Source organism: Rhipicephalus sanguineus, chromosome 1 (assembly GCF_013339695.2).
Source record: "Rhipicephalus sanguineus isolate Rsan-2018 chromosome 1, BIME_Rsan_1.4, whole genome shotgun sequence".
Lineage (NCBI taxonomy): Eukaryota > Metazoa > Arthropoda > Arachnida > Ixodida > Ixodidae > Rhipicephalus > Rhipicephalus sanguineus.
Window position 1 is genome coordinate 332,054,168 of NC_051176.1, and position 203,140 is coordinate 332,257,307.

General features: G+C 47.0%; 1 protein-coding gene across 1 annotated transcript; it reads left to right on the forward strand.

Annotated features, from left to right (window-relative positions):
• Positions 1-18,523: 18,523 nt before the first annotated feature.
• Positions 18,524-138,086, forward strand: LOC125756948 (barH-like 2 homeobox protein). The gene is made up of 4 exons (XM_049412016.1): positions 18,524-19,316; positions 117,286-117,371; positions 134,795-134,910; positions 137,196-138,086. Exons 1-4 carry the CDS (start codon positions 18,740-18,742, stop codon positions 137,620-137,622), a joined length of 1,206 nt encoding a protein of 401 aa, XP_049267973.1. The 5' UTR covers positions 18,524-18,739; the 3' UTR covers positions 137,623-138,086.
• The last annotated feature ends 65,054 nt before the right edge of the window (positions 138,087-203,140 follow it).

Sequence of the window (203,140 nt, forward strand, 5' to 3'; positions counted from 1 at the left end):
AAAAATTGGCACCTGGAGTCTCATTACAGGAGGAAGTTAAAAGTTGTGAAACCCCGAATAAAGTGTCTCGACCCGGTCAGTCTTATTCTTGTAGCGGTCACGTTTAAAAATTTTGTCAGATCTTTTACCTTTTTTCTCCTCATGGATGCTTCGACCTGTGACATTTAATGTAGCCTACGATAACAAATATGCTGTAAAGTGCGCGCGTACGTGCAAATTATCGTAGTGATGTTAATGCGAACCAACCTTTAAGGCCCCCCTCCCTAATCCCCCTTCCCCAAATCTAAATTTGAGAGTTCATTTATTGAAACTAAAATTGTTTATTTTGTCACCCTGTATAGTTACAAAATAGAGGTGGGGGGTTTTTGAATAAATGCTGTCCTCGAAGAGCTTGACGAGTCTATAACCCTCTCATTTGGCAGGTAGGTGACATGACATATATGCGTACATATATATACGTATACACACTAATGCATTTTATACATTTTTATATTTATAATTTACGCAATGCTCATTCCGGCAGTATACATTTCTACAATAAAATGCCGCCGCTATGAGGGGCTGCTATGGTATGCGGCCGCCCTTGAACGCACCCTTGCATCCCCCCCCCCCTCACCGGTAACTGATGAATTAGTGTGTGCCCATTTAATGCTTTGTGATAAATTCGCGCCAGTCATTTCGTGCTAGCGACGCGGCAGGAAATTTGGAATGCTCACAATTTTATGCTATAACGAGCTTTATGTGAGTGCATTCGCATACCCACGATTGATTTAGTTAAGCAAAAAAAATTATCCGTTTCTTGCCATGATATAGCATAGAGTGGTGAAGTACAAAGGCGCGAAAAAAAAAATTCCGGCGTTCTTAAAATATACTATAGCATGAGCAATATGAGCGGGAACAATATGAGCGAGCGCCTCAAAACCGACGCGGGCGGATTCGCGGCGGCCGCTGTCGAAAACAAAATGGGAAAGGCGCCGCGGTCCCGCAATAGCTGTTGGCACTCCCGCCTCAGTAATGCTGATGCAAAATGGTAGCTGATTGCGTTTCACCGGCGGCTCGCGGTGATAAGCCGGGTATTCCACGCAGAGCGCGGCAGTGTGCTGTCTACGGCTCCGCGCAAAAAAAAGTGCTTTTTTATTCGTTTGTGCGTGTGTCACACACAAAATCAAAACAGCTGAAAGTTGGAATAAAAGCTCTAGCCAGCTCTTAGCCATGAAAGCCTTCGTGCAGCGAAGCTGTTGCCCCTTTCATTCGTTCCCTTCAAGTCTCTTCTTCGTTTTGCCCAGTTACTTCTGATTCATTTCTTTGTTGTCTCTTTATTTAAGCGAAGTCAGAATCTATAGTTCCAGTCGAAGGCCCTGGTATAGGCGTGGGTTTCCGCTAAGTATTTTCCTGTCACCCCCCAGTCTACCTTCTGTCATTTTCAGGGGCAACCGCTTCCCTGTCAGACGGCTTTCACGGCGGGGCGCTGGCTAGACTTTATTTGGTAGTGCATATCAAGATTCGCATTAAAGAGCTGTGTTCATGTTGAGCTGCTTGGTCGTGCCTTTTTCTCAACCGGACTCCCTCGGACTCACTCACACATGCCAAAATTTTCCTCCGCCGGACTCACTCAGACTCAGTGTCGTGTCACGATCTCAGTGTGAGTGAGTCTGAGTGAGTCGACTCATGATTCCCTTAGCGTACAATTAGTTTTTTCGACCATGTTGCCAGTGCTCTTGAAAACCAATATCTCACATAATCGGTGCTCTACGTGGCACCTTTTGATCTCGTATCTTGAAATAAGAGTCATCCGTGGTTGCAATTCAGTAAGGACATTTTCGTTACAAGACACTGCTCACACGAGATATTTTTATCGAGAACTTCTTGTGACAGAAGATGTGGGTGGGAGGAGAGGTCAAGGCACCCCCTCCCGCTCCGTAACTCTCTGATCAATAAATATTGAGCTGGCGTATGAACGCTGGTGCGTTGAAGTGTGTGTGAGTAGACGGGAGTATAAACGGGAGGCCGACATAAGGCTGACAGTAATGGTGAGTAGATAGGACTATAGGTCGGCGAAAAATCTGGAGCTCACTGAGACGCGTTCAGAAAATATGCTTTGCGGTTAGTGCTAATAATGTAATAATAATTGTTGGGGTTTAACGCCCTAAAACCACGATATGATAATGAGAGACGCCGTAGTGGAGGGCTCCGGAAATTTCGACCACCTGAGGTTCTTTACGTGCACCTAAACCTAAGCACATCACTTAGGGCTCACTCGGACACAGACTCACCAAAATTTTCCTCAACCGGACTCACTCAGACTCACTAAACTTTTCTCAACTCAACTCACTCGGACCCAAACTCACCAAAATATAACTCAGCCGGACTCAATCAGACTCTGACTCACGGTTCGATCTGAGTCTGGGTGAGTCTGGTGAGTTGACTCGTGGGTGGGTTCGCCGACCAATGGCTGATAGTGGCGGCCACGGAGTGGTAGGACAACGTGAACGAAACCCGCGCACTCCCACCATCAATCTTTTTTCTGCACACTCGTTCATTGAGAGCAGCGTGCCACATCGCATTTCGGCCGTCGCCGCAACATTATAGCGCTTTTCATATAGGCCGGCAAACTAAATAGAAAATATTTTTTTTTACTTAGGGCTCACTCGGACCTACATTCCCAAAAACTCAAGCTCAGCAAAGTTTTATTCAGCAGGCTCACTCGGACTCAAATTTATCGAAATTATTATTCCGCCGGATCCACTTGGACTCGGGTCCTCCTCGGTGGTACAGTGGTTACGTTGCTCGGCTGCTAACCCGAAGGCCGCGAGTTCGATCCCGGCCGTGGCGGTCGCATTTCGATGGAGGAGAAATGTTAGAGGCCCGTGTTCTTATATTTAGGTGCACGTTAAAGACTCCCAAGTAGTCGAAATTTCCGGAACCCTGCACTACGATGTGCCTCATAATTATATCGTGATTTTGGTGCATAAAACCCTCCAAATTATCCGTATTACTTTGACTCAGATTCACCGAAATTACACTGAGCTGTGCTCTCTCAGACTCAGACTCATGGGTAGGTCTTAGCCTGAGTTAGTCAACTAATGAGTGAGCTTGCCGACCTTTGGGTATGACAGACCGGAACTTGCCATGACGAAGGAAGAAGGCGCGTCGCTGCAGATATATTGCCGTTGAAAGTGGCTAGCCATCTCACATGCTCCAGTGTGTCGTTGATTCTTTGCGTGTGATGTTTGGCGCTTACCGGTTTCTTTCGCTCCGGGCACAAGAAAAACCGCAATTTTCACCGTTTCTTTCATGGTACAGCGTTAAACTAGGGACCAGCCACTGCGGTGCTTCTATTTGCAGACAATGCGACAGACGGAGGAGTGCTTTTCGCATATAGGATAAGAAAGAATTTTAATAAAGAAACAGATAAGAAACCGCAAATCACACGCGAACAATAGGCTGTCCACTTGTGCATTTTAGGCGACTTGCTGCCACTGCTGACCAGATTCAACCGCGACGCGTCTTTGTTCAAATTCGTCACTTCGTCGCGGGAGGTTCTGGTATGAAGTAACAGAGCGGCTGCCGTTTCTGCACGCCCGGTCTTAATCTCGTCTGTAACGGAACCTCAAAATTCGATTATGGATACCTCAAGTTATGGGCGATGCTCTTGATTTCTAAAAAAGTGATAATGTGCCATAAATTGTGACGCCGCACAACTTTTCAAAGACAAGCTGCCCTCAAGTTTATAATAAAAAGCGAATTGACAATTTCTGTATTAATTAGTCTGTCAAGGAAACGTCAGCATGGACAAGGTATTTCTGCCTCAACGTATAGAGGTCGCGTGCAAAGACGATAGGCGACTTACTGTCGAAGCATTTTTATCAATAATTTATATTGTCTGAAAGGACACGTGTATATGCGGATCGAGTATACTTTCGTGAATACAACCCCCATCCTAGAGGCGGCATATGTAACGTTCCATCCGAACGAGAAAAGTTCGTGATAGATGTAGCAGCTTTTATCGTGGTTATGTGGGCGATTACTTGGAATACACGAAAACGACCGATAGGTGTGTCTAATAGTCCGACCCAGAAAATAGCTGTCCGGCAGTGGAAATTATTGATAGCCGAATCGAATATGCACTCAGGTCCTTTCATGGGCGGACCGGGCCGCCTCATCGACTACGAGTACTACCATGATATCCTGATAGCCACTGAAATATTATGTCGGACCCTTTTGTGCGACCTTCACGGTGATCATTTCATACCTCATGAACAGAGATAGCTCGAGAGTCCTGTTGGCTACAGGGCAAACTGCAAACCTTTGAAGGGAATGCCTCTGAGTCACGAAATGTGGCCCCTTTTGAGCGGCCGCTGATATAGGGCTTGTTTATCGCAGCGAGCTACATCGCCGTAGATGTTGTCCTCAGTCACAATTAAAACTTCAAAGTGATTAGCATCGCCAGAACAATGACGTCTGATGAGCGAGACCGACTCATCCGTATATATTGGCTTCGGTCCCCGTACGTCTTCATTTAATAAAAGTTCGCTCGTTTTAGAACTATTCTCGTGTCATCGACTTTCTAAGCTATTCTCGGCATTGGTGTAGCCAGGAAGGTGGGCTAGCGCAATGGTACCACCCGCGCGCTAGCCCCGTTGAGTGTATATGGAGGTTTTTCAATAAGTGTGTGTGAAAATCCTCAAAAGCAAGGGAAATGGAATATTTGCTCGCTGCCTTCCTAACTACTTTTTCTGTAGCGGCAGGCAGCTTAACGTGGGTTAAGACATCATCAAGGACAGTAATTAAATAAATTAAATTAACTTATTATTTAGTGGAGATTGGCGGTCGGGTCAAATGGGAGAATTAAGTCCTTTCTAAGAACAGCCCATTGCCGCTTTGAGATTCCGAATTAGAGGCCTCCGGTAGTTATTGCGGAGTAATAACTACCGGACCTCGACCAATTTCACCGGCAAAACGAAACCGAAGCGCAGATTAGCGCATGCTTGCAGACGACCAGAATGACGTCACTGTTCCTGACAACGATTGCAATGGTGTTAGTTCCGCATTCGTTAACCTACGTGTGCCACGTGTGCTACATAATCGCAAGCGCAGCCCTTACAATCACGAGGCGATGCAGATTATTGGTTGATATAACGACGCTCGCTCATTCTGAAAGTCCCTGAACAGTATGGCTGCTGCGCTCTCTTGTGTTTCGGTTTCGGTTACGCCGGCGAAATCGGTCAGCTTTCACGACTGCCAAAATTACCAGTGTCACTTTTTTGGAACTCTCAAAGCAGCAATGGACTCTTCGCAGGAAGGACTCAAATTCTCTTATTTGAGCCTACCGCCCGTTTCCACTAATTAAAACGTTAATTAACTTAGTTTATTTAAGTACTGGTGTAACTGATATCTCTAGCCATCTCAAGATGCCTGCTGCTACAGAAAAAGGTAAGTATGAAGGCAGCAAGCAAATATTCCCTTTCCCGTACTTTTGAGGGTTTTCAGACCGATTCCTTGAAACACCTTGTATATCTCTTTAAAACGTGAAATATATTTTAGAGAAATATATACATGAACCATATCTCCCACAGACAAGGAGAAAGAGGGGGCAAGAAAATAAATTCTTGTTAGATGACGTACGTTCATTGTCGTACTGAGGTGCGACATATCATAACTAACCGTTTTTCGTTGTTGTCAACAGACGACTACAGTATACATTCACTACTGTGCGCCAAAGTTAATGAGATTCCGAGCATATGCTTTACAATCATCGCGTGAACGAGCCGAGGCTTCAAATTAGCTCTAACAGATTGAATGCGCCAGCAAAGCATGCGATACACTCACGCGGTGCAAGAGTATCCGACAATAGACGAAAACTATATATATACAGGCGTTATCCGGACGTGCGCCGTGCACTGCGAAACGGGGGACATAATGACAACATACAGGCCGGGCGCTCGACACCACGCTGAAAAGCAGGACAAAATTGAAGGAGCCGACCGAATAGAGCGCACGTACTGCGACACACACGGCCACCACCCTATTTCAGCGACAGGGGCGTCCGTCCTCCGCTGCCGGGACTTTTTCGATAATCACTCGCTCTGCCTTCGCATTCGTATGCGCCGTGTAAAATGAAAATGCAGCAACCGATCCGGGGGTATCGGCTTCGCCCCATTGCCGATGAACGTGTTGCGCGCGTATAGGCCGCGCATACAAGTTTGGCCGCCGATGTGCCGATCACTGTGTTTCGTGAAGGACCGTCGACTTTCCATGTACTTATATGTTCCCTCCTATGACGCCCGCGACCCTCTAATAAGCCGGCACAGTTCGTAGTCGGGCGTTGTGTATACGTGTAATCCGGCGCGCATCATCTGTCCGCTTCGTCCGCAGTGCCGCGTGGGCTGCGCCAGAATAAATTTGCCTCGCGGGTTCCGGCATGGACTCGCTGCTCTCTGCCATGCATCAGGAGGAGAAAATGCGTCGGCCGCGTAACACAAGAAGCCGCGGCGTCCGCTCCGCCCTCCGTTCGTCTCGTCGTTTTCGCTTTGTTCAACGCGTGCGTCGTGAGAACCCTTCACGCCAGCGCATGGCTCGCGGAACTCAATATATCTGTATCTGCGAGTCTCTAGGAGGACTGAGAGAGAAGGATATCGGAGGGCAATCTTCGAGACGGCTGTTATTTGTCGGTGTAAGAGCAAATAAGCACTCATTCTTACCTTCACTCTTTCCTCTTTGTTTTCTTATTTTTTCACTTCTTTTCATGAGGCGGAGACCCTTATCCTGTAGCATGGTGACTATTCTATATGTTCATTAATAATACTCTGCTAACTTTCTCGCATGGCCCTTGTTTCTCGTTGTTGTGCCTGCCTTCCGTTCACCTTCAATTTCCTTGATTTCTTTACGTATACAGATTGTGCGGTTATATGTGCAAGGTCAGAAGGTTTGACTTGAAGAACTGGAAATGACGCAAATGGATAAAGAGACGTTTCTTGTGGCGAGGAGTTACGCATTGCCTCGATTTCTGTGCAACTGCGTCGTGTATCACTTTCCTTCTCGAGGTGTTCATGAGTGGCCATCAGGCTTTCCAGTCATGGGGGCGTGTGCGTGCGTGTGCGTGTGTGTGCGTGTATGTGTATGTGTGTGTGTATGTGTTTGTGTATGTCCTCTTTTGCTTTAGGGGAGAGGGGGGGGGTACGGGGTATTTAGTTCAGGTGTGAAGTGAATGTCGCCGCAAAGAGAAGCGCGGCGATCGTTGCCTTGCTACTCCACTTGCGTCGTCGAAGATAAAGTTGTCATCAGCGACCCGTTTCCTCCTAAAGTAGAATACTGCCTCACCACTCCTGTTTGGACGGCGTTGACAGAGTTTATGTGTTACATTAATCAACGAAAAAAAAAAGAATGTGCAAATCGCCCGTTATGTGGGAATACATGTGTTGTGGGAATACATGTCGCTGGTAGTTGCAGCTACACAGCACCGTTTGCAGTTCTTCAAAAGCGCTAAGCTGTATTCAAACGACGGACGTGATTGCAGACAGATCACTCACCCACTCTGTTGTGTGTGCCGTACATCGGATTGTTTCGCAGTTAGCCTTCACATAACATTGCAAACAAGCAGACAAGATCGAGCGCGGCACTCGATTCTCCTTTTGATGCATGGGCCACAGCGCAAACATGTCGGAACGCTGGGCGCCTGAGTGAACTGCGTGTATGCTGCACTCAATTCAACTCAACCAGCGTCTTGGAATGAATTAAATCCTGCCCAGACGTCTCGCCATCAGTACATCTCTCGCCGAAAATATACAAACGGCGATAGAGTTTCCCGTAGTATTCCGTTCTTTTTACATCATCGTCTTGTGTGCGCTGTCATGCCCTTAGTGACATTGTACATTACTTATTAGAGTGTTCTGAATTCGATACAGAACGTAAAGTATTTGAGGGGTGGGCGAGAACGAAAGATTGCATCACACTAAAGTGCAAGCGACATTTTGTTCCCACGAGGATACTACACAGGGTGTTTTTTGTTTTTCAGACAATAAAGTTTTCTAATAAAAAATTCTGTGACAGTTGGGCTCCTGTCGTTTTCGCACATGAACTCTATGTCGAGGCGGAAATACTTTGCTGCAGCTAAAGTGACATTGACGCGGCCAATTAACGAAAAACTTGTTAGTTAACTTTTAGGTGCGAAGCACCTTATGCGCTCGGGCTGTCGGTGTCTCCTGTCGTCGTCGCCCCTCACGGTAAGGCAAGTGGCGAATAAGACGGCGCGTTCGCTCAGGAAAAGCTCGCGAGAACGCACGCTCGCCCGCGAGAGACAACGCCACGTGCGCTTCTCCGAGTGGCAAACAAGACGGCGCGTTGGCTCACGAAAAGCTCTGTTTCTGCGATGGGCGCTGTCTGCGACGCTGTCCGTAGCAATGAGAGGACAGCATCCTCTCATTACTATTGACGTGTCCGTATGGGAAACACCGGTGCTTCGCACCTCCCCAGGTTTCACGTTAGTGGAGCTATCTTGTATTGGCCTCGAGATCTTGGAGTGGCGCCCTCTCGCGTGTGACGTCAGAGCGGGGGCTCCGCCGCACCGCTCTTAACCGCGCTGCAGCAGCCTCTGCTCCTGTATGCGGATGTTCTGCTTCAGGCGGGAACTTTGTCGAACGAACTGCCTCGGGACGGTCAACCAACGCCTGCAACAAATGTTTTCGAGTGTAATCTTGAACTTGTTTTAGTTGCGGCCCAATCGACAGGGCCAAGAAATCCCCCGGATGGTCGACAAGTGCGCCGATACCACCGGCCGCATTGCTGGTTAGAAAGTGAAACTATGTGTGAGTGTTCTCGCTCGTTATCTTGTTTCCGCCGTACGATACTGATTAGTTTGGGTGGTGCTTTTGATATTTCAGTAAGCGTGCCCTTCTCCGGCATCTACAAGTATGTAGATAAAGCTTGCGAAAGGTAGCGGTGCCTAATCGAGGGTGAGGCAGTGTACGACGCAGGCCACGTTGTTGAATGCGCGGTCGAGGCCGTCAACGGAGATCGCATCACCGCCGCTGCTTTCGACCTGCAAACAAGTGCGCAAGTGCCGTCTTGTTGCACACCCCCCTGCCGATGCCCATGATTGCAGTTTGTCCCGTAATGTTGGTTCAGTGAGAACGATATTACGTCGTAGTTCCTATTAATACCGCACAGGGCCGTCGCATGGGTATTAGAATATAGGAAATAGTTAATCGCTGATTATACCACGCACAGGGCCACAGAGATTAACGTGGCAAAGGCACGATGGGTCCAGTTTCACGCCACGCAGCCTAACGAAAAGCTTAAAGAACTCCGCTTTTAAAAAAGCGTCTGCACTGCCTCAGGTGAAAAATTTTAGAGAATGTGCACTAAACAGTGGCAACAGGTTTCGCTTATGACATTATGAAGCAGTCCGCTAGGCGCGCGCTTGCCTTCATAAGTGAAATACGTATGTACGCCACCCAAATGCAGCCGTAGTCTCAGATATCCTGCGCCGCTCAGCTGAGCTCACGAGGCGCGCTTTCCTGCGAGGCGATTCGGAAGCCGCGTTGTCGGCTCTTTGTCCTTCGCGGCAGGTTGTGGGACGGCACCACACCTGGTGTAAGTCGCCTATGCTTATAGCCTGCGTGCAATAAACGCCTTAAGTATTGGCGGGGCGCTTAAACACGGTCACAAGCTTACCTAAGAGTTGCGCGTACGGTGGGTAGCAGAAGTCACTGTCCGCGAAGTGCTTGCTGCACACAGTCGATGAAGGCGTGGGGCGCTGAAGCTTCCCATTCTGAGCTTGCGATGCACTTCTTCAGCTTTGGGTCCTTAGGGTAGTTGTGAAAGCTAACGCCTTTTTCACGAGTGGACGAAGTACACTGAGGCACAGAGCAGTACTTCACCATTGCGCAGCACTCGCCGCGGTGACAAGCGGCCGCAGTTCTAAAGAACAAAGAGTTGTAGTTCTAAATGAACGTTAAAAGCAGTCCCATGGTTGTTCGAACAGCGTCATTAGCCACCATATACGCAAGATAACCAATTGAACTGCTTTTTTGTTGAGATTTACCACAACGGTGGTTTCAACACGGCGCCGGGCCTACGTAGCAGACGAAAGCGCGCGAATCCCCGCTCTGACGTCATACAGGTGCCGTTCGCAGCGCCGCCATATAGTATAGTATAGTATAGCAAAGGGTGGGAATGTGAAGTGGGGGTGAGGGGGAGGGAAAAGAGGAGGGCAACGCCACCAGCTCCGCCGCTTCCTTAGTCATCGCACTACTAGTGCGTAGCTACCCCAATGTTTTTAATTATTGAATTGACGACAGGCGTTTATATTAGAAAGTTGCATGCCAGTTTATGACCTACCCATTTTTTAGAAATCATGAAAGTTCCACTTACATAGAGATATTCATCATCGAATTTTAAGGGTGATGCCGAAACTGATCGCACCCGGCGCGCATGAAACGCGGCCTCTCTGTTACGTCAGACCGCGGAACTACCCGTGACGAGGAAATGACAAAATTTAAATCAAGGCGCGCCGAGCAAGAATCTGGCCAGGAAAATCGGCAATCATTCTAAAATAAACAAATAGACAACTTATGGTTTGCGTGCGTTGTGTGGTGCTTATCTGTTTCTTTCTTAAACTACAATGCCTAGGCGCGAAAAACTATTTCGCCTGTCTGTATAAGAAGAAGTGCCGCAGTGGCTGTCCCCGAGTTTTATGCTTCACAGAGATAAAAAAAAAAGGTTAATAACGTCGTTTTCGTGTGCACAGCTCGAAAGAAACAGATTGGCACCAAACACCACACCCAAAGGTAAGGCGATCCGCTGGCGAAAATGAGATGACTTGCCGCTTTTCACGAATATATGGCCACAACGCGCCTTCATTAAAATTTCGTCACATCCTTGTCGCGGGTATAGTTCAAGTGTTACGTAGCAGAGTGGTCGCGTTTCGTGCGCGCCGAGCGCGATCACTTCCGATATTTCCCTTAAAGTTCTATGATGAATACCTCGAATTATATGCCACTTTCGTGATTTCAAAAAAAAAAAAGATGGGTATGTCATAGATTGTCATGCGCTGCAACGTCCTAATATAAACGACTGCCCTCAAGTCAATAACTAATAATTTAATTAACGAGTTTGTTAATTAGTCACGCTCGCCTATGTGCACTCTTGCTTTATTAAAGTTCATTGTTGCTATGCGGCGTGACGCCCCGATCGTCTCAAAGCGCATTGGGGCCAGACAAGTAGGCTATACAGCAAGCTCTTGTGGCCTGATGACTATCGGGCTTTTGCGCAGGAGGTCTGGTTCAACCACATCTCTGAACACGTTTGTTTTTGTTTTTATTTAATTGAAAAGGCTCCACTGAAACGAGGCGTGACAAGGACATATTTCACATTATTTGCTTCGTACAAGGCAAATAATGTGAACTTGACAATGGACACTTTCTTGTAACAATAATTGCTGGGGTTTGACCACCAGAACCATCATATGGTTGTGAGGCAGTGGCGGATTCCGGATTAATTTAGGCCTTCAGAATGGCTGTCAGTTGGGCTTGTTGGTTCATGATCGTCTGTGTGTTGTCTCTTCTTTTAGTCCCTGTCTCGTTTGCGCGATTCAACCCTTAAGAATTTAGGCCACTTCTGGTTCTTGAACGTGCACCTAAATCTAAGCCCACGGGCCTTGCTTCGCACTTTGCCCACATCGAAGTGCGGCCGCCGCCGGGAATTGAACCCGCGCCCTCGAGCTTAGCAGCGCGATATACCTTACGTGCTAAGCTATATATACCTTACGTGTGGGCGTGCGTTCACTCGAAGTGTGAATTTCTCTCCCCTTCTTCATCTTCCGTTCTCTTTTCTTTCCCTTCGGGGTAGCCAGCCTGGTTAACGTCCCCGCCATTTTTTCGTGTGATCTTATTTTCTCTCCTTCTCTTGCATTAAAACAAAAATAAAACAAAAATAATTGCGCATCACTTCTAGAGTATAACATTACATGTTCCAAGCTATACTAAATCGCCCCAAACAATGCAACGTGCTGTAAATCACGCGGCGAAAGGGAAAAACCCCAGGAACAAAGAAATTGAATGGTAATTGAGAGGAGCGCACTTTATGGAAAGTCCGGCTTTCCATTCTTAACTCGACTTCGTAATGTGTTTACGCCTTCGCAGCTTGTCATTCACCATCCCCACCCGCTGTAACCTGTCTTGCTGTAATTTCTATAAGCTCTTATACTCCTTACAGCTCACGTGCCTGAGACATGACAATTAAAACGGAGGACGTAGCTTAATTTGTCTAGATATGCGTCTAATGTTACTTACAGGTGGCCTTCGCACAGGCTCTGGTGCTCTTAAGTACGTTCGTTTTCCTTTAATTATTAATAAATGTAAATAATGAGACGTAACCAGTCTGAGGCACCAGCGTGCCATATACTCATCTCCGGCATAATGCACAAAGCTCTTAGTTCGTAAATGCTGTTTTCTGATATGGTCAGCCACCTTCTATAATAATATGCCGACATCGTGATTGGCTGGCGTCTGTTCTCGCAAAACATTTTAGCGTGAATACGAACCCTGCTCCTGATGGGCAAAAAATAAAAAGTAGATATCACTCTCCATTAGCAAATTAAATTAATGGTGACAGCCTAGCATATCTTTTCTTTCTTTTCTTTCTTCCTTTTTTTTTTCGGGCGCGTCTTGGTACTATCCTGTCAAAAACACAGATGGCCACTAGTATTACACCGCTCTGAAAAGACGTTTTCCCAGAATGCAACTGGCGTTTGGAGCAACGAAAGCCTAAATGGATGGCCCCAGAGAAGCATCCTGTTTCTATATTTATTGATGTCACACAAAGTGGTATGACCAGCAACGGAACGATATACAGGCTCAGTGTGCTTCTTTTATGTAATGCCCACACTCGGCCACACAAAGTGTTCTGGTAAAGCTGCACCACACTGAATGCCGCTGGTATAGCCTGTACCTCCATTACAACACGAGACGAGTTTAGTCTTGATGGCGTTGCCTCTGGGTTGCGGGTTCAATCCAATCGTGGTGTGGTCCAATTTAGATGGAGACGAAAAGCAAAAGCACTCGTCTGTGTAGATGTGTACGTTCATAATAAAGGACCTCAGGACGGTCAAAAATTGACGCGGAGTCTTCTAGTATATACGGGTGTGCCCCATAAAAAATGTTTCTCTAGGTGTAAAGGTACTTTCAAACATGTAATCTTCGGTTGCGCTTACACAGATTGTTACTAACCGTTGTGTCATCCGCCAAACAGTTAACGAACAAAAAGATGTACCTTTTTGCCACTCATACTTCGCAGCTGGGCATAGGTTATTTCTGATAATTACAGGCAATAAAAGGTTCGTGAACATAGCGCAAAAAAAAAGCAAAGTTGATGCGTCATAATGTCAGCAGTATAGGGAACCCAAGCTCAAGTTTGGGCGCGACGCACGCACGGCTGAGCTATGCGTTACTGGGGGTAGACGCTGTCCGCAAAGGCGGTTTGTCGCCGGATTTGCCAGCGGCGGCGGCGAGGACGCGTGCGCGCATGCGCTCCTCACTCGGCCGAGAGCGCTGCTAGTCAGCAATAGTTACATTGTGACGCACCACAGATGCAATCCGAGAGCTCTGCGCGTGCGCAGAAGCGGGGGCGGCAGTGTTGCGATAAGAGCAGCGGCGCCGCTCGACGTTGGTTTGGAAGCCTATAGTGGCAGTCATCAGCACCATGTCAGTGTCATCGTCCCCCCAAACTTTCAATGCCTCCGACACATTCACCCCGCACAGAAACGGGAAATATAGTAAATATTTCTAGTAGCACCTTATCAAGTGAAGAGTACAGTAACTTGTCGCGTGGTTTGGACTTTTGTCCCAACGATGGCGCATACAATCAATTTCAACTAATCAATTACTTGCACGATTTCGAAAGAAACGTGCGGTTTCACGAATGCTCCCAAGATCGGCGTACCTCTGACAAGACAGCTTTATTCTGTTCTAAGCGCTCGATACTCCCTCGTCTCAGAGATAATCGATATATCAGAGCAGTACAGTGATATCTGTACTCGAAGCAAACATGATCGCCATTCCGTGGAAACGTCAATGCCGAAGAGAGAGAAGAAATCACAACACTGGCTAACTGTGATGACATAGCCATTAACCGCCGATGACATAGCATTAAACCGGCCGATGAAAGTGGTACAATCATCATAATGGACATTTGTGAGGCCCATAGACGAATGAATGATCAATCATTCCACAGTCACTTCACCTGCGACAGCATCTATAGGTTTAAGAGCAAAATAAATTTGAGAAGATCTCGTAAGAGAAATGATCCGCTGAGCCCGGTAGCAGGCAGATTCTGTTTGCTCCTTAAAATTCACGGAGAAAATAGCCCGGACCGGCTAATAGTATCAGCAATAGGTACCGCCAAGGAAAACCTGTCCCACTACGTGGGCAGCCTTATCGGTACAAATTCCTCCAAAGTTTTCTTCCCAAACGAATGATCATAGGTGGGCGCCCGGTGGGGGGGGGGGGGGGTAAGGGAGCAGGGGGGGCGCTGCCCCCCTTTCCCTTAATCATGTGAAGGGGAACGTCAATTCTGCCCCATACCTTCACTCAGTAGGACCTTTCACGCCATTTTTAGTGCGCAGGGTTATGGCCTAAGCATGTTTTTTGACGACAATGGCGACCGAAGACACCTGATGCGCATGCCTATGCGAATGATACAAACTACTTCCTGCCCACTATCGCTCATTTACATGTCCTATAGTCATGCTCTTCTCGTCATACAAGATATGGCCATCGCTGTACACGAACATTCCCCCATGCAAATGAGATTCGATCTATACTTCATGCATATAACTGTTCTTGGCAGATGACCCATCCATCGACGATTCCACCCTTGGCATTCTTTTGCCACTACTTCTACAACTGAATAACTGAATTCGATGGCACATATTACGTTCAAGCTAGAGGAATGCCGCGACGGAAACAAAAATGGGCCCCAGTTATGCTAACATATTATGGTTACGTTAGAAGAGGACTTCCTCGCTACTTCTGACCTAAAACTGTTTTATTACAAACGCCTCATCAATGACATTTTCTCTATTTTGGCACCGCGGTGAAGCTGCGCTGTATCCTTTCACTGCTGATTTTAATAACGCAGAACCCACAATTTCACTTCCCCATACTTGTTCATCACTCAGCACAAACTTTATGGACGTCAGTGTGTCTCTGCGCAGCGCTAACTCAAAGACTATTCTTTAGAGAACGCCCATTCACAGAATGTCATGTCCGCATCTTAAAACACCTGTTAAGAACTGCAAAACAATTAAGCAAGGAACAGGAGAGAGAGGAAAGGGAGGGATGTTAACCGCTCTAGGATAACTGGTATGCTACCCTACTCTGGGGAAAGGGATAGGTAGCTCGATAGAGGTACAGAGAGAGAGAAGGAGGGAGAGGGGGAGCACACACACAAGTCACAGTCCTCACATTCACAATAGTATTGGTCTAGAAACCGCTTATGCAAGTCTACTGTCTTCAGAATTTAACAGTGCCTTCGTCGCCTTCATCCGTGATGACTTCTCGGGATGACATGATGACATTCTAAAATGGTTGCTGCCGACATCGGCCTTTGGTAAAGGCGAGCTAAAGTGATTGCAAGTGATTGTCTCTGCACATCGTAGCGTAGCGTGCACATCGTAGCGTAGCGTGCACATCGTAGCGTAGCACATTCGACTGGCACGTCAAACGTTTGACAACATTACAGTGACGCTATATGGCAATAAGGTTCCAAAGCACACCGCGATCGGGAAGTACGGAAATCTTCCTAATTCACAAATTTAACACTGCGCTGTGTGGTATCGACAAGAACGCAGGAAAGGTGTCGTGCCTTTCTTTGTTGCCATGATGACTGCGTCTCTGGTGCGCTTTTAATGCAACGTGCCCATTACATTTGGGCTCCTTTATCGATCACTTTGTTAATTCATTAGGAAGCACTGTGACATATGCATTCAATGCATGGGGTAGTTTTGTCAGTATTCTGATAATTATTGTTACTGTGAATATAATATATATATATATATATATAATATATATATATATATATATATATATATATATATATTATATATTATATATATATATATATATATATATATATAATATATATATATTATATATATATATATATATAATGGTTCGATGGTTGCCACATGAAATAAGTATCAGAGGTAGCACTTCGACAACACTACGTACTTCATCGTCCTCATTTGTAAAGTATAGCCGTCGTCTTCTATTCTAGGTTTTTTTTTCTTCTTTATTCGTGGTTGAGCTGGGTAGCATTTCGGAAAAACAAAACCATTGGGAACGCTGATCCCTACCTGCAACGTCGTGCAGGTCCGGTCCATGTTCGTCGTGACATACCTCACAAACTGGATAGTTGACGCGTTCACTGGCTAGGCGAAAATAGTGACGATACGGTTCCTTGACAATCAATACTGCGTCAAATGGGAGCTGATCAAGGCTCAGCAAATACCTCATGTGCAGAGGAGGCCGAGGAAGTGCATACATGCGCAAGCACTACACAATATATTCAAACGTTTCTGCATGTTTAGGCTTGGGATGGTTCCTTCAAAGCTCCGTGATGGACGATGAAGGAGGTAGGCGAGTATAAAATGTCTTGCCTAGTGAATATATAAAATGTGACACGTACTAACAATTATATTCCTACTTGCGCACTCATGCAAGTGATAAAGCTTTGTGCAAATGTGCTGACTTTTCATCCAGTGCAGTCCATCAGAATCGACAACGAAGCTAAAACTTCTGTCGAACATATTGAACACTTACATAATATCTCAAAAAAAAAAAAAATAGCTGCATCGAATAAGCATAAGAAAAAGTAGAGCATATGTTTTGCAACATATGGAAGTTCACGCCAGGAAGCTGTCAACCAAGTAGTTTATTGATCGTGCAGCTCCTCTCCGGCGAATACAGTTATTGCGACGATGTTAATGGTTCCTGCGTCACTACGTAAAAAATCGGCAGGTCAGATTTTGGACCCAGTTGAGAACTCTTGCAAGGCAGTGCCAAGCTTTGTCGGAACCTGTACGGCCCCGTTCCCAGCAAGACATGCCACGTTTCTGAATGTCCTCGCTCATGTTTTCTTTTCTTCCTTTTTCGCTTTAAAGCATTCAGATACGTGTGTCAATTTCAAAAGATGAAAACGGGCGCTTTTCAACGAGTCAGTTTCACGAGACCTTCAAGTATTTGCTCGGGAACGCTTTACTCTTCACGCATTGACATTATCAAGCACGTACACGGCGCACCTTCCCAACGCATCGGCGAGGCGAAATGGCATGCAGCCGGTTTCGAAGAAATGTGGGCTGTGGTATCGCAGAATCGAGGTATGGCAAGAAGGGGAGAGGGGGTCGGAGAGAACCCTTGGAGGCACGCTTGTTACTGCAGCGTACACGCCGTGCGGCGCGACTGTCTGGATGGCCGCTGTCCGCAAATTCGTGACCGGAGGAGAGACGCATCCTTCAGCGAGAGCGGCCGGCGAAATCGCGCGCCGCGTACACGCACAAACACGCGGCGACGAGGGGACGCGCACGCGAAATCGGCGCTCCCATTGACGACGACGGCGGCGGCGCGTTGACGTGGGCGGTGCTTGCAAGCGGCCGCCGTGGCTGCCTCCGCCTCGAGAGGGAGGAAAGAGGCCGGAACCGTGCAGAACCTGCCTGCGGCCGCCACTGCTGCTCCGACTGCTTGCTGCCGCCGACGAACGGCCGCACACGACAGCGACCAAGCAGCCAGCTCTCCCAACGCGGCGGCCACGCACGCTCTCGCAGAGTTGCAGACCGCGCGATCCTGTACGACGAAACCGCACCGGTGAGCTCCTTCATCGCATCGCTCGTATCGTATCGGCGTCGTGGTTGCTGCACTTCTGCCCTTGGGTCACGGCTACGGTCACAGTCGCCAGAAGCCTGCGTTCAAACCATACCGACACGTGTCCGGTACCTGTTCCTCTCGCCTAAGGTTCCTGCTCTAGTTGAGCCATTGAACCGTCCGTGGTATCTTTCCAGAATCCTGCGATGTGACGCCAGCAAGTTTTGAAAACTGTACGTGCAGCGAGCCTCCAAGCCATCGATAACATTTGCACTTACCACCGTTTGAAGCCCTTCACTTCAAGTCATGAATCTTTTTTTAGGGAGGGAGGATCAGTCATTTAAATTCGATTTGAGTACGTTGACTTGGCCGCAAGACGAGGCATCGAACTGATTTGTAACTGCTTGGTTGTTGTGGTCGTGGTTCTATTAGAACCCCAACTGGTGCTTCAACACCCTCCTCTCTGCTTACGTCGAAGATATACCTCAGAAAATACCTTTCTGTTCCTCTCTTGCCTGCAACCTCATGCCGAAGACGGTTGTGCCGTTCATTTTTTCTTAAGGTCCGTCAGGGAGACTTTTCACGCATTGTTCCAAATTAGAGCTCGGGCATTTCCCTGCGTATGCGCTAAGCGCTCCGTGCCCAAGACGCCAAGTGCTCGGTGTCGTTCGCAGCAACCTGGTTTCCGCGTTTCTTCGCTTGCCGCACGAAACAGAGTTCTCACCGAGTGCATCCGTCCGCGCGCAAGTAAGTAGACGGCGCCCAGCAAAAGCCGCTTGGAAACAGAAACTGCCGTCCACGACCGCTGCTCACCGTAGCGTGAACAACGAGGCGCGAGGCCTTGGCCGCTACCGCGCGGAAGCGTGCACGCGGCGCCCGCCTATATGGTATGTAGCGCGGTGCCTCCCGCGCGCCAGTGTCATGACTCTCGCCTCGTTCCAATGGCCGCCAGTGACAACGAGGACGAGTCGGCGAAGCCTGCCGATCTGCGAGTCTTCAAGAACCGTCGGAGACAACACGGTCCGCCGCCCGGCGATAACGTCATCTCCACAGCCGGCTGCCGCAGGGACGGCAGCCGTAGTCCCCACCGAGACGCCTGTCCTGCAAAGTTGTCCGCCTCCAAGAACAAGCAGTCCGCCAAATGCAGCGTGCCTTCTTCTTTCTGCATCAGCGATCTCATCGGCGCCGCTGTGCCCGCGGCACCCCACGCCTCTGACGCGGACAAGCATAAGCTGCTGCTCCACCAGCTCCAGTTCCAGCACCAGATGCGCCAGCTTCAGCAGCACGCCCCCGGCTTGGACGAGTGGCGCCTCTACGAGAACAGGGCCACTCCTGCTGCCGGGCTCGCCGACGACGCGGAAGACCTGTGCGGCAGCAATGGGGGCGGACGCTCGGGTTTGGCCAACTCCATGGGGGCGGAAGGATCGTCAAGGCGCCTTCCGTCACCACCTATGGGTGCAGGTGAGTGGCAGTTTTATTCGAGTGCGATAAGCTTGCAGTGTAGTTCCTCTCGGACATGCCATGTTTGCTGAACCACGTGATAGCTCGAAGGAAGCGAGTGAATGCGTGAGCGACGATGACGCATTCTCAGAGACAATTTATAGGGCACTTCGACAAACCAGTGTTACGCATGTTGAGTTGTGTCAGGAAGGAGTCCATGCTTTCCAACACGCTTTCTAACGCTCAAGTACATCGAGTATACGCATGTACTCTATGGATAAGGCGTCATACCATAGTTGGTTTGAACAAGCAAGGAGTATTACCATAAACGAAAATACCTGCCCAGAGGTTCAACGCCGACGATACATAAACTTTTATTAGAGCTGTACTGTTGGTTGACTGTTGCTATTCACCATGTTTAGTCACATATTATTAATTTTTATGTGCATTGTAGACCTCAGCCCGTTTTGTCAATCACATGCATGCCATTCGCACGCTAAAGTCAGCGTTAAGGAGAAAACTGACCTACTATGCCTAGTGAAACAAGGTCGTTTTGGTGTGTAAATCTGCAGCTCACACTTTTCTGTTGAATGATTTAGTCTCTTTTATATTAAAGTGGGTGCGCATGACAAATATGCGAATGTACACACAGATAATATATGATGAAACTGTGGCAAATTTTCGTCTTTTCCCTACATGCTTGGCATTTACCGTTTTTATTGACGTTAGTCAGCATAGGTGACACGTATAATTAACCATGCTCTTCGAGTATCACACCTATAGATTGCGACAACAGAGACATATACAAACTTCCACGCATATTGAGTAGTTCGACTCAAAGCAAAATGTATGCATGCATGAATTTCTCAGTTTACCTTTTTCGGCACGTGGTTTCTCTATTGCGGCCTTCCACACTACAAGCCAGACACGATGATGATGATGATGATCATAATAATAATAATAATAATAATAATATAATAATAATAATAATAATAATAATAATAATAATAATAATAATAATAATAAAATATCGTGCAGCTATCCTCACCAGTGTCAGACATCTTAGTTTTTATTTCTGATTAGAATTTGCGAACTACATATGCTCAAGTCGACGTTTGCACAGTACCGCTACCAACCGCCTTGGCCAAGTCACAAGATCGAGGCGCCACGTGAATGGGAACTAGCGTGGTCCTTCAGTGCTCACAGACGCAAAGTTTCTGGCATAGCGTTTGTGTGACATTGCTCCGGCATAGAATGGAGATAACATTCACATTCATCTGTCACCGAATGTGAGATCACCTCATTTTCTAGCACGACGAATGTACTCAGCGACTTAGCTGTATACTCCGAACATTTCAGGTGATGACAGCATGATGGGTGGACCGATGTGGCTTCGCATCTTCTATTATGGCACTTGTGATGTCCTTGCCCGTGTGAACATAAACCGAACATAGCGATGGAGGTTTTAATTCAAGTCAAACGTTAAAGAAAATATCTTTGTGAAGTGTGCACGCGTCACCTCGTTGGTCACTTGTGCACTCTTCATTTTTGAGAACGCAACATTTCTGAATACCTGCTTTGATCGCTGTCTACCTCTTTTGCCGTTTCTATTCCTGCCCTTTTTTCCTTTGAAGTGTATGCAAATGAGCTTCAGTCTGGTTGGCCTCAGCAATTTTCTTCTTTTATTGCGATATCACTTGTATGGACATTCCAGGCGCATGTCTGCCGTCGCCGTGAGGTCCCGTATAAAGTCCAAGGGCGACAACATCACCCCGCGCTTTGTGTGTTCTATGTGCGAGTGAAAGCGCGCGAGGGCAGCCCACAATCGCTGCTCAGGCGAAGAGGAAGCACGCCGGCCGTCTTCCGTCGCGTGAAAAACCCATGAGGCGGCTGCGTAGCTCCGGCAGCAAATGCGCACATTGAGAGGCGCGGTCGCGCGCGCCCTATCTTCACAGGGATCAGCAGATGGCTGATAACATTGCACGTACTGTGTCCTCACCGCTCAGTTTGCGTTGAAGCGATACACAGCACGAAGGTCGCTTCGCTCGCTGCAGTTGCCGCCTTTCCTATAGCGCAAGATTTATGTTGAGTTACGCCGGGTCGGATGCTAAAGGAGTTAGTTAAAGGAATTACTTCGTATGACATTCCAATTTGTTGCTGTCGCATTAGTTGCTTCGCCCTTGCGTCGAAACTGTGACCTTATCTTCTTTCTTTCACTCGCTTTGTTTCACTGACTGAAATGTAAGCAAATTTTATCTCAAAATTGAATAGTAAGAATGACTGTCCTCTTTGCCTTTTCTTTCCTTTTTCATTACTTTCTCTCACCCCCTCCTTTTTTCCCCTATTCATTTCATTAACTGAATCATTAGCACATTTTATTTTCTTAACCTTCTTTTCAAGAAGCAACACGGCGGTGCGCTCTACTTTTGTCATATGTTCGCACCACAGCTCTTGCAATAAAAGCTGCAGATGCACTAAGCCTAGGGTTCCTTATGCACTCACCTAAGACGACTCGAAGGTGCAAGCCATGTTCTCTTTCTTCTCAGTTGATGTATTGATCCTGCCCCGCCACCCTCCGAAAGCTTTGTGCGCCTAACGTGGTCTTGCATTGCCTCCAGGATTGGAGGCACCTCACCTGGTTTTGCACTGCCTCCTTTATCTATGTGCCCACTTTTGACTAAGCTACGATGTCATGTGATGACGGCATCATAGGAAGTCACGTCACGCCAGAATTTGTGACGTCATGATGACGTCACAAATTTTGACCATCGGTGACGTCATGATGACGTCATCTCGTGATGATGATCTTTTGCGTCACTTGTCCCCGACGCAGCAGAACGCGAGACGCCGCCGTCGCGGGACGCCGACGCTCAAATTTCGCGTTCGATGAGGCATCTGAGGCTTTCGCCTTAATAATTTTCTTCTGTTGTGGAAGTTCAATGAAATAATGTTTACTTTGGTAGGCAGGCTGTTGGTGTGCTTTCTGCCAGCGGCGCCAGCTGTGTTTATTATTTTCCTCGTTGATTACTTTTCTCGTTTTCCTTTCTTCCTGCAAGTTTATCGCTCAATCTCTTTTTTCACCACAATCTTGAGTCAGTCTGACGAAGTCATATGCTCGACTTTCTCGCGTCTTCTGCTCAAACGAATGGCGTCTATCCCAATCACTACAGCGAAAGTGCATCAATATCGGATCAAGATTCCACATCTGATCAAGAAATGACGTTGTGGCTGAACAAGTTGTTCCATAGTGTCCAATCTACTGTGCACCTGTCTTATCCCCTTTCGTTTGTCTCCTGCATTCGCGCACTTTAGGCTGATACATGTATATATGAAACAATAAAATAATACACTAATCAGTTTACAGCACTGTTATTGAGCCACGAAGAAAGGTTTCTTTAATTTACACATGTACATCATGAACGCGGGTGAGAGACTGGTGACCACAGCTGCCGCGAAAAAAATTAAACTCACAGGGTTCCTTACGCATTCACTTAAGACGACTCCTAGGCGAAATCCATCTTTTTCTTCTCGGTCGATGTATTGATCCTGCCCCGCCACCCTTCGATATCTTTCTGCACCTAACGTGGTTTTGCACTGCCTCCGAGATCGGAGGCACCTCACTTGGTTCTGCATTGCCTCCGTGATCGGACCACCTTTGACCAAGCTAGATGTCACGCGATGACGTCATCATGTGACGTTACGTCACGTGACGTCGCAAATTTTGGCGATCTGTGAAGTCTCGTGCCGTCATATGGTGACGTCATCACGTGATGATGATTTTTTTGCATCACTCGTCCCCGTCGCCGCGATACGCCGACGCCGATGGTCAAATTTCGCGTTCGATGAGGCATTTCAGGCATTCGCCTTAAAAAATTATCCGCAGCTCAGGCCGGTCAAACTGCAGTCAAGTGCGCCATACGTGCTCACATTCGACGAATGTAACTTACTACTACAATTTCAGGTGCACGACAATTTGCGAGAAAAAAATCTAGGCCTTTTGCTGATGCCGCTGTCTCTATGAACTTTTGCTGGTGGCCTATATTAATGCTGTGTTCTTCAAACTCGTTGAAGTGTTTAAATGTTCGCGTATGGGTGACCTAACGCGCTGTGCTTTATGCGGAACTTCCAAAACATAAGAGCAGGCAGGCGTTGTGCCCCTTCTGGTGGCAGTTGCCAGCTTGCTCTCTCCCTCTTTTCTCTGTGTCCTTGTGCTTATGTGTATACAAATCAAATAATAATAATAATATCCCTGCATGTCGAAAAATCCTTCCTCTTCCTCTGCCGCTGTAGATACGAAAAGAATTAGGACGGAAACTTGGTACTACAGCGCTGCTAGTTTCGTGCGCAAAGGGTATAGGTGTTGCCCAAACATTCACCTTCTGCGCAATGCCATGCCTTGCTACCAGGGAACACAGTGCCAGTGCATGTGAGTGAAGCGGGCCACTGGTACACATCCGGCTGCACCATAATGTACCGTGTCACCCAGTGCTGCCATGTCGCACTAGTTTTGGCTGTATGTGCAGTGAAGATGTTTTGAAACGTGTCGTTATTCAGTGGTTACCTCTGTAGCGTGGCACCTGCTGAAGGTGTGAAATTATTGTGAACTGCCCGAGCAATTGGTTTTAGATAAGCGAGTTTGAGGCCTCTTTCTAAGGTTGTAACGCCTCATGAGCCGCTATGTTCGCGTGATCCGATAGAACAAAAAGTGGCAGGGTCCCCTGTGCATTCGCCTTAGAAGACGACTCGAAGGGGAAAGCAGTCTTCCTTATTTTTCGTTTGAGTCGATTGTATTTATCCGTTGTTCCCAATAAACGTTGTTTCCAAATTGGTATTCTAGGCAAGGTGTCATCTTCCAGGCAATAGTTCGATTAATTTTTCACCTAGCTATTAACCTCAAGGATATAAAAAGCTGGTGCCTGGTGCCCCACCAAAACCGGAGCATTTTTTAAACCGAAAGTAGGTCTTGTGTGCGCCTAAAATCAACTGCGTGTGATTAGTATATAACCTCCAAGAGAGGCTTCCACTATTTGACTTTTTGTCAGGTATAGTTCTAAATAATTTTAGTCAAGCTTTCATTACTAACCTTAAGAGCAACAGAATTAGCACAGGGTTCGTAGAGCACATCTGAAAGCATCGCTTTCAATTGTTTTCGCAGCTGTCATTGTTTGAATGACTCTTTTCTCCGCTTTTAATTTGAAGTAAGTTATAAACTTTGAAAAGCCGGTGTGATCGCCACTCGTGCACTATACAATAACTCTTTAAAAGCAGAAAAAGAAAACTAGAATTGGAAACCACGCAAAAAAAATCGCGAATCGGAAGCAACCGAAAAGCGATGATTTTCAAATTTAGTGCTATACAAAGTTTGTATTAGTGCTGCGGTCATTTAATTTAGTAATGAAACCTGGGTTAAATACGGATTGTATTCACCAAGAAGGTGTACTAACCTAAGAAATGTTCGTAGGAGCACATCCTCATGACGCGCACATCAGGGAAGGCGGACATTCAAGTGCAGCCAACGCACGAACAAAAAACATTTGAGAATACGGGCCAATGTACTATGTACTACCATACTCGGTTAAGAAAAAAACAACAACACGGCCGGCTTCTTTAGGAGGTTTATATAGCAATATAGATGATTTCATGCACACATAAGGCTTACTGTTTTCTTTCTTTCTTTTCTAATAAATGAAAAAAAGACCTCCTCAACTGTTTGTGCCGAATTGACAGGTGGCGCTACCATACCTGCGCATGCGCAGAGGAGCTTTGTGTCTACTTTTTTTTTTCCGCCGCAGTGCACCCTTTCACCTCATAGTCAACGTTTGTGTTGTTTTGTTCTCCCCTCTTATGTCCTTGTTTGCACACTTCACTTTCTTTTACAATGAATCGTTACCAACTAGCTTAGCCTTCTGTCGTTAAGCTTCATTTCTAGTACTCTCTGAGGCGCTTTCCGTGTTCTGGTATATTAACAGCTCGCACGTACGCCAGCTGTCATATATAAATCGTTACAAATACGAGTGAAGCAGGACACTGTTATACTTCGTATGGCGACGCACATTCATAACCGGTCAATTATATGGTAGCTACGTGAGCGGCGCCTTTTCAGATCGTTTAGAAGAGATACATGCGCACACTAGCGCACGCTCGCATGGTATGAACAAGCCGCGGTGCGGACCGTCGATCGTGTGTGCTTACTACCGGCCTGTGCCAAGACACACGTGTCGGTGAACAAACGTGAGAATTGGCCGCTCCCTGTCGCACCGGCGGGCCGGATCCGTGGCGCGGGCACAGCCGGCTCTCAATGCAACAAAACGCTCCAGCAGCAACGAAGGGGGAGGGTCATTTGCACGCTCTATGCGCAGTCTGCCCCGCTGGACAAATGTGTTTGCACAGCGGGAACAACGATCGCGGTGGCAAAGTCGCGCTATGCTATGAGGTGATGGGCGGGCTTAGTTATTATTACCTTACCGCGTGTACGGTGTGTAGCTTTGCCTGATCAACGTAGAGGTCGATAACGGATACAGAGTAAGCTGTACATAAGTGAACGCAGCGTGATCTGCCGGGGGCAAAGGCCAAGTCATCAGTGCTGTCATGTTCACTTCCTGCTATACCTAACTAACGTTAAGCGTCAGCTTCGACGCGCGTTGTAAGAGAAGGAGAACGCGCGCAGTATAGTGGATACGAATGAATAGCGAGGGCGGTTTTGCAAGTCCCGTGATACTACAACATCTACGAACGCTTGTTTATTTTCTATTTCGATGATATGGTGTGGAAGAATGAAGTTTTCTAGGCGGCACTGAGAAAGAAGAGAGGAGGAACATGCCACCGTGTATGAGAACGGTTCAGCTAAGTCTGCGGTTGAGGGTTTAAGCTGAATGAAAGCGGCTGTCTTTCACCTTGAATAATCTTCTCCTTATCGTAGCAAAGAGATAAGTGCCCACGTGTTTCTATTTTCTCGGTCACATCAGTGGTTCGCAGCTGATGAAATGCCAGAAATTCATTTGTCACAGAGGCCACACGTTGAAGTGCGTCATATTGCCAGCAACGTGGGTCGTAGTATGGCAGCCTCCTTTAATAGACTCAATGGTGGCACGGCGCTGAGAAAGGCGAGAGAAGATTTATTCTGATACGAACAACTCTAGCGTAAGAGATTTTCGTGAATGCGAGCACGTACGTCTTCAAATTAACGTTATTGCCTTTTACATCATCAGTGTGTTCGTTCGTATGCATTTACCGTTCCTGCAAGAGTTCAAGCAACGAAGGAAGGAAAACAGGAGAGAGAGGAGAGGCAGGAATGTTAACTGGTTTAGAATAACCGGTGTGCTGCCCTGCACTGGGGAAAGGGATGGGGGAGTTTGAAAGACAGAACCAAAGTGAGCTGTAATGCTTACGAATGGGGAGGCGTAGGCTGCGGATGGGGACAGGACATTACGACTTCACCATACCTACAAAGACCTCTTCGCAGACTCGCTTAACAATTTGTGGCGCGAATGACAGGTTTTGGCGAAGTCCACATGTTCTTGAGCCTAGTGATATCTCATCACGCACTTTAACGTGCATATCTTTGTACTCCTACTGCAGTGGGGATTAGATATTCCTCCAACGCTTGCTTTGTGCAAACGTAATGCCACCTATATTTTTTTTCATAAGTACTCGAAAGTGAAAATCGCGTTGTGGTTTACTTATGAAACTGACATATCCCAGAGGTCTTATCATAAGGAAAAAGAGAAAACAAAAAGCAATATTTCTTTCAGATTACTTTTTAAACGTTCACTGAATATCTCCATTTCTTTAATGCAGTCGACTACAGTTAATGTGGTAGAACTATTCAATAAGGTACTAGAAGTTTGATCGCATTGTCAGTTTTCATACATCCTCGACATTTCCATCCCGGTAGTCAGTATATGTGCAATTACTGCAACTACCTGATTCCCTACCCAGCCCCTGTTATGATCATCACCGCACGCGCACTCTGTCGTTCATGAACCGCCCAAACGCTCACTGCGTTGCCTAAGCGCCGAGCTTCACCACTTAGGCGAGACCACACTTAACCAGCGAGAACAAGGCAGCATGAGGCTGTTACCGTCTTTCCTACTACGCTAACATCATTTCCGATCCTTACACATTATTCTGTATGCCGAACTATAATGGGGTGAACGGCTGCATCCGTGGCGTCTGTGTGCGTAGTCGTAAAAGCCGGTCAACAAGCCATTCCCAACTTTTCAGGTTGCCCTGGCGTCACCTGCGCCTCTTTCGGGTGCCGCGTTATCCCGTGCCGAGTTTGCATGCGCAGGCAAGGCCAGGGTACGCGAAGAGCCATACACGCGCAGTTAAGCAAGTGTGCACATCGTCGTCGACGCCACTGCCGCCCACGATTAGGCGGTGACACAATGGCTGTCGCGCGCCTATTTAGACTGCTCAATCGCCCTCTCTAAACAAAAATTAGGATAAAAAAGGATATCTGCTCACGATCGCTTGCTCGGTGAGCCAGTCGTTGCAGCTGCCGGCTCGGTACACAGAGCGCGGTGAACGCTGAATAACGTGTGGGCGTTTCCTCACCCCCTCTTACGTTCGCTCCCGCATCCCACAACGCTCCCCGCTACCACCCCGAGTCTCTTTTGTTATCCCCTCGTGCCTAGAGTTTAAATGTTGCCTCTGAGTCTTCATTCGTTACGTGAGTGGAATTTTTGATGTTAGGGTTGACGTTACGCTACATATATACACATATAAGCACTCGCAAAAAGAGGCTGTCGAAGAGAAACAGTCGTCTGTGAAGAAGGCAGATCCCGCGCCTTGTGGGAATCGGTTTCATGCGAAGCAATCAGTGAGTAGTTTAGAATAACAGAGAGCTGAGCTAGTTGGTGAGTATTCACAACGGCGTTTGTGGTGCCCCGACTTCTTTCTTGTGTCCGCGTTTGCACGCCCTGTCTTTTTACAGTGAGTAGTTGTTTATGCTGCATTTTTTTTTTTTGAGCCAAACGTTACGAGGTGGATCGACGCGTTTTTCTAAGCGTAGTAGTTGTGTGTCCATCGTGGCTTTACCAGGCACGTCGGCTACACTGGCGTTTAAAGTTCCCACAACGCAAGGGATCTGCCGAACTTTTATCGAAACGAAGTGCACATGACGGTGCGATGATGTGAATATCATATGTAACTTTCGTTAGCGTATTCCTCTGGGGTCGAGCAACGCTTGAATATAGCTTTCTGAATCATAACAATACAAATGTTATGTTTATTAAACTTCTAGAAAAGCGGAGCCAACACTGGAACCACATTTGACGTTAACCCGGCATGACGCCTGTATCATATATATAGGATAAATATGTAATGTTTATTGCTTTGTTATAAAATTAGATAGCAGCAAAGCAACCACAATTGACGTTGCACCAACATTAGACGTGCATATATGGTCTTTTTCGAAAGCAGTTTCAAGACACGGCGTGGCTCTGTGGTAGAATACCTGACTGTCACGCAGAATGCTTGGGCTCGATTCCTGCTGGAATCCTGATTTTTATTCTTTGTATTCGTCGGGTCAACACTTCCAACGCAGGTTTTTCATAACTCTCTCGTTTTTAAATTTCCGATGTCTGTTCTCGCGGTGGTGGTTGTCTGGTTGCGCTGGCTTAGAGCGCGCGGTGGAGGCTGCGGTATCCCAAGGGATCCCAGCCGACCTCCTCTGCTCTCGCGGTTCCTGGGAAGATATAAACATGTGGCGCATACCCTCTTACCGTGGCTAGTGGTATGCGGGTATGTGCCACACGTGTCTGGAGGAGATGGTTTGACGACGTACGTGGCTGGAGTTTCGCGTTATTAATGTCATGACCAGACAGTCATATTCGTCAAACCCTCTTACCCTCCCATGTCAATTTTGGTCAACACCAAGCTAAGCATGCGATCACGAGAGCACCCAGACGTAGGCGGCTAGATGGATGGATGGATGGACGGACGGACGGACGGACGGACGGACGGACGGACGGACGGACGGACGGACGGACGGACGGACGGACGGACTGTCAAAGTGCCTGGGGTTAGTTAAGAAATGCTGCGCATTTAAAAAAGAAACAACTGCCACCCGGTGCACTGATGCCGCGGGAAACTTTGCGCTTGTTTCCTGCTGAGCCTCTTAGGTGCCGGTGGGCAGCGTCTTCTCTGGTTCCTGCAGCGCGCCAGAATGTCCGAGCACTTCCTTGGCATGCGCTCAAATTATCCGTGGCAGCCTATGGTCCGTGTTGCCTGCGCGTCGGACAACATGAAATACAAAATAAAAAGCATCAAAAATATAGTTTTACCTGGTGTCATGCATGAGTTGATAATGTCGGCGGACGCCCTTCGAAAGTCTGCGCTCTGTACTATTGCAGACACCACTCCCGGGGACCTGCTTCCGTTCTTGTGAAGTCCGGGATTGAATAAGGGACTGGTTAATATTTCCCAGTTTGTCGTAAAAGCGAACAACCCTGTTTTTTCCCTTCTGAGGCTTAAAGGGGCCCTGCAACACTTTTTCAAATAATCGTCGAATGACTTCATTAAAGGAGCTTATCGCCTCAAGAATCGACTGCCGCAAACATTCTTATGATCTGTCAAGTACGAGCGGAGTTACGGAGATTTGCCGCACGCTTTAAGCGCTTTCTCTCTCCTTTCGTACCACCGAGAGCGCTGAAAGCTACGCAGGGGAGGGGGATCACAAGGGGACAAGAAGGTGCGTCCCTTTGTCAGCACGCGTCATGAACTTGAGCACTTTCTTTTCATTTTTTTCTTCGAACGCGCGGCTTACTTTCAGTGTGATCACGCGCGGGCACGTGGCGGCATCCCGCGGCGGCCACTGGTAACTATGCAGCGCACGATGCTCAAATTAGCCGACGGTCGTGAGCTTTGGGTACATGGCGCAGTAATTTGGGTATATGGCATTTGTAAAGAGAAGAGAGATCGATTTATAGCTGACTTTAAAAATGCATTAATTGCAGGCCGCGTGCTGCGCTATAATGTTTGGCTCGCGTGTTCTCAGGAGCCTCGACTACCGATCGGCAGCGTTTTCTGACTATGCTGAAAAAGTGTTGCAGGGCTCCTTTAATTCGACAAAGGGATTCAAGAAAGGCACAAAGATTAGTTGTAGATGCTGAGGACCATCCCGTAAGTGAAAACTTTGAATTCATCCATGATGTGCCGTCAGCGAAAATTTAATTAATGGTAACTCCTGTAGAGCGGCGCGTACGCTGATCCTGGGGCTGAAACATCGGTGCACATGTACAGCCCAAATCGTGTCTGACCACCGCGCCCTTCCACGCAAGCTGCGTGACGCCGGTGTTTCGCCCCGAAACGTTCCGTAATATCACCACAGTGGTATGCTCAAGGGATTGCTTTGTCTCTCTTTCACACACACACACGCACGCACGCACGCACGCGCGCGCGCATATTCACACACACACACACACACACACACACACACACACACACACACACACACACACACACACACACATATACGCGCGCGCGCATATGCACGCACACACACAATGTCATTGTTTAACATTTGTCAACATATTAACATCCCTGTAATTTCATGTCAGTTTTGTCCCACTTTTCTCAGTTTGTCGAGGTAGTAATGATAATGTAACAAAGCCAAGATAAACCAAGGTCAAGTGTCTCAAAACAGTGGGCTCGACAGTTTTGTTATCAGCGGCGGGCTTTTATTGTGTACTTACGATGGTGACACCACTGCACTTAATAGATAGAACTCATCGCGACTGAAGGGGTCACATGAAAGTGGAGGTCCAGACACATTACAAATAACCGTGCAGCAAAACCTAACGCGCTGTTGTTGACCCTGTGATGGAAGAGAATGTTCAGATAACCGAGGTCACACGTTACAACACGTTCAACCGAGGTCACACGTTACAGCGGTGCATTGCAGAAACATGCTCGCGTACCGCAGGAAAGCGAGACGGGTCGCGTTGAGGATGGAGTGACGCGACGGCGTCAGTACCAACTGCCGGCTTACGCCTGCATATAAGAATCACGACTGCTAGTGTTAGGATGACTGGCACATCATGAGACATCAGCCTACGACGAGCCATCAGCGCGCTGACAGTTCCGCAGACACTGCAGCCGAGCGCGTTGGTGACGTCGACGCGCTGTCATGACTTCATATCGCGGGCGCCTCAGCGCGATCAGGTCAGGCTGCGTGCACGCAGCCTGCGAATCCGCCGCTCGCTGTATGCAGATGCCCTGTGCAAGCGCGCAATTATAAAGCGGGCCGCACCAATTACGCACGTCTTGACACGAGCGCGCGCTCGCGCTGCATGCGCACGCGTCCGGAACGGAGCGACGGCCCGATTATAGTGCCCAGCTCAACGGGCTTTCTCGCAGTCGAAGGAAAACAGTACTTCGTTACTTCCCCCCACCCCTCCTTCCACCCTCACACCCGCGAACACGCACACCATACGTAAATACTCACATAAAAAGACACACACATACACACGCAAACTAACAAAGAAAATTCGTTGCAGGGTATTAGATGTTCCGCTCTGCGAGATTATATTGTGCAGGTTCCCATTTACCTGCTTTGTTCTCTTTCTTGAGTCATGCGAAAATAGTTTAAACCTGGGCTATAGGGGAAACGTAACAAGTGGGTCGAGAGTTAATATGCAAATTGCTGCTTTCTTGCACAAGCTGCGGGAGTTATAACGGAGCAGGCAAAGTGTTGTGATATCCTCGTCATGAGCTCGGTCACCGAGAGCTGTGATGGGTGTGCAACGAGCCGTGTTGGGTGGCTGCCTGGCAGTGTCCAGAATGGAGAGGACAAAAAAAGTTCTTCAGTCGCAACAAATGAGCGCCTTCAAAACGCCGTTATAAAGTATTCATGCGGAAAAAAGGTGTACACATGGAGTCCGAGACGACTTCGAGTCCAATACTCCATGACGAAGGGTCCTATCGTTTTTGTTTTGCTTTCTACATAATTAGAGGCTTCAAACAAAGTTAGAAAAAAGTTTAATAACGTAAACAAAATTTTGCACTGAGGCATCTTGAGGTATAGCCACATACTCATAGGTAGTTTGGCGCGCTCTAGAAATGTGGCACACAGGTCCCATTGGCGTTTCTTTTTTATTTATTATTACTAAGGCGAAAGCCTTAGATACCTCATCAAACGTGAAAATTGACCGTCGGCGTCGGCGGCATCACCGGCGATAGCGTCCCGCGCGGCGGCGTCAACACCAGCGATGCAAAAAATCATCACGTGATGACGTTCATATGACGTCATCATGATGTCACAGATAAAAATGTGACTATCATGATGTCACAAATTGTAACGTCATCACATGACATCGTCGCTTGGTCAAAGGTGGGGCGATCACGGAGGCAGTGCTAAACCAGGGGAGGGGCCGAAACCTTGCAATGCCTCCGACGCTGGAGGCAGTGCAAAACCACGTTAGGGGCAGAGAGCTTTCGAAGGGGGCAGGGGAAGATCAATACATCGATTGAGAAGAAAAAGAAAACGGCTTTCGCCTTCGAGTCGCCTTAGGCGAAGGCATAAGGGACCTTGTGATTTTTTTTTTATGACGACGTTGATTTAATGGTCCCTAGTTGTTCGAGCTTCAGCTGGCAATTTGTGCGCTTCATAATCTACTACTCTGACGAGAAGCGCCGCGCGTGTGATGTCGGTCTGCTTGCGGAAAGAAGGAAAGGGAAGAAAATGCGGGCAGGGTTCTTTCAGCGAAATCGTGGAGCAGGCCAAATCTTCGCATTAACCTACAGCCATTCAGTAAGAACCTCCCCCTCCGGCAGCCTCTGAATTTGTTGTTTCGGATAAGGAAAATCATTTTTCTTATTTGTTCAAATTCCATGTTGCCACTATTTAACCTAAATGACAGTACTGCAGTGTTCCATTTGTCTCAACGAATACAGCAACCAATGTGCACGGAGTGGCATGCTGTTTCCCCGTTTTATTATAATGTCACTATCAGGTGGCGGCAGATAAGGAACGAAGTTACCACTTACAAGCTCCTTGGTGAACTAGATGTCCTACAGTGAGAGGCATTAGATACGTGTATCAAATTATATAAGTACGCATTTCTTACCGGTCAGAGCCAACATGAGCTTTACGCTTGTCTTTCGCTTCTATCTATCTATCTATCTATCTATCTATCTATCTATCTATCTATCTATCTATCTATCTATCTATCTATCTATCTATCTATCTATCTATCTATCTATCTATCTATCTATCTATCTATCTATCTATCTATCTATCTATCTATCTATCATTGTTTGTTTACCAACGAGAAACTATTCGATATTCCACTTGAGATGCGAAGGCCACTTTTCTCAAATATCCGTATTGTATCCGATTCGGAAACCGTGCTATTTCTGGTCTAGGAGGTGAGGAGAGAGCGCGTTCCGTCATGTACGCCAACGCAAGAGTAATTTCATTTCCAGCGGAATTTTGCACTGTGTGTTTTCATAGGCCTTCGTGGCAGGCCAAGGCAGAGCAGTCATAATTGCGCATGACGGCAGCCATTAGAGAGTCACTTTACGATGTACTCGAGAAAACCGTAAAAACTGTTCTGAGAAAATTTTTGAAAGTATGGCAATATCAACGCCTATTTTTTGTTTGTTGGTTTCGTTTTCTCCTCAGTTTCATTATGACAATTTCTTAAGGGGTTTTTACCGTCGTTTTACAAAGAAAACTACGGCTAGCGTGTTCACTTTCCTTTAGAACGATTCAAAATGTTTCACATTTACAAGCCTTTCACGTATTCTCGACCGTACATTGTATAGGCCTCGATGTCCAAACTTATTTTGTCTTAAGGCTAAAGCCTTAAGTGGTTATGTTGGCACTCCCCTTCGCGAGACTTGCGCCCGAGACTTTACGAAACTTTGCGAGGTTTCGCGAGACCCGTCCAAAAAACCCACGTGACCTCCTCCGAGTGAGCGACCTGCGGATAAAGAAAGGGTGTTATCGTGGCGTCACAGATCACCGAAATTTGTGACGGCATGATGACGCAATCGTCTCTTGATCAAAGGTGGGCCTATCCTGGAGGTATCTAAACTTGTACGCTTTAGCTATTTTAAACGCATCCAATTGGCCTACATTGTCTTCATCATGCCTCGTTTGTCGCACCTCTGCTGTAAGGGGCGCTGTAATTATGGTACGCGTTTAACGCGCGATCCGTGTGCTGTGTACCCCATTCAGCGTCTCGAAAACTTGAATTCACTTAATAGTCACTGGTTCTTCTCTCCTGAGCATATCACTACCCTTAAAGGGACACTAAAGAGCAAAACAATTTTTCTCGCATTAGTAAAGTAGTCTTCCACGATACCAAAAACACCACGCTTGCTGCGAGAAGACGCTTAATAAGCGAGAAAACGTGCAAAAAGAAAATACAGGTGGCGACGCCACCTTGGAATTCCCGCACCATTTGCCGTGACGTCACGTATTTTTGACGGCGCCTGCTTGGGCCTACGTAGTTCCTAACCGGTTAAATCGAAGTACATTGTCCTCTGAAGGGGCCAGAGACTTGACATAACGAGTTTGTGGAAATTTCGTCGGGCCAGTGGAGCCAAAATACGTTAAATGCTCTTTGAAATGTTTTACGTCATGAATTACAAAGTTCGGCGAGAAATTTAAAAATGAAACTTTGAACTTGGTTTTCTCCTCTAATAATAAACCTATGGTGGTGAAATAAACTACACAAGAGTTCTCCGAGCACACTTTATCAATCTAAACTAATTCATTGTTTCTCTTTAGTGTCCCTTTAAACTCGAAAGCGTCATCGTTCGAGGCCGTTTGATGTTCATTCATTCATTCATTCATTCATTCATTCATTCATTCATTCATTCATTCATTCATTCATTCATTCATTCATTCATTTTAACGTTGTGCTTTAAACGCACATGTAAACGTAAATATTTCTACTATTCTAATAATATATCTCCTGTGGAACGACGAAAAGGAAGCCGAGTGAGTTTCTCTGCAGCAAGCCTCTTACTGTGGTAAAGCCAGCTTCGACGTCTTTCTTGGATGCGCAGGGACTCCTTCGCCTGTGGGCCGATGTCCCTGTGCGCTGACTGTCTCCTGTAATATTACGTAAATACTGGAGGTTGCTAGTCGCATTCTATGCGCGGATATACTGGCTGTTCTGTAGCTAATCTTCCAATTTCTCGGTAATAACGAAAACATCTATCCAGTCGCTCGATACTTAAACGCACCGATTCTTAGCCTCGAAGCGTTTCGTCCTATACTCGATTACAACCTAAAAAAACAAATGTGAGCTCCGCCTTCAGAACTGCGGCACGCCTGCCCCTTCACCTGTGAAAGACAGTCGTGCTAGCTGGTTTCCGTGCGAACCGTAAGTACTTTTTCTTGGCTAATGTAAAAACTGCGAATATCATAAGTTAAAGGCTCGTCGTTGCTGCATAAAACATTGTGTTTGGCTGAGCAGCGATGTAAGAATCCCTGACGAAATGTACCAGGACGTTCAAGCTTCTGACCTAACACCAGCGACACAAACGTGCGCCTGATGGAAAAGTCAAATATAGGAAACACTCCAGAAGTGCTTGACGTCATGAAACTGAGTACGCGCTATTAGGTGGAGCGTGTATGCAAATTCTATCTGGGAGGGACAGCGATGGCTGTGGGCGGAGCTGGCATTTCTTGTTACGTTGTAAGCGAGTATAGTGCGTGTGATGTGATGTGACCACTGTATGCACGGGGCATTCTAACCTACAAGAGGCAAGAAAGGTCCTTATCCTTTCGTTCTTAGACTGAGCTGCGAAGTTGCCTGATGTAATGACGGTTAGTTATTGTGGGCAGGAATTCCCCACTTTCTTTTTCTGTGCGAGTTGATATCTCGTGGACAATATGGACGCGTTTCGTATGAAACGGCGCTTAACGTCTCACCACCCCCCCCCCTTTTTCTGCTTCCTCATTTGACAGAGCTGTCGGGTTACACTACACAACTTTAACCACGATTCATGACCACACGCAAGAGCACGTGACCGTACAATGAACTTCGGCCCTTGAAGAACGGATGCAGGTTCAAAGCTGCGAATAACCGTGTTGTCTGTATACGTTAGACACGGGAATGTGACAGGGCGAAGACTACCTATTATATAAGCTTCCCGGCGTTAACAAGCGCGCTTGTCTTATCTTGAAAATGATGATCCGCAGTCATTTTTATCTTGCTTTATTTTATTTAATGAAGTAGGAATATACATACAACGTAAAACTGTGGGTAGGTTCGAATATGAACTTTGTTATCGATAGTAATAACATAATATCGATAGTAATAATTTGCGGCGCATATGGTCGCGCATGCGGCTGCGAAATATACCGGCCAATATGCAGGGTTGGTATAACGTCGATCAAGCTGTGTGGTCTAGAATATTGCTTCATTTTTCTCTGACGCCCGCGTAACAGTGGTGGCAGCATGAGTGAGCGTCTAACTTATTCGCCTAACGGAATGTGAAGGGAGAGACGCTGCGGAGAGCGGGAACTCTCCCGCTCGCAAAACGCGCGCGAGCAACGCCTCTCTTACGAAATGTATATGCCGTATATACCCCGTACTTTGTTACGCGCGAGGCCCAAATGCCGCGCACATGCACACACGCACCCGCCCGTCTCTGCGCAGGCGAGGATACATTATATCGTCCAAAGACCGTAACACACCCAAACAGGAGTGAGCAAGAAAAAAAGATTCAACAAACAAGCAAAGCAATCTAAGTAACAGCGTCCTCGTGATACCCTTAGCTCTGAACGACAAAAATATAAGGGCCCCGTTCTTGAGAAGATGCGTCAAGATTGCATACCGCAAGCTTGTTGGAAGGTATAGCGCCCTTAAATACGGGTTAATGCGTAATTCCCGGGCTCCTTTCTCGGCCGCTGTGCATTTCTCGCCTCCGAGGGAGGCGTAAAAGGAGCGACGGCGAGAGCCTCAGAAAAGACGCATAATATGAAAAGAACACACGTAGATACGCAACAACAACAGCAAAAGAAGAAAAAATGGTCGTGGGAACGGAATAACCCAGGCTGCACGCGGGACGGCAATTTCGAGAAGCCTGGGATAGGCGCGAAGAAAGAACAGCGGAAGCGCGTATGCCGAGAGGAGACCTGAAACCAATCCTCTCGAAAAAGCGGGCACGGAAACTTGGCGCATTTCGCACCAAAACACGCGCGCTTGCTCGTGCCTATACAACGCATGGGACGAAACGAGAAAGAAACAAAGGAATGGTTCGGGAAGCAGAAGGCCAAAATAAAAAGCACGTCATTCCCTTGTCCCGCTTCTTTATTTCGACCGTATATATAGCGTCGCCGCCCGTTTCTCTTCTTTTCTCGTGCTTCCCACACCGACCACGCTCCAGCGAGTCAATCATTGTCTCTTGACTCATGGCACAGCCGCCGCATTGTATGCGTCGATTGCTGCCGAGGCCTGGTCGCCGCGCCGGTATATACCAAAACTCCTTCTTTTTTCTCGTGAGCTGTCGTAGATCCTGCACACACTGTTTCTCAATGTTTCGCGTGCCGCGGCCTCGATGGTAGAAGAAAAGACGGTCCCCCTTTTATTCGTACCGGTGATTGCTTACGGCAGTGGAACGCTCTCCCACTTCCAGAACCGCCCGCAGTAAGATCTACTATATACGACTCATTTCCACGTGCTGTCACACGACACTCGCTTTCCTGATGCGAGCTATGCTGTAGTCCACTCTTTCACCCTTACCCCGCTGATGAAAAAAAAAAGTATTGCACACAGGCGACGTTATCGTACCGTTATCTTTGATGACATCGTGGGCACACGTCGATGCAACGCATGTGTAGGAATATCCTGTACCGAGTGATACATATGACTGCAAGTGAAGTGTCCCTTTCTCTCTCTGTCCAAATTCAAGAATTAAAAGACTGTCCCGAAGCGTATGAAATGCATAAGCCGGGCAAGGACAGTGCTAGATAACTGAAGCGCACTGTGGCATCGCGATAACACATTGCGCATGACGTACAGCTACGCAAATAAGTTCAGAAAGGAAAACGCTTTCACAATAATCTTGATCTTTTTATAATCGTCCATGCTCCTGCGCATACTATACGGATAAAAGGTCGAAAAGAAACTGCGAAAACTACGAGTAAAACGTGTTATACCGATTCCTATGACTGAAGGATCAATCATGTTTGTTTGTTTGTTTGTTTTTTCTGTCCTTACGAGGGTTGAGGGAGGCGGGGGCTGGGAGACTATAGCCCCACCGGAGCCCCTCCATTCTTAGGCAGCGGCTAGACCTTGAGTCTTGGCGGCGTCTTCGGCCAGCCGGAATGCCCAGAGTTGGTCCTCCGGGCACGCGCTATTATAAATGTAGAGTGGGCGCTGTGCCGAATGGTGCGTGTCGCTGCGGGACATGCCGGATAATCTGGTCGAGGTTGGCGCAAGCCGCCCCGCAGGCTTTGCAATTGGGTGTATAAACGTCTGGGTAGTTGCGACTGTACAGCAAGAGAACACACAGGCAATAAGTGCATACAAAAAGGCGCAACGACATGCAAGTTGGATTCAAGCGACAAACTACGGCGCGTGGGGAGATGGGTTGCCGTCGCTGGTCGCGTCGCCAAGTTTTTTTGGCAATTCAAAAAAAAAATTCGCTTTCCGCGCGGAATTGTCGGGCGCCGGCTTCCTTACAAATATGGCTCTCTGACAAATCGAGAAGAATTCACGGTGAAAGCGGACGTCGACTTGCCTATGCGCATGTTTGCTCCATTGTGTATATATCTGCAGGGGCAGTGCTAGGCAGGCACCTTGTGCGAAAGCATAAGCGAGCAAGGCGCTATGTCCCGTGTGTGAAAACGCACTGAGGTTGATTCAGTATTCCGAGGTCTCCGTTGTGCGTATGCGCACGCCTGGCATTCACGAGACTCGCGAAGGAGTCTCGAAAGAACGTTCACGTCTCTCTTTTCAAATGTTCAAGGAGCTTCCGATGTCACGTTGTGGTGAAAAATATCCAGGGAGGGAGTCGGGATAGTGAATTTCGCAGTCGTGTTGTTGCGTGAAAGTACATGTTTTATTCAGCTTTCGCCCTCTTTTTTTTTTTTTTTGTTACAAGCTCCGTAAACGAAGCCGTCGCTCTCTTTCTTTCTCTATCTCTCTCTCTTTCATTCTGTTCTTTTTTTCTTAAATGTGGTACCCCGTCTGTCCCCGCGGAATACAGAAGCTGAAGTATTTTTACCCCTATCATTTTTTGAAGCCCTCGACCACCTTTGGTGAAGCTGTGAACGTTCAGAGAACGACATAAAGAGTTTACTGTAAGTAGAAAACTTCCGTAACCATCGTAAACACACACACAAAAAAAAAACGGCTCCTTCCCAATTTTGTCATCATCCGCATTCTTTCTTCTTATCATGCTGCCCGCCAAGCGCTACCGAGGCCATAAAGCGGAATTGTCGTTAATGGATCGGAATTCCTAGCCCGAGTCTAGGGACTCATCTTGCTTAATTGACTCAATCTCACAACAAACAATAAAGCCCTTACCTTAGGATTATCAAATATTGTTTCCTTCCCGATTGAGTCTGTAACCTTCCAATATAATCAATCAGTTACTTTTCATATAGCCGCTTGACATCACACTTGCTTCCGTGCGTGAACAGCGGGCTCAGATATTCCTTTTAACAGTGTTCCGACACCAGCTCGGGAAGTCTCGGAGGTGCAGCGATCGTTCAGCGTTGCAGGAAAGCTCAAAGAAGTAGACGCTTGTGACACTAATATATCATCCTTAGCTTGTCCTTGTTTTCGGCGTACTATGTTTACTGCTATTATGAATAATTAACAATTCAGCTCAAACAGGTGCGTTACTCTCCACGGTAAAGTTACATTACTAACTACACGCTCATTCTCTCTCAAGCATACTGACAGAAAAAACAAAATCTGCGAGCAGTGCAGTAACCTAATTCCCAACGCAATGACAGGTCGGAGACGGCACGGCGATGAAACGAACTAGCCAGGTAACGATATTATCTCCTCGCGGCACATGCTATACCGCGGCCTGCCCTCCACCAGCCCTTAGTTACGCAACAAGCCGATCAGATATACCGGACCAAGTGCTACACGCCGCCGTACGCTGATTGAGGCAACGAGACGCGCTTTTGCATCACGGGCGTCCGCCTCACGAAGGCGCGTTGTTCCGCGTACAAAGGAAACCGCGAACGCCGTGGTGCCAATAGTCCGAGCGTAAGTGCCTGTGTACTATAGAGGCCGCTTGCATGCGCACGCGTGCAGTGTACACATGTATAGTCGCAGTCTCTTCGAGGACGAACTGTACGCGAATTGGGCGTCTCGAAACCGCCAGCAAATAAGCATAATAGTGGCTGCCGCAGCCTGTGTGCCAGCGCACAATTAAAGGTCACGTTTTGAACGGCGCAGAGCGACGGTATAGCGACTCGGGCTGCCTCGACGAGCTACGCGCTGCGTCGACGCATACCGCAATCGCCTGAGAATAGAAGGCAGGCATCCGCACTCTCCGGTGATCAGTATGAAAAAAAAAAAATAAAGAGATTTCTTTCGTTCGGTTTCTCAAGGACAGATGCACATGCCGTAAGAAAACTAAACCTGTTTCTCTTAAAAACGCACTCAAAAAGAGAGGGACAGAGAGACAAAAAAGATTTGCGTGTTCGCTGGCCTATCTGAGAAATGTTCTTGTTTCATTAGATGTGAAGGCGTCGCGAAAGTGAAGGGCACCTCCCCCATCTACTCTACCCCCTTTTATTTTTCTCTTTAATTTTCATACATCGAATAACCAACGAATAAGAATTCACGGTCATGTATAATTAGTATGCAGCACCAAAAGTTCTATCCAATCCGTACAACCTCGCGGAGAAAGTGCTCAGGCGTAGGCAGGAAAACGCGGTACGTGGACGTTTCGCACGCACAGTAGAGCGGTGGTGGCCAGTGGCGGCATGACTGCAGTCAAGCCAGGATGCGGTAGCAGACCCGTCGTCCGCCGGGTCGAGCAGTGTCTGAGAGAAGGCGACTATATGTAAGCGGACCAAGAATGACCCCCGAGCGGGAAGGAAGGCCCGTGAAAGGCGGCACCTCTTCGGCGCTCGTCTCGACGAGCCGCCTCTTCTCACCCGGAGCGCGCGCGCGAGGAAAACGATAATAGTGTCCGAAGTGGCGGCGGCCGTTGCCGCCGATCGCGCCATTCATTCCTCGACGACCCGCTCTCACAATGCCACTGTATACACAAATACGTGTTTGTGCTCGAAAAATCGTGACTCGTCATGAGTGAGAGAGAAAAAAAAAAAGAAAAAGGAAAACGGGACCAGAATCGGTGACTATGTTTGAGAAGCCTGGTAGACGAGATGGTGGGAGGACTGGAACGGGAGAAGGCGGGCAAGGCTGTGCGTATAAGCGTGAGTAGATGTCCGCGCAAAATGCGTGCAGGTTGGAGTTAGCCAGTGTAGTTACGATGCTGTAACGAAATTTAACTCCGAGGGCATCCGCCCGCTTTGAGACACCGCACGTGCGATTACGCGGGGAACTGTGAACAACAGGCTGTGAGCGGCAGAGGGCGTTCGCGAGCAAGCATCACTAAGCATCACGAGCAAGCCGAGTGCGAGAAATACTACTTACAGTATACTAAACAACGGGAATCGATCAAGGGCTCGCCGTCTTTGTTAGAAGCCCTGGTCGACCGAGCCCGGACGGCGGCAAGAGCCAGTGGTCTTCCGGACCAGGAGGTCCAACCACAGAGACTCAACTTGTTAGAAATAAATGTTTTATTCTCTCTCTAGACGCCATCTAATGAAACCAACAGACAATGGAGCCAAGAAAAGTATTGCGAGGGTCTCGTTCTGGCAGACTTGATGCCTTCAGGTAGCATGCGAAGGTTTATTGGTCAGCTGCCAGCTTGTAAAAAGATCACGTGCCACGTGGCACCAGCTGACAAAAAAAAAATGTGTTCCACACTCGCCATCATGGCTACGAGCGGCGCTGGCTAACACTCACAGGTTTGCATGCACATAAATACCCAATAAAGTTGACGGGAGGACGACTGCCGCTGTAGCTCAATTGATAGAGCATCGGACGCGTTAACCGAAGATTCTAGGTTCCATAAAACTTGTTTCTGGGCGAACTGCTTCATTCTTGAAAGGTAAAAGTGGTATGCGCAAGTTATACGCAACGACACAGTGAGTAACACAGGGACAAGCGTAACATTGGGCGTGTCCGTGTTTTCAGGGACGTTGTCCGTCTTTCACGGACAAAACCCGGACATTGTGCTTGTCAGTGTTTTTTCTTACTGTGTCGTGTACCGCATTTGCGCATACCGTTTTTACCTTTCGAGCATTGTATTCCGTTTGCTTCTTTAAAAGGCTACTGACACAAATTTTTTCAGTTGTTTCTTTTGCCTCAGTTGAAACGCCAAGCCCTCAAGAGCCGAAATGTACTGGTATTACATTTTAATGAAGGAATGGAATGTAGCATTAAAAAATATCGGCATTTCCTGAGCTTCACAATTGGTTATTAAAGCCGTCTGTGTATACGCACGATTTGTATGGCAGAGTAAGCTTAGGTTCGAAAATTGGTGACGGGGCACCTTTAACTCCTAGACTCTAACACCGAGGCCCGTGTTCTTGGATTTAGGTGCACGTTAAGGAACCCCAGGTGGTCGAAATTTCCGGAGCCCTCCACTACGGCGTCCCACATAATCATATCGTGGTTTCGGGACGTTAAACCCCAGATATTATTATATCATCATTATTAGTCTCCAAAGCCATGCGGCACACTTGTTTAGAACTTCGCACCCACTGTGCAAGATGACGCTCTTTTAACGCAGGCTATACTCGAACAGCTCGCAACGAAGAACTGGGCAATTTTTTTTTCAGTATGCATACGCAGTTTGCCCGCCGAGGCCAGAAGTCAAAACTTACTTGTTTTAAAGAATAGTAACAAAAACTTGGAGAGCGCTTGAGCTTCGCCTTCAAGAGTACAACGCGACAGCGTAATCGGGCCCCGTGCGCATCGCCTTCTAAATTGCTAGCCTCGCTTCGGTTCTCGGTGCATGCCTCAATAATAATAATAATAATAATAATAATAATAATAATAATAATAATAATAATAATAATAATAATAATAATAATAATAATAATAATAATACCTGGGGTTTTACGTCCCAAAACCAAGATATGATTATGAGAGACGCCGTAGTGGAGGGCTCCGGAAATTTCGACCATCTGGTGTTCTTTAACGTGCCCATAAATCCAAGTGCACGGGCCTCTACCATTTCGCCTCCATCGAAATGCGACCGCCACGGCCTCGGTGCATGCCTCAACCGTGCCGCAAGGAAACGAACGAGTGTGCGCGTAACATTGGCTGTTTCAAACTATCCTAGAATGCCTACTGCAAGTATAGTAGTTAAGCGCCCACTACGCCATAATTCTTCCACAACCATAATTCTTCCACAAGGAATAGGGCTGCCGCCCTGTTCCTTCACCCTCACAATCCTTCTGGGAGACTGCTCACAGCCGCAGGAGCAGCGTCGGCTGATCCAGCGGGCACGTGGTGTGGCGCGAGCCAATGGGGCCCTGAACTAAGGGCTCCACCCAACGAGGACGATCCTTGAGGCCTGCACAAATAAAAGTTTTCTCTCTCTCTCTCTCTCTTCCTTTTGCGAATCAGCGAAGGGCCCACTACGCGTCCGTATAAGGCAACACGCGAACCTACGCTACTGCTCACTTTGTTGATGCTTTTGCAGCTGATGATGATTAAATATGTCTGAGCGCTTTGTAATGGGTGGGCCTTCAACCCACTCGTTGCGCAATTCAGACGTTTTGACGCCTGGCGCGATTCTACGCTCCTGCCACACAATATTACATGCATTAAGGGGACTCCTTCCACTACATGACATTCATATAGTGTTTTTTTTTTCCGAAGCAGTTTCAACAATAGCGTGGCGCTGTGGCAGGGCACTTGATTGCGACGTAGTCGGCCTGGGTTCCGATTCTCACTCGAACCCCAGGTGTTTATTATTTATTTTATTTGCATGTTTCTCGATTTTTCGGTCACGGACAAGTCACAAGATGATGATTTTTCGCTCACAACCAACGACGCCGACACCGACGCCAACACCGGAATTTCTGCAAAACGAGCTCTTTAACGCTATCCCATTAAAACTTCACGCCCGTAAGGTCGACAATCAAGTGAGTGTATTGTGGCTGGCTGCATGAACCAGCCGATCAATAATTGTCGCAAAAAACAAAAAATGGGCCAGCTACGCGCGAGTGGTGCGAAGACTGGGGAAAGAGCGGAGCTGGTAGCGTTTCCCTCCTCCTTTGCCTCCTACCCTGTGGACGGATTCGGGCAGCCGCCTCATACGCACGCATGCGCTTCCTAAACCATCGACATGTCAGGCCTCGACCATAAGACGCGTTCCTTCATTCTTGTGCCTGTATGACGCGGCGCGTTCATCGAATTTTGGCATGCATTTCCACTCTTAACAACGTAGAGAAAGTTTAGATGGCGAGTCTCCCGTTAACGACCTCTTATGCTTTATTAGTCTCTGATTAGCAGGGCAGACGGGTCGCTGTTCCAGTCAGAAAATCCCGTCCTTTTGAATACTATTTCTAGATTTTTTGCAGTAGAAATTATATGCGAGCACTCGGCGGGTTTTTGCCGTTGGCGTCGCCGTCATTTTCAGTATACAGTCGAAATTTATAACATCACCCCCCGCATTATGTGTTCTACACGTGAATAAACCTCGCGAGCGCTGGCGACGAACGCGAATGAAACGGAGATGAAACGAGAAGGCCGTCTCCGTCGCACGGAGGGCGCATGCGATTATATCACCCCGCGTGCGAGGCTTGCCGTCGATTGCTCATCAAGCAAAGGGGAAAATTCGGCAGATCCCACGTACCGTGGGAATCGATGTTATACAAAGCATGCGCAGGAAGGTGACTGTGTTGCAATTTTTCACATTGAACGAAACGTTACGGAATGACGCTAGAGAAATGTGCTGATACGCGCACACACATATTTTGAAGAGTCGCACATGTATTATATAACCAACTGCTCACAGTTACTTAACGATGCCAACAGCAACATAGGTGTTACTAACACCAAACGCAGTACGCTGACATGTAGTGCTTATATACTTCAATACTGGATAGCGCGAATTCGAATAGGGCAATGAAGGAACACAGATGCACAGGACAGGCGCTACTCGCAACTAAGCTTTATTGAGAAAAGTTTCCATATATATATATATATATATATATATATATATATATATATATATATATATATATATACAGCCGAGTGGCACGCGCAGGCGCACTGCGCGTACGTTACAGTCACAGTTGCAGTTGTTAGAGTTGCGTTACAGTTGTTACGCTTATACTTATCCGCAATGACGGAAAACGCACGCACGTTTCACGAACCCGTCTGTATATGTGGAAGAGGCTCTTGGCAGTTCTTGAATAAGGTCATCATCACCGTGATCAGTGAGCACCAGTAGCTGGACAGGAGTTGTTATGGGATCCGTTCGTGATCGCGCCTACGAACGGTCTAAGTGTAGTGAAGTGCGAGGTATAGTAGAGCTGGTGGAAACCGGGGATGGCTTTTACGAAGAAGATATCTATGATGTCTTCTGTCCTGGACGAGGCACCGAGCTCTTGAGATGCCCTGTCCACATCCAAGCCGTCTTTCCTGTCGTCTAAGAACCAGGCGTTGTGGGGTTTTGATAGATCAATGCTGAAGTCACCAGCAATCATGAGGGACACGGTCCTGTCGGCACAGTTATGTAAGTAGGATTGATCCCGGTTTTCGCGTAATCCACGAGGTCGACGTTGTGGACCTCGTGGACGAGTGAATGGTAGACCAGCGTCTTCCAGGGGTGCTCTGTCTTCAGCTCCCTAACTTCGCTTGCGTCGGCCGCTGTGGTGTAGTGGTTACGGTGCTCGGCTGCTGACCCGAAGGTCGCGGGTTCGATCCCGGCCGCGGCAGTTGCATTTAGATGGAGCCGAAATGCTAAAGGCCCGTCTACTGTGCGATGTCAGTGCAAGTTAAGGAATACCGGATGGTTAAAATTTCCGGAGCCCTTCACTATGGCGTCTCTCATAATCATATCGTGGTTTCGGGGCGTAAAACCCCAGCAATTACTATTATTATCACTTTCCTTCCTTGTCAATGTGTATGTTCGCGGTTACTGCGTTGATTGAGACTCTGTTATCACCTGTGGCACATACCCGCATAACATGAACACTGGTATGCGGGTATGTGCCACACGTGACTGAGGGAAAGGGTTTCATGACGTACGCGACAGGTATTTTGCGTTATTCATGTCATCACCAGTGAATCGTGGTCGTCATAGACTCATTCTATGCTATGCAAATTTAGGTATATTACATCCTACGGAGACTACCGGGAGAGCGCCCAGACGTAGGCGGCTAGATAGATAGATAGATAGATAGATAGAAACGCCCAAAGTGCCTGAGGTTCGCTAAGAAATGCTTCGCATTTAAAAAACGCCCCGTCCGTCTTTCGTAAGGAGCATGAAGAGACGCCGGGGGTTGGGAGGGTGGAGGGCTGCGTCGCTTGAACGGCGCGTACGCTGGCGCGCGCGCTATCTCGACAGGCATCAGCAGACTGCTCGTAAACTTGCTGTGCTCCCAACGCTTACTTCGCGTTTAGAGAACTGACAGCGTGAAAACAGCTTCGGTCCCTGGAGCTGACGTATTCCCTTAAAACATGTTAAGTTACGCGAGACCGGATGCAAAAGCTGCTAGCCTTACTTCGTATAACAGTACAATTTGTTGCTATCGCATTCATTGCTTCGTCTTTAAGCGAAACATTTTTTTAACACACGAAAACTACATGCACCTTAACTTACATAAAATATAAAATCAGACCGAATCGATGGCTCAAATATGGCGTATGCGAGCCGTGCCTTTGTCTACTTCGAAACGAGTGCTAGCTTCCTTATCGAAATCGCTTGAAAAATGCATGCCTAGCCTATGGGAGCGATTCTTTTTTTTTTCTTTTTCTTACGCGAGGCTCCTTAGATAACGCTTCATCGGGATTTATTCGGCTAACAAAAATATATTTTGCAAGTGTTATTAAAAAAAAACTCGTAGACTGTCGTGAACATATTGCTCTAATCTTTACCCACCGCGAATTAAAAAAAGACAGTAGACTTCAAACGCAAGAAAGAGACCGCGCAGGGTGGTGCAATGCTCCACGAGTGTTTACTAAGCCACATGTGCCATACCAAGGCGTCTGGACAAACACGCGGGAGTGAAGCTAAATAAAACAAACGCCACACCTCATCTTGAGCCTAGATCTGGGGGTAAGGTAACCTGCAGCGGAAGGCTGCAGCAAACTCCGAGAGCTGCTTAAGGGGTTCGTTGCAGCGGTGTCTCGCATCCCCGTACAAAGGATCCACATAGTTGCCGCTGGAGCAGAGCGCGTAGCACGATGCAACAAAGAAGAGCCTGTCCTGAGCAAGGCTCGACAACCTTGCGTACGCACTGCTCATGTCCTGCACGACGGCCAGCCTGTATGCGGACAGGGCAGCCAGAAGAGCCTTGATGTCCACGTGGTACGGTGGCCAGTCCGACGGCTCGGTGTTGTTCGAAAGTCGAACATATCCCGCGCGGCTTCCGTTGCGTCGACTGTGGCTTTGGTTGTACATCAGCTCGTGGAACAGGCCCCTGAGCACTTCGTCCGCAATCAGGCGGCCAGCGCCACCGTAGTTGACGGCCGGTGGCAGGTCTGAGTGGTACAAAGGAAATACAAAGTAGTCCTGGGCAACCGTTAGTGCGCCACGGAAGCTCCATCGGTGGCTGAGTAAGGAGCCCGGCTTGAGAACGTTGGTGATGTCTTGCTCCTGTAGCCGCCAGCGCCCGGCCATTAGATTTAACCAATCAATGAAAAAGCGAGCTCTCCGTGACGGTTCTGGCAGCACGCCGACCAGGAAGCTGTCGCTGTTCCACGGTATACCGGCACTGTGGGCACGGAGCTGAAGGAATGCCTTACTTCGTCGCGCCACGGCGTCAATGAGCACATCTCTCACGTCTCGAATGAAAGAATCGGATTCCTGGTGTATGGGAAACAGACTGAGCCATCCGACACCTACTGCATTTTCTATCTCGACGAGGCAGCGGCGCGTATGAGCCGATGGAGGCAGACCTGCGATCTCGAGCGTGACGTCCGCGATTTCTCTGTGGGCCATCCAGCCAAGCTCATGGACGACACGTAGGCCCAGGCTCAGTGTGAGCGCCTCTTGTGTTTCGACGTCGAGTCCCAAAATGTAGATGATAGAACGCAAAAGACCCACGTTTTCCACTTGCACGACGTCGTTGGGCGAGAAGCGACGTGCCCACATTAGGTACTCGTTGAAGAGCAGGACCAGGCGACCGGTTGGAATGCGCAGAGTCCCCGTCTCGGTAAGGTTACGGATTGACATCCGCACTATTCTCGGCTCAGGCGCCGTCATGGCTGGCGCTAGCCTTTCTAGTGTGAGCTTGTTCATTGCCTCGATGGTGGAAATGATTTCGCCAGAGCGTGACCCTGGAACGTCGAAGAGGCGCAGCATTCTTCGCACGTACCTCCGGTAACGAAGCGATCGTGCCGATCCTGTTGGATGGCCGATGAATAGCCGCATGGTAGCGATCCACGAGCGAAAAGCGGCGCTGGGAACAATTTTCAGCACCGGCTCGGTGCTCCCCACGCGAAACGGAGACAGTCTGACGTTGACTTGGAACCACAGGTGAATGTTCCAGTTTCCAGAGAGGTCGAGCAGAATCGCCAGTGGGTCCCAGCGGGATTTTTCTGGCCATGGCAGGTGGTGTTCGGACATGAACCTCTTAAGATCTTGCAGGCTGCTCTCTGACAGTTCCATGCAGGACCTTGCCAGGGCGGCTACCTTCTTTTCGACGCTCGCCACGGACGAAGAGGCTCGAGCCTGGTTGCGGCCATTGTGGGAAGCCCGTTTGACAGTGTTAAGCGCACGCTTGTACATCGAGTCTTCAGCCGCGTCCACGACAGAGAGCAGACGATGTTGGTGCTTCCAACCGTCGCAGACAAACCCGTAGAAATTCTTACAGGGGTCTTGGGACTTGTTGATGGAGGTTCTAAGGGCAGTCATGTATTGCTGGCATGCCATTTCGTCGCAGCCAGAGAACAGTGGCAGGTCTGCATGGTCCGCATAGACCTTCCGTGTGCTGGCGCGGAAAATGTCACGGTACTTTATGCGGATCCAGAGAGTCGCGCCAAGGTAAACCAGAAGAGCGATACTGCAGAGGATTGCCGTGGCGGAGAGGACAGCCTGGAATCTCTGGTTCATGTGCCAGTTCCCTCGACGAACTACTACTTCGCCGCCGTTGTGTTCCTGCGAATGTGAAGGCAAACGCAGAGACGTCACTTCATACAGCGGCTTAAACGAGTAGAGGTATTTAGTATGTCATTAATGTTAGCGAATGTTTTTCGTAGTTGTTATAGTGCTATAGTATCAGCTATAGTAGTCATCCAGCAGATACTGTCGTCGGGGGTGTATGTGCAAACAAAGCAAATAACGTAGCACGCTTATTTTAAAGGCGAAAAAGAATGATTACGTGATGACGTCACCCTATAAGGTCATCGTGATGGCACGATGACCTACAATAGAATTGACTGAAAAGAAAAAGAAGATGGCTTTCGCCTTCGAGTCGTCCTAGGCAAATGCATAAGGGACGGCGTGAGCTTTTTAACTGCCCCCGTCTGTGTCACACTGGTGTAGTTGGGGCCATACGATGAGCTGCGGTGTGCATTAGTTTTGGAGTTGAGCATTGGTCAAGGGCCGTGCTCACAAAGTTGGAATTATGTGAGGGCCATTATGATGAGCTTGCCATTACGTGGCCAAGGTGATCGTAACGTGGTCCGCCGATGGTTATGAGTCGCTAACAGCCGCCGAACATTGGCGAAAAAGAAAACGCCGGTGCATAATAGATTTAATTAATTATATGTGCTAAAGTAGCAGTCATCTTTTAAGAGGCTGAGCAGTGGAAGGGTCCAGACCATCTTTCTTTAGCGCATCTTTAAGTATACTAGAAAATTTGCGCTCTGCTCCATCAAAATGCGGCCGCTGCGGCCTGTAATCCAGCTTACTACGTTTTCAGCAGCCGGGGCATTATAACCACACAGCCAATTAATGTAGAGGGTGCTTCACTAAATTGGGAAGCATTGATCTATTCAGTCAATGAGCCACAGCGAGAGCACAATGATCTTTTGTATGTAGTAACTGCGCCCGGTTTCGTATCTGCCTTGACTGAGTTTTGGGGAGCCAAACAAGCGAAATATCCGAGGCTTGCACTGTTTACCAAAGGAATACTGGCAACTCCATCTACTATTCACAGTATGAATATAAGTTTGAGATGTGCTTAATTGACAGGAGCCACAAATGCATTAAGCTATGAGCGATGGGCGTTTTATTGTTTTGGTGCAAAGGCCTCACCCATGCTTCACCAATCAACCCGGTCCTTTGCTTGCTGCGGTCACGTTATCCCTGCAAACTTCTTAATCTCATCTACCCACCTAACTTCCTGCCTCCCCTTCGCGCGCTTGCCTTCTCTTGGAATCCAGTCCGTTACTCTTAATGACCAGCAGTTATCTTGCCTACGCGCTACATGCCCTGCACATGCCCATTTCTTAGTCTTGATTTCGACTAAGATGTCCCAAACACCCGTTTGTTCCCTGACTCACTCTGCTCTCTTCCTGTCCCTTAAGGTTACACCTATCGTTTTCTTTTCCATGGCCTGCTGTATCGTCCTCAATTTAAGTTGAATCCTCTTCGTAAGCCTCCAGGTTTCTGTTCCGTAGTTAAGTACCGGTAAGATGCAGCTGTTATATACCTTTTTCTCGAAGGATAGCGGTAAACTGCCATTCATGATTTGAGCATGCCTGCCAAATACGCTCCACCCTATTCTTATGCTTCTAGTTACTTCAGCCTCATGGTTCGTTTCCGTGGTCACTACCTGCCCTAAGTAGACGTATTCCTTTACCACTTCCAGTGTTTCGCTACCTATCGCTAAACGCTGTTCTCTTCCGAGACTGTAGAGCAGTACCTTAGTTTTCTGTATATTAATTTTCAGACCTACCGTTCTGCTTTCCTTGTCGAATTCAGTAACCATGGTTTGCAATAATATAATAATTGTCGGGGTTTTACGTCCCAAAACAAAATCATGATTTGAAATTCGTTCCCCGAGTTACCCATCAAGGCATTGTCATCAGCGAATCGCAGGTTACTAAGGTATTCTCCATTACCTCATATCCCTAACTCTTCAAAATCTAGGGCTCCTGTAAGCACGCGGTGAACAGCATTGGGCAGATCGCGTCCTGCCTCACACCCTTCTTTATTGGAATTTTGTCGCTTTCTTTATGGAGGACTATGGTGGTTGTGGTCGAATATAAGCATCTAAAGAAGACTGTCGCTTCAAAAGGCCCCTTAACAACCTCTGAAAATACAAAGAATGAGCGCGTTATTCTCTCCTGGCGCTTCCCGTCTTTTCGGCACAATTTGCGACGCCAGCAGTGTGTTCACGTGACGTCGCGAGAAAATGAGCTCTCCGATGAGTCCATGTAAGAGGGATATCACTTGTGGATTGTAACCATGCTTTGTCATGCATTCGCACGGCCGTTCTGCCTTGTCTCGCATGACTATCAAGCGCGATCAACTGATTTCACTTCGTTTTGTGCGTTTTCGACTGCGCCAGCGAAGATAACAGCGTGTCGCCGAAAAGCGCAACATCCTGATAGGCTCAACGCTTAGCGTTGACATTGTCCGCGGGTTTTATGAAGAAATAAGTGGCGAGGAGGAGATAGGGCCTGTAGGAAGAGTATAGCGAAGGCGCGAACGACACCACTCCCTCGTCTTTGAACTCGGAGAGGCTTTGGGGCCCTTAAATATAAACACGCGATATAGTTATACGCTCCAACATGCGCACACTGGACACACTGACCAAATTGTGCCGAGATCGGTATGCTTATCTGAAATCCACCTGGTTCATCGGCGCTGGCCCTGGGAGTGCAGGCGGCTCGAGTGCGTTGCCTGTGTTGTCACCGCGAGCGGCAGCATCAGCAGCACGGCGCGCGGCAGCCTGCATCTGGCGCACTTCGTGAAGTTCGTGCAACTCCAGGCGCTGGAAGCCCGGCCGTCTCGCAGGGCGTGTGATGCGCCTGCGGCCGCCGAACGCGTTCACATCAGAATCCGAGGAGCTGGAGCTGCTGCTACTGCTGCTGGAATTGCTCGCCCAGGCGTCTCCAATCGCGGCGTTCAACTCGACCTGGTCTCCGGTGCGGCTGAACATCGTTCTGCGTGCGTTAGAAAAAAAAACAAATCGTTCCGGAAGCTGTCAACCGCTTTAGAAAGGTCGGGCCGCTGTTGCTGAAGCTGCTGCGTGGCACGTTCGAAAAGCAGCGCGTGACTATTCCTCTTGCTCTTCTTTCTCATGTGGCCCGATAGGCGGAATCATCGCCTCGTTTAATTATTTCGTAATTTATTTTTATTTCTTCCCTTTTCTCCTGCTGCATCTTTTCCTCAATCATGCATTTGCGCAATACATTGTGACATCATTGCCACATTGTGGAGGATTATCTGGAGGCCAATGAACCTAAGCCAGAAGCTGCCCAATGGATGCCTGCGCACGTGGGCATTGCTGGAAATGAAGAGGCTGATCGCTTGGCTTCATCTTGTAACCATTGTTACAAAGCAAATGCGAGGGTCCTGGGCCAGCTGTCTCCAAACGAGTTTTCCTGCTTCTTGGACTCCCCCCCCCCTCACTTCGGGGAACGGATTAGACACCTACACCTGCTGCCTTTTCCCTGAACTGAGCGCTTCGGCGGGAAGCTGGCTGCTACACGCGGGATCCCTCCGTGGAACGCGTATTTGCATCGAGTGTGCTTTTGGCTAAGGCTGGTGCCTTTGTTCGTAAAAGGATTACCAGTTCCCCGAGGTGGCATTGTCTCCCCCCCCCCTTCCGAACTGGTCGGACGTGAAGAGTGAGAGGGCAGTGGTCTCTGGAGTGCCATCCTGGGGGCGGTGACCTATGTGCCGAAGAGACGGACCCTCCAAAGGCATGCACGTTTGTGATTGGACATTTGCCGCATAAGGAGTTTCCCTGTCTTTGTATTGAAGCGTATTTAAGGAGCAGCAGAGCGTCTGCTCGGCACGGATCGATCGGACTAGATGTCGTTCTGACGATCCTGTCCTCTATGATGTTGTAAATAAACCTCTGTTAAGTTTCCTCAACGTCGGTCTCTCTGCCTCGGCTTCCTGCTGTTCCGGACGTCCCTGGGCCTGCGGTACGACTGTTGCCGCTCAGCTCCACGCTACCCCACGAGTCCGCGTCGGCCAACGTCGCCGCTCGTAACAACTGGTCGACAGCGGTGGGATGGATCCGAATACCAGCTCGTAACAACTGGATGGCAGCGATGGGATTCTGCTCACGACAAGTCGCAACAAGCTCGTGCCAGCATCGGGATCGTCTCCGCCGAGATCATGGCTGCAGGGTGTGGTGAGTGCTTGACTTTTCTTCACTGAGATTTTACCAGGCTTTGTCTCGAGTTTTGTAGGAAAGGTGGTAATTTTGGGTAACTACTCTACGTTGACCTGTGCATAGGAACGTAGCGTCTTAGTAGTAGTGAAGTTAGCAGCACTTGCAGCAACCATGAATCTGAAGGCACTGAAAAAACCGCTTTTGCTAGAGTTAGCTAAAAGTTTGGGTTTGGATGTTCGAGAACAAATGAGAAAGCCAGAGATTATCGAGGCTATTGAGAACCTTGAGGCAGACGACGACGAGCTCTCAGAGTGTCTGGAGCTGATTGAGGAAGAAAAAAAAGAAAAGCTAAGGCGCGAAGCGGAAGAAAGAAATGAGAGGCTGAAGCGCGAAAAGCGAGAGGCAGAGGAACGCGAAAGGCGCGAAGAGAGGCAGGCTCGGGAGCGAGAACATGCTCTCAAAATGAAAACACTTGATCGTGAAATTCAGGCAATTAAGTGGCAACTGGCACAACGGCAACTCAGGATTTTCGAGATAGACGAGGACATTGTGTCTTTTCTCGTTAGGTTTGAAAAGGTCTGCGAAGATGTTGGTGTTAACCGAGACCTTTGGTTGGAGAGGCTTGTCACGTTGCTGCCACGCCAAATTGCATGCGTTTTGGAGCGCTTATCCACGGAGGAAGCGCAAGACTTTGATAAGGCCAAAGATGCCTTGTTGCGCCACTTAGGTGTTTCAGGTCCTGCTGACTGCGAAAATCGGGGCAACAAAGTCAGCGCTGAAGCGCTTGAGGAGGACGCGCGCTGTAGAGCGCTTGAAGCTGAGAACTGTCGCCAGGCGTTAGAGGCCGAAGCCCGTAGTAAGGCGCTTGAGGACGCCAGGGCACTAGAGAAGGAAGCGCGTCACAGAGCGCGGAAACAAGAAGCACTTCGCGTGGCGCAAGAGGCCGAGGCGCTCCGCAAGGCGCGTGAGGATGAATCGCGTCGAAAGCGCTAGATGAGGAAGCGCGAGAACAAGAAGCACTTCGTGTGGCGCGAGAGACAGAGGCGCTACGCAAAGCGCGTGAGATTGAAGAGTGTCAAAGGCGCGAAGAGCAGGAGGCCGACTTCGAAGGCCAGAGAAAAGGGGCTATCCACGAAAGCGATAGAACGCCCGAAGCTGAAGAGACATCACAGGGCGAGCTGGCTGACTTAGAGAGTGTCGGGACTACCGTTAGGTCAGACTCAGAGATACCTAGTAACGGCCCAGAGGACAAGTCAGTTCAGCCGCCTAAAGTGTTGGCAGCGAATGTCGCAGGCAGCGCACTTGAGAGTACTAGTGCCGAGACTATGAGCGCTGCGAGCCGTTCGGTAAGAAAAAGGCGCCGGCGCAAACGAAAGGCGAAGAAAAAAGAGACCAGTGGCGGTAAGCGTGCTAGGGCGCTAGCTCGACGCGACGAAATCCCAAAAAGGCGTGCTAGGACAAGTTCCAAGTTGAGAGTCCCGCGGAAATCTAGATCGGACGTGAGGCGCGTCGCGAAGAAAAGAATTTCAGTGAAATTCAGATGCCGAAATCTTCGCCTGGTCTCATCCTTTTCGCGGCCTAGTCGAGGCAGGAGCGCAGCGAGATGTCGCGTACGCCGGAATCGTGACAAAGGCTGTCCCCCACCGTGGCAAAAGGCTGACGGCTTAACCCGGAGGGGCACAATGGGCAAGCGATGCCCTTTGTCAGAATCGAGAGGCCGCGGGTCAAAAGTCGCCGCTACTGAGCGCGTCGGACAGGTTTATTCTTTGTTCATTTGTCGAGACCGGACCCCTCGAAATCTGTGGCATGCGCGTCTCCCCAGAGTTCGTCTAAAAAGGTGCTTTTGGAGACACCCTGGGATAACCGCAGCATAAAGATGAAATTTTGTAATTTGTCACTTTCCTCCTCATCGTAGCGGACATTGAGACGTTTGTTTGGTTATTTGTTTTTTTTTATATTTAGAGCCATGACCGTTAACGCTATAGTGTAAAGAGCTGTAAATTGTTTTACGGAGATGTAGGCTGAGTGTTGAAAGCCTCCGTATTAAATAGCTTTGTTTCGACAGCTGGAAACATAGCTTTTAGCGCTCGAGTAGAGGAGAGCTGTTCGTAGTGGTTTACAGAGATGAAGGCGGAATGTTAAAAGCCTCTGTTTAACGTACTACTGATTTGTTTTTCGTTACGTGTTAGTATGCGCGTCAGTGTAATTTTAGTTTCTCCTTGTTTTGTGTTAAGCGCGTGAGTTTGATTTTCAGTTTTATTTCGTATTTAGTTTGCAGCGTTTTGTTTTCTTAATGTAGTACCCATTTGCCAAGTGCAATGAGTAAAAAGGCTTTAGCCGAAGGCTAGGGTTGTGTGCGATTCAGGGAACTTGATGGCATCGGGTACTCTGGCTTGTGTATTTAGGTTCAATTTTTTTATGTGACAGGTTTACAATTGCTTTTTTTGTTGTTGTTGTGGTCGTGCTTAATCACGACATGTGTTTGTGGGTTTGAGCAGCCTATTTCAGGTTTGGTTGTTGGAATTGCTGCTGCTATTGTAATTGAGAGCAGGACATTTTGGTTGAAGTAAAAGCCTGGTGGGTCTCAGGGAGAGAGTACGGGCGCTTGCCTGCTTGGCGGTTGTGGTTCTCGCGTGGTTGACACAGGTGCTGTCTTTCGAGAAGGAATGTTGGCCAGCAGAGCGAGAAGCTTTTCCTCCGAACTTGGACGACGCTACCAGATGTTCGAGATCACCGGAGGTGGCGGAGGAATGTAGCAGAGCAGCATCGCGGTGTGTACGGCTTCAGCACATCAGCCTTGTCTTCATCGACCTCTCCCCACAAAGGTGATTGACCTTTGTACGTCGAGGTCTCAGCCTGCCGCCGGGGAAGCTGTTACAAAGCAAATGCGAGGGTCCTGGGCCAGCTGTCTCCAAACGAGTTTTCCTGCTTCTTGGACTCCCCCCCCCCTCACTTCGGGGAGCGGATTAGACACCTACACCTGCTGCCTTTTCCCTGAACTGAGCGCTTCGGCGGGAAGCTGGCTGCTACACGCGGGACCCCTCCGTGGAAACGCGTATTTGCATCGAGTGTGCTTTTGGCTAAGGCTGGTGCCTTTGTTCGTAAAAGGATTACCAGTTCCCCGAGGTGGCATTGTCTCCCCCCCCCCTTCCGAACTGGTCGGACGTGAAGAGTGAGAGGGCAGTGGTCCTCTGGAGTGCCATCCTGGGGGCGGTGACCTATGTGCCGAAGAGACGGACCCTCCAAAGGCATGCACGTTTGTGATTGGACATTTGCCGCATAAGGAGCTATAGTTGTGCAGCTCCAAAGGCATGCACGTTTGTGATTGGACATTTGCCGCATAAGGAGCTATAGTTGTGCAGCTCCAAAGGCATGCACGTTTGTGATTGGACATTTGCCGCATAAGGAGCTATAGTTGTGCAGCTCCAAAGGCATGCACGTTTGTGATTGGACATTTGCCGCATAAGGAGTTTCCCTGTCTTTGTATTGAAGCGTATTTAAGGAGCAGCAGAGCGTCTGCTCGGCGCGGATCGATCGGACTAGATGTCGTTCTGACGATCCTGTCCTCTATGATGTTGTAAATAAACCTCTGTTAAGTTTCCTCAACGTCGGTCTCTCTGCCTCGGCTTCCTGCTGTTCCGGACGTCCCTGGGCCTGCGGTACGACTGTTGCCGCTCAGCTCCACGCTACCCCACGAGTCCGCGTCGGCCAACGTCGCCGCTCGTAACAACTGGTCGACAGCGGTGGGATGGATCCGAATACCAGCTCGTAACACCATCATGATTGTGTCTGCCCGGAAATTTCGTCTATGGTGGACAAAGCTCGTCTGCTTATACGCCGACATCTCCTAAAGCAGCACCCAGACCAGCGTGTCGCGAACGGATCGCTCCCTCCCCGTGTTCGTGGTCGTGGCTTGCCTCGTCGTTCCATAGCAATGTTATATAAACTAAGAGTCGGCTCGGTATTGGTGCGCCAACGCTTATACCGTCAAGCGCGTGTGGGCAGTCTGTTGTGTGCCACTTGTTGTTCCTGTGGAACACTTGAGTATCTTATATTACACTGTCCCGCATTTGTTACGCAGCGGGCTTTGCGGATTAAGGAACATAAATTCCGTGGATTTAAGTGCGCGACCATTGACGATAACCTCTTTCCTACGGGGTGTTCTTCTCGACGCGACCAGGCCCGTCGAGCTCTGCTGACTTTTATGGACCAAACGGATCTGGCCACCCCTTTACAGACGTGTTTTTTTTTGTGTTTTTTACCTGTTTTTGTCCAAGTCATCGTCATTTTTTTATTACATTCCTATCTTCTTTCCCATTTCTCTCATCCTATCTTCCTTTCCCTCCTCCCGAAAAAGTAGGCAGGCGTTGTGCCCCTCCTGGTGGCAGTTGCCAGCTTGCTCTCTCCCTCTTTTCTCTGTGTCATTGTCTGTGTATGCAAATCAAATAATAATAATAATAATAATAATAATAATAATAATAATAATAATAATAATAATAATAATAATCTTAGGAAAGTAGCAAAAGGTGATGATTCTGGTGATGACAACGATAATGGTGGTGGTGCAATTGTATGAGATTCTATATACGTAGACAAGTCACAAATTGGGTAAAAAGAGGTGGCGGAAACTGGCTAGCTTGTTGGTTCTGTGCATGCCGGTCGTTTGCAGTCGATGTTTTCGCCAAACGAGAAAAGCATTCCAGAGCATGATATTAAGGCCCTGCCTAGTCACAACCGTATAGATGATATGCAGAAGGTTTGAAATCTTTTTCGAAAGTCTGCCCTTATGCATAATAATTATTGATTCAGAAATACACAAATTTGCTTCGTGTATGAAGTCCAGTAACGGGCGGTGGTGAGGTTCACAAATCCAGCGGTCAAGGTCGGGTGGTCGGCCAGGCCTGAGGCCTGTTGCACGTAGGTGATGACGACGGCTTAACTTGCGCGTTTTGAGACTGATTCCGAAGGACCTGGAGCAAAACAAGGAGTGAATATTTAAAGGAGTTAGTGTTTTTGCTTGAAAACATCGTAACAACGAAAGCGCGAAACATTCTTATAGGTAAGAAATGAAACCACTCACGCGACACAGTTTTTACTTTTTTAAGGGCGGTATAATTTACCTAGCGAGTAGCAGTTCGTGTTCACAAGGACACGTGATGCGTTAACTATCAAACCATGTCAGAATGCAAGTCCTCGAGTTGTTCACATAGAGGTACGAAAACACGCCAGAATGAGGGGTAACTTCGGTACCTGAACACCGCTATTTTATTATTGCTTCTTGTCAGCGGAGCTGTTAATGGTGCGCTGCAACACTTTTTCATATGGTCAGAAAAAGCTGCCGATCGGTAGTCGAGGCCCCCGAGAGCACGCGAGCCAAACATTATAGCGCAGCACGCGGCCTGGAATTTACAGTTCTCAAAGTCAGCTAGAAACCGTTCCCTCTTCTCTCTACAAATGATGCCATATACCCAAATGACCGCGCCGTATGCCCAAATTCACGTCCATTGGCTCATTTGAGCATCGTGAGCTGCGTAATTACCGCGACCGCCGCGGGAGGCCGCCACATGCATACGCGCGCTCACGATCACACTGAATGTAAGCCGCGCGTTCGAAGAAAAAAAAAGTGCTCAAGGTCATGACGAGCGAGTGACGTAACTTCTTTCCCCCGTGCCATCCTTCCCTGCTTAGCTTCCATCTCGCTTGTCGGGATGAGAAGAAAGAGGAAGCAATTACTGCGTGCGACAAATCTCTGCAACTCCGCTCGTACTTGACGGATTCTAAAAATTTTTGCGACGGTCGATTCGTGAGCCAATTAACTCCTTTAATAAAGCCATTCGATGGTTACTTGAAAAAGTGTTGCAGGGCCCCTTTAAAGGCGGGCGTAAGGTGTGATCAGTGGACTGGAAAAACCAGTTGGCGGGAATGCGCCACAGGCATTGGGCAATTCCTGTGGTACAAGCATTTATGGGAATCATATGAACGCGTTGCTGGTGGAAAAGGAAAGTGAGGGTGAGGAGGAGGGAAAATGAGGAAAATAGGGTGAAGCATAGCATATCTTGTATAGTATAGTACGGTAAGGGGGCGGGATAGGGAAGTGACAGTTAGGATGAGTGATGTGAGGAAGAGAGAAAGGATGACGGGAGGTGGTGAAGCATAGCATAGCCTTGTATAGTATAGTATAGTATAGTATAGTATAGTATAGTATAGTATAGTATAGTATAGTATAGTATAGTATAGTATAGCAAGGGGGTGAGAAATTGGCTGAGGGTGAGGAGGAGGGAGAAAATTTGGGGGTCGCATAAGCTTCGCCTTTAAGAGTTGAAAGCGATAGCAATATCCGGCCATATCCTCATCGCGCTTCATTTCACTTGTCATTATGTTCAGTCGCCCAGACAGCCACACACACACATGCACACACACGACATACCTGTAGTAAAAGGTAAAGGTATCCGCCCTCTTCAACAGCACTTTAATGACAACAGTGTACCCACTACGTTTGTGTAAGAGAATGCGCGCACTAATGTGCGGGCCCTTTGTAATGGGTGGCATTCTTTAAACGAGCAGCAATTATGCGCGTGATACTTTTTCGAAATTGCGATGCACCCACTACGTGTTCGTAAGGGAACACGCGCAGTAATCTGTGTGCATTTTGCAATGGGTAGCCGTCTTTAAACCACCAACTCGTGGTGCAATTCACGTGGTGTGACGCCCGATGGCAATGTACGCTTGTACCATGTTTTACTGCGATAGTACATCTCTTACTGTGATGCCTGTACACAGGCGACGCGTTGAAGGAAGGGGAACGCCACCAGCTACGCTGTTTCCTCAGTCTTCGCACCACTAGTGCGTAGCTGCCGCAATTTTTTTTATAGTACTTTGATACTGGCGGACTCTGGTGCACCGTCTTCCCAGCTAAACGTGTTTTGTGTGATTTCAACATAACATCAGCATTCAGACATTAACTGCCAAAGAGTGTCTTTGAAGGGCCAGTTGGTACATGATACTGCGCGGAAACAACACAAAAACGAGACTACGTAGAGGGAACAGACATTAACGCCTGGCTAGGCTTTTAATAAGAGACACGTTCCGTCCACGACGAGCAAGCCACGGGCGAGTAGCTCTCGTGCCAAGCTTATTTCAGAGTTCTTGTGCACTGGAACGCTGCCGCAAACTCGGGAAGCGCCTTGACGGGCTTGTTGCAGCGACGGATCGCGTCCCCGTACAGGACATCTACGTGGTTTCCGCTGGAGCACAGAGCGTAGCAGGACGCTACGAAAAAAAGTCTGTCTTGCGCAAGGCTAGATTCTTTGGTGGACGCGCTGCTTGAATGCCGCGTAATTTCAAGCCTGTAGGCAGCCAGGCTTGCCAGGAGAGCCTTTGAGTCCACGTGATTTGGCGACAACTCCTGTGGAGTGCTGGTGCTGTCACTTGCTTGCTGGATGTTATCCGTGCGGTTTTTCTGATTGTCGAGGGGGTTCATGTGGAATAAGTGCTCATGATACAAGCCCCTGAGTATTTCGTCAGCGAGGAGGCGTCCGGCGCCGCCATAGTTAACGGCCGCTGGAAAGTCTGGGTGGAACAGAGGGAACACGAAGTAGTCTTCCGCGACAGTTAGCGCGCCGTGGAAGCTCCATCGGTGTTTAAGAAAGGAACCGGGCTTGAGAACGTTGGTAATGTCCTGCTCCAGGAGCCGCCAGCGCCCATTCATGAGGTTCAACCAGTCGACGAAGAAGCTAGCTCCATCTGTTGGCTGTGGTAGCACGCTTGCTAGGAAGCTCTCGTTGTTCCACAGTACAATCGCCCCCGGGGCCCAAAGCTGAAGCAGGGCCTTCTTTTGGCGTGACACGACGTCGAGCAGAACATCCCGCAAGTTCCGAACAACAGCCTCGGCTCCTCGATGCTTCGGAAACAAGCTAAGCCACCCAATACCCACGGTGTTTTCAACTTGAATGAGACAACGACGCCGGTGTGCAGACGGAGGCAGGCCGACAAGCTCAAGCGTCAGATCCGCCATCTCTCGGCTTGCCATCCAGCCCAACTCGTGAGCAACGCGAAGGCCGAGGCTGAGCGTGAGTGCCTCTCGCGTATCGGCTTTGAGTCCCAGGAGGTAGACGACGGACCGAAGCAGGCCAGCATTCTCCACTTGCACTACGTCCCGAGCTGAGAAGCGACGTGCCCAGATGAAGTACTCATTCAAAAGTAGGAGCAGCCGGCCAGCAGCAATTCCGGGAGTCGCCGTGTCTGTGAAGTTGCGGATCGACATCCGCAGAATTTTCGTGTCAGCTTTGGCCATGGCGGGGCCCAGCACCTGTAGCGTAAGCCGGTCCATCGCCTCAATTTTGGCGATGACCTCATCGTCGATCACGTCGGAAGCGTCGAATAGACGTAACATGGCCCGCACGTATCGCCGGTAGCGGAGCGAAGCCGCTTTCCCCTCCGGCTGTCCGACGAACACCCTCATGGTGGCTATCCAGGCGGAAAAGGCGGTGCTGTGGCCAATATTTAGTACGGGCTCCCCGGTCCCACCGCGAAGAGGAGCCAGTTCAAAGCTAACGTGGAACCACAGATGTACGTTCCAGTTGCCCGACAGATCAAGCAGAATTTCCAAGAGATCCCAGCGAGATGACTTTGGCCATGGCAGATGGCGCTCGGCCATGAACTTCTTCAGGTCGGGCAAGCTGCTCCGTGCAAGCTCCATGCACGACTTGGCGAAACCGGCTACTTTATTCTCGACGCTCAATATCGATGGTGCTGAGAAATGCTGGCTACTGCCGCCTTTGGAGGTCCACTCCATTGCGTTGAGCGCGCGACCATACATTGCGTCTTCCGCAACGTCCACGACGGAGAGCAGACGGTGTCGGTGCTTCCACCCGTCGCAGACAAAGCGATAGAAATTTTGGCACGGGTCTTGAGACCGATTGAGCGAAGCCTCGATAGCATTCATGTACTCTTGGCATGCCCATTCGTCACAGCCAGAAAAAAGCGGTAGATCCGCATGTTTCGCGTACGACGTCCGCGAGCTAGAGCGGAAAACGCCGCTATCCTTGGCGCGAATCCACAACGTGGCTCCCAGGTAGAGGAGAAAGGCGACGGCGCCGAAGAGGAATGTCGCCTGCAGGATGGACTTATACTTGGGGTTCATGCGCCAGTGGTCCCGCATGATGAATATGTTGAGTCCGGCGTATGTCTGGGATGCAAAGTGGAAAGAAAAATATTTAACGGAACCTCCCTGGACGGGAATCTGCCAGGACACGCGTAGCGTTATGTCTGTCGGGATTGCTTCTACTCTTGTTGCGGCTGTTAAGAGTGACATCATGAGGCAACCGCAGTGAAGTCTATACCTTACTGAGGTAAGCAAGATTTTATTACATTGACTCCAGTGCTCACCTGGGCCGCCTGAGCTGGCTCCGGCAGTGGGAAGGCAGACGTTGAAGAACCGAGCGCGGTGTCTGCGCAGTCGCCACGGGCGGCTGGATCATCCGCCTTTCGCGCCGCCGCCTGCATCTGGCGCACCTGAAGGAGCTCGTGCAACTCGAGACGCTGGAAGCCCGGCCGCCTCGCCGGGCCCTTGAGGCGCCCGAGACCGCCGAACGCGTTCCGTTCCGAATCCGAGGAGCTCGAGCTGCTGGTGCTGCTGCTGTAGGAAGTGCTTGTTCCGGCGTTCTTTAACTCGACCATATCTCCTGCACGCCTGAACATGGTCTTGCGAGGAAAAGCTGTCTCTACAAACAATAGGGGTGAGTTAGGCAAGCAAGCTTCCAACTGCTCTCGCTGTGTGGGTCGGCTCGTCGCCGCCGCTACCAATGGCGAACCGTTGGCGAAGAGCACATATCATCGGTGAGCGTGATGATGATGCCGCTGGGATGATTGGCACCTACCCACTCAGGAGGATCGGCCACGAGTCGGGCAGATCGTCTGATTTCAATATAATTTCGAATCCTGCAAGAGATTATGTCGTCAATTAGGAAGAATAGTTATTCTTAATGAATCTTAATATTAGGCGACCAAATCAACCGTTTCGCTTAAACGTTAAAAAACACTACCAATGAAAAGGAAAAAAAATTAATAAATACAGAAGGCGAACAGCTAAACATTATAAGCAAATGATGGAGCGATTGAGCCAATTTCATTCACCTATGAATTTCTCCACAGCATTGCATATATTCCTGTACGAGTGTCCCGACATGGAAGCTCCAGATGACAACAGTAGAGTTGAAGTAATTGGTTAACGGATTATAATTTCGATCGATGGTTTCTTTGATGAAGGAAAAACGTCGGCAGTCCAGCAAGAAGTGTTCGATTGTCTCTACTTCATTGCAAAAGGAACATAAAGCAGAAAGGGAGATCGCCAGACAAGCTCGCTGCATGCACGGAATTAGAGTTGGGATTCTACGTCACAATCTTGTCATTGCTAATTCTGTATTTCTTGTTTTGGACCATTTTCTGCTCCAAGAGAAGTGAAGGTGCTGTAAGTCCGGCGAGGATGCAAGGGTGTATACGATGGAGTTTGACTACTTGATAAGGTCTAAACGACGACAAAGCAAATTAAATTAAAGATTCTGGTAATCGATTTTCACTCACGTTAAGTTAAGAAATGATTACTGGATCACTTTCTGTTCATATCCTGACAGAGAGGGAATAAAACATTTATTTCAAACAAGTTGAGTCTCTAGCGGTTGGACCTCCTAGTCCGGAAGACCATTGGTTCTTGCCGCCGTCCGGGCTCGGTCGACCAGGGCTTGTTGCTGCCCTGGGTCAGAGCTGGACAGGGTCGCCTCCGAATGGAAGTAATCCCAGACGATGTTTGCCAACCCAATCAATATGTGCGGCCCCTGGATGTCTCCATGAACTCGTGTAGCACAGCACAAACTGCCCTGTGTCTGCAGCCGCAATGATAAACATTAATATTGCCGCGTTTATGCTGCGATGAGGACGAGGTCGATGAGAACATGCATAAACTTTCAAAGTAGGCACAAGTACGAATCACTGCTCTTTCTCTTGGTCAGTGCTTTAAGCCCTCTGTTTTGACTGTGCAACAATATAAGCACTAAAGGTAAACGTTAAGCGTTAACGGTAAACTCTAATCGATCTGAATAGAACGCCAATATGCGTAACATAGAGGTGTCACAGCGTTAAGAATTGTCTATTATCGCTGTCAGTTATCACTACCGTCTTCAATTCGAGGGAACAAGGTTATATACTTTTGCTTTTAAGTATAGCACCCACTACAAATAGCTGTTCACAAAGATCCCATACTTTTCGATTCCTGTTGCCCTCTCACTTAATTAATTTGATCTGGGTGCCTGGCCACAAAGGCGTTGAAATTATTTATATGGCAGACAGCTTGGCGATAGCAACTCGTAGTGGTTCGAAGACAGTACAGGGGTAGTCCAGAACCTTTAAATGATAACAGATGTCTCAAACAAGCACTCGCAACAAGTGGTGAGGCCAAATAAACACAGGAGACAACTCCATTCGAGGATATTCGGCCAGAGAATTGACGCAGTTGCCCCGACGCGCGGTAATTCCCGGCACTAGATACGCAGTGACAACGAACACTATATCATAAGCTGGCTACGCGTGTCTCGGCAACAAACAACTAACTGTTCAGTAACCCGTGGAGCCTCGAAATGTTGACGCAAAGAAAATAGGCTGCTTATGACGACGAATTGAAGCGTCCCTATGTAGCACAGACATAGCAAAAGTAACCCCCCTGATTTCGCTCTCTCTCTCTTGTTGGTTCGGGCCACGTTGTCTTGGAGACGCAACGTCTCAACACGGTAGTGCAACAACGCTTCAAGGACTTTATTCAATAAACTCTACGTAGAGACGCGCGATAAGCTCTACGCGATGCGCGATAAGCATTCAAATAGCGAGCACATATATGTAAAACATTATTTAATCGCGATCACTCGTGCAGGTACAATCTAAGAAAAAAGAAAGGAGCATATGTTACTCTTTTCGGTTAGTCGTGACTTGCCACGTATATGATTCTCTTTTAAAGAGACACGTTGACTCTTCGCACTTCAACAGAACACATGCAATTTAAACATCTGGGGGGGTCCTCAACCCCCCTGCCCCTTGGCTGCGCCAGTGGCATCGAAGGCAGCCCCATATACGCGCGGCGCGAATGCAAAGACAAGAGTCGCGAAGTTTCGCGCATGTGGGCAAACGCGTGGCAAGCGCGCTGCTGACGCTGCGTGCCAGTTTCTAATAATAACGCACAGCGATTGTTCTCGTGCGAACTTGACAAAAACAAAGATCCGCTATAAAATAATGCTGGACTGTAATATTCAACCAGACTTCACTACTTGAACACGGAGTGGTGTAATGGTAACCGTATACTAATAAATTTCGGCATACGGTTGAAAAAAAAAACTGCTTGAATGTGTAGCGTTTCTACTGATTGTTTTGCCAGGATGTTCCACAATTACTCTGGTAATAACATTTTCCGTGGATAAGCCGTGTGTGAAAAGGGTGGAAAACCTCACCAGCTACATTGAAGATCAGTTACCTTTGTCGGCGCATTAATCCCTCCACGACCGAAGCTGAAAAGAACGTCATGAAAGGCAAAGACCATAACGCCTTCCAAATTCTCTTAGCAAAGGAACTCTCGGACGGTCAACAACATAACTACTATTTTCCAGAACTGCGCAGAGCTGCGCGAAAAGCCGCTTTCAATGCGCCGAGGTTCCTTACCGGACGCCGTGATTTCGGCCTTCACGAACTGTTCCTGTGGCGCTCCCTCTAATTCGTTGTTCCGCGACCAAATCAAGCAACTTGTTCGAGAAGAAGTCGCGTGCCAACTTTCTATATTGCGAGCCTTACCAAGCAGCCGAAAATAAATAAATAAATAAATAAATAAATAAATAAATAAATATAAATAAATAAATAAAATTGTATGCTTCAAAGCTCAAGTCAGCACAGTTTCCACATGAAAGGAAAATACTACAGTCGAACCCGCATATATCGAACTCGCTAAAAACGGGAATTAGTTCGATATGTAGTGTAATTTGATATAAAACGTTTAAAGAATTTACAGTATTTTCGGTGCGAATTTTGGTGCGCAAGTTGGCTTCACGACACTGCTTTATGATAGTGCAAGGATGCAGCTTGCGGCAATACGCGGGGATTTTTTTTTTTTTTCGGCGGTTTGTAGTTGGGCATGCAGGTTATATGCAGGCGCAGGTTGTAGCCAGAAAATGTGGTGTCGATGTTACATATGGTGTCGATGATACATCTTAATACGCAAGCGTGCATGTTCGTCGGGCGCCAAAAGCCTCTAGTCTACCTTGGCCCTGATGTTGGCATCATTTCGACAGCGGAGCTGTTCAAGCCGTGTATTGGTCCATGACGCGTGAACAGAAATGATCATCATCATGAACCGGCGGCGCTCTCTTCATCCTCTTCGTCATCTTCTGCTTCGCTCCCAGAACACGTACGCCGATTTCTCCGGCTTGACCTACAGTAACTCTGATGGGCGTCCGTGTGTTAGTCTGCGCTAGAAAAGTTATTACGGTGAGAGGACGAGTACAAAGAAAGAAAGAAAGAAAGAAAGAAAGAAAGAAAGAAAGAAAGAAAGAAAGAAAGAAAGAAAGAAAGAAAGAAAGAAAGAAAGAAAGAAAGAAAGAAAGAAAGAAAGAAAGAAAGAAAGAAATTCTTGGCGAAAAAAATTCCTGACGAGGCGGGGGACTCGAACCCACGCACCCGCGATCCGAAGGCGCCATCGTAACCACTCGGATATCCAGGCGCGCTAGCAGATCATAACATAGCCTTGTATAAGGGGGTGGGAAAGGGAAGTGGGGGTGAGGAGGAGGGAAAGAGGGAGGGGAGAGAGAGTAAGGCATAGAATAGAAATAAAAAAGAGAGAAAGAACGGGAAGAAAAACAAAGAGAGGGAAATACGTAGACAGAAAGAGAAAGAGACAGAAAGAAAGAAGAAGCGAAAAATAGAGAGAGAGAGAGAGAGAGAGAGACAGAGACCTAAAGAAAGGCAAGAAAGAGAAATAAAGATAGAACGAGTGAGAAGTAGACAGAAATATACATACACTCTAAGAAAAAAAAGAGTATGCGTGACTCTTTTCGGAGAGTTCTGACTTGCCACGTATAGGACTCTCTTTAAATAGTCACGGTGACTCTCTTGGTGGGTCAGGGTCGGCTCGCTCTAGGAGAGTCCCCTGACCCTCTAGGAAGAGTGGAAAGACTCTCATCCGAAGGATCACGTTACCACTTATAGGGAGTCAGACGACTCTTGCCGGTAACGCTCCTAGGGGGGTCAAGGGACCCACACCGAAGCATCAAGCGACTCCACAAGTATTTTAAGCTACTCATTTGATCCTTGCTCTACTTTTGCGCCACTACTGTTGAAAATAGTGGAGTATTCATTTTAAGCAAGTACAATAATACTTGCCGTTCTGCCCAGCGACTGTAAAAAAAGAATAGTTCAGTTTTAGCATTATTTTAATAAAACTCGTCAAAACAACACATATTTTCCAGCAAAGTTATATAGAAAGCGCGAAAAGATGGTCTGCGATTTCCAATTAAGAAGTTTGGGTATTCCTCATTTACATGCTTCTATGAGTATAGCCAACTAAAATGTGCGACTGTGATGTGCACAGTGCCATGGTGCTAAATGAACAGCAGAAATCGCCATCATGTTTCCATATTTATTCCTTGTGATTAAGAATAAATCAAAAAAACATGGTTGATCCCTCCGTCATAGGAATCGGTATAACACGAAAGTGAAACGTGTCTTCACAGAAGTAGTGCTTATTGTGTAATGATATATCAGAGCTTGTACAATGTCTATTCGTGTTTGGCAGCTATAGCACCGTTTGACGTGGATGCACCCATGTTGACAGCATGTCTCTATCGCGACGACTAACGCCCATGATCATGATTAAACTGTTGTGGTAGCTTGACGGTGGTGAACATATATTTTGGACACAGGAATCGTGAATCCCGCGTAAGGATGATATCAACAAGCTCATAATCAACACTGGTACCAGGTATGCACTTCTTCAAAGCGTCGTCAATTAAGGAGAGAAACAGCACGGTGTGCGCTTCTAGTAATGGGTAGCCGACGCCTGTGCTCATGCATACGTAACACGCACTGCGCTTCAGCAACACGGGAGGTAGAGGTTCGTAGCCTGAGGCCGCAAACGCGTGCGTCCCGCTGGCCTCTGTCTCGCAGGCGCTGCTCTCGCTCCACCAAGGCACGACATTCGCCCGTCGAAATCGCGTCCTTTTCTGCAACGCATACTGCAGCAGTTTTGTTAGTCGGTGCTCTCGCAATTTGAAGCAGTCGGCGGCGGAGAAATCCCGTTGGTGCACGTGGAAGATCTGAGCCGACGCCACGCTAACACGAAGCCAAAGGCAAGAACGTAACTGCGTTCAAGGGTGCCTCGGCCGCCTCGGCGACGCCAGCGCGGCTCGCTCTACCTCTCTGTATCGAGACGCTTTAACCATGACCTCAGATGTCGCGTGCAATCTCGGAGTAAGCCGCTAGTGTCGATCGTGAAGTATTACTTCTTTTCACCTCTCACAGACGGCGGCACCGCCCCGCTCCGCCCGCCGCGAAAGAGAGTGTGTGAAAGATATAAGGCGCGTTCGCGCCGTGCCTAGCATCTCCCGATGATGGCCTTAGTGGGTAGCGCGTCGGGCGCTTGCCGTCGCGGCCGCAACGTCGTGGGTTCGATTCCCAGCGGGGTATCTTTTTTCTTGGTTTTTTTCTTTCTCACCGTTGGTGTTCCATTCTATCAACGTCATATCCGTGGACGGATGTACTTGCGTGGACCCCGGCATAAAACACTTTCGTGTTAAAAGTGGTGACGGCTTGAGGCATCAGACTTGTGGCTTGCTAGGTTGTCGCTCCTGTCCAGCGTGAGCACCATGAAAAACGGTATCTGAAAGGCAGAACGTGATATTATGATGAGAAAATGAAATTGCAGTAAGGTTTGCAAAACCTACACAATAAGTGGTTCACACCAGACATAATAAAGGCTAACAACAAAACAACAACAGCACATCCTCCGGCAGCCAGGGGTATGCCGTGAGCGGTTATTGACCGCATGTTTTACAAACGTAACCCATCCTTAAATACTCAGATAAACAGATGCGAGTACTAGGGCCCGAACGACACCCAGCGCGTGCGTACGCCGTCTACGTCGAGATCAGACATGTCATATGCTAGAATTAGCGCACATAATTCCCACAATCACGTACACTCACTCGATTCTGTTATAGCGCCCAACGTCATCGCTGTATGCAAACCACGAAAACAGCAAACAGAAACGAGGGAAAAGAGTGCACGCCGGCGGCCGCAACAACGCGCGCCGTCGAAAGTCTAGAGCTTTTTCACTTTACCGGCGAGGCGTGTCCAACTTGAATGACTACCGCGTACGTTCTGGAAGCCACCGTACTATATCTGCACCTCAAACTACCGTCTTTAAGCCAACAAAAACCATTACATATTGGCCTCGAGGCCCACCACTGGAAACGCCGGCGCCACCGTCGGCGTGACGTACTTGGCAGGATCACGTGGTCTCCGCCGCCGCGTCGGCTGCTTTGTGGCGCACTGCCGCGTGCTTTGGAAAACGAGTTTCAAGTCCTACATGCGCTGCGGTCTGTTCAAATTCGGAAGTTTTCTCTCATTTTCTACTCAATTGAAACCATTTTAATAGAGTGGCTGCCTCCGAAGGCGACGAACATGCGGCTCTACCGCTCGGTGCCGCAGCGCCGCGCTTACGCAAAGGAGCCCAGTGTCAGCCTGCACTGGTAACCGCGGGACAAGAAACAGCGTGAAGCATGGGTTGTAAAGCTTAAGAACCCGGCAAGTAGCCATCCGCTACGAGTCTTGTGTGCAACAAACACTTCCGCGACGAAGAGTTTTGTTGCTGCGTCGGGCCTGCGATGTTCGGTGAGTATGGGTGAGTAGCAGACAGCGCGCACTGAGACGATGGCTCGCGCGCGCTTCCCGCCGGCAAATGATGCTTATCTGCCACAGGATGTAAAAGCGCTACATTTTACCACGTGCGATGCCATCTCAGAACCCTCCAATGCGACCTCTTGATCGTCAGCCCCGTGCTCAGCGTCCACAAATCGGCTGCAGATGCACAAGTCATTGTTTAGATACGTTGAATTAAAAAACGCACAGGGTCCCTTATGCATTCGTTAAAGATGACTAGAAGGCGAAAGCCATCTTCTTCATGTCAGTCGATGTGCTGATTCTCCCGCCGTACTGTATTTTCTTTCTTTTCCTAGGCGTCGCATGCTACTACATGCTCGGTCTCGTAGACTGGTTCTCCTTCCACCAGCAATCTCGAAGTGGTGAAGCTTTGGTCTATGAATTTGTTGATCACAGAGAGCGGCAAGTTCACTGGAATGCAAACGGAACGATAATAAGGAGCATTAAAAAAAGGCGTCGCGTTTGCTCACGTTTTGTGTGAGCACCAAACGAAACGAATGCGCTGAATAAAGAAACAGAAGCAGCGGCATTTGCCCGCTGAGAAGACCGATCAATACGCAGTGCGAGACAACTTGTCAATGACATTGAAACGTACCCGAATTTAGACCGAAAAAGAAAAAAAAGAAACACTGAATCGTCGGGACGGCAGATCACAAAGTTGTCATGCGCACCGAAGCCGCAGTTGTAAGGAAATGTTTTTGAACTGCTCTGATAGCGTCCGCGCAACAGTAGTTGTTTGTTTACTCACAAATTCTCATGTTTTGCGGCCTAAAGTTCGCAGCGCGGTGCCAAAACGCGCTCGTAGCAAAAGCGAAACCAGCAGTACGAACATACATGCAGACGCTCATACATGTAGAGGCACCGTCAGTCGTCGCGAACCCGTGCGATCGCTGGCTTGAGGCTTCTTTCTGTTATGCTCCGTTTGGTTATACAAGCAGTCTACTCTAACGAGATATTTCACATAGTTTGCACTCAGCGAGTGACTACCTTTCACGTAAGAAGCCGGTTCAGCGGTCTCTAACGCGGTGACAGAAGCGGGTGCTCGGTTTTCTGCAAAGAGACAGCGACTGTAGACTATCTTCTGCTTTCAGTTCGTAGAAAATGATTATCTGACAGTAAAGAACACAGTTCATTTCGAAAGTACTTACAGAAATGCCCTGGAGGGCTCCCGCGAGGTGTTTTTGTAGAGCGCCGACAGCAAAACCTATGGGGAGCGCGCCGGCGGCATCCTGCCTAGCACGCAATCGAGGCGCGTCCGATAGAGGGCGACTCCGTAACTCCTCGAGTAGAGTGCCTCGATGCGCGCGCCCCCGCTTAGAGTGGTGTCAGCTTTTGAAAGGGCAGGTGCCGCCTCCTCGGCCTTGGCGGCAGCGTGGCCGCCATTTGAATCCCCCGCCCGGTCACTTGTGCGTGGTGCGCGTGCTGTTTTAGGTCAGTGCTCGCTTTCCCTCCAGTTTTATGCGCTCGCTAACGTCACCACGGCCGGGTGTTGCGTGCCGCAGTGCACCAACCATTCCAGAAACGCTGGGAGCTGTATCGTTTTAGAAGATACGAGGTTTCTTTAGACAGTAAAAATGAAACGGGACAAGCGGCATCCGAAGAACACATTATGCACTTGCAGCGTAAGCTTCCGGCCGGTATTCGAATGCACATGCAAGGATAACTTCTGCCGTGTTAACTGTGCGTAATAAATGCACACACTGATATCAGCTACATGCTTGAAATGCTTTGATTCACGTGTGCATGAATCCTGCATTTTTCTTCGTAAACATTCTTTACTGCACTTGGTTGGTCCTGTATCTGCCTTTCATTTTTGCTTTCGCTATTTTTGTGATTTGAAATGTATCATGGAATATAATATGCGTGTTTGTCTGCAGATCAGCTCCTTTTTTTTCTAATAATAATTATTTGTGAGAATTTACGTCCCAAGAACCCCGATATGATTATGAGAGGCGCCGTATATAGTGGAAGGCTCCCGAAATTTTGACCATCTGTTGTTCTTTAACGTACACCTAAATCTAAGTACGCGGACCTCTGTCATTTCACCTCCATTGAAATGGGGCCGCTGCGGCCGGGATTCCATCCCACAACCTCATTTCTGTGTTTCAAGGTTACATTTTCGTCCTGTCTTAAATATTTACGCCGTTCCTTTTTTTTTAATCATTTACGATCACTGTGAATTGACTAGTGGCAGTTGTGTTTTATTGTGTAATTTGCTTTTTATTGTGTAATTGCTTCTGTCAGCGCAGCATTAATGCGCACAAATAAATGGCCTGTACACTGGATATTAACGCACGCACGCACGCACGCACGCACGCACGCACACACACACACACACACACACACACACACACACCATTCAGTATTTTATTTCTTTGAGCAAGCATAATTTATATATTAATCATGTAAGCCCTGAAGGCTCATATAGGAATGCGCATACAAACAGTTCTCGCGAAGCGTCTATACAAAGAAGACGCATGAAAACAACAAGAAGACGGGGAAGCATTGCGACAGTAGACACGCTGTCAGTAAAAAAAATACAAGAAACAAAGTCAAGTTGTACAATGAGTACGTCATGGAAAACCAGTTAATGAAATAAAAACTCACAGGCTGCCTTATGCGTTCGATTAAGACGGCTCGAAAGCGAAAATCTTCTCAGTTTTTTTGCGCACAAAGCGCGGTTTTGCATTGCCTCCAAGATCGGAGGCACCTCACATGGTTTTGCACTGCCCTCCGTGATCTGCCCACTTTGACCAAGCTACGATGTCATGTGATAACGGCATCATATGACGTCACGCCAAAATTTGTGAAGCCATGATGACGTCCATATGGTGACGTCATCACGTGACGATGATTTCTTGCATCCCTCGTCCCCGACGTCGTGGTACGCTGACGCCGTAGACGCGGGACGCCGACGGTCAAATTTCGCGTTTGATGAGGCATGTAAGGCTTTCGCCTTAAAAAAATACGTCCGCCACGGTGGTATAGTGGTGATTGAGCTCGGCTGCTGACCCGAAAGTTACGGGTTCGATCCCGGCGGCGGTCGCATTTAGGTGGAGGCGAAATGCTAGAGGCCCGTGTACTGTGCGATGTCAGTGCAGATTAAAGAACACCAGATAGTCAAAATCATGGAGCCCTGCACTACGGCGCGCCTCATAATCATATCAGGGTTCTGGCAAGTAAAACCCCAGATATTAATAAAAGACACAATAAACGGCGCCGTCCACCTGCCGCACAAAGTGTAAACAGTATTGGAAACACTCAATAATATGTGCGTGCAATTGGGCATGCGAGAAAACAAACAGAAAAAGAAACTGCAGACACAAGAAGACGGAAAAAACGCACTGATACTGCGCGCATGCAAAGTTTTACGGCATTCTACTCAACAATGTATTCATCGTTTTGACAAGGACTCAAGGTGCAACTCGAGTGCCAATACAGTAGCGGCTACATATTGGGAGCAAGAAATGTCAGCAATAATAATGATAAAGAAGCTTTCGTTTCATTTTAGCAGGATATTTGCACCATACTGCCCCTCGGCCCTTTATTCTGTGTACAGTATGTATGATGCCATTTATAATAAACGAGGAAATTGTTTGCACACTTAGCAAAATGAGCCACCTTAATCGCGCTTAGGTAGCTTTGCAACACTAAATTGTGTGTGTTCAGATACATATACTGCTGCTGCTGACATGTATACAAATACTTTAAAGGATTATTTGCGTATTTGGAATGCAGAGCTTACGTGGAAAAATTAAATAAGGCCATCGTCCAGACTTTGTCGCTTCCGGCGTAAGGAAGAGGATTCGTTTCAACATACAGAGTCTACGTCTACCTCTATCGCATAACACATGCACAGGCCGTTAGCTTACATGAATACATGCTTCCTTAATAAAAATTTAGGCGACAACAGCAATAAAAGCTGCCCAAGCTTCAAAAAGAACATAAAAAGAGAAAGCTCACTAGCGTGCACTTATTTCCGGACGTAGCCGTGCAGCGCAAGCGCTTTGTGTAGCGCGTTTCGCATGCTGCCGAGCTGCGGCGGGATTCGCAATGGCGGCCGTTGTAGCAGACGACGCGCCTGTCCTCACCCTCAGCGGAGCGCGCGGGCATCAAGGCACCCTATCCTCGAGGCCAATAGTGCGTCTGAGCGTTCTGTACACAGGCTTTTTTTTTCACGTTCCCACGCGTGGAAGCACGCTGCACACTCAAGGTCGATGGAAATGTTATTATGAAGTAGACTAAAGTGCATCTCAAAACGACATCTTGCACCTTCAGTAGTGCAAACACGACGTGCGATCAGCAAGAAATGACTCTCGATAATTGTTTGCATCGCTCGCTTTATGGGAGCTAGTACAGCAACGCGCATAACGGTGGCAACTTGTTAACTGACAGCTTTAGTTGGGCATCCGCAACAGCCCCGCGGACACAGGCTACTGTTGGAAATGGCTGGCAGATTCCGCAGAGCTGCTGCAGACGCCCAGCTAAAGCTGTATAATTAGTACCTACGAAAGCAGTACACTCACCGTTAACTGGCGCCCGTTGTCGGTGTCCGCAGCTCTATGAATATTCCGCCCTCCAAGCGTCACTTCTGCACGGAGCCGGCGTCAACACCACCGAAGACGCGCAACCAACGCAACCACGCAATGCATTCCAATAGACTGAGACGACTAGAGAGGAGAGCGGCGCGCCACCGCGGCGCCAACCCCGTCTGCGTGGCCGAGCAACGCGCCACAACGGCGCCAAAGGGCAAGCGCGCGATATGTATGGCGTATACGGCGGCTCTTCCGTATACCGAAGCCAATCGAAACGCGCTTCAGGAGGGTCCAGTGACTCCTTCCCAAATGCGAACTCTTTTTCTCTGCCTGTACCTTCCAAAAGGGGTCAGATGGACACCCGAAGAGAGTCACGGTTCCATGACCCTCTTTTGACTCTCTTTTTTCTTAGAGTGTAGAGAGAAAGAAAGAAATACAAAATAAACAAATACAAAAAAGACATAGCAAAAATAGAGGGAAAAGAGAAAAAGAAAGAAAGAGAATAATAAAGGGAAACCAAGAAGGCCGTCCAGCTCCGCACTTCCTTCAGGCTTTGCACCACTGTAGTGCGAAGGTGCCTTAATTTTTTTCAGTATCATACTCAGCGTGCTCCTTAGGATGCTCTACTCCGCGGCGACGTCAGACTTCTTTTCTCTACGTTCTACTGCACTGATTATCGCCACCATTGCAGAGAGCAGCCAGGTTCATCTGTTTTTCGGCAGCCATTGCGTTAACAAAGGGAGCTGAGAAGCGAACGGCGACCCCGTACTACTGCCGGGACAGAAATCATGGGAGAAAGCGCAAGATGGCAAGCAATAGTTTGCTATGCGGTCTGCGCAGCGCTCTCCTAATCACACCGCTCACTCTCCCAAATGCGTGCCGGAAAGTACCCTCCCGTAAGAAAAACCCAACATCTTGTGAGAGAAAGACAACTTCGATCGTATCGCACTGCCCGATCTAAATATCGAGTATCCCGGCTATTTTTGTTGTATGTAGCCGTACATTTTCCTTTGCATTGACGTTAAAGCATTGTCGTGTTCGAAAATAGTTCGATATAAAGGATAATTCGATTTAGCCTAGTTCTATACAGGCGGGTTTGACTGTATACAACGCACTATATTATATATCCAATATCCAATATGCCAACAGGTCCTGATATCCAATTAAACGAGACTCGGAAGTAATGAAATTATTGTAATTAAACTTTTTTGTTTCTGTAGTGAGTAAAGTAATGAATTACTTCAAGCCAGTAATTCGAAGAAAATTACTTATTGCTTTCCAAATTACTTCGCACTCGAATATAGCACGGCCCGTCCGATTCTCTTGTGGCATAAATATTTGACCTAAAAGGGCAGAAACATAATAAAGACAAGTTAATCAATACAATTAATAATTGTTGGGGTTTTACTTCCCGAAACCACGATATGATTATGAGGGAGGCAATGAATAGCATTTACTGAGAAAAAAAAAAACAGAATAAGAAGCCTTACGCCTTCGAGTCGTCTTAGGCGAATTCATAAGGGACCCTGGGACTTTTTTTTCCTATACATTCTGGCACCTGGTCAGTGGTCATAGCGACGGCTCGCCCATGTTATTAACGAGATCAGCCGGCCGCGAATGGTGGACAATAAGACTAGCACAGCATATAGCATAACGCATAGCTTTGCCCAGGTCGGTCCCCTGATTCCTTTAATGTGAACCACATACATCATGCGATATAAACTTCCGTAGAGTTGAAAGAAGGTGTGCTAGTTGGTATAGTTGCACAATGATTCGTCTTCGTATGTCATTGTTTTTCCGATGTGCTTAAAAAAAATGATGATGCGACATACGATATGGATGGCATGCCATTGACGGCAAGGTGAATGAATTTCTGCTTCTCAACCGTTACAGAAGCATGCCGCTATCCATGACTGCAGCGTAAGATATGAGCAACAAGAACTATAATAAACTCTTCTTTAACTGAATTGCATTACCAAAGTGTTCATCCCTCGAGACTAATGAATTGCATTTCAGGCTACAGGCGTCATCAAGCACTGAAGCGACGCGTCTTCGTATAAACAATGCAACAAAAAAATGCGTAAATACTATTTCTCTCGTTGTCTGCGCACAAAGAAAGAAAGGAAAACATAGCTTAGAAACGAATGGACGCGTAAAGCGTGTCCAAATGTCACCGCCTCTTCTGCAAGCCACGCAGAGCGAGCCCCATTTAGATGGCCCGTGGCCCCGCTACATCGACCAGACAAGTAGATAACAGAACGTGAAGAAATATGAAAAAGGCCGCAAGGACTAAAATAAAAAAAAAGGCGAAAGTCGCGGCAGCTTCTGGTCAGAGGAACCGAAAACAAAGATAGTAAGAGAAAACAAAGATAGCTATGTGGAGAGAGCGCGAGCGAGACAATAATGCCAGTGGGCGCAGTATAGGCACTTGACATTCATTGAGGCAAGCCACGACACGCACAACCCCCTCCCGCAGCTTCCCCCCACCTCTTCATCATCTCTCTACACAGCTATCCCCTCCATACGCTCATATACATTTGTTGGCGTGTGTGCGTGTGTACACAGAGAGGGAACGCGCCGCGGAACGGAGCATCGTTCGCGCGCTCCCGTCTGCCAGAATCAACTTATCGCGGCGCCCGTCACGTCCCGCAAGGCGCGCGATGCAACGCGACGCGGGGACACAGACGAGGCCACGGCGGCGTTGCTCCGGGAGTGCGTTCCGGGGTCCACGCGGCTGGCGGACACGTAACATTTCGCCCCTTACACACACACGCGCAGCTACGCGGGGAGAGGAGCACTGTACGAAATCGTTATTAATGACCCATCAGCGGGACATCCCCCCGCTAACCCACGCTAATGGACTCAATCCCGACATCAAAGGACCCCCCCCCCCCCTTTCTCCCCCGTTCTTTCCTCGCTTTCTCTGTTCGCGTCGCAGCGGCCACATTTGCGCGCTACCCTGGTGATACGAGAGAGCTGTGCGTGCGTCGCGCAGGCGGCTGCGGCACCGAACGCGTGTGTACGAACGCTAACGCCCGCGCCGCGGCCGGGTTCACGCTTAGCGGCACGCCTGTCCACCCGGGCTGCGGCGTGGTTGTGCATCGCATCGCGTAAGTGGAGCGGCTGCCACGGCCACCGCGTGCAATCTGCAGAGCTTAAGGATAAAAGGAGGAGAGGAAATGGATGGCACAAGTGCTCAGTTTCGTCTTTTCTTCTTTCATTCATTCACTGTTCAGTGAAGTAATCCCACTGCGATCTGTTCATCACACATTCACAATGTCTTGAGAGATAGGTGCGTCCCCTAATGCGTATAGTTACTTGACGCAAATTACCAGTTATCTACAGATTGTATCGTGCTATAGTGTCACCGTGCTTGAATTTGCGTCTTGTAGTATCAATGTCAATTATGATGTGGTAAACTAAGCCAACGACGCCCAGAAAGACGGTTTCGCCTACGTGAACTCGATGGGACGGTAAGGCAAGGAACCCAGGATCTGCTAAAACGTTCTGGATAGCATCCTACTGGCTTTGGTTGGGTAGGACTTCGCTTGTTTGTATACAGTGATCAACTTTGTTATGAATGGAGAACCATGAGGCAATCACTTGGCAAGTGATTAGGCACACGGCGCCTATTGCTTGCCGTCAAATGGTTAGCCCCTTCCCACGTTCATCTTACAGTTCTGTTTCAATTATATATATATATATATATATATATAATATATATATATATATATATATATATATATATATATCAAAACGTTTATTTAGAAACGAAAACAATAAACTTCCGGCGTTGTTTTATGCACTTTTAGATATTTATACAATAACACCATTTTCACGTGCCTCATGTAATGGTTTGCCATGTTGTGATATCATTGTCCGTATAGCTGCACGCACCGCAACTATGTCCTCCATCGTGACCTGCATGATCATTAATTTTTTTTTTTGTATACAAAAAAGATTTAATGACCATGCCTGTTCTGTGGCAGGCTAGAGCCTGCCACAGAAGCAGGCATTCGTTCAAGTGACATTGTTCCACAAATTCGTAAATAGCTTCCTCACCTTAGTGCAACTGCGTGTTTGGCAGGTCTGACTGAGATCGAGCTGCCCGGCCGTGTTTTATAAGATGTATTCCTCCTTGATTAGTGTCAAACTGGTTATTTCATTTGTAATCATGCGTTTGACCAAAATGACCTATTGAAGTGACAGCGGGCGCGCGCTCATCGTCCTGTGTGCCGATAAGGAAAGAGTTAATGAAACGTATAATGAGAATAAACATATTGAAATGCTGGTTATATGCGGGAACGTACGCGTACAGTGAGTTTTGCGTCATATTTTCAACTACTGTCACTTCGCTCGTCGTTTGATCAACCATTTCCCATAACTGCTGTAAATATTGCAAGTACTGCCGTAATGTATGCAGTATAAGTTGAAATGACCTCAATATAATAATAATATTTGGGGTTAAACGTCCCAAATCCACGATATGATTATGAGAAACGCCGTAGTGGAGGGCTCCGAAAATTTCGACCATCTGTAGTTCTTTAACGTGCACGTAAATCTAAGTACACGGGCCTCAAACATTTTCGCCTCCATCGAAAATGCAGCCGCCGCGACCGGAATTCGATCCCGCGACCTTCGGGTCAGCAGTCGAGCGCCATAACCACTAGGCCACCGTGGCGGGGCAAGTTGAAATGACCTCAGTACATACCCTCGCGTGCTAGCGACCCTCCTCAGTCTAACAGTACAAAGAAAGAGTAATTATAACAAACGAAGAAAACACAGGATTGAAACGTTGCGCCGCTGAATCACATCGCAGCAGGCAGCGCAAACCTTGAAATGCTTGCAATGTGTCACAGCGGTTTGTAAAGCGACTACAGCGTAGTCTGTCAGCAAAAGTAACGGAGTGTATTATAAACGGCCGGCCCGCTCTCGTTCTCTGCGCTATTGTATTGGCTCGAAGTGTTTTCTTTTAGTCTTCCAGCGTGGTTTCACCGAGGTGCACCATGCATGCCTGCGTTGCTGAACAGTGAAAAGTGGCAAGCTCGTGATGAAATCACCAGCTGTCCCCTCCGCGGACACCTTCCTTGATACGTCCATCGTCTGGGGGAATCATGTCCTTCCTTTTGCGCATGTAGATGGATGGGTGCGCTCGTCGGGACATCCAAGTCAAAGGCGTGTATAGCTACGAGCTGCGTCGTATACACTGCGGCGGCCGCCGCCGCAGGCAACGTGTGGTCCACTGGAGCTGAGAGGGGCCCCTTTTACGCACGCACGAACACGAAGTGGAGACGGAACGCATCCCATCCTTACGCAGCCCCGGCTACGGCAGCAATCCTGCCCCCGACTTCCCTAACCGGAAGTTGACCACCGGAAGCGCGCTCAACGTGACTCACACACGCACGTACGCACGTGAGCAGTTGCGCCTGCAAAGCACCGCCGACCGCGCTGCCTCCGACGATCCTACACTGTAAGCAAAAGTTAGCCGAGATTGGGGTTTTTGCGGCTCATTACCTCTGAAAACTCCCTCGCTTCTAAAATTACTACCTCACGTTGGAGTAAAAGTGGCACATGACATAGTTTTACCACCACCTCTGAGGAACGTAGTAAAAGGATGTCATAATCCAATTTTACTACGTGGGGTGTATTCTGTCACGTGATTTTTAACCCCCGTTTTAGAGTTTATTACCATGTGACCTCAAGGTCCTCCCGCTCGCCCCGCTTCGGCGGCTTTTGTCTGACGATGAGTGCCCCTTCGAGTTTTTTTTTTTTTTTTCAAAGCTGGGCATTGTCGCGCCTCAGGCACTTCAGCTGCAGAAGCACAACGAGCGAGAAAAGCAGCCTGTGAACGAAAGGACTTGCTCGAAGAAAAAAGCCTGCTGGAAAGCCGTACTGCAGATATCGGCCCTGGAGACAGGCGAGTTGTTGTTGTTGAGTGGTTCTTCGGAAAGACGCTTTCTGCCTCCCAGATGGGGGCACGGCTCAGCGCCTGTGGGACGAGTGTAAGAAGCTTGCGCTGTATATGTCTGGTGGCGGTGATGGCAAGCGGCTGCGCACAGCGGGCTGGATCTGGGGTGCTGCTTCTATCATCGAGTGGCCGTGCGCTTACGAGCGCAAGGCTCCGAGCCTGGACGTCGTGGATACCTCGCTTCCGTGCCGAATCGCGAAGAGCTACGAAGAACACTCCCAGCGCCAACAAAATCAGGCTGGTGTGATCATCCGTGGTTGCTTCCTGGAGAGTACCGGCTACAACTATAAGAAAAAGGCTTCACTACGTCGTCGGCACCGAGCCGGCCAGCGGCCGGTGTGAGTGCCTCGACGGCGCAGGTGAAACCAAGCGTCGCCTAGATTGTGTACAGTCCTGTGTACAACTTGGTATAGTCCAAACTGTGTATTTCACTCCATGCGGCCGCCGCTGTGAACATCTAGCGCGAAGGCGAGCCCCGATCGAGGACAGGACGGAACCAACGTGCGGGCCGACGATGCACCTGCAAGTACGAGCACGGTGAAAACCGGGCCTGCGAGCGGTTCTCGTTCGTTGTAAGTGCATCGTCCGTAAGACTCCTCGAATAGCGGACACCTATTTTGATTTCTCTCTAAAATAACGACGACGAAAAATTGCGAGGAGATCGCCAGCTGTCGTTTTATCGCATAGCCGGGCTCCTCGAAAAGGCCTAGCGAGGCCGTCGTTAGGACAGGGTACAGGCACGGCGCCGCTCTACTTCGCCGGCGTTCCTGAATATGTGCTGCTACTGTGTTTGTGTAGCGCTGCGCAATGAAAAAATTGTTGAGTGGCCGTGGTTTGTGTGTGCTTAGGTATATTTTGCGGGTTTGTGCATCAGCACTGCTAACGGGAGTGCGGCCAACACGGAGTGCCAGCGAATAATTGGATAATCAAAAGGTGAGATAAGGCGGGTTTATACTAAAAAGGTCGGTGTGTCTCATGGCGACTTGCCACCAAACTTAAAAGTTTACGCGTGCGCTGTGAATCTTTATTGTTCAAGCAAGCAAAACATAAAGGTATACACGCCCCATTTCAAGGTTGCATTTCTGCGAAAGAGTTCACCAATTTTGTACACTGTGTTTAAGAAGAAATATTTCGTAAAAATATCAAGATATTCCGCATTTAAACGCAGAAAAGATGTGTGCAATGAATGTGTTTCCTTCTCCTATAGCCCTATGAAAGTGAATATTGCCGGCAAAAATGTAACCCTATTACATGTTTAAAAGCGACCGATTTGTGCATAAATGAAAATATGTGTGGTCGTTTTTCGAGTCTTATTAAAAACGTTTTTGTGAAAGTTCTACACGGATCTCATTTTTTATAGGCGCCACCTTTTCCGAAAGATTTGGCCCTCCCCCTTCCCATATTGAAGATATTTTAATTTTAAACCATCTGTATTACTTGTTGTGATCAGTAGGCATATAAAATATGCATAATAGCACTATATCGAAATGCTGCCTTAGAAGAGCTTAAATGTGTGTTGTTGTATGAAATCACCGGGAAAACATTGTAAAGGCAGTAAAAAATTACTCTTACTATACTCGCTGAAAACCTCAGCGGGGGTAAAAAATTACTACCATTGCTACGTTCAAAAACTCGGTTATCGTGAGAGTAAATTTTTACCGCGACTGGTACGTGTAAAAAAAAACCCAGAAAAGGTTGTGCGCTAGAGGACAAGCAGTTTACTCCCGTTTCTGGTTATTTTTGTTTAGTGTGTACGAGACCTTAAAGCTGTCTAACTCTCTCTCTCTCGGCTGTTTCTCTACTCCTAATCTGTCCACACTGTATAACTTCGGTACAGTGGCAAGGAAGGCCCAGCTATACCGAGCGCTTCATATTCCCGATTGAGTGGCTTTTATGTGACTTGGTTCTCCCTTTCACGCTCGCCAAGAACGCTCTCTCGAAGTGAGCTTTTGAGTAGGAATTGTGATACAAACTGTAGTTATACAGATGCATGCATAAATGAACGAAGACAATTTTGAGGGCTCCTTTCGTTGTTTGATATAACCTCAATGAAAAGCGTCAAGTCTCAAGATGACCAATGAAGTCAAGTGGGAATGTATAGGGGCGGGGCGAGGGGGGAGGGGCCCCCCTTAACTGTACTGTTTTAAGCGTATCGTAGTAATCATGATATAGATGTGAAAAAGTTAAAGTGGACGAACAGACAACTTGCCGCCGGCAGGGACCGAACCTGCAACCTTCGGATAACGCGTCCGATGCTCTACCAATTGAGCTACAGCGGCGGTCGTCCTTTCGTCCACTTTATCGGGTATTTACGTGCAACCTGGGAGCGTTAGTTATGCATGCATAGGGACCAGAAAAAGGACACGGAAGTTGCTGCCACCGGTATTGTGCTATTAGCGCGGCTTGATCGATGGCAGCCTGCAAACATTGCTGGAAGTTATATACAAGCGGCACTTTACCAAAATCCTACTTATACATTCGTCAAACGAGATAAATTAGTAAAAATCTTTAAAAAAGTAATAATGAAAAACATTTTCCCTGCTAATAATTCTGACGGAAGCTCTACATATACAGTATACATGTATATGCAGTTTTGTAGCATTTCGGCCGCATACTTCTGTCGCCTGTATTAAGCTATAGTGTGGTTTTCTGTGGCATGACGTACAGGGCATCGGAAATCATGCGAATAGGCTCGGAGGTAAAGACTGCGCTCACTGAGGTTTATGATGATAATCATGACGATGACGAAGACGTTTTTTTTTTTTCTCTCTCTCTTTGTAGCTGGCAAACGTAGACGTTACAGCCCAAACGTTCCGCCGCGGTGGGGCCTTCTGAAGACAACGTCAGTGATTGCGCTGCACTCAACTACGTATGCACTATAAGCGGTCATGCACGCTCCTTCTGTCACGTGTATATACAGGAGGAGTCCCCACGTTCTCCCCTCATGAAAGCTCTGCGGATGTGCGAACGTCCCTTCATTGCGTATGCACCCACTCCCTTGGAGAGTACAGGACGGTCGTGTACGCATATAGTGCGCCCGATGGGGCGCGGGGGAACGGCCATTTAGCGCATGCGCCGCGAATGTACATGATTCGTTCTGCGTCGCTTCTAATGTGGATGTCTGCGCCACTACACCGCATTTGTGCAAGCGCGATGTCTAGAAGGAAGGAAAAATTGGGCTTGAAGCACGGTTCCTCTGTCTCTCTCTCTTCCTCTTTAGATATTCATTCATTCATTCATTCATTCATTACAGGCGTCCAAAGCACGGAAACACGGCGTGGGTGGCGCTTGTTACCGTATTATACTGTATACACGAAGTGCATGCGTGATCGAACGCTTCAAGCATATTCGATTCTTTTGCTAGTTTGTATTTCAATGTAGGAGACGCTCGCTTTCATGCGCGGGCTATACACACCATGTGTAACACCATGTACACACACACCATGTAAAGTTGCGTGGGACAAAACCCAACTCGATGGAAGTGGTGGGTCAGGCTAGTGCAATCTTAAAGCCGACGTGATAAGCTAAATGCAAACGAGAGCAATATGTCGCAACAATGTCACTGTCTCTGTCTGTCTCTCTCTCTAAAGACGCCATGCATATTTAAGCTTTGCCCTTTGCTTCCAAGAAAGCCGCCTTTCGAGCAGCTTTTATTTTTTGTTTTATTCCGGGCCCTGCACCCTTTCATATAAGAACCCGCTAAATGTGCTGCTAGATAGAAGATCCTTTTTTATCGATCCTTTTCACGCACACACACACACACACACACACACACACACACACACACACACACACACACACACACACACACACCACACACAACACACACACACACACACACACACACACACGCACACACGCACACACACGCACGCACACACGCACACAGAGGGGCAGCCCAAAATGAAATCCTGCTGCACCACTGTTACCCTCGACAAAAATGGCGCTCGTCCCGTCAATGCTCTAAGAAAACATGTCAGGTAGTTGCCTCCCATCTTTAGCAATAATCTCTCTTTGTGTTTAGATGTTTCGGTGATTTGAATTTTGTTGGCCGAATACCATGGTGTTTTCGGAACTGCGTTGTGTGCATTCTGATCTGCGCTGTACAATCTGCCACTCAAAACAACCTTTGGCAATATCGTTGACATTTGCTTTGCACTATGAGGTGCTTACTTCGCACTACGAGACTTGCCAAAACATCTCGCTTTACTGCCACGAGCAAACAATCACACGCCAGATGCTGAACAAACAAAAAAGCGGAATGAGTCTCTGCTCGAGCAGCATGTTCGGCTTCCAAAATCCAACGTGCGTGAACAGTTTGCGGCAATGTTGAAGCGAGTAATGCGCAGAACTTAGAGGTATACGGTCAAGGCAATTGTGGTTAATAATGGCTAGCATCTCATCTTGCCAATGGGCCATTGTGCTGGATGATGGTAATTTCTATCCAGTATTACTTGAGATGCAGCTGCTTTCATTATTTCGATTAACACATACGTGCCACTTCATTGCGCACATGCGTGTATACGTTAAGCTGCAGCCACTACTTTAGTTATCTTTGCAAACACAATCGTACACACTGGCACCCCCGAAAATCTGGCTACATGTATGTTTCAGGCAACTAAAGCTATATCACGTAGTAGCCTGTTCAGGGTGTTCTGTTATATGTTCTCTCTAGTGTGTGTGTGTTTGTGTGTGTATATATATATCCATGCCCTTGGTGCTCTCGTGGTCACTCCACCATTAGCTCGGAATATATCAGACTTTGCATGGCGTGACATGAGTGTACGAAAACCATGAGTCGGTTTTGGCCATTTGAAAAGATGTGACGAGCTGCACTAGGCACGTCAGCGTGATAGGCACGTGAGTACGCCGTAGTGCTCATTTCACTACGATGTATATGACGCCTGCACTCAAACGCGAGTGCTGACGTTACATCGGGCTATAAACAACCCTTTAGCGTGACGCTCCTGTCGATGTGCCTTGTAAGCTCGCGTCACGTGCAACTTTACTCGTATTACACAAAGACGTCGAACCGCCTCGTAACGCCTTGCTCGAAGTTATGGTGAATTCCATTGGCAGATTCAGAGCACTTCCGGTAGCAGTTTTTCTGCTCCATTCGGAGCAAGTCTGTTCCATTGGCGGATTGAGAATGCTCCCTGTATGTTTCATTGGCAGATCTGGAGTAGCTCCGGCGCCAGATTCACTCCACGGAGCAGCTCACTCTACTCCGCGAAAAGCGGCGGATTCGACCGGAAGTCGCAAGCTCCCCGCGCGTGCGCAGAGCTTGGCGTACCGCGTGTGCGATGAAATACGCTGTCCGATCGCGCCCATTCTCTCCGCTCGCGCCCGTGAAGGCGAAAACTGCGCGAACCGCGAGGAATGCTGGGCGCTTGCGAAGCAGATGTACGCTAGCGCCCCCTACCGTTTGCTCTGGCGAGGACGCTTGTGTTCCATTGGCAGATTTCCTTCGGATGCTCTCCACGGAGTGGAGTGCTCCGGCGTAGAGTTCGTCGGCCACTCCGAATCCGCCAATAGAATTCACCAATAAACAATGCACCACAGCCAGCTCCTCACCGATTGATTCGCACAACATCGATTCTTACAGAGCGTGTCAGCGATAGCTATTGAAACACACATGGGGACACTCAGAGTGAGCCAGGTGAGTAGTCACCTTCTGACATCCTCCCCCAACCCCCACGCCCACCTCTACCTTTCGAGAGCTCCCACGATATGTGCGTGCACTTTGTGCAAACCAGGGTCGTCTACTTACATCTATAACGACGTGATGTCCGTACTTGATACGGGACCTCATAATTGGCTTCTAACGTGATATTGCGCACATGCGTTGAGTGTGCATATATATTGTCCGAATGAGCATTACCGACTAGTTCGACATGTAAATAACAGAACGCACACACTAGAGAGAGCCATTCCCGGCCTGAAGTGGGGCGGCGTACCCGTCCGATCGTAATAAAAATAAAAATACAAATAAAATAAGAACAAAAAGAAAAGAAAGGAAAAACCCGCGGCTCGTTCTGCCGTTCTCGCGACCTCTCATCGGGGCCACGCGTCTGTACCCCTCATTTGTCGTCGACGTCTCAACAAGAGACGACGGCGCCGGAGGCCCTGGCGGTTGTCGCCGCCGTAACTCACTGCGGCTCCTTCCTTCCGGCCGGTCGGGAGGGGAGAGGCCGCGCGTGGCTAAAGAGCCTCCATTAGGCCTAACTAGCACGCGCGCCAAACGGGTCCGACGCACAGCGCCGCAGTATTTATGTGCAGCCCCGAGTGAAGCGACACGAGCTGCAGTGACGCACGCTCACGTCGTTCACGTTTACCCAGAACAGTTCTTGGCCTGAACGAAACATCATCTCTCGCTCGCGGGAAAAAGGGAGAGATTCTTTTGGCCGGTGTCTTTATCGAATATTGCGCTAAACGTGCATGCATTGTTGACAAGTGAGCCGAAGTTCGGTCATTGTTCACTGCACAAAACAATTCGAATAGTAAGCTCGCAGAAAAATACGTGATGGGCCTTTCGAAGCGCCGCAGAAGCCTCGCGGCTACGCTCGGGTTTGAAGTCGCTTCGTTTGAACATATAATAACTCTAGAATAAGTTCGATACGGCTCTCCTCGAGATGCTGCCTAATAAACCAAGCAGCATTTCGAGATATAGTAAAAGTAAAAGCCAGGCGAGTTCGCTGACATGGACCAACCAAATGCTTTTTTCTTTTTATCATTGAAACTATTTTCAAGCTAGACGGTCTTAATAGATTAACGTGCATGCTCCTTGTACTTACATCCCAACCTTTAATTGATGTGACCGTCACTATTTATGTTAATCAGGTACGCGGTAGTCAGAGCGAGCGGTTTACACAAATCTCTCTGCGTCATCCACGCATTTTGTACACGCGATGCCGAAAATTTGCGGGGCCTAACTCCACAGGTTAGCTATACTCTATATTCAGACTATTGACTATCGTCCTTTTCAATAATCCCGGTAAACTGTGCGCCCGCGTGAAGACGACGACAGCCGTTGCGACCGGAATTGAAAGTAGTCTTGTATAGGTTCAAGTTCGGAGACAGTTTCACCTTCGACGCAGAAAATGCCGTTTATTTGCTATAAGATAGTCGTAACCTGCCAAAATACATCGGTAAAACCAAAACTTTCTTTCGGGGCCCTTTAAATATTCGCGAAATGAATGCGTACGCCCTTCCTTATTTGCCTATACTTCCAGGCCTGTCTCCTACGCAGATTGCTAACATTTGGGAATAAATGCTCAGGAAACTGCTAAAATCGGGTTCACAAACAGGGACTGAGAAGTAAGGCTCGTTTCTGTATCTACAAATTCAACTATGTAACACCGAGCATCCATAAAACCCTGGGAGCACTGACCTACATGTTTCCTTGTAGTATACGTGTAATTCACTCTTTTCTCTCTCCCATTTCTTCAACTTTGCTTTCCCTTTAATATCGGTGAGCCACCAAGGAGCGCAATCTGTTCGTGAATACCGATTGATGTACTCATTCAGCATTGTACAACTTATTTTTTTTTTGTCCTCTTTTCTTTTCAATTTCACGGGCAACTAGTTATTGTGTGTTCACGGTTTTTAAGATTACCCCAGTCTCTGGCCCTCTTATTGTTATAACCAGCGCGACTGTCTTTCTTTCTTTTTTTGCATTTTGGCGTTTTTCGAGAAATACGAAAATTTCACGGTCTCAACGATTTTACGGTTTCCCGTTGTGAATGTTCTGTTTTCGTTGTCATTTGCCAACTAACCGAATAGTCAATGCGCCTGTTAAAGAGTGTATATCTTTCACCGTCATTTTGTGTTTCTCGATTTGTGTCGACACATGGGCACGTCTCTATACCGTCTCTACTCCATTAAAAAAAAAAAAAACGGTTGACACGGTATGCTGGCAGACAAGTATAACGCGATAATGAAAAGTTACACCCTGCGCAATGTGCGTGCACATATGCGCACTTACTTTACTAACGTTAGATCAGAAATCTTTTAAGGGTTCTACTGACCTATCCTGTTTTCAACGCGTGCCGCTCTGAAGGCGTTGTTGCGGTTTCTTCGAGAAACTAGACTGAATGACAAATTGTGACTATTCATAATGCTGGTGAGTAGTACTTGGACGGTGCTGTAGTCATGACTTTGTAGTGTTGTCGCAGACTCTTCTCTTCTTGTCTTTCGTTCTTTTACATCCCCTTTCCCCTTCCTAAGTACAGGGTAGCAAACCGGCTACTTCGTCTGGCTAAACTCCCCGTCTTTCCTTTATTTTTCTTTCTCTGTCTCTACTCAATAAAAAAGGGAGAAAAATTAAGAATTTAACGAAACGATCTTTTCTATTGCATGAATTGGTGACAATTTCCATTAGAGGAATACCACCGAAGCCTGCAGGCAGGTCTCAGCCGGGCTGCGATTGTTCTCACAGCGACACGACAGGTATACATTTGATCCCTGTGGGCCAAACTGCTTATACCGTGTAGGACGTCCCCGTTTCCAGCGTCAACACGGTCCTCCACAGAAGCTGCACGGAAGATCTAACCTCGTGACACTGCACGCAAGAAGTGACAGCCGAGCTCTGTTTGCCCTGACAAGTGCCCTTCTCGAAACCCTTGGCTATGCATGAGCCCTCGGCCGGAAGCGCTGCGAGCGCACGCGCTACGCCGGAACTCGGGTTTCATGGCCTGCGGTCGTGAGTCGCGCGGGGTCCGTATACCGAGGGTTCTCGTGCGACGACGAGTCATGCATAGCGTCATTGAGCCTTGAGTTGCACGCGCCGGCGGCCGGAGGTTTAAAGAAAAGCTGGCAGGGAATTTCGGAAGCAGGGAAAGGGCTCCCGAATCATCCTACAAGAAAGCGCATGCGAGTTCCACGGTTACCCCTTTTATGTGGAGTGTGTACACGGTCGATTGCGCATGAGCAGCACGCTACTGCACAAGAAAGAAGAGACAGTGAATAGCCGTGAGAAAGCGTTGGTCGGATTATGCAGAAACATGGGATATGGACATATCGAGCTGGCATAACGAAGGAAAAAGAACAGAATAAAGACGCGGAATTCTTGGCCATTACTAGCGCATTTCATCTTTGTTTTGTTTTAATGGCAGAGTGTATATCTATGTGCGAGTTGACTATTTTTGTTTTGGTTATGTTATGCTACGGTTGCTCTTAATTTTTTTTTTACCATCACCGTGTGTAGACATATATGTGATTGTTAAATATGTTGTTTTGACTGTTATGTTATGTCTTGACTGTTACGCTAAGTTGTATATTGTATGTACTACGGGTTAACTGTGATTAGAAATTTGGACCCTATGTACTTTATGTTTATGGACCCTATGTACTTTACGTTATGGACCCTATGTACTCCAAGGGCTAAGGAGTAGCCGGCGCCTTATTTGTGCGCCAACATCTCCTTACATCATGTCAATAAAAAAAAAAAAAGACGTGGTTGGGTCATTTGCGCTGATTGCTAATCGGCACGAATGCACGGTCAGCTTTCAAAAACGAAAAAATAGTTCTGATACGCTGCATGAACCGTGGAAGATGCATCAGCGCACTTTCATATTTTGTTTCAGCGGGTGCCTGCAGCCACGATAGATTGAAGGGCGACGGGGAGGCCCATATAATCGCCAAAGAGTTTCTGAATGAAGGAAATGAGTGTGTAATACCTCTCTCTGACTCGGATATCCAGAATATGACGACACAAGTGTCTACCCACTATTATGCGGAGACATGAATCGACAACGATAAAGCAAAAAAACAATTATTGTGCATTACTCACAAAGAGAATTCGGCATAGCAGCTAATCTCCCTCGACACATAGATGCATTAATTCACATGTGTCGACTGGAAATGGCATATAGAAATAGACTTCTGCACAGGATGTGTCGCTCCACTTTATCTGAGTGCTGTAGTGTTCAAACAATTATATTGAACAACTTGTATCTGATTTGCAGCGCATAATAAATGGCGTCGTGGCTAGGCTAAGTTGGTCACATTTGACGCATTATAACTTGTTAGCAACTCAAATAATTCAACGCTTTTTTTTATTTTTACGCAGAATGGTAAACAACGTCCTTGACTTCAGAGAGATTTCCGAAAAAAAATAAAAATTGTCTTTTTCAGAAAACTATTTTCAAACTTCGGCGTTTTTTGGTAAACCACATAAGATTCGGCACAATTCTGAAGCATAAAGGTGAGCGCGAAAACCACAAAAATTATTTTAAATGAAAGCGCAAATATGACATCGGTATTCACCAAGTATTTTTATCCTCAGTTTAACCTGTATTGAGCAAGAAATTCCTGAAATACAGGTATCTTGTGCTGTTTACCATGTTTAATTGTGATTTTCCTCGAAGGTCCTTCGACAGCAAAGGGAATTAAAATACTCCTAAGATTGCGTTTCACTTCTTCTTTGATGGGAATAAATACTGTGATTAAGAAATTCATCATTTTTTCGCTAGCTGCTCTCAAAATTCAGAAAGTGCGAAATTGTCGGAGAAGTGTGTGTGTGTGTGTGTGTGTGTGTGTGTGTGTGTGTGTGTGTGTGTGTGTGTGTGTGTGTGTGTGTGTGTGTGTGTGTGTGTGTGTGTGTGTGTGTGTGTGTGTGTGTGTGTGTGTGTTGCGGCCAAAATTCGTATGCATTTTTAGGCGAACAAAACCTTTTTTTTTTTAAAAACTAACCTTGAAGTCATTGTTCTGGTTCTAAAACTTGCGCCCAGAGTAAATTTCTTCAAAATCAGGAGTAGTGACCGGGACCTCATGTTCGTTCTTATCTGGACACACCGTGCTGCCAAGTCTGGTATTTTTCGTTAGTGCCGTATGTGCCACACAAATTGGGCAAGCCTCACCACTCACCACCGGTCCACTAAACATGATGAAGGCAACACACGGGTGCCAAATACCAATTAAGATCGTGCACGAAACGCCAAGCGCATGGGCAGACAAGACGTACGAGTGTCGCGAAACGGAGAATAGGACCAAAAGGCGTAAGTACTTTAAAGGAGCATACGCTAAATTCAAAAATGGCTTTCTGGACAGACATTTCGGATTTAGTTACAGGTTGTGCGTGCAGCTATGGTTCGAAATTCTGTGTCACCTCTGTGTCGTGTGCTAAACAGCTTCGCTGGTCATCCACCTCAGTTCAGAGTGGAATGGCTTAGAGCACTGCACGGGCCGATTTTTCCGGCCCGGGCCCGGCCCGGCTGTCACAAATTAGCGGGTTAAAAGCGCGCGCGAGGCCGCTTTCAAAGTGCTACGAGACAGAACGGCGCGAACCGCTCGCCAAGAAGCGCGAAAAGACGAAAAAACAAGCATCAAAAGACGCCGGCGCGCCGCATCCTCCTCACCCAATCGAGCCAAGCGCAGACGACGCGATCAAACGCCCGGCAAATCCTGGATATTTCTAGAAGGAAGGGGGGACGCATCCGCGAGCGATGCCGCCGCGATTCGAACCTACGAGAAAGCTCTCGCCCTTTCCCCAGGCTTAGCTGTACTGCACGCAGAAGAAACATCCCGACGCTTCTAGAACCCGGGGGAGAAGGGATAAAAGCGTGCAATCGACGGTAGTGAAGGAGTGAGCGAGTCAGTCGGCCCGGTGATGGTGAAGTTATGCGAAGTGTGGCTCCGTTAGCCAAAGAAGACGTGTTTATGATGGTGTGCGGTCGGCCGATCGTCAATTTGGAAGAATCCGATGACGACGCCGTGTGAGCCGTGACAAGTCACGACGACGGTTGAGCTACGACGATCAACGCTGGAGCTGGCGTGAGTGTTTCCTTGAAGAGAAGCATTCGATTACCGTCCAAGTATTGTGGACTGGATACGCCATTATCTATTCAAGACTTTAACTGTCGTTGAATAGTGGTAATGCATGCGATTGCATTCGTAGCGTGTGATCTGTTTGTTTAGCTCCCGTTGTGTAAACACCATCTGAGTATTATTGTGAAGCTGTAACTGGTACCAGCCGAGTGTGCACGTGTTTGTGTTATTTGTATTGCCTTAACTGAGAATATATTTCGTTTTCGTTTGTGTTGTCGACTCTCGGCTCTGACTCGGTCTTTGGACCACAACCGGCGTTCGCTGGCGCACCAAAGGACCAACTCTAAATTGTCCGCGCTTTCGTGGTGCGTTTTCGGAGGGCCTTGACGCCAGCCCTTAGAATCCGCCCGGCGATTGCCGTCCCCATTAACGGGATTAGTGACACCGGCCCGAAAACACCATGCTCCGGCCCGCCCGAGCCCGGCCCGGTGTTTCTAAATGTGGCCCGTACCCGGCCCGGCCCCGAAAGGTTTGGGCCCGGCCCCGCCCGGCCCGGCCCGTTTCAGCTAGTTATGCCTTGAGCATAAAGGAGGCACTGTCCAACCTTCGGTTATTGTGAAGATACCTGCCGCACACAAGATATTTTCTAGAGATTGTTTTAGGAACTTCTTTCATTGTCACAACTTTCACCGGTACTGTGCGGTGAATTACACGCGTAACACTCTTGCGAAATGATTGCAGGGCAATATAAAATATAATTGGAGTCATAGCTGGCTCTTTCATGTACGCACGCAGTGCTAACCACACAATCTCATTTTTGCATTTCAAAGAACAAGTACAAAATATAATACCTGCATAAAGTGGAGAAAAAAGCATGGCAGACATTTTTAAATTGAGTCTACATCAACTGCAAACGAGCTAGGGCTGTTGAGTAAAAGTAGCAAGTCTCCTGCATACCTCATCTATTGCACAATGCAATGGGGAAAAAACGTGCTCTATGCTTCTGGGAGGAATACGCCAGGCTCGGCAGCGCTACATAAATTAAAGCTGTCGTGTTGACTCCTCGGCAGGCAACTGCATCCAACCTACACTACGTTTTCGTGTTCAAAACAACAAGGTTCTTTGTCCCACCGTTCTTCCCCGAGTCACCGCCACTGTCACCGCCACTCGAGGAAACGAGTGTCTCTATGGTCTGGCGCATCGCCACTAGTAATGGGAAAATCAACAACGGCGTTTGCCCTGCAGGGGATAAGAGTCGCTCCGCATCTTGCACTTAAAATGCACGAAAAACAGCTCCTGAGATATTAATGACTCGGGCTCGGGCCTGGCTCAGGCACGAGCCCGACCCGAGCCCGAAGACCAAGGGCCCGAGCCCGGCCCGGGCCCGGGCCCGATCCAAGAACCCTTACCCGGCCCGGCCCGCGGGCCGGGCCCGGGCTTTCGGGCCGGCCCGGGCCCGTGCAGTGCTCTAGAATGGCTCACAATTTTTGTTTGATTGTTTGAGCGTTGGCGAAAGGGGCTCATAAGATAGGATGAAAGAACGATAGTGTTGCAAGTTCGATCTGTGTGATATATGCAGACAGGCAAAAGCAGGAACTTTTTTTTCATGCATGTGGTGTCATTCAGCGAGCAGAACCTACGTGACGCAGCTGCATACCGCAATGTGAGATCTCTGTAAAGCAGTATATCTGTTTAACAGTGCACTCGCAAGATGACGCTGGTGATAGCTCAAGAAGTGAGAAATCTGGCGTCGTCGAGCGCAGTGTCATCAATGCAGATTTTCACTAGGCGACAGAACTTGCGATATGTGTAAGAAGCGTTGAAAGCTGGGCGAGTTGGTGAGGTTTCATCTAGCAAACTGCGCAGCAGACGGGGCACAAAGAACGAACGAAACGGACAGACGAGTGCATACTCACAACGGATTTTATTGTAAACGTAGTCCACCTACGAGAACCTGCGATGTTTGGACTGTTGATAGAGCGTAAGATGTTGATAAATGCGGGTGTCGCCGTTTTCCATACAACGCATGCTTTCCAGCAAGCGCTCAATGATGCTCATGTTCAAGGGCATCCGCAGAATTTTTTGCAGGGGGGTGCATCCATGAAAGACGGGGGATGGGGGGGGGGGGGGGGGGGGAGCAGCTCATAATCAGCCTTTCCTTCATTGCCGTGACATGACCGGCAAGATTAGCCATTACTACTCAAGCTGTGTAGCTTATTGCCATTGCGTAAAGAAATTTTATCCGAAATTCCAAAGTGAGGTATGGAGCCTCCCCGCCCCCCTCCCTGCACTTCCCTCCGGACGCCCATGCTCACGATACCCCGTATGGATCATCACTGTGGCGCCTAGGGAGCTGTGGACGAAACGGTCCGCAAAGTTCGTCGTAAAATGTCACCGAACGTGCTGCAAAGGAGCGTCCTCGCTAGTGCTGAGCGGTAAACATCATTTTCCGCCTTACACGATGCAGTCGAGGACAGGTGAGAGCGCATACATTAACCGACAGTGCATTTGGGCCCCGGTCATTTGACAACGCGGATAGGGACTGCAGTGTGTCCACGTCCGCAGGCGTTGTTGCAGACCTCTCCGCCACGGCAGCGGGAGCGGTGTCCGAGTCGGCGCGTTTACTATATATGTATAGTGCACGGTGACAGCACGCGAACGGCGCGGCCCTTCCGATCCGGAGGAACTCAAGCGCGCCGTTGGGCGGGTTCAGGAAAGCGCGCATGCCGCGCGGGAAGGCTCGATCGAGAGTCGGAAGACGACGGCCAAAAGACGCCGGCGACGCGTGCCGCCGTCGTCTCCGCGGGATCCTCGTCTCGCATCTGGCGCACGGTGACAGATGCTCGCGCGCACGCACGCTCAGCGCTTGCTGCCGACACCGCCTTAATGGACGCCTTAAAGAGGATCGAGAAGAAGGAAAAAAGAAGTCTGATGTGCCTGCCTGCCAAGCGGGCTGTCTCCGAACACGCCCGCTGTGGATCTCTCTTTCTCCGCTCGACTGGCTCCACAAGGTAGCATGTGCATGTGTTCCCCGTGCGCGAAAGGCCGCCTGTGGGGCCTACCGACACGCGAACGCTTATCGATGACGACTTCTCAGTCGGCCCGCTTGCTCCGAAGCGGTATTTAAGCGCGGACTCCTAAAAAAAACTACCTTTCGCGTGTGATTTCCTCCAACGTGATTGGCGCTCGAGGGATGGGATCTCATCATTGAGGCTATTCGAGGAATCGCAACTAAACTGGTACTGGTACCTAAAAACTTGCTGTAAGTCGTAATGAGGAGAATGCAAGGGAAACAATATAAGTGCGTGGCCTATTTCCTATAAGAGCGCTGCAAGAACGAAGACTCTTTACTGAAGACTTCGACGTGTGGGTGTCATCGGATCTTTACTGAAGACTTTGACGTGTGGATGTCATCACGAAAGTGGACTACAAAGACAGCGAAAGCAGTCATTCAATACAAGCACATGGGTTCAGGCTTAATAAATGCGGCCTTAAAAACAAGTGAGAGAAGGTAATCACAAGACTCTTCCTTCGGGAGACTTGTTAACCTTTACTGTTGGCACTGCCATGGTTCACCGGCGGGAGCTGCAGGCGCCTGTCCTATAACACGAACCAAGCTTGCATATGCGAATGAATTCTCGAATAAGCGCTACAATTCGGGCGGCCTGAAAGATACCGCACGTAGTCCTGGTCTCGAAGGACGCACGCATAAGCAAGTTTATTATGGCGCTCGCTGATAATGACATAAGGATATATACTATAGCGGAGAGGTTGACCTCTCGTGGCCCAAAAAAGGTTTGAAACGAACGTCGGCTAGAAGCCTTATACCTTATAAAATGCTAGCAGTGGTTCTAGTTAATGGTTGTATAGGACAGAAAGGATAATGAGGATCAAGTTGAGGGACGAAAACGCTTAGTTAGCCCGGTGAAGAGTTCTTTAAAACTTAATTGAAATGGCCACTTACACCCTAACAGGGCAGAAAAGTACCCGATGTGGGCCATAAGTGAACATACGTGCTTAGTAGAGAGAGTGAACAGATTTGGCACGTCTACTGCACGTCCAGTGTGCATCTGGCAGTGCTTGGCGTGAGTGCCGACGTTCAGGTGGTTGAAGACTGCTTCTAATAGTCATCCAGCACGCACGAGTAATCAGCTCATACGAGCACATCTGTTCGCGACGAAGACAAGCGCGGGCGTTCGCCACCGCGGCGAAGCCATGGAAACTATCCATGCGTCTAATCCTGCTGTGCGTGCCGCGCAAGTCGAGTCACAGGCCAAAAAAAATTAAAAAAAAAAGAGGAGGCTGACGTGTAAAACTTTCGCGCGCATCATCCTCAAAAGTATAAGGTGCCATAAAAAGACAGACAAAACGAACGGTCAGTACACTCGCGCAACGAAGCCTAACGACGCGTGAAGATATACTCCGGGCAATTAGCGCCAGGTGTTTAACGCGGCTTAGAAACAGCCAGCAGCACACGTCAAGACGTCGGGGCGGGGTCGAAGCAGATTGGTGGGGTCCCGTGTGTACTCTGCCCGTCACGAACAGCATCGCTAAACGATCCCGGCAAGATATACACGTACACACGCAATGACGAGAGAGCGCGGCGCTTGCAGACGCGTACTGCGTGCGCTATCGAGGTTCGCTGTATACGCAGAAAATAGCATGCATGCGTATACGAACTGTTTAAGCCCGCTGTACGCTAGCTGTAGGCGCGATTGACGATTTTATCCGTACCACCCGGCATGTATGGTGGATCTATTGAGCTCTCTTAATAAGGCATCAAGACGCCTTATTCCTTACATCGTGTATACAATTTAAATTGTTCCGCGTTGCTTCTCGCTTGGGTGCACATGAACAAAGCTGCGGCGTAAAGGCGTTCGAATAGGAGGAGGAGAGAAAAAGAAGAAGTGAATTTGAGTGTATACGGTATGAGGTTTCTACGCGATATAGTGATCCTCACTGTTGTTTTAACGCCGTGTTATTTAGGCGTATAACAGTGTACACCCGTAGTTAGGATGCATGCATTGGGGAAAGCTTTTCGTCTTCTTTCACGAAATTCGACTGCTGACAAGGAGGCGAAATGCTAGAGGCCTGTGTAGTGTGCGACGTCAGTGCACGTTAAAGAACCCCGGGTGGTCAAAATTTCCGGAGCCCTACACTACGGCGTGCCTCAATATCATATCGTGGTTTGTCACGTAAAAACCCCAGATATTATTATTATTATTATTATTATTATTATTATTATTATTATTATTATTATTATTATTATTATTATTATTATTATTATTATTATTATTATTATTATTATTACTCGGTCTTGGAAGCTGTGCAGTTAATGACGCGCGACACCCTCCGTCATTCGTTTCGTCCCTAAGTGGGCAGTTTCCAAGAACGCTGAGAGCAAAAATTTATCAGGCATCGAACCCCATTTCCCTGCTGCAGCGGCAATGTACACGTGACAGCGGTTTTGATGCCTGCCAAAGTTTGCTCGCAGTGCTCTTTCCATAACGACATAGGTGTCCCCGTGGGAAGCCCATACTAGTGGGAAAATACAACGCGGTGCGCACATGCTTCCCTGACGAAAGCAGGTGCGGGAGGGAATTCCTCCTTGTATTTGCTCTCTGTACCTCCGTATCTGTTCAGGGTGTTATCCTTGCTACGATAACACAGAGACAGGTTCGCAAAAGGATTGGAAAGCTCGATACGTCCGATTATGTTTCCCCAGCATCACGCAGGAGTCCTCGCGGTTGGATCTATACTCAGTCCATGCTCAATACTTACTTAAAAGAACCGCAGGTATGTAATTGGCCTCGTATTAGCGATACTTGTACAAAATTTGAAATTGTGAAAACGTATGTATCCTATCTTAGCCTACACTGTTCCCTAACTGTTACCCTCATAGGGTGAGTCGTCTTCACTGTACCTCTTCAACGCATTATATGTGATTGCCCTCGCTCTAACGCCCAGAGACGTTTGCTCGCAATTGCACTCGCTCGCTTTGATCAAAGATTCCTATAAAAGAAAACCGCTTCGAAATGTCGACACCATAAGTCATCGCATCTGAGGGCGACGAAGGCACTGTCGCAGTATGAAGGACAACATACGTGCACAAGGGGCAGTATGAAATGAGTTGCTGTTTGTTGTGACAGACAAGTGGATTTCTTTCCCCTACTGGTTGTACCACCTCCCTGCCTTCCCCCTCTCCCGTCTTTTCTCTCTCTCTCTCTTTACTGTATCATAATCGCCGAAACATAGCAGTGCTAGTAGCAATAAACACACGGAAACTGATTAGTCACGTTGTAACGCAACGTAATACTTAATCACTATCGCAAATTTCGCAATTCCTTTAGTCATAAGAGCTGGGTTCTGCATTGTTTTTGTAATCAAAAACGCTTTACGTAGGCGCAACTGGTTTTTTCTTTAGTCTTATTATGTGGCGTACTTAGTTGTTTCAGAGCGTTCGTTACAAACAATGAAGAGGCTTTGTCTTCTATATATATACGTTCTAAGTTAGACAATAATTTTTGTAACAGATACTCTTCAATTCTATCTGGCCCTCCCCATCGGTTTAACAAGGTTCCCCTTGGTGCCTGTAAATGAACGGCGGACTTCTTTACATTTGCTTCTCTATTCGCATTTATGTTGCGTGACCAGTCGACGCGCCAAGAAAGCAATTGCTCCAAACTGCGACCGTGGATATTCCCTTCTGGGTCTCGTGCCCTTTTTCGTAAAGGGAACGCAAATGAAAGAGGCGCGCAGCTGTGTATATATACGCTTGGCACAGAATTCTGCTCCGTGGGTTCTTTATGCCTCGTTGTCTTCGCCCATCCAAACGTGATCGGCAGTCCCATCCTCATATATACATGGTCGCTACACGCTCGTTTGTCAAAAGTGACTGCTCGCATGTGCTACCGAAAAGTCGGTGAGATGATTACCCGTACGCCGTCACTTCCGTCCATTCTGCGGTGACCCATAACGACGATGGCCAGACAAGTGGGTGACGAGCACGAAGAGGGACTCCGGAGCATTTCGCGCTTTGAGCGCCACGCAGAAGATTTTGTTTTTTTCCTTTTGTATATAGTCCCTCGTTCCTCTAGCATATGTTTTTTTCTTGTTTTTTTTTTTTACCGTTTCGTGCCCGCGAGTCGAAACAAGGCTGAGCGGGCACGCCCCATTTATTACACGCCCGCCGATGCATCTAACGTGCATTGGCGAGCTGCCTGTACAGCGCGCGATGGAAAAAGAACAACAACGTCCGCGAAAATGATAACGCGCGTCACTCACATTACGACAACGAAACGAATGCCGAGAACGCGGTTGTGTGTAGCGCTGGGTCCCCAAACACTCGGCGGCGGACGAACCGAAATGACCGGATGTCAAAGTGCCGGTCGGGCGCAGGTATTCGCCACGGACCAACGGGCGTATAGACACCGTCGTGTCACTTCCGCTTCTTCCCGACATAAACGAGAGCCCGACAACGCGAATTGAGCCGCGCCATTTCTCTACGGCCGCGCCGCCGCCAAACGACGCAAACGCGCGTGTGGGATACACGGTCAGCGCGATCACGCGAGAGTCTGATAGGGCGCGTCATTATGTGTGCACACTCGCGCCGTGCGTTCTCGAGGAAATGATGGCGATTGCCGCGCTCCCCCCACGTTGTATGCGCGCGGCTCCCGTTACACAACCCGACAATGTGTACCTCGGTCGAGCAACGGCCGTGTGGGTCAGCCACAACCGCGAGCACACAAGGCACGTGATGGTGTTCTGGTCCAGTTCGCTCTCTCGTCACCCCCGTGCTCATCTGCATCGCCGCCTGTGAAAATTGCTGCTGCATGCGCACGTGCGCGCGTTGTATCAGAGAAAGGGGTGAACTATATACGTGGACTGATGACGCACGCTTAGACGTGATGGCTTTTTCGCCGGAGTGTTTGTTCATGTCGGTGCTTATACTGCGACTGCACGTCGTGGTCGCACGGGGCAGGCAAATATTCTACCTTAGAGTATGGTGCATGTAGTCTCTGCCCGCGATTCATACGCGCAACAACGCCTCTGTCAACCGCTCAATTCGTGCGGCCTGCTTTGAAATCGATGCAGCGCCCACTCAAATGTGGAAATTCCGATTGCTCCGTCATGTAGTATATACGATATGACAGTCCGCCACGGTAGAGTATATAGTGGTTACGGTACTCGGCTGCTGCCCCGGAAGTCGCGGGTTCGATCCCAGCCGAAGCGGTTACATTTTGAGGAAAAATGCTAGAGGTCCGTGTACTGTGCGATGTAAGTGCACGTTCAAGGGCACCAGACGGCTGAAATTTCCGGAGCCCTCCACTACGGCGTGCCTCATAATCATGTCGTGGTCTTCGCACGTAAAACCCCAGATGTTTTTATTATGTATGATACGGCGCGCTAAAGAAGAAAGCCCATAACGCGAGAACGCTGCTGTAGCTTTGGGATGTCAGGTTGGATAAACGAATTCGTGGGAAAACCAGCAGGTGTTCTGGTTTTACGAAACCAGCACGCCTGCTAGTTCTATACAGGGATCCGTCATAAAAAATACTTTTAAACGCAAGAAACAAAAGCGGAAACTCACGCTTTATGCCATATGGCAGCAACCAAACGTCGACCGAAATATCGCGCGCGAGTGATAACCTCTACCATGTATACACACATCTGCGAGCATTCGCTGTGTCACAAATGGTTTATATATTAAATTAATATTAATAATAATTTCTGGGGTTTCACGTCTTAAAACCATGATATCATTATGAGGGACGCCGTATAGTGGATGGCGCCGGAAATTTCGACCACCTGGGGTTCTTTAACCTGCAGCCCCTAAATCTAAGTACACGGGCCTCCAGCATTTCGCCTCGATGTAAATGCGGCCACCGAGGCCGGCATTCGATCCCGCGACATTCGGGTCAGCACTCGAGCACCATAACCACTAGACCACCGTGGCGGGTATACATGAAATACCCCAATCTGTAAAGTGAGAGGAGGTCGTCATATAGGCACTGGTCATCATGAAAGGAAGGCTTCCATTACTGCTCGGGTGGTTTCATTCCCTTAATTTTATTTTTCAAAATAAAGTACTGATTTTGCTCTAGCCATTTTTATTAAAATTCCGATAGTATTCTTCGCATTGTCAGACCAGTTTCATTCCGGCTATCTAACCGAAAAGTATGGACCGAAACTGAAGCTAGCGCAGTCTAAAAATGGCCTTGATGCCGGAAGTAGTTCAGTCTGAAAAAAATATTGACCGTTCCCGCGGGTATGATTCGCGCTTCAGTGAAAAGCCACACGGTGTGTACCAGACATAGAGGCGCGCCGAAAGATTTCGCAGCGTGTCTGGAGGGAGTAGACCACAGGTCGGCAAACTCACTCATGAGTCGACTCCCTCATTCTCACTCAGACTCAGATCGAGCCATTAGTCAGTCTGAGTGAGTCGGGCTGAGTAATATTTTCGTGAATGAGTCCGAGTGAGTCCGGTTGAGAAAAATTTCAGTGAGTCTGAGTCCGAGTGAGTCCGAATGAGGAAGATTTAAGTGAGCCTGAGTCCGAGTGAGCCCTAAGGGCAAAATATATTTCATGAGCGAGTCTGAGTGAGCTCCACATTTTTTGCCGACGTATGGTCGTATCTACTCAGCTTCAGCATTACCATCAGCCATATGATCACTCATGTATTATACTCACGTCTACTCACACATAATTCAAAGCACTATCTATAGCGTTCATACGCAATCTCAATAATTATTGATCAGAGGCGTGGGTTTCGGAGGGGGGCGAGGGGAGGAGGGTTTGGCCTCCCTCTGGCAAAATCTTTCATGGGAAGTTCTTGTTAAAATATCCCGTGTGAGTCATCTCTTTCGATAGAAATGTCCTTACTGCATTGTAACTATTGAAAACTCGTATTTGAAAGTATGAGATGAAAACGCGTCATGTAGAACGCCAGTTATATGAGATATTTATGTTAAAGAGCATTGACACTATGGTCGATAAAGCAAATTATATGCTCATGGACTCGTGAGTCGACTCACTCAGACTCAGATTGAGCCGTGAGTCTGAGCAAGCAATATTTTGGTGAGTTTGAGTCCGAGTGAGTCCGGTTTATACAAATTTCAGTGAGTCTGAGTCCGAGTGAGTTCGGATGAGAAACATTTTGATGAGTCTGAGTCCGAGTGAGTCCTAAAGGCGAAATACATTTCATGAGTGAGCTTTACATTTTTTGCCAACCTATGGAGTAGACTCATTGAATATGTGAGAAAATACAGTAACACTAGGTGGAAAGTGCTTGACCACCTCATACGCGCGTCATACATGACCTGTTTCCGCTCTTCGCATATGCTTGCATAGTAATCATTATAGGCGAGTCCTTCCCCTTTCTCTCCTGTGTTCCACGCATGCACTTACAGAAAACAGGAAGACGGTTCAGTGTCGCAATATGCGTTATTCTTGACAGAACGTATTCTCTAACCCAAACGTTGAACATGCCGTCGTCCCGCCTCACTAGTGTAATTTTCCCGTGGAAATAGAGCAATGTATACACGCATTCCACGATTTTGCGCCAGCATTCAATGGGAATCGTCAACAGCAACTAGTAGTTCTCATCTGCCTGCTAGTTTTACGGCGACTGCAGCTAAAAGCTCGCAATTTCATTGATTTTCTCTGTTCATGCGTCCGTTCCCTCGCGCGTCTTCGTTGACAGGCCACCTCATCACTCTCAGCTTCACACCCTCACTACTAGTCTTAAAGAATAACAAAACTTCGTCGACGACCTCATGTCTCTGTGGCATGGTGTACGTATACTCGGAAGCCTGCACGGTCTAAACACCAAGCCATCGCGAAACATCGGCGCCGCTGTAACAATTTGCTCGAGGCGTGCCGCAGGCTCTGATGGTGTATGTGCATGTGGGGAATACTGTAGCTGACAAAGGCGAAGTTAGCGGCATGGTATTAAATCTCATTATTCCTGGCGTCAACGGTCGCTTGGCATATGTAGCTGCGCACGCAGCTTTGGCAACTGGTAACTCGCATGGGATTGTACGCGCCGCACTATAATGTTGAGCGCTGGTGGCGTCTGTATGTAATATTTCGGAGACCACAATAAGCAATACCGTAGCGTGTAATAGCGCATCGTATAAAGAAGTGTTTTTAACAGCGAAGATGTTTGAGCTAGCCGTAATGTGTCCGACCCTATCTGGAAAAATAAACGGGTATGTGCCACAGAAATTGGGTAAATCCCACTACTCACCACTTGTCCGATAAAAGTGAAGAAGACAACAGTTAGCCGAACAAACCGGTATGTGCCACAGAAATTTGTGCGGCCTATCGGAAAACTGTAATCATAAACGGGTATGTGCCATAGAAAGTGGGTAAATCCCACTACTCACCACTAGTCCACTAAAAAGGAAGAAGGCAACATTTAGCCCAACACTAGGGAACGGGAAAGGCAACGGCGGCTCCGAGAAGACCCCGACACGATGGAAGGCTTACGCCAACGACGACCTGCCCGTAGATCTATGAGAGGTGCGAACGCTTGGTTTCAGCGCGAGTTTCTGTCTCTGGAGTTTGGACATTCGTGTCGTGTCTGTGACTGTGTGTGGTTAAACTCGAACCTCTCTGCGCTGAGAATCAACGTATAGAAACAACCTAGCATCACCTAGCTAAAGCATAGAAACTACCTAGAAGCAACCAGATTAGTCTTCATAATCGTCCAGTTTCGCTGTTTCAAGGCTTACGCGGCTTAGTGCTTAGTGCAAGCTTCGCCAATTTTTTTAGAAGACAGCGGTGTCAGCCTGCTGCTGTCGCTGTAAGACAGCTCAGAATTGAAGCAATCATTGAAGTAGGCTCCCTACTCTTTTGCCATTCTCATTTTTTTGTTTTTCTTGCTTCCGTAAAGAGGAGTGCAGTTGGGCAGTCGCTAAAAGGGTATTGCAACAAAAAAAAAAAAAACGCGTATGTACATGCAATGATTAAGGAGTGCCGAAGCTGGTCAAGAAACGGCAGGGCTGCAGGAATCTCGTCACGCAACACAAGCGGTGTCCTCAAGAGCTACCGCCGTGCTGCTGGTATACGCCATGGAGATAGTAATTGCCCACGCCTCGCCACAACACACGCGACAAGCGCTTGCGTGTCTGCAAAGAGACAGCCCGCGATTACGTTAGCTCTCGAGCCGCTCATCGCCCATCGTCGCAGCTTATAACACTGCGGCAGCGCTACTGTGCCGCAGCAGCAGCCGTCAACGGGCACGTCGGCAACGCTCGGCCTCTTAATTGGACGCTCATGTTCGTTCGATTCTCGCATTGAACAGCCGCGCATAGAGATGGGCGTGTACAAACTTTCGGAAGCAAACGTTGGCGTGCCTGTCGCTACCACCCCTTGGGGCGCCTTTGCTTTCTTTATATTTGCTTTATCGAAACGGGCAAGCAGCCCGTGTGTGTGTGGCTCGCCTGTCTCGCATTGACGTTCTCGGAGAGAGACTGATCTGGAGCGCGAAGTATGCAGTGTCTTCGTTGCGCATTTCCATTTGTGTTTTAGCCTGTTGACATATAGAGAGGTATAGGGTCTGCTCTCTTGATATGGGGCATGTGACCACTGGGGAGATCTGTCGCTTTGCTTGTCAGATTTCGCAGGTTCTGGATATACGCCAGTGGCTATGAGCAACATCATATAGCGAAAAACGAAAACAAAAAGCGCAGGCGTCTGCTGTTATTTAACCCAGTTCGAAAGTGGAAACCAACGAAAATAAAACAAAGACAGTGATGAAGTACAACCAGACAGGAGAAGCGCTGGTTTCCACTTTCGAATAGCATATACCAACTCGCACAGCATGCTACGTTACTGTTCACCCAGATCTAGACATCGCACCTTCAAGCTCACACGTCTATACATTCAGATTTTTTACGCACTTTCGATGATTAGAATTTATTACCCGTTAGAACTCTGTCACTGTAACAATAATTTCTGGAGTTTTACGTGCCAAAACCATGATATGACTATGAGGCACGTCGTGGTATAGGGGACTACGAATGAGTTCTGACCATCTGTATTAGAACTTTAAGAATCGATCATTATAACTGTCAGAATTCCTGAATGCTATTACATGGTGTAGGGTTCTATACGTAAGCAACTTACTCATACCATATAGGGACCCACCAAAATTTGTTTTCTTGCCCTGCATTTACTGTTTTTACGTCAATCCAGTGCACTATTATGTTTCAGTTGATTTTTCATCATTAGAGCTCAATGTGTGCAACGTTTCTTCTACTTCTATCTCAGTCCTACAGACGAACGGAGCTGCAGTATGACTAACTAACTAACTAACTAACTAACTAACTAACTAACTAACTAACTAACTAACTAACTAACTAACTAACTAACTAACTAACTAACTAACTAACTAACTAACTAACTAACTATAACTACTTTCTGGTCCGAGTTTCTTAAAGCGAAAAAGTTATGTATTACGCTTATCCGCAATGACGAAAGTCAAAAGGAAAAAAAAAGCAATTCCCACAGCAATTCCCAAGCCGCAAAAGACAGACGATGCCCAAAGAGCTAGGCGGGGACCTGCAGTGGCACCATACATTCACATGTTAACCCGCAACCTGAAGAAGATTGCCAGCAGACACGGCGTCTCAGTCGGGCTTTCCGCCCCTAGATGGCAGACCTGTGCGCACGTGTATGCCAAGCAAAAAGAGAAGCATGGATGCCAAAGTAAGTATGCTAGGTCAATGCGTGAAGTGCGCTATTGGTGTCGTGTATGCCATCCCGCTATCGTGTGGGAAGACCTACATAAGCCAGACTGTGATATGCATTAACGACCGTGCTCGGGAACATGAATTATCTTTGAAAGCTAAAGGTAATGCGCATTTACCTGCCCATTGCGCGGCTTGCAGATGTAAACCACGGCTTCGCGAGACTACGATTCTAGGAAAAAGTGCTGATACCATGGGAAGAGAACTGCTAGACGCTTATCATATTGAGACAATAATAATTGTTATTATATATGGGGTGCTACGTGCCGAAACCACGGTAAGATTATGAGGCACGCCGTAGTAGAGGGCTCATCTGGTGTACCTTAAACAGGCACTGGCATCGCACAGTACACGGGCCTCTAGCAGTTCGCCTCCATCGAAATGCGACCGCCGCGACCGGGATCGAACCAACGACCTTCGGGTGAGCAGCCGAGCACCGTAACCACCGTACCACCGAGGCGGACTTATAATGTTAAGAAGAGGTGCACGGAGTGCATTAGCGACACATCTTTTTATCTTTATAATAGTTAGCCAATTTTTTTTTAATCTGACGCTGTGTTAATGGCGTAGCCGCTACATGCATGCGCTCCTGCATGCTGTATACCATCAGCGGTATTTTTCTGAAATAAATCAGTTGATGTTTAGCGCTCGCCCTGTGCACTGTCTTCTCTTTTCTCAAGTTTTCTCTATGTTCCTTCTTAGCGCTAAAAATGTTGCACGTGTTCCCACGGCAGTCTTTCGCAGTTGACGGAAGGTTGTTTCCTCATCGAAACTCGCCTTCCCTGTGTTGTAAAAGGCTCGTCAGACTTCGCAATTCACAAGAGCAATAGCATGAAATATGGTCACATTTCTGAAAACTTTTGTGCCTCCCCTCACCCTCCCCTCACACTAAAAAAGGGTGCACGTATTATAGACAACAGACTGCCAAGTGTAAAGGGGGCATCGTACTAAAATTGGCTTGATGCGACGCAGGGACACGTGCGGAATTTCAGGGAAAGCCACATTCGTCTGAGACATAGAGGCAGCACATTTTGCAAACACTGTCGTTGATATCACATTTCTGAAAACGGTTATGTTGTTCGTTTCTTTCGGTCTCCGATGTTCCCTGCAAAACAGTACGATTCCGGCAGGAATGATCAGATCGGAAAGGGTTAATTGGTACCAAACTCCTTCCGAATAACCATCATCAGGTGCATGATTTTGATTATCTTTATCTACCTGGCAAATTGCTGCACTGGCAATCAATCTATCGAGTATTTCAGTAATTTACATATTCTGCTATTGTGACTTCGTTTGCATAGCTACTCATCACTGAGACCCAAACTGTTTCGCGCCTCACTTCGGCTGTTAAAGGCACGCGTTATTTTCCCCCTTACCACAGGCTACATATGCTATACCATGCGGAGGATCAGTAGAAAAAAAGAAAGAAAATAACGTCGCTCCCACTCAGCGATTTCAAGTGCAGCCTAATTATCATGCCAGCGCCATAGTTTTCTTTCATAGCTGCTAGATGGCGCCACCCTCCAGGGAAACCCTTTTTTTTTTTTTTCTCCCGTTTGCTCTCGAACTATACGACCGACGGCGGGACCAAGCACAGAGCGCCCTCCACAAGCTACTCGCTTCTCCCCATCTTCCTCGTGCTCCTCGACCCCTCTTTCCCTCAGCCCTACTCTCTCCAACGGTCGTCTAAGGGTGCTTCAATTAATGCGGCTTGTCACACACCGCCCCAACACTCGGCGCCGCTGGCCGCGCTAGCGCGGTGCTCGCTCATTATTCTCGGTTTCCCGAGCGGCAACGAGGGCGTTTACACAAAAGATCCCTAATCTGAATGGGGAGCGGGATCACTGGCCCCTCTCCTCTCCAGCCCGCTCTCCCCTTCTGCGCAACGGGAAAAGCAGGAGGCAGTGCCCGGGAGCCAAGGTTAGCTCGCTTCTTTTGAGCGTGATCGCGGACTTTCACGGGTGATGTGTAAACGGCGCATGGCACGCTGTGGATGATCACTGCAGTGAAGGTGACACATGAAATGGATAGATAGGTATCGCAAATGTAGCGGCCGAAAAGGTAAAAAAGAGACAGGCACATCTGAGCTCATAGGAGTTGGCGAGTTTTTCGCGAAAAGTTGTAACTGTGGTGTAAAGGGGGGCAAGATTCGTCATCATCAGCACTATCCTGTTTTGTGTCCCCTGCTGGACGAAGGCCACTCTCAATGATATCCAACCCATCGTGCCCTGCACGAGCTGACTCCATTTTATTCCTCCATCTATTTATTTTTAAAATTCGTTGCTACACCTAATCTTTTGCCGCCCTCAGGCGCGCCTCTTATCTTCCCACAAGCTGAAAACGCCTTAATTATTCCAAAGTTATCTGGCATACCGGCAGAGATTGGGCAGGATCCCTGTCGTCCGCTTAGTAGAGTGCTTAAGGGAAAGGAAAATAAACAGTTATTTGCAGTCACTGTTCGCTTCGTTGTGTTGCACAAAAATTGGTGGACGCTTGAGCTTCGCCTCAAGAGTAGAGCGCGACAGCGTAATCGGGCCCCATTCGCATCCCCTTCTCAATCGGTAGCCTTCGCTTCGCTTCTCGTTGGACACTCGCACAGACGCTCCGTTTAAAACTATCCCGGAATGCCTAACGCAAGTACAGTTCCGTAGTGCCCACTACGTCATAATTATTCCTTTTGCGAATCAGCGAAGTACCCACTACGCGTCCGTAAGGCAACACGCGAACCTACGCACCTGTTCACTTTGTTGATGCTTTTGCCGCTGATGATGATTAAATATGTCTGAGCGCGTTGTATTGGGTGGATCTTTAAAACACCCAGTCGTTGCGCAATTCACAAGTCTTGACGCCTGGCACGATCCTACGTTTCTGCCACGCTACATTACACGCGTTGAGGAGATTCCTCGCATTACATGACATTGGTATAGGGTTTTTCTTTTTTTTTCGGAAGCAGTTCCAAGTAGTGGCGTGGCTCTGTGGTAGAGCACATGCTTGCCGCGCAAGGGCCAGGGTTCGATTCCCACTCGAACCGAAGTTATTATTATTATTTATTTATTTATTTATTTATTTATTTATTTATTTATTTATTTATTTATTTATTTATTTATTTGCTTCTATCTGGAACTTTCGCTTACGGACAACGCTGATTTTTCGTTCACAACCAACGACGCCGACACCGGAATTTCTGCGAAACGAGCACTCTAACGCTATCGCGTTAATATGGCGTCGTTTGTTCTGAACTGTTCTCCCCCTGTTTGCTCAGAGTTTTCGATGTTCGCCACTAGTTACCGCTGAGTATTAACGCAATTCCTGTTCATGAAGTTGGCACACACGTAGTCCTTCATTCGAAAAAACTTACCCGTGTCCTTACCCTCTGCTATGTACGGTGCCTTAGAAAAACAGTTACTTACATAACTATACACGCTGTCGAGGATAATAAGATAAATTCTTATGTCATATTCTTCCTCTCTTCCACGCAGGTTAGTACACGTAATTTAGGAATGCTTTGCGTGCCTCCTACAGCCAGTTACATCTACATGAAGGTAATAGACAATAAGGCCAATGAACGCATGAATTGAACTAGCTTTTTGTTAAAGCGAAGCTTGACTTGGCTAGGCGAAAGGAAAATCCGGCGGTCCTATGTACGCAAAAAACTTTCATTATCATGAACGGGTGCGTCCCACAGAAAGTGGGCAAACCCCACTATTCACCACTGGTCCACTAAAGATAAACAGAAAAAGGTAAATAAATGAACAAACAAATTAATTGACAAATAAAGGAGCAAATAAATAAAGATAAAATAGTGAATAAGAAACCAATTGATGAGTCTGATGAGGGCTGACCAGCGCGATTACGACTGCAGGAAAGTCTCCTAATTCGATTCGAATATATCATTAACTAGTAACTGAGGCATAAAGGATATAGTAACTAGACAGTAACTAGACTGAATAACCATGCAACAGAGACAGAACATAAAAGACAGAACGCCTTGTTATCATGCAGCCTACAAGTATAATCCGTTTAGTGATCATGTATCTAGGAGCAGTATTAAAAGACTATATTTCCGAAGTGCCGTCCGAAATTGACCATCGCCACGCCGATTGCTTTCCTATCGCACCTAACTATTATGATTGGTGAGTGTCCGAAATCCAAGCTATTGGTAAACACTGAGACAAAGTTGAAGATGGTAAACACTGCTACGTAATACAATGTTTTTGTTTTGTTTCTTTAACGCGGGAAACATTCGTTCAGCATAGCCGTGCAATTGCCTAATAAAAGTTCGTTACTATGCATTTAGTTGTTCAGTGAACGCTATTACATTTCCCTTTGAAGGACGTTTCCGCATCCATGCTGCCGTTACAAAGCACTCATCGCTGCTCAATTAATTACGGTACATCCTGGTAGCATAACTGAAGCTTAGAATTAGTACGCAGTTGTGCGTATATAGTGCTATAATCACTCGAAAATGTAACTAATGAAATTGTGATATACTATAATAAAGCTAAATATGACTCTAAATAAAACAGGAAGACTCTAAATAAAATATGACTCTAAATAAAACAGGAAGAATGGGTGTGGCAGTCACTCGATAGAATGGTCACTGGCGGCGACTGGCGGGTCGTCTGCGAACTAGCAGCTCTGCGACAATAGTACCTAACCCCCCCCCCCTCCTTTTTCTTTTCTTTTTTTCGTGAGCCCTCTTACAACCCTCCTGCGTTGTGACAAGGCCGCGCTAAACACGGCGTGAACAGTTCACGACTGGCCGCGCGCTTTCTCTCGGCGTAGCGCCTCTCTCCGCAGCTTCCGACAGGCAGCCAGCCACAGCCAGCCAGCAGCGGTAGTCCATCCGAGCGTACACTGGGCGCGTGCTTCTGGGATTGTCCCGCGACCAGTGAGCCGTGTCAATTCGAGGGGGTTTTAATGAACTGCTGCTGCGCTTCGAAGCGCGTATTTAGGGCCTCGAAACGCGCGACGCGCACGTTCGTGCGCCATTCCGGCTCTCGGTGCGCGCGCAGAGTCCGATGCTCACGGGAGGAGGGAGCCGGCGGTCCGTGAAACGGCGGCCCGCGTCGGCCGTGACTTTGTACGCATGCTCGTGCGCCGCAATAAGACGAAGCGAAACCTCCCCCCTCGCCGCCATTTTGTTGTGCGCGAGCCGCTAATGAGATTGATTAGAGCTGCAACGCTGTCCTCGCCCGCCAACGAGGAAGGTGGCGGGCATCGTTGCGGGCGTCACGCGCGACGTGATGTCAGTGAGGTGACGGATGAGGTGGCACGCAGAGAGAGGAAGGAGAGGGGATGCTGCAAACGGATGCTGCTCACTATGCGCGCAGCGAGCGTGAGTCACGCCTCGCGAGACTCGTCCCTAATTGCTCCTTGTTCTTCGCTGCCGACATGCGCGAGTAGATCGAGTAGATAGATAGATGCGTGTGACGACTATCGCCGCGTAATTACGCATTCACGACGCGCTGTTATTTCACGCGGTGTGGGGCTCTGCGATGCGCTTACTGAATACATGTCTTCATAGCAAGTTAGAGCTTAATGGTCAATGTTGTTCCAGTCTAGAACTAGTGCGCCGCTATGTTAGTAGTTCATAGAGAGTAACAGCTCTAAATATCACCCAGTAATGAATCGAATTCACGATTTTCCTTTCTGTCACAGATTTACGGGTAGCCCATCAATGATTTACAGCGCATTCGAGTACCATTATCGTCACCTCATGCAAAGAGTCAAACATCATTCATTATGCGCCGCGTATTTTACTATCCTCTTTACTCTGTCACTCGAGTCAAATTACCTAATACTGCTCCCACATATATGCTGGCCCGTGGACATCGCGATACAAAACTCCTTGTCTTGAGGTGCAAGTGAAGCAAGACGACACGAACGCCGAACCAGCGCTCGTGTCGTCAGTTTCTACGTCCCTTACGTTATAGAGCTGTATTTTACTCACTACCACCAACTCGCATCCAACTAGCCCAATTTGCCGTCCTAATTGTATTATCTGTATATTTTTACCGACCTCAATGCAAAGAAACATTACCTCGAGTTTAAACCTATGTGCGCACTATGTGAGCACAAAGTCGTTGGTTCGATTCCCTGCCTTGACGCCCTGCTTTCGGTGTGGCCTGATCGTAACAACAATCGTGTATACAGTTTTTTTGATCCAGAGGCCAAGGTTGCCAAAATTAATCCAAAGACAACTGCCCCTTCCCCTCTACGCCCACTGGCACAGCGGATGTTCTCACACCCCTTGTGGCTCCTTGAGTCTTTGAACCCAAACAATCAAACAGTGCCCCTTCGTGAATCTGGTTTGCTATGATAGCTTATGCACCAAACAAGTGCAATATCGCAATGTTTGTTATGAGCGCAACGAAGATGTTTGTTGTGTTCTCCGGCGAGGGAGAGACGTTCCGCAAATATTGGTTCCCTATATTTGCAACATAGGCGTATCTACCGGGGGGGGGCAAGGGGGGCGCTAGCCCCTCCACTGAAAAATGTTAGGGGGGCGGAGCGCCCCCACTTTCGACAGTGGTCATTGTCGGTTGCAGACTGGGAAACTAACAAGTCAGGCCAAATTTTACTTGAACTCAGCAATAACGTGAATATATTATAAAATTTGTCCTCCGATTCTGCTGTGTCGACTGTCCTCCGTGTATCATGACCACGCACTGTAGGCTCTCTGCGGTGCGGGCTGCCTATTCCACGCTTTCGCGTCTTGCGTTCGAGCATCGCAGAGGAGTCTACCGCTCAGCTGAGGCTCTATAATATTACAGCAATCTGTCATGATTTTATTTTGTTCTGCCTGGCCTGAAATTTACGTAATTGGCGACGCAAATACGGGTGGGAACCAGTGAACGTTTTATAGCCCGATTAAACGCTCTCTTTTTTTCAGGAAATTTAGTTTCTTTCCTTGAAAACGATTAGCATCGCCACTGCTCCATATCCAAGCTGCTGTGAGTTGATGAGTGTGCGGAAGTGTCGAGTATTTTAGTTGTGCCTAGCCTGGAGAGCTAAAACAAGATTCTCACTTCAGTCCCCGATTAACCTGCTTCACCTTGCTTATCATATGGTAGCCTGCAGCGGTCGCGGCGGCTTTTAAGAAGGCTGTGGAGTCGAGCACATTGAGAAGCCCAGCTTTCAAGTTTGCCCCGTAACTTGATCTACCTCACCAGGGAGATGATCAGCGTCCACGGTTTTCTGGACTAAGAAGGCACCTGTATAGGATTGTCTCTGTTCCTAATAATGTTTATTTCTCTCTCTACCTCTCTGTCAGCAACGATGACTTCACAGAAAGTTGTATACGCGCAAGAACAGCTCAACATCGTTATACTACCACTGAATGTATCTATTATGCACATATGAATCCGTCTTGCCCGCTGCTATAAGTAGCCGCTGCCAATGTGATTGGCGGGTAGCCTTCTTGAATTACGTTGAGAAAGAGACACTGTGTGACTATTCCGGAAAAAAATATTGTTCAGCACAGTAATGCGCTGCCCACTGTGCAGACTTCATTTTAACGCCGCGAGTTTTCGCATACTCGTGACGCCGCCTAACACGGAGGCGATCTTGGCACACCGAAAATTTTTGACGAATAGCAAAGAACCAATGACCAATAATACACCGTATCGAAAAAAGTTTATTATTATTTTTTTCTTTACGCAGTCATGCGTAACTAATAATTACGCGGTGAATCACTTGCGCGTCATTTGTTGCGTCGTGTTACGAGCAGGTGCTGTGAACGTGACCCAGAAAATTTCGACCAATCATTAACCGTATAGGTAGCGACCTATACGGAAGGAGACAATGCGGTTTAACGTTATAATCACGCACATTTTTTCAAAGAAAATTTGAGCTTACACAGTTTGCGTAGGCTATCTACTTGGAGGGGCCGGAGGGCAGGAGTAAAGGGGCCACTTCACCGCTTTCCCGTCCACCCCTCACCCAAGCTGGGAAAAATAGGAGGGCAAGGAACGACATCTAGTATATAAATTCGTAGTCATTTATAATCTCATAACTATACACAACCAGCTCAATGTGTTTTCCATAAATATTATTCAACTGAACTTGGTCTTCTTCTTTAGAAAGACTTTATATTAGAGGGCTCTAAGAGTAAAGCAATTGGCACTCGGCTTATCCTGAAGACTTCTGCGAAGTACCTTGCTTTGTCAGCCACATGTTTTGTTTAATAAGTGAGAATTTAAGGTTCTTCATACTCATCGTATTTACAACGCCAAACTGAGACTGTGAAGTTTGCAGATGGAATGCTCAGATGAAGAACAGGTTAAATGTGGCTGTACTTTTTAAACTTCACGGCAATATTTCCAAAATGTTATTAAACAGTGCTGTGTTGTCGCAGTTTAGGACGGCCGAGCCTGCACAATCTGTTTGTGAAGATTCTTCCTTTATTGAAAACAAACAGTTTTGAAAAGCAAATCATCTAATCATCTCTGTGAATATAAAAAAACACGTCAAATTCAGAGAAAATGTAGTTCCCCATATATGTGTGTGTGTGTGTGTGTGTGTGTGTGTGTGTGTGTGTGTGTGTGTGTGTGTGTGTGTGTGTGTGTGTGTGTGTGTGTGTGTGTGTGTGTGTGTGTGTGTGTGTGTGTGTGTGTGTGTGTGTGTGTGTGTGTGTGTATGGCGGCCAGAGAGCGATGCCAGCCCCCCCACTCGCGAACGAGTTGGTACGCCACTGATGTGCAAGTAAACTGTGCCCAACGAACCAAGTATTGTTCGTTAATAAACCGAAACAAACTTGCAATAGTAGTTGGTTGTGGCACTGTGCCTTGAAGGCACGAAATAGGGGTTGCGTCTCTCAAAAACCATTGCGCGCGAGTTTCAAAATCGGGTTCAAACATTACGTTACATAAAGCCTGTCACGCACAAAATATTCAAACCGTTTAAAGGTGAGTCACAGGTGAGAATACAGGGACAGAAGCTGTTGATGAAGGCAGAATAATGGCGCACCTTAACTTTATGCATGGACTGCTGTCCATCAAGTGGTCATGTAGTGCCTATTATTCTTGATCGCATCATTAACTCAAAGCAAAAACGCATATCTCTAGCTGCGCAATGAGAACATAGCACATATAGTGTCGTCACAGGAACCTGGAAGACATAGACTATGAGTTGATCAACAGTCAAATATCTGCGCTCGAATGATTGTTAGGTGAACTTGCTGCTAGAATGACACATGGCACGCAAGCACATAGTAAAATATTAATGGATCTGAGACTACACGCAACGCCAGTGCCATTTGTTCTTTTCGAAAGTTGTCCTCAGTCCTTGCGTTGTGTGTCTTATTATCTCAACCAGGGAAAATAAAGGTTTCGTGGGCCCCGACGAAGCGCAGTATCCGCTTCGCCCCTGTTGATAGAATGATTGAACAGGACTAGAAGCTCACGCTGTGACATTTGCTGAAAACGTCCGGTCACCGATAATGTAGTAAAGTGGGAGCGGAAAAATATGGAAGCTCGCCTTTGATCTCTCAGTATAGGAAAATCGTGTAACAGCAGGAAAAACCACGAGTTGGACCTAGACGGCGTTTTGTTCCTACACGAACATCGTGAGGAAGGGTCATAGTAAGCTATTACGACTTACCGGAATCCGTTCCACGCACATGAACCGCGGCACAACCGCCTACTTCACTGTATAGTATATAAATGCTGAAAAAGATGCCTTATCGGATCGCGTTCTTGCTAACGAAGAAGGATTCTTCAGTACTTTCGAAATCATATTTATCACAAGTTGGAAGCCATCCTTTGAGGTATATGACTATAAACACGTAAAACGCTCACGTATTGAAACGCGACGTCAAAACATTTAGTACAACGACCGGTATACATATATGCGCTATTGCTCGAGAGAACCGCGTCATGTGGCTGCGGATCTGGCCGCTAAAGGATCTGATGTTGGCTCTCACGTAAGTGTTCGACTCGAAATTACGCCGACATGACACGGACTGAAGACAGTGGAAACTGAAGTTGCTTTACTTTGTCCTATAGAATGTCGCGTTTCAATCTGTGGGAACTGTTCATCTGATCAAGTTTGCTCGCCCCGCTGCAGCCATATAAACGGCGCGTGCAACGCTATACCTTCAAAATCCTAAATTCACGCTGTGCCATAAACTGGGACAAAAGGTGCTGCGCGTCATCAGTGGCTGAATAGAGCGGAGACACAGTGGAAAGCAACACGCACGTGCCATATTTGAACCAGAAAAGACAAGGCCTTTCTAATCAGGAATACTGGCTCGTATTCTCCAAGGCATTCGTACTTTAAAGTGATTCGTCAGCGCAGCCTCAGCCAAATCTTTGGAAGCGGGCTTACCACTAGCAAAAGTGGCCGGCATAAGCAGTCTTTGAAACGAAAAAGATGCTGTATTCAGCATTAGGTATCCGGTACATGAAGCCACTCAAACTTCTCGAACTTCACTTTTAAAAACTCACTTTCACGATATTCTTCTGATTAGCAGTTCATGTTCACTTGACCTCACATCGTCATTTTCTCTCCGCAGACGAGGACTCCCTGCCGTCCATCTCCCTGAGGTGCCCCAAGAAACCGCGGAAAGCGCGGACAGCATTCACTGAGCAGCAGCTAAAGGTACATATATGCTTATTTTATTATATTTTGTACAAGGGCAAATATTACGCACTCTTATAGGGAAGTGCAGGCTACCCAGAACACTAAAACACATAGAACAAAACAAAAGCTTCGATTACTCTTTTGGAGTTACCTGTTGTCACCCAAGAGCGGGTCGTTGCGTTATATATGCAAGAAAAAAAACTACATTAAGTTAGGGTTAAACGCGAAAAAAATATTGCGCCTCTGAGACGTAGTAAGCCATGTGACTTGCATGCGCAGAGGGCGTTTTTTTTTTTCGTCTTCCATCGATTGTGTCACAATTAACTAAGTAAGGAAACAGTACGCGTATTGTTTTGAGATGCAGCCCAACAAGCGACTGAACCGGTTGTTCTTTTGTTTGTTTGTTTTTTATTTTATTTTTCGGGGTTTTCAGACTATACATATCTAGATAAACGCCTTGACACTGACCCCACAGCTGCAGGGTACACACCAAAAAAAAAAAAAGCGCCCAGTCTCATCGATCACGTGCGTGGATGCGTGTCAACTGTAGCGCATCGGTGTACGTTCATCAACATGCATAATGAACTTGAGCTGCACAAACGGAGGAACAAACCTAATATATGGTCTATCGCATTGAGACTTTCAAAGAGTTCCGAGCGAACACGCAAACAGCATGGGGAATCAAACGATGTGGGTGCCTTCAGGTTCATTATACAGCGGAGCTCCGTTTTCGCTACGCTCGCTCCCGAAATCACAAAGCCGCGCGCAAGTATATAGCCCGCTCATTTTTGTTCGGGCTACTATATACAAAACCGTTCGCGTTGGACACGCACGCGGTCCCGTATGAGTGGAGCAACGCGTCGCACGAGACCCCCCTTATATACACTGTCCCGGATAGCCATGCCTCACCGCGGGTGGCCGAAGTGGGTACGGTTTTCACAACCATTCGCCGAGCCACGGCCCTGTATGAAAGCAGCGAGAGCGAATGCTAATTCGGTCGGCTGTCGTTTCCCAAAACGGACTTGCCTATTGCGAGTCTGGAGCGAAGAATGCGTCGAAAGTGTTTCGTGCCCTTGTTACGCTGAGTTTAGTTCGGAATCGCACGCGTTTCGCACGTTCTCTTTTTTTTTTTTTTTTCTCACGTGGAGCTCCTCTTCCTTGATCACGGACAGAAAACTTCGTTTTCAATCAAACGAGGTTCGGGCTTTTTTTTTTTTTTTTTTCATCTCTTCGAAATACAGTGTGACCGCTCCTAAAGTGGGTGACGGTCCGGCAGCGTGAGGATTCCGTGTTCGCTAAGTCGCAATAATACGCGTCACGGTTATGGAAATGAAGTGCAGCGTGGAGTGGCGCCTGCACGGCCGTGTCCTTTTGTCATTCACCGCGGCTCCCGGTGGCGACAGCCGCCGACTCACGCAGCGCGTGCCGCGATGGGGCGTCGTGCAGCATTCGGACCAGTCTGCCGCCGCCATTGTCGCTCCTCCTTGACTCCTGCGCGGGACTCCCACCTCGGAGGTCAGGGGTGCGTGTGAGACTCATTAATAGGGCGTTAGAGCCCTGCACGCCTTGTTACTGCCGCGTCGGCGCTTTCTTGAAAAGAGGCGGCCGTGTATACATACAGAACATTGTGTGAACGGCGGCATTGAACGGCGCCGAGCTCTAGATATTTGTTATCCACGCTCCGTCTACAAGGTTGCTTGGCGGTGCAAGCGTGGTTGGTTCCGAAGAAAACGGCGCATGAGCGTTTGACAGACCGGAGGATCTTTTTTTTTTTTTTTTTTCCCCAAGCAATGCGAGAAGCTTTCATGAACGCGGGCCCGTGCGCCTAACAATGCGGAAGCAACTTTCGTTTGCCGGAAGCTCTGGAGAAAAAAAAAACGAAGCAGAATTTTCTTTTAAAAATGGAACAAAAAAAAAAAAAACTAACGCGCGAGGCATGCGCGTTGACATTGAACTTGAAGAGGTAGGTATATTTGTAGGGCGTGAAAACTTTCCATAATGGCTTGGGAACATTGTGGTTCCAAACGCAAGCAACTCGAAACCTTGTTGATATACTTTTGGTGCCGCTACGCATGCACGACAAGAAAAATGTGCGTCTTTGGAACTTTTTTTTTCTTTTTTTGGTCGAACGGGGGCGGCGTAAGTGGGCATGGGCAATCTGCTTGTATTGGCTCTGTAGCACCGGTGGAGTGGGATGTGCTTGGAGGATAGACAGGCTGGCTATACACGAATGAAGCCTAACATTGACTTTTAGTTAGAATACATGAATTATTGAAGCCTAATGTGGACTTTTAGTTAGATTGCTTACGTCATCCCAAACGCTCCAATGTAGTACACACTGCATCCAAAAGCTTTCTTGTCTTCCTTATGACTGGATACCAGCCCACTGCGGAATTCAAGGCAACGTCCAGGTTGATCATGCTGCCATAGCTGGACAAGGCGCGTCGACAGAAATGGTCGAGATATCTTTCTCGAGGAAGGACTCGTATCGGCACACGCTTGCCGTTTCCAGCGATCCTTCTGTACAGATGCAAGACCCCAGCACGGACCTCTGTACAAAATTGATCCATTTTGTGAGCTGTACATGTTGCGAGATCTAAACAGACAAGATCAAACATGCCAACACCACATCAGACTACACGTCACCTATACGAACTACTTCAAGAGCAAGATTAAACTGTCTGACTCGCGAAGATGCATTCAATATAACGCCCCAGAAGACCTGCAACATGTTTTGTGAAACCGCAGGCGATACGCTACGTCTTTGAAGGCGGCATTACTCCTTCAACAGGAGTCGAGTTTAGAACTGCGGCATATTCTCGGCCCGTGGCAAAGTACCACCTGTGTGTTACGCGCCACGAAAGTGCTGTTGACGCACTTGCGGACCACGAGCCTCGACAAAGCTTTGTAAATAGTGTAATCTAGGTGTGGGAGTGTCTGCATGTGCTGTTAAATGTTTATCAGTGTATATATCATAATCATCACCCAGAACCTGGGTTAGCATGTAAGGTGAATCTCTCCAGCATCTCGTTAAAGGATTTCTCTTTCTCTGTGAGTGAATTCGAGATGGAGGACGTTTATGTATGAATGATATACACAATGTAGATGTTGAAATGCGCAGTCAAATATACCAATAGCCTTATCAGGTAAAGAGAAAAAAAAATTCCTATCATGTCGGTCTATATCCGGTGTTTATTCTGTCAGGGGGCACATTAAAGACGAAGAACGACAGCGTTATCAGTGGAGTGATTGCACTTTTGAAAACCTACCCGCCACGGTGGTCTAGTGGTTATAGTAATCAACTGATGACCCGCAGGTCGCGGGATCGAATCCCGGCCGCGGCGGCCGCATTTTCGATTGAGGCGAAAATGCTTGAGGCCCGTGTACTTATATTTAGGTGCACGTGAAAGAACCCCAGGTGGTCAAAATTTCCGGAGCCCTTCACTATACGGCGTCTCTCATAATCATATCGTGGTTTTGGGACGTTAAACCCCAACAAATATTATTATATTTTCAAACTCTATCCACATTAATGCCCGAGCGCCTCCCGTCGATCCCGATTATAGACAAGGACAGGCTTCCGTTTCAGTCTTCACAACGAGCTTAGTCGCCCTTTGCGATTCGCCGGCACTTAAAGGCGCTAAATCTGCAAAGTTTAATTAGCTCGAAACAAGTTCGCGCTTGAAATTTATATTCAAATTTATCCCGTATCGATACAGCCTGGCGCGTGCGGTATACTTAGTCGCGTATGGTCGGTATACTCGTGTAAGTTATACAGTGAAAAATGAAGGCAATTATTGCTCCAGGAACAAGGAAGAACCGGTAGAGTATTGAAGCCGACTGACAGGCAAAAATTAGCGATGCTGCCCGCGAGCACTGCGAAGTTTCGTGAAGCTACGCCCAACGAATGTCCTGACAATCGCTTCGTGTTCGTGTATACTTGTCATTCCTTGCTTGTTTTTTGCCGCGCCCTTAAATCTCCCAACGTTACGCCGAAACCCTTAAATCGTCGCCGCGACGCGTGCGCAAGGCTTTTACTAAATCCGTTGACATATCCCCATCAGGAAATTCGGTATATAATGAAGCGACGTATAGCGTTTTATGAAGGAACCTATAAGCATAGTCGCGCACTTTGAATACCTGCAACGACTTCAGCTTTGAACGGTCGACCTTCATTGCTGGGACGCGCGCATCTCTCTACACTTACCAGCGTGGCAGATGCCTGCGCCAATTACGCTGCGCAAGGACCGTTTTCACGCGCAGGCTGAGACAACTTTGCTTCTGCGAGTCCCCAGGGGTGCCCTACTCCATAGGGAGTCTGTCGGCATTCTTTTTTCTCTTTTTATATGCACGTCCTCACAGAGACCCTTTCATGCTGTATAGGCCTCACCTTTTGACCGGCAGACCAGGTGAAAAGTACAGGCGCTGCTTCACTCAGCCGTTATGTATCGAACTCCTTGTGGGTGTAGCATTCAGAATCACCTCCTATGTGGTCCCACGCTTGCGCATAAACGAAGAAAGAAACCTTCCCGCCACGACTGTGAAGCGCTCATTAGGCGTGCATTGGCGCAAAATTTCCAGCTGCGTACCACGTATCTGAAGGGCCCTTGTGTTCGCAGAAGTCAGTGCTTTTTAGACTATCTACGCGTCATTAACGCCGCGAAGGCACTCCTCTCTTCGTAATGTTCGCTGCGAAGTATGCAAAAAAAAAAAAAAAAAAGAGAAGATGAAACACAGAGGGGAAAATAAGGGCCTATCAGCGTATATATTTCTCGAAACTGAATGCTGCTTGGGGAAGATTGCCCATGGACCGTACAATAGAACCTGCATGTTCCATTGAAATTTCCCTGATTGTTCGACACAGAGCGTGCGCTCTAGAGATATTGCCACGCGCGCTCCTTTCTGTATGTCCATGTGACCGGACAAGTAACCTCCGCTCGGCGCGGGCCGCGTCGGAAGGTCTGGGAACCTTTCCTATTGTTTTAGATTCTTCTGATAAGTTCGCACGCGCGACGAGAGCAGTCGAGTTGACTCTTGAACTAAGGCAACCACAGTCGATAACGCTGTAATCCGATCCTGCATGTGTAAAAGCCGACGCGTTTCACCAACGATTACCGACGACCGACGTCCGTGCTCGCCGCTATCGTTGTACAACGAGTATTGCTTGCACTGGGCACAAGCTCGCCCAATAAAGAGTTTCATCTTTAAGAGCATGTGTTCCGCGTACTTCACCGTCACAACAACGTGACAATACACAGCAATTATACTGAAACCGCGTGTTGCCTGTGGATGCATAAACCCCTAAAAAGACTGTCATGTCAGTGAAGGCTTGCAACTTTTCCAGCACACACTGGGGAAGACTACTCCATAAAAGCAATCGTCGGCGGTCGAAGACTACCGGGGTCGATCCTTATTGGCGTTTGAAAGATTATCCACCGAACCTTTTGTTCCTAGAAGTCTTGACTGCATATAGGCCATATGAAGAAGTCAAGGAGCACGCACCACGACAGCAGCGTTGCACATAAGATGCTCTTTCCACACGTTTAGGATCCGGCACAGGGTTAGTGCTTTTCTGTTCACGCAGTGTACGTATCGTCTTTAGCGCAGGTTTTAGAAGTATTCAGTCGGGTAGCTTCAGTTTCAGTATAAACTGGAAAAATGACGCTGTAACGAACATTTAGCATGCGTACTGTACATCTGATCATACGATATGTGCTTTCGGTTTGATTGCACACACAAGGCATGCTCATAATTGCTAAAAATAACCACTCATATCCGCCCTTTCTCAGGAGCACTTGTACTATTACACTATTCGAAAACCAATAGAGAGAAAGAAAGAGAGAAAGTAGGCTGCGCCTAGGCGTGCTTTTAAGTAAACCTGCGTGTCGAATTTGCCTGAATTCTCGTTTTTTCAGCGTTTGGTCTTTCGGGCAATCTCAGACCGTATCTGCGGATAGCGTTACTATATTTCCATGGGTATTGAATTTCTGAATGCAGTGTATCCACTTCTCTCGCAGATTTATGCGCTCTTACCTAATTTATCCTCTCTTGTGTGTTTCGCGACTCGCATAACAGAAACAGTTTAAGGTATTATGCCTTTTCTACCAACTACAGAAACAACCTATATCACCTCGCCATCGAAGAGGTATATGTCGTAGTGGTCTAAAGGCCGAGACAGACGGTACGATTTTCCATGCGATGCGGCGTCCGACACGGCGGTGGGAAAACCGGAATGGTGACCTTTCATAGCATCGGACAGCCACCATTCCCTCTCCCCCACCGCCGTGTCGGACGCCGCATCGCACGGAAAATCGTACCGTCTGTCTCGGCCTTAACGGTTATGGTGCTCGACTTCTGACGCGAAGGTCGCGGGATCGAGTCCTGGCCACGGCGGCCGCATTTCGTTGGGGGCGAAATGCTAGAGACCCGCGTACTTATATTTAGCTGCACATTAAAGAACACCGGATGGTCAAAATTTTCGGAGCTCTTCACTACGGCGTCCCTCATAATCATATCGTGGTTTTGAGACGTGAAACCCCAGCAATTATTATTACCGAAGAGGTGCCTGGACTTTAGCGGTGCGTCTACCTTGGAAGTGACGTTGCACTCGTGTCTGTTCCCCGTACTGAGAACTTTCCCGCAGGAACTCATGGGCTGATGAATTTCGAATCTCGTCGTACGGCAAGCGCAGCCCCGCTCTGCAGTTCAGTTTTGTTTTCCCCTTCTTCCTCTGCTATTGCCTTCTTTTAGCGCGTCCCTGTACGTCATGACGGAGGAACATCAAAGCGCTTATACATACAAACATAAACTGCTCTTGCGTGCACCTCGCAACGTATTGCGCGGCACTGACAGCACTGCCTGCATCACTCACGAACCCGGAGCCCGCGCATTTCCACGGAGAAACGCTCGAACCATGTATACGAAAAAGGCGGTGGCGCTAAACTAGAGCCGCCATCGCGTTGCAACAAACCGGTCCCTTATCTTCGCGCCTCTTTACGAAAATCACCGACATCCGCGTCTTTCTGTGCGCCCGCCCTTTTTAAGTCTCGCACGCACGGACGCGGCGCCATCTTATTTCGCTGCCTTTGTCTCCCTCTCTCGGGCTCACTCACTATGGGCTCCATCTCACTGCAGTTGCGCGCAGCGCTTACGTAGCGCATAGCACTGGCGCGTAAAACTGGGAGCCACTCCTGTTTACGTGCGCCAATGAAATGCAGAACCCCATTAGCGCTGTCTCCCCCGTATCGTTCTACCGGGATAACAATCGCGGAATGAGGCACGTAAGAACAATCACAGCAGTAAATTGACTCGCGTCAACTATCATTGACAGTGTGAATAGCGTAACGGTGACTCCACGACATTCAGTCAGCGTTGTGAAAACGCACTAAGAGTCTCAATGTACTGGCTTGCAGGAATGAAATTCTTGACAAAACCGCCAGCGCTATGGGAAACGCGTCAAGCGTCTGAGCGCGCTTCCTTGCATATCTGTCTTCATTGTTGATACATGCCGCAGCGGTATGTTCCGCCTGATGAGGCATGCGCCTCAGGCGTAGTTATTATAGCGTCTGGCTTCGGTACTATGGAGGCGCTGAGTTCATAACCCGCTGTTGGAAACATTGTTATCATTTTTATGTATCTATATCCGCCGCGGTACATTACACGTATGCGCTGTTCTGACGTCAGCTGTGTGTTTGGAGGGAGGGAGGGGGAGGTGACGTCACACCGGAAGCTGAATCATTCACTTATCCGTAACCCGTAGTCCTACAACTAAAGAAATGCTAGTCGCATTAAAAGGGTAACGGAGGCAAACTGACTTGAAAGGTACTTAATCGATTTCTCAGATTAGCAGATAGTCTCAAACCGTGCAAAAGCTGCCCGACTTTGCAGACGCAGAAAGTACACACGGCTGAATTCACAAAAACGTTTAAGTCATAAGCGCTTTTCGCCATTAGTAGAATGTCCTTGCTGAAGCGTCAGCATTGGCTAAAACATTTTTTTTTCTTACGAGCATTTAAGCGTATAAGAGGTGTTGCGAACGTGGGCCCTGTACAAATCAGGACAAATACAAGCCACTTCAAGCATGTAAACCCGTGACTTTTCTTTTTTATCTTGCTATTATTATTTTCATTATCTACGAAAGTGCTGGCGCCTGCACGACGGCACCACCTACACTCCTCTGGAGTGTTAATTGGGCATAAATGCGTGACAAAGGCCTACGGGACACGAGACTCATCACGTCGATTGCCATTATGGCAAGTGACTCCAGCGTCCTTGTCAGAACGATTATTGTGCAAACTTTAGTGGAACGCCTGGAAAGTGCAAGACGCGCGTATTGTATAGGCATGCTAAAAAGACGCGAGAAATATAGCTTTCGGTACTGCTGCACGCAAGTGTGCAACCAAGAGACAGCGCGTGCTACAGTCAGGACCAGGCAGTACCCGGGAGTGCTGTTGCGGCGGTGGCGTTTGCACTGCCTCGTGCTTTCGCAGCGAGAAGCGATTTCCCAGAACCGGGCCGAAAAACGCGCCCGCGCGCATAAAGGACCGACAATTTTAGGAGAGCTGCCGCTGGCCTCACGTCGCCGACGTTGAACGCGCTCTTGCACGAGGCCGAGTGTGCGCTAGCGTCGATAGCGTGGAAGGTATTGAGACGAAAGAAAAAAAAAAGAAATTTCATACAGAGGAAATGTGCGCTACCGTATATTGAGAGGATGTGTATGCCTGTAAACAAACAGAAATATCATAGAAGCAAAATGGGCATATATATGACTTACGCGGTGAAACTTCTTCGCTGTTCTCCACTCGAACAACGATAGAGCTCTAATTATAACTTGGAGACAGGCGCGCGCAGGGTTCCCCTTCAGGACGGGTGGGGGGGGGGGGGGGGTGTGAAGGTTCATCGCAGCGCCTCCCCCCACCCTATTAAGTCAATGTATGTGGCGGACTATGCGCCCCCCCCCCTCCTATGTGGCTGCCCCCCCCTCTCACCCCTCCCCCGTGCGCACGCATATGCTTGGAGAGAACAGGGCCACATATACGAGTCACGCATCACCCCCCCCCCCCCCCCCCCCCCCGAAAAAAAAAAAAGTTCACGCCGTTCAAACTGTCTTGCAATGTTTATTTTACCCGCGTAAAACGCGGTGGTAACGCTGCAACATCTTCGCGACGTATAAGGCCGTGCTGTCTGTGTATACACAAGTGACAACTATTAGTAGGATTGTGCGCTTTTTGCTGCCACGCATGCTATGCCAACACCCTTCAACGCGAGCCACCGAATACGCCTTCTGCCGCTGCGTTTCTAGCAGAGCATAATTTGACGAAAGCGTCGGCTGCAGTTGGTTTATTCAGTGGTGGTGGTGGTGGTGGTGGTGGTTTGTTGCAGCAGGTGGGGCCTGGCCTGCATGGCCGGCTATTGTTCCGGCTGAGCATATCCTGATTTTTAGGTGTTTGTCACCACGTGTTGGGCAGCCCAGTGTCTCGCAGGAAGACCAGCAAAATTTGTTGCACGCTCCTCCTCGTTGCCGCGGGCCCTTCAGGAAAAATTGTCTTCAAATATCCGGTGCCTATGACAACCTTTTTGCAAGCTGCGGACCATCGCTGCTCTTTCCACATCAAACTGCGGGCAAAGCCAAATAAATGTTCAATGTCCCCGATGTCACCGCAGAAGGCACAAAGCGGGGTAGCACGGGTGCCTTTGTTTCAAAAAAGAAACTAATTTCACTTACGCGTCACGTAATATAAGCGCTGCATGGTGGTGAACCCCGGCCGAGTACTGCAATCGCTGCGCGTCCTGGCGCTAGTCGTAAAGTCCTTTGGAGAGCGGCAGGTCCAGGGCAAAACTTGTGCGGAATATGAAGAGGAAAGTTGAGCCATTCCGCTCTGTGAAGATGGACGACCAGCGAATCTGTAGCATATCACACAGGGTCAGGCAAGGGTACATGTATTTGTTTTCATCATTTGGTAATGCTATTGACGGTAAGTTTGTGATTACTGTGATTTTTTTTCTTTGTGTGTGACAACGTGGGAAGGTAGGCTGCGTCAGAGATGGTTATTCGAGCATCATGAAATTTATATCGAATTTACGAAGAAATAAGAAAAAAAAAGACATTGCCGACCACTATGTGCACATACGATCGCCCCCGTACAAATAATGCTTTTGTGGGCAGAGTCCAAAACATATATGACGATGCAAAACTTTATTGAAAACTCCGGAAGTGCGAGACTCAGCGCGCAGCGGGCCGCTCCCACGTTGGGACAGTGTCTATACAAATATTTTATGGAACTGCCGGCAAAATTATCATGAGATGTATCTGCGCTATACACTGATTGGTTTGAATACAACCTTAGACGGATTCTTGGCCAAACTTAAAGGGGCCATGACACGGTCACCCAACAATTTGCGAAAAATAGAAGTAGAGGGTCTATTGTACCTATACATATATGAAAAATGCACTGTAAAAGAATATTTCAGTGCAAAACAAGCCATAGAAGTCGCCGCCGGCTAAAAAATCCGCCCACCGCTGCGACCGCCATTTTGCCAAGGCGTGTGTGACGTCATGTGCTGCACGGAACGAAGTCGTCGCCTTCTACCAAAGTTTCAGCCGCTGCAAATCGTTCAGTTTCAATGCCAAGCTGAAGAAAGCCGAAATAGCGTGATTAGACGCGCAGCTGATCAGGGAACACAAAAATTGTTCACCGCAATGCAAACACTCGCACAGCAAGCAGCATTTTACGTCATGGCTCGCGAGTGCTCCAGTGTTGCCCGACTCTCCCGCCACTCGCGTCTTTATAAAAATATTCAATTATAAATTAAGTGCTCCACCAAATGTACTAAAATTTCGCCAGCTTGTTTGTGAAGGCACTAGGATTAACCTACATAACACGTATTATGATCGAAAATTGGTTACCATGGCCCCTTTAAATCTACACGACCGTTGTTGAGTACTTGAGTAAGTTGGATAGGTTTGGCTCTTCAAACCAAACTCTTCTATAGCACAAACTGAGTGAACCATTCTTTGTCTGCTTTTAAAATGTTCACATTGAAGTACCCAACGACGACTGAAGTATCCAACGACGGTAGTGTCAGCGCGGCTAACCTATACGAAGTGCATGGTCATGAACTTCTCGATATCACACTTGCGTGTGCCCGGAGATATTAACGCAATAGCGTTAAAGAGCTCGTTCCGCAGAAATTCCTGTGTCGCCGTCGGCGTCATTGGTTGTGAGCGAAAAATCTGCGTTTTCCGTGAGCGAAAACTTGAGATAGATGCAAATAAACAAATAATTAAAAAATCTTCGGTCCGAGTGAGAATCCAGCTCAGGCCTTCTGCGCGGCAGGCGGGTGTTCTAACACGGAGCGACGCCAGTGCTTGAGTCTCCTTAACGCACGTAATATTGCGCGGCAGAATCGTAGAATCGCACCAGACGTCAAAGCATTTGAATTGTGCAACGAGTAGGTGGTTTAAAGCTGCCCACCCATTACAAAGTGTCCAGCTGCCTGTGGCACCTTACGGACGCGTAGTATAGCACTTCATCAATTTGCAAAAGGCAGAATTAGTGCGTATAATGGGCACTTCACAACTGTGCTTGCAGTATGCATTCTATGATAGTTTGGAACGGCCAATGCTACGCGCACAAACGTTCATTTCCTTGAGGCACGGTTGAAGGCGATGCGTATGGGGCCCGATTAGGATATCGCGTTCTACTGTTGAAGGCGAAGCTCAAGAGCCCTCCAAGTTTTTCTAGCACTGGTCAATAACGCTGACAAGTACTGGTAGTATGCAAGTAAATGAAGTGTACTGCACTACCTTCGGCATCGATCCGTATCTTTTGTCGACGCAGACAGAGTCCCGGGATCCGAAGAGAATAGAATTCGTGAGGCACGTCCCAAAGCCACAATATGATCATGAGAGACGCCGTAGTGGAGGGCTCCGGAAATTTCGACCACCTAGGTTCTTTAACGTGTATCTAAAGATAAGCACACGGGCATCTAGTATTTCGCAGCCATCCGCCGCGGTGGTATAGCGGTTACGGTGCTCGGCTGCTGACCCGAAGGTCGCGGGTTCGATCCCGGCCGCGGCGGTCGCATTTCGATGGAGGCGAAATGGTAGAGGCCCGTGTACTTAGATTTAGGTGCACGTTAAAGAACACCAGATGGTCGAAATTTCCGGAGCCCTCCACTACGGCATCTCTCATAATCATGTCGTGGTTTTGGGACGTTAAACCCCAGATATTATTATTATTAGTATTTCGCAGCCGGCGAAAATGCAGCCGCCTAGGTCGGGATTCGATCCCGCGACCGTCGGGTCAGCAGTCAAGCACTATAACCACGAGACTATTGAGGCGGGTCCCCGGGATCCAATTCCGAGTCATATACCTAAGCGGTAGTTTCGCGACTTAATGAAACGCACTATCAGACTGCACTGCCTTCGGGATCGGCCCACAATTTCTGTAGATGCATGGACGCGAAAAATACACAGAACCTTACTGCCCGCTGTTATATATAACTGGATAGGGGGTTTTGCAGTGTCTACAGGCACTTCAAAAGAAGTGTCTATTTGGCGAACGGGTGACAAGAACTAAGGAAACTGACCGTGTCACCATAGGTCGGCAAAAAATGTGGAGCTCACTCAGACTCACTCACGAAATGTGCCTTGCCCTTAGGGCTCACTCGGACTCAGGCTCACCGAACTTTTCCTCAACTGGACTCACTCGGACTCAGACTCACCAAAATATAATTCACTCGGACTCACTCGGACTCACGGCTCGATCTGGGTCTGAGTGAGTCGACTCATGAGTGAGTTTGCCGACTTATGCATGTCACTGCCTATTACCAGAAAGTTCACGGGTTGGTTTAGTGAGCTGACTAAACTGTCCAGCAGGGCCAACGATAAAACAGCGACAGATAAAAAACGGTGTTAAACACAAAGTTATAAATTAGCGCGGCGTGATGGAGAGGAAGCGATGGAACAATACACATGCGAACAGCAAGAACGAAAGAATGAAATCGGATGGGAAACTCGACACAATCAAACGAACATGCAGATCAGGGTTTTGGGAACACAGAGTTACAGAAAATTTGGCGATGACAACTATTTATGCATTCATACAAAACTGCACGAAAATTATTATTGAGCACGTTCTGTTAGCAAGTTTCAGTGTACACATATAAGGACATCGTTAGAGGTCTTGTTATAACATGAACCCAAAGTCGCGGGTTCGATACCGGCCCCGGCGGTCGCGTTTCGATGGAGTCGAGATGCTAGAGACCTTCCTATGTTTTCACATCTAAATAAATAAAAAAAAATGCTATTCCCTGTAAAAGAGTGAGCTTGCTGGCACGAGCCGCCATCCCGTTTCAAAGTAGATGTCTCATAAATTCCACTCAACCGTACCATCCAGATCCTATATGTTCAACCGTCGAATGGGTCTTCTAAATTTCTGTCGGTGGAAGCGGAGACGACCTCATCACAGAGCACTCCACTGTGCGTTTGCTAGCGAATAAAAAACTGGCGTAACGATAAATGGCATGATACCAATCTAAACGCCCTGGCAAGTAAAACAGGCGTCGGACCAAACATCGTGTCACAGGTCGCGAGCGCCGTACGCATGCGCGGGATTCTCTATACCGCCACGGTGCCTGGAGCGAGCAGTTTTGCGGGCCATGCACGCCGATCAATCGTAAAACACGAGTACACAGCTACAGGAGTTAAGGTATACACCGCAGAACACAGCGTCCGTGTATATACACCAGCGATTTTGAGATTGATGCGATCGAGGAATGCGTGTTTTTATGGAACGAGTTTCCCTATGCGAGGTGACTTTGCGACTGCCTTTTATGAAGCCCACCGCTTTGAAATTGCTAAGCATCGAGCTGTTTCTTCAGTGTGTTATCTGATGTTGGTCGCAGGTGGTTCAGCGTGCGCCGTGAGCAAGCGGTTCGCGCGCTCACGTCCGGTACGGGTGCACCCTTGTGCGCCTCTAAGCACCGTACTCTGTGCGAGTCCCAAGGTTTAGTGACCATCATTATTATTATTTGATTTGCATACACAGATACACAAGGACACAGAGAAAGAGGGAGAGAGCAAGCTGGCAACTGCCACCTATAGAGGGGCACAACGCCAGCGACCAAACGTTTGCGATCACAATCACGGTGCTCAAACGACTCGTGTTGTCGTCATACCGTGTTCGTGCTTTTGTTCTGACAAGATCGCACCGAACCAGATACATGAAGGGCTCGAGGACAAATCCGTGTGTGCATACTAGACGTGGGACCGCAAAAGTATACCTCGCAGCGAACCGTAAGAAGAAACAGATGACGCTTATAGATAAAGCATAGGCGAAGTTAACTTATCGCGTTTAATTAAAATGCAGAAGTAACGAGGAAATAACGATGTATATAAGGAAATGAAAAAAAAAGTGACCGCAGGTATGAGCTGTGCGTCGAATTTATACTCCAATCTGCAGCTTAGTAAAATAGCTTAATTAAGAATGGGTTATTTACTCCATCGCAGAATCATACAATTAGTGTCCACGGAGCACAATGGTGTGTGTTTCTATAACAAATAATGAGTTAGGACATTGACAGTGTGGGGTGTATTCAGTGGCTGAGCAGAAAGATTTTAAGCATGAAATGCTTTTGGCTCCTGTTTTCGCTGAGCTTCAAGTAACCTTGAGCCAAAAGCCAGAGACGTTATCCGGGCAACCAGTCAAAAGTTATGAAAATGCGGTCTCTGGCCCCAAACCCTTTGTACAGGACCGCATTAGATACGCTAGTTAATGCCCAGACAAGTTGCAAAAAATATTGCTTTCGCGTTCTCCTTAATGATTGTTCACAATATCACTGAAACTTACTTATAGTACGCTGAAGTGTTGTCATTTCCAATATAGCGACGTTCCACAGGCAGATACAGGACGCCATAAACTTACAGGGCACCATAAAAAGAGACAGGGTTGCTTGTGTTCTTTTCAACTCCATCGGTCTGTGAGTTTCGCGGCGCGGGTTTTGCGCCTCCTCCTTCGAGAGATGGCCCCACGCTGCGTGACCACGTGGGCAGCGTCCGGCGCGGTGCGGATGGTGTTTGGCCGAGAACTAGACTTGCAGTGAGGTTCAGTTCAAAAGTGGTTCATACCGGCTCATTATGCATTCAGGCCTGCGTCGCGTCGTGGCCGCTTATTAAGATTGTGGTTAGTATCATCTCCAACCAATCTGTTTTGCCGGTAGCCATTTCATGCTTACATCTATCTCGATTAAGGAACAGCCAGCCATTTTTTCTCTCGCAGATTGAGCCACGACGCTTTATTTAAGGCGTAACGATTCTACTTAGTTGATATACTATATGGAATGCGAAGCATTTCCTGGTGAACCAAAGGCACTTTGATCTATCTATCTATCTATCTATCTATCTATCTATCTATCTATCTATCTATCTATCTATCTATCTATCTATCTATCTATCTATCTATCTATCTATCTATCTATCTATCTATCTATCTATCTATCTGTCTGTCTGTCTGTCTGTCTGTCTGTCTGTCTGTCTGTCTGTCTGTCTATCTATCTATCTATCTATCTATCTATCTATCTATCTATCTATCTATCTATCTATCTATCTATCTATCTATCTATCTATCTATCTATCTATCTATCTATCTATCTATCTATCTATCTATCTATCTATCTATCTATCTATCTATCTATCTATCTATCTATCTATCTATCTATCTATCTATCTATCTATCTATCTATCTATCTATCTATCTACGCCTTGGTGCTCTGATGGTCGTCTCGTTAACGCGGTATGTATCAGTATTTGCATGGTATGACATTAGTGGTGTGACGAACATGAATGACGAGTCATTACATGAATAGCATGATATGCGCGTCATGTATATCATAATATAAATGTTAAAATGTTATTGTGACACAATGGTAGTCCTTTCATTACCTTGGTAAGTTGGTATAACGACCAATGCATGGTATAACGTGTGTGCATGAAAAACATGAGCGACAGGTCCTCAGACGGATGGTATGACATTCCCGTCATCTATATCATGACGTGAACAGTATGAATGGCATGATCGATGCATACGTTGCGAAGCCGTCGTGGTCATTTCATTTGAATGTGCATCCATGCATGCATGTCATCTCCTGACATGAATGGCATGATAAGCATGTCACGACGTCAATGGCATAAATGACTGTCATCGCAGTCGTTTCTTTACCTGGATATTAGAATATGCATTACATTACATACATGACATGGCATGATACACACTCCGTGACATGATATGTGCCGCATTTACTCGCAGAATACGAAAGCTGGTTGGCCTACTGTCGGCTACAGTTGGCTAATGGCGCGTAAAGTTGGCTAACTGCCGACTAGCACTGCCAAGTTGACAACTGTTGGATAATGTTGGCATGTACTTGCCAATGTTGGCCAGAGGTGGCTAACTCTTGACTACTGTTGGCTTACTGTCGGCTAGTGCGTGTTAATTCTGGCTAGTTGCGGTTAACTGGTGGTGAACGTTGGCTAACTGTCGGCTATGACTCTGCCACTTACAGTTGACTTTTGATACGATAGGCACGTCAGCGCTCCGGAGCGTTCATCTCTCCCCGATGTAACTGACGTTTAGCTCGGACGCCTGTGCCGACTACGTCAGACTGTAAAACTACCCGTTAGGCGTCACAGCGTAGTCGACGTGCCTGGTAAGCCCGCATCACGCGCACTATGCTCGAACCGCCTCGTGTAACGCTTAGCTCAAAGTCAGGCAGTGCGGCATGCCCAGCTCTTGAGTGCTTCGCATGACATCGATTCCCACTGTGGGTGGGATTTGCCAACACTTTTTCATCTTTAATTTGTCATACCTGCGAGGCAACATACGTAAAACAACTACTTGACATAAATTGAAGACCCTCTCTTGATCAAAATACAAAGCTGGACAGGTTTGCACAACCTCATCACGGAAGCGCAAGAAGACATGAGCACTGCTAAAAAACAAGGTTAATTATATCAAATAACATTTACATGCGCAAAGATAGATCTAAATGAAAGGCGGGAATGTTAACCAGACGCTATAGTATCCGGTTTGATACCCACACTCATGCACAAACGTAAACAATGCGCACACATACGCAGGAAGAGATGAATATGAGAAATCAATTCGATCGAATGGTGTGTTATAACATTTTCACTTCCGAATTTTCGAATTTTCGCTGTTATTCGGCGCCCCGAAAAACCGGCGAAGGGCTGTTATGCATATCAACGTTTTGTGCGCCGAATCCCTGCTTCCTTATAATCTTCTCTCTCGATCCCTCTCTTCCATACCACTCCCTCTGCATCAAATGGATGGTCAGATTAAGCCTGACTTTGGGTAATGTTGCCATGCCCTTTACCTTTACCATGTTCGATCAATTTTCTCAGCGTATTCTTTATCTATACGCAGACTCTGGAGAAAAGCTTCGAGCGTCAAAAGTACCTCAGCGTGCAGGATCGCATGGAGCTGGCTGCGAAACTCAACCTCACCGACACCCAGGTCAAGACCTGGTACCAGAACAGAAGGTACTACAACACGAAATAGCGAGTCGGAAGGCAAAGCATGCACCTGTGTTCCAAAGAAGATCTTATGCAATTCTCGCTAAAAGAACATTGAGATAAACAAGCATAGATAGTTTTAGCATAACGCGCGCAAGACATTTGCAGCCACTTTGAAGTGGATGTTTCGAAGTGTGCGTGCACAAAACACGACAGGGGTTACGCGCGCACACTGTGGTTTGGATATATTGTTGAGCGCTTTTGAATGTGTGTGTTGCGTGCATAGTGTGACAGCACGGAAGCGTTAAGCTAGGGTACAAGTTTATCTTCTGATTCGCCCTTGCTATAGTGTACTTTATTCACAGCCATGGAAAAAGGACACACACACGTGGAAAAATTAGATTTTATTTGACCTCGTCTCGCGTTAAGGACACAAAGTTATACCTATGGGTCATTCCACGCCAAACGTCCCAGCCATTTCGGCGACCATCTCAAATGTACTCGAAAGAAATTGCGCTCATTTCGTGCATTGAAAACAGTGAATTGCTAGAATATTTCGGAGGGGAAAAAATCTTGGTCATGTGGGAGCCTTCCGAATTTCGCACAATGTCGTCTGAGTGTGGTTTGTCAGAAAAATTATTCTAAGAGTATTGTTTCTTGCTCTAATACCAAATTTGGTTTAGACATTAAGCAAAGGCGTTTGTGTAAGGTGTTCAAAGCTCAATAATATGGCTGTAGTTTTTCTGCCGTATATGCCTTCAGAAATTTCCCCAAAATTTTCTATGTTTGCATTTTTCCCTTGTAATGCTTCGCTATGCATGAATATCTGAGTAATGAATACTTACTCGACAGAAGGTATATTTTGCGCTAAAAATATTTACGGACCACTGATATTTCTAAATTTTACAAGAAAAAATCACGAATTCGAGAAAATGATCATTTTGGTCCACACTGAGACGCAACTTACACCACGTCGTGCTCCAATTAAAAATTAGCTTTATACCTAAATCGAAAGCAATAGTTCTGATTATATGGCAAGTTTTATCGTTACAATTTTTGTTTTAAGGAAGAAAATAATTTTTGAAGTTCCCGATTGATGGCTATCTTCCGATTTGGCCATACGGCAGCTTCCTCGTTGAAGTTTCCCGTTGCCATCAATGGGGAACTTCAAAAATTATTTTCTTCCTTAAAACAAAAATTGTAACGATAAAACTTGCCATATAATCAGAACTATTGCTTTCGATTTAGGTATAAAGCTAATTTTTAATTGGAGCACGACGTGGTGTAAGTTGCGTCTCAGTGTGGACCAAAATGATCATTTTCTCGAATTCGTGATTTTTTCTTGTAAAATTTAGAAATATCAGTGGTCCGTAAATATTTTTAGCGCAAAATATACCTTCTGTCGAGTAAGTATTCATTACTCAGATATTCATGCATAGCACAATATTGTATGGAACAAAATGCAAACATAGAACGTTTTGACGAAATTTCTGAAGGCGTATATGGCAGAAAAATTACAGTAATATTATTGAGCTTTGAACAACTTACACAAACGCCTTTGCTTAATATCTAAACCAAATTTGGCATTAAAATAAGAAACGATACTCTTTGAATAATTGTTCTAACAAACCACACTCAGACGACATGGTGCGAAATTCGGAAGGCTCTCATGTGACCAAAAAATTTTTTTCTCTCTAAAATATTCTAGCAATTCACTGTTTTCAATGCACTAAATGAGCACAATTTTTTTCTAGTACGTTTGAGGTGGTCGCCGAAATGGCTGGCACGTTTGGCGGGGAAGGTCCCTTATGCTTTGTCGCTACTGTTTTTAGGTACCGTGTCTGTTTTGATGCTCGTAAGCCCGACAAAATGCGCCTCGTGATGCACAGTGCGCAGTGATTTTTGGCTACCGGGGTGGCACAGCAGAATTTGGGATTCGTTAACCCCAGCAGAATCACCCCTAGCTGCGGCACACTGATGGTAATATTTGTGAGTCTATAGTACAAAAAATTTGGTATGCCTTGTAGGTGCTGAAAATGCACGCAGCGAGGTCTTCTTCCTGCAGCGTCGTATTCGAAGGTTGCGGGTTCGGACCCCACCGACGGAAAGGGTGCTTTTTCCTCCAGATTAATTCATTTCAATGTACGTCATAATTATTACACAACAATAAAAATTAACAAATAAAGTCCCCTATATATGTTTTCCTCGTCTCAATTGCCTGTTGGATTCCTTTGGTTGCGTCTAACGAAGAAACGATCCCCTCGAAAAAATTCCCCTCCTTTTGTGTCTCTACATGTGCAACTCGAACGCAGGACAAAATGGAAGAGGCAAGCTATGGTCAACATCGAGCTGCTCCCTGGAATGCACGGCGCCGTCTCCGCTGCTGGCCTATGGCCCGCCAGTGCGGCTGGCCTCAGTTCTGGATTTCCAGCAGCTTTCTGGCCTTACCCGTACGGTGGTTACTTCAACGCAGCCGCTGCAGCTGCAGCGGCTGCCGCGGCCATGGGCAGAGGCGGCGGCGGTTTCCCGGTGTCTTCGGTCGGCGGCGCTGCAGTCAGCGGCAACATGGAGAGCCTCCAGCGAGCTCTGGACTTCTACCAGCAGAGAGGCGCACAGGCGCTCCTCGGGGCCGACTCCCAGCTTCGACCGGCCGTGGCTACCAATATCAACAACAGTGCATCCATAGCGCTAGGCTCATCCAAAGCCGACGCCGAGCTTCGCAACGAGAAGAAACAGTGACTTGCATTTTAACATTACCTTGTGAAGCTTTCTGGCATATCGGACCTTGGTTAGTGGCGTAGTTGTATTTGGACGCACCAGGCACAGCTACGTAGCAGTACCCTGACGCACCATGAAGCTCCATTTCGCTTGTGTGTTGGGGCATGTGATCCTATTTCATCGAGTGGACTGACATTCCAAAGACATGTTTGGGGGCTTCTTATTGCCATCAATGTCACATTTGTAATGCCTCTGACGTATATAGTTGCGTCTTCTGAGATTCGCGCTGCGTACCCTTTAAATGACACACCAAAAATACGAAATTTGGTCCCCGTGCCTGCTAGGCTTGTCCCTCACTCTGTATGTGATGTCTTCTCAATCGGCAATGTTTTTGTCGATAAACGGCAGGTAGGTAGTTTCCATTTTTATACGGCCCAAAGCAAACTAAAATGGTGAGACCAGATCCAGTAAAATACATTGCGTTTACCGGTTCGGACATACTTATGCAGCTTGGCTTTACGCGATTTTGATAAAGCTTACGATTTCAAGGTAGCCGACATGTGTTGCTTGAACACTGAAGGAAATGACGCTGGGCCGCTCAAGCAGAAAAATAAGTCAAACCAATAAGTGCTCTTTAACACTTAGAAGAATTCGCCATGGTTTGCAAAAATAACTTTTTTGTTTTTTCGTGACATACAGTCGTCCGTCCACAGCTCGATTCAGAGCACACGAATAACAGCCGTTCGTGAATGCTTCCATGCGTAACCAAAGAGTCCAGCTTTAGTTCCCAGTCGCATGTGCTCCAGGGTACGTCTCAGAATGTGCTCATCGTCGTTTCACGCAGCAGCCACGTAATGTCCTGCCCTGTGCAGACTTTCCTAAACAGAAAGAGTATTTTCCTTCCCAGTTTGATGGTATCCATCGCATGCAGTATCAAGCTGCAAATTCGGCGAGAGGCAAGATAGGGAGACACAGAACGCAGACGCACGTAAGAACACTTAATTACTCACCCAGCACGAATCGTGGTATTGTGAAGTGCGTACCGTGGCTGATGCCATGGAAAGTGAGTGCTGAATCCACGGTGCCACGCTGGAGAAAGCAGCTTTGTATCCTGTATAACAGGCTTCACCTGCACGTTTTGTCAGCAGAAGCAATAATTTTCTGACAGGGTTGTTTTTTTCGCGTGTGTGTGTGTGTCTAGAGTGTGTGCGCGTAACTTGCAACCTGATTGGACACGTATGGACTGGAGAAGCCTGAAGGAACTCCAACCCTCCTCGCAGAGCACCGAGGAAATAGCAGAATTCCTCGTTCTCCCAGCACACGCACCTTCACTGCATTCGCACTTGTATATTCCTGAAAGAGCTATCCCATGCTTTCCTGATCGCGCGAGTTGCTGCAGTGTCCGTGTTCTGCTCGCGGTGCGGCTGGCCGCTCTACTCTGTGATGTGCACACTCCCGACAGCGGTGACACAAGGTGTGATAAGTACACTCGACAAGAGCCGTGCGCTGCAGTACTACACTCTTAATCATGTCCCGGGCAAAGTGCTAGCCATTGCCAGGAAATCGCGCGAAAAAAAAAAAGCTGAGGTTTCAATCTTGTAAACTATATAGTTATGACGTGCGAAAGGTCCGCGGCTTCCCTGCTCTTTCTCCTCGCACGGAGAGGAGGAGCACTCGGTAAGATGGAGCGAGGAGCCAACGAACGTAGCGTAGTGAAGGAAAGAGCGAAACGAGCAAGTTTCGCATTATCGAAGAAACAAGCAAGAAACGAGCAAGTTTCGATTATCAGACGCGTGTAACTCCGCTAGCGTTCGCTGTAGAGCCGTGCACTACTGCAGCGCCACAACTAAATTTCGACCTCTGGGTGGTTTAGGGACCATTTAGACCTTCGCGTGGTCACGTGGTGCAGCAGCGGCGAGGCTCCGAGCGAGCGCAGCTGCTACGCCTCTCCGCAGCGGATCACGTGGCGTGACGTTAAGCCTGTCACGTTTACGCTCCGGCGGCTCAAGGTCGTTGTGACGCGGTGAATGACCTTGAGAGACATGGAGTAGCAGCGCTTTCGCTCTAAAAAGTTTAGTTTCCTGGTTATATAGCACTTCACACTGGCACCTCATTTGAGATTGTACGTATGCATTTTGTCATCGCACCGCGCTAGGCTGTGCATCTGTTCAATTCATCACTTACGGACAACTGCTTCCTTCGTTTCGATCTTGCGCATTGACATGCGAACAAAACAGCCAAGACAAGAACAACCAGTGGGCATATATCTTTACGGAATATCCAGCCAGCTGCGCAATAAGCATTCCATTAACATTTGCTGGCAGGCTAGTTGGTGATGCATAGCTCATAGGTATAACAGTACAAACGTAACAAGACACCAAGAAGACACAGGAGAGAGAGCTGTGTCTTCTTGGTGACTTGTTACGTTTGTGCTGCTATACCTATGAACTAAGCATTTCATGCTTTTCAGTCTATGTCGGATGTTACGTGCGTCGTTTAAAATAATCCTCGCACTTATCTTTTATCGTGACAGGTTTTACACAGTTTTTGTCTTTATTCTTTTATCAGCGTGTACATGCGCGCCTAATTTGTCTCTGCTGTTGTGGTTCACGGCTTTTTGTGAATCTGGAATGCGGCGAGTGAAGCGGGTGATGATCTGTGTGGGTTGCGTACGAGCTCTTCCTGGTCTTGAAAAGTTCAATGGATAAAAGTAAAAACACCACTGTCATCTGCGAGCTTCTCAGTGTTGTCACTCGTATCATTGTATTTATTTATACAGCGTCATAACAAGAGTTGGTTCGTGAGGATCAGTGAATAATGGTGTGACTGAAGGCAAGCAAACGTAAACACTTAAAGATCTCAACGTCCCGCCTTGTGTCTCAAAACCCGCCGCTCTGTATGTGACACCTGTGAGTTCAGCAAATGAACATCAATATTCAGTGACAATTTCAGCATGCTTGTTTTTGTTTTAGATTATTTACTCTCATGCAGAATAAAAAGAAACTGCTGTGACTGACTGCTGCTGACAATAAAGTGAAAGGTTCCCACTGTTGGTGAAACTTGCGAAAAAAAGAAACTTACTCATTAATAAATTTAGGAACTAGCTTAATGAGTTAACTGAAGACATTAGCGAAATACATTCGTTTTTAAATTAACATATCGCTCATTAATGGAGGCCATACTCAAGTCCTGCAGAAAAAAAAGCTGTGTCTTCTTGGTGACTTGTTACGTTTGTGCTGCTAAAAGCTACATATCAGATGTCGAAGACTGGAACAATACATTGGCTGAAAAGCTCCGTTGTACCCTTGTTCTCGATATATAGGCATTGTTTTTGCTCGCTATAGTATATAGGCCGGAGTCATTTCGCCTCATCGGCAGGGCGCTTGAGGTTTCGTCTTTTGCCAACAGGTGTCTCTCCGGCGTGAGGGCGCTGCGGGAAACCCGGATGGTGCTCTTTGTTTCTGCTTCGAAGCTCGCGGGTAAATTGACAACTATCCGCTTGTATATAGCTCAAAGCTACAAGGAAATCCATACGGTGCCTATGTGCTTCGAGTTGTCGAATTATTCGCCGTCGCGCTGCCAACTGCTAGCATCCTGGTAGGCTCAAATAAAGAAAATAAAATCCTGGTTAGCTCAATTAGTAAAGCAACCTCCCCAGAAAGGCGTTCGTTCCGGGTTAAAATCCCCGGACCAGGATGAATTTTTCGTCAGCTAAGAAGCTTTCTTACTGAGAAATCCGTATTGTCTTGTAGCTTCGTGCTACAAACGGGTGGTTTGAAGCAAAAACCACTCGGTGGTTGTCGATTTTTCCTTTCTAACCCTTCAGTCACCTTGCGGGATTCCGCAGAACTGGTCTGTAATATTCAGCTCGTCGGTATGCTGATATTTATGTCTGAAACGCACACAAAGTACTAAACAATAAATGCAATCATTCTTCCGGGCGGCAATGGGCCGTATGGTTGACTGTTTACAGCCAATGGAATCGAAAACTGCTTACGGACGCAACGTGCGACATTTCACTGTAGTTGCGCATGCACGGCGTGTACTCGTTTCACAAGTTTCCAGTCCCAACTGAATGCCGCACAGAGTGAGTTGTAATTCCATATAAAAAGGACTTCGAGCTCAGCTACCAAGCAGGCTTGGGTAAGTTACGCTGTGATGACTCCGGCTTCACTTCCCCGTGTTTTCCTTCAGATGCATCGCCTTGCTTGTGACGTTGTTTTCGTTGCTAGCAGAGGCGCAGTGTTCCCGTTTGCCCAAGGTGGGCGGTTTGGGGGGGGGGGGGGTGTTGTTAAGCCGGGCTAACTGTGCATAGAGAATTTCATTGTTTCCAAGGCGGCTTTTTATCGACTAAGTACAGACAAGAGGGATATGCTAAAGAGAGTTGTCTTGTTTCCTGCATTATTTAACCTGCTACTGAGTGCAATTCCGTATGTCAGGATGACCATGTGCATGCTTACGCAGTCGACATAGCGTTCTTTGCGACAGCAAGTGACATCAATTCATTTTGCCGCTCTTTGCAATATTGCCTTTTATACCATTGAGATGTGGCTTGAAAAACCTTCATCCTTCCCAAAATGTAATAATAATAATAACTTCTGCAGTTTTACGTGCCAAAACCACGCTATTATTATGAGGCACGCCGTAGTGGGGGGACTCTGGATTGACTTTCATTCCCTAGGCTTCCTTCACCTGTACCTAAACCCAATTACACTATACTTGTTCAATTTACCCCCATCGAAATGCCGCTGTCGTGGTCGGTAAGTGAACCCGCGTCCTCGAATTTAGCAGCGCGACACCTTACCTGCTACGCTACCACGGCGGGTTTCTTTCGCGAAGCGTGAACAACGGTCCCGCCCTTGTCTTCCCTGTTGTCTTCTTGTTTAGATATCTCTAAAACATGGTCGGAGACTGATTCCGCAGAATTAGTCGGGTATCATATATAAGGGAAAACTTAACTGCCGTTCTCACATATACAGACTGCAACGAACGGGACGCGATACATAGAGATACAACGCAGAATCACCCATCGGCGTTCTGGCATGCGAACCCATTGCGATTCACCGTGTTTATGTACAATCTTTCCTAGAAATCGGTTGTCTCTTGTTTGCTGGAAGTGCAGCATGTAATTATAAAAGTCACAGCTTCACCGCAAGGTGAAGCAATGACTGCGATAGGCAAAAACCAATGCTATACGAAGCAAGGCTAGCACCTCCCTCCTTCAGCATCCCTTCGGCCGCAACTCAACAAAGCGCTATATATAGAGTAAGGAAACGCTGCCGCTGCAGCGAGCGAAGCGACCTTCGTGCTATCTATCGCTTCGACGCAAACTGAGCGATGAGAACACAGCACGCACAAGGTTATGAGACGTATGCTGATCCCTTTCAAGATAGGGCGCACGCGACCGCGCCCTGCCGATCAAAGTACGCAGTTGTTGCCGGAGCTATACGTAGTCGCCCCTCCTGGAGCCCCCATTGTCCTTTCTTGCGACGGAGACGCTTGAGCGTCTTTGCTCTCCTCTTGAGCCGCGATCGCACGCTTTCACTCGCACATGGCTCATTCCACGCCAAACGTAACAGCGATTTTGACAACCAGCTCAAATCTATTCGAAAAAATATTGTGCTGATTTATTGCATTGAAAACAGTAAATTGATAGCATATTTCGGAGTTAAAAAATTTTTGGTCACGTGGGAGCCTTCCCAATTTCGCAGAATGTCATCCGAGTCTTGTTTGTCAGAAAATTTATTCTGAGAATTTCGTTTCTCGTTCCAATGTCAAACTTGGTTTACATATTAAGCAAAGGCGTTTGTGTAAGGTGCTCGAAGCTCGGTAATATTACTGTTGTTTTTCTGCCATATACGCCTCCAGAAATTTTTCCAAAATGTTCTATGTTTGCATTTTTCCCTTGCAATTTTACGCTATGTATTATTATCTGAGTAATGAATACTTGCTCTACAGAAGGTATATTTTGCGGCAAAAATATTTACAGCTAGACCACGAAAGTTTCTAAATTTTACGATAAAAAATGTTGAGTGTGAGAAAATCATCCTTTTGGTCCACACTGAGACGCAATTTACACCACGTGGTGCTCCAACTAAAAATCAGATTTATACCTCAATCGAAAGCAAATAAATAGTTCTCCTTATATGGCAAGTTTCATTATTACATTTTTTTGTTTTAAGGAAGAAAATAATTTTTGAAGTTCCCCCTTTACAGCTATCTTCCCATTTGGTCATACGGCAGCTTCCTCATTGTCTTGAAATTCCCCATTGCGTCAATGGGAAATTTCAAAAATTATTTTCTTCCTTAAAGCAAAAAATCGAATGATAAAACTTGCTATATAAGAAGAGCTATTCATTTGCTTTCTATTGAGGTATAACGCTGATTTTTAGTTGGAGCACCACGGGGGGTAAACTGCGTCTCAATGTGGACCAAAACGATGATTTTCGCAAATTCGTCCTTTTTTCTCGTAAAATTTAGAGACTTCAGTGGTCTGAAAATATTTTAAACGCAAAATAGACATTTCGTAGAGTAAGTATTCATTGTAGTAGGGTACGCATTTGGGCTGGCTGGTTCATGATTACGAGTGAAAAACAGCGCTAAAAAGACGGGACAAGAAAGGACAAGAGACCACGGCGCTAACAACCAAATGTGTTTTATTCCTTCAGTCAGCATAAATATACTTCACCACTATCGCAATGAAACTACAGAAAATTGAAGACTCGGCCTGCGCAGAGGCAGTAAGGCGATCAATGGGACATGAATTCTATCTCCTTCGCAAGGAGGGAAATCGAGGGGATGCTTACACATGCCTCGCCGCTATTGTGGATGTGATAAGCTTCTGAAATGAGACGCGCGCGCTCGTCATGGTATTTTGATAAGAAAGTGGTATCTTTAAAAGATGGATGGCAACCGCAACTGTTACAATGAAGAGATAACTGACTATATGTAGCTTGTTTCTGAACCTTGTTCGAATGCTTGCATTTCCTTGTAGCTTTATGCTACAGAAGGGCGGATGAAAATTTTAGAGCAATATCTCTACTACTCCATGTACAAACTCAGAAAACACCTGATTTAATGAATCTGACCTTCAAGCTCAGCCAAGGTCATGCCCGCTTCTCTGAGCTGCGTCAGCGCCGCAGAAAATTGTTTACAAAGTTGCCCACGAGATGGCGAATGTTCACGCCGACGGATATTCAGACACCAATGGGAAGTTATTGCTATATATGTCTGCGAGCAACATAGTCTTGAGATAGTTAACACGGGGCCTAAGTGTTCAGATCACGTGGGAAGTCAGAAACAGGCAATCGAACGTTGATTATTGTCTCATGACAGAAGGAAGTTATGACAAACTGAGAGAAATTAGAATAGACGAGGAAAGGATTAACAGCTTGGGTAGTGATCATAAACGCATAACATTACAAATGGGATATAAAGCTGGAAATGAGAGCACAGAATCAAAGCTTCGCAGCTCGTATTTAAATGACAAACAAATAACAAATATAGCCGCAAGAGTCGAGGAAGAGGTAGGCATAACACCAAGCAAGAACTGTGGGTATAGTGAGCTGTTACATGTAATGACGAAAGGAATAAGGAAAGAGAAGAAGAAAACTATTTGCTGGATAGGAAAGAGAAAGCCAAAAAGTTGGTGGAATAAGGAAATCCGGGAAGCGATTGAGAAGCGACGTGAAGCATCACGGGATCATAGACAGGCAAAAAGGGAGAAGCGGCCGCAGGACGAAGTCAACAAAATATGGGAAATATATTTAGAGAAAAAATCCAATATACAGATGTTGGTCGAAGCAAAAATTAAAGGTGAAAGGGAATCCTGGGTAACAGAAATTTACGAAAAAAAGAAGGCGGCCCCTAGGGTATTTTGGAGCCATGATAAGAGCGCTAGGTAGGAAGTCTGCCACAATGCAACAGCATATTGTAGATGAAGGAGGAAATCAATTGTAAGGGTACAAAGCGCTATAGGTTACATCCGAAAAGTAACAGCCGATTTGTTTAAAAAGATCGTACAGGAGGTTTCCCCGGTGAGTGAAGGTATGACGGAGAGAGCAACGGAGGAAGTGGTAGTACTTGAGAATTTCAACTGGAAAAAGGCCGAAGGAAAAATTCCAGAGCGCACTGCCCCGGGTTTAGATGGGGTTCCCGTTAGCCTCATTAACGAACTAGGAATTAACACTAAAGAAGCACTGTTGAAAGCCGTAAAAAAATGCTTACAGGACAGGTAAATACCGGACAGTTGGAGAAAAAGTAGAAAGAACTTAATCTCTAAAGGCAAGGGAGAAAAGGATAACATTCGCTCGTATAGACCGCTAACCATTACATCTGTACTATACAGGTTGGCGATGCAGGCAGTAAAATTAAAAATAGAAACGTGGGCAAAACATAACGATATTCTGGGAGAACTTCAGAATGGATTTCGAATCGACAGGCGGTTAGACGATAACATATTTGTTCTTACTCAGTGTATAGAAATGTCTAAAATAGAAAACAGGCCCTTGTATGTGACTTTTCTAGACATCACTGGGGCGTATGACAACGTTAATCAGGAAATTTTGTGCGATGTATTGAAAGAAGTGGGCATAGGCGGCGACTGTACACACCTTTTGAGGGAGATATACCGAGAAAATAGAGTTTGTGTAGAATGGAAAGGAATAAGTAGCAAAGAGAACACTGATATTAGCAAGTGGCTGAGGAAGGGATGCCCTTTGTCCCCGCTGTTATTCATTCTGTACATGGTGAGGATGGAAAAATTGCGACACGCGGCGCTGTTGTTCCCGAGCACGCCGACAGCGAGAGTGCCAAGCTGGTGGCTTTGCTCTCCTCTTTTCCCTCCTCCTCACCCTCACTTCCCTTTCCCACCCCTTGCTATACTATACATACAAGACAGCTTCCCTAACGTGAAACCTGGAGAAGTGCGAAGCACCGGTGTTCCCATAGGGACACGTTATTAGCAGTGAGAGGACAGCGTCCTCTCATTGCTACAGCGCCTAGTCCAGCGCCTATCGCAGACAGCGTCTATCGCAGAAACAGAGCTTTTCCTGAGTCTTGTTTGCCACTCGGAGAAGCGCACGTGGCGTTGTCTCTCGCGGGCGAGCGAGCGTTCTCGCGAGCTTTTCCTGAGCGAACGCGCAGTCTTTTTTGCCACTTACTTTACCGCGACGGGCCACGACGACAGGAAACTTCGAGAGCCCGAGCGCATAAGGTGCTTCGCACCCAAAAGCGCTAGAAAGTGGAACATTGGTTTCAATCTGCCGCGCAAGCAGGCTGGCGTGATGATTAAGTAGCAGCTTCCAGGTTTATTTTATGCTGGCGATATTGTGTTATTTGCAGACATCCGAGATGATACAGCGGCTGTCGGATATATGCGGAAGGGAAGGTGAAGCTCTAGCACTAGGATTTAGTGTAACAAAATGCGAATTGATTGTATTTAATGATGTCAGTGATAAGGCGGTGTCAATAAAGGACCGAGAAATAGCGAGGGTAAGCGAAAACAAGTACCTCGGAGTATGGATAGATGAGGGTGATAGATACATGGAGGTACAGGAAAAAGTCATCAAAGGGAAAGAGCAATGCTGAAGCACAGAGCGTTATGGGGATACAATTGGTACGAGGTGCTTCGAGGTCTGTAGAAAGGCGTAATGGCTCCGGGGCTTACATTTGCGAACTCAGTGGTGTGTATGAAGTGAGAGGTGCAATCGGGAATGGATATGAATCAAAGGACTGAGGGACGCCCCGCGTTGGGCACTCACGGGAAGACGACAAATGAGGCTGTAAAGGGCGATATGGGATGAACAAGTATTGAGGTGAGGGAAGCTCAGAGCAAAAGGAGGTTCGAAGAGAGGCAAGGAATATGAAAGAGAGTACATGGGCAGAGAAGGTGTTCCAGTATTTTTATAGGAAGAGCATTGACTCACAGTGGAGAAAAAGAACTAGGACACTCACAAGCAAGTATACGGCTGGCAGTGTACGCAATATGGCAACAAAGAGCGTTAGGCAAAAAGTCAGAGAGGCGGACAGGATTTCTTGGATAGCAGCAATGAAAAAAAAATTTGCAGTGGCTTAGCTCGGCTATGCCAGGATATACGTAGCGTTAGCAAAGGTTCAGCTGATTATTCTTAGCTTTCCAGATTGTCTAGGATTATTAGCCTTCTTCTGTTCATTCTTCGTAGGCTGAACCGCTAATTGCCAGGCAACTACTTCGGGATCCAATGAGATAAGCTTCTCGGCTCTTCTGCGCCGTCGAGCAGCATTTGCGCTCTTCTTCTCCATGGCGTTACCCACCTGCAAACGCCAGTCAGAGGCGCTATCAAGCGGCCCCAGCGCAGTGTCAAACGGCGACTGCATAGCGAAGGCGAATAGGTGCGCGCGCGCCGGCGCCACTGTGCGTCACTCCTCTCGAATGCGGCGCAGACCAGCAGCGGCGAGCCGCGCGCGCCGGCGCCAGCGTGTCTGCCGCGCCTACGACGCCACTCCTCCCGAACGCGTGGACCAGCAGCGGCGAGCCGTGCGCGGCGGTGTCGGAGAGCGCGTCAGATGCCAGCTCCGGTGACCCAGCTGTGTGACATCACTGATCCTCGCGCATGCGCAGCACGGCTCATGACGCTCCACGCGAAATCGGCTCCGGCTAGGCAAGTGTAGCTAACGCTACAAAAGAAAAAAAGAAACCGACTCTGAGTAACTACCGAAAAAGGCAGAAACAAAATAAAGAGGGAAATGTTTTATGATAATTCAAGGGGAAGCGCTTTACTGTTTGAGGCGAAGTCGGGTTGCCTTAGAACGCGTAGTTATAAAGCGAGATTCAGTAAAGAAGAAGAACAATGTACATGCTGTGGGGTAGCTAAGGAAACGACGCAGCATGTTCTGATTGAATGTGTAGATATCTACCCAGGTTGTCACTGATCCCGTTAATGGGGATGGCAATCGCCGGGCTGATTGCAAGAGCCGACGTATCGGCTCCCCGAAACGCACCACGAAAGCGCGGACAATTTTGAGGTGGTCCTTTTAGTGCGCCAGCGAACGCCGGTTGTGGTCCAAAGACCGAGTCAGAGCCGAAGAGTCGATAACACAAACGAAATATATTCTCAGTTAAGTCAGTACAAACATCACAAACGCATGCACACTCGGCTAGTACCAGTTACAACTTCACAATATAACTCAGATGGTGTTAACACAGCGGGAAATAAACAAACAGATCACGCGCTACAAACGCAATCTCATTACAACTATTCAATAACAGTTAAATATTCAACAGCGTATCCAGTCTACAATTCTTGGACGGTACTTGAATGCTTCTCTTCCAGGAAACACACGCTAACTCCAGCGCTGATGGTCGTTATGTTCCTCCCGTCGATTCCGAATGTTTCTCTTCCAGGAAACACTCACGTAACTTGTCGCTGCTCACACGGCGTCGTCATCCGATTCTTCCCAATCGACGATCGCTGACCGCACAACATCATAAACATGTCTTCTTTGGCTTACGGAGCCACACTCAACATAACTTCACCATCTCCGGACCTACTCACCCACTCCGTCGTCGGCGCACGCTTTTTTAACGCGGTAGCGTTAGAGAGCTCGTGTCGCAGAAATTCCGCTGTCGGCGTCGGCACCGTTGGTTGTGAGCGAAAAATCATCCGTGAGCGAAAAATCGAGAAAGTAACAAATAAAATAAACGATAAAATCTTCGGTCCCAATGAGGATCGAACCCGGGCCGTTCGCGTGGCAAGCAGGTGTCTTACCACAAAGCCACGATGTTGCTTGCAGCTGCATCGGACAAAAACACTACATAAATGTCATGTAGTGAAAGGAGTCTCGACGCATTTTGTTCGGCAGGTGTCACGACGAAAACGAGCCCATACGGTAGGCGCATTCGCGAGGCCATCAAACTACGTCGAAAAACGCCGGGATAGTGCAGCCATCGCCGCTAAATACACAATACACACACGAACTTTCAAACAGCTCTAAAAATGGACAACTATGTCCATCTAGAGGAAAACATATAAAGCCAACGCAGCAAACGCTAGATAATGTGCTGCCATCTGTGAGGCATTGTGAGAAATATGTCTCGACTTTTCATGGCATCCGAGAGGGCCGGCACGCGGCGTATATCTTGGAGGCCATGCGACTCTTGCTTTAGATCGAAAGCCTGTAAAATTCGCGCGCGTGCGTGCGTGTGTGTGTGTAACAATACACATTAATAAGTATGCACTTAGTGGTTGAAGTGCGCACTAGGGGCCGGATTTCGCTATCGCGTTCAACTCTTAAAGGCGAAGCTTAAGGGTCCCCCAATTTTTTCCTCTCCCCCGGGTTCCAGAAGCGTCGGTAGTGTTCTCCGACGTGCAGCACAGCCAAAGCTAGGGAAAGAGCGAGATTTTTCTCGCCGGTTCTACTCGCGGCGGCGTCACTCGGCGTCACGTCATGCTTTTCTTCTAGAAATTTCCAGGCTTTGCCAAGCGTTTGCTCCGAGACTGTCGGTTGGGGCGAGGAGGCGCGCTCGTGGCGTCTTTTGATACTTTTTGTTTCGTTGTTTGCGCTGCCTGGGCGAGCGGCTGGCGCCGTGCTACCCCGCTGCAGTTTGAAAGCGGCCGCGCGCGCGCTTTATTGACGCGCTCGTTTGTGACACAGGTGTATGTTTGGACACGAGCCTACATGAAGCCTTGAGTTTTAGGGACAACAATGGAAAGCTGAATACGTCCGCGATAGAAATAAGTAAGAGACGGTTAGAGTATTGGTGGCAGAAAAGTAGAGAGAAAGGACAAAAATAAATAGTGAGAAGAATAAGGTCATTCTGCCGTAAGGGGCAGAGAGCTAGCTGGGCTGGGATTGTATGCTTTTTCTATGGTAAGGTCAGTAGACAAGACATTAGGCCAACTTAACAAAAAAAAGTTTTCTTTTCTTCTTTTTTACAATCCTGGCGGCGCAAATGTCACCCCCCCCCCCCCGTTATAGAGGGGACGCTCATAGCATCCATCCATCCATCCATGAAGCCGCTGAGTTCGCGCCCACGTTTCTCCAGCGCATCAGCGCTTCACGGGCTTCGTTCCACGCGCATCGCATGTAGTCGCAACACCGGCGAAAGAGCTTCAGCGAAATGCTAGTCGTGCTGAAGAAAAAGCTCACTCGCATGCGTGTCCGCAAGCAGGAACAACGTCCAGCTCCGCTTGAGACATGCTGCAGCTCAATATCGGTGGCTTGTCGAAAGGATCCCGCACTTGGGGAGCACAAAGCGAAAGCACATCTTCCCTAAAGCTGCTAGTCTTACTTCGTATATTATCCCAGTGTATTGTCATCGCATCAACTGCTTCGCCATTCAGGCGAAACTTGAGATTTTTGCATTTCATATCCCTCCAGTCTAGGTTCCTTTTTGAGTTATTTATACTACTACGCGTTTATGGATAACTGATTAATTGTTAATACACACTATTGTATTTGATTTAGTATTAGCTTTTTTCCATCTTTATTTACAAATTTATCTCGAATTCCTTACTTGTTATTATCACTCTTATTTCTTCCATAACATCACCACCTGTTCGCGGTCTATCGTCCATAGTGGGTTCTTGCCACCGAAAAAGAGGAATCATCGTCATCAACTAACCCTCGTTCTGTCGCTCAGGATATCAAGGAAAGAAGCATCCCATAGGTGACGTGCACGTTGCCACAACAGAGAACAACGGAGTGGGTTCAAGCTGCAAGCGCGCCTTCACCGTACAGTAGGCGGAAGCTGCAGTTCTTGTAGACCCTAAAGTGCCACGACCGACACCTTCCGGCACGCTGATCCACATTCGACGACTCTGCTGCTGATCGTTCAAGCGCTCGCCCCGTTCTGGGTGATCGGAATGCCCAGCCAACCTAATATCTCCTCTGATAAGGAGCCCGTCGTCGGTGGACTGCACCATCGAGTGGCCTGCCACCCCGAGGTTAGACCGGCTCATTCCATAAACGGTCGTGAGTCGTGCATGGTGCAATGCCAGGAGCGAGAAAAGACACCACAGGTCCACGTTCCAGTGACCGAATTCCAGCGAGACGTTCCATCCAGTGACGCACATCGCCCGCCAGGCCAGGTCAGTTCAGCACACCGATGCCCCTTGGGGCAGTATTGCGGAGCACTAGCTGCTACGGGCGTTGTTGCTGGTGATCCACCGGTACTGCTCGGTGCGCGACAAGCACTGTTCGGCCTGGATCACCACCACCGCGAACCCTGCGAAGTCGATTACCGCACCGGCGTGCTGCGTCGCCTCGATGTCTCCAACGTGGGTCTCCGTCGAGACCTCGAGCTCTTATCGGCCCTCGAGGTCTCCGTCGTGGTGTCTGTCGAAGAGATGGACGAGGCGTATATGCAAGGCCTGGAAGCTTGGCAGCGGCGACGGCTTCCGTTCGAGACCACTAGCTCGCCATCGGTTGCAACGCCTTCAACCGGCACGTCCACGTAGCACCGACACGGTCTGTTCCACTGCGACCCATTCGGAACACGGACGTTCTCACGTGGATGGGTGTCCATAGGTGGACGACTACTGCATGACTTGTCGAGTGCCGCTCCGCAGAAGCATACTCAGTATTATGTTGGCGGTTCTGTGCGACACCATCGCAAGGCGCGCCAAGGTGTTACCTCTCGCAACGTTGCGTCCTAGGAGCTATCTTCTACTGGTATTAAGTAAATGAGTACTAATTATTCGCCATAAATAAGGGCATAGAGTCTCGTGACTATGCTGTCATTACACCTTAATTAATAAAATAAAATATCTTAGTCATTGGCTAATATGGCGATTGATTTGTTATGTTTATCTCCCGGAAAAAGCACAACGGCTGCGAGAGACGATGTGATACAGTGTAATGTTTCTTGTTGTTGTTGTTTTCGTTTTTAATCATGCGACTAAAGCTTGAGCGCCCCCCTTCGATTGCAGTTTTGACCACCGAGAATCAAGCCTGCGACTTCGAACTCGGCAGGAGAACGACACTGGGTCGTCAAAGCTGATATGTGTACCTGTGTAATTGACCGGTACTTCTATGAACTGGTTAACATCCCTGCATTTCCTCTCTCTCGCTCCTGCTCCTTCTTTCAGTGACATGCTGCGGCGGATGCTGGCGGTAAGCAGTACACAAGCATAGAAAGGCGTATGCGAGTGCTCGTTTACTACGTGCGCTCCTCCTTTAGCGATAACTAATCTCTATAGCATAGAATAGTTATAATTTTCCTAATAATTATCTGTTGGTTGTACTACAAAATATATTGCGCTACATTTTTAAAATACTTTGATTTGGTGTCCGCCGCGATTAAAGTTACAGTTCGTGCAAACGCTGTGACGCAGTTGCAACAGATGATGCAAACCCAGATAACCAGGGACGCTATATGTTGAGAAACGACTTGATAACCCAGTATATATGCAGTTGAAACTCGATTTAACGGAGTTATAAGCACGCCCGAACTATTTAGTTAGATCGGGAAGTTAATAAAACCGAGAAAAGGATTTTTCGGTCCTTCGATGTCTAAAATTGAAACGTAGCGATCACCAAAAGCTACCACGGCATCGTTTCTGTCGCCAACCCACGCCTGCGCGTGTGAAAAACCCGAGAGGGCATACCGGGGGTGTCCCGGACACGAAGCCTCCCATGTCGCCCGGACATGGCGTGTTCCATGTCCGGCTGATGCAGGTAAGGTAGACGGTCACGTGAAGCTATGTCAGGCTACCGATATGCAAAGACGCGCCGAACGAATATAGTGCTTGTGCGAGCAGGCGGGTCGAGAAAGTTGTGAGGAGACGATCAGTCCTATTTGTCTCGTAAACCACAAAATAATGAAAGCAACCACCGCCACCCCTATAGCGTCATTTGGAGAGTAAGGGCGCTACCGACTTGTTCCGTGCATTCATTTTGACGAGGCATGCAGCATCGTCAAAATAAAGAGCTAGGGCCGTCATTAGGGCGCCATATATATATATAATTTTCACTGCCGGGTCAAATGACAGAATCGAAGCCCTTCCTGCGAAGAGCTTATACCTCTTTGAGATTCAGAAAATGCGGCCTATGGTAATTATTACGAAGTGACGAAATTCCACCAATTCACCGGCAAAAACTATACCGAAACGCCAATGAGCGCAACTAGCAGACGACCAGAATGACGCCACTGTTTGCAATAACTATTGCAGTGGTGCTAGTTATTCTGAATCCGTTAACCTACATGCATCATCATGCGTACTCAAGTCTCAAGCGCAGCGCGCACGCTCGCCAAGCGAAGTAATAGTAATTGTTGGAGTTTAACGTCCCAAAACTACGATATGATTATGAGAGACGCCGTAGTGGAGGGCACCGGAAATTTTGACCACCTGGGTTTCTTTAACGTGCACCTAAATCTAAGTACACGGGCCTCTAGCATTTTCGCCTCCATCGAAAATGCGGCCAACGCGGCCGGTATTCGATCCCGCAACCTGCGAGTTAGCAATCTAGTACCTTAACCACAAGACCACCATGACGGATCACCAAGCGAAGTAGATCTATGGTTCATGTAACGACTCTCGCTCATTCTGTACGTCTCGGAAGAGTATGGAAGTTGCGCTCTTCCGCGTTACGGTTTCGCCGGGGAAATTGGTCAGCTTTCATCACTTTGCAAAAATTACCAGTGGTCGCTTTTTGGCAATGGGGTATTCGCAGGAAGGGCTCCATTCTTCAATTTGACCCGACCACCTGCCTCCTCAAATTAAAAAAGTTAATTAATATAAGTTCTTTAATTACTGCCGCAATTGATGTCTGGCCATACAGAAAAAGTAACTTAGTTATTAAGGCAGCGAGTAAACAACGTACTTCCCTTATCGTGGGCGCGTGTGTGTGTGTGTGGGAGGGGGGGGGGAGAATTCTTTGTTGTGATGACGCTGCGAACTTCACGCAAAGAAACGAAACTGTATTGTGGATGACAATTGATGCAGAATTATTGCCTCGAGCCGTTATTGCGATATATATTTTTTTATTTAGTGTAAGGAGGCTGGTCTTTCATGGTTTATTCATCTTTGTTATTAAATTACATTAATTTTGGGCCGTGAGGAAATGTCGTAAATTGTGGCATTTTCAACGTTTATTAGAAGAAAAGCTAATTCTCTCACGAGTAATATATTTACATTGTCAGGTTTACAGGTACAATCGGTGTCAAATGAAACCCGAACAGCGGCAAGCCTTCGCATGGTATAGTGCGCGCCGTCCTGACATCACCATTGACAGGCGCGCGCATCCGGTTTGACCGCACTGCGCCTATGCGCGCCTGTCCATGGCGATAACTGGACGGCGCGCACTATACCGTTGCGAAGGCTTGCCGGTGTTCGGGTTTAATTTGACGCCGATAGTACATATACTAAGTGATAAAAATACTACGGGAACCAATAAAGCACTGACGTTGGTACAATGTTGCGACAAACATAGGCGTTCGCAGGGTTCCCCTTCAGGGGGCGGGGGGGGCAAGGTTCATCGCAGCGCCCGCACCCATATTAAGTCAAAATATGCGGCAGACTTTGCGCCCCCCTCCCCCCTCTTAGATGACAAGGGGGGCGGCCGCCCCCCGCCCGATGCGCGCGCCTATGGCGACAAAATACGCAAATATGCTGTTTAGACCCATATTGAGGCTTCATGTTCGCAATGTAGTGGTCCAAGTAAAAATATGGCCTAGACATGATTGTGTAGTATGATTTCTTGGTAACCTATACAGAAAGTTTAAAAAGAGTATTTTTTGTTTCAGGATAGGAAAAAGGTTTTGAGCAGAAAAACCAGAATGTTGCGCGAAGTTTCTCTTCACTGCACGGCACGTTGGTGTTGGGTGCCAGCGGGCGCCTCTTCTCTGCGATTAATGAAATCATACAACTGCTCGTCACACATTTAAGTATTATCGCTGCATGCAGCGTCTCGATGCCAGCGACGATGGCGGTGGCTGTGCGATGACGCACTTTTTTGCGGCAGCATAAGCGATAATCGCTGCTCATCACTGTCATGAACCGCCGCAAGGGAAGCATATCGTTTTTGCGCAGAACGTTAGGGCATACTGAAAACACGGCGTGCAAGCGAGCGTGTCACGTGGCTGTTTTTTTTTTTTTGTATTCTGTGGGCGTCTGTAGTATAAGCAGAGAAACACTAATACTTATTAGATAGAAAGTTAGGAACTGGCTAATCGGATGTTTTGCAAACTGATCTACAATTATTTCAATTGAATTCTTTTGCGGAGCTTCGTTGCTTCAAAAGTTAATTAATCTTTTAAATAAGCAATTAAGCTGAACACAAAAAATTGTGTGACTTACTCCATGCAATAGTTAGCAACATGAATTTGGTCACGCCAGCATAGTTTTAAACTCTGGCTGGAGATAGCTGAGGCACCCTGTATACCATGCCAGTGAAACCACCGCGACAGCTTCTCGACGTTTGCATCATGTTATTTGTTTTATTCATGTTATGATAGAGATGACAGGCATTACATAAACATTCCATGTCATCACCTGTCGCTCATATTCGTCATACACGGACGTCATTCGATGTAGATTTTAGTATACAGCGTAGTAATGAAAAGACCACTATGACATCACGATGGTACCTTGTCATGTTTGTCATGTCATACGAGACATGCATGCTATGCTATTGATGTCATAACCTACAATTCATGTTGATCGTGCACTAATGTCAAGTCATGCCAATTCGGTATACACCAAGTTGATGAAAAGACCACGAGAGCAGCAACACCTTGCCATGATGTCATTACGTTTACGACTTAAATTACACGATATTCGTGTCATGACCTGCCATTCATGTTCGTCATATACTCATGTCATACCAATTTTGGTGTGCATCGAACGAAACGGCCGTGAGAGCACCAAGACATTGTCATGTAAGTCATGACGCACATTGTATGCGTGACAAGATTTTCTTGTTATGACCTGTCAATTACGTTCGTCATACACTAATTGTATGACATGCCAATTTTCGTACATATCAAGTTAATGAAACGGACCCGCATGAGCTGGAAATCGCAGTGAAGGACAAAGAAGTTACTGCAGCAACTTGCAGCTCCAAAGCCGGGTAAAAACTAGGCGTATAAATGTTAGTGCGGAACATTCTTTGGCAAGTACTTCAGCAGTTATGGTATAAAAATCGTGTCTACAGTGCAAAAGGCGCGACACCTTTCCGATAGGTATATACACGGCGGCTCCATAGAAAACACTTGGGGTTTTTGGTGGCCTACTTGAATTTGAGAGTGGGTCAACCTAATTTTTATGGTAATATGCGGGTTGGCAACATATGGGCCAGCTTGAGGGACATAAGCGTCATTAGTCGGCCAGGGCGCAAGGGTCTCGGCGCGCGCTTTCTGCTACTCACCGAACATGGCAGCCCCAAGCTGAAGCAGAAATCTTCCTCGCGGAAGTGTAGCTGCTTGCTGGTTCTAAGTTTCGCTGTCCAAGCTTCACGCAGCTTCTTATGCGTCCGAAAGTTGACATTGGGCTCCGCTGCGTGCGTCCAGCACTGCGGCGCGGAGCAGTGGCCTACTGTGCAAGACGCCTTCAGAAGCAGTCACTACACATTGTAGTGCTTTCAAGTGTTGCAAAGCACACACCTGAAGCGGGAAAACCTTTCGACCTAATCAGAACCGCTGCACAAGTGCGACTTCACACTTTCAGCTCTCAGCTCGCTTCGGCGCTTCCGAAGCAGCCGACATGGGTGCTGTGTCCATGGGATCCCCAGCTTTACCGGAGCCGGGCCTCTCCCCCGACCTTCTCATGGAAAGCGGCACGTCATCTCACGTGCATTATAAGATCGATTTACCTTTGCGTGTGACGTTTGATGCTTATCTGTGTCTTTCGCATTCTGCTCGAGAAAACCGCAATTGCCACAATTTTATTTCACTGTACAGCGTAAAACTCAAGGGCAACCACTGCGGCGCTTCGTTGCAGACAGTGAGACAGGCGAAAAAGGGCTTTGCGCCTAATTGTAGTTTAGAAAAGAAACGGATAAGCACCACAAATCACGCGCAAATGAAAAGCGGCCCGCTTGTGTATTCCAGCTGGTTCGCCGGTTTTCCCCATTACATGCTGCTGCGACACTCCTTCATTCAAATTTCGTCACTTCTTAGTCACAGGAAGTTACGGTCTGACGTAACATAGTAGCCGCCTTTCCTGAGCGTCCACCGGCGCGCTCGGTTTCGTTATCTGATCCTTTAATCGATGACGAATATCTCAAATTACGTGCGATTTCCTTGGATTTCTAAAAAATGAGAATTCCATAAATTCTGACGCCCTACAACTTTTCCATTAAAAAAAAAGACTGCCCTCAGGGTGAAAGTTAAAAAGATAATAAAGAAGTATTTGCTAATTAGCCATTCCAATGCAGCTGTCGCAGCGGCAAAGTATGTCTGACTCGACGCTGAGTTCTTGATGATGATATCTGGTGTTTAACGTCCCAAAACCACGATATGATTATGACAGACGCCGTGGTGAAAGATTCGATCCCGCGACCTTCGGGTCAGCAGTCGAGCGCCATAACCACTAGACCACCGTGGCGGGGCTCGACGCAAAGTTCTTGCGCGAGGACGACAGGTGCCTGACTGCCGTAGCATTTATATAAAAAATCTGTATTGCCTTACAAAAAAAAAAATTCTACTCTATAAGCTCGGTAAATATAGAGGTTTTGATTCTGACCTGGAAACATCGTCCAAAGAAATCCCGGTTTACCTCCCATAATATGCTTCGCATTAAAAGAAAACTTAAGGACTTTTTTTTCACGGCGCTCAGAGACGAGGGAAACATAATCTCTGCTGGCCATCCTCCTCTGGATCTTTGCCGCACCTGTGAATCCGGTAGAACCAAGCTGAAACGTACGTTGAAGGAAGCGAATCGCCGAGGCCGACAAAGCCGACCGGCATGAATAAGACGTCGGTACAAAAGGTGGCGGTGGCGGGCACTCACTTCCTTCACCCTTGCTCCTCCCCCCCCCCCCTCCCCCGCCCCTCCCCCGTGGGCGAAATCAGTCGTGGCGCACGCAACTCGACTTTGAGGCTTCGGCGATGAGGAGAAGATGGCGCGACTGATAGTCACGAGCGGCACAAGAACGGAGGGAAGGAAGTGTACAAACAAGTATACTGGCATCAGCAAGGGGCGTGCGAGATGATGTAGTACATATACAAGCTGCCTCTATAGCTCGTTTGACCGCGAACCAAACAAAGGTGAAGTGAAGCGAACCCGAAAGAAGAGCGCTGTGAACACATGTGTGTAGGGACGTTTACCACGGCGGGCCGTGAGAATCTTAAGCTTTTGCAATGAGTGATGCAGACGCGAGGACATTGTAAGACAACAGGGAAGACATCATAATATAATAATAATATCTGGGGTTTAACGTCCCAAAACCACGATATGATTATGAGAGAGGCCGTAGTGGAGGGCTCCGGAAATTTCGACCACCTGGGGTTCTTATCTAAGTACACGAGCATCAAACATTTTCGCCTCCATCGAAAATGCAGCCGCCGCGGCCGGGATTCGATCCCGCGACTTTCGGGCCAGCAGTCGAGCGCCATAACCACTAGACCACCGTGGCGGGGCACGGGGAAGACATCGGTTCACTTTCCCACAATCATTTTCCGGGTTTTTATTTATAAATTTTACAAGCCAATACACAGGTTTCCTTTGCTCTGGAAACAAAAGAAATTGTTTTTTTTTTCTTAGCTGAACGAAAGGAATTCATGCGGTGCACCTACATGCCCTTTGCTCACTGTCCGCTTGTGTACAACGCCACCATGTTATAAATGGAAATATATATGCATAATGTCACATGTGAAAGGGCACACTATTTACCCTGTTTAATGTAGACATCTAACTCACACCCTTATACACTCCTCGGCATGGGTGTGTCGCGTGCAGAAACACATTTATCAGTGGTGAAAATGGCGATATTGCACCCTTAGAAAAGTCTTATTTAATGGGTGCGAAACAGTATTGCAGCCAAATCGATTCTAATGTAGTACAATTTTTTTAACTCGCTAGTAACCACTTTATAAGCAGATTTGCGTTTTGGCACCCATGTAAACTCATACGAACCTATTTTTGATACGGTAAAAACGCTAACAAAGCCCAAGCTATGCGACATATACAGATAACAATTTTCAATGATTACCGCGGGGATGTTAGCCTGGTTCATCGCCTGGCTTCCTGTAGTCCGGGTGTTGGGTGATGACTATGGTATATACCAGTGGTTCTCAAATGGGGGTCCGCGGACCCCAGGGCGTCCGCGAGGTCATTTTTGGTGGTCCGCGAAACCCATGCCTGAAAAAAAAAAAAAGGTTTTTTTGGAGGCACACTATGTCCAGTGACAGCGGCCCCTTCTGAGTCTTGGTATGCTTCACCGTATAACATGCTTGCACTGCGGCGGAGCTGACTTATGCTGTTCCTATTATGAGACGGCTGTAAAGTTTTTGTTGTAGTTTTCTACGATATATGCATGCGAGCATGCTTTTTCCAGGCTTGCATATTTGAAAAGCAAACATAGCTAGGAACAGGTGGCTTCAGACGGCACAACTTAATAAGCTGTTGAGATCGAATTGACACGGCACTTATGTTTGACCATTCTTTGACAGGTAGAAATAAAAGACACCTAATTCACGCTGCATGTTGTGTTAGTTTCTGCCAAACCCACCCCCGCTTTCCCTCACTGCAAGGGGTCCCCCATCAGTTCCACCTATATAAAAAGGGTCCCTGAAACATCCATGGCTGAGAACCCCTGGTATATATAATGATCATATATTCGCGCAAATAATACGTAGTCACGCACACACATATACACAAACGAGTTATTCATAAAGTTTCATTCAGGTGTGTAGTCCTCAAAATCACGAACAGCGCTGCGCATCGCACAGGCGCTACTTTGTCACGGGCCGAGGAGGTGCCGCCGCTCCAATCTCAAGCCACGTTGCAAATGTATACTGCTGCCTTTAAAACCTGGCGCTCAACGTCATAACGGGAACAATCACACAGGACGTGTTTTAAGTCTTCCCGAGTGGTACAGATCGCATTGTAACTAATGAGAGCTGTCCATGGGTACTTAGAGCCACACATTGGAGCAAAACAAGTGGAACGGTGAGCGCTTGGACAAATACACGGCCATCTGCGAAGATTTGCGAAATACAATGTGCATGTATGCGTATTCTTGAATACGCTGACCGGCAGAACTAATTCTGTAACACTTTCGTCAGTGTAAGAGCATTGTCAAAATAAAGCACTCTTACACCATTATTCAGTTATAGGGAGGACCCTGTGGTATACGCCCTTCGTACGCCCTAAAACTCCTTGCATAGGTCGGCAAAAAATTTGGAGCTCACTCAGACTCACTCAAGAAATATATTTTGCTGTGAGGGCAAAATATATTTCTTGAGTGAGTCTGAGTCACGTCACGTTGTTGGCGTGACGCCAACAGGCAGAAAAAAAGAGTGTTCCACACTCGCCGTCATGGCTACTGGCGGCACTGACTGACGCTCCCACGTTTAAATGTACATTTAATATACACAAATGTACACATGTACCCTATAAAGTGGACGGGGGGATGGCCGCCGCGGTAGCTCAGTTGGTAGAGCATCGGACGCGTTATTCGAAGGTCGCAGGTTCGGTCCCTGCCCGCGGCAAGTTATCTTTTCGTACACTTTTCTTTCTTCACATTTACCTTACATTTACTACTAATAACATCCCCTATACTTTCCTTGACATTATTGTCTGTTAGTGTTCATTAAAATAAGATATCATCATGTATCACATACCACCGTTATCGCATATCAATCCAGTAAGAACATCTTTATGAAATACGCGTCTCACACGTGATATTTTTATAAAGAACTTCCCATGAAAGAATTTGGGGGGAGGTCATGGCACCCCTTTCCCTCACTCACGCCTCTGATCAATAAATATTGAGGTGGCGCATGAATGCTAGTGCGCTGATATAAGTGTAAATAGATTTGAGTATAAACATAAGCCGATAAAAGGCTGATAGTAGTGCTGAAGATGAGTAGATAGGACCAGAAGTCGGCAACGAAAGGTGTAGCTCACTACGACTCACTCAAGAAATATATTTTGCGCTTAGAGCTCACTCGGGACTCAGACTCACCAATATTTTCCTCAACTTGACTCACTGGGACTCAGACTCACTAAAATTTTCTTCAACCGGACTCACTCAGACTCAAACTCACCAAAATATTACTCACCCGGACCCACTCAGACTCAGACTCACGGCCCGATCTGAGTCTGAGTGAGTCGACTCATGGGTGAGTTTGCCGACCTATGACTCCTTAAGCGCGAAATATAGGCGTTTTGCTAAAAATTCATTGCTAAAAAATAACGGTTTGTCAAAGGCGTTCTTATACCACATGGCCTTATAGAATGAAATGTTTTACGGTGCGTTAAAGGTGTTTGATAATTTAAGCTAGCTTGTTGTATGGCTTCATTGAGGAAATAGCGCGAAAAATAACAGGATAAGAAAGACAATATAAGACAGGCGCTGACTGTCCTGACACCGCTTTTCTTTTTCGCCCCGTTATTTTCATGCTGTTTTCCGTAGTTAAGCTTTCCCGTGCGTATCCTGGTGCACTGTAAAGGTACAAACACCTATTTGTGTTTTGACATTGCTTTTAGTCGCTACAGCTCGTTTTATAGTGAAGCTGATACGTAAGGCCATTCGTAAAGGGCGAGACAGACGGTACGATTTTCCATGCGATGCGACGTCCGACACGGCGGTGGGGAAACCGGAATGGTGACCTTTCATAGCATCGGACAGCCACCATTCCCTCTCCCCCACCGCCGCGTCGGCCGGCACATCGCATGGAAAATCGTACCGTCTGTCTCGCGCTTAACTCCGCGAACAGTTGCAGCGGCCACCCAGATTGAGTTAAAACGGCAGCTGCCGAACTGGGCGAACTGATTGACGTGGCGACCCTGAGAGTAATAAGAAATATGAACACATCGTAAATCCACTAACGTTCGTCCAATAAAAATGAAGTTGTACCGCGTGTGTTCGACCGCATTAACTGAGCCAGTCGTAACTCCGCTAGCCGTATACCTCTGTGAACAGAAAGTCCTTGTAGCGCGGGTATGTGCCACAGAAAATGGTCAAACCCCACTGCACCCACCACTGGTCCAACTAAAATAAAGTTGGTCTAGCTCAAGGATATGTCACGTAAATTGCGCAAACCCTACTACCACTGGTCCACTTAAAACGAAGAAAATGTCGACAAATGTAGAATGCGGCAAAAAGACGCATGCTGCTCAAATGGCTCCTCAAGATCGCGCACGAAACGCCAAGACATGGGCAAGCCGGACAAGACGACGCATGTCGTAGCAAGAAACGCATGCTGCTTAAATTAAAAACATTAAAGGAGCTTACGAAAAACTCGAAGGGGACTTTCTGTGCGTATAATCAAAATTCAGTGACGCCTTTGTACCGTGTGCTATGTAGCTTCGCTGGTCATCGCCCTTCACAGAGTGGAATGGCTCATGAGTTTTCTCTCTCTCTCTCTCTGATCAAGGCCTCGGCACGCTGTAAGTGTCGACGTTTTATTGCTGAAGAACGCCTTTTTTTTTAAGTATTATCGTTCACGGCAAGTTATGTCTTTAGACTCATGTTATAGTATATATAAAAGCTATTTCCTACACTTGCCTCAAACACTCTTCGCATAATGAGCTATGGTATTCGGCACGTGCTAAACTGACGGCGCGAATGGTCGTTTAATTGCCAACTTATCGATGTTCCGCGAAAGGAAATCTTCGAGCAAAAGGCTGAGCTCGTCCAACTGTTTTATTTGGATTTCACCAATGACTAATCAGCCGAATAAAACCGGGGCGCCTTCGAATATATATATTTGTTCTGGCACCAAAAAAACTACAAGAACTGCGTCTTTGGCAGAGACAGCTGAGCGTCCTGCATTGGTTCAATACATTGTTCACCGTTCCTACCGCGTACCGTTTATGGCTAATCTTAAGCTAAATATTGTTATGAAAAACTATGTTTCCTTGGTTTTGTGCCCCAGAGCTCACAACACGGCAAGCACAATAGCCCATTGGCTTTCCACTCCATTTTCAAATGTAATCCGATACAGCACTTGGAAAGCCCATTTTCTATTGCTGCATAGCTGTCACCGGTGCGTTGTCGCAGCACATTTCCGGCTTCCCAAGAAGTGGAGCAACAGCGGAATCACTTTAACGCCGAACCTTACATGCCATCGTACACCTTCACACGAGCCTGGCCGACGCCGCAGCCAAGACTCCCACAGCAAAGATACTCCACACACAATCCCCAATCAAGCTTGTCCAAAGAAGAAGCTACATGTATACAGCTCCATCTTCTTGAAACATCCGCTCGAGGGCTCAGCCTGCACAATCTCCTCGATTGGTTCATGACCGGCGGACGTAGATCCCCGTGCTCCATATCGGCAGTTGTGATTCGAGCCGCGCCGTACGCGCTCTCGCACGAGTACCGCAACCCCAGCCGTCGTAACCATTCTTCGTTCAGAAGCAAGGTCCGTGCACAACACACGCGCGGTCCCCTTCCATCGTGCGGCCCTCGCCAGTCGAATTTCACCCCCGACTGGCGCCGGCAATTTTCACGCGGTGTCGTTCGTTGTTTGCGCGTCCGCTCGAGCGGCATAATCGAACACGAGAGTGGCAAGCACGGCCGCCGCCACCGCCGCCGCCAGGGTTATTTAAAATAATCGCCCGCGTTTTTTTTTTTTTGTTCTTTTTTCGGCCGACTGAGGTTGCATGACTCGGCGCCACTGCTCCGCCGCCGTTCAAGCCTCCTTGCTTCCGATCCGCAGACAGACAGATCTGGAGCTTCCTCTGCGGCAGCTACCTGCGCTGGCGCTGATGCTTGGTTTCTCGCCGACCACTCCAACCACCCCCCCCCCCCCCCCCCAATCCCTCCCATTCCCGTTCGCTTTTGCTATCTTCCTTCCACCGACTCTAGGCGCGCGTGTGAATGCGTGTCTTCTGAAGACGTGCGCAACGGCTGCCAAAGAGGCGCTTGGTTTCGAGTAAGCGCGGCGCCCCGACTGTTTTGTCATTGGCTTTTTCTATCCACCATGCAACACACCGCCGAACTACCGCCCTCCAGCACGGCGATGCGCTCAGCTGCCGCCGGTTCGTTGGCGTTTTCAATCTCTTAGCTTCCAGTTTATCCTTCCTTTCTTCTCTCTTTTGCGTCTTGGTGACCTGGCGCCAGAGGCAATCGGCGCGGAAAGCACGAGTGGTTTTTGTTCCCGTCCGAACGTATCTCCGCAAAGAAGCGCAGCGCAGTTACGTCGCTGGTGCCTCGCATTTTTTCAAATGAGCCGGATCTCTTTTTCTGTCTCCATCACTTCTTTCTCACCATCGCGCGTGAAAGGGCCAAGTTGAGCTAGACACCCACTTGAAACCACTTGAGTCGGGGCCTTTCTGTGCACCGCCACGAAAACAAGGACGTTTGCGTTCGTCTCCGTTGTTGACCATCGATACAGACATGACGAAGCCGCGGTTGTGGGACTCAGCATATTCCATGTCAGCGTATACATATGCAGTTCTCTCTGCGTATTCATAAAACGCTATGTGAAGGGCCGGCGCACAACTTTCTGGCAACTTCAGGACCGTGCACGTTCAAGTTGCATCTGACTATGGACGTCACACACAAAGCTGTCGTAACTTTGAATCATGGTTCTTTATTAGTTTGCGCGCCTGTTGACATCATAGAATAGGCATGCGCACAACTTTCTGGCAACTTCAGGACCGTGCACGTTCAAGTTGCATCTGACTATGGACGTCACACACAAAGCTGTCGTAACTTTGAATCATGGTTCTTTATTAGTTTGCGCGCCTGTTGACATCATAGAATAGGCATTACACGACGTAGACTTCAATTTTAACGCGATATCGTTAAAGAGCTCGTGTCGCAAAAATCCCGGTGTTGGCTTCGGCGGCGTTGTTCGTGAGCGAAAAATCGCGATGGATGCAAAGAATAAATATCACGTGCTGCCGGAATCGAACCCAGGCATTCTGCGTCGCAGTCAGCTGTTGACCACAGAGCCACGCCAGTGCTTGAAATCGCTTCGGAAAAAAATCCATATACACGTACGAAGAGTCGCGTTAACACGTGTAATATTGCGTGCCAGAAGCGTAGGATCGCACCTGGCATCACACCATGTGAATTGCTCAACGTGTGGGTGGTTTAAAGGCCCACCCATTACAAAGCGCCCAGGCATAATTGGTCATCAGCAGCAACAGCGTCAGCAAAGTGTGCAGCTTCGTAGGTTCGCGTATTGCCTTACGGATGCGTAGTGGGTACATTGCTACTTCGCAAAATAATGAATTATGGCGTAGTGGGCACTTTGTAAGAGTACTTGCAGTAGGCATTCTACAGGTGCTATTCTGTACACTCTCAAATTCAGCCATATTGCCAAATTTCGTATAATGGCGGTATAATAAGTCAATCAGACAGGCTGTATAGCAGCCTTCTGGGCCAATCAGAGTTGACCAATGGCGGAATTTGACAATGCCCAGAATAGCACCCTATAGTCGATTACAGCCTAAGAATACATCTAAGCTCCACACTGTGTTTTTTTTTTTTTCTACAGTGAAGCTGTTTAGCAAACCGTTCCTTGTCCGACGAACCAAAAAAAACTACCATCATCATAAATGGGTATGTGCCACAGATATTGGGTAAATCCCACTACTCACCACTGGTCCACTAAAAGTGAAGAAGTGTGCAGCTCGCGCCTAACCATACGCAGCCATGGGTCACCCGAAGCTAAATCGCACTTCCGAGGAAGAAGCCGTGATCCGAGAAGCAAGGCTTGCCGCTACGCGAGAACGAAATCGACGGATGATTAGTGCAAGTTAAACCAAAAGTTCAGCAACGTTACAGCGAAGTTCAACCTCGCTACAGCCAAGTTCAAGCAATGTTCAACCTCCCTACAGTCAAGTTCTGCCTAGATACAGCAACAAATAAGCATGAGACCGATCAGCTTCGCTGTGTATCGAGCTTTGCGCGGCTTAGTGCAAGTTTTGAGTCATTTTTTTTTGCATTACTCGGCGTTGCAAAGCAAGTAGTTCACAAAAAATTGGCGAGTGCGGTGATCCTCAGGCGATATGCATGGTGCATCCAAGTGATGCGAGAAACCCGTGCCGCGTTGCAACTTGACGCTGCCGAAACTGTGGTACGCGATAAACACTCCTCAACGCCTGCCGCTTCGATATACTTCAAAAGCGGCACAATCACAAGCTTCTACTGAATCGAGTGACGACTGGCGAGAGTGACGCTCAGGTACGTGCGAACAACAGTACGAAAGACCTTCATTTGGAAGAAACAAAGATGACAAGTAAATCCGGACAGCAAACGACTCGATGTTGCATCTTTGATTGGTTCTTCTTAACCTTTACGTCATAGAAAAGAGCGGCCGCGATTGGACGCGCATTTTACGCACGGACAGTGTTACATTTTACTTTTTATTCTTAGGCTGTCACCGACTAAAGAAGAGTTTAAAACGGCCAATGATACGGGCACAGATATTCCTTCCTTCACGACATGGTTGAGACCTTGGTTGAGATGTCCACCGTGAAGCGAAGCGTGGCAAGCGAACACAACACAAGCGCTCAAGATAATATAAAGAAAAAAAGATGTGGCTTCGCGTGAAATTACTACGACAGAAATGTAAGGTGCGCCGTTTGTAATAATTTTGACCATCAAGGCTATTTAACGCGTATCTTAATCTAAGTACACGGATGTCTTTGTATACATTTCGCCACAAGTTACAATTGCGCAAGGCAACTCAGTTATGCAATCTCCGTCATTGCATTTTCTGTTCTGTTTAGGGGACAATTTACGTACCGAAGTGTCAGACGTGACTTGACAAAAATATTTCTCTGGAGTGGGACCAGGACCGTACACAACTAAAACTCGTCGCGTAACCTTTAAACAACAGTCCTGAAGTTATACACCTAACCACAACGCGCAAGTGCATGAGAGCCCTTTTTCTTTTTACCACCGAGCCGCTAAAAGGCCATATACACATGAGATTTAATACTTCTCATCTTTAGGACAACGCCAAGTGTACTTTGCAATGCGTTTGGACCGCAGAGTGGCACCTACACTGATATGACTCTCGTGAACGGAGGGTACGACGACCACACACAGCACTTTCGACACGGTGCACTCAATGATCTTATTACAGTACGTACACAGCCTATCAAGGCCAAATGCTTCTTTACATCGTGTTAGGCATACGTACGAGCGGTTAAAGTCGCACTAACGCAACGGAGCAAACCGCCCTTTGAAGACCTGCATGGCGTACGCGCACATGCAAACACAACGTGGCTAGCAGACGACGCACGGAGCAATCCACACCAACGTTTTTAGATTATTTCAGTTTGCAAACTAGCTTCGAGAGGCGGCCAGGTTTTGTCGCCGTCGCGAGAGGTGGCGCTGGCGTAGCGTTGAGATCGGTTGAGATGCAGTACGAAGGGCGACGCGTGCTTCAGCCGCGTTCTTTTGCTGCGTTGTTGGTTTGTGCTCGCGCGTTAATCACTCATGTTCTGACGTTTCACGCGTTCCACCAAGGCATGAGCTCTTTGCAGTGACCGTGCATACGTATTTGAGTAGATACCGCGAACTGTCAGCTCAGCGCGCCGCGAGCTGTTCGGGGTATGCTTCGGCTGTGGCAGTCCCCTACCGGGACATTTCTTCATGGGAGCTTTTCTGTATGTTTAGAGGCATAGAAACCAAGTTTTCAGTTGAGCAGCAAATGAACCGTGTCTGTTTCGACACTTTTTGAGCCCTTCTTGGCGCACTTCGGGACTGTGATGTGACAAGTGTCGAATGTCCGGTTCACAAGAACACCACTGCTGCAATAATATCTGGGGTATCTACGTGCCAAAACCACGATCGATATGATTATGAAGCACGCCGTTGTACTGCCTCCGGAAATTTAGACCATTGGGTGTTTAACGTGCACTGATATCGCACAGTACACGGTCCTCTAGCACATCCATCGAAAGGCGACCGCCGCGGCTAGGATCGAACCCACGACCTTCGGGTCAGAAGTCCAGCACCGTAACCACTGCACCACCAAGGCGGACCTCTACTGCAGATGTTCTTCACTCATACATAGTGTTCAGGATGCATTTTGCTGCCAAAGGCGCTTGCAAAACCCTAAGGTCTAAAGGTCGCATCAGCAAAAAATTAATTAAAGCTAATGCGAAGGCTTCCCGTGCAGTTCCGTCAACATAAGCAGCTTTCCGATTGTATAGGGATGCGCGAATAGTGATTTCTGAGGCCGAATCGAATAGTGACAGAAGCGAATAGAAGTGAATATGGTATACTTTTTGAACAAGTCATGAATCTGAAACAGCCGTTCTTAGAACGAATGTATACAAATTGATGTTCACGTCCTCGTATTCATATGTTTTGTATTTATTTATTTATTTATTTACTTATTTATTTTCAAAGGTTTCAAAACCGGACATTACATGAGGAGTAATCCCAGAAATAAAGGTCGGTTAGGACGGTGTCAGATAGAAGTGTATTCGATATTTTTTTCTTTTTTTTTTAAGTATACTGCAAGCCCTTCACGGCCCGTGCGAGTGGGTACATGAATACATGAAAATATATACATTGCCGAAAATTCATGTTGAAAATTTAGGTTTCGCCCGTTTTGCTGTAAAAGAAGGTCGATACGTATTAGAATGGGCGCATGCTATAGGTACACAGCATTTGTAGGCACTGGAATGATGACTTGTTTTCCTTTGGTCAGTGAATGAAGGCAACTAAACAAAAAAATTAAAAATTGGAGCCCTTTCACAGTAGGAGTTGAGTGAGGGAAGCAACTGGAGGGAATAAGTAGACGTATTCACATGACTGTTCAGAAAGCGCGAATGCTCCTTGTTAGTAAAGGCGTGCTCCCCAAGCAAGGTAGCGTGCCTTATACATGAGCTGTCGCCTTTTATGCCTCTAATATGCCTTACAGGAATGACAGTTATCGTTCTTTTGCGCCAATTTTCGCATTACTTCGTTGCGGTTGACATTTTTAAATATTCGGGCTTACACATGATATTAAGTGGGATGGAATACTGGGAGAGTTGGTGCAGATTAATCGTGGCTAACAGCGCAAAAAACAGAGACGAAGACGAGAAGTGGACACGGCACAGCGATGTGTGATGTGAATAACAGTCATTACAAATGACTGTTATTCGATTCGATGGTAGAATCGAAGAAGGCACTGTTCCATTTGAATATTGAAATTTTCGAATATTCGCACACAACCCGTAAATACGTAACTGCAAATAATGTACCTGTTGCATTCTGTTTCACGAAATCGAATGAAAATGACAAGACGTGTTTTTCTGGCTTTTTGATTTGGTAAGGCTTTCAGCAGCTGGCGTAATACGTGTTCAGTCGAGGTTGGGATATGATTCAGCCTTACGGGAGCCTAAAATGTTTTGCGTTTATACAGGCAAAAAAATTAAAGCCGGTTACAACGGGAAAAAGAATGAAGGAAGTGTACCGTGCAGTGTTTGCCTTAACTTTAACTTATTTTTTTTTTTTTCATGCCCTGTCTTACGCTCTGTTTCTTGTTATAATGCTGAGATACAATCAAAACCGCGCGTTTCACTCAAGCCAAGTGAAATGAGAGCGACTACCACATCGAGTTAACCCTTGTGGTAGCCGCTTGTCGGCCCCTTTCAATCAGTAGCGCAGTAGCAGACGACGCGCCGAGACCAATCCTAACGCGACCGCAGCGCCCCCGCCTTGTTGGCGATCGCGGCAAGCCGCCCCGTGCCACTGGAAGGCCGCGCTCTTTGCCAACTGAAGTAATCTAAAAACGTTGATCCACACTCACACTCATCCAGGTGGCCGTGCCACACTAGGCGCGGTTCAGCCAGAAGCCGCCAGGCGGCGACTCCGCTCGATCTCGCGGCCATAGTGCGTAGTGGGGTTCGTCCAATTTCTGTGGCACATACGTTTTTGCCTTCGTACGACGGACGTACCCTAGCCATGTACACCTCTGCTGTAAAAAGAAATAAACAGACACGTTTGACTACCAGCAGAGGAGTGTACGACTATTGGATGGCAGATACAAGACTTCGGGGTGCGCACGAGCGAAGAGAACCGCGTAAGGTCTTCAACAGAACGGGAGAGAAAGCTTAACTTAAACATATATCAAGTTTATGTTCTAATGTCGTCTCGCCGATGACACAAAGTTTGTACACGTATTTGAAACTAATAATAATAATAATGTCTGGGGTTTAACGTCCCAAAACCACGATATGATTATGAGAGACGCGGTAGTGGAAAGTTCCGGAAATTTCGACCACCTGGTGTTCTTTAACGTGCACCTAGATCTAGGTACACGGGCCTCAAACATTTTCGCCTCCATAGAAAATGCAGCCGCCACGGCCGGGATTCGATCCCGCGATTTGCGGGTCAGCAGTCGAGCGCCATAACCACTAGACCACCGTGGCGGGGCACTGATTTGAATATCTAACCAGAGGGCTTGTGAGTCATGACGCAGTGCGAGAAATTCAGTTGTTCGATTAGGCTCGAGCAGGATGGTTTGGGCTAGTTGGTTCATTGTCGGATTGTCAGGAAGTAACAGCGCAAGAACATAAGAACAAATGAACAAAGAGTAGATCAGGGTGAGAGGTCACGATCATAACGGTAATATATGAAATGTTTTCTTTTTTTTCTGAATCGCTTCTATCACCTGTTCATCTCGCACTGCTCATAAGGGTTCATGACGACAGATGCGTAGTCAACAACAGGAGGAATTGTCAATTTGTATAATAGTAGCTTAGTATCATTTAGAGAGTTGGCTAGTACACGGCGTTGGTAATTAACCTAGCTCTTTTAGTGCTTTATTACATAAATGTAATCAATGTGCTTAGAGCATGACATGTTATGCGTGAAAATGACTCCGAGATACTTATATTCAAGTATACTTTATTTACAACACAGCTATTGAAGGAGTAAGTACAAAGAGAAAGTGTAGATTTATTACAGAAAGACATCAGGATGGTTTTGTTAAGATTAATGTTCGTATCCCACGGGTGTTACGCCAACTGAAAACCCGAAGAAATTACTCCTGTAAGTAGAAACAATCATTCAAGCATTTGATCACTTCATATAAAACGTAGTCATCGGCACAAGGACGAATGTTCGATCATTTATGTAGAATAAAAAAAAAGTGTAGAGGCTCTACAACGAAGCCTTGCAGCACTACAGTCGTGCCTTCAACAGCAGCCGAGTCGGTCGACCTGTGAGAGACGAGTTGAGAACGAAATAAAAGAAAGACTGAGAGCCAGTTAATTATATCTGATGATAGTGTAGGGCAGCACCAAGTTCAGCAAGGGGGTTAGAATGCATTACTGTGTCAAATGCCTTAGAGAAGTATGTAAAGTCAAATGCTTTCGAAAAGGCTATTTCCTTGTGTGCAATTTCCCAGGATGATTAGTGAGAACAAACAGAATATAACGCCAAGGCAAGCATAGAGGGTGTCATTTGTAGTAATTAGGATATCAATGCGAAGGAAGTAAAGTGTACGAAAAGATAACTTGCCGCCGGCAGGGACCGAACCTGCAACCTTCGAATAACGCGTCCGATGCTCTACCAATTGAGCTACGGCGGCAGTCATCCTTCCGTCCAATTTATTGGGTATATAATATGCGCATATAAACCTGGGAGTGTTAGTCAGCGCCGCTCGTAGCCATGATTCGATTGTCTGTTAGTGCTCATTATTGTTGTGTTAAACAAAGAAAAAACGAATCATTAAAATTCCCCTTCTTTCGTTCATTTATAGCGAAGGTCTCGTTCTGGCAGACTTGATGCCTTCAGGTTAGGCCCGCAGCCAGGGGGGGGGGGGCGGTGGGGGGGCTAGGGATATTGATTGAGGGGGTTGTTTACCGAAAATAAATAAAGAAAATCGGTGTTTTTCTCAAACAGTCAAGGTTTGAGAACCCCCCCCCCCCCCCCCCCGGAAAAAAATTCCTGGCTACGGGCCTGCTTCAGGTAGTATGCGAGGGATTGTGGTCAACTGTTAGTTCGTAAAACGATCACGTGCTACGTGACGCCAGCAGGCAGGAAAACAGTGTTCCACACTCGCCGTCATGGCGACAAGTGGCGCTAGCACTCCCAGCTTCAAATGCACATGTATACCCAATAAAGTGGACGGGAGGATCATTTTCCGATAGTTTCTGTCTGAAATGAAGGTTGTGTCTACCGATTTCAGCACCCAATCTTTCAATTTAGCTGAAAATCTCGACTGCAAAAGTTTTGGTCAGTATCCCTTTAACACGCTCATAAATCAAAGCTTCATGACTTCACGACTGCTGTTGGAAGAAGAACCAGTCTACGAGGCGAAACATGATGTAGCATATGCAATGAGATGAAGGATGAAATAGCAACGTTCGCTGGACTAGTTCTCCAAACGTCGAAAGTAAACAAGGACCCAAACAATGTGAAAAGGAGGGCAAAAAATTATGCGTGGCTTTCACCGACCTAAATAAAGACCAAAGGACAGTGTAGTTGAGGGGAAGCCTCAGCGATGGAGTGCAAAGTACTGCAAATCTAGGCAATGTAGAGCATGGTAAAGCAAGGTTTAAAGGAGTTGGGCATTGACATACACCATCTCGCCGTTTACCGAGGAGAGCTGACGTAATCACTAACGTCATACCACCTGTGCTCGGCGCGGCTGGGCATTGGCTCTCTCTCGCCCGACATCTGATCTCGGCCGCGGCGGCCTCATTTCGACAGAGGCGAAACACTAGAGGCCCGTATACTTAGATTTAGGTGCACGTTTTAAGAACACCAGTTGGTCGAAATTTCCGGAGCCCTTCACTACGGCCCCCTACATAATCATTTCGTGGTTCTGGGACGTATTAAAGGACCCCTGACAGCAAAATTTTTGTTGGTGACTTTTTTACTGTAATTTGTAGCTTTGGGTCTGGTAATCCCTAAGTTAAATCGTAAATGCTCTAGCGTATCGTATAACTAATTCTAGCGTAGTTAATTGTGACCATTTTAGCGTCACTTCAAAACGCCCGCCTAAAAACCACAAGAAACTAGCGACCCATGCGGGGAGCGTCAAAGACCACGTGCACTCAAGCTGTGGTGACGTAGAAAGCGCGGTTTTCAAATCGGGGCCCCGCGCGCGGTAGAGATTGAAAGTATGTGGGTGCCTCGGTATGGGTTAAACCTGTTAAGCGCGTGACCCCTCACGAAAACTACCTCGAGAGCAGCCCGACAACAAAGCGAGAGGGGTGCGGAACAATAGGCCTCGCCGGGTGCCAGTCGTCGTATTGTGCATGTGCGCACCGCAAACACACGCCGCACGCTTCGACACAGCAAAGAGAGTGAAAGCATGGCTGGCAGTCGGCTCCAAACACACTCAGAGATCGTCGACGTCATTGTTACTAGCGTATCGTCACTCAGGGTGATTTTTGTGCAATGTATCACACCGAACACGTAGCACTAGTGTCGATGTTGCAGGGCAGCCGATTTTTTGTTTTTTCTCCTACGCTGTTTGACATCGAATTAAAATAACTTCCACGCGACGGATGCCGTTCAAATTTGGCCAAGAAGACCTATGCATACCAAGCGATCGAATGATGGGCACATCTCGATCTTGAAATTTGATGTCAGTGCTCCTTTAAACCCCAACAATTATTATTATTATCCCTCACCCGGCTCCTCCTCCCCGCTCGCCTTTGTCCTCCTCTCCGCTCGACCACCTGCACTTCTCCTCCTCTCCTCGCACCTCTCCCTTCTCTCTCCCCTCACTTGCCTGCTCTGCTAAGCTATGTTTTACCCTCTCCCACAATCTCTACAACCTCCTCTACCTCGCTTCCCTTTCGCTCTCCTTGCTACCGTAGGCTTCACTATCACCTATACTTAATTGGCTTATGCGATGCTTTCCCTCTCGCTATGCATTTGCCCTCTCCCGGCTGTGCTATGCTGCGAACATGCTATGCTGTGCCCAATGCACTAGGCTAGTTATAGACAGCTCTATCATTTTTTTTTAGTGGATCGGAGGTGAGTAGTGAAGCTTGCGCAATTTCTGGGGCACATAACTGGGAACGTCGACCGCTGCGGCCAAATCAGCTCGGCTTCAATAGCTTCGCCGTAAAACAAGGTGTAAAGATTACATACAAATTTTCACCGCGCTTCATTCTTTGGCGAGTACTCCAGCAGGTTCTTACTCTGCGGCTACGTGTGAAGGTTGACGCCGGGCTCTGCTGTTTACGTCCAGCACTGCGGTACAGAGCAATGGCCTACCGTGTGAGACGCCTTCAAAGGCAGCCACTACATATGGAAGTGTTTTCAAGTGTTGTAAAGCACACACCCGAAGCGAGAAAACAACACTTTTTGAGCATGGTCCGAAAACGCTGCCGATCGGTAGTCGAGGCTCCCGAGAACACACGAGGCAAACATAGCGCAGCACGCGGCCTGGGATATACAATTAATTCTCAAAGTCAGCAAGAAATCGCTCCCTCTTCTCTCGACAAATGATGCCATAAACCCCAAATGACCGCGTCATAAACCCAAAGTCCACGGCCATTTGCTGCATAGTTACTGCGGCCGTCGCAGGATGCCGCTACGTGTCCGCGCACGCACTCGCGATCACACTGAAAGTAAGCCGCGCTTTCGAAGAAAAAAAAGAGAGAAGAAAGTGCTCAAGGTCATGACGCGCGCTGGCGAACGGGCGTAGCTTCTTGCCCCTTGTCAACACCCCCCCCCCCCCCCCCCCCCTGCGCAGCTTTCAAATTCAGCGCGCTCGCTGGTACGAAAGGAGAGAGAATGCGTTAAAGCGTGCGACAAATCCTTGTAACTTCGCTTTTACTTGACGGATTCTAAATATTTTTTCGGAGGTCAATTCGAGAGGCAATAAACTCCTTTAATGAAGCCATTCGAGGATTACTTGGAAAAGTATTGCAGGGTCCCTTTAATAATGACATCAGCGCAGGTGGAACTTTAAATTTTTAAGCTCTCTTCGGCGCTTCCGAAGCGGACGCGGCCGTGTGTTCATGTGAACCCTCGTACTACGTCACGCCGATGCGGCGGCGCCAGCTTTCCAGCGGCGGCTAGTGTGTGCGTTGGGGCACTTCTAACTCGGCGGCCCCATGGCACACCACCATGGTGCTAGCCATGGGCGTCGGCAGGATTTTCTCTTGGGGGGGGGGGGTGCAAACCCGTGCCCGTGTTATATCGCGGTGTGGCAAGGGAGGGAGCGCTGGTGTGGCTTGGGCGTTGGTGTTGCTGGGGGACGGGGTGGGGCGGGGGCAAGTGCCCCTTTTGCATCCCCCTGCCGACATCCATGGTGATAGCTATGTACGAAAACACTCAAAAATAGAATATTTGCTACCTGCAAGGTGGTCAGCTTACCCGAAGGTCGCGGGATCGAATCTGGGCCGCGGCGGCCGCATTTTCGATGGAGGCGAAAATGCTGGAGGCCCGTGTGCTTAGATTTAGGCACACGTTAAAGAACCCCAGGTGGTCGAAATTTCCGGAGCCCTCCACTACGGCGTCTTTCACAATAATTGTTGGGGTTTTACGTCCCAAAACCACGACATGATTATGAGGGACGTCGTAGTGGATTTCCGGAAATTTAGACCACCTGGGCTTTTTTAAAGGGGCCCTGCAACATTTTTCCAAGTAGCCATGGAATGGCTTCAGTAAAGGAGCTAATTACTGCCTCACGAATCGACCACTGCCAAAATTTTTAGAATCCTTTCAGTACGAGCGGAGTTACAAAGATTTGTCGCATGCTGTAATTGCTTTCTCTCTTTTCTCGTCCTGACAAAAGCGCTGGAAGCTAAGTAGGGAGGGATGGCACGGGGGATGAAGGTACGTCACGCGCACCTCGATCTAGATTGCGCGGCGAAGTGACGACCTCCCGTGGCGGCCGCAGTAACTACCAGGCGCGCCATGTTCAAATCAGCCGATGGCGTGGAACTTGAGTCAATGACGCAGTAATTTTTAGTAAATAGTATTATTTGTAGAGATAAGAGGACGCGATTTTTAGCTGACTTTGAGAACTTTTGCAAATCCCAGGCCGCGTGCGCGGGAGCCTCGACTACCAATCGGCAGCGTTTTCTGACCATGCTGAAAAAGTGCTGCAGGGCCCCTTTAACGTGCACCTAAATCTAAGTACACGAGCCTCTAGCATTTTCACCTCCATCGAAAATGCGGCCGCCGCGGCCGGGATTCGATCCCGCGACCTTCGTGTCAGCATTCAAGCACCATAACCACTAGACCAGGCGGGTGTCGCTCATCATCATATCGTGGTTTTGGGACGTAAAACCTCAACAATTATTATAGAATATTTGCTCGCCTCCTTCACGATTGCCTTTTCTGTAGCGGTAGACATCTTGAAGATGGCTATAGTCATTAATTACTAGAGTAATAAAATAAATCAAGTTAATTATAATATATTAATTAGTTGAGACAAGTCATCGGGTCAAATGGGAGCATTGCATGGAGCCCTGACTGCGGAGCCACTTTGAGATTTCCAAAAAGCGGTCGTTGGTAATTTTAAGAGAATGATCAAATCTGACCAATTTCTCTAATTAAACTGAAACGCGGAAGAGTGCAATTGCAATGTTCTTCCGAGACTCCCAGAATGAGCGAGCTTCGTAATTACATCAACCATTGATCTACTTCATTTCATGTGTGCACGGGCTGCGCATGGCATTATAGCACGCATGGCGCACGTACGTCAACGAATCTAGAACTAACACCTCTGCAATCATTCTGGTCATCTGCTAGTTGCATTCGCTCATTGGCGCTTCGGTTTTGGTTTCGCCGGCAAATTTCGTCGAATTTTATTACTCCGCAATAATTATCAGAGGCAGATTTTGCGGCCGCCGCAAAATCTAGCACCAGGGCGGTGAACGGCCATGGTTGGGGCCGTCGACGTAGAAGTACCCCAACCCACAAACCAGCTAGGGTTCGAGCCTTGGTCTCCCCATTACCTAGTATGCTAACGATACATCGTATACACTTAGTACTGAAAGCAATGATTCGTGACTTTCGCATGCTGGAGAAACCACGAAGAATTCATGGGAGAACCCGGAGAAACCAGAGAAGCCACGGAGGCAAGGTCCATCGCTGGAAAGCTGGCGCCACGTACCACGTCGGCGTGACGTGATACGAGGGATCACGTGGACACATGGCCGCGCCTGCTTCGGAAGGGCCGAAGCGAGCTGAAAACGAAAATTTAAAGTCCTACTTGCGCTGCGATATAAGGTTTTCCCGCTTGGGGTGTGTGCTTACAATACGTGAAAGCACTACACGATGTAACTTACTACCCGTATACGCCTAGTGCACGCCGACCGAAGCGCCAGTGGTGGCGAACTTGCTCGCTACTCTCGGGGCAGTGAGCAGACGTCCGCCGTACTTTTCTACGTCGTTGTTCGTGTGTCACCGCGTCGTTCACGTTTTCGGAGTGAAATTAGTAGTGTGCGACGCATGTGTGTGGTGGCAGAAGCTTCAAGATATGTCAAAGAACAATTGCTGTGTGGTGGGGTGCTCGAACACCTACAAAAACTCGCCCGCAACGCGGTTTTACTCGTTCCCCGCGAGGCCTCATGAACGGGAACGACGGAAACAATGGATCGCCGCCGTTCGTCGGGAAAGGTGAGCCGCTTCACTATACTCCGCGTTATTAATGCTTCGCTTCTTGCTCCCCCGCTTTCGTTCTGCGATATCGGTGTTTGATGCGCTCGATCATGTTGACACCGGATAGCGACGAAGGTTATCGCGGCCTGCCCATGTTTTGGTTCGGTTCGACCTTAGTGCTGAGTGCAGGCTTTTCGCTGATGTTCGACGCAAATTTACCGTGCTGAGGGCGCAGCACGGTAAATTGCTATTTATTGCTATTTTCTTCATGAATAACTCTTGTTTTTAATTTCGTGTCTTTGCCTCTCCTCGTTTGTAATGAAGTTAAATCACGCAGTCTTTTTCCGAAATTATTACAGACCGATTCTTCTTTAACAGTATCTTTATTTTCGCTCGCAGGTATCTTCGATGCTAAGATTGCTTGTAAAACGTGTTGGAGAAGGTGCGACACTGTTCGTAGCTGCTGGTACAGCCGGTGGCAGTGGCACATCTTCTACTGCCTTGCCGAGGAAGCCGTCCAAGCATGAGCCTTTCTTGTAGGTTCCAAGAGCACGCACAGAAGGCTTGCCCCACAGCCTTGGACCACTTGTGCACGACCTGTTTTCACTGTTGATGTAATGCACGACTGCGGCAATGTGTTTGCACCGGCTTCCTTTACCTGCCTTGCAGGTGCAGAGTGCATCTTGCAGCAGGAAGTCTGGTACTGATGCCTGGCAAGTAAACAAAAAATATTAAAGGTTACTAATGCAGTTGCAGGATTTCCTTTCGCATGCAAGCCGTTCTACCATCATCATACATCTACCATCACACTTATCCCAGAACATAAATCAAGCACAATTTGAAATCTCCTGCTCTCAGACTTTCAGTTTCCTGGTAGCAGCGACACGTGTACTTATTCGCCTTCCCCCTCTTTTTTTTTTTTTGACGATTGGTGACAGTTCGCACAATTTCACACGCAACTCGACCGGCTCTCGGGTTAGTAAGATCAAGAGCGTGCATGCCCCCCAAATGAAAACGAACATTACAAACATGCAGCACAATTGTGACCCATGAAAAACTAAAAATACTTTTGGTGCATGCTGACGATAACACAATAAAATCTTTCTCACGGATGGCTGAGACAATGCTCGCCGGCAAAACACTGCTACCGTGCCCTCGATGCAAGTAGCACAATTTGAAACCTACGCAGGTCAATAGAGCTCTAAATCAATGTAAGATATTGCAGGCATACTTAACATACATCTATGACGAAATATCGTGTAAAACATGACGAATCTCTCGAGTATCTATGTAAACTACCGTAATTATTGTTACTTGCATCTCAACGACGGAACAAATTCCGGCCTTGCTGACATGCCTATCTAACGTGGTCGGCGCTTCTCCGCTTTTAAAGACATCGTGCGGATTCTTTCTGTAACACTAAAGCGCTAACGTACTCGCACTACAGCTTTGTACAGTTTGAAGCAGGTTAGCGAAACAATTTCAAGTTGCTAAAACTGCAGCGGGTAGTGCAGATCGACGGACGTAGCGGGATGGCATAGGCGGTGCGGCGCTAGCTCTCAGTTTATTCACCCGTAAGTATGGCGATTTCTATACCAGGGCATTCCATCTGCAATATTAATGCCACAACTGATTTTCTTGGTGGCACTTGTTCGGCGATGGCACGCGTAATCAGCGGTAGCACGATCGCTACATGTGCCGGCATCTCGCCATGCGAGTACGGAACATTTAAATATCAGTCTGCCCATACGATGTGTATTTATTAATAATAGGTACAGAAACAACATTGCAGCAAAGGTTGAATTTGAAGAACAACGAGGACTGAACGAGGCGTCGCATCAGTGAACAAGACAAACCGGCTACTTACCACGAGCTCCACTTCATAGCTAGGCTTTGTCACGCTGGTCTGCGGGACGCACTTGGCACGTATACGCACTGGGTTGTCCCAAATTCCGTTGACGTCGTGCACGTGGCCACTTTTGTAGAGGGCCGCGCCTTTCCTGCAGCTGTCACCGCAAAAGTAGCTGTCAGGCACCCGAACGCAGGGAAAATCGCAGCCGCGTACTTCAGCCATCCCCTGCAGCAATGCTATGCAATGCGCCGTCGTCTGCTCGGCTCCCCGAGTGTACTGTCGCCGGCGGCCGCTAGGTGGCTTTCAGTGGCGCCTCTATAGACGGCGACGACAGCATGTCCTTTTTAAAAGCACGTCACGCTTTCAGTAATAATAGTTTTCATTTTGCCTTACGAGTGAAGTTATATATACCTCATGCGCTTGCTCAACGTTATACCCTTTCCCGCCTTGTTTTAAGCACGATGTGCAGTGACTGCTGCTTATGTATATGTTACCTGCAACTTTCCAATTGAAGTATCTTGCTGCGATGTTTTGTGTATACATGTAATGTACACTTTGTTGCCAGCTGCCAGTGGCACTTTCTTGCCCTTATTTATAAAGATATTCTTCTCGCTTCTTGGCATTTCACTTGTATCCATGGGCATGGGGGGTGCAAAAAAGGCAGTTGCCCCCCCCCCCCCCCCACCCACCACCCCCAAAACCACACCAGCACCTGCCCCCTATCCCAAGCCACATTAGCGCTCTCCTACCATGCAGCAACACGGCTTTACACCCCCCTCCCCCCAAAGACAAAATCCTGTCGATGTCCATGCTTGTATCCCACCACACGTGATATATTTGATGTATTCTTGAATTCTAGCGACTAATTAATCATCCGCACCGGATGGATACGTGACTGCGACAAGCTGCTCTTTAGCAATATCTTGGCACATATATATATATTATTGATTTTATACTGATGTAGCAGTCCCCGAGGTTTAGTTCTGTTTTTTGCTTCCATATTTCATCCAAATTTCCGTATTTCTTTTTTTTTTGTGTTATTTCTAGAGCTGTGCGAATAGCAAAGTTTTGGGTGCGAAGCGAATTCGAATATTGACGTGTGAATGCGAATCGAATCGAATGTTTTTCGAATATTTCTCGATATTTCTAGAATATTTTTTGAATGCTTCGAAGCGAAATTGCAGAAAAAAAAATAGAGAGGATTCCTAAGCATATTATTGAGATAGCAACATGAAAGTGTTTCTTTTCGCTAGGTTGATGAAGCACTGGCGGTGTGGTGCTTCATAGTTGTCTTATCAAGAATGAGGCAATGTAGAGGCTGAATTCTATTTATGTACAACACTTTACACGTGATAGGCAAAAATGCCATTTTCTCAGCCTCTCCTTCTCTTTCAACTTCTGTAGAAGCCCAACTGATGTGGCGGACAAGGGTGTGCTCCCTTCAAGTACACAGTTCCAAATCTGCCTCGTAGACGTCGATAATAAGAACATCTGAAATTTTGGATGCGCTAAAAAGCTTCGGCTTCCGATTTTTCGGACTTCCTGCCCATATTTCAGGTCCAAAACAGCATTAATTGAGCCCCCACCTCTGCCACATCTTTCATCTGCATGTTGGGACCAGCGTTTTCTTGAGTTAGTACATCTGCGACCGTAGCAGAGCTTGAAAGGCAGCTTTGCCGCAATACCCGCGTGTGATGAGGTGAAGCATATTAAAAATCTGGGGACCACTTCCGATCGGGCGTTGACTGTGTGTTGGCAAAGTTCGACCGTAATGGAGCTTGAAAGGTAGCTTTGCCGCAATGCGAGAGTGTAATGAGGTGAAGCGTATTGAAAATCTGAAGGGGTCACTTTTAATTGGACGTTGACTGTATTTGTTTTTGGGAAGTTCGAATAGTAAAATTCCAGTGCGAATCGAATCGAATAGCAAACACTATTCGAAAAATCTTCGAAAAAGCATACGCTCTTTCAAGAAAAATATTCGACATTTCGAATATTCGCACACCCCTAGTTATTTCTTCTTATGTAGACAAAACAGAAACTTGCAAGCATTGATAACAGTTAGTTAGTCTCGGTAACTAAGAAAGGCTACTATCAAAGAAAGGCTACTATCATCATCATCGTTAATATAAGCCGACGCCCCCCCCCCCTACACACACCGCCCTCAGAAAAAACCTGGATCCGCTCCTGATTATAATACTAACTGCCACTAAATAGATAGCTTGCACGTGACGTCATGGACGGAGCTTCTGACCGTACTGGCACTCCAGAAGGGCGACTGTGATCATAAACAAGTTGCGGTTAACCTTCTTCAATGTGATAACGGTGTGGCAGTAACACCTCTGTGCATCAATAATGAAAGAACCGGCATATGATCTGATAACATTAATGTGATGTCGCAAACGTCGTGTCCCCCCATGCTATAGATGGCTTGCATTGATGTCACCACAGCAGTTTCAGTGACATCAATGCAAGCCATCTATACGTTTTTAATTGGGTGCAACATAGTGAGAATGTGTCTATGGCATTTACAATGTCACTCAGAAAAAATGCCAAGACGAAACAAAAACAAAAGTTCCTTTAGACAAAAACATCAGGCACCAGCCACTTTTATTGCTCCAAATGCATTGAAAGACGATTAGTGACACAGTTCCATTAAATATACAGCATCATTACACATGGCACGCATGAAAGACTTGGCGGCTTGCACAGCTTTCTGCTGAACACAGGGGGCAGAAATTTGTTCAAAAAATCAAGCGTAGCAAGAACAAGACAAGCACAAGGACGAGACAGACAAAATGTTTCCTGCCATTGTACGCACACCTGCACAACTTTATATCCCTTCAGTCATACAAACCACTTAAGGCAGCCTCTAACCTACAAATTTCTCTCAGCTGGTTGAAGTAAAATGCTTCTTCATTGCAAAATGCCATGCACGCCTGTAATCAAAGCAAAACAAATTGTTGTGCATAACACACTCATAAAAGGAGCCCTCACATTGTGACAGCACACACTGTGGTTAATTCGTGTAAGTGTAATCAATGTGAACTATGTATACGGTCACAAATAAAAGGACCATTTAACTGCCAAGGTGGCGGCACACAGACTCCGGCAATCAGGAACACAAACAGGCATTAATCCAAACTAAATTGTAATGCTCCATCCCGTCTTCTATATCCACCGTGCAAGAGGAAGATTAATTTTCTTTCTCTCTTGCAAAGGTTGATGGCATAAATTTGACCCAAACGAATTGATTTGTTGATGAAAAATAGACAGGGCAATGATTAGAAGTCTATAAGCTTTTCCTCTGTACATTGCTTAGTTCTACTGCAGAGCCCTGCACCACCTTATGCAATTTACAATTCATACAAAAAGCGTGCATTTCTGAAACCTAAACTTTCCCCAAAACAGTAGTTATATTTATAAACACAAGATAGTGTTTCTTTAGATCACATGATGTCATTCAAGCACTGATAAAACAGATGTAGTACAAGTTGTATGCACCTTTGCAAATATGCTAGCCCATAACACGGGTACCATAACCAACAATGTTAATTGGCAAGCTGTAATTAGAACACACAACAACCACTGCACCACGATCGGATGTACGCGGAGTGAAGTATTGCCTAAGGTGCGCCTTTTGACATTCAATTACATTCTAATAGCAAATGGTATGTTCATCCTTAGATCTATGGATACAAGATGTCTTAAAATTTAAAAGTATAGACACTTCACTTGAGACACTATGGGCAACTATCATGCCCAGTTGGTTAAAGCATTTAATCTGTAAATGAATTTGGGATTATGTTAGGGGTATCCAGCAATTGAATGTTATTCTCAAAAACAGAGCTGCCACAACAAGGTGCAAAGAACAGGCTCTGTGCGAGGGGCATTCCATTTTCAAGATTACCAGCCTATGAATTCAAGCAAGTGACTGACTGCATGGACAAAAATAACACACCGTGTTCATTTTTGCTATGTTGTTATTGTTGTCACAAATTAGAAGTATTATAAATAATTACCTAATTTACTTTAAGGCCCACATATCCACTTTTCACTAAGAAAATGACTGCATGACAAAACGAACTTCACATTTGCTTAAAATACATGTTACGGTGCCTCCAGAGAGTGATAAAGCTAGCAACAAGAATATATAGAACAAGCATATAAAATCTAGTAAAAATAGATTACCCCACAGACATTGAGTCTCTAGCAATGAGATCAAAGCCACTGCCACTGAGGTAAAAGTTACAAACCAAAGACAAGACTAAATTAAAGTAGTCCTGTGATGTAAATTTCTATGTCAATTCACATGGGGCAGCAATAGGATTTCTCTCCCTAGGAATCAGCTACGATGAGAGAGGTCCTTCAGGGCAGGCAAGGAATTAGCTATAGGGTCATCTGGGGGGATGGGGAGCCGATGACTGCCCCCATTCCCCTAGTGCCGTTCCTGCAATTTCTTTGACAAAGGCAGTGTGAAAGAACACAGACAAAAGGAAAACTATGACACAGCACTGTATCTCTGCTTTCTTTTTCTTTCTTCTGTGTTGTTTCGTGCTGGCTTCATCAAGATGCATTACCAACTCATCCAGCAAACCACCCCTCTCTGGTTCCCAGCAATTACAGTGTTTCAAGCAAGTTCCCCATATGGTCCATCATTTCATTCCATACTTTCGCTCTAAACGTTTACGATGGGCTAGTGCCCATTCAACCTCACCCACACCCTCAAAAATATCAATCGATAAATGAGTATGGAAATTGAACTTTTTAAGTGGCAACCAAAAGAGATCCAGTTTACTAATGGTTGAAAATCAGGGTGACATTTTGAGAAAACACACTTTCAATGTGATACAAATGATCGGTGGCATGCTCATTCATAGTAATGTAGCAGCATGAGTAGGCATAAATAATAAAAACATAGCAGTGCACAAATTACTCATTCCATTCCTGTTGGGAGTATTGAGGAATACGCAACAAAGTTGTGAAGCAGAACTGCTCAGAGGAAAGTGATATTCATGCAAGAAACTCACTCCAGCTAGACGCTGCAAGAATTAGAAGGGCAGTATGTTCTAGCATTAATTACATTGTACTGTACTGCTTCTGCTGATATTACGCACATTTCTTAAAATTAAAAATAAATAGGTGGGACTTCCCTAACCAAACTCCGACTTTCTTTTTTGTTCATCACCACCAGCCAGTGCACAATACACCCCTAAACATCATCACTGAACGCATGCTGCTCAGTTTTATGGCAAGAGTATACCTTTGGAGGCACATTCTCAAGTGGACGCAATAAACTATTCAGTATTAAAAATAAGCGGCGTCCCTTGAGATCGAGTGACTTTCGTAATCTCCGTAACATGAGCGCTGACATCACGGTGAAAGCGTGAAACATTCCTCTTCCCCTCACCACGAGAAAACCGCGCGAGCAGACAGCGGAAGCGCAAGCTTCTCCCATGCGCAAATATAAGAAGAAGCGAGCGAGCTCGCCGACGACCTTTAAATGCGTCCGTCGGGCTCCTAGCGCCATCTCGCTGGTAATGAAGAAACGCTTATTATCGCCTGCTGTCTCCGAGTCCGTCCAGCGCTAAAGGGTGTGTATACAACACTCGCCATTAGCTACGTGGAGGATCTGCGTTTCGTGGCGTAGTGGATAGCGCCGCTCGCTGTGGAACAAGAGGTCCCTGGTTCGATTCCGCGCGTCGGAAGCATTTTCCTGAATTATTTTTCTTTGGGGCTTTTATATATATATACATACTTATACATATACGGTGCATGACGGCGGCGACGGCGACGGCAAAATCCAGCCGAGAATGTCCATATAATTGCTATCGCAATAAAAGAAAGGTCTTAAAAGTATCGAAATCTTTGTAGTGTGATTAGTGCGAGGATGTGATCAGTGCAGTTTGAGATGGACTGTCCGCCTCAGTAAAGGTTAAGAAGTTTTCAGGGAGGTATGAACAGCTTCAATGCTTGGCGTGACCACACTCAGTAAAGCAACAGCAGAAAAAAAAGGCCCCTTTTTGCCATTCTTGAAATATTTACATTGATTTCAAGCAAGCGAAGAAACATAATGCACAATATAAAGCTTTACTACCTGTTTAACACTCGCACCCAGCCATGCATACCGGCACTTGAAAAGGACTTCTCACCAGGCCCCATTGCAAATTTTGGTTACACTTTGGAAGTTGCAAGGTGTCACTGAGGGAGGGCTTTACCAAAATAATTTTTCAAGTGGGTCCATTATTATACACATATTGATTACAAGTCGAATACTTTCTTGATGCGATTTATGATAAATAAAAAAAAAACACATAAATGAGGCCACATAACCCAATGCTTCTGCTATCAAGTTTCCACATACAATTAGGTTCTATGCCAACTTCAACTTCAAGAGTCCACATGAATGGAGTGAAAAACAAGGCGTACAGAGCACTTGGGCTGCATCCGACATGTGGTATTGCTTCAAGCAGTTTCCATGAAATGATGCTACCCGTAACGCAACTACGTGTTAAAATAGTAATCTTTTTTGTTTATGTGCACGTTTACTGCTGACAGTAGCTTTGAGCTTCGTTATGTGCTGAAATGTGACCATTTGTTTGCAAGAAATTCTAATGATTTTTATACAAAATAGAAAAAGCATCACAGAGGTGCAGAGAGTCAAACCAGTGCTTATAGATCCTAAGCTGAGCGCTCTATCCACTACTCCACATTAACTTTCAACAGCAACCAACCATTTTACTGTAAGCTAGGAAATACAGTGAACCAAACCTGCCCTAGGGTGAGTTTATTTGTGACATTAAGAAAAAGAATATGGGAATAGCCTTATTTTTTTTAATAAGCAGTTTTACGAAATTTCGTGTTTTTGTGGACAACTTAGCATTTAGAGATATCTTTAAACTAAAAAAAAAACACTTGAAACAAATATGACATTGGCACACCATAATGCAGGTTCCAGCATTTAGACATTAAGGGAAACAGAGAAGTCAGGGCACACATAGATGCTAAAACACGTTATGTGCCATATTTGTGAAATGATAAAAATAAAAATAAAACGCATAAAATGAATGAAGCAGTAATGTGGCATTAGGCACCCCAATTGTTTCTTACCCTAAATACCACACCTGAGCAGCTGAGTGAACTCTCACATCCCAAAAGTAAGAAAGGGATGCAAGAGATTCCCTAGTGGAAAGCTTGAAATTCAGTATGAACTGATAACAAAAAAAAAACGCAAGAAATGCTGACCCAAACTGAAAATGTTTAAAAACTTCAAGATGTGTCAGCTTCCGTACGGAAGTCGAAACATCTTGAAGTTTTTAAGACTTCGCATTTTTTGTTGGAATTTCTTGTATTTTCTTTTTTTTATGATGCCTCCTCCCAATCGGACTAACTATTGTCAAACCATTGATTTAATAAATACGAACTCCTGGGATTACTTAGCATGTGTTAAAACTTGGTAAACTAATGATTATGCGGTCATTCCCATTTCAGTTGGCAGTCAGCGCTCGTCCCGTGTTGTTCTTCCCTTTTGTCTCTAGTTTTCTTCACGCTGTTAATTACTATGCATTCCCACTGGCCTGCTGCTATGATGACAAAGAACCTAACTTGAGACCTTGTGGCCGACAGCCAAACACCATGTCCAAGAAGTCATCGCAGTGGGCACGCCACACTTAAAGACTACCTCGGCTCTATGAAACAAATGAATGAATTTGAGACATTGCACAATCAAAAGAAAATTATATGTTGGTAATTATGGGCACTTTTCGTGCATATATATATACCTACGCTTCATTTCTGTTTCATACCACACCTATTCAAATAAAATACTGATGATTTAAGATTCCCATTGTCAAGTCCAACAAAATTATGCCGTTTTTCATAATGCCATCTACACGGTAGCCCAGCAAAAATTTAAAAACCAGTTTAGGCGTTGTTTCTTTCGCAAAACTGCAATTCTTGAATGATGTAACTTCTGGCAAGCTAAGGCATAAGCATTGCAGCAACAATTCGCCTTTTGCCAACGAAAAAAAAAGATTTAATAAAAAATGTGTGGACGTCACGATTATAGCACACCAACATCAAGCTTTTGTGGCCACAGCACAAGCAGTAAGCCAGGGGCAACATTTAACTGCAGCATTTATCATCTGGCAGCATAAGGTGGTCATAATTAAAAGAAAGTGTCAGAAGCTGTCCCCCACAGGTTTGACTCTGAGCAATTTTTGTCCCTCACATGCACTTCATAGGTCTGCCACACATTTGATGCACAGAACTGGCCATTTTAAGAATGTTTAGAAGAGCTGAAATTTCAAATAAGTATTGAACACTGCCAATTGTTTTTTTCGTTTTACAATTGAGCTGGTCTTGCAGCTTCAATAGCAACACAGGAAGATGCAGAGAAGACAAATCTGCCAGCTATGCTACTCGGAGGGCAAAGTAAAACAAAATTAATGAATGTCTGCTACCATAAATGGACAGTTTACATTTGCCAGACAATGCAGAACTGCTTCACTGTATGGCATGGACACTGGTGACACTGTTGTCATAGGAAAAGTGAGGCATGCCAACCAGAACATGAGAGAAAGCTCTTACAATGAATCCCCCTGAACTACTAAACTCAACTTAGTAGGTTCGGACTATTAATCATCTTGCTTGTCCTCCTGCCAATTCTTCCTTTTCTTTGCGCTATGTAGCCATAGCTTTAAGGACTGTTAAATTAGCTCAACATTCTATTGTCTTAACCTTGTGTATTGCACACATTATCTTTAAGAAGGTGTTCTTACAATACTCTTCTTTCAAATGTACATAAGAAATTTCTCTCGAAATTTTTAGTATATCAAGCTAGCTTTGTTCTAGCTTTTAGTATATCAAGCTAGTTTTGTTCTTGTTTTTTATGGTCACAAAAATGTAGACTTCCAAGTTGGTGCTGTTCTTTTTCTTTATAAATCATATGTTCTTACAAGTCATGCATATCGAAAAAGCAACTAGTTTTCTGCAAGTTGCAATTTTGCATTAGAGCTAAAGAATCGTAAATTGCAAAAAGAAATTATTTTCTTAGTCATTTTCATACGGTAACCAGTTAAAACCCTGAAAAAGGAGAAAGTGTAAGCTAACTCAGGTACTACTAGTTAGTATACTGAACTTGATTTGAATGACACATAGCATTTAACCAATGACTGAAGGCATGGGAGTTGATCTCACTAACACCATGTCTCAAAGGGGCCCGCAACACTTTTCGAACATGGTGAGAAAACGCTGCTGGCTGGTGGTCAAAGTTAGTGTGAACATGTGAGCCAAATGTTATAGCACTACATGCGGCAAGGAATTTGCAATCACGTTTCAAAGACAGCTAGAAAGACAGCTCACTTTTCTCTCGACAAAATCCTTTACAGACTGGCCCGACTATGTCATATGTCTATGACTATGTCATAGAGACACGGCCATTGGCTGATATGAGCATTTGTGTGCTGCACAGTTACCACAGCCACCATAATGTGCTGCGATGCGCCTGTGCCATGCTCTGTAGTGCTAGAATTGCACTAGCGCACTCGTGATCATGCTCAAAGTGAGCCTATGCATTCAAAGAAAAAAGAAACAAGAGTGCTCAAGGTCACGATGCATGCTGACATAGCTTTTTGCCCCTTTGTCGTCTTCCCCTTTGTAAGCTTTCAGCACGCTCATTGGGCGAAAGGAGAGAGAAAGCGCTTAAACCATGCCACAAATTCCTGCAACTCTGCTTGCACTTTACAGATTCGAAAAAATTTTTACAGCAGTCGATTCGTAAAGCAATACTACGGTAGTGAGGTCATTTGGTGATTACTTGGAAAAGTGTTGCAGGGCTCCTTTAAAGCTCCTGATGCGTGTTGACATCAACACAATGTTTGTTTCTCGTACGAATTTTAAGGCACTGTACAAATCCAAGCCACACATATTTCTGCAGGATTGTTTGAAAAAAATTTAGGTGATGGCTATTGCAGAGATAAGAGCGCCAATTATTTTTTGGTTTCTTTAGCAAAAGATTACATCCCATGTGTTCCTTCAAAGCAAGTCTTAACACCAAGTTGTGGGCACATCACCCTGATCACACAACCAACAAACTGAATACACCCTGTCACACAATGCCTCTAATGTGGCCTAAACAAGCTTTAAAGGGACGATAAAGGGAGGAGTGATTTCACGAGCACTTTTCAGTAAATTACCCATCCACAATATCAAGAATGCCACTCTTACCGTGGAAAGTGGTTTACTATTGTGAACTTAACAACAGATTTTTCAAAAAAATACTTTATCAGTCTAAACTAACTTTTTCTTTAGCGTCCCTTTATAATAGAATGTTCTCAGGTAAACACAGATCTCATAACAAAACATGGAGAACTGTACGCATTAATTGCGAGGAATGTACGGCAGGTTGATGTGATAAAATAACCTTATTTGAAGCTAGCACGAAAGTTGATACGTAGGCACACTGATCCATGTCAGAAAAACAAACAGAAAGGGAAGCAAAAAGAAAAAGACAGAGGTAGAAGGTGACCAAAGTGGAACTCCCTAATGAGTCTACAAGCCACATGATAAAACTCATCACATAGTAGCACATCTGTGGCTACGCAGAGCACACGTACTTGATTTATTGCTGCATCCTTATTTTGAATTGATTTTTATTCAAGTGTACCCAATTACACTTAGGAAAGAGAGGTAAATATTGTTTTATATTTGTATAAGTATTCAATGTTGTACATGCACTTTTACTCTTCTGTATGTTTCCTTGTGTAAGTTTTCAATCACTTCTGTTTATATTGCCAATGCTTGTGTGCAAAGTGCTGTTGTTACAGGTGGGAGGACCTCGTCAGGCATTAATGCCTTTTGTCCTCTCTTTCCTAATTGTAGTTTTGTACACTTGAATAAAAATCAGTTCAATTCAATTCAATCCTTATTTTGTATCGGCAGAGCAAGTTGCCAACGAACCAAAATATGCTGGTCTGTTGGAAGCACCATGCTTGCATTTCCTTCATGCAGGCATAATCACTTTTTCTCTTTTTACCGTGTGCATGCTTATAACAAATACGGATATAACAAAGATATCTGAAGGTCCTATGCAACTTCATTATAGCCAAGTTCAACTGTACCAGTTGGATTCAGAATTTTCCACTTTACTCGTAAAAAATTTACCATATGTACTAGGGACCTTCATCTTACACAAAGCAATTATGCGTATTTTAGCAACAAAATTAGCAATGTCAAATTACATGTTCGAATTTATTACTTATATAAAAGTCTGTTAAATTTTCTTCAGCTATGTGTGTGCCACGTCAAGAGAGTTTTTAATGTGTTCTGTATAATCTTTGTGCCTCCTTTTCTTTTTGTTTTCCTCATCGAGAAGCAGTTGCAGTGGCTACTGAAAAGATGTTAATGCAGAGGCTAATTAAACAGCCATACATAACATGTGACTAAAGGAATGTTTGCGAAGATGTGGCAACAAGCAGAGCAGAAGTAGCAACTAGTCTGCAACAGAATGAGTATGCTTATCTGTGAAATGATGTGCGCAACAAGTAAGAACATGTTATGTAAAGTGTGCGTGACAGGCTGTTGCTTAGCCCTGGAAGCATAAACATTGGTGTGGTCTTCCTTCCTTCACCATAAAGTAGGAGCATGCATGCATGGCCTTTATAAAAGCTATGTCACCCACTGGTTGTGTGATAAGTGCTCCCATCGAGTCATCTGGTGAGCCCCGTGTCACACACCTCTCAAGCCGCTCTATCATAAAAATCATGGAAGCTTTTATCCTCCTTAACCTCCACTGCACTGGAACACTCAGAATGGAACAGCAAAGGCCACCACACAACGTGAAGCAAGCATTTGTCCCTAGACAAGAGGCGCACTACTTTCAACAAAGGCCTCACACTTAATTATAATTCAAGCAGTCGATGCTCCACCCACTTAGCCACTAACACAATTACATAATGATGATAATTAAGTTTTCTGAACATGTTTTCTTTTTTATTATTCTGCTTCCATTCGAGTGCCAAGATGTGTATGTTCAAGATTCTGCTCGGCAGCAGTTAATGACCAATACATTAACTACCAACACTTCTACACTAAGTGTACACAGCTTCCGTGCAACTAAACTTCGCAATGTTCAGCACTATTGCCTGTGCGTTTGTTTCTTCTTGGTGTCTCATAGTGTTAGTAGACGCTACCATTGTTTTTTTTTTTTTTTACTGGGTGCAGAGTTTTACTTGCCTCATAATCATACTGTGGTTTTCACATGTAAAACTCAAGAATTCTTTGGCAAAGGGGGTGGGGGTGTTAAAGGGGTCATGAACCACCTCTCTGGCTTGGTGAGAAAACACATCCTGCGGAAAGCAGACACTGCTATAATCAGCTCAGCCAAATACTGCAGTCGTGCGTAGCCAGGAAAGTTTAGAAGCGGGGCGCAACTTTGCCATTTTGTCAAGCACCCTTTTTTTTATACAGAGGCCTGTGCGCATTCTTTTCAAAGCTGCTGGCGCCTGCTTTTTGATGTCGAACAACAGATAGCATGCTACTGGCCAAAAGCCGACATAACTAAAGAGCAGCGTTTAAATTAGACATGCTTCTTGCCACAAGGTACCGCCACGTGTCAGCATTGTGCTCCATAGTAGCCACACTCATGCACAGGAATCACAATGGGAGAGAGCGACTGCATTTCATGACAAGTGATGACGTAGATTCTTTCCCCCGTGTCATCCCTCCCTGTGTAACTTTCAACACGCTCATCGTGACGAGAGAAGAGAGAAAGCGTGCGACGAATTTCTGTCACTCCACTCATTCTTGACGGATTTCAGAAATTTTTGCGGCAATCAATGAGGCAATAAACTCTGGTACTGAGGTCATTCGATGATTACCCGAAAAAGTGATTCAGGACCCCTTTAAAAACAAGCTTTAATTAATAAAAGTATGTATCACCACCGACAAGCCCATTCTTACATCCTTTCAATTTAAAACTCTGCTTGATGCACATTTTTTGCAGTTACTTGCTTTTCACTGCAAATATTGAACCCTGTTTAACCACTTAGCAACAGATCCTCTTTCATTCATCCAAAAATGACAAGCCGACTAGGTTGTCTCATGACCTGTGTGTTTGACTCAGCAGCAATTCAAATCAGCTAAAGCAGGCCAGTTTACATGAATCATGCTTGACTAATGACAACGCAGTTGTACTAACTGGCTTTCACCTTCCCCAAACTTCAGCTAGTGACGACACCTTGGTAAATGCAAATAATCTCAAGAATTACATGTTTTGATAATCCTAACAATAAAGCAAAGTCAGTCATGAATGTCTGCCATAAAAACGAGCTTCAGAAGTTTAAATTATTTTTGTTAACGACGAGAGTGTTACCAGCATGTAGAAGCACCATCCACTTTTTCCTTTCACATGCATTAGCGACTGATAGCAGAGCCATGCAGACATGTGAAAAGGCTGGTGCTAGTCAATGTTACTGTGAATGATTAGCACCAAAGTCTATAGTGATTAATGCTTTGGTACCTGCCTACTCTCTCGCATCTGATCCTGGTTTTCAATACAAAGAGCCAGGGTCAGACATTTGCACAGGCCCGGGAAAAAAAGAATGGCTTGATGGAATCAGGCCAGTTAAGACAGTTCTGGTTCGAAACCAGACAAAGGGTCACACACTACACTGTCACCAATCACTTGGGACGAATCTTCTCGTAGAAAAACTGCTGGCCAAGCTCGGTCAGCTGCCCATCCCGAGTTGCTACTAAAGTCCGCTTCTTGGCAAACTCAAACTGTTCGGCTGCAAATTCATAGAACTCGTTCTCCATCTGCCAGATTGGTGAACGCTTGAAATGTTCTATGGTCTCCTGGCTTGGTTGCACCTTGTTGAAAGTTTTTCGAAGGTGTGACCTCTTCCCTGCATCAAAAGAAAGCAAGAAATAAATTACCAAAAACAGCTTAAATTATGCTAGGTTTTTAAGATTACAACTGATGTCTCGTGACCTGACTTTGCAGGAACACACAGAATTGGGTAAAATTATCAAAAAGTGTAATTTGAAAATGCTGTAAAAATGTCAATGGAAGTATGTCGCAGTCGCGGAAGTATGTCGCAAACTTTTGAGGTCAAAAGCGGGACTTACACAATCTACAAAGAGTGAGGTGCTGTTTTATACATTAACAGTCTCCTTTCAACAGAAAGACGTTCCACCGAGAGGTGGTGACCCACTGACATTTCTGCAAAATTACTTCATGAAAACGAGTGTAAATAAACATGTTTAAATGCTTACTGAATGGGACAAATGATTTCACAAAAGGGGGAAGGACAGGACAGGACTAATTGTGTCCAAGCTGTGCATGTGTTTTAGCATTTTAGCTTGTGGGGGTTCATTGTCTACTCCAGAAAGAAGGCGCTCGTAGACGGCAGGGAAATGAAAACATTTATTAGTGAAAACTTTACGATGTTATGGCGGGAGAAACTCTAAAACAACTTCCAAGAACCACTTCCACGAACCACTTTCATGAACCACTTCCGCACCAGTGTCGCTATCCTTGGCCCCGGTGGACCACACGCCACGCACACGAGCACTCCTGACAAATGTTCGCCGACCACTCCCCCCGGACCGCTCGCTGTGCTGGCTTACAAACCATTCGCACATGGAGGCACATGCGCAGTGGTGTTCGTCACAGCTTGCCATCACTGCCGCTGTGGGTGAGGGCAAGGGTTGTTATCCACGAACCCCACAAGCTGCACGAGGTGCCTAAAGGAAATATTATGCACACATGTCTGACAGGCTATGTATCACTTCTGCGCTCCAACCTTACAGGAGCATGAAATGGAAATTGAGGCCGAATTTTTTTAATTCGCACTTATCATAACGTGGGTTTCTGATGTGCCTAAACATATAAGATGGTGCTGATGTCCCGAGTATTAAAAATCTTAATCCAGCCAGAAATGAATCCAGCATTCCATGTCAAGGGTGTGGTGCTCGACCATCGCAGATTTTGCTGTTAAATTTCATGGGATCTTACTATGCCAAAGGGAGCAATGTAGCATGAAATTTTTAGACAAAAAATAATTTTCAGTCACTTGATGCCTTCTCAAATTTTTTTCACTTTTAAAAAGTTGTCCTTGTGTGTGGAACACCAAAAAATCATCTGTGCATCTGTAGAGCTTCTGTTTAAACATGGTATTATAAAATTTCAGGATACTGCAGTTGAGCTCGACAAATACAACAAAGCAAAATTTCTGAGTCTTCACCAGCTCCTGACAAGCACCTTGCTACTTGCTGTCACCTATGCCAATGGTCAGCTGCAAGAGCGACCACGTACTATGCAGCAAAAAGCCAACATGGAGCAGTACCGAGTAGAGCACTGCACGGGCCCGGGCCGGCCCGAAAGCCCGGGCCCGGCCCGGCCCGGCCCGCGGGCCGGGTAAGGGGTTCTTGGATCGGGCTCGGGCCGGGCTCGGGCCCCTGGTGTTCGGGCTCGGGTCGGGCTCGGGCCTGCGCCAGGCCCGTATTAGGCCCGGGTCTCATACGTATAGGTATAATTGCGGGTGTACGTTGTGTGGCTTTGTTTTTGTTGTTTTGTGGGGTTTAACTTCCCGAAGCGACCCAGGCTATATGAGACGCCATCGTTGAGGGCTCCGGGTAATTTAAACCACCTGGAGTGCATTGGCGTGCATAGAAATTGCACAGTACAAGACGTCTACAATTTTGCCCCATCGGTATCTTACATGGGATTTCAAGAAACGCCTAATATAAGTTTCCGCCATTATAGTGAGTGAAAGACGTTCTTGGGTACCGTGTAAGAAAAACAACGGTAAACTGCCTAGATTAGTGTGTATAAGATGTGCACGTTTGTATCTAGGGAAACATTTCGAGTATGCAGCTACGCTCGCATGCCCGTAGACTAGCCAACGCGACTTGTGAGTCATTAATATCTCAGGAGCTGTTTTTCGTGCATTTTAAGTGCAAGATGCGGAGCGACTCTTATCCCAGGGCAAGCGCCGTTGTTGATTTTCCCATTACTAGTGGCGATGCGCCAGACCATAGAGACACTCGTTTCCCCGAGTGGCAGTGACGGTGGCGGTGACTTGGGGAAGAAGGGTGGGACAAAGAACCTTGTTGTTTTGAACACGAAAACGTAGTGTAGGTTGGGTGCAGTTGCCTGCCGAGGAGTCAACACGACAGCTTTAATTTATGTAACGCTGCCCAGCCTGGCGTATTCCTCCCAGAAGCAGATAGAGCACGTTTTTTTCCCCATTGCATTGTGCAATAGATGAGGTTTGCAGGAGACTTGCTACTTTTACTCAACAGCCCTAGTTCGTATGCAGTTGATGTAGACTCAATTTAAAAATGTCTGCCGTGCTTTTTTCTCCACTTCATGCAGGCATTATATTTTGTAGTTGTTCTTTGAAATGCAAAAATGAGATTGCGTGGTTAGCACTGCGTGCGTAAATGAAAGAGCCAGCTATGACTCCAATTATATTTTATATTGCCCTGCAATCATTTCGCAAGAGTGTTACGCGCGTAATTCACCAAAATTATACACAGTACCGGTGAAAGTTGTGCGGCAGGTATCTTCACAATAACCGAAGGTTGGACAGTGCCTCCTTTATGCTCAAGGCATAACTAGCTGAAACGGGCCGGGCCTAAACCTGTCGGGCCCGGGCCTGGTACGGGCCACATTTAGGAACACCGGGCCGGAGCATGGCGTTTTCGGGCCGGGCCGGGCCCGGGCCGGAAAAATCGGCCCGTGCAGTGCTCTAGTACCGAGTGCATTGGGAAGGCAAACTTTCTTTGATAAAACAGAAACCGATTCAATGATACTTTTTCCAGTGCTTACAAATGAAGGATCCTATCAAGAGTAGCATACAAAATATTGTTATTTGGACTGCATTAGTGCATAAATTATGGCAAAAAATGCAATATATCTATATTTTCCCTGGTTTCTCAATTTTTTTTTTAATATCACATCTATTTTGAGCACAAGCATTTTCATACAATAGTGTACTTCCTTACATGTCATAAAAAGACTCTAGGATTGGTTAGGGATAGCACGAGTTTTAATTAGACAGTGGAACACAAAAGTTTCTGAATTTTTATAATAACATGTTTAAACAGAACCTCTATAGACGTGTGCACAAATTTTCACAGTTCCATAATTTTTTCTAATATGTGCACATTAATAAAAGCAAGCAAAATTTGAGACAGCATCATGGGACTGAAAATATTTTTTCTCCTGAAATTTCTCAGTACAATGCTTCCTGTGGTACAGCAAAAAGCCACAAATTTGATCAGTCAAATCTGTGACAGTTGAGTGACTTGTCTGGGACACTTGGTGTAGAATGACCCATATTTTTCACTGACCACAGGAGCATCTGGTCGTTATTTGTGGCATCGGATATGATGAGACATTCTGTTCACTGTGATCAGCTCTGTGTGCAGTTAGTGCACCTTTTCCTTAAACTCAATGAAAAAAAATGTACAAAAGTAACAAGCTCAAGTTTTGCAGCCTTGTGATTAATGAAGTAAGCACAAAAACATTTTTTGTACTAGGGCGGCATCAGGGTTTCTCTTTTGAGGGGGCAGCTACGATGATGGAGGTACTTCAGGGGAGCATAGGCACCCTTGAAGGAACTAGCTATATGGTCAGCTTTTTGGCATTCTAGGAAGGGCATGTAAAAAATTCAGGGGGCAGCTGTCCCTCCTGCTTGATAGCTTTCTGCTCAATTCGATCAACTCGGTGGCCAAATTGGCACGCAGTCATGGGGATGGAGTGAGATGGAATCTGAATTCTTGCACAGTATACTGTAGGCTGCCTGAAAAAGTAGGGACAAATTATCGTTCGGTGAATGTACTGCATTAGCAAGGCTTAGCGCCTTGCCATGCATTTCATGAAGTGCTGTCTTACAATTTGGAAACGGAATCATGTATAGCCAGAGTAATCAAAAGCATTACCAATACATTTCCGTCAGACGCAATACAACGTGCACACCACCTGGGCTCATTCATGCCTAATAAATCCCGTCCTGTTATTGTAAAGTTTACAAGCTTCAAACCAAAGAAAAACTGTTGTCTCTGTGCAGTGAATTCAAGCATAAAGACACCAGTATAAGCGAGGATTTTTCAGCCACTACAAGTACTGCACAAAAAAATTGATAGCATTCGTTAAGAGCCATGCTTCTTCCGATCCTTTCCAACTGCATTAAGGCAAGTTAATCCTAAACAGAAAGTGGTACGCGTACAATGCCAATACTGATCAAATTGAAGAACTCGGCCAAATAGTGGCCAAGAATATAGAATATCAAATACAAAAGATTTTACTGAAAATTGAAAGAAAGAACAAAGGAACGAAATCTGCTCACGTCCTGGAGCACATAACGTGGTGAGCGACTGCTACCAAAAGACTACAAATTGTCATGTAGAAACACAAGCTGTTCCACATGACCTGCTGGCTTCAGGCTCTCTCACCATGATGTTATGGTGTTTCCTGCAGTTGAAAACATGCACTCACTGGGCTACCCTTATTTATCTATCTTACTTACACGAAATGTGTACCGCCAGTTATGGCAAGACAAAGGAAAAATCAGGAACACTACGACGCGGTGACAGATTCATTAAACGCTTGTTCGAGAGGGTTTTTTTTTTTTTCCAGCTTTAATGGGTGCGCAGGCATGGTGATAGAAGAGCTGCCATTCTAGTCAGCAGCGGCACTCCTAACCTCCTAATGGCTAACAGAGGGGGGTACGGCAGCTACTTTTTTTTTCTATAGTCGTGTAATACGGCTCATCTGACAACCGCAATGTGCGTCATCGTCATGAGTGCTCCGGGCCCCAAAAATCTTCGGCTGCCCGTTCACAGCAGCGTTTTAACTACATGCCTGAACGAAGGGAGTTTCTGAACGAGTGGTATACGGTGCAGCAGTGGAGACTGTACAGCGTGAATAAATTCTCACATGTGAAGCCAGTCACCGGGGGTTTCACAGGCCAAAGTTGGGACGTTTTACGGTGCTTGCGGCTTGCGGCATGTGTGGCTGAACTACACAATTAACAAGTCCATGCCTTCGTTTCGGAAGCGAAGTTGTAAAGGGCTTAACAGTTTTCTCGTGCTTTTCTTTACATGTGGAAATGACATAATTTCCTTTAAAATAAACGTGCACTCGCTTTTGAACCAGGATATCAGTGAGAGTTTTAATGAAAGGCTTACTGTAACGATGTTAGCGTTCGTTTTAGCCACCCCACCCTAACCAAATTCCACCATTGGCCTTTGTCGCGTTTTAGATATTCGTCCCGTCGAATTATTCGAAACTTCGAATACTAGCTATTCAAAGTCGAACCACATTATTCAATTAGGTATTATTTAATTCGAATTTGAAACTCGAACATTCGCACACCCCTACAAGAAAGCTAACTCTACAGCGATAAATCACGAATTAACTACATTTCTTGACACTTTCTTACCGAATTTTGAAAATCGCTCACTTCGGCAACAGTGGGACATGTTTACTGTTAACGTTCAAGAACGAACTGAAAAGTACGTCCCATCTCACACCATTAGCTCAAATTCTAATGCCCCATGGTACTATTCCCATCTAAAGCGCCTGTCTAACCGCAAAAAACGCTTATATATCGTTTCGTAAAACTCACGCTTACCGATACATGCTGGTCTGCTTATAAATCTGCATTCAACATGTACGCAATGGCACTAAACTACGCTAAATCTAAATTTCTATCTAACGGACTTCCTTCCATGTTAAAGACTAACGTCAAAAAGTTTTGGAGCGTAATCAACCCCCATGCGACGAACATATAACTCCGGAAGACTCATCACGTATTCATATACCTAATGAACAGTGCGCTGCAGCCCTGAATGACACCTTTGTGAAAAACTTCTCCATCTCCTGCAATGACCACCTACCTCTTACTCACCAATACGATTATGTAGTTATGCCTCCAGTGATTGTTGACACGGATAGCATTGCGAAACTAATTGATTCCCTGAATCATCACCCATCTCCTGGTTACTATCCCATAAACTCAAAGTTTCTAAAAAATATATGGCCATTAGATATATCATTCTAACAAAACTTTTTCAGCAATCACTGGCTACATCTACTTTGCCTAGCCAATGGAAAATCGAGAAGGTGGTTACACTTCATAGCCAGGTAATAAACATTTAGCATCTAATTATCGTCCCGTCTCACTCTTAAGTACAAGCTGCAAATTGCTCGAACATATTATTTTCAAGCATCTTGTTAACTTTCTCGATTCCAATGCATTTTACACACCTGCCCAACATGGATTCTGAAAAACTTTTTCATGTGAGACTCAGCTTGCAATTTTTACTCATAAATTACATCACATTCTTGATCGTTCATCATTTGCTGATTGCATTTTCCTAGATTTCGCTAAAGCATTTGATAAGGTCTTTCCTAAACATTTACTATATAAACTAAGTCTGCTAAATCTTGACACTAACATTCTCAGGTAGATTGACTGCTTCCTATGTAATCATATTCAATTTGTAACTGCAAACGGCCATAATTCATCTCTTCGAAACGTCACTTCCGGTGTACAGTGATGCTACCGAGGACTTCTGATTTGGAGCAATTTTTGGAGCAGCAAAATTTCCGTTTTGGAGCACTTTGGAGCAGCAAAATTTTCATCTTGGAGCACTTCGGAGCAGATAATTTTGCAACTGGGAGCACTCTGGAGCAGCGAATTTTACATCCTGGAGTGCACTACAGAAGCATATTGCAATTCAAGCACCGGAATATTACTATGGTGCTCTTATGAAGGCTAGAAATATTTCGACTCATTGCAAATCTCATGGAAAAAATCATCTCAGGAGAACTCCATACTTCATTCGCTAATGAAAAAATAAGGGCTCATGCAGTTGAGTGTTCTGAATTAACCTCTTCGGTGATTATTTTCGACACTAGCAAATAAACAGAATACCAGATCAATAAAATTGAACTTTATGAAATAACACTCTAAATACATCTATGTTGTTATCAGCAGACATTGTAGACAAACGCCGTGATGTACAGCAGTGCCTCAATGCCAAAGAGCCACACTGTCCCTAATGCATTCCCCTAAGAAAACTCCAAGGCGAAAGCCAGGTTCTTTTTCTTCTCGATCGACGGGTTGATCCTCCCCCTCCTTCTCTGCAAGCTTTCCGCACCTCACCTGGTTTTGCGCTAGCTCCATGATCGGCGCACCGATTACGGAAGCAGTGTAAAGCGACGATGTCGTGATGGCGTCATCACGTGACATCACGATATATGACGCCATGATGACGTCACAAGTTTTGACGATCTATGACGTCGTGATGGCGTCATCACATGATTATTTTTTGCATCAATCGATTGACGCCGCCGACGGTCAACTTCGTGTTTGATAAAGCATCTGATGCTTTCGCATTAATATTGCGTATTGAACGTTAACAACCTGGCCTTACATAACAAACTGTCCTCCACCATGTCACCTCCTTGCCATGCGCGAAACAGCTTCGCTTGTCATCCACTTCACAGAGTGAAATGGCTCCTCAACTTTTTTTAAATGTTTATTGTGATAACAATTATATGGATGCTCTCCGCGGATTTTTGTCGTCGCCATTGCCGCAATTGCAGGGGGGGGGGGGGGCCGCATCGTTCGAAGGGCGCCGTCACTTGCGCGCGCGCCATCTCGAGGCATCAGGAGACGGCTCGTAAACTTGCTGTGCTCTCAACGCTTACTTCATGTTTAGAGAACTCAGAGCAAGAAAATGCTTCGGTTCCTGGAGTGGCCATATTCCCTTAAACTAGTGTTTTGTTCAGTTACGCGAGATCGGATCCATAAGAGTTAGCTGCTAGCCTTACTTCGTTTAACAATACAATTTGTTGGTATCGCATTCATTGCTTCGCCCTTAAAGGGATACTGAACAAAATTTTCGCCGCCGAGATAAATGGCCCAATTGAAAGATTGGGTGCTGAAATTTGTTGAAACAACCTTCATTTCAGCCAGAGACTACCAGAAAATAATGAATTTAATGCATTTTTCGCAAATTGGCGCGTCTAGCGGCCGCGCCGCGAACTAGAGAGGAAGTGACGCGAAACTCGGCGGATACTGACTCGCCAACCGTGCTCGCTGCAAAATCGCTTACCAATCGACATCGCAAGCCGCCACCCGCTGCCGTGCGTCTCTCTCAAAACGTGTTCTCACGGTCGGGAAGGTGTTCTTGAGAGGAGAGGTGGAGAAAGGGAAGTGGCAGGGCAGGAGAGAGCGTGCCGGTTGCCCCCCTCTTGCTGGAGCATTTGACGTCACGGCCGTCGGCAAGCGCACTGGCGTGCAGCCGCCGCGCTCTCACAATCCACTAAAAATACAGCCAACTGCTCGAAATAACGTGAAATAAACCCTGTGTATAGGAACAGTCCTGTCGTCCGAGTCGAATGCAAGTGTTTTCGTAGCTTATTCAAATTTTTGTTCAGTATCCCTTTAAGCGAAACTGAGTTTTTTTACCCGTCAGCTATTGACCCCTAAAAGCGAGGGACGGACGCGTAACATGGGGTAGCCGCTTCACTGCGGGCCGTCAGCGACGGGCCCGCTACTGACAGCTGCGTATTTGCGGCTGCTCCGACCAGGATATATGCTTTTATTAATGAGACGACATTTTTAAAAAGCAAGCAAAAAATTCGAATTGGAACCCTAGCACGTGAGCTCGAAAGGGTAGGGCCTTTTAGGGGTTATTCACCGCAGAGTGATTAAACTCGGACGTGCTGGTATAAGCAATTACGAAAAAGCTCTTCCTAATGAAGATCCATGGATAAAGTATATCCGAGGAAAAGTGTGAACGCGTTTCCACCGTTCGCGTGCTCTTCCATAAACACGAAGCAAGGAAAATTCAATATTGTTCCATATATATACTGCTAGCGATCCCAGATTTCATTCCGCGATGTCCGGAAACAGAAGTGACAGACATTTTAGCAGCACACATGTAGTTATTACTGAACATTGCTTTCCTTACGTGCCGTGCGATGCTTGAAACGAGCTATCAGCAGCGTTTCTAGAACAGACGACGTCCGCCGATGAA

Bases quoted from the DNA above. Each gene is read 5' to 3' on its own strand.
- LOC125756948 (XM_049412016.1), top strand. From the start codon at position 18,740: ATGGTATGTAGCGCGGTGCCTCCCGCGCGCCAGTGTCATGACTCTCGC. The intron at 19,317-117,285 runs GTGAGTGGCAGT...TTCTCTCCGCAG, and splicing joins GTCACCACCTATGGGTGCAG to ACGAGGACTCCCTGCCGTCC. The intron at 134,911-137,195 runs GTACTACAACAC...ACTCGAACGCAG, and splicing joins ACCTGGTACCAGAACAGAAG to GACAAAATGGAAGAGGCAAG.